The sequence below is a fragment of the Rhinatrema bivittatum genome, chromosome 7, assembly GCF_901001135.1.
Source record: "Rhinatrema bivittatum chromosome 7, aRhiBiv1.1, whole genome shotgun sequence".
Classification (NCBI taxonomy): Eukaryota; Metazoa; Chordata; class Amphibia; order Gymnophiona; family Rhinatrematidae; genus Rhinatrema; species Rhinatrema bivittatum.
Window position 1 is genome coordinate 285606487 of NC_042621.1, and position 270855 is coordinate 285877341.

Sequence of the window (270855 nt, forward strand, 5' to 3'; positions counted from 1 at the left end):
TTAACGATTTTTCATGATAGTTTACACACCCAAACGGCAACAATACGATTCCCTCCCCCTCCCAGCCGAAATCGATCGTTAAGACGATCGAGGACACGATTCACATCTCTAGTCCGTATGGTGTTTCAATTTCATACTATGCTGTGCATTTAGAGGTTGCATGCAATGGTTTGTTGGCAGTGGGAGCAGGATCCAGAACAAATGTCCATTTCACGACTCCATGGAAGAAATGACACTGGGAAGAACAGCTTTAGAAACTAGTTTTCTAATATTTCTACCGTGCGTGAATGCCAAATATGATGGCTCTGACAAAACATTGTGCCATGCTACCAGATGCCATTGCTTTTTTATAATGGACACAATAGCATCTGAATTTCTTGAGTTTCTTAGCACACATGTCATCTGCCTGTCTTCCCTCCTTGGTTGGTTAGTTAATAGCAAATCCTTGTTAGCAAATCTTGCGCTCTTGAACGCATTATTTAACTACTCTGAACAATTTTGTATCATCTGCAGATTTGAATACCTCACTTGTCGTATTTCTTTCCAGATCATTTATAAATATATTGAAAAGTATGGCTCCCAATACAGATCCCTGAGGCACTCCACTGCCCACTCCCTTCACTGAGAAAATTGTCCTTTTAATCCTATTCTTTGTTTCCTTTCTTTTAGCCAGTTTGTGATCCACAAAAAGACATTGTCACATATCCCATGACTTTTTACTTTTCCTAGAAGCCTCTCATGAGGAACTTTGTCAAACACCTGCTGAAAATCCAAATATACTACATCTACCGGTTCGCCTTTATCTACATGTTTATTAACTCCTTTAAAAAAGTGAAGCAGATTTGTGAGGCAAGACTTGCCTTGGGTAAAGCCATGCTGACTTTGTTCCATTAAACCATGTCTTTCTATATGTTCTGTGATTTTGATATTTAGAACACTTTCCTCTATTTTTCCTGGCACTGAAGTTAGGTTCGCTGGTCTATAGTTTCCCAGATCACCCCTGGAGCCCTTTTTAAATATTGGGGTTACATTAGCCACCCTCCGGTCTTCAGGTACAATGGATGATTTTAATGATAGGTTACAAATTTTTACTAATAGGTCTGAAATTTCATTTTTTAGTTCCTTCAGAACTCTGGGGTGTATACCATCTGGTCCAAGTGATTTACTACTCTTCAGTTTGTCAATCAGGCCTACCATGTCTTCTAGGTTCACCGTGATTTGGTTCAATCCATCTAAATCATCACCCATGAAAACCTTCTCTGATATGGGTATCTCCCCATGGGAGGTGAGAGGGTCAAGAGATGAGAGGTGAGAGGGTCAAGAGATTTCAGAGAGGTTTTGGTGGCAGAAGTGGCAGAGATGGCCCTGCCTTATGAGGAGGCAAGCAGGACCTATGCCAAAGTGAAAAAGGCAGCCAGAGTAGCAGCAAGCACCAGAGGTGAGGCCTACTGAGGAGCAGTTGAGTATATCCTTGAGGTGCTTGGAGCCAGGGAGCTGTCTGCCAATACCACAGGGGAGGCCACAGTAAGGCCTAAGGATGAGGCATGGCCAGCGGTCATCATAGGAGAATGTACAAGAGGTTCAGCAAGGGGACGAGGGAGTTTCTGGGAAGCCAACAGTCGGGGTTCCCATCATCAGAGATGCATGCTCTCCTCATGAGTAATGCACCACAAGTCATGGACTTTCAAGAGGCCTATCCTATACCACAGCTGAATGGGCCTCTTTACGGGAGCAGCTAGTCAGGGTGAGCATGCACCAACTAACCATAATCTTGATGGACATGCCGCTCAAGTGGTTTTGCCAAGGGGCGACTCAACTGACATTGAACGTAGTGAAACCTGTCTCTGAAACAGTTTGGAAGTGGGAAGGGAGGAAGTGCTGACTGGGGTAGTGCCTGTGGTGAGCACGCTCAAGAATTTGGGATGACTGGTGAATTCACAGCCCCGCCAAAGTTGGCCATGTTTCGGCAAGGCAGGGGACATGAAATCAAAGGACAAGCCACCCGAGGAAAATTCCATCAGTGCTGATGAGCATAGCACTAGCAGGGATGATCAGGATATTGATGAGGTATTTTGCCAAGAGAACTTGTCAGATATTTGGCACAAGACCCCCCTGGTTATTGTCCATTCAGTTGGATGAGACGAAGTCCCTAACCCATCACTCCAGATATCCCACCCGAACAAGCCCAGACTAAAGCAGACGAACTTGCCCTTCATTTCAACAAAAAAATATCGGATCTCCTTAATCAGCGGATTCCAAACTCTACTTCTCCAGATAACACATATTTCCCCCAAAACAAAGACATCCAGCTTAATGCTTTCGAACCCATAACAATCACAGAGATACAAACGGCGTTAAGGAGAATGAAACCGTCATCACACCCATTTGATCAAATCCCTTCTAAAATGCTTCGTCTCATCCCTGACACAATAGCAAAAACCCTTGCAGATATCATAAACTGCTCTCTAGCACATGGTATCTACCCAGATGACCTAAAAACTGCCTCAATCAAGCCATTACTAAAAAAACCAAATCTAAATGCATGTGATCCCAACAACTTCCGCCCTATTTCCAACCTCCCTCTCATAGCCAAAATCATGGAAAAATTGGTAAACACCCAACTATCCAACTACTTAGAAGACCACAGTATTCTGTCCCCAAACCAATATGGTTTTCGCAAAGCAGCAAGCACAGAAACGCTACTACTCTCACTCACGGACTTCCTCCTCTCTGGTATTGATAAATGCCAAGCATATTTACTAATCTTCCTCGAATTCTCGGCGGCCTTCGACACCATCAACCACGCCCTCCTTCTAAAACAACTGGCAAACATTGGTTTAACAGGTACCACATTAAACTGGTTCAAAACATTTCTAGAAAACAGAGGATACAAAGTCAAAATTCACAATAAAGAATCCCAATACCACCCTTCTAATAGAGGGGTGCCGCAAGGTTCATCACTTTCACCCACGCTCTTCAATGTCTACCTGCTACCACTATGTCAATTACTTACAAAATTAAGCCTGAAACACTTCCTTTTCGCAGACGACGTACAGATCGTGATCCCCATAAAGAATCAATCTCAAAAACAATGGAATACTGGGACACTTGCTTATTAGAAATTAAACTTCTCCTCAACAGTCTAAATCTTGTGCTCAATGCTTCGAAAACAGAATTCCTGCTCATATCACCGGAAAACAATAACATACTTCCAAAACCACCCACACTCCTTCAAACAGCTCATGTAAGAGATCTAGGAGCCATCCTAGACAATCGTCTCAACCTCAAACCATTCATTAACCAAACCACCAAGGATTGCTTCTACAAATTGCATATTCTGAAAAGAATTAAACCACTTTTCCACGCTCAGGACTTTAGAACAATTTTGCAAGCAATAATCTTTTCCAAACTAGATTATTGCAACTCATTACTACTAGGCCTCCCAGCTTCTTACATCAAACCTCCACAAATGGTTCAGAACTCTGCAGCCAGAGTCCTTACAAATTCCAGGAAAATTGACCATATTTCCCCTATACTTAAAAACCTCCATTGGCTACCAATCCACTATAGAATCATGTACAAAACCATCAACATCATATACAAAACTATCAACCAACACACGCAAATCGACCTACAAATACCACTTAAAAAATACACTTCCGTCAGACCCATCAGGGAATACTACAAAAAGTCACTCCAAATTCCAAAGGCCAAAACCTTCCAACATAAATCCTTGAGTCTCAGAGCCTTCTCTTCAGCAGGTCCAGCCCTCTGGAACTCTATCCCACCAGATTTGAGACAGGAGCCATGCTCTCTAACATTTAGGAAAAGACTAAAAACTTGGCTTTTCAAAAAAGCATTTCCAAGCCCTGAATAAAACCTTCACGCAACAGCACAATTGGATCTATATACTGTGTCATATTTATTCATATTCTGTGTCATATTTAGCCATCCGGTTACGTATGTTCCGTTTCATAGTGATGTACCGCCACATTTATTCGCATAGTCTTATTTACTCATCTTGCTTCTCTATTACATTAATTGGCTGAAATGTAAATATTGCTCTGTTCTTTCTCTCCCCTCTTCCAGTTCCAAGTTAATTTTTCCCTGTTTTATTGTAACTTTCTCGCATCCTTTTTCTGATTCCCTGTATTTAAAAGTTCAAGGTTCTTATTGAGAATATTGTTTATTACGCTACGTTATGCTCTCACACTTTGTTAATTGTAAACCGGGTTGATGTGATGCCTGTCATGAAACTCGGTATAACAAAAACATTAAATAAATAAATAAATAAATAAATAAATAAATAAATAAATAACTAAAATAAGCAAAACTGAGCAAATGGTATGGCAATGAGTATGGCAGACCTGAAAGGAGCACTACCCATATGTGCCTACTTGGATGATGGAGATACTAGAGCACAATCATGGTGACTGATTGTTTCAGAAGGACCAGAGGTTTAAAGATGTAGTCCCTGAGCAGAGTCAAAGATAGGCCATTTAGCACTTATATCCAAGTAAAACAGTATGCTTTCACCCTGAACACCATATACAACAACATGAGTGGGGAGCCTCTGCTAAACGGAGGGGCCTTTATGTTTTATTTTGACCCAGCAGTTTCCTCCTGCTCCTTTGGACTTCCAGCTCAGTCATTACCGATACAGAGATCCTAGCATCGTGAGCCTTCAATCACAAATATGGCTCTGCCCCTGAGGTCCTGGCCTTGTGTTCAGCGAAACAGAATGTGATGAAGAAGTGGATGTATATTAGGATGCAAGAACCCACCAAACAAATTTGGGAAGGATGACCCTTATATAATAGGAAAACCTCCATTCCATCATTTTATGTACCTTGTCAGAGTTACAGCATTAGCATAGTTGGATTTTAAAAAGGGGTTGGAGGCATTCCTGGATTTAAAAGGCTATATTATTAGCCATGTAGACTTGAGAAAGTCACTGCTTATCACTCATCATGAGCCAGAAGGGTTGGATCTTTTCCTTTGGGATCCTGCCTGGATTGGCCACTGCAGAGAAAGGATGCTGGGATTGATAGACCTTTGGTCTGATCCACTATTGCTTTATTTATGTTCTTATGCTCTTAAATGCTTCCTCATGAAAAAATATCCCTTCTTCTCAAATCATGCATTGGTTTAAAAAAAAAGGTCTGGCAAATTTTAGTAAGAGGAAAATTATCCAGTATTATTTAAGATTCATATTCTATCTAAAAAGCTTTTATTGATTATGCAGAAACCAATCTTGCCTCAAAGCCATCTGCATTATCTTTATTCAACATATTGATCCTCCCCAGCTGAAAAATTATATTACTGTAAATCTAATACAGCTTATTATAATAATGTGCTACATTACTGCACAAAAGACATTTTTGTATTAGAATCTCTTTCATTCAATACTGTGTGATTTCATGCAATATATTTTGTATGAAATGTTTTTCATGAAAATGCCTCCCCTTACAATATTTTTTAGGACTGGCAGTCCAGAAACAATGAAGATTTTTTATAGGCAGAAGTGAAAAAAGTCATTTTGACTAAGGTCCTCAAACTCTTTTATAATCACACATTATCTATTTATCCACATATATATAGTTATATAGATTTTTACCACCTGACCCTGGATCTCAAAACACCAACATTTGATGGAGCTGACTTTGAAATTATTTTGTTATCTTTAGGAACCAATTTATTTATTTTTTTTTTACTTTTTTCAGGCATTGTTACACTATAGCTTGAGGTGTCAGTAAAAGAGCTGCCCTGCCAGTCTCTACTCCCAATTTTTGGGTGGCATATGCATAGAAACATAGAAACATAGAAATGACGGCAGAAGAAGACCAAATGGCCCATCTAGTGTGCCCAGCAAGCTTCACACATATTTTCTCTCATACTTATCTGTTTCTCTTAGCTCTTGGTTCTATTTCCCTTCCACCCCCACCTTAATGTAGAGAGCAGTGATGGAGCTGCATCCAAGTGAAATATCTAGCTTGATTCGTTAGGGGTAGTAGCCGCCGCAATAAGCAAGCTGCACCCATGCTTATTTGTTTTACCCAGACTATGTTATTAGCCCTTATTGGTTGTTTTTCTTCTCCCCTGCCGTTGAAGCAGGGAGCTATGCTGGATATGCGTGACGTATAAGTCTTCTCCCATGCCGTTGAAGCAGAGAGCCATGCTGGATGTGCATCGAAAGTGAAGTATCAGGCACATTTGGTTTGGGGTAGTAACCGCCGTAACAAGCCAGCTACTCCCCGCTTTGTGAGTGCGAACCCTCTTTTCTTCTCCCCTGCTGTTGAAGCAGAGAGCTCTGCTGGATGTGTGAAGTATCAGTTTTTCTTCTCCCCTGCCGTTGAATCAGAGAACTTTGCTGTATATGCATTTAAAGTGAAGTATCAGGCTTATTTGATTTGGGGTAGTAACCGCCGTAACAAGCCAGCTACTCCCCTCTTTGTGAGTGTGAATCCTTTTTTCCACATTTCCTCTTGCTGTTGAAGCTTAGAGCGATGTTGGAGTCACAGTAAGCCTGTGTATGTTTATTTAATAAGGGTATTGACTCCAGGCAGTAGCCATCATTCTGGCGAGTCACCCACTCTTCATTGGCAGCCTCTTGACTTTATGGATCCACAGTGTTTATCCCACGCCCCTTTGAAGTCCTTCACAGTTCTGGTCTTCACCACATCCTCCGGAAGGGCATTCCAGGCATCCACCACCCTCTCCGTGAAGAAATACTTCCTGACATTGGTTCTGAATCTTCCTCCCTGGAGCTTCAAATCGTGACCCCTGGTTCTGCTGATTTTTTTCCTTCGGAAAAGGTTTGTCGTTGTCTTTTGATCATTAACACCTTTCAAGTATCTGAAAGTCTGTATCATATCACCTCTGCTCCTCCTTTCCTCCAGGGTGTACATATTTAGATTCTTCAATCTCTCCTCGTACGTCATCCGATGAAGATCCTCCACCTTCCTGGTCGCCCTTCTCTGTACCGCCTCCATCTTGTCTTTGTCTTTTTGAAGGTACGGTCTCCAGAACTGAACACAGTACTCCAGGTGAGGCCTCACCAAGGACCTGTACAAGGGAATAATCACTTTCCTTTTCTTACTCGATATTCCTCTCTCTATGCAGCCCAGCATTCTTCTGGCTTTAGCTATCGCCTTGTCGCATTGTTTCGCCGACTTCAGATCATTAGACACCATCACCCCAAGGTCCCTCTCCTGCTCCGTGCACATCAGCATTTCCCCCCCCCATTGAATACAGTTCATTCGGATTTCCACTCCCCATATGCATGACTTTGCACTTCTTGGCATTGCACTTCTTGGCATATGCAGTTCTTAGCAGAACACTTTCAAGTTTGCAAACATAGCAATGTTTATTATGACTTTGCATATGTGTTGTGATACTTGTGTTTATGTGCACTGGAGGTAACTGATCGAGCACGTTGGTGTGCATGTCTAATGAGCTTTGTGTTTTGTCTGGTCAAGATGCTTGCACACATTGTTGCCAGTTTAAAAACATTTGTGCTCTTCTTTGAATAGCAACATTGTATCCCTTTCTATTTACCTGAGTTTATTGCTTCTGCTATTACATTGTACCTAATGAATTGAGCTGGTACTATTACTGACATAAATATTTAAGTGCATTTCAGTTAGTAAAGAAAACCTTATGTCTAGTCATAGACTGCTCATGTTCCTTTAATCTAGTCTGTACAAGTCTCGTCTTATATATGTATGTATATTAAATAATCTTGGTATGCATTATCTGAAGTCTGTTGCTTCTAATTGATTCATTAATTAATAAAGATTTTTTTTTTCAATATTTTTTTTATATCTATCATTAGTGCTTTTTTCCCCCTTCAGTTGGGTTGGTTTTTTTTGTATATATATATATATATATATATATATATATATATATATATATATATTTGGGATGAGCATTCAGAAGAAGTGAAATAGGAAATAAGTTGGGATTTCCTGTTTCATTTTGGATTGTCTTCAAAATGGAACAAGTTTAAATTCCACTGAAATTGGGATGGGCCTAGGCCTTGGTCTTATCTGCGGATCCCCCCAAACCAGATAAGGGGGCCGAAAAGGATCCTTGCCCTGGCATTTTTCTGGGTGGGGGGGGGGGATGTGTTGGGGGGCATGGGAGGCCCGGGGATGCTCTATTTGCTTTTTTCCATTTTGGGAGGGATCTCAATGTGTATTTCATTTTTTTTTTTTAAACTAAAGAAACAAAATAAGCATTACACAAAACAAAATGTGTGCGGAAAAAGCCCCCCAAAGATGAAATATTTACATATATACAGGGCCAGTGGAAGAACTAGGTAGACTAAGCTGCAGCCTAGAACACCACAGTCCCAGGGGTAGCAGCAAGACACAGCTGGCATACGGATGGTGTAATCAAGCTAACCAATGTGTTGAGGTGAATGAGGAGAGGCAATTGTGGCAGCTGGAAGGGTATTTGCTAGCGATTCAACTGCCAGTCAAACGCTTCTCTTAGCGCCTCACCTCCCCCGCCCCACCACCACCACCGTGGCAATGATCATGTGACATCATCGATGGGAGCCTGAAAATCCTCGAGTGTGCAGAAGCAGCAGGGAAGCTGTGTGCACAATCAAGGAGGAGTGGAGCAGGAGAATTGCAGCAGAGTGCTGGAAGGAGGAGACCCATCCCACCCCACCCGATTGACCAGACCCAGCTCAAGGGAAGCAGAGCAGCTGCCTGCACTGAGGAAATGGAGGCTGCAGGTAAGCCAGCCAATACGTCCTCTGCCTGGGGCCTGGGGGGGAGGGAATATCCCCAGTGGACTGCCAGACAAAGGACAACAAAGGCTGGTACAGAGGAGACAGAGAGCAGAGCTGGGAAGGGGGAGAGAGGAACATCCCTGAGGAGAGAACAGGGACTCTGATAGCAGGGCCTGGGGAGATGTCATGGAGGGAGAAAGAGATGGTTGGAGAGGAGAGTGGGGGAAAGACTGAGGGATTAAGTGAGAAAGTGGAAATGTAGGGGTTGAAGAGGACAGCAGGGACAGATTGGGTGAGGGAGGGATTGAAGAAGAGAGCAGTAGGGAATAGAGATGTGAATCGTGTGCCAGATCGTCTTAACGATCAGGTTCGGCTGGGATGGGGGGGGGGGAATCTTATCATTAAGATATGTGAATTGGAATAGTTTCAGATTCCAATTCACATCGCTAATTTTTTTTTTTTAGGGAGGCCCGTGCCGCTAAAAAAAAAACCCACCCAACCCTTTAAATCGACCACCCTCCCGACCCCCCCAAAACCTTTTAAAATTACCTGGTGGTCCAGGGGGGCCTCGGGGAGCGATTTCCTGTTCCCAGGCATCAGCTGCGCTAAAAAAAATGGCGCCGATGCCCCTTTGCCCTTACCATGTGACAGGGTATCCGTGCCATTGGCCGGCCCCTGTCACATGGTAGGAGCACTGGATGGCCGGCGCCATTTTTAAAGATGGCGCCGGCCATCTTTACTCATCAGCCCCTATCATACTATACTCTATAATAGGGGCTGATGAGTAAAGATGGCCGGCGCCATCTTTAAAAATGGCGCCGGCCATCCAGTGCTCCTACCATGTGACAGGGGCCGGCCAATGGCACGGATACCCTGTCACATGGTAAGGGCAAAGGGCCATCAGCGCCATCTTTATGAGTGGCAGCCGATGGCCCGAGAGCAGGAGATCATTCCCCGCGCCCCCCCCCCCCCCGGACCACCAGGTAATTTTAAAAGGTTTTGGGGGGGGTAGGGAGGGTGGGGGAGGCTAAGGGGGGGTCAATTTAAAGGGTCGGTGGGGGTTTTTTTTATCGGGCCATCGGCGCCATTTTAATTAGTGGCAGCCAAAATGGCGCCGATGGCCCAAGAGCGGGAGATCTTGCCAGGACACACCCCCCCCCCCCCCCCACTGGACCACCAGGTAATTTAACATTTTGGGGGGTTCGGGAGGGTGGGGAAGGTAAGGAATTGGTTTTAAAGGGTCGGGGTGGGTTTAGGGGTTGTTTTGGTGTGCCAGTTTTCCTGCCCTCCCCCAAATAATTTCCGTGCCCTATTTAACGATACAATACAAATAAAAATGCACCCAGTTGAGGAGAAGGGAAGAGCGACAAAGGGAGTTAATGTGATCTCTCTAAGGAAGGCCGTAGATTCCAAAACCTATCCTATTGGCGCCACAGCCAGTCGGGTTTTCAGGATATCTACTAAGAATATGCATGAGATAAATTTGCATATACTGGATCTCCGGTGTAGGAAAATGTCTCATGTATTCTGACCATTGGAGGTCAGTTTTCCCTTATTGTTAGGACTGTACAGGTTCCCTGGAACCAGGAGTAGTTACTATCCTCGTATGGCAAACATTTTTTTTTTCATTGTAATTTTGTTTTTCTTTAAAAAAAAAAAAACCTTCTGTTATTTAAAGGACCAGTACCCATGCTGAAAAAGACAAACCAAGCTTATTTTATGACTACCAGACTGGAATGTGCTAAAGTGAGCAAAACTCCAGGAATAAGATCCAGGCTGGAGTGGAAGTAGAGAAATGGCCACAACATGCATCTGTAGTGAGCCTGTGGTACATTTATGATAACGATCAGCTGCAACCATCAATATTCTGAGCTGTCTGATTCATAATGAAAGAAGAGGGTAAGTAGTGGGCAAAAAAAAATGTAAATGCTGTCTTTTCAGGAACTGATTACAATTTCGATAAAAGTGGGCGGTGAACAATTTTATTTACTTCAACTGTCAAGAGAGCTATTTAAAAATGTTTATGCTTGTGCTGATTGAGCACCAGCTTGTTAAGAGTAAACACTGATGTCATTAGCTATTTAGCCATCTACAGATTGAAGAGCCTTTCTAGTCTAGAACATTCTCAAATTAACTTTGATTTATGTTTTGAATGGCTGGCTGTCTTTCTTAGATTCATGTTCGCTTCTACGGTTTATCAGATGGTGCACATCTTAATTAAATCTTCATCCAGTGTAATCTGAGCTCTCCCTTGCCATTCCGAGCAATCCAACAATTCACTACCAGTGTTGACCAAATGATTGCCTCTCAATGCCACACAATCAAGATAAGCAAAATTTATAAACGGTTAGCGCTGTAAGCTAATGTGTGTAAATCTTTTAAAGTTTCCTGTATGTGCCTGCACATTGAGATTGCATTTAAATATTCCTAACAGCATACTTATACTTAAACTTGCTATTATGCTATGCTGATGGGCCTAGACTAGGTTCAATGAAAAGGGTGAGAAACATTGTCAGGAATGCTCTCATTTTCAATATTTGAGGCAGGGTGTGGAAAAGGCCACACTTTTTAAATGCTCTTCCACAAAAGATGGGTACTCTTCTACCTTATATATTTCCATCGTCTAATTACATTGGTAGTGGAATAAAAATCACTAATTGGCTCAGGACACCTGACTGCAATGAAAATAATTTCTTATTGGAAAGATGATTGAACACCTCAAGATATCCTCTATGAAGGATGCTAGGAACTTTCCGCTGCAAATGAACCCCTGTCACATGTATCACTGCGATACGCTTTTATTCACATTCACATTCTTTTAGCCATACTGAAACATTTCCACCCAGCTCCTCGATATATTAAAAATCCCTTTTTCCTTCTTTTCCCTGCACAAAGGCTTTTAACAAAGCTGTACTGTTGCATTAGAAATATGCATTCCTTATTTATTAAGATAAGTTATACTGAGTTAGAGTGTGATTACATTATACAAACATTCCACTAAAACGGAGCTTCTAGCGATCTATAGCATGTTATGGGCAATATGATTCAATGTCACTACTTACTACTTCATCATTGAATACTGTTTCAAATGTAACTCTTTGCAGATAATTAGCAGTGCAGAGGTTATTTATTTATTTAAAAACTATTAGAGTCTGCATGATTCACCTTCATCGTTCCCATGCCCTCATTGGTCCTGGAAAAGAAATGGAATCTTTATGGGCTGTGATCTATTCTGTTGGACTAGCATATAAACAATCTAAAGATGTAGTAGTCTATGAGCTTTGAAGACTACCTAAGTCTTTTCAGTCGTATCTGAAGAGGGGATCTCTGTGGTCTGGAAGCTCAGGTGCTACAGCATTTTTATTGCTAGTAAACACTGATCATTTTTGTCATGTACATGAAAGTTTGCCAGAACCTTCGTAAAACAATGTTTTATACACAATAGTAACGTTTATGTTCAAAATTAATTTTATCAGATAATTTTACTCTGTATAGAGATTGTTGCTCCCATATTTAAAAAAAAAAAAAGTCAACTGAATATGAGCAGATTATGAGGGGCAATTTTCAGCCTGGAACATAGATCACAAGTACTTTTTACTCAAGTGATTTGCCACACATCTCTTTAAAGCAAAAGAAAGTTTGCATTTTCGCTTTGGACATCGGTACCAAGTACACATCGTCACTTGCACCTGCTTGTTCTGTGGGGAGAGCATTCATGGAAAAGTATGCACAAGGCCCAGAAAAATCCATCCTCCCCCCCCCCCCCCCAAAACTAAGCACAGACTCCACCTCCCCCAGGAATGCCTCCTCTTAATGTGGCGAAGAGTGCATGCGTTGTTGGGCGATGCACTTCCTTGTAGCCATACTGAGAAGTGGCAATCTTCAGACAGCAAGGTGGACAAAACAGTTTTTACCCACGTAAATCACTTTGAAAATTGTCTTCTACATGTGGCATAGTTTTTGGACTGAAGAGGAAACATATCTCATTTTCCAGTCTCATATTATGGAACACCTTACCTGAACAGCTCCAGCTCAAAACAGACATTAAGGAGTTCAAAAAGAATTTAAAGACCTAGCTGTTTAAACAGGCATCGACTGCAAAATCCTAAGAATATCACATTTTGATTGTCAACTGTTGTGCCTGGAGGTGGACCCTTGTCCTGAGACAGTGAGGAGGGGCTTCCTGGTCGGGCCCAGGAAGCAACTGCCACCAGAAGGTGGAGCACAGGAGGAGACAGAGGCTAGCTGGAGCTTCACCACCGGAAGCCTGAGGTCCCCCTGGGTGGAGCCCTTGGGGACCCAGGCCACTTGGACTTAGGTGGGCCTCACAGGGTCTCCCGGATAGGAAGTATAGAAGTGTGCCCACCAGGATCAAGAGTGCGCGGTCGATGTCAGAACTGGAGACTGAGGAATCAAGGAAGGCCAGAACAGTGTCTGTGATGACAAGGCTAGGAGTAGGGCCAGGCTCAAGGAGATGTGGTCAGTGATAGCAGAGGACATGTTCCAGAGGTCAGTATGAGAGTAGTCAGCCAAAGCAGAGGCCAAGTTCCAAAGGTCCGTTCGAGAGTAGTCAGCCAAAGCAGGTGTCAGGTTCCAAAGGTCAGTCCAAGAGTAGTCAGCCAAAGCAGGGATCAAGTTCCAGAGATCAGACGTGGTCAAGGAGGCAGGCGAAGGTCAGAATCCAGGCAGTGATCAGCGTAGTCAAGAACAGGCAGAGGTCAGTACCAGAGAGTCAGTCCAAGAGGTACTACCTAAGGGAACGTAGGAACAGACAGACGCTGGAACAGAAGGATGCTGGAACAGGAGGACACGAACAGGGCTGGAACAAGACTGGAACAAGCGATGAGACACTGAGGCAAACTAGTACACACATGGTGTCGACCCGATTGCCAAGGCAAGGAAGTGAAGGCAGGAACTTCCTGATATACTGTGCTCAATCAGGGTGCACCGCGGAGCTAGGACCCACCCCTGGCCCTGGCAGGGCCAATGCCATGGAGGACGCTGGGCCCCACCGTGAGGCCTGGTGCACTGAGGAAGGCCCGGCGACTGCCGCCGTGGGATGCCGAGGACTCAAGGAGCTAGCTGCAGCCATGGGAGAGGCTGACCCGGAACCTGCAGAGGAGTTGGGAAGGTAAGCAGGCCCGTGTGCGGGCCAAGCGCGGACAGGGCACGCAACAGTACTCCCCCCCCCCCCCCTTCTAGGCCTCCCCCTACACGGCCAATGTTTCTCAGGGTGAGCCCTGTGGAAGGCCCTGAGGTGCTCCTTATCTAGGATGTTGAGTGAGAGTTCCCAGGAGTATTCTTCGGCCCCATACCCTTCCTAGGCAAGAAGGTATTCCCAGTGACTTTGACGCCGTCAGACGTCGAGGACCTCACTTACCTGGAGGGTGTTGTCGGGTTCTGTAGAGACCTGTGGGGGTGGAGGATGTCTGCGGGAAGGCCAGGAGAGCACGAGTGGTTTTAACAAGAAGACGTGGAATGTGTTATGGATGCCCATCACACGAGGTAATTGTAGCTGGTATGAAACAGCACCCACTCTTCGAAGGACCAGAAATGGGCCAATATATTTTGGTGCCAGGCGATGTGAGGGAAGTCATAACCTTATATGTCAGGTGCTTAGCCACACCTTCTGGCCAGGACAGAAGAGTGGAGTGGGGGACGTCTGTGGGCATTGGAAGTGCATTTGGAGCATTCAGCAGCTTGGTTGAGTCGTTCCTTGACTTGATTCCACACCTGCCGGATGGTGTAAGCCGTAAACTGGGTGGCTGGTGATGGGACAGAGAGAGGTACTGGTAGTGGTAAATGTGGCTGTCATCCAAACACCACTGAGAATGGTGATACATCGGTGGCAGCGGCGATGTGGGTATTATGTGACAACTCTGCCCAAGGCAGTAGATCAGACCAGTTGTCCTGCTGATCTTTCACATACAAGCGAAGGAAAGTTTTTAGGGTCCGGTTGGTTCTTTCTGCTTGCCCGTTGGCCTGGGGATGATAGGCTGACGTGAAGTTCAAGGTTATATTGAACTTTTTGCACAAGGAGCACCAGTACCTTGCAGCAAAGGCCATGAAGATGAAAGACATGCTTGAGGAACAACTTGGCCATCTCTGGAGCTGATGGAAGGCCATGCAGGGGAATAAAATGACCCAATTTGGAAAAATGGTCAATGACGACCCAAATCACTGTATTATTCTGTGATGATGGTAGATCCGTGATGAAATCCGTCGATATGCTTGACCAAGGCTCAGTGGGAGCGGGAAGCAGTTGGAGAAGACCCCCATGGTTGCCCTGTTGGAGGCTTTTGTTGGGCACAGAAGGGACATGAGTCAACGTAGTAGCGGGAATCTTGAACCATATTGGGCCACCAATAATGTCTCCGCAGCATCTCTTGGCAACAAGGACCGGAAGGCTCATCTGCATACTGTACATGAGGACTTTGGGAAAAAAAGCAGGAAAACTTTGTAGAAAGCAGAAGTGCTGATAATCAGTTCTGTCTTCCTTCAGAGGATTTATGGTGGAATCAGCCTGCACCAGAGGGGAACAGCTACCAGGAACCAGTAGCACTGCTGTTACTGTGCTCCTGAGGGGATTTAGAAGCAGAAGGAGAAAAAAGAAGTTTGATTCCATTTTCCAGAGTGACTCCTATGCTCTGCAAGATAAAGGCAGGGTAATAAAGAATGGTAAAGATAAAGAATGGTAATATCTGAACAGGAACACAGTTTAATAGAAACTGTTCTAGTAAGAGAGAAGTGTTAAGATTGAAAGCTTCAAATGTGAATGCTGTTCCTCTGAAATTAAAGATAGGGAATTTTTTATTATCTTTTGTTTTCCATAGCTAGATATACCCACTTCCATTAAGCTGCTGAATACCCACACTAGAAAATTCTTAGGTTGGTGTAAGGAAAGCCAGTCTTTATTATTGATTTCTTATAAACAAATAGTAGGTAACTCCACCCCCGGAGTAGGACAGTGACAGAAGAAGGCTCAATAGAAAGACAACAGGATACATTCAGGCTGATACAGTACAGTGCGCTCTTGCCCGATTGGAGGAAATGTGACAGCATCTGAGACTATCATTCAGTGACAGATAGAGCTGAGACCCAAGACCTCAGGACCACGGTTATGTGTGTGCCACAAATCTGAGGGACATAACCTAGGATGGTCAGACTAATAAAAATCACTGAGCTCAGTATGAAAGTGACAGAAAAGACAGACAACATAGAGAAAAGACAAACACATACAGCCAAGCAAGACAAAGAAACTTACCATAAGAGGAATACTCTTTTAGTTTCAGCTGAGCCTGGAAGAGAAAATATAACCCACAAAGATTCAATTTCTTACAATACAAATTATAAGTTCGGGACACAGCTAGAATAAATTAAAAGTGATACTTATCTGATTCTGAATTGAATCCAGCTTGAGGTTCTACAAGAAAGAGAATAGAATTATTAAGACTGGTTTAGTACTGATATATGTAAAATAACAGTTTAAACGCATTTACATTCTAAATAATTTTAATTGTAAAAGAAGAAAAAGAGGAATTTTTTCTTGCAATATTATTTTGCTGATTCCTATTAAGAGAACTTTAATGTTTGTTATTGTTTATTACAATTCCTAATCCTTTTCTTTTTGGTAAAAATGACATTGTTAAACCTTTTATCTCTGGAACTGCTTATTACAGAGGTTCTCAGGATCCTCCCTCAGGACTGTTATCCTAACTTCATCCCTGCTTCCCCTACTTACCTCTGGGAGACTTTGCTGGGTGAGTTCTGGGCCCCATTTCTGCATGGGAGACCCAGTAGGGAAGAGGGCATCAATCAGTACCCCCTGTGAGGTTCCACCTAGAGACTTTAAAACAGAAATATTTCACACCCCAACAACCTTGGCCATGACAGCAGGAGGAGGTCTCTGCCACAGGGAGGGGCTGTTTAGATTATAATTTTCTTGGTCATCCTGTTGGCTTGCCTAGGTCAGTACTTCATAAAATTGTAAATATGGGAGAAGACTCTGGCTTAAATTTTCCAGCAGATACATTCACTTGGTCAGATGTTTTGCTTTAATGTGTTTCTCATTGCCTTGTATTATATATATCTACAAGCCGTTAGGCCCGTTCAAACGGGCGAGATTCCGACGGTCAGACCGGCACATCGGTCAGAGCCGCTCTCTTCTCCAGAACGTCTTACCCTTCCCACTTACTCACTCATATCCTCTTCCCTTTTCCATCCATCCCCTCTCATCTTCCCTTCCTTCCCATCTCACCTCATCCACAACCCCTTCCCTCTCCCTCAGCCCTCCTCCACTCCCTCTTTTTCTCTTCTCCACAACTTCTTACCCTTCCCACTTACTCACTCATATCCTCTTCCCTTTTCCATCCATCCCCTCTCATCTTCCCTTTCCTTCCCATCTCACCTCATCCACAACCCCTTCCCTCTCCCTCAGCCCTCCTCCACTCCCTCTTTTTCTCTTCTCCACAACTTCTTACCCTTCCCACTTACTCACTCATATCCTCTTCCCTTTGCCTTCCATCCCCTCTCATCTACCCTTTCCTTCCCCTCTCACCTCATCCACAACCCCTTCCCTCTCCCTCAGCCCTCCTCCACTCCCTCTTTTTCTCTTCTACAGGGCCGGCTGTTGTCCCTTTGTGTCACTGTTAAAATGGGCGAGATTTAGCTCTGCTCTGGCCATCCCAACTCCCTCCCCCTTCCCCGGCGGCAGACAGATGGGCTCAATGACTTTTCTGCCCTTTCCTCCTCCTGTCCCTGTGCGAGACGGTCCGGCCGTCCCTACTCCCTCCCCCCTTCCCCGGCAGCGGAGGGACAGGCTCAGACCATTTCTCGGAGTGGCGGCTCGTCTGCCCTTTCCTCCTCCCCTCTGTCCAAAGAAACAAACCGGAAACCGATCCAATATTGCAAGTAGCCACCAAACGGAAAGGATCGGTACACACCAAGTGACTTTATTGAGAAAAAAATGCCTGACTCAGGTCGAGTTTCATTCAATTCTGAACTGCTTCAGGAGCTCTTGGAGTAGGTGGTGCCTGTTAGTATTTGTTGCAACTGGCATGAATTCAGTAGTTAGCTAATTCACCTTTGTTACTATTGTGCACCCTTCACAGGCAGGCGAATAAGTGCTGTAGGCATGTCTCCTTTTCAAAGCCTTTCAAAACACGACAAATCCTGCCAATAGACAGGGTAGTTTACAAACGAATAATAACTGTTAAAAATCACTTTCTCAGCGCGGCTCCATGGTTGCTGTTAGCAGACTGGGCTTGTGGGGTCATTTAAATCTTTGCTGGTTCGTGCCAAAATACTATTGATAACACATTTGAAGCGCTCCTCCGTGGTAACTGCTGTGACACCCTGGTCACAGCAGTTACTTCCTTGCGCGTAATGTCAGCACGTCGATCAGAGCTCTGTTCTGCGCATTTGCGGGCCATCGGTCAGAGCCCATTTATATTGTAGATACTTCTATCAATGGCTATAGAGGAATCTAATGTATTAGATAGAAACTGATTTATTTTGCTGAGAATTATGTGTGTGAAGTAGGCATCTCCCTCAATCTACCTTAAAGGACTGGTCTCAGATATCCCTCCCAGTCCTCCTTAAGCTTGGGCTTCCCAAAACATCCTGGGGGGAGGGAGGAGTCCAACCCCTAAACATAAAACAGTCATAGCTGTATCGCTCCATGGTGAGACCACATCTTGAATACTGTGTGCAATTCTGCTCTCCGCATCTCAAAAAGGTTAGAGCTGCACTGGAGAACGTGCAGGATAAGAGCAACCAAAATTATAAGGGGCATAGAGCGACTGCCCGATGAGGAAAGGCTAAAGAGGTTAGGGCTGTTCAGTTTGAAGAAGAGACGACTGAGGAGGGATATGACAGAGGTCTACAAAATCATGAAAGGATTTGAACAAGTTAATGTAAATTGGTTATTTACTCTCTCAGATAATAGAAGGACAGGGGCACTCCATGAAGTTAGCAAGTAGCTCATTTAAAACAAATTGAAGAAAATCTCTCAGCACATAGTTAAACCCTGGAATTCATTGCCAGAGGATGTGGTTATGGCAGTTAATGCAACTGGATTTAAAAAAGGTTTGGATAAGTTCCTAGAGGAAAAATTCATAAACTGCTATTAATTAATCAGCAATAGTAGCTTCAGATTTATTTAATGTTTGGGTACTTGTGATTTGGATTGGAACCAGGTTGCTGGGTTTGATGGACCCTTGGTCTGACCCAGTGTGACAATTCTTGTGTTCTTATGGCAGTATCACACATCAGTATCACACATCAGTAAATATTTTGTGCTGCACGGAGTTTAATCCTTAACCTAAAGTGAAAGTCCAGGCCACTACTCAAAAACAAGCTGTTTCCTCAATTGCTAAACAGGTTCCCATAAGCAAAATTATTACGATCTAAAGTCCAGTTTTGTTTGAAAATGTTCATATATTGAAAAAAAAAAAAAAAAAGCGTATCGACTTCCCTTAATCAAAGATGCCAGGCTGCACAGGACACGGCCCCCTGTCTCGAGCAGCTACTTCAGGGGCGCTCGTCCTCTGACGGGGGAGCCCCGATCTGACAGTGCTCCTTCCTCCGTCATGGAAGTGCAGGATGGCAGGGAGGTTAAGTTAAAATCCAAGGACTGACGAACCACTCTGCCCTCTGGCACAAACCGCGCGGCCTCCACCCCACATACAGGCTGATACAGTAAAAATCTCGGGAGAGCGGGCAAGCGCCCGCTCTCCCAGCACGCGCACAGGACACTCCCCTGTGCGCGCGATACAGTAATTTAATTTATTTAAATTAGGGCCGGCAGTAAAAAGAGGCACTAGGGACACTAGCGCGTCCCTAGCGCCTCTTTTCGGGACAGGAGCGGCAGATGTCAGCGGGTTTGACAGCCGACGCTCAATTTTGCCGGCGTCGGTTCTCGAGCCCGCTGACAGACATGGGTTCGGAAACCGGACGCCGGCAAAATTGAGCGTCCGATTTTCAACCTGCGAGCCGCGGGCCTATTTCGATTTTTTTTTTTTTTTTTACTTTTTTTAACTTTCGGGACCTCAGACTTAATATCACCATGATAGTAAGTCGGAGGGTGCACAGAAAAGCAGTTTTTAACTGCTTTTCTGTGCATTTCCCCGGCGCCGGCAAAAATTAACGCCCACCTTTGGTTAGGCGCTAATTTCTTAAAGTAAAATGTGCAGCTTGGCTGCATATTTTAATTTCTGAATCGCGCGGGAATACCTAATAGGGCCATCAACATGCATTTGCATGTTGCGGATGCTATTAGGTTCGGGGGTTTAGACGCATGTTTTCGACGCGTTATTACCCCTTACTGAATAAGGGGTAAAGCTCGCGCATCCAATCGCGGGTTAACAGTGTGCTCTGCCGCGGAGTGCACTGTTCTGTATCGGCCTATTTGGGAGAAGCGCATTCCACCCCAGATCTTTATTTCATCTTAAAGGCCCAGAATGGTTCTCCTCTAATTTAAAAAGGTCTGAGCGTCTTCCCTCCCTCCCCCCGCCAATGTTCCTAGCACTACGTCTGCAATTCCCCATTGTAGCTGATCAATCGTATGCGTATACGTTTCACATTTGCCTGATTATCTTCATTCCATAGAGTGCATTAAACTCATTAGAAAACACCTAAAGATGCTGTTTTATGTGCAGACGTATTCTTAATCCTTGAACGTCGAATTAGGTACTATGCTGCCCCATTTATTTGTATATATTTTAATACTGTTTTATAGTCTTATTTTATTCTTATTTTAAAATGCCTGTTTACAATTATGTATGTTTTATTATGAGCAGCTTAGGGTCTTTGATATATTACTGCACTTAAATAAATATTAACATTACCTAACATAGCATAAAAAAAAACCACGTTGCACCGATGGTGCTTCTACTCTTTTCATTTTGTTCTGTGAGCCTGATTTTAACAGTTCGTTTCGTGCGACCCTCATACAGCAGGGGGTAGACAAGCATATTAACAGAGCTAGAGATGTGAATAGGGACCTTTTATGGCAATCACAGTCTAAGGAGCAGAGTGAGCCTCTGACATGCCTTTTGCAGTTTACAAACCAAGCCCATGAAATCCAAAAGGCTCTTCATGAACTCTGGCATGTTTTTAAAAATCCCCCTTCCCCCCCCCCCCTTGCACACCTATGACCAGGGCCCAGAATATAAGGGACATTCTGGTCAAATCGGCGTTCCCTAAAATGCCACAAGACACACAGTGATAGTGTCCAAGGAAAGGGACACTAGGCCAGCACGCTACATGTGAAACCAGCAAGGTAGCGCACATTTTCACGTGTCCTTGCCCCCTGCCATGTGTGTGGGCTCATCTTAGGCGATCCTGTCTGTGAATACAAACCCTAATTAATGAGTGTTAATGCTTTAGCTTAATGTTGTTAATAGTTGCAGGTAGGTGAGGGACAGGTCTAGTCATTTATCACAAGTTAATGACAGCTTCAGTGTTTTTTCATGTTAAGATCAAGGGTCTACGTTTATTAAGACAGGTTTCCCATTTAATTGTATTTGCAGGAGTTTATCTCGGCAATATGACCTGTTGCTGAGTGAGACTAGCTTTTTGCTGAATATCCATACCATCTGTGAGAGTGTTTTAATATCTGCAATTTTAACGAATTAGCTTTAAATTATTGAAGGGATATTACTATCTGAGTCTTAAAGCAGAATTGCAGAAAGCTCCTGTTACTATTGGGGTAGATTTTTAAAAAATGCGCGTTCGCGTACTTTTGTTGGCGCACCAGTCGCAAACAAAAGTACGCTGGATTTTAGCAGATACGCGCGTAGCCGCACGTATCTGCTAAAATCCAGGATCGGCGCGCACAAGGCTGCCGATTTTGGGCAGCCGGCGCGCGCCGAGCCACGCAGCCTGCCTCCGTTCCCTCCGAGGCCGCTCCGAAATCGGAGCGGCCTCGGAGGGAACTCTCTTTCGCCCTCCCCTCACCTTCCCCTTCCTTCCTCTACCTAACCCCCCCCCTACCTTTGTCCACGGATTTACACCTCCCGAAGGGAGACGTAAATCCACGCGCGCCAGCGGGCTGCTGGCGTGCCAAGACGCGACCCGGGGGCGGTTCCGGAGAGCGCGGCCACGCCCCCGGGCCAAAACCACGCCCCCGGGCCCGCCCCCGAAACGCCGCGTCCCGCCCCCAAAACGCCGCATGATCGGCCCCGCCCCCGACACGTCCCCGACACGCCCCCGACAAAAAACCCCGGGACTTACGTGAGTCCCAGGGCTCTGTGCGCGCCGGCAGGCCTATGGAAAATAGGCGCGCCGGCGCGCAAGGCCCTGCTCGCATAAATCCGGGCAGATTTACGCGAGCAGGGCTTTTAAAATTCGCCCCATTGTTTTTTGTTTATTTTTGTATTCCATGTAGGTACTTTATATTGTATATTTTAAAGTTTGTATTTATTTTTTGGCCATAAATGTTTGTTTTCTACGTTCATGGATGTAACACTGGAGATAGAATGGGATATAAATTTTTTTAAATAAATAAAATACATGACTTGTAATTTGCGTATTTCATTTATATGCATGTACAAATTAATATCTTCTCAAACCAGTTAAGCATGCATGCTTAAAGTTGAATTTTAAAAGCCGGGCACATGCCAAAATCGGGAAATGTGTGCGCATGTCCACTCAATTTTTAAAAGCCGCCCACGTGTGCGCACAAGTCCCGAAGCGTGAATACCTCACATCAGACAAAAAAGGGCTGGCATGTGGATGTGGTGTGGGTGGAGCATGGGCATTCCAGGGCGGGGCCAAGAGATGCACGTGCAAGTAATTACGTGCCTGGGTACATGTCCAGGGCTGCCCAACTTTACTTCTGCTCCGGAGGCGGTGTAAGTCTTAATAAAAGTATTTCCAGGCATCAGGATGTTGGAGGAGCCACTGCCATTAGCAATGGTTACATGGAATAGACTTAGTTTTTGGGTACTTGCCAGGTTCTTGTGGCCTGGTTTTGGCCTCTGTTGGAAACAGGATGCTGGGCTTGATGGACCCTTGGTCTGACCCAGTATGGCATTTTCTTATGTTCTTATGTTCTTATGTTCTAGTTCTACACTGGATGAACTGCTGGACGGACTGGTGAAACTGGTCATGGCGTGGACATCCACCTATTAGAAAATTCCCTCACTCGCACGATTCAAACCCAATTTCTGCTGCTGGGAGACCACGAGTTTAAAATTAGGTGCACATATATGCGCACCCAGGTTATTTTATAGCAATCGTGCGTATGTGCACTCATGTTATAAAATCGCCACCTCTCTGGGCGCATGCCGACTCTCATGCGTGTACGTGCTCCTGCGTGCCCATTTGAAAGTTACCGTCCCTGTGTGCATGCTAAGCTTTTGTGCATAGGCTCCATGGAGCTACAAAATATATTTTGCTGCTCTGAGCACAGCAATTTTCACCCTGGGGGGGATCTAGCCAGCTACCTCCTGAGTTAGTCAACTAGATCCCTTTGAAATTGCCCTCTAAATTCAAAGGGAAGAGAGGAGAAGAGCGATGGTTAAAGTCTGCTACCCAGCACATATTTCTGGTATGTAAATAGCAACTGCAGGTAAAGGCATCTTCAGGGATGAATAAAGCGTTGTGATTGCTGTGATACTCAACTTGATGAATAAGAATTCTTCCCCTCCCCCTTCCCCATAAAGTACTTTCTGCCTATTTAATCCACCTTGAAATTGAGCATTACCATTAAAAACTATCGCAGTTCCCATTGCAAAAGGGAATACATTTTGTGAAGTTTCAAATAATCGGGCCGATACAGTAAAGTCTGCGGGAGAGTGGGCAAATGCCCGCTCTCCCGGCGCGTGCACAGGCCACTCACCTATGCACGAGATTCAGTATTTAAATGAGGCCCAGCGGTAGAAACAGGCAAAAGGAGGCACTAGGGACACTAGTGCGTCCCTAGTGCCTTCTTTTGGCCCGGAGTGGCAGCTGTCAGCGGGTTTGACAGCCGACGCTCAATTTTGCCGGCGTCGGTTCTTGAGCCCGCTGACAGCCACGGGCTCAGAAACCGGACGCCGGCAAAATTGAGCGTCCAGTTTTCGACCCAACAGCCGCCGGCCCATTTTAAATTTTTTCTTCTTTACTTTTTTTACCCTTCGGGACCTCCGACTTAATATCGCCATGATACCTTTGGGTAGGCACTGATTTCTGAAAGCAAAATGTGTGGCTTGGCTGCACATTTTCCTTTCTGAATCGCGCAGAAATACCTAATAGGGCCATCAACATGCATGCGGGTTGGATGCGCATTTTCCGCCCCTTACTGAATAAGGGGTAAGGGAAAACACGCGTCCAATAGCGGGTTAACTATATCGGCCCAAATATAAGTCAGAGTTTCCCAAACCTGTCCTGGGTACCCTCACAGCCAGTCAGGTTTTCAGGACATCCTCCATGAATATGCATAAGAGAAATTTGCATAGACTGGGTTCCTATGATATGCAGATTGATCTCACGCGTATTCATGGTGGGTATCCTGCAAACCTGAATGTCTGTGGGCTCCCTAGGACAGGTTTAGGAAGCCCTGGTATAAGCCATGCTTGGGTTCGCCATGGTTCATGCAGATTGACTGAGAATAAAACAGGCAGGCATGAGCAATAAGATGCACGAATTACCCACTACCTATTTTACCTAAGAAAAAAGGTGTCTGCAAAATAGATTTACTTTTTAATGTTCCCCTGCATCATCCTCCTCCTGCCCCGTTTCCCCCCCCATCACCGCCACAATTGACCTGGAACCTTATTTTTGAGAAAAAAAAATACCACACATTTGTTCCACCTAAAGAAGGGGATTCTGGGTAAATGTGCCACGTGAGCTTCACACCAACAGAAGCCTCTTGTTACACTGAAATAATTACCGGATGTAGGGTTTGACCAGGCTCACATGTTTTTGTGGTTTGAAAATAAATCCAAAAAATGTTCTTTTTGCCTGCAGGCATATAAAGCAGCTTGTCGGTACAGATGTTGAATCTGCCCTGAAGAATGCCGATGCCTTGGTAAGGAAAAAGCAGCAAAATATGGGAAAACGGCAGTATCTCTCTTGTGAAAGAAAGCAATGCTAAGTTAATATTCATTCTCTTAAGCTGATATTTATTAGGACAGCTGAGATGAACTCAGAGTATTGACAAAAAAAAAAAACAAACCTGCTACATTTTCAAGTAAAGTAATATGAGGGAAGGTTGTTTGTTTTTTTTTCGGGGGGGTTTTTTAATTGAGGTCCAAAGACGTGAAAGCTTTGAGACTTGGATTGTGCTGGCACATCAGTCTTTCTGTCTGATCTCGAAAGAAGGAACCCGTGTGGTCTTAAAACTTCATGAACTGTACAGCCTCTTTCTTTATTTTTATTGGGACCAATAAAAGGTATCGCAGCCTACAGAGGTTCTTGTTTTCTCCCGGATCAATACAACCACTAAAACTTTGATCTTCAAACTGAATTAAAAAAAAAAAACAAGCCTAGAAGTTAGCCAAACGGTTTCAACTTTCGTGATCTATCTCAACGCAAGCAAAAGCCACTTTTACATGACTGTCCATTTGAAATATTACTTTGCTCCCATCCCACCCCAAAATGCAGTTATGTTTTCATTGTAAATGGTCTGGTATTGTGTCGGAAGTGTAGGAAGGCTCTTTGGTGAGGTAAACAAATCAGCAACAGTCTTTAGAGTGTTCTATCCTCTTTGAAAAATTACAAGGGCCGTAGATTAAATGTATCAACCTCCTGCCATGTTGATTGATGCAGACAGTTTCCCATTAATGTCCTCTAGTCCACTGCTAAGGCTCAAGGCCGCAGCCTCTGCCTCTCTCCCCAGGAAGTTGCTATCACTCTGTATTGGACTTTGCAACCTCACTTGGCACCTTGGGAGGATGATATCATGATCAGAGCCCCCACCAGTTTCCTGTGGCAGATGTTTCGAGATTCTGCGGCAGGAGTTAGCAAATTCTGGCCTAGATTCATCAAAATGCTATAAATTTCACATAACCCCTGTGATAAGGAAAAGGGGCCTGGCTGTGATAATTTTAGAGTTGCCATACCATGCATAGGTATTTTATCACATATGGGCTGTAAAAATCGTGGGAGAGCGGGCGAGCGCACAGGCCACGCGTGCACAGGCCACTCTCCTGTGCACACGATACAGTAACTTAATTTATTTAAATAATTAGGGTCCACGGTAAAAAGAGGCGCGAGGGACACAAGGGCGTCCCTGGTGCCTCTTTTTGGATAGGAGCGGCGGCTGTCAGCGAGTTTGATTCTCGCTGACAGCCGCCGGGTTCGGAAACCGAACGCCGGCAAAATTGAATTTTTTTTTTTTTAATTTTTTACTTTTTTCAACTTTTGGGGCCTCCGACTTAATATCGCCATGATATTAAGTCGGAGGGTGTACAGAAAAGCAGTTTTTACTGCTTTTCTGTGCACTTCCCCGGCGCCGGCAGAAATTAACGCCTACCTTTGGGTAGGCGCTAATTTCTGTCAGCGGGTTCTCGAGCCCGCTGACAGCCACGGGTTCGGAAACCGAACGCCGGCAAAATTGAATTTTTTTTTTTTAATTTTTTACTTTTTTCAACTTTTGGGGCCTCCGACTTAATATCGCCATGATATTAAGTCGGAGGGTGTACAGAAAAGCAGTTTTTACTGCTTTTCTGTGCACTTCCCCGGCGCCGGCAGAAATTAACGCCTACCTTTGGGTAGGCGCTAATTTCTTAAAGTAAAATGTGCGGCTTGGCTGCACATTTTACTTTCTGTATCGCGCGGGAATAACTAATAGGGACATCAACATGCATTTGCATGTTGCAAATGCTATTAGGTTCAGGGGGGTTGGACGCGCGTTTTCGACGCGCTATTACACCTTACTGAATAAGGGGTAAAGCTAGCGCGTCGAAAATGTGCATCCAATCGCGGGTTAACAGTGCGCTCCACCGGAGCTCACTGTACTGTATCAGCCTGAATATTTGTTACATTAGAGAGAGAGAGAGAGAAAAACAACCTCTGGAGAGGCCTTCATAGTATTCAACTCTTTATATCACTGTAGGAGGGCCAGCTAGTAACTCAAGGTGAGGTTTTGGTCGTAGTTTAGGGTTTTGGGGCCAGTTTGACATGCAGAGTGAGACCTACGAACAGCACAGTACCCCTCCGTGAAGATTTGAAGTCATTTGGAATGAGGAAAGTCTCACAGAGATGAGATTTCTACAATGTTCTCTCGCCCTAGTTTGATGGACTCTATAACAGGGTACTTTAGCTGGATAATTTATCCACTAAATGGCCAATTTAACGTAGGCCTCATGGAATTAAGCTCTCAAAACCTGAGAAGACATTTTCAGTCTCTTTCCTGGAAATCTATTCAATATTCAAATAGGATCTATGTGCTAACCATTTTTCCCATGGATATGAAAAACCCTTTAGTACATTAGGCCCAATAACGTTTGGGGTAGATTTTAAAAAGGTGCGTGCGGGCGTACACGTACACCTAATTTTATCACTTGTGTGTGCAGGGGCGCGCAAGTTATAAAATCAGGGGTCAGCGCACACAAGGGGGTGCACAATTGTTGTGCACCTTGTGTGCGCCGAGCCGCGCTGCCTTCCCCTGTTCCCTCCCAGGCCGCTCTGAACCTAACTTGACCCTAACGCTCCCCCTAACCTGTCCTTCCCACCACTTCCCTTGACCTTTCCTCCCCCTAGCCCTACTCTAACCCCCCAACATTTTTATTTTACCTTTTTGCGCCTGCCGGCATGCGATCCTTCACCACAGCAGCAATGGCCGCTATGTCGGAGGCCTCTGGCCCTGCTGTTAGAGTTCCCAGCCGCGGCTGCCCGCGGCTGGCCCCTCCTACCTTCCTTTGCGGCATCGGGACTGCCACCAGCACCTCCGCGGCTGCAGGGAGAGGTCCCCGATACAGGCTCCTGGTCTCCTCCCTCCTGGCAGCTCCGTCTGCCGAGCCCCTGCCACGCTCTGCGGTGGAACAGATGTCCCTCAGCCTCCTCTCCGCAGCGTCGGGCCGCACGCCAGCACTTCCTGCATTCCACAGCGGGCCGTCCTCCTCCTAGGCGCGCGGCCACGCCTCCTGCACTCATTTAAAGAGCCCACATCACTAAAATTGCTTTCAGCTGCATGGATGAAGTCAGGGCTCTGTAACGCACTCTCAGTTTACTATTTAACTATTTAATTACCTGGCATTTGTTGTTGACCTCATTGTTATGCCTTAGTTGTTAACTTTAACCTCTCTCTGCCTCACCCCCTAGTTACCTTCCCTCCCTGTCCCAGTTCCCCCCTACCCTGTTCGATGTAATTTCTGTCTTTTGTTTGATGTAAACCGATATGATGTTCACACGAATACCGGTATAGAAATGTTGTTAAATAAATAAATAGGGCTCAGGGAGTATTTATAGAAGCTTCCTCTTCCTATTCCTTGACTTGGCAATGAGTCTGCTTGCTTCGGTGAGTTCGTTTGTGCTTCGTTTGTGCTCTTGCTCCTGTTCCTGCCTTCCGAGTCCTGTTCCTGCCTCCCATCCTTCAACTCCTGGACGGATCTTCTGGCTTCTGACCTTGGACTGGTGATTGGTGATTCTCTGGCTTCTGACCTCGGACTGGTGATTGGTGATTCTCTGGCTTCTGACCTTGGACTGGCGATTGGTGATTCTCTGGCTTCTGACCTTGGACTGGCGATTGGCGATTCTCTGGCTTCTGACCTCGGACCGAACCTCGGCGATTCCTTCGTCTTCTCAAGGGCCCACCTAAGTCCAGCCGGCCCCATGCACCCAAAGGCTCAACCCGCGGGGAAGGGGGTTGGTATTGGTGAAGCTCCAGCCGGCCCTTGCATCAGTTCAGCCTCGCCTCCCGACGGTGGGGACCTGTGGGAGTTCGCTCCCTCAGTTAGCGCCACCTCCACTTGGGCAAGGGGTCCGCATCTCCTCTGTCAACACTACACCAGCCCCCGCCCCACCCCCAGACCGCCCCTTTAGTAAAGCCCCGGGACTTACACGCATCCCAGGGCTTTACACGCGTGGCCGGGCTTTTTTTTAAATAGGCCCGGCGCGCGTAAGACCGGTTATGCGCGTAACCTTTTTAAAATCCGGCCCTTTATATGCTAATTACTAAACCCTCGGCTGGGGTATTAGCAAAGGGGACAGATTCTTTAAAAAATGGGTAGGCGGGGAGTGAAGGGAAGTAGGGATCACTGCAGCACCGGGAGGGTGGGAAGGGAGCCTTGGAGATCCAGAGAAGTAGAGGCTGACAGCGAAGGCGGAGGAAGGCTGCCTGGGACCTGCTCCCCCTTTTATGTTCTTTCTCTGGAAGAGACGGCGTCTGAAGAGATTGGAGCCCCTTTTCTCTCCGAGTCCTCGTCCCCTCAACCCTCCCCCACGCGGATGCATTTTCTAAGGGATAACGGCCAGGTTCCTTAAGTTGATCTGCCTTCTCTACCTGACCACTGCACCCAGTTCTCCTTACCCATCAGGCATTCTTTCCTTCTGTGTATGGGTTTGTGGCATTCTTTCTGGTTGCCCTCCCTATTTGTTCACTGCCCCTTTTCTGGAGTTGGTAGAGCTTGTACAGTCGAGCAATTTGTGTGCTTGGGCCAACTAGATGGCCTGTATGTTTTTTTGGGGTTTTGTTTTTTTTTTTCTGCCGTCGTGTTTCTATGAAATATTTCTTCCCAGAAAGGCTGGTGGATCCACAGAAGGGCGTCCCAGAAGATGCCGGTCCTTAGCTTCAAGGATGCGAGGGTAAAGCACGAGACAGGGCACGTCCTGCAGTATTGCACTGGGAATTATGGGACGTCTAGACGCGCCTTGCACTACTTAATAATATCCTCCATCGTTTTCCCTCTTTCTCTGTTCATTTCCTTTTATCTTAGAGGAGTTTGCAGCAGTATTCACATCTCTTTTTTAATGTGAAATGGAAGTTAACTTTCCGTAATCAAAGCAATAGGTTCAATGTCAGCTTAGCGAAAATATAATTTATGGAAATTAATTACAGAGACTCACTGGGAGTCTTCAGTTTTGCTTCTTCTTTCTGAGCACCTTCTTACGTTAGTAGCTAACAACGCTGGAAAAAAAAAAAGACAGAGCTGACATAAAAATTAATGGCCCTGTTTCACTTTTACTTACGTTCCCTCCCCCCACACCCAGTACACTGCATATTTTTGTGCAGTTTAAAGGAGAAAGAGATGTGTCGTGACTCTCTCCTTCAAATTGCACACATTTAGCATTTTGTCATCCAGAACCTGATGCCAATCTCGGTAAACACTCAGGGTATGCAAGGAGTGATGTTAAAAAAAAAAAAGAAAAGAAAAGAAAAGAAAGAAACAGTAAAGAAAATTAGAATAAATACCTGCAGTGTTCAAAAAATATCATTGTGCATCAAAATGGTAAAACCAAGATGTTTCACTCTTCCGGGATCTGTTTCTCAAAGCGCCGGAGAACCAAATTGTGACGCAGCAATACAGAGAGCTACTGGACAATTTCCAGCTCAACCAATGCACAATTGCGTGGCAACTTCAAAGAGCGCGTTTTACGAATCCCCCGCCTGCACGTGTGTGTGTTAGCGATCATGGGTTTTACAGGAGCTCCATTTATATGTATGGGTCTGGTGGGGGGAGGTAGTGTGTATGAGTATGGGTGAAACGTTGTGTACCAGAGGGGCTGAGGAGGTATGGAGATGGAAGAGGGTGTATGTGGGGTAATAAGGGGAGGTGTGGGGAGGTAGGGGTGGTTGAATGGTGGTGAGCAGGAAGGTGTATGGGGGTGGGGGAATGTGGGCGAAGTGTGTGTATGTGTAGGTAGAAGATATGGGGCGGAGGGTGAAGGGTGCATAGAGAGGTGGATCGGTGGTAGTATGTGTGAGGGATGTGCTCCTCCCTTTCTTCCGCTGGTGGTTCCTCAGGCCCCACCCCACCCCACCCACTGCTACACCCGGCAACACCTCTGCTTCCTCTGTGGCTGGCAGTGGCAGGATCTGGGGAGCCCTGGTGCCAGCCCCCACTGTGTCACTCCTCGTCTTCTTCCGCTGCTGGGGCTTGGGGCTTAGATAGACAAACAAAACAAACCTGTGCGCTTTCTTATGCAAAACATGCTAAAAATTGTACTAATACTAGAGAGGGAGAGGGTGGGAAGTGTGGAGAGAGGGGAGGGAGGGATTAGGTAGGGGGCCCATGCTGAGTTTCTTTTGTTGTATTTGATTCTGTAAGTAGACCCAAAAAGACTCAGAGCTGATTTAATAAGGTTGTTCCAGCATTTTTTCCCTTTCAAAGCAATGAGATTTTTTTTCATTGATAAATCTGGAGCAAATTTTGCAACCAAACTAGACGGGGATAAACCTTTAATAATAGATCAGCTCCCTTGCTTGTATAAATGTTAGAACTATGAAAAAATGTTTTAAATTAATTTAAACAAACCCTAGAATAAAGGTGAAAGCTAGCCAGCAATTCTTCTTTCCAAACGTTTGGGAGAAAAGCTTTAGCATTAACCCTCATTAATTAGGATTTGTATTTATAAAATGGATCACCCAAAATGTGTCTTAGTGGCCAGAGATTGGAAATAAAGAAACAGGATAACCTGAGGTAACTTCATGTGTAACATTTCAGCATGGGATAACTTGCACAGAGCAGCAGTTACTAACCTTAATAGAATGCATGGGGTAACCTGCACGGAGCAGCAGTTACTAACCTTAATAGAATGCATGTGGTAACCTGCACGGAGCGGCAGTTACTAACCTTAACAAAAGGCATGGGGTAACCTGCACAGAGCAGCAGTTACTAACCTTAATAGGATGCATGGGGTAACCTGCACGGAGCGGCAGTTACTAACCTTAATAGAATGCATGTGGTAACCTGCACGGAGCGGCAGTTACTAACCTTAACAAAAGGCATGGGGTAACCTGCACAGAGCGGCAGTTACTAACCTTAATAGGACGCATGGGGTAACCTGCACGGAGCGGCAGTTACTAACCTTAATAGAACGCATGGGGTAACCTGCACGGAGCGGCAGTTACTAACCTTAATAGAACGCATGGGGTAACCTGCACGGAGCGGCAGTTACTAACCTTAATAGAACGCATGGGGTAACCTGCACGGAGCGGCAGTTACTAACCTTAATAGAACGCATGGGGTAACCTGCACGGAGCGGCAGTTACTAACCTTAATAGAACGCATGGGGTAACCTGCACGGAGCGGCAGTTACTAACCTTAATAGAACGCATGGGGTAACCTGCACGGAGCGGCAGTTACTAACCTTAATAGAACGCATGGGGTAACCTGCACGGAGCGGCAGTTACTAACCTTAATAGAACGCATGGGGTAACCTGCACGGAGCGGCAGTTACTAACCTTAACAAAAGGCATGGGATAACCTGCACGGAGCAGCAGTTACTAGCCTTAACAAAAGGCATGGGGTAACCTGCATGGAGTGGCAGTTACTGTTAATAGAGGGCACAGGGGTAACCTGCACGGAGCGGCAGTTACTAACCTTAATAGAATGCATGGGGTAACCTGCACGGAGCGGCAGTTACTAACCTTAATAGAACGCATGGAGTAACCTGCACGGAGCGACAGTTACTAACCTTAATAGAACGCATGGGGTAACCTGCACGGAGCGACAGTTACTAACCTTAATAGAACGCATGGGGTAACCTGCACGGAGCGGCAGTTACTAACCTTAATAGAACGCATGGGGTAACCTGCACGGAGCGGCAGTTACTAACCTTAATAGAACGCATGGGGTAACCTGCACGGAGCGGCAGTTACTAACCTTAATAGAACGCATGGGGTAACCTGCATGGAGCGGCAGTTACTAACCTTAATAGAACGCATGGGGTAACCTGCATGGAGCGGCACTTACTACCCTTAATAGAACACATAGGGGTAACCTGAATGAAACAGCAGTTACTTGCCTAAACAACTTGCTGGGCAGACTGGATGGACCATTTGTATTTTTATTTGCTATCATTTACTCTATTACTGTAGCCCCATCTCATAGAAACATAGAAACATAGAAATGACGGCAGAAGAAGACCGAATGGCCCATCCAGTCTGCCCAGCAAGCCTCACACATTTTTTCTCTCATTCTTATCTGTTACTCTTAGCTCCTTGTTCTATTCCCCTTCCACCCCCACCATTAATGTAGAGAGCAGTGATGGAGCTGCATGCAAGTGAAATATCTAGCTTGATTAGTTAGGGGTAGTAGGGGCAGTAACTGCCGCGATAAGCAAGCTACACCCATGCTTATTTGTTTTACCTAGACTATGTTGTACAGCTCTTGTTGGGTTTTTTTTACTTCTCCCCTGCTGTAGAAGCAGAGAGCCATGCTGGATATGCATTGAAAGTGAAGTATCAGGCACATTTGGTTTGGGGTAGTAACCGCCGTAACAAGCCAGCTACTCCTCGCTTTGTGATAGCGAATCCTTTTTTTCTTCACCCCTGTTGTTGAAGCTATGCAGGATATGCGTGAAGCATCAGTTTTTTGTTTTTGTTTTATTTTTCCCCCTGCCGTTGTTTGTTGTTTGTTTGTTTGTTAATTTTTTTTTCCCCTGCCGTTGAAGCAGAGAGCTATGCTGGAAATGCGTGATGTATCAGTCTTTCTCCCATGCCGATGCAGCAGAGAACCATGCTGGATATGCATGGAAAGTGAAGTATCAGGCACATTTGGTTTGGGGTAGTAACCGCCGTAACAAGCCAGCTACTCCCCGCGTTTTGAGTGCGAACCCTTTTTCTTCTCCCTTGCCGTTGTAGCAGAGAGCTCTGCTGGATGTGTGAAGTATCAGTTATTCTTCTCCCCTGTCATTGAAGCAGAGAGCTATGCTGTATATGCATTGAAAGTGAAGTATCAGGCATATTTGGTTTGGGGTAGTAACCGCCGTAACAAGCCAGCTACTCCCCTCTTTGTGAGTGCAAATCCTTTTTTCCATTACCTCTTGCTGTTGAAGCTTAGAGCGATGTAGGAGTCACAGTAAGCATGTGTATGTTTATTTAATAAGGGTATTGTGTCAATAGCCATCATTCTGGCGAGTCACCCACTCTTCATTGGCGGCCTCTTGACTTTATGGATCCGCAGTGTTTATCCCACGCCCCTTTGAAGTCTTTCACAGTTCTGGTCTTCACCACTTCCTCCGGAAGGGCATTCCAGGCATCCACCACCCTCTCCGTGAAGAAATACTTCCTGACATTGGTTCTGAATCTTCCTCCCTGGAGCCTCAAATCATGACCCCTGGTTCTGCTGATTATTTTCCTACGGAAGAGGTTTGTCGTTGTTTTTGGATCATTAAAACCTTTCAAGTATCTGAAAGTCTGTATCATATCACCTCTGCTCCTCCTCTCCTCCAGGGTGTACATATTTAGATTCTTCAATCTCTCCTCGTACGTCATCCTATGAAGATCCTCCACCTTCCTGGTCGCCCTTCTCTGTACCGCTTCCATCTTGTCTTTGTCTTTTTGTAGATATGGTCTCCAGAACTGAACACAGTACTCCAGGTGAGGCCTCACCAAGGACCTGTACAAGGGAATAATCACTTCCCTTTTCTTACTCGATATTCCTCTCTCTATGCAGCCCAGCATTCTTCTGGCTTTTGCTATCGCCTTGTCGCATTGTTTTGCTGTCTTCACATCATTAGACACTATCACCCCCAAGGTCCCTCTCCTGCTCCGTGCACATCAGCCTTTCCCCCCCCATCGAGTACAGTTCATTCGGATTTCCACTCCCCATATGCATGACTTTGCACTTCTTGGCATTGAATCTCAGCTGCCATATCTTAGACCACTCTTCCAGTTTCCTTAGATCCCGTCTCATTCTCTCCACTCCTTCCGGCGTGTCCACTCTGTTGCAGATCTTAGTGTCATCCGCAAAAAGACAAACCTTACCTTCTATCCCGTCCGCAATGTCGCTCACAAAGATATTGAACAGGACCGGTCCCAACACCGATCCTTGCGGCACACCACTTAAAACCGCTCTCTCTTCAGAGAAGGCTCCATTTACCATCACACATTGTTTTCTGTCCGTCAACCAATTTGCAATCCAGGTCACCACCTCGGCACTCACTCCCAAGCTTCTCGTTTTATTCACCAGTCTCCTGTGCGGAACCGTATCAAAAGCTTTGCTGAAATCCAAGTAGATGACATCTAGTGCTCTTCCTTGATCCAATTCCTTGGTTACCCAGTCAAAAAAGTCAATCAAATTTGTCTGACAGGATCTTCCCCTGGTGAATCCATGCTGCCTCTGGTCCATCAATTCTCCAGACTGTAGATAGTTCACTATTCTCTCTTTCAGCAGTGACTCCATTACTTTTCCCACCACCGAAGTGAGGCTAACCGGTCTGTAGTTGCCTGCCTCTTCCCTGTTCCCACTCTTGTGAAGCGGGACCACCACCGCTCTTCTCCAATCACTCGGCACCACTCCCGTTTCTAGGGATCTATTGAACAGGTCACACAGCGGACCCGCCAGAACATCTCTGAGCTCCCTCAATATCCTTGGATGAATCCCATCAGGCCCCATGGCTTTGTCCACTTTCAGGTTCTTTAGTTCTTCCCACACATTTTCTACTGTAAAAGGATTTTCATCTATTCCCCTTCCCTCCAGTTTCTTGTTGTTTAGAGATGGTCCTTCTCCAGGGTCTTCTTTAGTGAACACAGAGCTGAAGTATTCGTTTAATATTTCTGCCATTTCTTCGTCTCTCTCTACACATTGATCATTACCACCTTTCAATTTCACTATACCACTTTGGACCTTTCTCTTTTCGCTGATGTATCTGAAAAATGTTTTGTCACCATTTTTTATCTCCTTGGCAATCCTCTCTTCCGCTTGACTCTTTGCCAACTTGATTAATTTCTTTGTCTCCCTCAGTTGATACAAATATTCTTCTTTGTGCTCCTCCCTTTGGGATCCTTTATATTTCTTGAATGCTGTTCTTTTAGCTTTAATTTTGTCAGCCACCTCCACCTCCACCTCTCAGTCAGCTCTTGGGCACAGGGGCACATGAGGAGGGTCACAGACCATGCAAGGCTACATGACCTCCCCAGAAGACAGTCTTTGCAAGGACCTTAGGGTTTTTCTTTGTGCTCCTGGGTTCTTCTGCATACCAGTTCAGTCACACCAAAATTCACACTCCACTCCAAAACAGTTCTTCATCATAAAAGTGTTGCCTGAAAACCAGTGGCATGAAAACAAAATCCAAAACTCTGGAGACACCAACAGCAATGCTCCAAAAAGGTACAACAATGTCCACAAAGTACAAAAGATGTTCTTTTTTCCAATTTGATCTTCTTGGATTTTGTACATTTATTTATTTATTTATTTACATGTTTTTCTATACCGAAGTATAGCTAGGTGCCTTCACTCCGGTTTACTGATACAACAACTTAGTACATTTGTCAACAACTGATACAAACAGGATACAACAATGACTGATTCAACCAGGGTATGGCAACAACTGATAAAGACATGGTATAAATGTATAAACATGGTATACATGATGTATAAACATGGTATACATATGTCACGTTCTGTAATAAAACAATGGCATCATCATAGCAGACTGGCACTTAATTTGGGTAAGATAGAAGTGATGATCTCAAGCAGTTCCCCTGCACGGATCTTCCCTCGTCTTTTGTGTTCAAAGGACTTTTCATTACCAATTGCCAAGGAGGTTAAAAATCTGATCATGAACTTTCAATGTCATCCCACCTTAAGTCTGTTATGATGTCTTCCTTCAACAAAATTTTTAGCACACTTAGAAATTTGAAGTCTCTGCTGTCTTACGACAACTTCTACTCTCTCTTACAAATGCGTATTTTTCCAGCAATAGATTACTGTACCTTGGCCTCCCAGCGAGTACAGTTTGCCCGTAACAGATAGTTCACAATGCTGCAGCTCGCTTACTAACCGGGACCCGTTTCACCGAGCGTATCCCTCCTGCGCTGCACTCGTTACGCTGGCTCCCAGTTCGCCTTCCATGTTCATAGACTTTTGAACTACGTTAAGGCACCCTGGATGAACGCGATCCTGCGAATATGCTCCCGCTAGGTCGCTGAGATCCTCCCAGCAAGGTCTTCGAGATGCCTCTGCAATCCGCCATGATCATCTCGGGGAGACCCGTGATAGAACTCTCTCCGTGGCTGCACCAATGGCCTGGAATGCCCTTCCCACAGCTATCAAAAGGAATGTAGATGCATTAACCTCTAAAAAGAATTTGCACAGTGTGCTTTTTAGAAGCGTGTTTATCTTAACCAGAGAAGGTGATGTGGATCTTTTTTTTTTTTGATACGTTGTACTTCCGCTGCCCGGCCTTGTTTTTGTTTTCATAATTGTATGAGCTGTAATTTACGTGTGTTTTTACTTGTTCCCTACCCCAAACCCTAGAAAGGGTGTTGGTAATAAATCATAGTGGATAACACATTGCAATCATTGGTTCAGTGTGCTGCGGCAGTCAAAAAAACAAACAGAATGTTAGGAATTATTAGGAAGGGAATGGTGAATAAAATGGAAAATGTCATAATGCCTCTGTATCGCTCCATGATGAGACCGCACCTTGAATACTGTGTACAATTCTGGTCACCGCATCTCAAAAAAGATATAATTGTGATGGAGAAGGTACAGAGATGGGCGACCAAAATGATAAAGGGAATGGAACAGCTCCCCTATGAGGAAAGATTAAAGAGGTTAGGACTTTTCAGCTTGGAGAAGAGATGGCTGAGGGGGGATATGATAGAGGTGTTTAAAATCATGAGAGGTCTAGAACGGGTAGATGTGAATCGGTTATTTAGTCTTTCAGATAATAGAAAGACTAGGGGGCACTCCATGAAGGTAGCATGTGGCACATTTAAAACTAATTGGAGAAAGTTCTTTTTCATTCATCGCACAATTAAACTCTGGAATTTGTTGCCAGAGGATGTGGTTAGTGCAGTTAGTATTGCTGTGTTTAAAAAAGGATTGGATAAGTTCTTGGAGGAGAAGTCCATTACCTGCTATTAATTAAGTTGACTTAGAAAATAGCCACTGCTATTACTAGCAACGGTAACATGGAATAGACTTAGTTTTTGGGTACTTGCCAGGATCTTATGACCTGGATTGGCCACTGTTGGAAACTGGATGCTGGGCTTGATGGACCCTTGGTCTGACCCAGTATGGCATGTTCTTATGTTCTTATCAGGAAAATCACAATCACAAAAGCCAGTTTCTTTATTCATGGTGCATGATCTGATAGCTTTTCTACCCTCCTCGAAACCAGTGTCCAAGCAAAAACCCTCCATGTAAAGGATGGGAAAATTTGCATCTTCTTCTAGCATATGTTAGAAGGGAATACAAATCCAAAATCCCCTCCCTGACCAGATGGTACAAAGTCTTTTTCCAAAATAGCAGCTTCCAGCATTCAACCCTCACTGTTGACCATCAACCACCAGCTCTTCCAACAAGAGGGAAAACTGGCTCTCGTGTCAGGAACTGGTCAAAACTGTAGATAAAGTCTCCAGCCCACCAGAAAATACTCCAGTAAACCGTGAGGTTCACCCAAACCTCCTACTCCAAAAATCCCCTACACTGCAAAGAAATTTCACTGGGAATCCCAACAGCTACTCCAACTCCTTGGTCAATCACCTGGAGAAGAAGAAAGACTCTGCAAATGCTTCAGGCACATTTTACAAGGTGAAGCTAACCAATCCGAAAAAGCTGGGGGTCTGGCCATGACAAGAGGAGGATCCTAGTATGCAAATTACCAAAAAGATGCCATATGGGAAAAATATAGCCCTGTTTCTATAGTAATATAGGAATGTAAGGGTGTGCCAGAGTCTGCCCCTTACTAGCAATGGTGCCCTTCACCTTTGTGGCAGCACCGGCCTCAACGGGTCTGCTTGCCAGTATTGTGTTCAGAGGTTCCCTTGGTGTGATGTCAGTGCAATGAGGTGTGTTAGTGAAGCATACCGTTCCCCATTGGGCGGGGATTGTTGAGTTAACAAAACTCCTGTACCTGTGTGACACAGAGGGAGGGGAAGATCTGGTGAGGTAGCTTTAGCACAGGGCTGAGAGAATGAGTGTCTCTCCTTGCAGAAGGCACATCGTGGATGTGTCTTGTCCCAGGGATAGGACCTGCAATAAGCTATCTTTTGGGCAAAGGGGTACCTAGAGAGAGGAAGAGATCCAGGTGTCCAGGAGGGTGAAGTCCTGCATGTCCAGAGAAGAGAGGAGTTCCCTGAGAAAGAAGTTCAGAGTCTGAGGAGTCCAACAAAGCAAGGGATACTACAGAAACTGCAGAATGGGCTCACTGGTTAGGATTCCGAGAGACTCTACCTGGCCTGGGAAAATCCACGGAGCTGAAGACTGATCAAGTAATTCAGCAGAAAGTTCTAGAGAGAAACAGAAGTGAAAGAAACAAAAAAAGAGAAGTTCCACCACTCAAAAGGTACTGGGAGGTCCCAAGGAGGAAGGGTGCCTGTTCAGAAGAGCTTATCTTTGGGGAAAGATTTGTGGGGAGTGTGACAAGAGAATGTTGCTGTATTTTATTTATTTTTTTAATTTTAAATGACGCCTAGATCTCTTTCTTGGGTGGTAGCTCCTAATATGGAACCCAACATTGTGTAATTATAGCATGGGTTATTTTTCCCTATATGCATCACCTTGCACTTATCCACATTAAATTTCATCTGCCATTTTGATGCCCAATTTTCCAGTCTCACAAGGTCTTCCTGCAATTTATCACAATCTGCTTGTGATTTAACTACTCTGAACAATTTTGTGTCATCTACAAATTTGATTACCTCACTCGTCGTATTTATTTCCAGATCATTTATAAATATATTGAAAAGTAAGGGACCTCTGAGGCACTCCACTGCTCTCTCCCTTCCACTGAGAAAATTGTCCATTTAATCTTACTCTCTGTTTCTTGTCTTTTAGCCAGTTTGTAATCCACGAAAGGACATCGCCACCTATCCCATTACTTTTTACTTTTCCTAGAAGCCTCTCATTAGGAACTTTGTCAAACGCTTTCTGAAAATCCAAGTATACTGTATCTACCGGTTCACCTTTATCCACATGTTTATTAACTCCTTCAAAAAAGTGAAGCAGATTTGTGAGGCAAGACTTGCCTTGGGTAAAGCCATGCTGACTTTGTTCCATTAAACCATGTCTTTCTATATGTTCTGTGATTTTGATATTTATAACACTTCCCACTATTTTTATTGGCACTGAAGTCAGGCTAACCGGTCTGTAGTTTCCCGGATCGCCCCTGGAGCCCTTTTTAAATATTGGGGTTACATTATAATTTTTTTTTACCATGCTTAGGTAGATTTTACTTTTTAAACAAGTGTGAACAAGCGTGGGAGTAGCTTGCTTATTACGGCAGTTACTACCCTTAATCAATTAGTTAGATACTTCACTTAGATGCAGCTCCAGCACTGCTATCTACATTGATGGTGGAGGTGGAAGGGAATTAGAATCAAGAAGTTACTTATAAGGGCCAAGAGTAACAGATAAGTATGAAAACAAATAAGTGTGAAAGCTTGCTGGGCAGACTGGATGGGCCGTTTGGTCTTCTTCTGCCGTCACTTCTATGTTTCTATGTAAACTTAAGGAAACTTTTTGAGCTGAGCACTGCCGCTGACCCCTTGCAGTGTTTTGGGCCTGGTTTCCTCAAAAGGACTCTTCTACAAGCTGACCAGTGATTGTGATTGGGGGTGAGGGGTGAAAGTGAGTGACCGTGATACTGCACCTAGATCCCTGGAGGTATATACCGCCTCCCTGCTGGTGAATATCTGATATGTTTTGAGCAACTGAGAGATCCAAGAGAGAAACTGTGGGCCCTGGGACTTTGCTGTAGCCTCTCAATTAGGTGGCACAAAACCAAGCATTGGGGACTACACTAGGTTTCTACACACACACACCAGAATTTCAATACAGTTTCATCCTTGTTACCTTTTCAAAAAGGCACTCATTTAACAATCATGAATGGGACTTCTTGCCAACATTTTTCTACCTAAAAATCTTTTGCTTGGTAATGAATAAGGATGGACATGATTTTGTTTAATTTCAACGTTCGTAGACGGAGCCATTTAATATAATCACAAATGGTTTGTTCCAGTTTCCTCTAAAAGTATAATTTCACTGCACAATGGAGTATTTAATCACTAGGATTCAGGTCACAATTTCTAGAGAATATTTTTTTTCTACTTTTTTGCTCCCAAAGAAGATAAAGAGAAGCTGGAGAAAATGCTGAGAAAATGTTTGCCTGCCAATTCCTACTTGACCTATTTGGAGAGTATCACAAGCTGTTAAACAAACTGTCTATAAACCTGGAGGTTTGCTGTTAGGGCTCTCTTTCAGAACGTGCTATTTAATGGTGTGGAAAGAAAAAGTTTATGGGCTAAGTGTGAAAATTCAGCATTTTGAAGAGTTGGGAAAAAAAGCTCCTACATTCAAAATGGAAAGAGCAGTTTTTAGTAAAAGAACTAGAAAATGTGCCTAGAAGACTCCATATGAGACCCATCTTCAGAAATACTAGACACCCACAGTGGACAATAATTCACGGGATTGTTACCCACAGTTCATTTGTGAATCACCATAAACCAGAGAGGAGGAAATCCATCAGTGGTCCACATCGCAGAGAGGTTCAGCTGTTGGCATTTATTCACAGCAGTTGCATACCTAAACAAGCTATGTTTTGATGGCTCAGATTACTAGTTATTTACTCATTGTAGTTTTTATGTATGGGCAATCAGCGCCAGGTCCCAAGCTGTGCTGACCTGACCTTGTACTACAATGATGGATAGCGTGGACGAGAGTGATCTAGGCCTGTATTGGGGTGGGGGGAGAGGGGCATCTCCATGGTTTCCTGGAGATTTGAACCATGCAATAAATCCGCCTTGGATTCTGAATAGTTTGACAGGGCAGCAGGGAGTAGCTTGGTCCCTGGAGACAGTATATAAAGGATGAGAAGACTGAATCTTCTCCCACTTTTGCAGCTGAAATAGACTGTTACTCTCCCACTTGACCTCTAGTACATTGATATTTGTTAGCTGGTATTGGTGTGGTAGGCTACCAAAGCAGCAATGACTTTCAGGGTGGTGTAAATGGTAGGGTTGTGCATTTGTTTAAAATGAAAGTGGAAAATGTGATGAATGAGGCTAATTAATTTCATTCAGGGGGGCCACAAACCAAATCAGGGATCTCCCGAATGAAACAAATCTTATTCGCTCGTTTCATTTTAAACTAATGCATCGGTTCTAAAAATAGGCCTGAAGCCGGGGCCTCACCTAGGGCATAGACCAAGGCCAAAAGTAGAAGCCACGCCTATGCCAGAGTGTAATGCCGAAGCTGAGGCCTTGCCTAGGGCCTAGGCCAAAGCCCAAAGCAGGGGCCATGGACTAGGCCCGAACAGGATACCGGGGTCTCGGCAGAGGCACAGACTGACACCAGCGCCTTGGCTGAGACCCACAAAAATGTAAAAAAAAAAAAAAAAAAGCTTACCTGATCCATCAGGAAATCGACAAAGACCAGGTCTTGATGCTGGGGCCTTGGCCCAAACCCAGACATGACATCGCAACCCGACCCAAAGGCCAGGTCTTGATGCAGGCATTGCTGTATATCAACATGGCCATCTGCTGGGGTGAATGTGCTGGAGTTAATTAACTCTGGCGCAACCCCAGGAGACGCCATCATTTGGCCATGAAGAGCCAAAGAAAGAAGAAGATCCGAAGAGGAGCTCCCAGGCCTAAGTTCAAGGCCTGGCCTGAGCCTGGGCCAAGGCACAGGCATAGGGATCTGGACTCCTGGCTAAGGCCCCTGCATCAGGACTGGGTCTGGGCTCTGGCCCTGGTACCAGGACCTGGCCTCTGGGTCAGGCCTGGGTTCAAGCTCTGGCCAAGGCCCAGACATAGGGACCCAGCCTCCAGGTCAGGTCCTGGTATGAAGCCTGAATCTGGGCAAAGGTCCCCAGTGCCAGGACACAGCCTCTGGGTTGGATCGTGGCTTTGGGCCTCGGCTCAGGTTCCAGCCGAGGCCGAGGTCCTGGCATCGGGTCCCAACCTCTGAGTCCAGGTCGCAGTGTCCAGCATTAGGACCCAACCTCTGGGACACGGTGTCAGGCCTGAGTCTGGGCTCCGGTCTAGGCAAAGGCGTTGGCCTTGAGTAGTCTGAGGTTGTGGCGACCTATCATGGCCTCGGCCTATTCCATGCCTGCAGATCCCCACTGCATCAGATAAGTCACAGCCGGGGGGGGGTCTTGGCCATGGACATTTTTCGGGAGAGTGGGAGGGAAGTTTCACTTTTGTTTCTTGACCATTTTTTGAGGGGGAGGGGGGTTATTCTTGATTTGCTTTTCGTTTCACGCGAATGAAACAAATCAAGCAATCTATGAACCAAAATTCGTGGGGGAAAAAAACCCTCCCGAAAACAAACCAAATAACGAAAACAATTTTTTTCCCCTGCACATCCCTAGAGTAACATCCCTGGTACCTCCAGGTTAAAGCACCTTCAAGCTTTAACCCGTTCTCTCTATCGTATCTTTCATAATTAATACTTGCCTTTATCTTCCTTCCAGCTTGTTTTTAAGCTTCCAAGTTCTTGACTCCCGTTGATTGTAACTGTGACTTATTCCTATCTATGGTTATTTATTGTTTACCTGAATTGTTCCTTCAGTTATACCCTATGTTCAATGTAAACCGATCCGATATGGTTATTTACTATGAAGGTCGGTATAAAAAAACTGTTAAATAAATAAATAAAATAGAAAATGGTTGATACAGGGAAATCCTGAATGGATTGGGTGCGACTGGGAGCAGTTGCAGCTGGGGCGAGGTGGGGGCCATTCACAGGGGTAGCATTGAACTGCTGGGTGCCTATAGGCTGGGCGGAATAGAATTGTGTTATCTTGCAAGCACAAAAATTCCTCCCAACAAAAATGAACAAAACATCTTCTCCAAGACTCAAACTGTTTCTACTGTGGCCAGTCACTGCTTCCCTTTCATGTGCTGTAAGATGGGAAAAACAGATCCTCTTTTTCTTGACTTCCATCTAGGCAGGGGGGGGGGGAATCCTTTCAGAGATAGGGCCAGGAATCCACAAACAGGTTGAAAGATAATTCTTTCTAAATCTCTTACTTAACTGCTACCAACTCTTCCAGGCTGATTGGATGCTGGACCAGGGATGTGTCTCTCTGGCTGTGGGGCCTGAAAATGGGAGATACAAACAGAGCACTCTCCACCTCCTCCAAAACCCAAACTCAAAATGCCACATGCTACTATACACCTTCCTGCACTTATGCAAGTGAGAGACGCCACTCTCAGCTTCTGATTCCTTGCATTAATAGGAATGGTATGCTCCTTCTTCACTCACTACAAAGCCTAAATTAGGGACATCTAGTGGAGACTCGGGGTCTCTACATGTGCTTTAGAATCTTTTGAATATAGATGGTGTAAAAAGTGTTCTTGGTACCATTCAAAAAAAATTAAATAGTTTAACTTTATATAGAATGTATTTATATATATGTGGCATGCACTGAAAAATTGATAGTTTTCAACAAATTATATGAACAGTCATAGGCTCTTGCTTCCAGAAGTATAATCTTCCATTTTTTAAAACCATTTTTACCCTGATTGTGACCTACCTAGCCCATCTTATTTGGTGCCATATTAACATGTTTTTAGATAATGAATAACCAAAATTGAACTGGCCCACCTCCAGCATTAAGTACATTGTTGTCCACTAGACGTGTGACCCTTGTAACAGTCAGTTCGAATAAAGTTCATCGTATTTTTCAAATGTTTTGAAAAGTCTGCTGAATTTCCGCAAACTCAAACATCATTTGTAAATTTGATCTGAATGTTGGGATGGATGAATTGCTAAAAGAGTCAAAGTGATGAGCAGATTCAGCACAGAGCCTATAAGAAGCAGCCTGCAAGAAATTTCCGGGGAGAGTCTTGTAATGAGATACACAAGGAAAGTAAAACAAGGATGGGTGCATTGCTTTGGGGTTTGATTTCTTCCGTGATTGTATTGAATGAGCAGGATTTAAAGAGGGAGGAGTGCCAGTGGTAGTATGGAGCAAGAGAGCTGGCACCATTTCCCCTCAGTCACTGAGATTTTGCCACCCAGCAGGCAAGAATTACCACCACTTGGTCCACCATCGCCAATGTCAGTGGCGGCTGTCGATGAGGAAGAAATGGCTGGGTCTAGTGAGCAAACCCAGCCAGTGCTGCAAGTGGAGAGTGAAGAAGGGAGACAACGTTGAAGAAACTGAAAAGAAACGGGAGAAGACTGAAAGGGAAAAGGGCAAAGAGGTGATGATATTCTCAGTTACTAATAAGAAGGAAGCAGTCCACAAATAACTGCTGTCAGAAGATCCTGGGACCATTTTAGGCTGCCACTGGACAGTAGCATGCAGACTAGGGGTGTGCATTCATTTACAATGCATTGGCAATCCGCAACATATAGGTTCATATTCGTTGTATTTGTGGGTTCGTGAAACGTATTGCAATCCCCCACGAATACAAACATATCATTAGTTTCATTCTTTTGGCTCGCTCGCAGTGATTTCTTAGTGGCTGTGTGAAATAGATGAACGCCATGTGGGTGTATCCATAGAAAAAAACCATCCCTTTCCTGTGAGTCATAAGTGTCCTCACAGCCCTGTCATAGAGTGGGTCAGACAGGTTGACAAGGAGACCAGAGTGCAACCTATCAGCACTAAGTATTTTTCTAATGCAGCGAATCACCGCTCTCACTCAGTGCTCTGTGACGCTGTTCCTGATGATCCAGCACTATATATACGTTAAGCACGTGGCGTGCACGCACTTTCTTTGCAGGAGTGGTCTGAGGAGGTGGTATGTGGAAGGTGGCTTCTCTCAGAGCTAGTCTGAATGTCTCAAATCTGTATTCAATTGCTAGCTACGTCGATAGAAAAAGATATTTGTTCGATTTGGCTGCAGTGCCAGCTACTAGCCCTGGTTTTTTTTTACTGCAAATTTTTTTATTGATCTGAGATGGTCTCTCTGTGTCACTGAGAGAAGCTGCTAGCACTAGCAGTGGCATTTTGCTGCTTATTTTACCCCCTAGGATAGGTTGCAAGCAGCATTTGGGTGTTGTGGGTGGAAGATATATTCAATTTTTAGCTAGTTTGATAGAATTGCCATTGAAACAGATATTTCATCGATTTTGCTGCTGTGCCAAGCCAGGCTTTTTTGTTAACTGGCATAACTGCAGGTTTTTTTTATTGAACTCACTGTCTCCCTGTGCTCTTTTAAACCAAAAAGGCAGTGCACTGGGCATCAGTAACAGTGGGCACTGGGTAGTTTTCCAGACACGCATATTGGGACAGCGGTGGTCTGTGAAGGCAAATCCCCAGTGGGCCTCTTTTGTAGTTACCACTTTGTTGTGTGCACATACATTACATTAGTGCACATCAAGGCACTGTGCCTGTGGGCAGCCAGTTTTGCAGACTCACCTATATTGGGAGAGCGCTGCTCTCTGAAGCCAAATCCCCAGTGGGCCTCTTTTGTAGTTACCACTTTGTTGTGTGCACATACATTACATTAGTGCACATCAAGGCACTGTGCCTGTAGGCAACCAGTTTTGCAGACTTACGTATATTGGGAGAGCGCTGCTCTCTGAAGCCAAATCCCCAGTGGGCCACTTTTGTAGTTACCATTTTGTTGTGTGCACATACATTACATTAGTGCACATCAAGGCACTGTGCCTGTTGTTCTGGGAAAACTAGGAGAGCAGTCCCATCTTGAGGAGATAGTGTGCCCTAGGGCCTCGGCACGACCCCAGAAGACTCCAGGGCAGGACCAAGGAAGTCGAAACCTGTCCAAGCATAGGTGAAGACTGAAGGTCTGACCCTCTACCGGACCTGCATGCTTCTGGAAGGCCAACAACGCAATGTTGGTTACTGAATAGTCCTCCGACTGTTCCCAGCCCTTTCAGACCTGCTGCTAGGTATCGGCAAGAAGCAGCAGGCTGGTCTGAGGATGAGGGTAGACGAAGGCCTTGTGACATAGAAGACTCTGGATGAGACGTGGAGCTTGGAAGGTTCAGACATTAGCACTGACTCTCAGGGCACCCTACACAGCCCACCAACACGGGTGGATCCAATGGGCTGGTCACGGACCACCCTGTCCCACTGCGGAGAGCGGGACAAGCACAGTAAGGGAATCCAGCCGAGATGAAACTCCAATGACGAGAGCAGGAACTGACGAGACGGATTTACCCCAAGGTGTCATCTGGAGAACCAAAGGAGCTGGAGGGTCAAGAGGGCTTGGAACAAGCGAAGGAGGAACAGAACCTTGGAACATCAGGAAACCTGGAACATCAGGAAGCCTGGACTAGGAACCTCGAAACATGAAGACATGGAACATCAGGAAACCCCGAAGACTCAGGAAGCAATGAAGACTCAGGTGAGACAGGACATGGAACTCCAACAAAGAACAAGGAACGAAGATCTGATGGAGCACTGGAAGACGAGAATTCCATGAGCAGGGAACTCCGATGCAAGGCAAAGGCTGAAGTGAAGAAGAAGCTAGGGATTTGAATCGTGTGTCCGATCGTCTTAACGATCGGGTTCGGCTAGAGGGAGAAAAAAATCTGATCGGTGGTGATGTGAATCGGAATCTGTTCCGATTCACATCTTTAATTTTTTATTTAGTGAGGCCCGACCCTTTAAAATTGACCCCTTAACTTCCCCTACCCTCCCGAACCCCCAAAAACATTTTACGAGTACCTGGTGGTCCAGTGGGGGCGCGGGGACCGATGTCCCGCTCTCGAGCCATCGGCGCCATTTTGGCTGCCACTCAAAAATGGCACTGATGGCCCGATAAAAAAAAACAAAAAACACCCGACCCTTTAAAAATGACCCCTTAGCTTCTCCCATCCTCCCGATCCCCCCAAAACATTTTAAAATTACCTGGTGGTCTAGTGGTGGTCCCTGGAGCGATCTCCCATTCTCGGGCCATAGGCTGCCACTCATAAAGATGGTGCCGATAGCTCTTTGCCCTTACCATGTGACAGGGTATCCGTGCCATTGGCCGGCCCCTGTCACATGGTAGGAGCACTGGATGGCCGGCGCCATCTTTAAAGATGGCGGTGGCCATCTTTACGATGGCGGCAGCCATCTATAAAGATGGCGCCACTCATAAAGATGGCGCCGATGGCCCTTTGCCCTTACCATGTGACAGGGTATCCGTGCCATTGGCCGGCCCCTGTCACTGGCTGGCCGGCGCCATCTTTAAAGATGGCCGCCACCATTGTAAAGATGGCCGGCGCCATCTTTAAAGATGGCCGCCGCCATCTTTAAAGATGGCGGCGGCCATCCAGTGCTCCTACCATGTGACAGGGGCCGGCCAATGGCATGGATACCCTGTCACATGGTAAGGGCAAAGGGCTATCGGCGCCATCTTTATAAGTGGCAGCTGATGGCCTGAGAACAGGAGATCGCTCCCAGGACCCCCACTAGACCACCAGGTAATTTTAAAATGTTTTGGGGGGATCAGGAGGATGGGAGAAGCTAAGGGGTCATTTTTAAAGGGTCGGGTGTTTTGTTTTGTTTTTTATCGGGCCATCAGTGCCATTTTTGAGTGGCAGCCAAAATGGCGCCGATGGCCCGAGAGCGGGAGATCGGTCCCCACGCCCCCACTGGACCACCAGGTACTCGTAAAACATTTTGGGGGGGGGGGGTTCGGGAGGGTGGGGTAAGGTAAGGGATTAGTTTTATAGGGTCGGGGTGGGTTTAGGGGTTGTTTTGGTGTGCCGGTTTTCCCGCCCTCCCCCTCCCCCGATTTTTCACGATAAATCAGGGGAATTTCTATTGTATCTCGACTCTTAACAATTTTTGACGATTTAAAAAATATCTGACGATTTTTTTAAATCGTCAAAAAACGATTCACATCCCTAGAAGAAGCCCTTTTATAGGGCTAGCAGGAAGACACCCAGAAAGACATCATCAGATGGGGCCCAGGGCATATCCGGATGCGAGCCCTATAAATCATGATGAGAGGTGCGGCCACATGCATAGAGAGGCAGGCAGGAACAGAGGCAGCTTGGCGGCATCTGTGCCGCGAAATAAGCAGGCACAAGCAGCTCCCTGCTGCAAAGGTAGACTTAAGGGCGGCCCCAGGCTGCAGGACAGGCCACAGCAGTGGCGGCTCTATGCCGCTGAAGATAAGGCAGACTCGGCGGCTCACCACCGCGAAGACAGACAACAGCACGGCTCCAGCTGGGTCACCTGACCACTACAGCGGAAGTCTGCGGCAGGCTCTGTTTGCCGCGGAACGCAGCAGCAGTGGCACCCTCCAAGCCGCTTGGGAAGCAAGCAGGGTCCGCGGCTCCTGCCGTGATGAAGGCCCAGCGTCGGCGGCGTCCAGCCGCAATGGAGGAGGAAGCGCAGCAAGCTGAGAGGCCTGCTCGCAGGGGAAACTCCGCGGGCAGGAATCATAACACCTGTGGGCAGCCAGTTTTGCAGACTTGTATATTGGGAGAACGCTGCTCTCTGAAGCCAAATCCCCAGTGGGCCTCTTTTGTAGTTACCACTTTGTTGTGTGCACATACATTACATTAGTGCACATCAAGGCACTGTGCCTGTGGGCAGCCAGTTTTGCAGACTCACCTATATTGGGAGAGCGCTGCTCTCTGAAGCCAAATCCCCAGTGGGCCTCTTCTGTAGTTACCACTTTGTTGTGTGCACATACATTACATTAGTGCACATCAAGGCACTGTGCCTGTGGGCAGCCAGTTTTGCAGACTCACCTATATTGGGAGAGCACTGCTCTCTGAAGCCAAATCCCCAGTGGGCCTCTTTTGTAAATAATTCTTTTAATTGGAATCCATAGTAGGCAGTGACATTAAATCCATAATGTTAGGGAAAGCTAGAAGTGGTCGAATGATTGGGACTGGGAGAGGAGACACCTCAAAAGGGAGTGCTAGTCCCCCATTAAAGTTAAAAAGGGAGCTGTTCCGATCTAAAATCTCTGGAGGGGCAGGCATTTCCATCCAGAAAAAAATGAAATCTAAACATGATGCACCACCTGTTTCTGACCCTGTTGTTTTGGAGGTGAGGGAAGGGGAGGCTGAGTCATGCAAGACAAAATGACAACACCCAAAAGCAGTAGTGCGATAGCAGTCTCAACTTAGCATTGACAATGTAGTGCAGGCACTGTTTGCTTTGGATTCCAATGAAGAATCATCTTGGGTGGGATTCTCATCAGAAATGGAAGAAGTAATAGCTGACGAAGGTTTAGGAGGATTCATTAGTCCTGTCTTAGCCTCCACTTCAGTGCTGCAGGGGAGAGATGAAACTGACAATGATGAGGAGGAGGAAGAGCAGTCAGCGCAGGCACAGAGTGTGACTGATGCCCCTGGCATTGCTTCTCAGGGTGCATCCACTACTTCAGCTCCAGTGCCAGCATCCACCCCAAAGGCTATAGAGAAAGGATCACGAAAGACATCTGCAATCTGGAGCCACTTTAAAGTGACGGAGGACCCACGTTTTGCTCGGTGTAATTACTGTAGCAGGGCTATTAGCAGAGGCAAGCAAATGGGACATCTATCTAATCTTGGCATGATGCATCATATGAAGAGGCAACACCCAACAACAGTACTGCCATCTGGGGATGGAGACAGTACCAGTCAGGGGACCCCTTTTCCAGGCAGCATAAAGAGATTGAAAAGGAGCAGAGTTATCCCATGCCCTCAGCCCCTTCTAGCAGTCAGGTGGCAGGCCAGCAACCCCCTGCCATGTGGCAGAAGCAACAACCCACCATAGAGGAAATGGGGTGGAGTGTGGTAATGCTATCCCAGGGCAGGAGTCAGGCAGCCTCAAAAGTTGTAACCAGGAGCATTGGGGAAATGATTGCACTTGATGACCAGCCCTTGCAGATAGTGGAGAATGTGGGTTTCAAGCATTTTCTGAAGGTCGTAGTTCCAAATTACAAAGTCCCCTCCAGAACCACATTTAGCAGAAAGGTCATTCCCACTCTGTTCAAGCACTGTCGCAGTCACAATCAAGCACTGCTAGCTAAGGCACAGGGGAGTGTGCATTTCACCTGCGATATCTGGACCGCTATGAATGCTGCACACTCTTACCTCTTGCTGACAGCACACTGGTGGGACCTGGCTGAGGCAGGGGCAGTCAGCAGCTCTATTAGTGAACAAGTATCAGGGTGGAGGTGGGCTTTACTGTACACCCACCTGATGGACCAGGCCCATACCACAGTCAATATTCTGGCATGAATCAGACAGATGCTGGAGGGCTAGCAACTACACCAGTGAGACAGGAATCCTCAGGCAGGGTTCTTTGTCACAGACAATGGTGCAAACATGGTTAAGGCAATAAATGACGGGCGCTTTAAGAACATCCGATGTTTTGCACACACTCTGCACCTGGTAATGAAGTCAGCTTTGAGGTTGGAGTCCAATCACCACGAGAATGAATACCTGCATGTGTTAATACACAAGTGCAGGAACATAGTAGTGCACTTCCACAGAAGTATGAAGGAGGGGCAGGTTCTCCGATAAAAGCAGACTGATTTGGAGATACCTCAAAAGCGTCTCATTCAAGACATTGCCACCCAGTGGAATTCCACCTATATGATACTGCAGAGGTTAGTGGAGCTGCAGACACCCCTTCATGAACTTTCTGGTTCAATGGACATAGGTGTGCAGAATCCCCTAGGGCATCATGATTGTTTAGTCATGAGTCAGTTGGTAAAAATCCTGCAGCCCTTCAAGGATGTCACGGAGGAGCTGAGTTCCAGAAGTGCCACCTTGGCTGACATCATCCCTATAGTTAATTTCCTGGATGAAAATTTGGAGGGCTTTAAACAGGAAGAGGGAATGATAGCTGAGGTGCTGCATTGTCTGGACATTTTGCAGCAGCAGGTGCAAGAGAGATTAAGGCCTTTAACAGAAGAAAACACATACATGCTTGCCACAGTCTATGATCCCTGTGTGAAAGGGAAACTCACCATACAGTCCAATTGTCTCTCATTTGTGAAGGACCTGCTGTTAATAAAAGTCCGTGAATAGGAGCGCCATAGGCAGAGACAGATCAGGCATGAAGCAGAGGAGGAAACAGCGGGCACTTCAGAGAGTTGTGCTAGCCCAAGCAGGAGCAGCACTGTCAGCGACAGCTTGTACCTCCTCCTCCTCCACTTCAGTACGCCAAAGGCATATTGCTCATAAAGATTCATCTTTTGTGCTACAGGCAAGAGAGAAAGCAGCTGGCATGAGTGACTCTCAGCCCACCCAAGCAAAGGAGACACCAGCACAACTGTCAGTGACATGGTATCTCTCAGAGCCCACAGAGGACATGCAGACAGATCCGCTGGCATATTGGACACCCAAGTCCACTGTCTGGCCTCACCTAGCCAAAGTGGCTCAGCGATATCTGTCATGTCCACCAACCAGTGTGCTCAGTGAACGTGTATTTTCAATGACAGGGGATATCATGAACCCTCACTGCTCAAGGCTGGCACCAGAGTTGATGGAAATGCTAGTGTTTTTGAAAATAAACCTGCCTTTGCTTGGGTTTCCAAATTATCCCTGTGAATGACAAGATGAATAAAATGCTGTACCTGTCCATCCACTGTCCAGGCCATATGTCCCTACAAGGGCCTGACTTGAAACGCTGTGCCTGTCCCATCCACTGTCCAGGCCGTACGTCCCTATAAGGACCTGACCTCAAATGCTGTGCCTGTCTGAGTTTAGTTCTGGTATTTCTAATTTCAGTTTCATGTATTTGTGCATCACTTCTTTCCAGAATATTATTTTCCTGTTTTATTTATTTATTTATTTATTTATTTAAATGATTTATATACCGGAGGTTCCTGTATAATATACATATCACCCCGGTTCACAAGGAACAGTAACTGTCGCTACATTTAGCGGTTTACATAGAACAGAATAAGAATAAAACAGGAGTTTTTACATTGAACAAATTAAGTAAACAAGTTTTAACATTGCAAAAATTAATCTAAGTAGGTTACTTTTCTTCGTGTTCTTGGCTCTAGGGGAAAGCTTGTTTGAACAGCCAAGTCTTAAGGTTCTTTTTAAATGTAGAGTGGCATGGTTCCAGACGAAGGTCTGGAGGGAGCGAGTTCCAAAGTGAAGGGCCCGCTGTGGATAATGCACGTTTCCTCAGAACGGATTTCGCCGGTTGTGAGATTAGTCTGTTCTGATAGGCGCTTCTGGTTGGTTTCACGGATGTGTGTAGTTGAATTGGAAATGTTAGGTTGAGAGGTGCGAGGTTGTGTAAGGCCTTATGTATCATCATTAAAGACTTAAACTGGATCCTGAATTTAATCGGAAGCCAGTGGAGATGGTGGAGGATTGGGGTGATATGATCTCTTTTTTTGGCATTTGATAGAATTCTTGCAGAGGCGTTCAGGACCATCTGGAGTGGTTTGATGGTGCATGCTGGTAGGCCTAGGAGGAGAGAGTTACAGTAATCCAGCTTAGTGAGAATGATGGCTTGTAGAACCATGCGGAAGTCTCTGTAAAGGAGGAGTGGTTTGAGTTTCTTTAAAGTTTGAAGTTTAAAGAAACATTCTTTTGTTGTGTTGTTGACGAATTTGTTGAGATTGAGTCTGCTGTCTATGATGACTCCCAGGTCTCTAACTTGTTGCGTGGTGGGGAGTCCTGCAGTGTCCGGAAGTTGGTTAGTATTAGAATGTGAGGAGGGGGTATAGTTTTCCGGTGCTATAATGAGGATTTCAGTTTTGTTTTTGTTTAGAACCAAGTTGATGCTGGTGAGTAGATTGTTAATAGCTGACAGACATTTATTCCAGTATGAAATAGCTTTGTGTAGGGAATCTTCTATAGGGATGAGGATTTGAATATCATCCGCGTATAGGTAATGTCTTAGCTTAAGGTTGGTGAGAAGTTGACAGAGCGGGAGCAGATAAATGTTGAAAAGAGTCGGGGATAGGGATGATCCTTGTGGTACCCCCCTCTTGGATTCGATGGTATGGGACTCTTTGTTATTTATCTTGACCTTGTATGATCTGTTCTCCAAAAACGATTTGAACCAGTTAAAAGCTACTCCTGTAATGCCAATGTCTATTAGGCGTTGTAGGAGGCATGAGTGGTTTACGGTATCAAACGCAGATGAGAGATCTAGGAGAGCGAGGAGGCAAGGTTTGCCCTTTTCTAGGTTGAAAATGATAGTATCGGATAATGATGTTAATAATGATTCAGTGTTCATAGTCTTACGAAAGCCAAATTGGTTTGAGGTGAGGATATTGTTTTCGTCAAGATATTCAGTAAGTTGTTTGTTTACAACTTTCTCCATAACTTTGGCAATGAAAGGGAGGTTTGCTATGGGTCTAAAGTTAGCTGGGTCTGTGGTGGGTAAGTTGGGTTTTTTGAGGAGTGGCTTGAGCATGGCTAACTTGAGTTGGTTCGGGACATGTCCTTGGGTGAAGGAGCAGTTAATGATGTCTGCTAAAGGTTTGGCTATGGTATTGGTGATCAGACTCAATTTGTTGGATGGAATATGGTCTGATGGATGGGAGGATGGTTTTATCTTTTTGAGAATATTCTCTATTTCTAAAGAGGAAGTGAGTTCAAGAGTGTTGAGCACTGGTAGTGAAGTGTTGGGTTGTTTGATATTTGGGTGCGATGATTGTTGATCTGTTGGGAGTGGTGGTTGTTGAGCGGTTGAGAGTGGTGTTTGTTGGGCGGTTGATTGCGATGATTGGGGGGTGAGGTTGATTACATGTTTTGGATGTGTAGATGGTCGCTTGAGTGGGGCTAGGAGTGAGGTGATTTTGTTGTCGAAGAAGTCTGCCAGTTCGTTCGCTTTATTGAGTGCTTGATCGTCTGGAATGGTAGGTGCTGGGGGTTTTGTGAGGGTTGATACAAAGGAGAAAAGAGCTCTTGAATCAAAAATGAGGTGGTGGATTTTTTTGGAAAAAAATATTTTCTTTGTTTTGTTGATGTTGTTTCTGTATGAGTTAAGGCATGATTTGTAGATGAGGAGGGTGGTTGAAGATGGGTTTTTTCGCCAATTTTGTTCCTTGCATCTTAACTCGTGTTTATGATTTTTTAGCTCCGGTGTGAACCAGGGTCTCCTGTTGTCTTTGTTTGGATTGATGGATTTAGTTGTCATGGGGCAAATTTGATCTGCAACCTTTTTTGTGATGTTGGTCCATGATGAAGTTGCTGAGTTTACGTCGGAAAGGTCTAGGTGTTCAAGTTCCTTGGCCAGGTGTTCACTGAGTTGGTCTCCTGAACACTGTTTTCTAAACGATATAGTTATTGGTTGTGTGGATTGTGGTGGAAATTCTTTTATTTTTAACATCGATGATATAATTTTATGGTCTGACCAAGGTATTGGAGTGCAAGTTGGCGTGGTGTGGGTTGAGATACCTTCATTTATGAATATAAGGTCCAGCGTATGGCCTGCTTTGTGGGTTGGTTCAGTCACTATTTGTCTGAAGCCCATATTGTTGAGAGAGGAGAGAAGAGTTTTACAGTTGGAAGAATGAGGTTGGATATCTACGTGTAGATTAAAATCTCCCATGAGGATGGTAGGTTTCCTGGAATTTAGGTGTTTTGCAGTAAGTTCTATGATGGATGATGGGTCTGCTTCCAGTATTCCGGGGGGAGCATAAATTAGGCCGATCGTCAGATGTTTTGAGTTGAATAGGGCAAATTCAATCTTTGATATGTTGTTGGAAGTCTGTAATGTCAGCCCCAGTGGTTTTTTTTTTGGCTGCAAGGAGAAGTCCACCTCCTCTTTTTTTGGGTCTGGGAATAGAGAGAACATCATACTCCTGTATGGGTAGCTGATTTATTAGTGCAGTGTCGGAGGGTTTTAACCAGGTTTCTGTGATAGCACAGATGTCAGGTTTTGTATCGGATAGGTAGTCGTTGAATATATGACTTTTCTTGCCAATCGATTGTGCATTAATCAAAGTGAGTGAGAAAAGAGTTAATCCAAGGAATTGAGTGACAGGTGTCAGCAAGATGGGCCTAAGCCTCTGTTGACGATTGTGATGGAAGGGGGTAGGGGGTTTTGGTATTCTCCATTTGGGATTGTGGATGATGGGAATTGTGAGGGGGTGCATGTTGGGATGTAAGTGGTTGAAGTGGAAGACTGTAGGAATCGTTACGGTCAGAGAGGAGTGCTAGGCGAATGCTATCTGGAGAGAGTTGGACGAATGCGGTTTGAAGAGTACTGGGCGGATACTGTTAGAAGTGTGCTGGATGTATGATGGGCGAATGTAGTCCGGAGAATGATGGGCGAGTGCAGTCCGGAGAATGATGGGCGAGTGCAGTCCGGAGAATGATGGGCGACTGTTAAGCGGAAGCAGACTTGGTGGCGATGGATGGATGTATAATGAGATGTTTAAAGTTCCCCTGTGGAGTCTGCTGGCAAATCTAGAAATTCCACGAGCTTTCGTTGTAACGCTGGCTTGGTAGCTGGGGTTTGAATATTTAAGCCGTTCTTTGGTGATGTTTGAGCTTTGATTTGTTGGAGCTGATGTTATGTTGTATGAGCTGGTAGGTGGGCAGAGAAAGATGGTAAGGATTGATAGAGTCGGAACAAAGATCAAGATATAGGCTCGGGGCTTCCTTGGGGCTGAGCCGAAGGGGCGAGACAAAGGGGCAGGCCCCTTTGTCGCGCTCCTTCGGCGCGCGACGCTCGGCGTCGAAGGTGTGTCTAAATTTAAAGCCCCACAGGGCTGGTACCTGATTGGAGGCGCTGTTATAGTAGGCGGGGCTTAGCGTTTTCGGAGCGATTCGCTTATTTTTCGCTGTTTGCTTTTCCTTTTAGCAAGCTTTGAATTTTTAACTTTTTTTTTTTTTTTTCAAAATCTGCCACGTTATCGGCGTTGAGGTCGGCCGGGAGGGGAATGGAATGTAAGAACATAAAAAGCTGACTTCAGATGTTTGGAGCTTGCATAGTTCATATGCTCAATAGTTTTCCTGACCTTCATAATATGGGCCATGTTCCTGAAAACTTTCTTAGGTGCCAACAGTAATGTTTCTAGTACTTTAGAAAACTGGTGGTAGTTGCACTCTAGTTCATCCTCTGTCTTCCCATAGTTTACAGAGGCACTGTGTAAACCACAAAGTCAACATAGGTTGATATTGTATTTGGACTTGAGTAGCAATTTTCTTATTTCTGAGAGCTCTTCATGTTCCTTTGTCATCAGCTGAAGTGCATAAGTACAGTTAATAGCTTCTGGATATGCACAAATAATCTCCAGATCAGTTCTTGATTCACAATTGGCAGTCTCTATTGCTCTAAAAGCATCCTCTGTTGAATTCTTTCAGAAATGAAAAAGATGCCATTTTTTTCTGGCAGTGAACCAGTTCAAGAAGAAGTGACAGATCAAACCTAGAAGAAGAAGTGACAGATCATACTTATTATTATTATTATTTATTCGTTGTTTTTATTACCCTGTTCACCAAGTTTATTTCCCCGGTCTAATGTAATTGCATTCTTACATGCTTGTTAATGTTACAATGTAAACTGAAATGATATGTAACTTTGCTACATGAATTTCGGTATATAAAAATGTTTAAACAAATAAGTAAATAAATAAATAAATAAATAAATAAATAAAGCACAACAGATCTGCACAAAGGAAATCCTCGAATGCTGTGCCTGTCCATCCAGGCCTTATGTCCCTACGAGGGCTTGACCGCTATCCTCGAATGCTGTGCCTGTCTGTCCAGGATTTATGTCCCTAAAAGGACTTGACCTCTATCCTCGATTGCTGTTCCTGTCTATCCAGGCCTTATGTCCCTACATGGGCTTGACCTCTATCCTCGAATGCTATGCCTGTCTGTCCAGGCCTTATGTCCCTATGAGGACTTGACCTCTATCCTTGATTGCTGTGCCTGTCTGTCCAGGATTTACATTCCTAAAAGGGCTTGACCTCTATCCTCGAATGCTGTGCCTGTCCATCCAGGCTTTATGTCCCTAAAAGGGCTTGGCCTCAATCCTCGAATGCTGTGCCTGTCCATCCAGGCCTTATGTCCCTACGTGAGCTTGATCTCTATCCTCGATTGCTGTGCCTGTCCGTCCAGGCTTTATGTCCCTAAAAGGGCTTCACCTCTATCTTCGATTGCTGTGCCTGTCCGTCCAGGCCTTATGTCCCTAAAAAGGCTTGACCTCAAATGCTGTGCCTGTCCGATCAGGATTTATGCCCCTACAAGGGCTTGACCTCTAACCTCAAATGCTGTGCCTGTCTGTCCAGGCTTTATGTCCCTAAAAGGACTTGACCTCTATCCTCGCTGTGCCTGTCCGTCCAGCCCTTATGTCCCTACATGGGCTTGACCTCTATCCTCAAATGCTGTGCCTGTCCACCCAGGACTTATGACCCTATGAGGGCTTGACCTCTATCCTCGATTGCTGTGCTTTTCTGTCCAGGCTTTACATCCCTAAAAGGGCTTGACCTCTATCCTCGAATGCTGTGCCTGTCCATCCAGGCCTTATGTCCCTATGTGGACTTGACCTCTATCCTCGATTGCTGCCTGTCTGCCCAGGCCTTATGTCCCTACATGTGCTTGACCTCTATCCTCGAATGCTGTGCCTGTCCGTCCAGGCCTTATATCCCTAAAAGGGCTTGACCTCTATTCTCGATTGCTGTGCCTGTCCATCCAGGCCTTATGTCCCTACATGGGCTTGATCTCTATCCTCGATTGGTGTGCCTGTCTGTCCAGGCTTTATGTTCCTAAAAGGGCTTGATCTCTACCCTCAATTGCTGTGCCTGTCCGTCCAGGCCTTACATCCCTACAAGGGCTTGACCTCTATCCTCAATTGCTGTGCCTGTCCGTCCAGGACTTACATCCCTACAAGGGCTTGACCTCTATCCTCGAATGCTGTGCCTGTCCATCCAGACTTTATGCCCCTACGAGGGCTTGACCTCTATCCTCGATTGCTGTGCCTGTTCATCCAGGCCTTATTTCCCTAAAAGGGCTTGACCTCTATCCTCGATTGCTGTGCCTTTCTGTCCAGGCTTTACATCCCTAACAGGGCTTGACCTCTATCCTCGAATGCTGTGCCTGTCCATCCTGGAGCCCTTTCCTGCTCAAAGGAAAGGGAACTCTCCCCGGGGTAGCCAGTCTGCCTATCTCTTAGTACCTGTTGACCCATGTTAAACCACTGTTCATAGTGAGACCTCCTCCACGTTGCCATGCTTTGAAGACTCATGCTCTACTCAAGGGGCCAACCCATTCTAGGGAGCCCTTTCCTGCTCAAAGGAAAGGGAACTCTCCCCGGGGCCAGCCTTTCTTGCTCCTATCAACTTTATGCCACTCTACCTTGATGCCATACACCAGATGACTCACTCAGCTCCTTGTGGTGTTCTTTCCACTATCATGTTTCCTCAGTGTGTTGGTGGTAGTCTTTCTGCTTGCTATGTTCCCCCTTCATTGCACTGTAGGATGTTGATGCCACTTGTCTTGCCACTTTGCCTGTCGTGCTGTCTTCGAGGGTTCATGCATCTGTTGTCGGTGCTCTCTTTTGAAGCTGTGGTGTGTTTTTGACACTGTCACTGCTGCTTTGCACCTCTTTTAAAGCACTCTTGCCACTCCTGGTACCCCTTTGCCCCTTTAAAGTGCCTTAGGCTATTCATGCCACTTTGGTGCCACTTTGCCACAGTCTAAGTACCTTGGAGCTCTTTTCTCGTTCTGATGATAGCTCCCCAGAAGTTTCATCAGAATTGATAAGAAAACTCCAATTCTGCAGCCAAAAATAGGCTGCAAATACTTCCCCCATTGACTGTAATGGACATATCAACGAATTGATATGAATGCAACAAATTTGGGTCCTGGTGAAATGAATCCCGAATAGCAATGAATGTTTTCCTTCTGCACATCCCTAATGCATACCTCTATTGCAGTTAGCTTTTGCTGCAAAGAATCTGACACTGCCACCCATTAGTAAAGAGACAATAGCACTGAAAGCCCACATCAAACAACATCACCCTAATTAGGCTTGAACTGCATGTCAGGTGTCAATGGAGGCAGAGCTCAGGATAGTACTACCCTCTTGTCCCCAGGGACAGTGTCATCCTCCACTATGTCTAGAGATGGTGGTGGTGGTAGTGACAGATCTGCAGTTGCACTACAGGATGCTAACCCAGAGGAATATAGTGCAGGTGAAGGCTGGGGTGTTCTGCATGTTCTCCAGTAAAATGGTCTGCTTGGGAAATAGCATGCTGGTGCCACATGTCCACACCTGCCATCCCAATGAGAATGACTGCATTGCGATGGCTCTCCATCATCATCATCCTCATCATCACCCTCATCCCACCGGTCCTGCTGTGAATGGAGGTCATGGAATGAGAACCGCTACTGGTTACTCTGAGTGGCAGCAGCTAGCACTGGCACAGCCAGTGATGGCTTCAGGCAGGCAGGCAGGGCTCATAGAACATCATATTCATAACATCTGTCAGCGCACACCCCACCAGCACCACTCAGATGTGCACATTAGATGCACTTCACCATCTGCTAGTCTATTGGGGGAGCAATGTCATTATGCATGCTCTCTTTCAAAACACACAAACAGTATCACCACCTGGCATGTCTCTTATATACGCACTAACTGCAGGAGTGGCAGATAGGCACTGGCAAAGTCAATAATAGCAGTAGAAAGGCCTGACGTAACACATTTCTAGCATCTGTTAGTGTACACCTCTCTGGCACCAGACAGCTGTACCCATTAGCTGTTCTAACTGTCTGCTAGTCTGTTAGCGTTGCACAGGCATTGTGCAGCCTTTCTGTCACAGAAAGCAAAACAGCATTACCACACCAAAGAAGACTGGAGAGCTGCATGGTCATGTGACCACCAAGCAGCAGGCAAAACCGTGCGGCAAGAGAGAGACTGATCGGGCGGCAACAAAATTAACAGAAAAAAAAGAGTTATCATTTTCCCACAAATCCATTCAATGGGAAATAAAACTCTTTATAACCAATGAGTATGCAGAGCATTATGGGCTACGGCAGACTGGAGAGGTCTTACGGGAGCAAAATCACCGGAGACAGCGCATGGCAGCGTTAGGCCAGGGCCAAACCATGGGCCTGTGCTCAGTCACTGACTGCAAAATCTCTTCCCCCCCCCCTCATCTACACCACACAAAGCTGCGAACGAGCAGGTGAAGCCACTTCCAGCCATCCTTTCTCTAGGTGGGCAGGAGCTGATCATGGGGTGCATTGCCGCTGGCCAATAACAGAGCAATCTTCAAAACCTTCGGCCGCCTGAGTGTACATCTGGGCTCGTACAGCTGTGGCTGGCAACAAGAACTGTTTTCCATTATCTGGAGATATAAGTATTCTTGATTTATCACATTTTCTACGTTTATCATGCACAAAATTATTTTGGAATAAGTTTTTCAGAAAGATAAAACCAGAAGGGATTTTGTTCTCTCATGGAAAGAGCTGCCGAGGCACAAGCGTAATTATGAGTCCTTTTCTTTGACATTTTCCCTTCTAGTCAGATGACCTTCTTGAAAAGAAGGCATTAGTTTATGATTAGTTTAAGACATTAGTTTATAAGAGTTTTGAAAAATGTGTTAAGCTGCTAGGGCCAGCCTTGAATTTTGGTCTAGCCAGGTATAGGCTGGGGACTTTCGTGTAGAGCCACAGCACAACTTAAGCAGAAGCAGTTTCAGACAGATGTTTGTCTGGTTCATGACCCCTCCCCAGAGGCTCCAGTCTGGCCTTTAGGGGCCACAGTGATCCCGGGAAACTGGATGACTACAGACCAAGCTGAGCTGAGGCGCTGGACATGGAGAGACCTGTTAATACCTATATATCTGCTCCTGTAAGTAGAAGAGTATTCTGGAAGTCTTGCTGAAAGTAATGTGAAGCTTGTCTGGGTCAAGAATGTAAAAGATAGGAGTAACTGGATTAGCTGACCCAGACTAGTTCTTGCCCAGTGTGTGCATTGTCCCTTTGCTGTATAGTCTTACCCTGCTGAAGTGTAAATCAGGTCGCTGTTTTGGTTCTACCTGAATACCTCTGAATTAACACACTGCTTGCACTCTAAACCGAAGATGACTCATATTTTGCAAGGAGCTCCTCAAACTGACAGAAGCTCATTTGATTTTGGTATTGGATCCAAAATGCCATCCCAAGCTAAGCTGCCTCTCGGGATTATAGTCACCCATGTTCCCTATTTCTGCTTTGCTATGACTTTCGAGACATCCATGCTTCGATGTCTGCTCTGAGAGGAGTGGCAGCGTATGACTGTTTGGTCAGGGGGTGTCGAGGGGGCACTGGAAGATTCACAGCAGCCAATCGGCTAACGGCTGCATCTATACTGGAGCTAAGCAATCTCCGCGTCACGCTCACCCAACCTGCAGGCAAGCTGGCGATAGCATTGCCAACTTCAGGGGGACCAGACACAGCAGCAGCAGCAGGGTGGGGAGAGGTGGACACGAGAGCAGACAGAGTACGGTGAGCGCCCAGAAAAGATTTGCCACTCGCTAAACGCGGTATTCGGTAGGGATGTGAATCGTTTTTCAATGATTAAAATTATCGTCCGATAATGTTTATATCGTCTTAAATCGTTATAGATCACGATACAATAGAAATTCTAACGATTTATCGTTAAAAATCGTTAAATCGTGTTAGTGCGCACTAACTCGAGTTAGTGCGCACTAACTCCCCGTTAGTGCGCACTAACTCGATTTAGTGCACACTAACTGAAAATGATACAAATAAACACTTTCCAGGTCACTGAAGGTCAGTTAGGAATGAATATGTGTTCCTATTGGCTGGCTGCCCTCTTATCTATTGATATTACCAAGGTTACCACTGAGGTGATGGTTGGGGGGATGGGAAATGGAACTGGAAACTAACGAACACCAACAGAAAATGAAACAAAGTGTTCACACTTCCCAGGTCAGTAAAGGTCACTTAGGAATGAATATGTATGTATGTATTCCTATTGGCTGGCTGTGCTCTTATCTATTGATGTTACCAATATGGTTGGGGGGATGTGAAATGGAAACAGTTGGAAGCTTGACAAAAAAAGTAATGTAATGATCAGCACTCACGTGACTAGAACTTGTTTGTTTATTATTTTTGTTAGCAGGCACCTGAAATGCTAGTGCATGTTGAATTTGCCAATCACTGTGCATTTTAGAAAGGTGGTCCTGGCTGGAACTGTACACAGTTCAAATATATGTAATTGATTGTTGGTAAGTGTATTTTTTAAGTAGCCACACTGGCACCAGTATGTTTACTTTTCCTCCTACTTAACTCACTAGCTCAGCTTTGTAAGAAGGGCTTCTCTGCTTGTGTGTTGTTTTTGTTTGGTGTGAGGAGAGCAGAAACATCAGATCTTTATTCAATCTACTACAGTCATCTCTTACAGTGCCCTATCCCTATTAATACCAGGAGTGTTGTGATCTTCCTGCACACAGTGCCCTAACCCTGATACCAGTCTGAGACAGCTCCCTCCCTGCATTACTAGTGAGAGGCTGGCTTCACAGACAGGGGGGAGCTGCCTGACCCTCACTCCTGACTTCCCCCATGTCCCAGCTAGTGAATGGTGTGTGGGTGAGGGGGGGGGGGGAGGATGGTGAAGTCTGAGACAGCACCCTCCCTGCATTACTAGTGAGAGCCTGGCTTCACAGACAGGGGGGAGCTGCCTGACCCTCACTCCTGACTTCCCCCATGTCCCAGCTAGTGAATGGTGTGTGGGTGAGGGGGGGGGGAGGATGGTGAAGTCTGAGACAGCTCCCTCCCTGCATTACTAGTGAGAGGCTGGCTTCGCAGACAGGGGGGAGCTGCCTGACCCTCACTCCTGACTTCCCCCATGTCCCAGCTAGTGAATGGTGTGTGGGTGAGGGGGGGGGGGGAGGATGGTGAAGTCTGAGACAGCTCCCTCCCTGCATTACTAGTGAGAGGCTGGCTTCACAGACAGGGGGGAGCTGCCTGACCCTCACTCCTGACTTCCCCCATGTCCCAGCTAGTGAATGGTGTGTGGGTGAGGGGGGGTGGAGGATGGTGAAGTCTGAGACAGCTCCCTCCCTGCATTACTAGTGAGAGGCTGGCTTCACAGACAGGGGGGAGCTGCCTGACCCTCACTCCTGACTTCCCCCATGTCCCAGCTAGTGAATGGTGTGTGGGTGAGGGGGGGGGGGGGGGAGGATGGTGAAGTCTGAGACAGCTCCCTCCCTGCATTACTAGTGAGAGCCTGGCTTCACAGACAGGGGGGAGCTGCCTGACCCTCACTCCTGACTTCCCCCATGTCCCAGCTAGTGAATGGTGTGTGGGTGAGGGGGGGGGGGCGGATGGTGAAGTCTGAGACAGCTCCCTCCCTGCATTACTAGTGAGAGGCTGGCTTCACAGACAGGGGGGAGCTGCCTGTCCCTCACTCCTGACTTCCCCCATGTCCCAGCTAGTGAATGGTGTGTGGGTGAGGGGGGGGGGTGGATGGTGAAGTCTGAGACAGCTCCCTCCCTGCATTACTAGTGAGAGGCTGGCTTCACAGACAGGGGAGAGCTGCCTGACCCTCACTCCTGACTTCCCCCATGTCCCAGCTAGTGAATGGTGTGTGGGTGAGGGGGGGGTGGAGGATGGTGAAGTCTGAGACAGCTCCCTCCCTGCATTACTAGTGAGAGGCTGGCTTCACAGACAGGGGGGAGCTGCCTGACCCTCACTCCTCCGGGGTATTGTGATCTTCCTGCACACAGTGCCCTATCCCTGATACCAGGAGTGTTGTGATCTTCCTGCATGCAGTGCCCTATCCCTATTAATACCAGGAGTGTTGTGATCTTCCTGCATGCAGTGCCCTATCCCTATTAATACCAGGAGTGTTGTGATCTTCCTGCATGCAGTGCCCTATCCCTGATATCGGGATGTGTGCAAGAAGATCACAACACCCCCGGTATCAGGAATAGGGCACTGTGTGCAGGAAGATCACAACACCCCCAGTATCAGGAATAGGGCACTGTGTGCAGGAAGATCACAACACCCCTGGTATTAGGGATAGGGCACTGTGTGCAGGAAGATCACAACACTCCTGGTATTAATAGGGATAGGGCACTGTGTGCAGGAAGATCACAATACCCCTGGTATCAGGGTTAGGGCACAAGTTCTAGTCACATTGACTGATCACATTACTTGTTTTGTCAAGCTACCAACTGTTTCCATTTCCCATCCCCCATATACTGTCAGTAGGAAACTTGGTAACATGAATAAATAAGAGGGCAGCCAATAGGAATACATATTCATTCCTAAACTGACCTTAACTGACCTGAAAAGTGTCAAATTGTATCATTTTCAGTTAGTGCGCACTAACTCCCAGTTAGTGCGCACTAACTCGAGTTAGTGCGCACTAATCGGAAAAAACGATTTTTAACGATTTTTTAACTAAAAAATCGTGCCTAAGACGATTTTCTTGCCCTGCCACACGATTTCTATCGTTAAGACGATATGGAAAACGATTCACATCCCTAGTATTCGGTACATATTAGCTTTATTAGTGCATGAATGAGACAGAACTGAAAAGAAAAGAGCAGTGTCATTTGTCAATTACTACAAATATATGCTTTAAACTAATCCCACGTTTTAATATTTACACTGCAAATAAAATGTTTCTGTTATTGGGGTCATTCTTCCTCTATTGTACTCTTCTTAATCTCCTTTCAGCATTCTTCTGCCCTTTGTATCTTCTCCAAATCTCCTCCTCTTCCTCCTCATCTTGTGTTTCCATCATCTGTCTTTTTTTTTTTTTTTTGTCATTTCTCTTCTCTTCATCTTCCCCCATCACCAGCTCTTCCCTCCCTTTCATCCTTTCTATTTGTTTCCAAATCATTTTCCTTATCCTTTCTTCTTCCCTCTCCCCCTCGTGCATATTCACTCGCTATAGACCGTCCCCGGATCTAGCTCGTCGCCCTCCTGCTCACCACCTCTTTCTCTCCCCAGCGTTCACACTTCTACTCTCACCTTCCCTTCCCGGCCCAGCATCCGCGTCCTGCTATCTCACCTTCCCACTTTGCACCACGCCCAGTATCCATACCTCTCCTCTTGCCTTTCCACGGACATTCCCCCTCCTCTTCTTCACCCCTCCGCATTCTCCCTCTCTTCTCACTTCCCCAAGCATTCCCATCTCACCTCCTATTGTTCCCAAACATTCCCCTTTCTTCTTTTACCTTGCGCCACCCTCCCCCTACCAGGGCTGGTGCTTCCTTTAGGCAAACTAGGCGGTCACCTAGAGCACCAAAATTTTGGGGGTGACAAAATCCCACTAGCATGAGGCCTAAAGGGGGAAAGCCAAAGAAGGAAGCACTGTGCTGGAGCTGCTGCCAATAGGTAAGTTGGGGTGGGGGGGGGGGGGGGGGTTTGGAGAATGCATAGCCTAAAGTTTGCCTAGGGTGTCAGTCTTGCACTGGCCCTCCCCCTCCCCTACCCACTAACATTCCCTTCACTTCTCTTTCCTTAACCCCCGCCCCATGCATTCTCCTTTCCTCTCCCCTTTTCCCTTGCTCCATACCTCCTATCTGCCAACAGCCCAGGAACACAAGTTCTGTCTGCCTCCATCCCTCCCCCTTCAGGCTTTGAGGTAGCAGGAAGAAGGAACGGAGCAATGGCCCTTCCCTTCCCAGATCGGCAGCAGGAGAGATAGGAACAGGGAGGAGGAGCCTCGAGCAGTTAAGCCTGTCAGTCTTCCAGATTGTCCTGCCTTTTCTTCCTCACCAGTGGCACGGCTCCTGGGGGTGCTGGTGGTCCCCTAAAACAGGTTCTGGCACACACCCCCTGATTCACAGTGAAAATTAGAGAGGGGAATCTCATTGAAGAATGAAACACTGGACAAGATCCCCCTACATGCACACTTCTACAAGATCTGCCTAATGACGCTTTTCAGCCCGTTGAGCATTCCACAGGGCCTTAGCATATAAACTAAGGAACTACAGTAAATTGTTATCTAGCCAGAGCACAGAGTTCACTTGCAAAATCACTGCAACATAAATATTAACCATTCCCTGCGCTCTGACCTGGAACCCAGTATTGTAGTTCTCCAGAACTTCTGGATGGCGGGAGGCATGTCAATTATTCTTGCAAGGTATCTTTAGGAAAAAAAAACAAAAAAACAATAGCTTTTTTTGTTATCCCAGGCCATAAAAGATAAATTGGGATGGGGAAAGTGTTACCCCTTGGCTTGTATTTTACTTTGGCAGTATATTTATAGCTTTGCTATAGCTTTTTTTTTTTTTCCCCCAGTGTAATAAATCAACGCAGACTATGCCAAATTGTTTTGCATGATGTAGTACACCTTAAAATCCCTTTTACAGATCATATACTTTATACTTCTTTTATTCCTGTTGCACAGATATCACAGTTTTTGCTAACTTGTTCACTGGTTCAAGACCATTAATAGAAAAATGATCAAATAAAAAGACTCCAGGCATAAACATGACAAGAGCAGGAAAGTAGAAGTCTGCTCAGGCTTATTTCTAGTATTACATTATTTCAGTCTGCCGTACGATTTTTTTGACCTTAAGCAAGTGGAAGTTGATGACTTTAATAGTCTCACTATAAACTGCCTTTTTTTTTTAACCCCCTTTGCTGTAAACCCACTGTTCTTTCGTATGCAGTCACAATGATGCCCTTCATTCTGTGTACTTCAAAGTCATCAACGGTCTGATTCACATCTCGGGATTTCAGAATCTTTATTCTTTAATTCTCTGGATTACAGAGATTTCAGACATAAACGGAACACCAGGCATAAGCACAATAGACTTTGATTGTTGAAAGAGACAGCAGTCACACGCAAGGTGACAGGGCACACCTGCCACTGTCTATAATAAATGCCTGCTCCAAAATTCATTCTGCCTTTTAGTTTCTAATTCGCAACGCTACATAACTAGGAACTGAACAAATTTAAGATGAAGGCAGCAGTCCAGCAGCAAGAGGGGGGGCCTCCCAGTCTTTTCCATTGAGCGTCACATGTTTGATTTTTTTAGCCGCCAGCGAGAAGTTGTACATGTGCATCCGATGCAAAGAGCTCCGGTCTCTCGGAGAACGAGTCCGATCTCTGGAGGCTAGCGTGGCAGACCTGGAAGAGCTGAGGCAGACAGAGGGGAATATAGATGAGACCTTCAGGGACATAGTAGCCAAGTCCCAACTCCAGTCTGGCATTCTTGATATGGAGCAACTATTAAATAAAATTAAATCCCTGGTGCTGCCTTGGAGGAGAAAGGTCTCATGATAGGAGCGCATCAACCTGGTGCAACAGGAAATGATTCTGTAGCAAGGACCTGCTCTCCAGTTGGTGCATCATCCTCTCGGACCAAGAATGTGTCTCCCAGGGCTTCTGCCAAGGAGGAAAGGGTTAGATTGTCATCATAGTGATTTGATTATTAAAAATGTAGATAGCAGAGTGGCTGGTAGGCGTGAGGACCACCTGGTAACTTGCCTACCTGGTGCGAAGGTGGCGGACCTCACGTCTCACCTAGATAGGATTTTAGACAGTGCTGGGGAGGAGCCAGCTGTCGTGGTACATGTGGGCACCAACGATATAGGAAAATGTGAGCGGGAGATTTTGGAAGCCAAATTTAGGCTCTTAGGTAGAAAGCTGAAATCCAGAACCTCCAGGGTAGCATTCTCTGAAATGCTCCCTGTTCCATGCGCAGGTCATCAGAGGCAGGCAGAGAGCTGGAGTCTCAATGCATGGATGAGACAATGGTGCAAGGAAGAGTGATTCAGTTTTGTTAGGAACGGGGGAATCTTTTGGGGAAGGGGGAGTCTCTTCCGAAGGGATGGGCTCCACCTTAACCAGGGTGGAACCAGACTGCTGGCGCTAACCTTTAAAAAGGAGATAGAGCAGCTTTTAAACTAGAACAAAGGGGAAAGCAGACAGTCACTCAGCAGCGCATGGTTCTGAGAGAGGTATCTTCAAAGGATACTAATGATGCATTAGAATTAGGGCATCCTGACAGTGAGGTTCCAATAATAAGAAAAGTAGTCCAAGTGCCTGTAACTAAAAACTCACCTGAGCTAAAAAAATTCTAACTTATCCCTATCAATTAAAAAGCAGAATGAAAATACAAACAAAAAACAAACTTTGAAATGTTTGTATGCTAATGCCAGACATTTAAGAAGTAAGATGGGAGAATTAGAATGTACAGCAGTGAGTGATGACATAGACTTAATTGGCATCTCAGAGACATGGTGGAAGGAGGACAACCAATGGGACAGTGCTATACTGGGGTACAAATTATATCACAATGACAGAGATGAGCACCCGGGAGGAGGTGCTGCGCTTTATGTCCAGGATGGCATAGAGCCCAACAGGATAAAGATCCTGCATGAGAATAAATGTACAATCAAATCTTTATGGATAGAAATCCATGAAGCCTCCATGAAGGTGTCAGCAAGCCTATCGCTGTATTTACAATCGAAACCAGCCGGTCTTCTCTATCATTCACCTTCAATTAGATTTATTCAAAACACTTTTTTAGATTTTTCTTTGTAAGTTTTTTATAAAATTATTCCAGTCCAGGAATTTTCAAGCGCTTGAAAATATTTGATTGCTATATTATTGCTTGGGTAACCTTGACGACTCTATTGACTATTGTTGTAGACTTCAATTACCCCAATATTGACTGAGTAAATGTATCATCGGTACATGCTAGAGAGATAAAGTTCCTGGATGGAATGAATGACAGTTTTATGGAGCAATTAGTTCAGGAGCCATTGAGAGAGGAAACAATTTTAGATCTAATTCTCAGTGGAGTGCAGGATTTGCTGAGAGAGTTAACAGTGGTGGGGCCAGTTGGCAATAGTGATCATAATATGATCAAATTTGAATTAATGACTGGAAGAGAAAAGTATGTAAATCCATGGCTCTAGTGCTAAAGTTTCAAAACGGAAACTTTGACAAAATAAGAAAAGTAGAAAAAAACTGAAAGGTGCAGCTACAAAGGTAAAAAGTGTGCAACAGGTGTGATATTTTTAAAAAATACCATCCTATAAGCATAGACCAGATGTAGTCCATGTATTAAGAAAGGTGGAAGGAAGGCAAAATGATTACCGGCATGGTTAAAAGGTGAGGTGAAAGAGGCTGTTTTAGCCAAAAAATCTTCATTCAAAAAGTGGAAGAAGGATCCAGCAGAAGAAAATAGGATAAAGTATATACATTGTCAAGTTAAATGTAAGACATTGATAAGACAGGCTAAGAGAAAATTTGAAAAGAATATAGTCATAGAGACAAAAACTCGCAATAAAACTTTTTAAAATATGCCCAAAGCAGAAAGCCTACAAAGGAGTCAGTTGAACTGTTGGATGATCAAGAGGTTAAAGGAGCACTTAGAGAAGATAAGGCCATCTTGGAAGGATTAAATTATTTATTTTGCTTCAGTGTTTACTGAAGAAGATATTGGAGAGATATCCATTCCGGAAAATGTTTTCATGAGTGATGATTCAGATCAACTGAACCAAATCACTGTGAACCTGGAAGATGTGGTAGACCTGATTGGCAAACTGAAGACTAGTAAATCACCTGGACCAGATGGTATACACCCCAGGGTTCTGAAGGAACTAAAAAATGACATTTCAGACCTATTAGTAAAAATGTGTAACCTATCATTAAAATCATCCACTGTTCCTGAAGATTGGAAGATTTCCAATGTAACCCGGATATTTAAAAAGGGATCCAGGGGTGATCCGGGAAACTATAGACCAGTGAGCCTGACTTCAATGCTGGGAAAAATCATGGAAACTGTTTTAAAGCATAAAATCACAAAACATTAGATAGACATGGTTTGATGGAACACAGCCAGCATGGATTTACCCAAGGGAAGTCTTGCCTCACAAATCTCGTACATTTTTTGAAGGGGTGAATAAACATGTGGACAAAGCTGAACTGGTAGGTGTGGTGTATTTTGATTTTCAGAAGATGTTCGACAAAGTCCCTCATGAGAGGCTTCTAAGAAAAGTAAAAAGTCATGGGATAGGAGGTGATGTCCTTTTGTGGATTGCAAGTTGGTTAAAAGACAGGAAACAGAGAGTAGGATTAAATGGTCAGTTTTCACAGTGGAAAAAGGTAAACAGTGGAGTGCCTCAGGGATCTGTACTTGGACCGGTGCTTTTAATCTATCCTAATAAACGAAGCTTGACCGACGTGCCGCAAATGCGCAGTAGAGAGCAGCTCTACTGCGCATGTGCGGCACAGAGAGCTCAGGCAGGGCACATCAGACAGAGGTCTCTCATCGCGCAAGGCAGCAGCATAACTCAGGAAGAGTCAGAGCAGGGAGAAATTCCTCTGAGACCTAATCCACAACCCCTTCCCGCTTTCTCAACCCTTCTAAACTGTTTTTGTTTTGACTATCACCCAGGGGCATGCGCGGGGGGGGGGGGGGGGGACTAAAGCAGTGCATAAACTTACTTACTTGCAGGGATCCCGGTTCTCGCAGGGAGAAATTCCTGGTCTGACTCTGTGCCTGCGTCGCGCGTTCAATTTCTCCCTGCTCTGACTCTTCCTGAGTTATGCTGCCGCCTCGCGTGATGAGAGACCTCTGGCTGATGTGCCCTGCCGCATCGCTTTCTCCCTGCTCTGACTCTGCATGAGTTACGGGGCTGCCTCGCGTGATCTGTTTCTGCATTCTGTGGCCCTAAATGACACCGCCGCCGCCAGCACACGCATCAGAAGGCTAGAAAAAAATGACAGCCACAGCGAGAACCGGGATCCCTGCAAATAATTAAGTTTATGCACTGCTTTAGTCCCCTTCCCCCCCCCCCCCCCGCGCATGCCCCTGGGTGATAGTCAAAACAAAAACAGTTTAGAAGGGTTGAGAAAGCGGGAAGGGGTTGTGGATTAGGTCTCAGAGGAAAGAAACAGAAGATGACAGTGAATGGAAGTGGAATGACTCAGAAGTTTTGCTGAAGAAAAAAAAAGGAAGAGGAGTAGGACTGAGGGAGACGGAAGTAGATGTGGATAAGGTGAAAGGGAAAGGAAAGGGAAGATAAGAGGGAATCTATCCTAATAAACGAAACTTGACCGACGTGCCGCAAATGCGCAGTAGAGAGCAGCTCTACTGCGCATGTGCGGGCAAGCACGTTGGTCTCAGCAAGCGTCAGCTGGATATCAACATGGCGGCGAACGGCGGCAGCGGCGATGAGGAACGGCGGCCAGTAGCGAGGAAGGAGAGAGGGAGAGGGAGGGAGGTGAGAGGGAGAATGAGGGGGAGGTGAGAGAGGGATGTGAGTAAGTGGAAGGGTAAGAAGTTGTGGAGCAGAGAAAAAGGGAGTGGAGGAGGGCTGAGGGAGAGGGGATGGGATTGAGAGAGGGTGGGGAGTGACTGAGGGAAGGGGAGGGAGGTGAGAGTGAGGGGAGGGAGGCAGTGGGAGACAGAGGGTGAGTAAGACTGAGTGGAGGGAAGGGGGTGAGTGAACGAGGGGAAGGGGGAGTGAGGGAGAAAAAGTGTAGAAGGGTGCTGTGTTCGAAAATGGACTGAAAAAACAATGAATGTTGCCCGTTTTAACGGGCTTAACGGCTTGTATATCTATAAATGATCTGGAAAGGGATACAATGAGTGAGGTAATCAAATTTGCAGATGACACAAAATTATGCAGAGTAGTTAAATCTCAAGTGGATTGTGATGAATAGCAGGAAGATCTTGTGAGACTGGAAGATTGGGCTTCCAAATGGCAGATGTGGACAAGTGCAAATTAATGCATATAGGGGAAAAATAACCCTTGCTGTAGTTACACAATGTTAGGTTCTATCTTAGGAAAGAGATCTAGGCGTCATAGTGGATAATGCACTGAAATCGTTGGCCCAGTGAGCTGTAGTGATCAAAAAAGCTAACAAAATGGTAGGAATTATTAGAAGGGAATGGAAAATAAAACAGAATTTCCTAATGCCTCTGTATGGCTCCATGATGAGACTGCACCTTGAATATTGTGTATAGTTCTGGTCACTGCATCTCAAAAAAGATATAGCTGCTCTGGAGAAACTGCAGAGAAGGGCAACCAAAATTATAAAGGGCATGGATCGGTTGCCCTATGAGAAAAGGCTAAAGAAGTTAGGGCTGTTCAGTTTGGAGAAGAGATGACTGAGGGGGGATGTGATAGAAGTCTACAAAATCATGAAAGGACTTGAACAAGTTAATGTAAATTGGTTATTTACTCTCTCGGATAATAGAAGGACCAGGGTGCACTCCATGAAGTTAGCAAGTAGCTCATTTAAAACAAACTGAAGAAAATTCTTTTTCACTCAGCGCATAGTTAATCTCTGGAATTCATTGCCAGAGGATGTGGTTACAGCAGTTAGTGTAGCTGGGTTTAAAAAAGGTTTGGATAAGTTCCTAGAGGAAAAATCCATAAAGTGCTATGATGGTAATTAATAAGCAATAGTAGCTTGAGATTTATTTAATGTTTGGGTACTTGCCAGGTACTTGTGACTTGGACTGACCACTGTTGGAAACAGGATACATTAACTTGTTCAAGTCCTTTCATGATTTTGTAGACCTCGATCACATGCCTCCTCAGTTGTCTGTTCTCCAGACTGAAGAGCCCTAACTTCCTTAGCCTTTCCTCACAGGGCAGGTATTCCATGCCACTTTCTTTCTTTCATCTCTTGCCTCGAGACCAATGTAAGAAAGTCCAGTGGAGGCACAATTTTTAATATAATCTGTTTTTGAAGCATTAAACCAGCACAGGCCTGTTTGCACCGAAGAACGGAGGCAACAAGCTTCCAAAACTCTGTGGGACAGATTTAAGGACTGGGGAAAACTGCAAACCTCCCCAAAATCACTTTGCTGGCAGCTTTTTTAACTAACTCATCTTCCCCCCCCCCCCCAGTTTTAGTTCCTGCAAATTCAGGAAGGGAAGGCATTGCGCAGAAAGCACTCTCTAACCAAATATTTGTGCAGAAAAAGCATGGTTGGGAGTTTGACTCAAAAAGGTTCGAAATTTAAGGAGAGGAGAACACTCTTATGCTTATCGTTCTCAGTTTTGCTTGCATATTTTCAGCCTGTTTTATGAAGGGAGGAAGGCGAATGAGATCACCATGTGTGTGTGTGTGTGTGTGTGTGTCTGTCCTTGTGTCCTCCTGTCCCCTCTCATCCCCAAACAGCTTGCTTTTATAGTGCTATCAACACTACATTTTCAGAGAGTGCAAGGGAATCCTATTTTTACCAAGGTTCCCAAAACCAGAGTTTCCCCTTGTTTACTCAGCAAGGCACCTCCTAGACACCTTTTCCTACTCAAGTCCGTAACTTAGGGGTGCTTTTCAACACCTCTTTATCATTTAAGAGCCCAGGTTAGCTGAGTAGTAAAGAGCGCGTTTTTTAAACTTTGGTGCTGCGTAGACTTAAGCCTTTTCTGACATTAGACAATTTTCAGGCAGTCTTACAGGTTCTGGGCATTTCCAGGATGGTTCCAGATATGGTTGCGATGGAGAAGGTACAGAGAAGGGCGACCAAATGATAAAGGGAATGGAACAGCTCCCCTATGAGGAAAGACTAAAGAGATTAGGACTTTTCAGCTTGGAGAAGAGACGACTGAGGGGGGATATGATAGAGGTGTTGAAAATCATGAGAGGTCTAGAACGGGTAGATGTGAATCGGTTATTTACTCTTTTGGATAGTAGAAAGACTAGGGGGCACTCCATGAAGTTAGCATGGAGCACATTTAAAACTAATCTGAGAAAGTTCTTTTTCACCCAACGCACAATTAAACTCTGGAATTTGTTGCCAGAGGATGTGGTTAGTGCAGTTAGTATAGCTGGGTTTTAAAAAGGATTGGATAAGTTATTGGAGGAGAAGTCCATTAACTGCTATTACTTACAACAGTAGCATGGGATAGACTTAGTTTTTGGGTTCTTGCCAGGTTCTTATGGCCTGGATTGGCCACTGTTGGAAACAGGATGCTGGGCTTGATGGACCCTTGGTCTGACCCAGTATGGCATGTTCTTATTACAGCTCTGCAGTTTATATACTGGACTGTCCTCCCCAACAATGCATGCCTTGCAAGTGCCACAGAGTGCCACTGCCAGGATTTTGGTGGGGATGGGCAGGAGTGAACATATATCTCCAATTTTATGCAGGCTCCACAGGTCGCCAAGTGCCTGGCAGATAAAATTCAAGATCTTTTCATAGAGCGTAAGATGCAAGAGCCCCTTTCAGTCTTTGCACATTCCTCACTGTCCTCTTCGCTCTGAGAATAGGAATGTTCTTGAGAGTCGCTCTCTAAGAGTTATGCATTTATAAAAAAAAAAAAACAAACTATGGAGTGCACTTTTGCTGCGCCTGGCCCAGAGATGTTTTGATATTTTGAAAGTGGAGCCAGATTTAAAGCATTTTAGACAGATCTTAGTCAGTTGCATTTACCAAAACATTTACTGGGTAGCCAGGATTAAGGTGAGCTGATGCTAGGGTTAGATCAGAAAGGTTTAATGTTACTATAACAGCAAATGCACCTAGCTTCATGATGCTTGTTTAAAGTCTGTCTGCTTTTATGAATGGTTTACTGTAGGTAGCCCAGGGTTAAAAATTACATTTTTTCTATCAAGATACATGGTCTGATACATGTACATGCGTGCATCCCGGAAAGTAGGCTCCATTTGCTGTGAGGAGAAATCTTTTTTTTTTTTTCTGTGGAATTTCATTGAAGCGTAACGTGCAGTAGGAACATCAACATGTTTTTTTCTGCACCGTTGAATTCTTCAGTTAGTGCACCTGTCTGTTTGTAGTGCACGCTCATCTGACTGTGCAGCTGTGGTGTCCATTTCATGAGAGCTTGGCTGAGCTATTGAACGCGTATGCCAGTTGGCTGTGGGCCCTCCATCCCGCACACATGTGATGGACAGTCGGAAGTCACCGTGTGATTGTTTTGGTAGGAAGAAGGAGTGTTGAAGTGTTTTGCACGTGCATCTGTGCCACGTTATAGACATGCTGGCCATTTACGCATACACTTTGAAGCTCTGAGAAAAATGCGAAAAGTGGAATATAAACCTAAATAAATAAATAAATAAACTAGGCCCCCATCGCAGGGAAACTCGACCACACAGTTTTAACAGGAAGTGTAAACGTCTTTATTATTTCCCAGGATACCCCTGGTGCGCCGTAATCTTATTAACAATTTTAGCCGAACATTACACTCCACATCAAATCTTCCTATTTCTCCATTGCAAACATTTTCAAATACTGGTAAGCAACGGAGTATTTCTGAATAGAGGTAATGAGTGCAGTGTTATATTTTATTTATAGTCCACACTTCAAAGTGGATTACATTCAGGTATTAAAGGGATTTCTCTATCCCCAGAGGGCTTAAAATCTAACAACTAGATAGATGTATCAAGCCACGATGTTTTATCGTGGAAGGGTTTTCACTATCATGGGGGAGGGAGGTGCTGCCACCATAGTGGGCCCCTCCCCCACCCCCCAAAAAAAAAACATTGCAGCTTGATGGCTCTTTGTTTTGTCTCTTGGCAAAACACTGCAGGACAAAACAACATGGCTAGCAACGCTGAAGAAGCCATGGCGGCCCCAATCTCAAGGGACCACCATCGCCCTAAAGGGCTGACTGTTAAAAAATTGCCTGCAAAAAAATAAAGTTCAGTGGGGGGGGGGGGGGGGGGGGGGAGTCAAGGCTGATCCTGGCTCAACCTAGGGACACCCCCAAGTATTAAAAAAAATTAAGTTTGCACGTGGCAATGGATGGGGCAGGTTGGCGCCATTTTGAAACATGGTGCTGACCGGTGCTAGAGGTGCCCCAGGCTCCATCGTAGGATCCACATCAGGTTTTTGGGGCTTGGGAGTATGGGAGAGGGGTCATGGGAGGCTGGGGGAGTTCCCACTAACTAGCAATGCATTTTTAATACATTGGGGGATAGGAGGCACTATACCCCCAATCATTTGGGAGTATTATTTTGGTGGAAAGGAGGCCTGTCTCAGCCTTCATGTCTTTGGAAAGGGGGAGGGGTACTCTTTATTGATTACAGAGCTTGGGGTGGGGGTGGGGAATCTGTCACTGCGTGTGAACTTAATTCTTTTTTTGACACTTGGGAGTGTCAGGGGTGACTCGAGTGGTGGACCTGGATTGAACCAGGGTTCAGCCTTGACCCCCACTCAACTCTATCTTTTTTGCCAGGCAATTTTTATTTTTGCATGGCCCTGCAAATGTAACATGGAAGCCTTGGGACCCATGTTAGGCTCTTACATTACATTTAACGAAACCCAGGGAGGAGGTGTTAATTTATCATGGGGGACCACTTTCTTGGTCAGCCGTGATAAATTATTAACATAGAAAATTCATGCATGCATGCAGATTGCATACAATGCAGCTCATTGCAATAGGGGAGTGACTCTGGGCAGGGCTATGCAAAATATTGCTGTGATAGGCTTCTATCATGCAATAAACAGTGGATAAGTTCTTGGAGAAGTCCATTACCTGCTATTAATTGAGTTAACTTAGAAATCAGCCACTGCTATTATTAGCAACAGTAGCATGGGATAGACTTAGTTTTGGGATACTTGCCAGGTTCTTATGGCCTGGATTGGCCACTGTTGGAAACAGGATGCTGGGCTTTATAGACCCTTGGTCTGACCCAGTATGGCATGTTCTTAATATTTATTAGAGCCCTATTGCAGCTTGATGCAACTCCCTGAGGCAAAGTGACTTGCCCAAAGTCACAAGGAGCACAGTAAGAACATAAGAACATGCCATACTGGGTCAGACCAAGGGTCCATCAAGCCCAGCATCCTGTTTCCAACAGTGGCCAGTCCAGGCCGTAAGAATCTGGCAAGTACCCAAAAACTAAGTCTATTCCATGTTACTGTTGCTAGTAATAGCAGTGGGATTTGAATGCTGGTTTGTGGGCCACTGCTCTAACCACTGAGCTACTATTCTGTTCCAACTGTCCGTCTCCAGTCTGTGACAGCAATCCAGACTATTCATGGGTTTCACTCTTTGGCCTGATATGCATACCTGGGAATTTTTGAGATTGCTGTTGATTAGCCGGGGGGGGGGGGGGGGGGAAGAGGAGAGATTAATGTGTATTTGTAACCCCTTCACTGTTGATTAGACTGGTTTAAGGGGCCACACAGTTCCCAGGATGTTATCACAGTCCCAAATCTCCATTTCACGCGTCCATCGCATCACAAACGTAGCTCCTGGGATGCTGGGGTTCACCGGCAGAGAGGAGCTTTAGACCTCCGGGGCCCTTAGTGCAGAGGTGGGAATCAGCCACACAGTCATTCAGTCTCGCCCCAATCACAGTCACTGATCAAATAAATAGCACTCGCTGGTAGAAGAGTCCTCTTGAAGTGGGCAATGCAGCAAGGCAAAGAGTCAGACGTGGTGTTCAACGCGAAAGAATTTACTTAAGCTTGTAAAACAAAATTTGGTTTAAGATTGCAGCATACAAAAGTCATAACTCTAAAAGCCACTGTCTCTTTATCCATGGTGCATGTTCTTATAGTCCAGTGTCCAGGAAAAAAACTCCTCCCTGTAAAGGGTGAGGAAATGCTCTCCTTCCTCTACCATGTGCTGGAGGGAAAAGTCCCAAACCCTCTGACTCCAAACTGGCACGAAACCTGATCTTCAAACCCACTCATATCTATCCCACTGTTTACTGGTTGCAGGGAAACTCCAGCCCTTCCAACAAGAGTGAGTCGGCCCTTGTGTGACCAACCCTTTGCTTTGTCACTAGGTCCCTTACCATCTGGACTAGTAGCAGCATGGGATTTTCCATTCTCTTTCAGTCTCTCCACTGAGCTGACTGCGATTGGCTGCCCCAGGGGCATAAGGCGGAGTTTGAGGAGTACAGAGTGCGGTCATTTTGAGTTAGAGGTTGAGGAGCAAGGAACTGGTTTTTGTTTTCTCCCTGCTGAGCCTGGCCCACTAACCCAGCTTGGTGTTTTTCTTGCGTTCAGAGGAGATCCCTTCTCAGTGCACTCCCTGTCTGAGAGGGTCTGCCTCCCTTTTGTAGAGAGTAAGGATTTTGTAGTTTTTGATAAGTTTTTTCTTATTGTGGGGAACATCCTGTGCCTTGGGAAAGGAGCAACCCCCTCTAATCCTGATTGCAGGGGATGGAGACCTGTGAGCAACCCCCTCTACCCCATAGAGGAAGCAAGTCGACAGCACTACCCAGCGTGAGATATTTGGGATAAAGACTTTTAGATTTCTCCCCTTTTTGTTCATGTGGAGGGTTTTTGTGTCCCCCACCCTGCACAACCTGGTATAGGAGACAGTTGGAAGCTAAACTGGAACATCTGGCCTCTCTCCCTGAAAGGTCCATCAAGGTTTTACCATCAAGCCTTGGGAGATTCCCAATCGAATCTCCACCCCAAAGAGATTGGGACACAAGCTGTGGGCGTCAGACTGAAATTTGGACTCCGGTAGGATCTTTTCGTGGTGTGGGGCTTCCCCATAGGATTCCCCCTCTACTGGGTTGTCACACAGATGAGTAGAAAGTGGCATGCTCCCTCCCAGGAGCTTGAGAGATGGACACCAGCGTCCCAGCAGAGACCCCGTGTAAATAGTTCAACTGTACAGTTTCATTTGCTAAATGTTTGTGGGACAGTGATTGAGCTTATGGAAATAATCAGTAAATATGGTTTCAACACCCAGTCTGAGTCCCGCCTGATTGTCCTTGAGGAGAACACCACATCAGAAAGAAATACACCCATCAGGAGGGACTCTCCGTCACGCGGGCCACAGAAAGTTTCCTCTCCCCCCACTGAAAGTGCTCATTCCCTGGGAAATGCAGGAAGGAGGGGGGGGGGGGGGAGGATGCAAGAGCAGCCCTGACCCATAAATACTTTGATGGCCCTAGGGCAGGGGTGGGCAATTCCGGTCCTTGAGGGCTGAAAACCAGTCGGGTGTTCAGGATATCCTTAATGAATATGCATGAGAGAGACCTGCATACACACTGCCTCAGTTGTATGCAAATCTATTTCATGCATATTCATTAGGGGTATCCTGAAAACCCGACTGGTTTGCAGCCCTCGAGGACCGGACTTGCCCACCTCTGCCCTAGGAGAACCACCAACACCCCAGCAAAGAGTTACACTTGTGTCAGGAATTGGTCAAAATGTGAAAAATACGGATCATCCATAAAGCAAAAAATAATCTCACATCTCTCCACTTATCTACCCAACTCAGACCTCATACTTCCTCTAGACCGATTAGGAGTGCCTACAGGCACTCCTAACCAGTCTAGAGCCCCTCAAGTGAAAACTGCCCTCAGAAAACGTGCCATATCGACAGCAGGACCCCACCAATGGAATGCGTTGCCCCCAGACAAGAAGCTTGCCCATCTGCTTTCAAAAAGAAACTTAAAACATGGCTATTCAGCCAAGCCTTCCCGGCCACGTAATTCTTCCTCACTTGCAACTTCTCTCTCTCTCTCAAGTAAACTTTCCATGCGGATACCACTACCCAGTTTGTTATCTCCGTTGTTTTATCCAGTTCTCATCCCATCCACTCTGAGATGATTTGTATTTAAGTTATTTTATAAGATTTATGTTATGTTATGATCCGTTTTAATGTTAAAAGCCATCTCTGTTCTTTGTATCACCCTGAGCGAATGTTTTTGTTGTATTGTAAACCGTTGTGATATGTATTTTTTACATGAACGTCGGTATAGAAAAGCAAAAAATAAATAAATAAATAAATAAATAAATCTCTTCCAAAAATCTGCAGAAATCTTCAACTACTGCTAACTGATTAGCTATGAGGTCTACCAAGAGACACCACTTCCAAAAATCTCTGCCACTCTCATCCCCATTCTTAGGAGATCTCACAGAGGACCCCTTTCAGCAGGCTCAAGAAACAATACATAGGTTAGACTGTGTCCACCTTGAAAGGGAAACGGCTCAAAAGGATCTCACAAATTGAAAACCCAGAAGCCCAGCAAGGATGCAAGGCCCCGTCAGATACCATATGTGTATCATGCAAACATGAAAACCTATCCAGCCTGCAAATCCACACCAGCTATTCATCTTTACAATCTCTACCTCTCCCTCCGAGATCCTTGCTGCTTTTCCCATGCCTTCTTGAATTCAGAGACTGTCTTTGTCTATTCCATGCATCCACTATCCTTTCTGTAAAGAAATATTTCCTTAGATTACTCCTCCTGAGTCTTCCCCTTTTCACCCTCATCCTATCAAATTCTCTGTTCCACCCCCTCCCTGCTAATCTCACGCTTGCCACCACCACTTTTTCTTCCCTCCAGGGATGACCCCCCCAGCTCTCTTTTCCTTTCTCCCTCCCTGATCCCCAACACCCTCCTTCCTACCATAAATCGCAGATCACCAACTGGTGCACCCTTACTCTAACCAGGGCTGGATTAAAGGAGGGCGCCAACCAATAGGGTGCTGAAACCTCACCAACCTCCATCTGGCTCCTCCTGCTGCCGCTTATGCTGATGATCTTTCACTTCGTGCAGTCTGGTGGAGGCTACCAGTGTCAGAGAGAGAGGCTGGGGGACGCCAAATTACATGGGGGGGGGGGGGGGTGCTGAATTACTAACCTGCCCCGGGTCCCATCGTGTCTCACTCCATCTATGACCCTGCCGTCGGCTGAATCCTAAATCCTGGAATAATAGCTGCAGTTTCTCTTTACGCGCTGCCTGCAGTGTGTGTTTTCCAGGCTTACTTCTCCCCTCCCTGCAAGCTTCCAGAGCTTTTAAATGTTTCCCCTGACGCACGGCAATTGATGCAAATTTCCCGAGTCTCCGGGGAAAATCAGGAGAGTTCCCAGATGTGCAGATGAGGTGATCATGACTTTCTGCGGGCTGCTGATCTGAGCAGACTCCAAGGCGCTTGATGGGTCAGGTGCAACCTCTTGGACAAGTACAAGATCTGCGTCATCAGTGATAGGCTGTGCATGCAGGTGACTGCACCTCGTTAATGTGATGCCTGGGGCCCGAAGCAAGCTTAAAAACATTTTTTTTTGACCAATCACACAATATAGGCTTTTTTGTTAAACATTTCCAAAATATCAATTTTTATAATACTTGTTATTCAGGTCTTTTGTTTTATTCACTATCTAGAGGACAAAGAAGGGGCCTATTCACCAAGATGTAATAACACGGCATCATAAGTTAAACACTAGATTTGGCATTTAACACATGTTAAAACTGTTAACGAGCGTTACCAATAGTGCACCGAAAACGTGGTGCAACTTGAAGAAAATATTAATGAGCTGCATCACATTCAAATGCATGCAAAGAACCTCATTAATATAAAAAGAGTTTAACACAGATTGTGATAAACCTCACAATGCACATTAAGCCAAGGAAAGTTAACTACACCTCAAGAGGTATAATGAACTTTCCATAAGAGTCTTGGCCAGCTAACATGCCCACCAATGCTTTTGGGCCCTCTCCCCAATATGTTAAAGGGGACTATTATCCCCTAGTTTAATCCCTTCCCCCCCCCCCCAAAAAAAAAAAAATCATCCTGCTCCTCCTCCTATAATCTCTGACATATCATCCCCCGAAAGATCCCCCAAGCTTCCCAACGGAGCCACCCTCACCCCCCCCCCCCCCCCCGTGGCCCTGCCCCCCGGTATAAAGTCCACCCCAAGTCAATATATCGCAGAATCTCTATTCACAGGCCTGGATTGGTCAAAAGGCACACTAGGCCTGTGCCTAGGGTGGCAAAAATCATGGGGGGGGCAACAGGCTGGCTGAAGCTTTGCTGCCTTACAGCCGTGCTAAATCTCATTCAGCAGAGAACAGCTCTCCGCTTCCTGATCCAGCACCTTCCAGGCAACTTGCAGGGAACAGGAGAGGAGGGGGTGAGCCTGGAGCAGACGAGGCAAAGTGGATTATTTTGAAGAGCTTAGGAGGGACTGAGTGGGGATGACAAGGGATCAGCTGGAGGGTGTGGGTCTGTGTGTGTGAGAGAGAAGGGAATGGGGGAGGGAGGCAGAGTTTTTGTGTGTGACAGGGAAGGGATTGATGTTGGGTGTGTGCGTATGTCTGTGTCAGCTTGGATGAGAGGTTAGAGAAGGGAATGCAAGGGAGAGCAAAGCTGGAGCATGGGAGGGACATCTGCCACCTCCCCACCCCCATGCCAATTCACATCCCCTCTCCTTTGATCTTGGAGTCTATCCCCTAGACCCAGGACCCTCCAATTTCTCCTACCTCTCCCTTCTCCCCAGATCCTGGAACCCACCTCAACCCCTCCTACTCCTTCTCATTCTATAATCCCAGAATTTCCCTCTCTCTCCCTTCTCTCTTTCCATCTCAGATTTCTGATCTCTCCACCCTTTCACACTTCCCCGTCTTCCATCTCCAGTCCTCCTTCCTTCTCCTCCCCCCCATTCCTAGACGTCCTCCCTTCCTTTCCAAATCCCTGAGATCTCTTCCTTGCACCAGATACTTGATTTCCCTTTTTCTAACCAAAATGAAAGGAAAATAAATGTTACAGGCACAAGCAAGACTGATAATGTAATATAAAAGATGGAAATGTTTATCAACGCACTGCAGAATTTTCACATTCCTGCCACAGAATCTTAACCCTGAACTGCAGCTGGAAACTCTGGGGGAGGTGGCACAGCAGCACCATCTGTGCCTAGGGGGGCAAAATCCTAAATCCAGTCTCAAAATCAACGAGATGTCAATAGACACAACCATAACACAAAGGGGTGGTTTTTCAAAATCCCGCGCGTGCGTCCATATGCGCGCGGTTCCCGGCACGCCCACGTGGCCGCTGCGATTTTATAACAAGCGCGTGTCACCGCACGCATGTAATAAAATATGATTCCCGTGCGCATATGCGCGCCGGAGTTTAACATCCGTGCATGCAGGTGCGGGCGGGTGGCGTCTCACATGCGCGGGGGGGGGATTTTAAAAAACAACGCACTGCGACGTGAGTGGTCCTTTCCCAGTTCCCTCCCAATCCAATCCAATTAAGGAGCTGACTGGGAGGGAACTTTCCTATCCTGCTAACTACCCTTCCTACCTTTTCCCCTCTCCTCTCCTCCCCGACCCCCTAACCCCTACCTATCTAGACTAATTTTTTTTTGTTTTTCAAATTACTTCCTCTTTGGAGGAGAAGTAAGTTCTGTGTGCTGGCCACCTGCCAGCGCGTGCTTCCTCCAGACAGCATCTAATGGCGCTGTCCTGGCCGGCCCTCGGCCCGCCCCTTTTGGCTCTGCCGGCACTTCTGCGCGTAACGGCAGATACGCGTGTGGCCAGGCCGTTCCTAAAATGCACCCGGCGTGCGCACAGCCCGGCCATGCGTGTATTTGCTGGGATTTGCGCACGCGGCCTTTTGAAAATTTGGGCGAAAGTGTATATAAGACCATCACATAAAAGACGTTGTAATCCACTTGTTTTTTGAATCAATGTTCAGGTCTATCCTAGACCAATTATTATAAACTAAGGCGTGGTCTAGGATAGACCTGAACATTGATTCCATTTTAATTTATGGTGCCAGTGGGACAGGAGTTACTAGAGTTTGCTTCTGTCATAAGGGGGTATGGAGGCTCCTGAGATGAGTAAGAGGAAGTCTGAGGTGAGGAGGGCTTGGAGAGTCTTTGCATAAGAGAAGATTTTGGAACATTTTGAGTTGGGACCCATACCCAGCAATGGGGCTACCAGTGGAGCTCGTATTGAGGGAGTTGGGGATCTAATTGGGGGATATGGATTATGGGGGGTTGTGCCAGAGGCAGTGTGTAACTCGAAGCTAACTGGCCCTTTAAAAAATCACAGGCCAAGGGGGATGCAAACACACATTTCCATGGCCAAGAACTTATGGGTCTTATGACATCCACAAGTTCCCACTCACAAAATGCAACATGAATTAAACCATGGTACTCGTTTATTTATTTATTTATTTATTTATTTAAGCATTTTATATACCGTCATTCTTAATAAAGATGACAGTGGTTCACAAGAGACATTCATAGATCATGGCTATTAGAAAGTTTAAGGAGACATTCATAATATGGATCTATAGATTCATGGGTCAGTTCAATACGTTCATGTATTGAACTCATGTATTATTACAATTTAATAAACAGCACTTTATTTGTCTACTTTATTTATTCATTTATTGATTGATTTATTTGATGTGAGTTTATTACTTTTTGTAATTGTCACTGGTTGCCACATGACCTACTGACAGTTCTCTGGAACACACAGCTTAGAACCAGCCACTTGCAGTAAAAAGCAACTTTATTCCATGCATCGGTCTGCACTTCACACATAACTTTCAGTTCCTTTCCTGAGATACCAGCCGCCCCACCCCCAATAAGATTCCACGGTAGTCGCTCACAGGTCAGCCCAATTCCCCAGGGCCATTTAAAACCTGCTTCCCTTTGCAGATCCAAAATCTGTAGCCGAAAACTGTGGGCATCTCTACATCTGGGTCTGGGTGAGCGCTCTCTCCTGGCTCCCCGTCTGGCTCTGTTTTCTTCATCTCTGAAAGGCAGTGTTCTCTCCCTTAAAAAGCAAATTCTTTCACCGCACAGGTGTAATTAGCCTCAGCCGCGTCTCCCGGTTACTAACACACCTTTCTGTGCAGTTGCCAGCCGAAGGGCAGTAAGCAGGGTGCTCTGCCACCCCCGGCCCCCTCTCATACCCTTCTTATTCGTTTTTGAGTCACCCATCCTTTTTTTTTTTCCCTTAGTTGGGTTCCTCTAGTTTAGGGTAGGTTTACGTTGGTTTCTTCTCTAAGTTTAGTTTTTCCTCTGTTAGGGACCAGCGGGCAGGCCTATTAGACCATGAGCTTCGGGGTCACGCCTTGGACAAGCCTCTCTAGCCAGGGATACGGCTCCCTATCCCCTCCCCCCCACCACCACCATTTTTTCCATGGGAATCCTGATACCCCCTCTTCTAAGGGAATCCTCACACTCCCCATTCCTAGGGGAATCCTGAAAGCTCTCCTATTTCCCCCATCCCTCAGAGGACAGCAAGTGCTTCCTGTAAGACAGCGCCTGGCAAATATTCAAAAAAGGAAAACTGGGACCGGATCCTGTTTATAGGTTTTGGATTTCTTTGCTTTTGGCTTTAAGGGTGCGTCTCAATTGTAGTACTGGCTATTAGTGTGCCAGAAGGCACAGGCATTCCTTGGTTCTCCCAGGAGGGGGAGCTGAAGTTTCCAGAGGGTAAAGATCTACACGGGGAGGCCTGCCTTCAGCAGCCCCGCCCTGAAGATGGGCTGCAAATAGGCCTTTCTGTGGCTGCTAACTTCATCCTAATTGATTGTCCAGGATCTCCAAACTACATTTCCCAGCAGCCCTGTGCTTCCTGTTTCTTTTGGCTTTACAATACCCTAGCCAACTGTTGTTCGCTTTTTCTTTCTGCCATAAGGCAGTGTTCTCTCTGGGACTCCCTTTAGAGCTCCCTCTGTCTTCTGGACTATCTACCTGCCCTCTGTCTCTTCAGGCTGTTCTGACTGTGCAAAACCCCTGTTTCAGCACCGTAATTTTAAACTAATTGCTTAATTTTTAATGTAAGTATGTTATTTTTATATTTATATGGATTGTTTGTATTATGTTGTATGTCTTTGTAAATCGCTGCAGGGTCCCGATTAGCCGTGTTTGCTAAATTTGAATAAATAAACAAACATGCTATTTTGACGCAGCACAGTAATGAGATTTGCCGTGAATCAAGCCCTTAATCCCGCAGTTCAACCATTAAAGCCACACAGAGCTTAAAATATTTTAGCGTTAAAAAAAAAATGGGCTCAGCAAAGTTCAGTCAGAGAACATTTCTGCATACCAAACTAATCTCAATCAAAGCTTTCACTCTAGCTGAACATTGTAATCAAGAGACAAAATGTTCTTAGTTTGTGAACTTCCAAATAAGAGTGTGCATGGAGTCTGGATCTGGTACTTTACTGGCAATGAGGCTCTGCACCATTGGCTACAATCTGAGGGTTTCTATAAAATCACTGGGAAACCATTAGGCAGTTGTGGAAAACCCATAGGGCCGGATTTTCAAAAGGTTACGCGCGTAAATCCAGCGGATTTCACACGGAGCTGGCCGTAAGCGGTTATGTAATGCCCTGCACTGTGTACGATAATAGGCAGAATTGCATTTGCCAGAAAAATAGAGGAACAGATTGAATGCAAAGGGAAGGATAGGGGTGGGTGCAACGTTCTGTGATGGGAGCATATTTGCAAACTTTTAAAATGTATTTTAGCATCAGCTATATTTCCATGTTGCTGCAGGAAGATAGTTTTAGATTAGATCATACGCAGTTAACACGGTGGCATCGGGATCACCCGGTGTTGCGCTTTTGCATTTATTAAAACAAAGATGTAATCTAATGTGGGAAGGTGTGTGCATTTGCATCGCTGGGTTTCCGTGCACAGAAGGAATCGGAGGTTATGCGGTATGATGTGCTGTAAAAATGTAGAGAAAGAGTCACTGCACTTGTAGGCTGGCATTGCCAGCTTCATCGGCTTGGAAACACTAATTATGTTACGGTTGATTTTTTTTACGTCTCACATGTTACTGTAGAAAATCACTAACGGCCTAGATAATATGACCTTTGAGGATAGGCTAAAGGAGCTGGGTTTATTAAGCCTAGAGAAACAGGTAACTTGATAGCTTTTTTTTTTCAAGTACAAGGATGACAAGACGTAATGGGATTAAACTGCAGCAGGGGAGAGCTAGGTAAGGCAATGGGAAGAACTTGCTAACTCCATGGATAGTTAAACATTGACGTAAATTACGTTGGGAGGTGGTAGAATCTGTCACTGAAGGTTTTTAAGAGCAGGTTAGGGAAACGAGTGCCAGGGATGTTGCAAAAACCTAATGAATTCTGCAAAGAGACACGGAGATGGGCTAGGCGACCTTCAGCTCTACTTTTTTTGTGTGTGAATCTGTGCAGAAACGTCTTTAAACCAGCACCTCGGACACACTAGGGCACGATGCCCTGAGCCAGGTGCAAGGAAATAAACCAGCAGACCAAAGCAGTAAGGCGTTTCTTAGTCATTCAGGATATGCCTCTTTATTTCAGCTGTTGAGTCCTAAGATTGAAGGTTGCAAGTCAAATCTGAAAAGAGTTAAATGGAACATGTGACATGGCACCGTATCAAGTATAAAATCTTCACACAACCTCAGGAGCAAAGTTTGCAACAACTGAAAACCTTTTGATTATATTGAATCCCCTATGACTTTGAGAATTCTCACATAGCAATTGGTCATACATCCCAAATTATTGGCCATTATACACTGAAAGCAGGTCTGATTGATCAGTCATTTTCTAAAAAGACCGGAATTGGAGTAACCACACGTTAAATGCCAGCTGGAAAGGTTCTTTTTTTTTTCTTTTTAACATCAACCTTTGGGTACAGCTGAGCAGCTCAGTGGCAAGTGTCTGCGCTGCCTTGCGGAAGACCTGGGTTCACATCCTAGGTAGGTCTTCTGTCCCTCAAGTCAGCCAGGGCAGGGCAATGCTGCAGAGGAAGCACTCACAGCCCTGGAGGGAACGAAGCTTCAGTCATTGTTCAGTGCCGCTGCAGTGAGCAGAATGAGGATGCACATTATCCGGGTTCTAGGGGGACCATTGGGTTTGTGGAACCCGATCGAGACCTGTTTCTGTGATGGCTGGGTTGATTTGGAGAGAGAAGATTAAAAACAGGACACTCCCTCTCCTCAAGAGCTGAGAATGAAGGCTCAAAGTGCCAGAGCCCAAAGGGGGCGGGCTCCCGCTGAGCTGGAAACCGAAAGCCGCATTTGGATGAATCTGAATTGATCAGACTGCATAGATAATTTTGGTCTTTATCTGCTGTCAATTACTGTGAATTTGTTATCAGAGGATGTGCTCAAGCCTATTAATATAGCTCAGTTTAAATAAAAGGTTTTGACATTTCTGGAGGACAGGGCCATTCATAATTATTAGCCAGATATACTTGGGGATCACCGCCTCTTACTTTTGGGAGTGAGCAGCCATGAATGTACATTCATAATAAGATCTGCCGGATACTTCTAGGTAATCTAGACTGGCCATAGTCATAGAAAGGATGCTGGGCTCGATGGACTATTGGTCTGAACCAGCCATGGCACTTCTTATGTTCAGGGCTATCAGTGCTGCGTATAATCCTACAGGAAATTCAGAGTCAACATTAGGCAATACTAAGTATAAAGGAGTATAAAGGAGTATAAAGGAGTGCATACCCCTTCTCAGGGGTATGCACTCCTTTAATAAATAAAGGACATGTCAGTATTAACTGGGTTGAGTAAGATCTGAGCATTGTTGGTGTTAGTGCCGAGTACACATGCGGAGTGAATCAGAGCCTTCTGGAAGCAATTTTCAGCCGATGAAATACCTGTGGATACTTTTTATTTGTAGACTTTCACTACTTTTCACAGCAGGAATGCACAGACACATATACTTTCTCTTTGAAAATGGTCTCCTCAAAAACTACGTGTGCAATCACACCTGCAATTTGGTGTGAATCATTTTGCAAAGATAATTTGCATGCATGCTTTAAAAAATGTTCATAAGTCCCAGTCCTACTCAGCTTCCAACCCCCCTCTCCGAAACGCTTCTCCCCTATGTGCACGAAAGTACACATATACAATGTGCATGCATGTAATTTTGCACGTGTGTTAGTCACACAGTTGTCTGACGGGCACTGCTTCACCTGCCGAAATGCCTTTGAAAATTACTCTCCATCAGTACTGGCAGTTCTGGATGACTAACACAAACCAAATGGAAAATATTTTTCACTTCCTTTTGTATCTACAGCAAAACCAGATCAGTGCTGCATTAAAAAAAAGACAATACTTGTCTGAAACCTGCCCAGCTCTGCTAATGCATGTGACACTCACACTGGGAGCACCGTTTCAGGGATATAATTTCAACGCTAGTTCTATGGATGAATGGGCAATAAATTAAATGCCATATCTGACCTTTGAAGGTCAAAATGATTTCCAACAATCACAAGCTGAAGATATTGTAGTGGAATTTCTGAATTTCCTTCGGGATCTTACAATGTTTAAATAATATCCAGCAACGATAGATTTGTAAGAAATTTAAATGGAAATCTTCAACACTGATATAGTAGGAAACAGAAAATTCTAGCTATGTCTTATACATAGCTATGTAATTAGTTTAATGATAATTTCTATAATTTTAGCTTTTTGCTGTATTTTTTCTCATTATTTTAGACAGAGACAAGTGTATTAAAAAAAACCAATCTGAATCCGTTTCAATCTTGGATTTGGGATATTTTAAATCCAAAAGTTTTCCACAAGGAGTAGGCCTCCATAACCTAGCTCTGACTCATTTCTGGTTTCAATTTGCACAGAAGTACTGTACCATGGAAATAACATTTTTCTGGTTATGTTTATGCAGGCTCGGTGCTACCGAGTGTGCAAACCGTGCAATTGCACAGAGCAGCAAACCTGGGGGGCGGTGGCAGTGGAAGTGAGGAAGGTGTCCAAATAAAGAAAGAAGAGAGAGAGGTCCATGCAGCTGCTGGTGGGCCACATCCACTAGTGGCCAAAAAAAAAAGAGAGGCCTAGGCAAACACTGGTGAACCCCATCCCACTGGTGGCTGAAGAAAGGAGAGGCCCATACAACAGGACCCCACCGGTAGCAGAAGAGGTCAGCATAGAGGCAATGCTAGTCCCACAAGTTTTGAATACTGCAAGGCTGGCCCAGAGGAAAAACAGCAGAATGGGTTCCTGCAGCTGCAGATTGACTTTTTCCCCAAATAGGCATGTGGCAATAGCAGCAGCAGCGGAGGAGTAGAAGAGAGACTCTGAGGTTGCTAGCAAAAGAGTGACCCTGCCTACCTAAGACTATAAGAACATAAGAAATTGCCATGCTGGGTCAGACCAAGGGTCCATCAAGCCCAGCATCCTGTTTCCAACAGAGGCCAAATCAGGCCACAAGAACCTGGCAATTACCCAAACACTAAGAAGATCCCATGCTACTGATGCAATTAATAGCAGTGGCTATTCCCTAAGTAAAATTAATTAATAGCAGGTAATGGACTTCTCCTCCAAGAACTTATCCAAACCTTTTTTGAACCCAGCTACACTAACTGCACTAACCACATCCTCTGGCAACAAATTCCAGAGCTTTATTGTGCGTTGAGTGAAAAAGAATTTTCTCCGATTAGTCTTAAATGTGCTACTTGCTAACTTCATGGAATGCCCCCTAGTCCTTCTATTATTCGAAAGTGTAAATAACCAATTCACATCTACTCGTTCAAGACCTCTCATGATCTTAAAGACCTCTATCATATCCCCCCTCAGCCGTCTCTTCTCCAAGCTGAACAGCCCTAACCTCTTCAGCCTTTCCTCATAGGGGAGCTATTCCATCCCCTTTATCATTTTGGTTGCCCTTCTCTGTACCTTCTCCATCACAACTATATCTTTTTTGAGATGTGGTGACCAGAATTGTACACAGTATTCAAGGTGTGGTCTCACCATGGAGCGATATAGAGGCATTATAACATTTTCCATTTTATTAACCATTCCCTTCCTAATAATTCCTAACATTCTGTTTGCTTTTTTGATTGCCACAGCACACTGAGCCGATGATTTTAAAATATTATCCACTATGATACCTAGATATTTTTCCTGGGTGGTAGTTCCTAATATTTATTTATTTTATTTATTTAAGGTTTTTATATACTGGCAATCATGAAAAACATATCTTGCTGGTTTACATAAAACAGGAGTGCAGTAGACACATCAAACTGGAACTGTGGTGACCGAAGGTACAGTTACATTTAACAAGGGTAGCAGAACTGGGAGAAGGAGGAAAAGAGAGGATAGATTAGTAACAGTTAAACAATATACAAATTAAATACTATATACAAAAAAAAAAACATGGTTGAGGGCTGCTTGTTTTGAGAAGGAGACAGTGAAGTCATTAGATTGTGTCCGGGAAAGCTTGCTTGAACATCCAAGTCTTAAGTCTTAATATGGAACCTAACATTGTGTAAATACAGCAAGGGTTATTTTTCCCTATATGTAACACCTAGCTTCATCATTTTGCGATAAATATAGCAAAAATAGTGCGCACGATAAAAAAGAGGCATGGTTAGGGTAATTTTCCTGGTAATGCGAGTTAAATTATTTGGGCTACTGGAGAGCAAGAGAGAGAGAGACTCTGTAGAGGCTCACAAAAAAGGTAACTATTTACCACTGTAAGAGGGGGCACTAGTAACTCGAGGTGAAAGATGAGTTGGGTTTTGTGAGAAATTTTACATGCACAGTCATACGTACAAACAGCACAGTTAGCATCAGCAAAGATTTAATATGATTTAGAGGGGTGGAAGGTAAAAGAAGAGTAGATTTGCACACTTTACTCTCTACCTACCTTGAATGCAGCTAGGTAAAGAGAGCATCAAGCTAAGTAGAGGGAACATGGTACAAATCTACTCTTATTTCACCTTTATTCACTCCAAATGACATTCATTCTTCACTGATGGTAACTGTGCTGTTCGTACGTATGACTGTGCATGTAAAATTGCCCCCCACAAACCTCACCCCGAGTTCATAATGCCCCCTCTTACAGTGATATAATAAGTTCAAAAATCAGTGGGCCTCCACAGAGGTTCTCTCTCTGCCTCTCTCTTTCTCTCTGCCTCCTCCTCCTCTCCTTTTCCGAAATGGGATTTGTGCTAACCCATCAGGCCATAACGCAGCCATGTGGATAGCGCAGTGTGGCCAGAAAACAAAGAGAGAGGATGGGCAGGAGGGAGGCAGGCTACAGCAGGATGAAGTGGGGAAAGGAGAGTGCAGAGCAACCTCACTGCAGGATAAGAGGGCACCACTTTCTCGCCGGCACCCTCTTTACCCTCTACGAGCAAGACAATTCAGCAGCAGTAATCCAGCAGAAGAGAAGACCAAAGAAAATAAAAAGAAACAACGGGTTCTTAAATCCATAAATAATTGTATTTTGCTAGCATAATTGGGGGGAAAAGGCCAAATTTGCATGCAGGATTATGTAGGTACTCCAACATGGAAGACTTATAGCACCACCACATCTCCCCCCTTCCGCAGTAGCTACCTGCGTATCTCTCCATTGGGTTTAAAACCCAAAAACGAAGAAGGCAAATATAGGCTGACTCATAACCTCTCTTACCCTGAAGGAAAAGGAGTGAACGGTTTTATAGATCAGGCATGCTATTCAATATAATATGCATTTTTCAACAAAGCTGTTGAACTAGTGAGGAACTGCAGACAGGGATCCTTAATGGCAAAAGATGATATAGAGTTTGCTTGTAGGAGATACTACCTATTCATCTAGATTCCTTTGTCTGTTGGGCTTTATAGTCTGGGACCAAAGCTATTTTGATAAATGTATGTCCATAGAATTTTCAGTTTCTTGTGGATATTTCGAAGCTATAAGCACTTTTGTACACTGGGTAACAGAACAACAGGTGGGGATGAAGTTGATCACACACTATGTAGATGGGAGCCCTAATCAGACCAATATTTTTCAAGAGTCTGCTGTCAGAATCTGTCAGGCACTTGTGACCTGGCTTGGCCACTGTTGGAAACAGGATATTGAGCTTGATGGACCCTTGGTCTGACCTAGTATGGCAAGCCTTATGTTCTTAAGAATGTAGGGCTGTGGCTGAAGAATTCTGCATCCCCCTGGCTGAAGGCAAAATAGAAGGCCCCAGCCATAGACTGATCTTCCTGTTTATTGACTTGGACTCGATGGAGATGGTGTCACACTTGCCAGGATGCAAAGATTATCCCAAACAATGCAACATACTTTGAGGCTGAAGACGCTAACTCTTAGGCAGGTTCAACAGCTAACAGGGCAGCTAAAGTTTGCATGCAAGATCATGCTGATGAGTAGGGTATTCATTTGGAGACTAGTTGCAGCTACAGCAGATGAGAAAGCAAAGCAGCGCTTTATCCAGTTTATTAAGCTGATTTGAACTGGAGAGAATGGAAGCAAATTTTGTGGGCATTCAATCAGATCTCCTTCTGTACTAATCATTCCATTGATTGTTCTGGACCCCCTCCTCTTATTCTCCAAAACTTTAGTGCCAACAGTCCCTGTGAGGTTGTGTGCAAAGGGGCAGCTATTTTCACATGTGGTGGGAATGTGTAAAGGTACATGGCTTCTGGGAACAAGTTTTAGATCTTATACAGCAAATGTGTGGTTGGGCTCCCCCTACGGATCCACTCATATATCTCTTGGGATTGTGTAGTTATCCCCCCTTGGGATCCTGCCAGGTACTTGTGACTTGGATTGGCCACTGTTGGAGACAGGACACTGGGCTTGATGGACCCTCGGTCTGACCCAGTATGACGGTTCTTATGTTTCTACGAACTTAATCCCCTACAGAGATTTGTGCTGACTTAGCAAATTTTTTAAATGCCAGGATGAATGCCTTCATCATAACAGATCCTATGCCTCATCTTTTCACAAGCATTCCCGAGGGCCTGATTCCCTCTCCTGAGCTCCCCTTCTGTGCACACTCACCCTCCCGACTCACTCAGCCAAGTACAGGATTGATACGCAGAAGAAGTGAAAATCAACCAGTCTAGGCAAGTCCTCCAGAGGGAGCTGCCTTTGTTAACAGTGCAACGAGGATTCAGTGGAAGTGATTCCTGCTTCCTTGTAGCATTGCGGTATGACAGTAGTATCTGTATTTTCTTAGCTCCCTGCTGCCCTGCAGATTCATTCTGCATTGGATGTGCAGTATGTGACAGCAAAAATGAAAGGTGTTTATATGTGAGACGGTATTATGCATCTTAAAAGTGCATGAAGGGCATGTGCGAAGTATAACATAAAATGAGCATTCCTAAGAAAGCTGCCATACAGTTCTGGATGAAAGAAATGAGGTTTTGTTTAGGATGAGAAGAAGGAAGTTTTGGTTTATCAATTTATTGTTTTACTTATGGCATGCCAAACAAAATCACTTAGGGGCAGATTTTTAAAAAATACGCACTTGTTCGCGCAACCGGCATGAACAAAAGTATGCCGGATTTTAAAAGATACGCGCGTATCTTTTAAAATCCGGGGTCGGCGCGTGCAAGACTGTGCAAAATCGGCAGCCTGCGCGCACCAAGCCGAGCAGCCTGCCTCCATTCCCTCCGAGGCCGCTCCGAAATCGGAGCGGCCTCGGCGGGAACTTTTTTTTTGTTCCACCCCCCTCCCGGCCCTACCTAAATCCCCCCCCCCCCCCCACCTTGTTCGATGTAGTTACGCCTGCCGCTGGAAGACGTAACTTATGTGCGCCAGCTGGCCAGGCCCCGACACAGGCCGCTGTGTCGGGGCACTCAGCCATGCCCCCGGACCGCAGGCACGCCCCCGGACCACAGACACGCCCCCCCCAGACCGCCCATTTTAGCAAGCCCCGGGACTTACGCGCATCCCAGGGCTTTGCGAGCGCCGGCGGCCTAAAAATCTACCCCTTAGTGTGGTACAAAAAGGAACAGCAAAATATACAGTACATAATAACATAATATCGAAAAGATTAAAGAATAAAACCAACATACATTACAACATAATAGCAAATCCATATGATCACATTATATAAAATTGTAATAAAAAAATAAAATACAGTGCTAACACAACTAAAACTCCAATATTTACTAACCAACAGCGCCCCCCCCCCCCCCCCCCCGCACGCTATTAAGCAACTATCTGAACCAAATAAAATAGCAATAAATACATCACATGCAGCAGCCTTACTAACCATCCTAAAGGGTCAGGATACATTGCAAAGAGCTAAATCCATCCATCAACCAAACTATCTACCCAAAGGGGTCAACAGTCAAACCTGAACAAAACATCAAATTAAGAGCATCACCATAATTAGTTATCTATCTGATGACTTTGTAGGCATTTTTGACTGCTTTTGGGCATGGCTGTGGGTGGTATGGATTGCATCAGCAGAGCCTTCTCCTGTGTGCCTTGAATAACCTTTTTGTCAAGCCATAGCAAATATTTTCTTGGGCTGCAGAATATCTTGTGAATATTTCTTTTTTATCGCCAGTGCTAGTCAGCAAAAATGCTTTACTTGTGATGTTTACCACTAGAGGCCAAAATGATTTTGGATGCATCAAGCCCCAAGGGCTGAAAAGTAATCATGTAAGCTTGGCTTGAATCCGGCTAATGGTGGTTCTTTGATGCCAAGTGAAGAGACCTCAGATATGGGCAGTGCATAATGTACTACATCCAATACTGCTGGGAGAGGAAAGAGGACAAGAAGGGCATTCTGTTAACTGTGTTCATCAGCTGAATATGTAAAGATGTCATCATTTTTCCAAAAATACCATTCTGACACAGGTCAAAGAGGGTGGGTTTTCTTTTCCCTCCTTTATTTCTTCCAGCTCAATTGAAAGCAATGCTGAGACTCGGGTGCCATGAGCCTTCATTCACAACTAGCAAAAGGCCAGACTTGGAGATCACGTCAGGGTCCTTCCTGCTGGCGCTTCCCAGCACTGCCACTGAGCCAGAGGGCTGCCGAAAGAGAGGGATTTGAATAAGAAACGTGAGAAAAGACAGCTTTTTTCCAAGAAACCTGAATGAAAAGCCTGTTAGGAGGAGGTTGTGGATCGGAGATTACTTTTTTTTTTAGGTTAATGAGGTCGTAACATCGCACAGAAGTAAACGGGCAAACAGGTGCATAAGTTACACCAGTTTTCAAACTGGCCTTATGCCCATAATCCCGCTTTGAAAACTTTCCCAGCAAAACTTCCTATTTGGTGCTCAACGTTTTGCTAAGAGAATTTGCGTGCATAGTTTTTTAAATAAAAAAGAATGCATGTTAGTCCAAACCCTGCCCAGACTGCACTCCCTCGATTGCCTCTCCCCTGGGCACTGAAAAGCACACATACAGGGGTGGCAACTTTCAAGCCAGCGTGCAGGCACTCTTTGGCGTGTACTCTTCGGCACGCGCCCAGATACGCTGCCATTTTGTAACCTGCACGTGTACGTGCGCGTGTGTTATAAAATAGGCTGGCCCGCATGCACATGTGCGCACAATTTTAAGTGAGCGCGCGAGTCCCGCTTCTACCGCATATATCGGAGAGAATGTTAAAAGGGGCGCGCCAGTTTCACCAGTTCATCCACCCGCTCACCCAGTTAACAGCTACGTCCCCCAAACCTCCCGGACCCTTTAAACACCCTGAGAAATGGCTCTCTCTCTGTTTATTTTTTAACTTGCACCTCATTCCTAGCAGAAGTAACCTCATGCGCCACCGGACCTGGTTCGCACCCAGGCGTGGAAGTATGAACACGCACATCTCTTGGCCACGCCCCAAAATGCCCATGACCTGCCCAGGTCATGTCCATGCCCCCTCCTTTGTAAACGTTTGAGATGTGTGCGTATCTGGGCGGCTTTTAAAATTCGTCGGCGCGCCAGCCCCCATTTGATGCGTGCACCGGGCTTTTTTACTTCACCTCACAACGTGCATGCACATAATTTTGCATGCTTATCCGTTGCACAATTTTCAAAAGGGCCATCAAGCACTACTTTACCCACAGAAGTTCCTTTGAAAGAGACTCGCAATAAGGCCATGCTCAGAATTGCAATGAAGGAAAAATCATGCAACGTTATCTTCTCTCACATACAATTAGTCAGAGCACAAAGAGAGAAAGTGATTCTTATATCATTATACGAATTCACATTTTTTAGTAAATGCAGAAATATTTTTACAGAGCACACAAAAATGATTTACAATAATTATATCATGGCTGGCCGCATCCCTAAAGCCTTAAAAAAAATCTTATCAAAGCTCTCATGCTCATTCATTCAAACTACGGCATACACATCCCTTATACACTCACATCATGCTAAAAAATACATAGGCAAAGCACCATTTGCTAAGTATCATAGATAAAATCGACACTAAATGAATTCCTGAAATAGCATAATATTCACTGATCATTGAATTTGTATAATTATATAAAAAATGCTTCCTCTCTTCATGCTCAGAATTAGCCAAGAAAAAAAAGCCAATGGAGAGAAAATGAAATAGTTTAAAGAAAGGGAAGAGCAGCAGATAAAACATTGCCTCCTATCCCTATCCCATGACTTTTTAATTTCCTCCAGCATCTTTCATGCCTTCTGAAAATCCAGATACATTACATCAACCAGCTCATCCTTATCCATATTTATTTACTCCTTTAAAGAAATCTAAGGGGATAATATTCAATGAGGCGGCCAGTGAACAAAGCATCTAGCAAAATTTAGCCGGATAACTTGTCCCAAATATTCAGCACTGAATGTGCCAGATTAAAGTTATCCGGCTAACTTTAACTGGATAACTTTTAACCTTAACTGGCCAGCTTTTCAAAATCACACCACAAAATCAGAGGTCCTAAAGTCAATCTCTGCATTTAATTATCATTTATTAACCAAATATTTCTTATATATACATTCAATATGGCTGTTCTTAATATAACCTACTCGGACCCTAACCTGAACCCTCTAAAATCACACTCATGCTTTACCCTTAAATACCTTCATTCATACCATACACATCTCATTCATTCCCCACTCATACTGTACATAAAATATATATAGTGCTAGAAATTCCCTTGCATACAATGCTAAATACATCATTTTTTAATTTGACACTTATACCCCATATACTTATAAACATATGATGTTAATATTCTTGTACTACTGTCAATTAATTAAGTCCTGCTGAAAATTAAATGGCAGGTTAGATGCAAAGTAATCTGGCTTTGTGTGGCCAGATAACGTGCCACTTAGCTGGATATCTTCAAGAGATATCTGGGTAAGTGGTAATCCCGGCCCAATTCCCATCCATTCACTATGAATGTTTAAAACTCACGCTGGCCCACCATTATGGCTCCCCTAAACCCCTCTGAAGGGAAACAGTAAAGATATTATTGGCACTGGTCTTCTCCCGTCACCCATCCCTCCCTAGAAAATAGAAAAAGAATGACTTCCACGCTCCCCCCCCCCCCCCCCCACCACACACACACACACAGCCCCTCCAAGACCTCCCACCCACTCAGTGCCCGATCGCGGCCCCATTTGCAGCCCCAGGATCACAGTACACTGCAAGCTCAGGTGCTTTTAACATTTCCCTTGGCAGCGGCGTTGAAAGAGTTAAGCTATCGGCATAACTATCCAGCCCAGGGCAGTTACGCTGACAGCTTACGTGTCCCCAGCTGACGCCCAAAGCAACATTTGGAAATGCTTGGGATTTCAGCGTACTGCAGTCCCGGTGCTGCGGACAGGGGTGCGATCAGGTACTGGATGGGTGGCCTGGGGGGAGTAGTGGGCAAGGAGGCCATGTTGTTTTCTATTTAATGGGTAAGCTCCATGCCGATATTATCTTTTTACTGTTTCCCCCTGGAGGGTTTGGGAGAAGGCTCGGCCAGCAAGGTTTTTAAACCTTAATGGGTGAGTTTGGTGGCTATTGGTAGGAAAATGGGAATCGGGTGGGAGGCCAGCAATCAAACTTTTTTGTTTTTAACACTTAAGAGCGCCACTTAATCAGATATCCGGTAAAGTGACAGGTTATCTGGCCACACGAGGCTGGATAACTAGACCTGCTCTAAGGCCAGTCTAAAGTTTTCTAGTTAACTTGGGTTAAATTCACTCAGCTGTTTTCCCATAAACACAGAATGGGGAAAAAAAGTGAATCAGGCCCTTAGCCAGTTATATTTAAAATTCAGCTGCTGCTAGTCAGCTAACTTCACTTCTCTCAGAAATATCACTCCCCCCACCCACACCCCACACACACAAATTATCCAATATTTCCCCCTATGCTATCTGTCTAAACTTTAGCCGGATAAGTGGGGGAAACATTGATAAGTCAACATGTAGCCTGATATCTTGTGAGTTATCCAGCTAAATGCCTTTGAATATCAACATCTAGATTTGTAATGCCTGCCTTCTCTTTGCTATATCCACGCTGATTTTCCTCCACTCAGTAACTATGTTCTTCTTCCACCATTTTGTATGGCACTGGTCCGAGGTCTCCTGGATCACCCCTACAGCCCTTTTTGGCTGCTCTCCAGTCCTCACAGTGTCTGATTCAAATGATAGGATACCGATTGCCAGTAGCAGGTCTGCAACATAAGATTTGCCATGCTGGGTCAGACAAAAGGTCCATCAAGCCCAGTAACCTGTTTCCAAAAGTGTGCAGTCCAGGTCCCAGGTACCTGACAGGATCCCAAGGGATAGATAGATTTCATGCTGCTCATCCCAGGGATAAGCAGTGGATTTCTGTAACTCCACCTTAATACGGTAATAGTTTATGGACTTTTCCTCCAGGAACTTGTCCAAACCTTTTTTCAACACAGCTACACTAACATCTTTCACCACATCTTCTAGTAATGAATTCCAGAGCTTAATTATGCATTAGTAAAAAAACATTTTCTTTTGTTCATTTTTAATGTATGACTTAATAACTTCATATCTATCTACCTCTCTCTATATATATACATACATACATACATACATACATTATTATTATTATTATTATTATTTTTAGATTTTTATATACCGGTGTTCCTATATGAAATAAAGATCACATCGGTTTACATTGAAACAGAACATGAAAATTGCCAAAAGGCATTACATAGAACAAGGTTATGAAACTTGGAACAGTGTACATAAGTTCAAAATTTAACAATAACGTTGTAACATTGATGACCAAAAGATAAAGGAGAAAAAAAAAAAAAAAAAGACTTAAACAATTAAGTTGACAGGTCTTATTGAGCATAAAAATTATAACGTATAAGTGAGAAAGTCTCAAGTGTCCTGCAGCAAGAGATTAGATACCGAAGTAGGTAGTGGTATGGAAAATGGGGGTTTGTGAAGAAGATATGTTCTTGCTGGTTGGAGGGGAAAAAATGATGATCATGGTCCTGGAAAAGCTTGGCTAAAGAGCCAGGTTTTAAGTTTTTTTTTGAATGAAGAGTGGCAGAACTCAAGCCGAATGTCTGGTGGGAGCGCATTCCATTGAATGGGGCCTGCTGTAGATATGGCACGTTTATGATGCGAGGATTTTGTTGAAGGTACATAGAGTGTGCCTTTATATGCTCCTCTGATGGGTCTAGAGGAGGAGTGAGGGCGTAGTTGGTTACATAATTGAAGAGGAGAGATATTGTGAATGGATTTATGAATTACGGTGAGTACTTTATATAGGATCCTTTGCTTTATAGGCAGCCAGTGGAGGAGCTTGAGAATGGGGGTGATGTGATCTCTTTTATTCGTATTGGTAAGGATTCTGGCTGCAGAGTTCTGTAGCATTTGGAGGGGTTTGATGGATGAATATGGAAGGCCAAAGAGAAGCGAATTGCAATAGTCGACTTTTGATAGAATAATGGCTTGTAGGACCATCCGAAAATCGTTGAAATAAAGAAGAGGCTTCAATTTTTTTAAGACTTGTAACTTATAAAAACAGTCTTTGGTGGTTGTGCTTATGAATTTTTTAAAATTGAGCTGATTGTCTAGCATGATACCTAGATCTCGAACATGTGGTGAGTGATTTAATATGGGAGTGGATGAGTTGAGTAGGTCAGCTGGGTTTAGAAGTTTGATGTTGATGTCTTGATTGATGATTAGGATCTCAGTTTTGTTGTTGTTAAGAATGAGGCAAAGGCTGGAGAGAAGATGATTGATCTGTTGCAAACAATTGTTCCAGTGAGCCAAGGTTTTTTGTAAGGATTCTGAGATTGGGATGAGTATCTGGATGTCATCCGCGTAGAGATACATATTAAGGATGTACATTTGTTTTAAAAGAAATAGTAATCCAAACCAAACCAGGCATTATTGGTTCCGGGTTTTTTTTCCTGTGAAATGAATGTATAACCCCTCTGAAAATGTGTAGGTTCATTCATTTCAGAAAATACACACATTATTTGCAAATAGTGCATGCTATTTTATTAAATGAATAAAAATTTAAAAAATGGGGAAAAAAAACCCCCATGAAATCAAAAAAACAAAAAAACTATCAAAAAGAACACAAAAAAGAACTGAAACAAAAAATATAATTTCCCTACACGGCTCTACTATATGTATCTTCTACGTATATAATTACCAAGCTTTGTGCATTGATTTCTCTTTCAGTCATGCTGAAAATGAGTAATTTGTAGGGCAATTGGGGAGTAGATGTTGATGCTTTATGTGTCTTTCAGAACTCACTACATTGCAATGACAGTGGGAATACTGGAGTGGATATTCCAGGAGCTATTTAACTTTGAAGATATTCCACATTTGTGCTTTTGCTGCAGGTCCGGCTGGCTCAGAGTGCATGCCAGATGTTGAAAGTGTGTGGTATGATATATGCAGCTTAAGCACACTAATGGTGAGTAACAAAATGCCCATAGCACACACTGCTGCTCTATTGCATATACTGATAGCTTCTCACAGCCCGAGACCATGCACTCCTCCCCAAGACTGTACTGTATGTCAGAGAGTCAGAGGGCACGTGGTATAGTGACTGTCTGACAGGGAGAATATGCGGACATTGACACAATGAGAGCTTGCAAAAAAAAGAAACTTCTCTGCCAGCCAATTTTGATGGACTCTTTCAGCTAGTATATATTTATGTATATACACACAAAATTGCATCTGCTATTTGGTACATACAGTTTTGTAAAGAGAATGTGTGCAGGCTGTCTGCATGCATGCTAGTCCCAACCCCATCTGGACTGCTTCTCCCCTACGCATGAAACGTAGATGCGCGTACAATGTGTGTGTACATACGTTTACGCACGTATCGGGTACACAATTTTGTAAAAAGGGCCGTGTCTGTGTGTGTTGAAACACTATTTTACCCACAGAGGTCCGATAGAGAGATTTTTGTATATTTATACTCGTGCTTAAAATACAAGAGCAGAGGGAGGAGGAGGGGATGAACTGGAAAAGAAACATACAGTTGGAGAAATGAGCAAGTGTAAACATAGAAGGCGATGATTGTTGTTTTTTTTTTTCCCTTGCTTCTGCATTTCTGTCATTACCAGACTGCCACAGGAGGTATCGATATACCACTCTTCATATACAGCAGGCAGCACGTGATTGCATTACGGGTGATGTAATTACATTTCCACAAATGTTCTATTCCCAAGGGCGGGAAGCCTTTTCCCACCCCCACCCCCCTTCCTTTTGTTTTTCAAACAAATCAGAAGTTGATAAATTATTTAGTGCGATCAAACACAGCAACCGCCTTCCTGCCTCCCCCCCTTACCGCACACAAAGTGAATTTTGGCTCAAGTAAATGTATTTTTGACAAATGACTTCTGCCTGCATGATTTATCAACTTAATGTTGAAGAGCACTGTCACAGCATGGCGCTAGTTACAGTTTGCATGCTGGACCTCAAATTCTAGGATCAACTGGAACAGGCTGAAGGACCGGTTCGGCGCTTTGAACAGCTTGCTAACAAAAAAAAGAAAAAAAATTGGATTTGCATTGCAAGGCTCACATGTGGCTCAGGACAACCGGGAAAGCAATAAAGCGAAACGTAATTTTATCAAACGCTGGGTATCGGAATTCACTTCTGGCCTCTACAAGCAGCGGAATGAAGAATAGCATCCGCGTCCTGTGATGCTTATTAAATTAAGAGCTGCGAAATAGCTTTCCATGTCATAAATCCTCCGCTGCTAATGCCCACATGCTAGCCACACTTGTGGAGGTCAGTTTAGCAGGGAGCCCATGCGACGGCTGGCGGCTGACCTTCAGTCTGGCCGTGCTCGCGCATAAGCTAACGAAGGGCACCCATTGAATCAGTTATCAATAACAGCTGCCAGCCCTCTCTAGCAGCCTGCTGTCCAGAAAGAAAGGTAAATTATCCTTATTGCAAACACAATGTGGCCTTGGCTGATGAATTGCCGCTGTCTGGATGTGACTGGGGGGGGGGGGGGGGGGTTTCTGTCGTCATGCCCGTGTGTTAACGACCAGATGCAAGTACTCCTGCAATACCACGCCTTCTAAAAATCCAATGATCAAAAAATGCCAACAAGATGTTAGTTCCGATAATAGCATTGAGAATAACATTAAGAAAGTGTTTTATTAGTCCTAGTTTCCTAGAGGGAAACTGGTCATACAAAATTCTCGTGTCTGAATGTGGCCTCCCCCAGTTACTTTTCAATTATTCCTCCTGATTCATTCAAAGGTCTACCACAGAGAGCGGTGCGCATCCAGTGACACACACCCCCTCCCCCCCAGTTCATAATATTCCTGTGCCCTCAACACTTGTAATCTCTTTTTTCTTTTTATTTCCTTTAGGAAAAGAGGCTGATCCAATTCAGCTGCATTCGGAGAATGCTGTAATGTCATCAAGCATTTTGAAAGCTACCCTGCCACTGGTTTAGTGCCTCTGGTCACACAAGGAATCATGAAATTTTCACACCATCACCATCGTCATCATGTATTTATTTGCTACACACTTTTCCAGCAAAGGGAATTCAAAGCAAGGTACAAAGAACTAATGTTGCAGTACAATTCAGGAATGTACAGTGGCCTGGTGAGGGTTGCTGCTTACACGAAGAAAGCACAGAATCTGATTCACATAAATAATAACTATTATTCATAGTATATAATGTGGGGATGTTGGCAGGCACACACGGGAATGTTAGCAGGGATAAACCCACCAGTTAAGAGTTGGCTTCTGGTGCAATGGGCTGAAGGCTGATTGGAAAAGCCATGTTTCCAGTAGCTTTCTCAAGGCTAGCAGGTCTGGGGCTTGTCTGATGTTCTGTGGCAATGCAGCACCTTGGAAAGGCTTCTTCCCGTCTCTGATGAGGCATAGTTCCTTGAGGGTAGAGTCCACCAGGTGGTTTTGCAATAGTGAGCAGAGAGAGTGGGATGGTATATAGCGGGTGAAATGGTCACTGAGAGAGAGTGGCGTGCTTCCTGTAGGTTTTCTTGTAGGTTACGGTTAGGATTTTGAAATTCGTATGAATAGAGAGAATAGAGAGCCAGTGGAGGGTGTTTAGGGTAGGTGTAATCCTGTCAAATTTGTTTTTGTTACTCAGCAGTTGTGCTGCAGTATTTTGAACAAGTTGCAGTTGCTTGTTCAGTTCGATGGGCATTCCAGTGAATAGCAAGTTGCAGTAGTCCAGTCAGGCAATCGCAGCAGTCTCGATGACTACTGAGTCATCAAGAAGAGGGTGGAGATGTCATGATGTAGTTTGAAGAAAGCTGCTTTAGTCACTGCTTGGATTTGGGGTTTGTTTTTTTTTAATTCTTTTTTTTCAAGTTTTTGAAATCTTCCCAAGAATACAACTCTTATACAGTAAAGCTGATGTTTTACAAAAAGCAATATCAGGTAAATAGAATATAACAATAGTCCAACATCAATATTTATAATGACATCAAAATTATAAGAATTATAGGGAGGCAGAACTAAAGACACAGAAATTCAAGTAAATTTTATAAAGGTAAATTATGTACGTCAAGTGGTGCCACAACCAATAATTCAAATGACTAAGCCGGGCCTGTAATGGAAGCCTCTTGGGTACGTGCCACTATAAAGGCTCTAAGTTGCTCGGGCTCTAAGAAAATATATTTTATATTTAAATGCCTCACACAGCACTTGCATGGATTTTTAAGGATAAAGCTGGCTCCTAGTTGAAGAACTTCAAGGCACATCGTAAGGAAATCCTTGCGTCGGGTTTGAGTCAGTTTAATAACATCAGGATAGATCCAAATTGGATGACCATAAAAATTTGACTGTCTATTTCTGAAGAAAAATTTCAAGATGTAGTTACGTTCCGATAAAAAGGCAAATGAAATCAGTAAGGGTTTCCTTTGTGTTATCTCTGTATCTAGAGATATTTCCAATATAACGGTTATGTCCAAAGTTAGTATCTGACTTCCCCCTGGTTCCAATTTTTCAGCTTGGGCCTGCTACTGCAGGTAAAACGCTTTAGTGATTACTGATAGGGCTGTATCTGGAACTTTTAAGATTTGTTTGATATAATTTTTAAAGAGTTCTAGAGGGGAGAACATGCTGACCACTGGAAAATTTAGCACCCTTAAATTATGTGCTCTGAGAGGGTTTTCCACACTCTTTAGCCTCCTGTTAGTAATTTTTTCAGAGACAATTAACTTTTGCTGAATATTTTCAACAGTGGAAGTCCTTTTATCCAGCTCTTCTTTTTTTTACCAAAGTTTGAAATAAGATTATTGTTCAATACTGATTGATTCTTCGTTTATATTGTAACTTGAGACAGTATATTAATAGAATGTTCAATCGACTTTAAGACTGTCCAAATCCCTTCTACAGTTATTTTTTCAGGTGTAGAAATTGCAAAGGCCGCAGTAAGGGCCCTCAAATGGCCATCTCCCGCTTCCATACAGTCGCTCACGCTCCTTCCATTACCTTGTAACATAGATGTTGTTTCCTTTTTCTTTTGCTTAACTTCCATCGAGGGATCCGGAGTTAATGTCGCCATAGCTTTTCCTGGGCATCCTAGTAAGTAGACTCCCTAAGTTCTCCTCAGATACTAGATCTTCATATCTTCTGACTCCGGAAATCCCAGATATGATTTATCTGAATCAGTGCTTTCTTTGAAGACCTTCTGCAAACAGTTCTTAGGAGGGAACAAAGATGAGTGGTGGAGGTGTTCTGCTTTTGGTTTTTCCACTCCTAGTGACACTGCCCCCCCCCACCTCCCCCATGCTGATCCCATTCTTCAGTGACCCTGCCTTCTGTTCCCCGCCCTACCACAGTAGAAGATGAAATGGGAGAAAACAACTGCTCTTCTAGCTTTTATAATAATGCTAGCCCGTAACTTCTTCCCATTGCTAGAGTGTCCTCTCTTTATCTTGGTTGGGGACTTCTGATATGATCACTAATATTGTCTGTGCTGCTTGTACAGGAAAAATCATTTCTTTTAGACTTCCTTCTCTCATTCTTGCCTCATCTATCCTTCATTGCCATAGGCATTAAGAATGGCATTAATGCAATTTCATACAGGTGACCAGTAGCACTGGCTGGAAGTCTTTAGTGTTTCAGTACTCATAGTAGTGTGGATACACACACAGCAAACAGAGAGCAGTCACTTTCCTTGTGAAACAAAACACATAGGGGTAGATTTTAAAAAAAGCGTGTTCGCGTACTTTTGTTTGCGCACCAGGCGCAAACAAAAGTACGCTGGATTTTATAAGATACGCGCGTAGCCGCGCGTATCTTCTAAAATCCTGGATCGGCGCGCGCAAGGCTGCCGATTTTGGGCAGCCGGCGCGCCGAGCCGCGCAGCCTGTCACCGTTCCCTCCGAGGCCGCTCCAAAATCGGAGCGGCCTCGGAGGGAACTCTCTTTCACCCTCCCCTCACCTTCCCCTCCCTTCCTCTACCTAACCCACCCCCCCCGGCCCTATCTAAACCCCCCCCCCTTACCTTTATCCGTAGATCTACGCCTGCGAGAAGCAGATGTAAATCTACGCGCGCCAGCCCCCCGCCCCCAAAACGCCGCGTCGTCGGGTCCCGCCCCCGACATGCCCCCTTCCAAAAACCCCGGGACCTACGCGCGTGTCCCGGGGCTCTGCGCGCGCCGGCGGCCTATGGAAAATAGGCGCGCCGGCGCGCAAGGTCCTGCTCACGTAAATCCGGCCGATTTATGCGAGCAGGGCTTTTAAAATCCACCCGATATTGCTGTTACGCTCACCGCTCGCGGCAGCCCCACAGCACAGCCCTCTCACCTATCTGTGAAGTCTCCAGGCTCCAGTTCTCCATCGCTGGCTGCGGTGAGCCTCCAGCCCCGGCCTTAAACTTCCGCCGGCGCCTCCGGCTCTGCGCTGCATTGGTGGACCTCCAGCTGGGATGCCTCCATCCTCCAGGCCTCTCTGCATGGGCCAAGGAGAAATGCCATCAGCAGCGCTGCGCCTCTCCCTAGGCACAGGCGCGCACCACCATGAGTTATTTAAAGGGTCCGCGGCGGGAACCTGGGCATGGACCCGGATGTAGACGTCAGTTTCCTCAACATATAAAAGCTCAGACAGCGCTCCTCAGCATTGCCTTTGCAACAGGTCTCCTTGGTCTCCTGTTCTGGTTTCCGAGTTCTAATTGCTTTGCACTTGTCTTGTTCCTGTGATTCCTGGTTCCAGTTTCCTGTGTTTGTCTCGTCTGTCTACTGGATCGACTACCTGGTTCTGACCTCTGCTATGCCTGACCTCCCCTGCTTTCTCTAGGCCTGAACATTGCTACGTCTGACCATGCCTGCCTTCTCCGTGCCTTGACCATTGCTACGTCTGACCACGCCTGCCTTCTCTGTGCCTTGATCATTGCTATGAATGACTACCCTACAGACTCATTAAAGTCCAGAGATCCATGTTGCTTGCTACACCTGTCAAGTGCCGCCAGCCTCCATTCAAGCTTCACAGTGACGTCCTGGTTGCTACCCTCTGGACATGGACTATTAAGGCTTCGACCTTCCTTTGCTCAGGCATCTCTAATCTCTCATTGTTCCTTGGTGCTTGAGTTCCTGATCCACAATCCGTCCAGGATAGTTCTATGCCACCTGCTGGCTGCTGTCTCTGGGCTGAACCACCTACGACCAGTACCTAACCTTGAGGCCCGCCTAAGTCCTGCTGGCCCTGGCACCCAAAGGCTCAATCTGAGGGGAACGTGGGCTGGTATAGGTGAAGCTCCAGTAGCCTCCAGCTTCAGCCCACTCCGCCTGCTGACGGTGGGGACCCATAGGCCCTTGCCTACGGGTTGTGTCAACCCCACCTCAGCCCAAGAATCCACCTCCTACGCAACAATTGCTGTAATATGTATTTCTACAAAATGAGATACTCACACAAATGCTGAAAGAGGAAAAGCTGCAATGCTGTATACCTGCTTCCCAAAAGAGTAACAAAACACATAGCTTCCTCCCCCATCTGCTGGAGTCAGTGAAACACGGTGTCTCTCAACTGCCTTCTACCTCCTGTTGATGCCTTAATCCTAACAGAGAGAAAGATCAGTGACTCCTATCACACATTCACAAAAGGCAACAACAGTCCAACATAGTAACATAGTATTGACGGCAGAAAAAGACCAAATAGTCCACCCAGTCTGCCCAATAACTGCCGCTTCATGCAGCTTCCCCCAAGCCTTATGTTAAGGGTAGTAAATTTAACAATTGAAACCAAAAACTGCCAAACCCATAACAAAATTACTGCTAGCAACATTTTTAAAGGATGAGCAGCCTTCTTGATAATTCATACAATGCTGTTTGAAAGTGCTTTGCTTTTGGACTTGGCCTACCTTCCTCATTCCTCTATTCTAAATAAATCTTTTTTAAAGCTTTTCTTCATTTTGAAACACACAGAGCTAAATAAACTACTCCTCTCTCTTTGAAATCCAAGAGAGAAATGCTGCAAAATGGTGACTGCACTCAGGGTGTAGATTTCTTTTAAGCTTTATATTTTAAAAAATGGAAGTCATTGTCAATCCATGCAGCAGCCAGCCGGGATTGGCTAGTTGAAAAAGCACTTCACCTTGATTGGTTCTTTTTCCTCTTTGTCTGTTCCCATCCCAACTCCACTCTGTCTAACTTAAGTAGAAAAAAAAAACCCCAAAGCTATAGTTGTATGCCCCATAGATAAATAAATCAAAAAATAAATGGGAATGAAAGCTTGTGTTATTTTCTGAGCTCTGTTCATTCTTTTTATATAGAAAGAAATGAACCAAAAATGGTCTCTTTCATTTCATAGCACCCATTTTTCCAAATGAATGCACATCCTTATGTTGTGCGGCCCAGTTCATCAAACAGAATAAAAAGGCCTGAAGAATCTTCTTACCAGGTGAAGACTCCAGAATGCTTGTATCCTCTATCAGTTGGTTAAAACCCATGCATTGTTTTTTGATCATTGAGGTCTATATCCAGCCGCTGGTTGTCTAGGAAAGTTAGTTAGATAATCTTATCCAGCCAACCTAGCCAGGATATTCAGTGACATGGGCGCACTGCTGAATATACCCGCTATCTTAAAAGTAGCAGGATAAGTATATTTGGCAAAATTTAGGACTCCTTTTCGGCTGTCCTGAAATTATCTGGCTGTAGTAGCCAGATAACCTTGAAATCAGCATTTATCAGGCCAACTCAGCTGGACAACTGCCCCCACCCCAGAACACCACTGTCCCAGACTTATCCAGCTAACCTTTTAACTGGATAAAAAAAACAAACTAGCCAGCTAAGTCCGGAGCAGTCAGACTAGAGGGATTTTTAAATCCTGACATTTGTCCTGCTAAGTGCCAAAAGCCGGTCAAATACACTGGATATGGACCTCATTGTTCCTGGTTCTGAACTGTATTGCTGACAAGAAGTTGTTGAGCATTTATTTCAGCTGTTGCTTCAACAAAACTATCTGTGGGAGGAATCTGGACAGTCTACAACAATAACCTTTTCTGAACTGCCTCTAACAGGATAATCCAACAACCCTAACCCTTGAAAATCCCCAACCTTCTATTTGTACCTGCATCAGAGAAGTGTTTTAGTTCACTGGCCCAAAGAGTGTAATCCCAGGAGATGCTCCATGAAAGCTTCTTGGCTCTTTGTTATTTCATATTCCATTGATGATGGCACAACCTTCGGTCATTGAAGACTGTAGAAAATTGGAGCTATTGTGGATAATACATTGAAATCCTCAGTGTGCAACATAGCCAAAAAAGCAAATAGGAATTATTCATAAGGGCGTACAAAAGAAAACTGGGGAAAAGCTTTGAAAGCTTTTTTCTTCAGGCAAGCATTCTCAACTCTAGATGAACTTGTTTAGCAGAGTACCATCTGCAGGAACCTGTCACCTTCCTAAGCGAACTTCTTTAAGCCAAGCAGAATCTTGTGGCAGAGCACCTGGTCGTCTGCACGGAGAACTAAAGATGTAAAGCTGGCAACTCCAATTTGCAGTGTCCTCTCCTTTCTCTTCTGTTTGATTACTAAGTTGTATTTTCTTTTGCACTTTTTTTTTTATTATTATTGCATGATGTAACTGTGTATGTTTTCATTGTAAGCTAACTCAGGCGTCTGGGCAGAGAGTGGGCTAAAAGTACTCATAAATAAATAAATAATGCCTCTGTGTCACCCTGGGTGTATTATTCCAGCTATCACCTTCGACATCTACGAGGTAACTTACCTGTTGGTCATCAATTCCTGCAGCTTTGGCGCCTTTGTTCCGTGGATTCCGAATTCTTTCTATGGGCTCAAGACATGCAACCCTGTTTCGGACAACGAGGATACCCTCCTAGAATAATTCACCGGGCTTTTAAAAGAGCATGATGGTTTTTACATCCCCATCAGAATAGTTCTGAATCTAGAGTGGTTTGTGCATTGCCTTACTTGCCAAACACTTTTTTAGTTCAATGCAGTATCAGAAGATATTGGCACATTCTGAGTGTATATTCTGTCCTTCAAGAGCAACCTATTTTTCTCTAAAAAGAGCACATAACTTTTGTGATTTCCTGGCATCTTCAACTTTTTATTCTGAGACACCTGAAGTAGATACAGACCTGGCTGATGCAGACTGAGGTCATTTTCCTTGTCAACATTGTAGTGTGTGTTGCTACTCCTATAGGGGGGAGGTCCTTCCATTCCCGTGCAGCACTCATATATATATTATGCAGATGTATTACCAGTATGTCAAAGGGCATCATTTATGTCATTTGGTGTATTTCAGGAAGGCAGCACGCACAAAGTTTGTGTTCCCATTCAAGAATATTTGAATTGTCTCCGGCATCAAAAACTGGAGGCACCACTAGTGCCAAATTGGGTAGACGCATCTCACACATTGGAAGAACTTAGGTTTCCAGTAATGAACAACCACTACCAAACAAAAGGGGAGGATATATCAAGAAGTTACTACTAAAACATGAACATCATTTCATTTATAAATGGAATAATGTTTCTCTTTATGGACTCATAAAGAGAGTGGTGTGCATTATTTTGAGTTATCTATCATCAGTTTTCCTTTCATTCAGGTGGACATATAACATCATTCAAGTTTTAATCTCTAAGTGGTTAATGTCCTTTTAAATGCTAGTACATCTTGACATCAGACGCTCTGCTTTTAGATGTTATGTGGCCATAGTGTTTTAATGAACGGAAATCGGGGTTGGTGATTAATAGTTTATTGCACTGATTTTATATTGTTTTAATTCCTTTATTTTATTGTGAACATAGATCCACAAACTAGCCCCTGAAATACCACCATCGAAATGCTGCCAGCATCAGACCTTTCTCTCTGGCATGAGGGGCTGGACTTCAGGACCCCATTCTTCAACTGTTTACACAGGAAGATCTAAATGCTCCAACAACCTTTTTCAAAAAAAAGTTAAGTATATCAAAACGAGACATTTTGAATATTGTTATGTGGGAGTATATTCTCCAAAAGGCGCGCTCTCCGAAAGTTTGTTTTCAGTTGATGGTCTTTGGGTGAGATTGACAACTTGTTAAGCTGGGTGCAGCTTTATTTTATTTGCAAGTTAAAAATTCTACAAAAATACTGGTATATGATTATTCATTGAGTACAATAGCCTGGATTTACGGCTGCAACACAGTTATGATACCAGAACAATGTAAATCTGAGACCCTGGCCTTCATGGTTTATATTTTCATTATGTATACCTTTCAAGTATTTGAATATCTCTGTCATATCCATACACCACCTTCTCCTTTGGATAATCATATTTCTATTCTCAATGCAAAGGACTGATGGGCCAGGCTTTGCATCATTTTGGTAATGTTTCTCTGGACTACCCTATTCTGTCTATAGTATATCCTTTTGGAGGTAAAGCTTCCAGAATTAGACACAGTACTTCAAAAGAGATCTCACCAATGATAAGTGGAGAGGCATTATCACCTTTTTTTTCTACTGCTAATTTTTCATTATGCACACTAGTATTTTTTAGGTTCTGGCTTCTGCCTTTTTGCAGTACTGAGATCACTACATATAATCATCCCAAGCTCTTTTCCCTGTTTTGTGTACATCACTATCTCACTCTCTATCATGTACTGCTCTCTTGACTTTTTATGCCAGAAATGCAATAAAACTAAACTTGCAAATACTTGACCATTCGACAAGCCTTTCCATATCACTTCTTATTTTGCTACTCCATCGAGAGTGTCTACCTTATTACAGATCACAATTTCATCTACAAAAACAAAACAAATGTTATGCTCAGGCTTGTGAACCCTTGGCCGATGGGAGGATGGTATACCTTTCAGAAGATCCGTAGGTTCTCTCGTCGGGTGGCGAGGCAGAGCAGAAGGCGGGACCAGCTGACCCTCAGCACTGGAGACTGAGGCGACTGTGGAGGCGAATGAAGAGACGAGAAGAGGAGCTGTGTCTTCACCACTGGAAGTCTGTGGTCCCCCCAGGAGGAGCCCATAGGGACCCAGACCACTGGGGCTTAGGTGAACCTTTGAGAGGTCAAGGTATCAGTGCAAGGGCAGACTGGAGCTTTGACCTGGAAGCCCGCGGTCCCCCCGGGAGGAGCCTGTAGGAACCCGGACCGCTGGGACTTAGGCGGGCTCTTGGAGACGGTAGTCTAGAAGAAGTCCTAGGTCGAGTGTCAGAGGGTCGTCGCTTACCAGTCTGAGGTCACACACTGAGGGATCACCACTTGCCAGTCCGAAGTCACACACCAGAGAATCACCGCTTGCCAATCCAAAGTCGTACACCAGAGAATCACCACAAGCCAATCCGAAGTCAGGAACCGGGAACACCAAGACGAAACAGAAACAGGATCCAAAGCTCAAGGAACTCACCGAAGCAAGCAGACTAGACAGCACTAGAGGACGTTGCCAAGTCACTGAATGAGCAGAGGAAGCTTCCCTATATACTTCCCCTGCTCAGGCTGATCAAGAACAGGTGAAGCTAAAGGGATTAGTTCCCTTTAAATCTGCAAAGGGGGGATGGCCTCGTGCCTAAGGATGGCGGTGGCCATCTTTGATTTTCCCCCGCGGAGGAGAGACGCCGCTGGATGCCGCAAGGGGGGAGCAGGACGGCTCCCCCTGCAGCGAGCAGCACCGGGGCCACACAGGAGCGATGGCCTGAGTCAGAACCTCCCCCAGGGCTCCCATGGCAAAGGAACGCCGCGGACAAGGTAGGGGGCCGCGGTTGTGGTCTGCCACAGCCGCAGAACACAACACAAAAACAACTTCCTTTGAGCTCATCTGGAATATCACTTATAAAAATATTCAACAGAATTAGACTCAAGACTAATTCCTGAAGTACTCTATTGGTTACATCCTTTCCTTAGAATAAAATCCATTTATTGTTACCCACTGTTGCATATCATTTAACGGATCTTAATCCAGCTACTATTTTAGGATGCACTACAGTCTGCTCAGCTTTTTTCTGAGCTTTCTGTGTAGGACAATGGCAAAGACCTTATTGAAATTGAAGTATATCACATCCAGTGCCCACTCCAATCTAATAGTTGCCAACTTCATAGATCTTGCAAAGCTGACAATGGTATCCAAACCCAAGCTCTCAGTAAGGTGTTGCTCCAGTGATGTGAGGTGATGGCCCTATCTTCTCGGATAGCCTTGGATCTTGGCATGGATTGATGGTCCTAAGGGTGACCTTGAGGTTATTGACATCAGAAGTAATTCTGTGCCCAATGTGTTCCTTTGCCACCATGCATTTTCTTTGTAATTCAAAGAGTACACTGGAGTTTGAGTTTCAGCTCCAGAATTTTGTTGTTTTCTTGCCAAGTGTTTGTGCCCCTATCTATGGAGTGGTTGGTCCTCCTCCAGCTCCAATTTCTCTGACATCTCCTCCTTAATTTCATCCTTTTTCTCCTCCTACTACTACTATTACTACTCTCAAAACATCTGAGGTATGTGCATTTGGTCCAGTTTGTCCTTTTGGGTCTTCTTGCACCTCCTCTCCAGAAGTCCAGTAGTTTTCCCATTTGCCAGATTTACTCTTATATAATTTTGAAGCCAGAAGGCTGAGCCATAAGGAAAAGAGAGCTAAGCCTGTTCAGTTTAGTGCATGTGCACTATTTTGTGGTATCATTCACACATTATTCTTTTAGCATGCACACTAGAACCACATGCCCTATTGAGGCTACATTTTAGATTGTGCGCTAACAACATAGTGTCATTTTAGCATATATGCTAAAACAACTTTTTATTTATATTATTATTTAGTTAAATTATAAACATTTAATATGCTGCCTTTTCCTAAGGGTAAGTACAAGGTAGAGTCCATAAAATTTAAAAGCATTGAGTACATGTAATGGATATGAGGTGTTGAGCCCTTAGTGCTGTGGTGTAGTTGATGCAGCCTTGAGGGCAAGCCCCCGAGGTCTATGCCGACAGCTGGTGAATGCATCCTGTAGTGGGACAGTCTGGAGCTTCACATTTACCAACCACATCTTCTACAGGTTGAGCCCTCGGATTCTGGTGGCCGGCAGGATTTAAGTGGGTCCCTATTTCAGAGGTGTTAGCAGAGTCTGGAGAGACACACCAGAAACAGGATAGACAGCAGGCCTATGGAAGTCAAAGGAGAGACTATGTCGGGGCAGGCAGTGAGCACAAATAATTAGGATCAGGCAAAGGAGCCAGGTCCAGGCAGCAGGCAATCCTAGTCATGTCCAGGTGAGGGGGCAGGTACAAGTGGCAGGTATTCATGGTTGTGTCCAAGCAAGAGGTCAAGTTTCGAAGTAACAAGCCAAGGGGAGACAAGGACACACAGGAAAGAAACACAGTAAAAGATCACAGTGAGAACAAGCTGGATACAAATGCAGGGTAAGATTGGATGAGGCTGGAATGGAAGGTAAGGCAGGGGAACACTGGCAACATGTACTGCAGGAAATGCAAGAGACTCATTGCTAAGGTGAGGCAGAAAGGTCCAGGAAGTCCTTAAATAGAGCTTAACTGCTGAAATCATCTTAGGGCACTATGGGCTTTTCCCGTTGTGGGCCCTTTAAATGCTGGCTGGTCGAGCGCGTTCATGCCTGGACCTCAAATGGAGTGTCTTCCTCTCCTTCAACATCAGTGGTCTGTTGGGGCTGTCTGCCTGGCCAAGAGAGAATGGCAGGTTTCAACAAAGAGATGTGGAATATGTCATGTACCCCTTAGGACGGTGGTAGTCTAAGTTTATATGCCATGGGGCCCAGTTAACAATCAATAGAAAAGTTCCTATAAACCAGGAGCAAGATAACCAGGTCTCTTGAGTCTCAGGTTCTTGATACTGAGCCAGACTAGATTTCCTGGGTGCAGAAAGTGCCGGGTGGCATTTCCTGTCAGCTTGCTTCTTAAAATGTTCTGCTGCTTTGTCCAGGAGAAGATGAATTTTTGTCCAAAGTTCTTGAAGTTCCTGTCCCATTAGGTTGGCTGCTGGGCAATCTTTGGAGATAGGAAGCAGTCTGGGTACTTGAAATTAAGCCCAAAAACTACATAAAAGGTGATGATCCTGTGGAGCTATTCACATGGCTATTATGAGCAAACTCAGGCCATGGAAGAAGAGAGACCTGGTTATCTTGATGAAGATTCACATAAGCCTGCAGGAAGCCCTTGAGGTTTGATTTACCTGTTTGGTTTGTCCATTACTCTGAGGGTGATATGTGGAAGTAAAATCCAGTGTAATTCTGAACCCCTCTATCTGAGAGGATGTGACATGGAAGCCCATGCAGGCAGAAGATGTGTTGTACAGAGTTTAGAAAATTCAGGTGCAGATGGAAGTCCAGGAAAGGGATTGAAATGTGCCATCTTAGAGAATCTATCTACAACCACCCATATGATGATATTGCCATAGGGGTAGATTTTAAGAGGCGCGCGAACAGCCTACTTTTGCTTGCGCATCAGACTCAAGCAAAAGTACGCTGGATTTTAGTAGATACGCGCGGAGCCGCGCGTATCCACTAAAATCCTGGATCGGCGCGCGCAAGGCTATCGATTTTGTATAGCCTGCGCGCGCCGAGCCGCGCTGCCTCCCCCCGTTCCCTCCAAGGCCGCTCCGAAATCGGAGCGGCCTCGGAGGGAACTTTCCTTTGCCCTCCCCTCACCTTACCCTCCCTTCCCCTACCTAACCCACCCACCCGGCCCTGTCTACACCCCCCCCTTACCGTTGTCGGGGGATTTACGCCTCCCGGAGGGAGACGTAAATCCCCGCGCGCCAGCGGGCCTGCTGCGCGCCGGGCCGCGACCTGGGGGCGGGTACGGAGGGCGCAGCCACGCCCCCGGGCCGTAGCCACGCCCCGTACCCGCCCCCAAAACGCGGCCGACACGCCCCCGAAACGCCGCGTCGACCGGGCCCGCCCCCGACACGCCCCCGACACGCCCCCCTCCGAAACCCCCGGGACGTACGCGAGTCCCGGGGTCTGCGCGCGCCGGTAGGCCTATGTAAAATAGGCTTACCGGCGCGCAGGGCCCTGCTCGCCTAAATCCGCCCGGTTTTGGGCGGATTTAGGCGAGCAGGGCGCTGAAAATCCGCCCCATAGAGAGGGAAAGGTTATGTTTTAAACCTCGGATTGATAAGATCAGTAAAGAGACCAGCCTTAAGAATCTAATCAATGCAAGCTTTAATAAAAGAAATGTGTCTTTTCTTTGATGCAGCAGACAATACACAGCAAGGGATGTATGCCCAAACCTGCACAAGAGATCTAACATGCATGTTCAGCAATTTAAGGGTCACCATTAGCCAATCAACAGGTGTCTGCAAATGCCCGCCCATTATCTTATAGCCAATTAATACATTTTAGGCATATGTGCGTGCTCTTACTATGGGCAGGTACCTCTGGTGTAATTTCCAGGAATTGAGACCAAGTTAGTTTCATTTTTGACCAGGTGTGATGTCATCTGTGCTGGCTGGTACCCTGGTAAGTTTCATGTTCATAGTTCTTCATAGTGCTAGTGTCACGTGCGCAGGATATATCAATCTACTAGGTGTAGTTTTGTGCTGGCTATTATTACATTTCCCCCTTTTGGGGGGGTGACTCCTAGGAACCCTTCACACCTATCTGCGTCGCACATCGCCTGTCTTAGGTTGTCCCGCCTAGTTAAGGCTAATCCATACTGGCTGGAGACTTTACCCGTCTTCGTACCAATGTGCTCATTTTTCACAGATAGTTATCATGGGTGGTGGGGAATGGTTCAGCATCATAATTGGAATCCAGAAGCAGCAGGTTCAAGGTTTCAGCTTGATTGAGCATAATCCGGGTACTGGTCTGGGTGATCAGCATTTCAGATACTTGGTCTCGGCATCTTCATAGGCAGATGCAAAGGCATGGCAAGCAGAGGCAGACAACAAGCCCAAGTAAGGCAATCGTACACATGGAGCCAATTAGAATTTTGAATCCTGAACCTAAACTAGAGAACCATGATCCAAGGGATCCGAACGGATCACTGACATCAAGTCCTTTCCAGGTTTGCACAGGTACATGTGCAATTGACATCAATTTGTGGGTGATTTCTTCAATTACTTCACCCTTGTCGTCTATTTGAAGACAACAGTTACTGAGGTTAAATTTACCACATAGTCCTCCTTCTGAAGCTAATATGTAATCTAACGCTAGACGGTTCTGGTAAATGGCATTCCGGAAACCCTTTTGCTGTGTAGCTAATATTCTCAGTGCTTTAGCAGTTTCGTTAGTAATTATTTCAACAACAGCTTGCAGTCTTATAATACGATTTAACATGTAAATTGGAGTTCTGTAACCCCAAGAGCCATCCTGAGCCCAGGAGGCTGGATCATAATAAGCTATAATTCGTTCTGGGGGCCATTCGTCATCTTTCCAGTTACCTGTCTTAAGGTCTCTCTTCTTACGTACATCTGCATTTGTACCGTACAGGGGCATCCCTAGTTGTTGACCCATCTGTAAGGGGATTAAGAAAAAGGAGGGGTGGATGGTACCAATAGTACAGGTTCCAAACCAATCATTTGGTAGGGAGGCATGTGCGTATCGCCACATATCCAGTATAATCCTCGTGGGGTGGACCAGGTAGTCGGGATCTTGCGCGTTCCTATCAAGGAAAGGGACCCTGTGTTCCAGAGGTTTAGGTTAGGGATCATGGATGAGTTTGGCCAGTGGGTGTAACTGATGGTGGTGGAAGAGGTGTAGTTAAGGGTAGTCTGAGACATGCAGGATGAGTTGCCAACTGGCGTGGTATGATCCATGGCATAAGGTCTATGGATACACCAGGTAGGTACTATAGAATGAGCTAATATCCATCGGGCTTTGCTAAAACAAGGGGGTAGAACAAGAGAGGAAACATTGTGCAGTATGGACCAATTCCATTCTCGGGCTTCCCATGGCCAGTTGTCTCCCATATTGGTACCACCACAGACATAACAATTAGAAACATTAAGTGAAGTAGTAATGGCGTTTGCAAGGTCAATAAACAAGTTTCGAGTAGTTTGGGATATGGGAAAGGGCTCATTAACATGTTGGTAGAATTCTTTAAAAATAGCAGAATGATTTAATGGACTTCTGCGGGTAGTTACCTTGTGGACATAGAAAAGACCTCCGGGATCAGTTCCTGTAGTGTAGATTCGCATACCAAAAACATTTCCCCATGTGCGTAGAAATTCAGATGGTTTAAAAAGGGTAAAATTGACATTGTTACAAGTATTTAAGGCACAGTCTGACAAGCTCGGGACCAAAGTCAATGAAGCAAACTTGGGGGTTTTATGCCAGGTGGCGAAGGCCACGCAATCCCAATAGCCACAATAAGAGTCAGCCTTACTTTCGGCACAGTGAGATTTAGGGGAGCCAGTGTATGGCCATCTTTTGGGGCACACATTCTTATGGTTATGCATATAGGTATGGTGCCAAGCTAAATCATTACCACATCTATAGGTTACATCCCAGGGTGCGGGCAGGGTAAATACTTCGAAAATGAGGGAAACCGGCCTTTCGGTAGGGAGCAAAAGGGCAGACGCTACAACTGAACCCTGAGGAGTTTCTCCTTTGTGGACTTGTATCCATTGTTGGGCGGGGACTTCAGTAGGGTGAAAGCAGGTAATGGTTGTCTGCACGGTGCACACACTATACCGTGTAGAATTTTGGGAGCAGTGTGTAACTGTCCCTTCACATTCGTAACGGGATTTATATAACAGGGTGGAAGTTTTAGTCATACCATCTATGGTAACAGAGATGCAAGCATCGCAAGTCGGGTTAATGGGGCATGTAGGGAGTATGGTGCTCCCAAGGGTTAGTACACACAAAAGAATAAACATTTTAATGCAAAAACTGAATATCAAACTGGAAATACAGAAGCAAACCGATAGTAACAAAGATAATAACCAGAACAGAAAAAATGCACATCCAGGTGTCAAAGGTAAAGAATAGGGGCTCATGAAACATCTTAGCCCAAATCCTCAAACGAGGGCAATTGTCCTTAAGTGTCAGTATCTGTACCGCAACCTGCAGCCGTCAAGTGTGGCTGTGGACGTATGTCCTTAAGATGAGTCCACACTGTATCTTGTCCCAGCTTAACAGCGGTTGGGGTGACAGCAGAGACAGGGAAGGGTCCCATGTATCGCTATGTTATCGGTAACGTATACAAGGTCCTTCCAACTCTTGTGTGTGTAGTTCTTTCTCCACACTAAATCACCGACTTGTACGGATGGGAAGCGTACGTCTTCGCTTGAATCATCTGGGGATCCTGCAAAAGAATGAATGTAGGTTAGAGCAGCACACAAATTCTTCCAACACGTGGGGAGACTGTCCACCATAGCAGTGCTAGGGGTAACCCAAGGCATGAACCTTCCTGTGTGTAACTGAAACGGAGATAATCATAAGTTGGTGATGGGTGCATTCCGCAGGTAGAGTAAGGCCCATGGCAGACAGTTCAGCCAGGAGCCTTGTGTCTGTGCCATAAGTAACCGTAAGCCGGTTTTCAATAATCTGTTATACTGTTCAACGAAGCCATTGCTCTGCGGTCGATAAACAGCTACTCAACGGTGATGGCATCCTAGCAGTTGCAGAATTTTGTCTACCAGTCTGTTGGCAAAATGAGGACCGTTATCGGTAACAATACAATGAGGGAAGTCGTGTCTAGGTATGATCTCCTGACACAACACACGCACCATGACATTGCTAGTCTCGCTTCTGCAGGGAAAAGCCTCAATCCAATGGGAATATCTGTCTACACAAACCAAGAGATACCTCGAGTGGTGTTCTCTGGTTCCCATATCAGTTTATTACAATTACAAACAAAATCTGTGGTCACATGGGTCCAGGGTTCCATGGGGGCCAGCAGTGGCTTAAAAACCTTCACAGTTTTACTCTGACACTTTCATGCATGGCGCATGAGAGGCAGGTCCCCAAGTAATGCTGAACGTCAGTCTTAATCTTTGGCCACCAATAGTGTCACAAGATCAATTCCCAATGACCAGATAGATGGGAGTCATATGCTCACGCTAGAACTTTCTGTCACAGGCATTGGTGTACCACCATCTTGCCAGGAGGAACTGTAAAGGTGGTGGCGATCACAATTTTCGCTGGCTCAATAATATGTTGTGAGAGTTCCAGGGTCCCTTCAGTATCAAATGAACAGGAGAGAGCATCAGCTTGATAGTTCTTATCAGCTGGTCGGTACTGCAATTCAAAATCAAATTGATTGAAAAATAAAGACCAGCAATGCCTGAGGTTTAGCCTTTGAGCCTGTGCCTAGTGTTCAATGTTCTTATGATCTGTATAAATGTTTTTTTCATACTTGGCTCCCTTCAACAGATGTCAGTCATTCTTCCAAGGCTAGTATGACTGCTAGTAGCTCACAATCACCGATGGTCTAATTCTTCTCTGCTGGAGAGAATTTCATAGAGAAGTAGCAAGTCAGAAGGGTACCTTTAGAGTTATGCTGTAGTAAGACAGCACCTACCCTGATGGTACAGGTATCTACCTACATAATGAAGGGTCAGGGTGGATCCAGATGATGCAAGCACATATCAAAGGTGAACTCCTTCTTTAGCTGTTCAAAGACCTGAATGGCATCTGAGGTCCAATTCCTGATATTGGCATTCTTTCTAGTGAGAGGTGTAAGTGGAGCTGCCAAGGTAGAGTAGCCAGGTATAAATTGTTTGGAGTAGTTTTTGAATCCCAGAAAGCATTGAACCGCTTTGAGACGTACCAGCTGAGGCCATTCTAAGATAGCTTTTAATTTTTCTGGATCCATCTGAAGGCCCTGATGTGAGACAATATACCCCAAAAAGGGAAGTTTATCTTTTTTCAAGATACGCTTCTCCGGTTTAACATAGAGATGATGCTCATGAAGTCTTTGGAGCACCTGCTTCACATGGTGTCCATACAGAGACAAGGATTTTGAGAAGATTGGAATGTCATCTAGGTAGAGTAGAGCAGATCACATAATATCTCGTTTACCATACACTGGAAGACCACGGAGCATTGCACAACCCAAAGAGCATTACTAGGTACTCATAATGTCCATCACAGATGCTAAAGGCAGTCTTTCACTCATCGTCTTCTTGGATTCAGATCAAATTGTACGTCCCCTGGAGGTCCAACTTCATGAATATTTATGCACCCCAGAGGCGGTGAAAAAGCTCTGAAATCAAGAGAAGCAGGTATCAATTCTTCATAGTAATCAAACTGAGATGACAATAATCAATGCAAGGACATAATAAGCCCTCCTTCTTTCCAACAAAAAAACCCCCAGCCCTTGCAGATGTGTAACAGTGGCTATTACATCATAGAATGAATCACACAAAGGCAGACATCAGAATATAAATTCTTAAATTATGTTAGATACCAAAGGTTATATACATAAAAAAGCAGTAGAAAAAGATATTTACAGTGACACTTCCCTTGTACATTCCCAGGTGCAAGACAGTATCAGGAAATGGGGAACTCAGTACTGGAGATTCAGTCTCGGGTCTTCAGAAGGCTGATGGTGCTATCCTTACTGAATCTGAATTTTCATCCTGATTCTCTTAGCTTTTAAGCTTCATTTTGGGCTTTCTGCCCAACTATTTTGTGTGAAGCTGCAGCAGTTCTGTTCCTAATCTTTGTTATGTAGAAGAGCTCTGTTTCTAACCTAATCTTAGTTATGAGGGGAAACGACCTTGTAGCTGGTCTGTGAGTTCTGAGTTCTGCTTGTTTCAACTACCCCCCACCATTGCATACATTTGTCTTCACATCCAGGAATTAACTGCCTACAAAATTTCCACACAGGATAATAAAGAGGTACAAATGAAGCCTCAGTTCAGATTCTTGATGTATTTAGACATTGTTCCTGTTTCTGGAGCGGAGAGCAGATAGACTCAGCATCTAGGTGGAATCTTGCCTGGGATGAGGTCTATGGCACAATCATAAGAGCAATGAGATGGCCGGTTTTCAGGATATCCACAATGAATATGTATGAGATAGATTTGCATATCATGGAGACAGTGCATGCATATGTATCTCATGCATATTCATTGTGGATATCCTGAAAACCTGCCCTGTTTGTGGCTTTTGAGGACCAGAGTTGGCCATGCCTGGCAGAGGCATTTACTGAAGAAAGAAATAGATTGAAAAAGTAGCAGCAGTTCACCATCACTAAAGAAATCCCTAAATCCAAATTTCAGAAGCTCGATGATGTACTTTTATGAGCTATAGCGAGGATATACAGTAATTTCTAGCCAGATTATAGCTGCATACTGCAGGTTTCACATTCACTGTTTTTCCTTTTCCATTAGATATCTCCACTTGTCGACTGGCATCTCATTTGTAACTCCCATTGAACCCAATGGGTTCTCATAGGCTACATTGAGATATCATGGGATACCTCTCATGATTAATGGGGAAATATAGCTCAAGCTGCATCTGAGGTAATAATTTCTACTGTACCAGTAAACTATAATCAAACAAAAGATATATGCCTTGTCTGGATGTGTGCTTTGTCATTTTTCTTAATTATTTCTGATGTTATACCCAACAGATCATAGGTTTCCTCAGAGGATAGAAACAAGCAGTAAAGGTGTCAGCTGTAAGAAAAGATGGGTTTTTTTTTCTGAAGCCACATCCATTGTACTCTGAACCTCTTCATTGGCTGGTTATTTATATCTGTACAATCTCTTAGGCTCTCTCATAATGATCAGGGGTATATTATTCCAATTTAAAACGCGGCTTCTTAAGTTTGAAACACAAATGGTGCTTTTAAAAGATTAATAGTATGGTTTACTAATGTAATACAGTTGAAAGGAACTGTGCTCCAAAATCTATTTTTCTGCCCCCAAAAGCTATTATAAAATTATCTTCCAGTCAGAAGCTAGAAAGTGCAGAATGAGGTTTATAACATATGCTACTATTTTCACTGCTCTATCCCTGGCATTCTCAGAACAGCACGAACATAGGAGCGGTTAGTAATTTATTTCTCTATCACACAGACCTGACAAATATAGATATAGATAGATAGATAGATAGATAGACTAACTTTAAGGGCCTGATTCATCAAGGTATTTTTCCTATAGACACAGAAAGGGAGAAAAGTCTTAGTGAATCAGGTAGCCAGAGAAACACCAATATTCAGCATTATCTGGCTTAGGGGGTCATTTATCAAAATGCGATAAGGCGTTTTCGCATGCGAAAAGCCCCGTTAACGCATGCGATCGCACCATATCGTATGGTGCGATGCAAATTCAGAAAATAGGAGGAGTTAGGGGTGGAGAGTGGGCTGGGTTAGCCTGTCTGCGAAGAGCTATTGCACAGCCATAATGCTGATTTTAACTACACCTCTTTGAATTGCGTTAGCTGCCATGACCATGCGGTAAAGTTTCATCGCCATTTGCGATGTCTCCCGTAAGTCCTATTTCAGGTGAATTGAGGGACTTACGTGCGTCCCGGGGCTTGCTAGCGCCGCCGAGCCTATGCAAAATAGGCTCGGGTCACGCAGGGGCCTTTTAAGAGGGTTACGCGCATAGGGGCGGATTTTAAGAGCCCTGCTAGCCTAAATCCGCCCAAATCTGGGCGGATTTAGGCGAGCAGGGCCCTGCGCGCCGGTGAGCCTATTTTACATAGGCCTACCGGCGCGCGCAGAGCCCCGGGACTCGCGTAAGTCCCGGGGTTTTCTGAGGGGGGCATGTCGGGGCATGTCGGGGGGCGGGCCCGAACCGCGCGGCGTTTTCGGGGCATGTCGGGAGCGTTCCGGGGGCAGGCCCGTGGGCGTGGCTACGGCCCGGGGCGGTCCGGGGGCATGGCCGTGCCCTCCGGACCCGCCCCCAGGTCGCGTCCCGGCGCGCTAGCAGCCCGCTGGCGCGCGGGGATTTACGTCTCCCTCCGGGAGGCGTAAATCCCCCGACAAAGGTATGGGGGGGGTTTAGACAGGGCCGGGCGGGTGGGTTAGGTAGGGGAAGGGAGGGGAAGGTGAGGGGAGGGCAAAAGAAAGTTCCCTCCGAGGCCACTCCGATTTCGGAGCGGCCTCGGAGGGAATGGGGGTAGGCTGCGCGGCTCGGCGCGCGCCGGCTATACGGAATTGATAGCCTTGCGCGCGCCGATCCAGGATTTTAGCGGCTACGCGCGTATCTACTAAAATCCCGCGTACTTTTGCTTGCGCCTGATGCGCCAGCAAAAGTACGCCAAATCGCGCGGTTTGAAAATCTACCCCATAACTTATGCGTGTAACCCTTTTAAAATTCGGCCCACTGGGAATATGTTCTATGGCCAAAGTAATTCATGTGAAAATTGTTGGCAATGTTGTGTTCATAGAGCATCTAACCTCGCTTCTTAAGACAGCTTCAATGTTTAGCCAGTCTAATATGAAGTTCCCATTTTGTTTTACCTTCATAAATTAAGGAATAAGGACCAAAAAAACCAATGAACTCCACACTTTTAGAAACACATGTGGTCTTCATTCGAAAAACGTTGAAAACACAAAGAATGGTACTGGAAATATCAGAAATGAAAGGGATACACCCATTATAGATGACCACTAAACATGGGAGAGAATAACATTTATATCATCCAAATCACAAGACCCAAAGCAATTGAAGTTTAAATTTATTCGACAACTTTTCAGACGACACTGCTTCACATTTATATGTAGTACACTCTACACTATACACTCAAATCAATAGCAGCCACAGCTTTCCGAAGGATCGAAATCACCTTAACAGCAACAGATAAAATATTAATAAATAAAGCCCAACGATTTCCAAATAACTTTTTAAAAATGAGATATTGTCTTGAATGTCCAAGATCAATGCAATCCTATCCCGACCTTTCCCCAAAATTACCTGAGACATGAGCAATAAAACAACAAATGAGATAAAGTCCTTGGGGCATTACTGTATTATATCACCAGCATTTGTTGTCTGAATTCCTACACCCTCCAGCCAGTTTTGCTGGAGTCCATCCAACTCAATGTGCTACAAATGACTTCTACTGAGTTACAATGCAGACGAATTCTTAATGACATTGCAGATTCTATTTATTCTCTTCCAACTTATGTCCTATATGCAAAAGTATTATATCAGGCATATATTTGCTAAAATTCCAAATTTATTCCTCAAATCCTTGACATTCAAAGTCAGCATTTTAATATTAGAACCCAACATATGGACAGGTTACTGTAATATTTAAGACATAGGATTCCATTGTAATTTAGTAAAATATCCCCTAGCATAAATAAAACCATAATTTGACATATCAAAACATCTGAAAGCTTCTCTCCCTGCACCACCAAGCAAAAATGAAACCAAAATCTCCTAAGAAAAGGACCATAGGTAAAAAAAAAATCCCCTGTCTCAGATACCTACAGTCATGCAGGAGGAAAAACTATCGTTCATTCAATCCTCTCTCCCCAACAATTCCATTTGAATTCAAGTTTCATAGTACTAACCACCACCACCACTGACCTCATGTTCTTCTTCACTTTCATCATTGTTATTATTAATTTTATTTTATTTATTTATTTTTATTTTATTTAAGCATTTTTATATATCGCGGCACGTTGGGAACATCACCTCGGTTTACAGGTAACATAATGCAGCAACAGGCTTTACAAAAAACACAAAGCATAAACATTATTGAATAACTATGTGAGAGGTATGAATAACCATGTTGAGAATATGTACAAAAAGAAAAACAGCAAACTGATTAACCATGTGAGAGGTATATACAAAAAGTACCTAGTAAGGAAGTTTGTTAACGTTCAGGAGGGTAAGTCGAGGGCTGAAAGAGGGAAGTAGATGGGCAGGGTTACAAGAGGGTAGTCGAGTAAAAAATTTTAACAGAGTATCTGCCTGTAGGGGTATTGACAAGGTATTACATATTACAGTTTTATATCATATATTCATCTTATTCACTCTCCAAACATCCAGCCTTCTATATCCTTCACTCTACATTCTAGCCAGACAAGCCCCCCCCCCCCCCCCCAGATTAGGAGCTTGTCCCGCCATCTGCCTCCCCAGTTTGGCTGCACCACTTTTGGTTAGAGGAAAGGAACTTGGCATTGTCCACTCTGAAACTCACTGTGCCCCCTCCATGCCCCCATACAAACATTTCTGGAGCCACAGCTCCTGCAAGCAACCAGCAACACTTGATATGCATCCTTGACTGCAAAGCAACTGTTCGGGTACCCGTGCCAGCATTGTTTTTTAAGAAATCTATAAACTTCCGCAGATCCTCAGGCTCTTCCAAGGCACTGGTTTTGTTGTGCAGGGTGACGGCCCTCATCTTTTGCTGGGTATAACGACCCGTGCCTGACTTGCCTCTTCGTTGCCAGGAACCTTTTTCCTGTTAGTCACGGTGCTCTTGCATAAATCTGTGGCGAGAGTAAGTCTGCAACCTTCCCACCTAACCTGAGACTTTGCATAGTCTTCTCTCTTGAAATCTCAGTCAAGTGAGGATATCTCAGCATTTGCACGACCACTGGCCTCAGGCATTTTCATCCAGAGGGAATAAAGACCGGCACACGAGAAGCTCATTCAGGTTCAAGTGCTCTCTCCATCTCTCTCTCTCTCAAACACAATCCCAAGCAATTCAGGCAAAGGCCTTTCTGAAAAGCTTTACCGGGTCTGACCTTTCGGTGCCCTCTAGAAGACCCTCCAAGCCCTCCTGCACACCTGCACCTCCACCATTTCATTATTCTGCTGCAGCAGCCGTTGCCCAGTTCCTTCCAAACGCAGCTGAAAATGTATGAGACTGACTTGCTCATTTATTCCTTTAAGTCCCTAGTAGCATGGCGATTATCTTGCATTCATTTTCTTAGGGAATATATCTCCTGCATCGTCTCAGGGAAGGAAATTTCTTCTTCTCGGGCGCCATTTTTTTAAATTTTTTTTTTTTTTAATAGGAGACGGCGGTTCAGGCTTTGACCGCTTCACTGCTCGAGCTATAGCAAAGGACAATCCTATTTTCTCAGAATCCATATTGCAGATCTCTTAAACGCAGACAATAATCCACCGCAGAGTGGAAGGGGAAAAAAAAGGGATTTGGAATCTGGATGAGATATGTTGAGCAGAGTCCCAGGAGGAGCTTCACCCACATCCGTCTTGCAGCGAGCTCGCTGGCAGCCCCCATCCCCCGTTTCTAAAAATGCTGTTTAATTCTTCAGTTTCTGATTCCCAAGAGAAATGCTGCGCTGGAGGAGTCTCTTTACTGCCGGCATTGTTCGACCTTATTGTACAGCATAACAGTTTTGGGGGAATTGAAAATATGGTTCTTTATTAAAAACATTGAATTTTTTTCCCCGTATCAGTGGATAGTGATGTTGGTTACTAAATGTTAAAATTGTTTTGGTTTTTCCATCCATTTACCTTAGGCTTTTAGAAGAGCCTAATGGTTAAAAAAAAAACCACTGCAATTTTCTTTAATAAGGTCACTACAAGTGGCCTGTGAAGTGTCAAGTATTTTCTTAAGTGCTAGGTAATCTACTTTAAATATCAAATAATATTTTGAGGCTCCAGTTTATTGGAAGCTCTAATGCGTGCTAGCAGATTGTAAGGTTAATCGTAATTTTAGTGCACTGTAACTCCCCAGAGAAGTTTACAAAGATTTTAAGTTTCTCCGATAAAAAGTTACCATCCATACTTAGTTTTTCAGGCTTCTCTTGCTGCAGCACACTTCTGGCAGAACTGCAGCAAGAGATGCCTCGCAGTCCGGATTGCACAGCTGGGACGCGTGCTGCCGCTGTTTGATTAACCATGCAACATCATGGCGATCAGCATCCTGTAATAGTGCAGAACTGGCAAATGGGATCTGTCTCCCCCACCAACCCCACCCCCCAAAAATTATCACTGTACTGTGAGTCTCAGAGCACAACCCCAGAGAAGGAAAGCAGGTATGATACTCAAGTCAGTCCAACAGGATAAGTTTGCTCTAAGACCAGCTACAATGAGAATGGAAAAAAAAAATACAGCGTGAAGGACTGGACATTCCTTGGGTCCTTGGGAATGAAGAAATTGCTTCTGGGTCAAGGGGAAAATTGAGTGTACTGTGCCTGATAAGCCTCTGTCTGTCCAAGAATGAAAGCGCTCTTTGGAATACCATATCTGCTAGATCTGGGAGCGATCCCAGAGGTACTGGTTATGCATTCAGCCTGGTGTATGGATGTTTTCCCTGACCACAAGGTGGCAGTGAAGTGCATTCCAGCTGAGAGCATGTCATGGGATAATTTTGTAACTCCCCGCATTGAAGCAATGACGGCAGGTATCTTTTACGTGCGTGGTCTAACTTTGAAAATTACCTGGGATAACTCCCCGCGCACCGCACCTGCTGATCTGTACAGGAAGCATTCCCGAGGGAAAAAATACGCACACGCTTTTGAAATTTCAAAAATATAAGGTGAATTTAAAAAAATACCACATGAGTGCGCAAGAAACACTTATTCACACTACTGCTATTTTATAAACCTCATACATATGCACGTAAATACCGGTGAGCAAATAACTTTGCTCGTGTAAAAAAAAAGTGCAGATTTGTGACAGGTCAGGAGCATTTCAAGGTGGAGCAAATATTTACGCACATAAATCCCAATCTTATAACCTGCAAACGCAGCATGTGTACGGCTGTTACCTGCGCATATTTACTTCTGCGCTTCATCAAATGTAAATCAGAATAAAACTTTTTATAGTCAAAAACTGACCAGGTGAGCAGTCTGAGTAAACTGGGTAAACTGGGGGAGGGCAGGCTGGAGAAGCAGAGGGGTCTGGATGACCCAGAGATAGACTGGGCAAACTGGTTATTTCCTTCACATACGCATGTTATAAGATGTGCTCACTTGCACATGTAAAAGCCGACAGGTCCTACGGAAAATACACAAATAACCTTTCCTCCTGTAACTGCTTAAAACTAGGAGCACACACGTGTATGTAGATGGGCGTGCATGTACTCATTTTAAAGTTACCGTCTATGGAGTTAATTTTCAAAGCAGATATATGTGTAAATGTAACATACAATCACAGCAATTTTCAAAAGCCATTTACGCGCGTAAAGTGCATTTGCACATATATAATGTAAGGACAATTCAATGGCATATTATTGTAACAATTTTCAAAAGCCCACTTACATGGGTAAAGTGCATTTGTACATGTAAACCTGGTTTTTATGCTTGGAAATCCTATTGAAAATTGCCCCCTATTAGGTGAATTTTAAAAGTCTGGGGTACCCCAAAACCGAGAGATACGGGCAAATTTGGGCCAGTGTGCACTGAGTGGATTTTATAAGCCCCCATTCATGTAGGTGCATATCTCCTGCTGCATGCACAAATAAAAAGTTTAGAAAAAGAGGAGGGGAATGGGCATGGTCTGGGTTGGCCAAGGCGTTTTCTGGGATTCACACTTGAAATCTGCACATACATACGGACATGCACTGGCGTGCAGCGGGTCCCCTGCCGCGTAACTTTATTTCTGATATGGATGATGTGTAAGTTTTAAAAAAAAAAAAAAATTTAGGAAATTCACTAGAGATTTGGGGGGCAGGGCTAACGGGGGAAAGGGAGGCTATTAAAATAAGGGGGGTTGGAAGTCCTACCCCTTAACTGGACGAACTGGGAACGAACTGGGAAAATGGCAAATGGTATCAGCACATGTCTCTTGTAAACTTTCCCTACTTACGTGGTAGATACGGGATTTACATGCACATGAGTGGGTCCATTTAAAATTGAGCACACGTGTACGCGCGTCCAGGTTATTTTATAACATGTGCACATATACACATGTATGTTATAAAATGACCACGTCCCTGGGCGCGGTCCGATGAACATACCGGCACTTGTGCGCCCATGCGCCTCTTCAAAAGTTCCCATCCCTGTGCATCCAGGGCCAGCGCTAGCTTCTGCGCCGCCCTGTGCATAGAGTCCTTGCCAGCACCACCACCACCCCCCTCATGCCAGTGCAGGTGGCCCTCTGTTACTTCGGCCGCCGGAAGAGGATATGAGCTCATATACACTTCCGGGGGCCGAAGAATCATGCTCATGCCCTCTTCCGGCGGTGGCTCTCTCTCCATCCTCTGCCGCCGCTGTCCAGCCACCAGCCTGCCACCTCCCAAGGTGTGCTGCTCTGTGCAGTTGCACGGTTTGCACACAAGGTCGCGCCGGGCCTGTGTGCATCTATGCAAACCCCTTTCCAACCCAGAAACAGGCAATTCTCCATTTCTGCAAGTAAAGCGCTGTTTTGCCCATAGGAATGGCATTGTAAAAGCTCCTCCCTCTCTTTACACTTGTATACTGCAGGAGCTCTCTGACTCTGCCTGTGCAGGCTCTAGATCCTGAATTAACCTGAGTTATTAGGAGAGATTATCAGAATTAACCCGTCTCTCTGCACGCTGGATGACGACACAGCAATACAACCCTGATTGCATCTAGGGTTGCCACCTGACCCAGGCCAGCCCTGACAGGGCTGATCAGTTCTGCTTTTGCCCCCATCTTGTGGATCAGGTGGCACAGCCCTCGTTTTATGACATCATTTCCTGTTGAACGCCATTCCCGTAATGCCGAAACGCTTAAGCAATTATTTTGCGGTGACAGTACTCTGCAGAAGGACTAACAACAAGTCCGAAACATGGTCCCGTGTCGGGGCTCAAGCAGGCGCTCTGCACAATTCAGAAGACTTTTGGCGATTATGATGTCGAACAACGTGGTAATAGAGAGAAGTTTATTTCTGGAATATTCTCAAGGACATTGTTAGCATTCTGTTATTTTAATTGCATTGGAAAAGAAAAGAAAAATATGGTTCATCGGTAGAAGACCTTTGATTAAACATAAAGCAGAGAATACGTAAATGTGAATAACATTTATCAATGTCGCCTAATATGATAGTCTGCCTAATTTATGCCTACGTGTGGATATTAAGAGGTGAGGAGGATTATCAATTTCATAGCCCTAATTTTATGCCATGATGTTTATCATCGCCACCGACTTAGTAAAATCAAATTTCACATCTTAACATCCTATCTTAGACAAATATAGTGGCCCTGCTATGCACAGAGGGCAATTTTCAAAGGCATTTCAGAACGTAAAATTGTGCTTTAGGTTTGGAAACGGGCACTCTGAAAAACAATTGCCCACTCTGCACAGAAAAGCACGTGTGTGGTGCCTGAACATGGGTACTTTTACCTGCAGAGAAATGAGGCATTCCCTGGGATGGTTTGCATTTACACGTGCCCAGGTACCCAGACGCATAGTTTCACTGTCTGAGGTACCCACAGGTCTGTGGGCATACGTTTCCCACTCAGTTTTCAAAGGAAATGTTCCCTCAGATTTCCCACATCTATAGCAGCGCCTCTTAGATATGCAGGAAACAGAGAATCATGACAGCAGCAAAAGACTGAATGGCCCATCTACACGGCCCAGCCACCAAACTAATTTAGCTTTACAGTTCCCATCACCTCCTTAGCGATCCCCTGTATTTATCTCATGTTTTCTTGAATTCAGGTGCTGTTTTTGTCCCCACCATTTTTACTGGGAGGCTGTTCCATGCATCCACCTCCCTCTCTGTAAAGAAATATTTCCCAAGGTTACTCCTGAATCTACCCCCTTTCAACCTCATCTCATGACCCCCCCTCATTCTAGAGCCTCCTTTCCATTGAAAAAGGCTCACCTCCTGTGCATGGAAACCTTTGAGAGATATTTAAATTTCTCTGTCATAGCTCCCATATTTCACCTTTCCTCTATGGTATACATGTTTAGATCTTTAATTCTGTCCCCATTTGCTTTAGAACAAAGACTATACTGACAGACTACAACCAGGTTATATTCTTTTGAAGGTGCAGTTTCCAAAATTGTACTCAATAATATTCCAAATGAGGTCTCACCAGGGACCTATAAAGATGCAATAACACCTCCCTTTATCTGCTGACCATTTCTCTCCCTGTGCAGCCAAGCATCTTTCTGGATCTTAGAATAAGAACATAAGAACATAAGAACTGCCATACTGGGTGTTACGGCTATGGCTGCTATGCAGCCGCCTCACCACCAGAGGTCCCCCATGAGCATGTTCTTCTGGCTGGCCCACTCCTTCCTTCCTGTCTACTCTATACCCCAGACTTTCCTTTATAACCCTGTCTAGCAGTTCCATCGGTGCTTCAGCATCGAGCTCACCTGGGCTCCCTGCTCTAGCCTTCCTTGCTTACTTTGCGTGTGGCCTTCGGGCCTTCTACCCTGCTTTGCCTTGCCTTGCCTTGCTTACTCTGTGTATGGCCTTCAGGCCTTCTACCCTGCATTGCTTTGCCTTGCTTACTTTGTGTGTGGCCTACGAGCCCTCTGCCTTTTGTGTGTGGCCTACGGGCCTTCTGCCTGCTGTATGTGGCCTACGGGCCTTCTACCTGCTGTGTGTGGCCTACGGGCCTTCTACCTGCTGTGTGTGGCCTATGGGCCTTCTGCCTGCTGTCTGTGGCCTACGGGCCCTTTGCCTTCTGTGTGTGGTCTACGGGCCTTCTGCCTGCTGTGTGTGGCCTACGGGCCTTCTACCTGCTGTGTGTGGCCTACAGGCCTTCTGCCTGCTGTGTGTGGCCTACGGGCCCTTTGCCTTCTGTGTGTGGCCTACGGGCCCTTTGCCTTCTGTGTGTGGCCTACGGGCCTTCTGCCTGCTGTGTGTGGCCTACGGGCCCTCTGCCTTTTGTGTGTGGCCTATGAGTCCTCTGCCCTTGCACTGTGTGTGTGGTGGCCTTCAGGCCCTCTGCCCTGCCGTCTGTGTGTGGCTTTCGGACCCTCAGCCCCACCATGTATGTTGGCCTTCGGGCCCTCAGTCCTGCCGTGTGTGTGTGGCCTTCGGGCCCTCAGTCCAGCCGTGTGAGTGTGGCCTTCAGGCCCTCTGCCCTGCCGTCTGTGTGTGGCTTTCGGGCCCTCAGCCCCGCCGTGTATGTTGGCCTTCGGGCCCTCAGTCCTGCCGTGTGTGTGTGACCTTCGGGCCCTCAGTCCTGCCGTGTGTGTGTGACCTTCGGGCCCTCAGTCGAGCCATGTGTGTGTGGCCTTCGGGCCCTCAGGTCTGCCGTGTGTGTGTGGCCTTCGGGCCTTCTGCCATTCCTCGCTGTGTGTATGTGTGGCCTTAGGGTCTCTGCCTTGTCTGGCTTTGTGTTAGACCTTCGGGTCTCCTTCTTGCCTTGTTGTCTTTAGGCTTATGTGTTTCATGTCCAGTGTAAGGTTGTCCTGGGTTGTCTGTCTGTCTTGTCTCCTTAGGTTCCCTCAGTCTAATCACATATACCTCCAGTCAGTTTCACCCTTACCTGCATGCTTTCAGTATTCAGCCTTACCAGCACCCAGTTCCAGTTCCTGTTCACTTTTACTTGCAGTCACTCTCTTACATACCTTCATGCTGATCCAGTACTCAAGCTCACCCATTCTTCCATGCATCTAGTATCAGATATTGCCAGCCTGTGTTATACTCCATCTATCTATTCCACCTTCAGATTACCATAGGGTTTTCTCATTCCTGCCTGCACCAGCCAGTACTAGACACTACTGTCTCTCTCCACCCTGAGACACTCCTCATAGTGGTGTTCACAACATGAGACCTATGCCCAGTCGTAACACTGGGTTAGACCAAGGGTCCATCAAGCCCAGCATCCTGTTTCCAACAGTGGCCAATCCAGGCCATAAGAACCTGGTAAGTACCCAAAATCTAAGTCTATCCCATGCTACTATTGCTAGTGATAGCAGTGGCTATTTTCTAAGTCAACTTAATTAATAGCAGGTAATGGACTTCTCCTCCAAGAACTTATCCAATCCTTTTTTAAACACAGCTATACTAACTGCACTAACCACATCCCCTGGCAACAAATTCCAGAGTTTAATTGTGCGTTGAATGAAAAAGAACTTTCTCTAATTAGTTTTAAATGTGCCCCATGCTAACTTCATGGAATGCCCATTCTAGAGCTCTCATGATTTTAAACACCTCTATCATGTCCCCCCTCAGCCGTCTCTTCTCCAAGCTGAAAAGTCCTAACCTCTTTAGTCTTTCCTCATAGGGGAGCTGTTCCATCCCCTTTATCATTTTGGTCGCCCTTCTCTGTACCTTCTCCATCGCAACTATATCTTTTCTGAGATGAGGTGACCAGAATTGTACACAGTATTCAAGATGTGATCTCACCATGGAGCGATACAGAGGCATTATGACATTTTCCGTTTTATTCACCATTGCCTTTCTAATAATTCCCAACATTCTGTTTGCTTTTTTGACTGTCGCAGCACACTGAACCGGCGATTTCAATGTGTTTTCCACTATGTTGCTTAGATCTCTTTCTTGGGTGGTAGCTCCTAATATGAAACCTAACATTGTGTAACTATAACATGGGTTATTTTTTCCTATATGCATCACCTTGCACTTATCCACATTAAATTTCATCTGTCATTTGGATGCCCAATTTTCCAGTCTCACAAGGTCTTCCTGCAATTTATCACAATCCTCTTGTGATTTAACTACTCTGAATAATTTTGTATCATCTTCAAATCTGATTACCTCACTCGTCATACTCCTTTCCAGATCATTTATAAATACACTAGCCGTTAAGCCCGTAACAACGGGCTACATTAACATTTTTTTTCAGTCCATTTCCTTACCCCTCATTCTTCCCTCCCTCCCCTCATTCTCCTCCCCCCCCCCCCCCCCCCTCATTCTCCCCCTCCCCCCCTCATTCTCCCTCCCCTCACTCTCTCCTCCCCCTCCCCTCCCCCCTCCTCTCCTCCCCCTCCCCTCATTCTCTCCTCCCACCCCCCCTCTCTTCCCTCCCCCTCTCCTCCCCCTCCCTCTCTCCCCCTCCCCCCTCCCCTCAGTCACTCCCTCCTCCCTCCCCTCAGTCACTCCCCTCTCTCAGCTCATTCACAACCCCTTCGGATGGCGCAGATGGAAGATCTCCAGGGGAGGTCCCTCCCTCCCTTATGTGCGCCACCGCCGCCGCCGCCGCTACTGCTCCTCGCTGCCGCCACCGCCGCCGCTACTGCTCCTCACTTCTGCCGCCGCCGTCGTTACTGCTCCTCGCCGTCACTGCCACCACCGCTACTGCTCCTCGCTGCCGCCACCACCACCACTGCTCCTCGCCGCCGCCGCCGCTACTGCTACTGCTCCTCACCGTGCCATTTTTGTTACAGGCAAGCTCTGACCGACGTGCTGCCCGCACATGCGCGGTAGAGTTGCTGTCTACTGCGCATTTGCGGCACGTCGGTCAAGCTTCATTTATCTAGTAGATTGAAAAGTATGGTTCCCAGTACATCTCCCTGAGGCACTCCACTGCCCCCGCTCCTCCACTGAGTAAATTGTCCATTTAATCCTACTCTCTGTTTCCTGTCTTTTAGTCAGTTTGCAATCCACGAAAGGACATCGCCTCCTATCCCATGACTTTTTACTTTTCCTAGAAGCCTCTCATGAGGAACTTTGTCAAACGCCTTCTGAAAATCCAAATACACTACATCTACCGGTTCACTTTTATCCACATGTTTATTAACTCCTTCAAAAAAGTGAAGCAGAATTGTGAGGCAAGACTTGCCCTGGGTAAAGCCATGCTGACTTTGTTCATTAAACCATGTCTTTCTATATGTTCTGTGATTTTGATATTTAGAACACTTTCCACTATTTTTCCTGGCACTGAAGTCAGGCTAACCGGTCTGTAGTTTCCCGGATTACCCTTGGAGCCCTTTTTAAATATTGGGGTTACATTAGCCACCCTCCAGTCTTCAGGTACAATGGATGATTTTAATGATAGGTTACAAATTTTTACTAATAGATCTGAAATTTCATTTTTTATTTCCTTCAGAACGCTGGGGTCTATACCATCTGGTCCAGGTGATTTACTACTCTTCAGTTTGTCAGTCAGGCCTACCACATCTTCTAGGTTCACCGTGATTTTGTTCAGTTCATCTGAATCATTACCCATGAAAACCTTCTCCGGAACGGGTATCTCCCCAATATCTTCTTCAGTAAACACGAAGCAAAGAAGTTGTTTAATCTTTCTGTATTGGCCTTATCTTCTCTAAGTGCCCCTTTAACCCCTTGATCATCTAATGGTCCAACTGATTCCCTCACAGGCTTTCTGCTTTGGATATATTTTTTAAAGTTGTTACTGTGAGTTTTTGCCTCTACAGCCAGCTTCTTTTTAAATTCTCTCTTAGCCTGTCTTATCAATGTCTTACATTTAACTTGCCAATGCTTATGCTTTATCCTATTTTCTTCTGTTGGATCATTCTTCCAGTTTTTGAATGAAGATCTTTTGGCTAAAATAGCCTCTCTCACCTCACCTTTTGACCATGCCGGTAATCATTTTGCCTTCCTTCCACCTTTCTTAATGTGTGTCGCTTTACCCATCTGTTTGGCCACATTACACTCAATAGATACAATTACCCCCAGATCCTGCTCTTCTTTCATTCTTAAAAAAATGTTCACCCTAATACTGTACCTCTTGTAGGGTAAAAGCCAGTGACCCTAAACAAGGATGTGCACAATTGAACTGAGGCCTGCAGTCATGCACACAGACATAATCAAAATGCAGGCCTAAGAAACATAAAGATGGAGTCTTCAGCCACATGATGGTTTTGGCAGCTTCATAGGGGACTGTGAATCACGCAGAGGAGAAGAAGCTTCTATCGTTCTTTCCTATCAGACATCTGTCCGCACCTCACAGAACACCAAGGACACAAGAACTGTGAGCAGTCCTTGGTGAAACTTTGTATCCAGCCATGAAACCAGGTATGAAATGGGTATTGTTCAGCAAAGCCCGCTGATGAACTTTATTACCCCTTGGTGAGAATATTCACCAATATATCAGACTCAGAGGGCATCATTTGCGTTCCTCCAATCTTGTGTCTATAGAAGGTGGTAGCATCCAAATAAGATCAACAGTGGATCCTATGGAACTGAATATGCAATGAGGTTGCGAACAGAGAAAAGGACTCTGAACTGTACAGAGTGTGGATCTTTCCCCGTGGATTATCCCAGGACATTTTCCTAAGGGATTTCTTCCCCAGAACTTTTACTGTTGCAGTTCACTATACACATGAACCTGCAAGCCTAATAATGAGTTCCGTGCTCAGCCCCGTCTGCTCTCTTAAACCCAGGAGTAGCTGTCTAGCCAAGGTATCCCTTTACCCTGTTCCTGCCAGCATATCTCACAGAGACATCTATGAGACCTCTGGGTTCTATTTTCCTGTTATTCTCCTGCCAGGAATTTGCTGGATTTTCCCATTGCGTGCTAAAATGGGTCCTGGCTTTCTGCAGGAATATGACCCACCAGTGGCTAAGGGTGAGATAAAACTGGCTTAATTAATCTTTCAGCTAGGTTAATTAGCTTGGTATTACATAATTGTCAAGTGCAAGTTGACTTGGAGATAACATATGAGTTCTGCTCGTTTTCATAACAGTGCTTTGCTCAGTAACAACTTTTAAAGAAAAACAAAAAAAAGAAAATATCTGTACCATATTAAATCTTGTATACTTATGCTGCTACAATAAAACTGATTGATTACCTCACAAAAGTGTAAGCAACTGCTCCCTTAGAACTAATGAATTCGTATCATCAGATTATCAGTTCAATCTTTTAATCTATTGTAGCCACTATCCCCATGAGATATCCTACACTCTCCCTTGGGTTTTTACAACCTAAGTGCATGACTTTGCATTTTTTAACATCAAATCTTACCTGCTAGATTCTAAACCATTCCTCAAACTTTGTTAGATTCTGCCTCATATTTTCCACATCTTCCTGGCTGTCTACCCTGTTGCAGATTTTGGAATCCTCAGCAAAGATAAACTTTTCTCAACAATCAGTCTGCAATATTGCTGACAAAAATTTGGAAAAGAAACAGTCCAAGGATAGATCCCTGAGGCCTATCTGCGCAGTAGTGAAGATCACATTTTTAAAATTAGAAATGTTGCGACAATTGAGATACATTTTAGAACCTAGTGACTTCCGCAATGTTTTGCAGGTCCTTATTTTAGATGGTCTTGATTACTTTAGTGTCCTCTACCATCTTCTTCCAGCCAGTGTATTGTACCAATTATAGCTGTTTCAGAATACCACCGCCAGGATGTTATAAAAAAAACTCGTAGACATGATCATATCACACCAGTCTTATTTGATCTGCACTGCCTACCAGGAAAATAATGGGTTCAGTTCAAGGTTGCCTGTATTATTCATAGTTGATCTATGGTGATTATTGGCTTAATACCATACTTGGAGGTCAGATTTTCGTATCTACACATGGGCATAGATTTGTGCGTGCAACCCGGCGCTCACAAATCTATGCCTGATTTATAACATGCGCGCGCAGCCACGCGCATGTTATAAAATCCAGGGTTGGCGCGCGCAAGGGGGTACACACTTGTGCACTTTGCACGCGCCGAGCCCTAGGGGAGCCCCGATGACTTTCCCCATTCCTTCCGCTCCCCCCACCTTCCCCTCCCTTCCTCTATCTAACCCGCCCCAGCCCTACCTAAATCCCCCCCTACCTTTATCTTTTTATTTAGGTTGCACGCGCTGGCCATGTACCGGCGCACGATCCCCCGGCACGGCCACTGTGCCGGAGGCCTCGGTCCTACCCCCGGACTGCCTCGCCCCGCCCACTCTTCGCCTCTTTTTTCAAGCCCCGGGACATACGCGCGTCCTGGGGCTTGCGCGTGTCACCGGGCCTATGCAAAATAGGCTCGGCACGCACAGGAGGGGTTTAAAAGCATAACCCTTTTAAAATCTGCCCCTTGCTGTATACAAACCATTGTGGTGCTTAAAATCTGCAAATAGGATTTTTCAGTAGGTCCCCTCACCTAAATTGGGCCATTATAAGTTAACGTAGGAGAGGGCCTTTTCCACTGCAGGCCCATGCTCTGGAATTCTCTTCACAGCATCTCAGGGCTACAGCATGCTTGAAGTCATTTAGGCAAATGCTTAAAACTTATAAGGTGAATTTAAAAGTCCGACACTTTCATTAATTGGGGGATGCGTGAATATGTTGAGCTTGCATACACCTAGTGGATTTTAAGAGCTGCCAAGATACACGTGTATATCTCGGAAATTTTCAAAAAAAGGCGGGGCATAGGTGTAGTCTGGGCAGGGCATGGGCATTCAGGGTGTGAAACTGAATGTAAATACTTAACGCAATCCAGTGTACATCAAGGCCCCGCTGCCATGTAACTTTTCTTCTGCTATGGATGACATGTAAGTTAAAAAAAAAAAAAGAAAAATAGGCAGATATTCAGAATTTTAAGCATCAGGGCTAATTGGAGAAAAGGAAGACTATTAAACTAGAAGGGATGGAACTCCTGTTACGATTCCTCCCGTAGCTGTGCCACGGGAGCCCTCTCACCTTTTCCTGGAGGCCGCTCTGAAGCCGGGGCCTTGCCTGAGGATTGTCCAGATCTTGCTCCACGGCCTGGGAGGCCTTCGGTGTCATCAGGGCCTACCCGAGGCCTACTCCTCTGCAGCCTGGATGCCTTGGTGTGCCACACCCTTCTCCTATGGGGCGGGCCCGCGGCTTCTCCCCACTCTTGTAGGGCCAGTGAGGTGTGGCCCATCTTGACTCCTCCCAGGGAGTTGCCTGCTCCTGAGGTATAAAAGCTCTTCTCCAGCACTCATGCATTGCCTTGCATCGGAGTTCCTGTTCCTGGATGTTCCATCTTCCAGCGCTCCGCCAGGTCCTTTGTTCTTTGTTGGAGCTCCATGTCCTGTGTCTCGCCTGTTCCTGATGTTTCCTGATGTTTGTGTGCAGTACCTTGTTCCTGACTGCCGGTGTGCAGTACCCTGTTCCTGACTGTTGGTGTGCAATACCTTGTTCCTGACTGCCGGTGTGCAGTACCTTGCTCCTGATTCTTCAGTACCTCGTTCCCTTCCTGCGCTGTCCCGCTCCTGCGGGTGCAGGACAGAGTGGTCCGTGACCAGCCCATTGGGTCTGCCCGTGTCGGTGGGCTGTGTAGGGTGCCCTGTGGGACCGTGCCAATGTCCGAATACCTTGAACCTCGTTCTTGAATACCTTGAACCTTGTTCCTGAATACCTGGACTCTTGTCTTCGTCTACAATTTCCGAACCTTTGTGTGCTCTTGCCCTGAGTCCGGCCTGCTGCCTTTTGCCACTCCAGCGGCAGGTCCGAAAGGGCCGGGAACGGTCGGAGGACTGTTCATTACCAACATTTCATAGTTGGTTCCAGAGGCATGCAGGTCCGGCCGAGGGTCCGCCGGTCCGTTTCCTCCCATACTTGGATGCGCCACACCTACCCTCGGCGCTGCCTTGGATTCATCTAGGGCCATATCGGGGCCCAAGGCCACACTCACCTTTAAGGGGACCACTCTCCTAGCGCTCCCATAACAACTCCTCTCTCTCTTAATTGAGCAAACTGGGAATGAACTGATTTTAGTGGCAATGGGGTCGGCGCGCTCCCCTTTTAAAATCCCCCCACTTGTGCGATAAAAGCAGGTAAGCGCTCATTTAAACTTGTGCACACATAGACCCACAGCCAGCCTATTTTATAACATGTGCACATACGTGATGTGAGCAGAATACAAATCTTTTAAATTAAACAGTAACATCCCCTTCCTCGGCGTGAACTCCATTTCACACTATCCTTTGTCACCTCCCTCTCCTCTGATTTCTAACCCAGTCAGTCACTCTAGGGCCCATTCCAAGGGCACTCAGCTTATTTATAAATCACATATACAGAAAAGCCTTACATCTAGCGCTCTCCTTTGATCCATCACCCAATACAAATAATTGATCAGATTCATCTGACAGGATTTATCTCGGGTAAAACCATACTACCTTGGATCTTGCAATCCTTTGGATTCCAGAAACTGCCCTATCCTCTGTTTTAGCAGCGATTCCATTAATTTGCTCACCACAGAGGTCAAACAAATTGGCATGCAGTTCCCAGCCTCCTCCTTACTTTCACTTTTATGAATAGGAACCACATCTGCCCTTCTCCAGTCCTCCAGAATTATTCTCGACTCTAAAGAAGCATTGAAAAGGATCAGCCAGCGGAGCTGCCAGGACTTCTCTAAGTTCCCCTAATACCCTCTGATGTATCCCATCCTGCCCCATCGCCCTATCTACTTTAAGTTTAGTCTGCACCTTATAAACATCCTTTTCTGAAAATCGATTGAGGTTTACCTCACTTCCAATTTTGGGTTTGTTTTATGTGGTCCTGCTCCAGGCCCTTCCACAGTGAACACCAAACAGAAATATTTGTTAAGCAATTTTGCTTTTTTCTTCATCAGCCTCTGCATATTCCTCCCCTTCACCTCTGAGTCTCACAATGCTCAAACAACACCAGAGCTGCCAAGGGACTCAGGCTTTAGAGGATCACGTTTGGTCAGCCATGGTTAAACCCCAGGGAAATTCAGTATTCATAATCCTGCTCCATCCACGTGAAATCAGCACGGCAGCCACCAAAATGCGTCGATAAGGGTGGTCGGAAATGCCAAGGCTGGGCCAAAGTCCAGCAGTTTATCCTGCCTCCCCCAGAAATCGGGCCTCCTAGCTGCTCTGCAGGAACACTAATGCGGTGTGAGTGTATCTGAGGAGCGCCTCTAGAAACGACAATGATGAATGCACTTATTTTCCGGGAGAAACGATAACAGTCCAGCAACCACGAGTATAATGAGGGATTAGATGACAGAAGCGCAAACAGCTGATATTAAGTCAGCAAAGGGTCATGATGAAAAAAGAAAATCCTGAATCTCTTAATGCCGCAACAGCATGAAGCAGGTTTGTGCTGTTGCATTCAATATTAACGTCTCCCATCCAAATGTTCTCCGTGCAGAGAAATGTCATTTTATGGTACCCTTAAATCTATATGCAGCAAACAGTCAGTGATAAAGTAAACTGGTTTATAAGCAGGAAAGATATATTTTGGAGTTAGAGATTAGCCAAGGTATGTAAACAGGCAAATTATTCTATTGATTTATTATGCATGAGGGAAAGCACATTATTCTAATAGCATTTAATATTTTATCAGATAATTAGCAAAGAAAGATGTAGCGGTAAATGGTTAATTCTCAGTGTGCTGGCAATCTCAGTCTATGTTCCAGGCTTTACTGCTGTGGCATGCATAAGAGGAAGCTGTCAGTTCAGCACTTGTATCCACTGGATCACCCCGAATGAGCAATGCTAAAATTGACTCGGTAGTGTTATTCGACAGAGTGAAAAAAATAGGGTTTGTTCCTGCTAATTTTCCTATTTTTCCTAGGTAAACATTTTTTTTTGGTGGGGGGGGGGGGGGGCTATACCCATCAATTTCTCCCTGCTCCTTTGCTCAGACTGAACATGGACTGGGAATCCAGCAGTATGAGCCTTTGTAACTAAACAAGGATTATTTTTCCCCACTGATCTACATACCCAAGTGATAGTCCTCATCGGGGGGGGGGAGGCATAAACCAGGGCTCCTTCCGGAACCCTGCAATCATGGGTCCTAAACTCAGCCACAAGAAGTTATCACCTTTGCATGACCATCCCCTCAGAGGCTGTGAGCACTCCCGCCACAGCACCCAGTGCCCTAGCAGGCACAAGGAGTGGACGACCTGCCTGGGGAACTGAACCTAGGTCCTCCGCATGGCAGTTCATGGCTCCTGCCACTGAGCCAGCCCTAAACAAAAACATGTTGAAAGTGCCAAAATCGCTGACATAGGAAAGCACTGGGAAATTACACGGCCACAACAGCACCCTAGCTTAGAATTACTCTGACCTTGGGCTAGAGTTAAACATATGCAAAGGCTGCCAGAGGTAAACAAAGGGGGCGCAAGTGTTTGGGTACGGTTACCGGATTCCTACAGGGCATCAGTAACAAGATCAACTAATGCAGTTAGTGCAGGCAAAACCAGGACTGGACAAGTCTGTCCCTGATGACCAGGAGCCATCTGATATCCCTAATTTGGGTGTTTGTAGGCATGTCTGTAGGCAGAACAGCGAACATTAGTGAGTCTTCCTATTGCACACCCTGAATATCTTTTCTCAGGCTGTGACAAATTTTATTTTTTTTTGGCCAAATATCTGCCATAACAACAGCTCCTGTTAAGGCTTTTGACTATATATGCTATCAAAGCCAAAAATAAAACAGTGTGAATCGAGTCAAAGATTTTCTGCAAGTTCAAGAAAGGGAAAAATATCCTCAGAAAAAAAAAAAGATGCATGCACAAAGTTCATTTAGCAAGTTATGTTCAGATTTTCCCCAGTTCTTAAATCTAGCATATTTGGGTAAAAGTGCAAGAGGGCTCTTTGCAGAAATTCTTACAAGTACAATATTTTTGGGGGAGAGGGGGCTTTTTCCCTTTCCGAAGATGCAGGATAGTAAAACCTTGGACAAAATATGTGTTATTTCAAATTATGTAAAGCAACTGCCTTGCAGTATTTGTGTACAGTTTTTCCTAAAACTTATAGGGGTAGATTTTAAAAGGTGCGCACGGGCGTACATGTGCATGTGTTACCCGGCGCGCATACATGTATGCCCGATTTTATAACATGTGCGCCTAACCCTTTAAAACCCCTCCTGTACACACTGAGTCTATTTTGCATAGGCCCGGCGACGAGAGCAAGCCCCAGGACGTGCATATGTCCCGGGGCTTGAAAAAGGGGGTGGGGGCAGGGCCGGAGCCTCCAGGCACAGCGGCCATTTGCCGCTGTGCCCGGGATCGCGGGCCGGTCATCGGCCGGCGCGCAAAACCTATGCCTGCCCGGAGGCAGGCACAACTTCTAAGTTAAAGGTAAGGGGGGGTTAGGTAGGGCTGGGGGGCGGATTAGGTAGGGGAAGGGAGGGGAAGGTGGGGGGGGGGGCGGAAGGAAGTTCCCTCCGAGGCTGCTCCGCAAGGTGCACAAGTGTGCACCCCCTTGCACACGCCGACCTCAGATTTCATAACTTGCGCGTGGCTGCGTGCGCATGTTATAAAATCGGGTGTAGATTTGTGCACGCAGGGTTGCGTGCACAAATCTACGCCCGCGCATAGCTTTTAATATCTGCCCCAATATGCGTATGTCTACCCATGCACAAATATCTGCAATGCATTGAAAGCGCATATTTTCTCACCTATTTTATAAACATACATGTGTATATTTTGTGCATGAAAAGAAATATATCTTGTTTACGCAAAACCCTGATTTATAGGCAGAAGTCGGTATATTTTAAAATATGTGTGCACGTAACTGAGGTCAACAGTTTGCTGTTACCTCCACCAGTTCACCCATTCTATCTCCAGTTCATTGAGATCATCTTAGTACTTCAGCCTGAATACTCCCAGTTCATTCAGACCTCCCACATAACAAAAGCAGACTACAGACGAGTCTGATATCAATTGCACTAGATAATTAGTAGATGTAAAATTGCGAACATAAGTTGCGTAATGTATTCACATAAAACTCTTATAAAATAGCAACTTACCCACGCTCCTCTTGGTCTCACCCCTAGTTTGGACAGGTAAATGTACACGAGACACCAAAAATACATGCAGGTTTTTTTATGCTTATAAAATAGCACATACGCCAGAACAAAGTATTCACATGCATATGTGGGCAATGCCTTTGAAAACTATCTCCTCCACCTGAGTGATTATTGTCACCAACCTAATATTGTAACTCTAGCAAGTAGTAATGCTGGGATCCTAGTGTCCATTTCACTTCAAAGTCTTCTTTCTCCAGAACAGAGTACTTTGTTTCTCGAGGTGCACATTTTGTTTACTGTACCTTACCGGGTATTCTTCTTCCACTTGATTCTGTACTAGCTCCACTCCTAGTCCTATTTCTAAAGCACCCATCTGTACGTTAAACAGGATCTTGAAATCCAGGCTTGCCAAAACATGTTCTGAGTATAGATTGCCTTTCAAAGCTTTTTTCTGGTCCATTGTACATGGAGGTGGGGGATTTGTTTTCTTCAGGGCTCTGCCCTGATGGCAAAAATGGTAATAACCAAGAATTACTTGACCTTATTCTGTGTTACAGGCATTAGGGGTTGTCAGACGGTGTCTACCTTAGCCATGCAGTACATTTTCGTTGGAACACCTCACAAGTGAGTCCAGAGTCTTTCTAAGAACTAAAGGTGACCCAACGAAAGGGCATCTCGATTGTGAGCACAGCTGCAAGTGAAAAAGCCTGAGCTCATATTGGATTAAACTAGATGGCAGCAGTTAGTTGGAGTTAGGACTGGCGTTTGAGAGCATCTAAGAAGGAAGGTAACGCTATTTATAATTGCACTTTGAAAAAAACAATGCGATAAGATGTGGACTAATGACTGTGTATCTTATTTAGCGGAAATAAGGCTAGAAATATGTGGCCTAAATACTGCTGAAATCATATGAGCCTGATCCCTGTGATATGAAGGTCTTCGCTCACTCTAGATAATTGCTGTATTTATTTGGAAGAAATGTCAATATTTCTGAATGCTGTGTTTATGAATTGGATTGGTGCGTTCTATATTCTTTTGGACTCTCGTAGTGAACTATGGTAATGCTTCTCTGCCATTCACTTGAACTAGGGGTCTGAATCCATCCCAGATGTCTCCTTCAGGGTAGAAGCAGAAAGAAAAACTCCCAAGGGCAGAATCCAAAATCTTTCCCAAGGGCAGAGAGGGAGAAGACCCCTTGTGGATTTTTTTCTTTTCCTCACAGAAAAGAGAGGAGGGATTGGGCACATTTACCAACTCCTCCTGAGTTATATGGTGTCACAATGCAGTCTCTCCATGCCAAGGTGCAGCCTGCAGTCTTTCCTCCACCAGGGGTCCCTGCTCACTGCCTTGCCTGTTACCTCCTCTCTGCTCACCTGATGTCTCAGCCCCAGCCCTATTTAACCCAGCCTGTCCAATACCTCAGTGCCTCTTCATTGAGTCACCTTGGCTCTCTGACCTGGCCTGCCTTACCTTGTTCTGTGCCTTGCCTTGTGGCCTACCCAGGCCTTACCCTGCCTTCTGGCATCTGGGCCTTCTACCTTACCTTGCTTTGAGGCCTCCTGTCTTGGTTACGGCCCGGGGCAGTCCGGGGGCGTGGCCGCGCCCTCCGGACCCGCCCCCAGGTCGCGTCCCAGCGCGCTAGCGGCCCGCTGGCGCGCGGGGATTTACGTCTCCCTCCGGGAGGTGTAAATCCCCCGACAAAGGTAAGGGGGGGGGGGGTTAGACAGGGCCGGGCGGGTGGGTTAGGTATGGGAAGGGAGGGAACGGAGGTAGGCTGCGCAGCTCGGCGCGCGCCGGCTATACGGAATTGATAGCCTTGCGCGCGCCGATCCCGGATTTTAGCGGATACGCGCGGCTACGCGCGTATCCGCTAAAATCCAGCGTACTTTTGTTTGCGCCTGATGCGCCAACAAAAGTACGCCAAATCGCGCTATTTGAAAATCTACCCCTTATATTCTATGTGCGAAAGTAAAGTAGGACTTACTCGCAAAAGTTGGCCAATTTTATGACATGCGCACGTAAATGAAATGAAACAGTTTACCAAATTTGGCCACTGATTTTCCCAGTCCTTCTCCAGGTCCTCGAGACCCTCTTGCTTCTTCAGCCTAAGCTCCGTCTCGTTCACCCGGACCTCCCACCCAGTTAGTAGTACTCAATAAACACGTGTAACATCACTTACGCTAGGTGTAAAAATACACGAGCAAGTTGGCCAATGTACACGTGTGTCTTTGAAAATTGCGTGCCTAAGTGTTGGCCCTGCCCTGGGATGCCCCTAGAGTGCTCCTTTTTTTACACACATATTTTTTTACTTTTACAAAATACAGAGCAAGCGAGTAGAGGCTACTTACGGGCATATATGCTCATTTTTTGCAAATGTAACATTTTGAAAATTCACCTTTTAAATGTAGAGGCAAGTATTTTATGACGCATTGAAAATATTTCATTGCACGATGCCTCTGCCAGTTCACCCAGACCTCCCGCCCAAAAACTGCAAGCAAAAGACAAGTGTGATTTTACTTGTGCCAGTCAACGAGCACGCGTAAAAGTGCGCAAATGCGTTTGGTAATATATGCGCATATATCGCTTACAAAATAGAAACTATTGCATGTCTTTCTGAACCCTGCCCCAGAACGCTTCTAGAGAGCCCCTTTTTCCCCCTTGGTAAAACGTATGTGCGAAACTGAAAATGCATGTGTGCTCTCGAAGTTTATAAAATAGCATCTATACAAGTGCATGTTGCTTGCGCACATATCTGCTACATTTATGCATGGAACATCTTTGAAAATTCACTCCAAGGTCTGAAATAGGCATTGTTCACTGAAAAGGAATTTATAACCCATGATATTAGGAGATGTTGACTAGCCTAGGTTTGTAAGAAATAAAGGAATAATAAGTAGAAGTGTCATTAGAAGTTTACAAAAAAAAAAAAAAATCTGGGGAATTAAGGTTCACAAGTCAATGGCTTGTGTGGAGGGTTCCACTTGAGGGTTCCTGTCATGGGCTGTGCAGATGGTGAAATCAGCAGAAAAACAGAAGCAAAACCACAGCTGTTAGATATTTTATCTTGTTTTGGAACAGTTCTTCGTTAATTGCCTATGCTAATAAGGAATCATTTTAAACCGTCTGCCCTTGCTTAATTTTTATCCCACCGCTTCCTCTGACTTTCGTTTGCCACTATGATTTCAGCTGGAAAATCACAGTCAGATAGTTCTGTTCTACCAAGTGTAATTAACTCTGGAGCCTTCTAATTAGCTTCTTCTTAAACATATCCTGGCACATAATTATTTATTAAAACAAAATAATTCCCTAAGTTAGAGGAGTTTCTTTTATCTTACGTGCCAGCTTCTGGCTAGCCTTATGAATACATGATGCACTGATGAAAAATTCATATCACATTGGTGGAGTTAAAGTTCTGTGAATTGGGGGCGGAAAGATGTAATTTCCGTAACGAATGGAAAAAGCAAGGTTTTTTTTTTCCTGAAAGCGAAAAAGGCAGCAAGACACAGAATGAAAGAGAATTGCTAAAGGCCCAGAAAACAATTCCCTCTACTGCCCTGAAGGTATGTGTGCCTGACAGCACCAGTAATAAATACATCCTGATTTAGTTTGGTCCCATACAGGTGAACAGTTTTACCTGGGTGGTCACCGAAGCTTTATTATAAGGGAAACAGAATGTTGAGCTTGATTCGGATCAATGTGATTGATCCAAAGGCAGAGAATTTACCTTCCAGAAATGCCCTATCACTGTGACTTAGCTGGTCAGAATGATTTCATCAACATCATTTTTTGTAAATAGTTAAAATATATACATTTTTTAAAAAGTCATGTAGCAATTTCTTCAAAATAAAACGAACCCCTAAACCCAAATTGTAGCTTATAATGTCAATGAATACCTTTGAAAAGGCCACACATGGCAAGTTAACACTCTGTCAGAGTTAGAGAGGACCCTGTATCACCTTGGGGTCTCCAGCTCCTCCAGTAAGGGCAGTAATTAATTGCCAGTAAATGGCCTGCTCATTGAGAACTATTGCCTAATTTAATGCTGAGACAAAACATTTACCTTTAATAGTATTCCAATAATATTAGTTAAGGACATCTTCACATTTAAAACAAAAGTATCTGTAAATTGCAATGGTCTAAAATTATACATGATTATGTAGAGCTGAGCACTGGCAGATAATCATAATGTTGCACTGGACAATGTATTTCAAAGCTCTTGAACAATGTTAAACACAATTATGTTGTTTATGGATAATACAATTATACAGTGCAATATGGTTAAAGTACTTGTTATTCTATTCTCAGGATTTACAAATAATATTTTACTCTTTGTATTATATCATTTGCATAATAATGTTGGTGTCAGCACTAGCAAATGTGTATCGGCGGTCAGATCATCAAATCGGATGTCAAGCCTAGAGTGTACCATAACATTTTAATTTTCTAAAAACAGATCTATTCGATTACGTTAGCATCAGAGTGGTCACGCTTTAGGAGACAGTCATGGCTCAGGTTGTGCTATGTAAGGTGTTTCCAGCCTTCATCACTGTTCCTCTTAGACAATATGGCATTCCGGGAAAATGTGTCTAAGGAACACCAATCTAAGAAGAAAGACGTAGAGGCATATGTGTATTGATAGATTGACCAAATGGGGGTTATCTACACTAGAAAAAGGACATGTAAGTAGATCTCCTCTTTCATTCTACAAATATATCACAGGTGGTCTGAGGGGGAAAAGAAAATAATTGAATAAAGTCCATTTTTTCTTACCAAATCTTGCTGTGTGCTTTTCATGTGGTGACCTCACTGTATAAATCCAGACTGAATCTCAGCAAGGCAACCCCTGCTACTTAAATATGAAAAGAAGCAAAAAGAGAAATCTATGCTGGCTGCACTTTGCCCAGGATAAAAAAAAAAGTACCATAACTTAGTCTTAACCCAGAGGTGTGAAACAAAAGGAAGGGAGGGCCTGGATTAGAGAGCAGAGTAGCTCTTCTTTGGTCTGTTCTGCTCTGTCCACTCCATATTCTCGCTCTTCCTTCCTGCTCCTGCAAGACTAGGAGGTAGAGTGGCTCTTGTCTTCTCTGTTCTGTCTGCTCCAGGCTCTACTTCACTCAGTCCCTTCCTTCCCCTACCCTAAACGCTGCCTGGTAGGGGAGAGGCTGGAGCAAGAAACAGAGGGTTGTTCTCTGCTGAGTGAGATTTTCTGTACACCCCCTGGGTGCCTATGGCTAAGGAAGGGAGAATGCTGGAGTCAGTCCTGGCGCCAGGGAAGGAGGAGAGTGTGGGGTAAGGACTGGTGATAGAGTGGAAAGTGCTGGGATCATCCTTGGAGGGTGGAGAGATAGAGAGTGACAATGATGGTAACCTTTAAACCATTGTGCGGGCACACTTTGGCACGTGAGTGTTGGCGCACCCAGAAATGCGGCCATTTTATAACTTGCCCGCACATATGCACGCACGTTATAAAATAGCCTGGCTGTGCGCCTGTGAGCCCAATTTTTAGTGGGCGCACACCTTCATGCGCAAATCCTGATTCAACCGTGTAAGTCAGGGTATTTTATACTGGACGCCTGTCCACGCCATTGCCAGTTTCACCTCTTCGTCCACCAGTTCGTCCGGTTAAGAGCTAGGTCCTCCAAACCCCCCTGGTTTGATAGCCTGCACTCCTCCCAGTTACCCCAGACCCTTTAAACCTGGCAGAAATGGCTAATTTCTTTTATTTATTAAGTCACACCTTCTCCACAGAAGATGTAAAGTTACCTGGCTGGGCGCTCAGGGGCGTGAGTATTTACGTGCACATCTCTTAGCCATGCCCCAAAACGCTCATGCCTCACCCACACCACGCACTTTTTTAAAATCAAGTGAGATGTGCATGCAGCGGGAGTTGTGTGCGCATCTGGGTGGCTTTTTAAAATTCAATGGGCGTGCACAAGCCCAACTTGTGCGCACATGTCCCGATTTTGGGATTCGCCGGGCGTTCAAAATTCACCTTTTTGTGTAACAAATTGTGAGGGGACGGAAGAGAGAAAGTTGATACATCCTTCTCCCAATTCACACCGAAGCTCTGAGTGACCACAGCTCAAACGTTCTGCGGTATGACAACCGCAGAGACGTGAATGAGGGAAGAAAATGGTTGGAGCCGGGAACACTTCTGTTTCAGATTAAACCGCTAACCATTGGTGAAGGCGAAAATGTTGAACTCGTAGCAAACAGAGAAATGTCTTGAGAGACTAAAGAGTGAAAAGAGTTTGCAAAGTGGGTAGTGCTTCAGCCAAATGTTTGGGCAGAGGATCATGTTGTGCACAGTGCTTTAGCTAACAGGAGCCGTAAGCCCTGCAGTAATTTTGCTGTTGCACGAGTTTTGGGTATTGGTGCTGTTATGGTATGGTAGGTTTGCTATAAAGCTTCTGAGCGTGAAATCAAAACTCCCTTAATTCAGATGGAAGCAAAAAGGCATGGCTTCATCATAGTTTAAGGGCACACCCTCCCTTTTCAACCCCTGCTGCTTAACAAAGTAGAGATCACTATCCACCAGTTTGGCTAGAGGTTCTGGTTTAGGGTAAGAATCCAATCCATACAGACCTAAGGGGTTATACTTTGCAACTCTAGTGCCTGCTTAAAGATGATAAATAATACAAGTATTTAGGTGGCTTTTCAAAGGAATTACACAAGTAAATGGGACCACAGCTTCGCCAGCTTCCTAGAATTCCTCAGCCCAGTCTGCCCAGACGAGCACACGGCTACAGAGGCAGAACCTTCATGGCCCCAGAGGCCCAAGACTTGCTACAGATGTCCATACTCGAATTCCAAACTCTGCAAAGCCTAGGTAAGACGTATAGTACCTACTTTCTTCTAACACTAAAATCATTTTAATCTAACACCAGATTTAAAATAAGAACTGTGTGAAAATGATGTCAAGCATCTAATGAACATTTTATGGCCTGGAGTACATAAAATAGGTTAATGCTGAGATTTAAATTGTGTTGGAGGATCTCGAAAGTCTTGATTTTTGGTCACATGTCAGCAGCAGATTTTCTGGTGCACCACCCACTTCAGTAGTTGCCCTATGCCCCTGTTCCTGTGTAGGAGTCTATAGCAGCCTGGCTTGTTCTGATTTCTTAATAGGAGGTGTATTGGTGTTTTAGGGCTTGTTGTAATTTTTGAAGTGTTGCGTTTTCATAGGTAGGATTGTTACTGTTTGAATGCTGGTATTTAGTGCAGTTTTGGTATGGGAGGTTTGCTACCATATAATTGTATATCTGTTTAGTCTTGGTTTTCTGAAGGCCATGCCCACATCCAATATGCATTACCATAGGCCTATTACCATATGGGTTCCAATTTCTTCTTTGTAGGCTTTTCTGATTGGCACCACAGCTGTGCATGTAAATAGAATATTTATGTTTTTGTAAGTAATAGTTTTACCTCAAAAGACTGCACTTTGTTCTTTTTCATGTAAAACTTATTATAAAAGCAAATTTTTTTTAAATTTCTGTGTGGAGAGTGCGACCAGTGGGAAGGGGATGTGCCCAGTGTGTGTGGGGAGGGGGGGGAACGACGACACCAGCACCAAACACCCTTGCACTGGCCCTGAACTTTAGGGTGGGAGGTTTGGATGAATTAGTGAAGATTCAGGGTTAAGTGCTAGAGGGTCGAGGTGAACTGGGAGCCAAGACAGAGCTATCAGTCAGCTGCTGATGCCAAGTCTTTATTCATTTATGTATGTACCCACCTTTTTTATTATCTCAGGTGAGGAACAAACATACCTTAAAATCCACCTGCCTCCGCGTTTATTTGCACAATGTAACAATTATTTCACATGTAAAATATAGTAATATACATATGTAAGTTCATAAAATGGGCAGAGAAAGCATGCACTTTTTGCATTGGAAATATACACTTGCACTAAAACATATATGCATACTTGTGGAGCAGAAATATGTTGCATTTTATAAACTGTGCAGCTCTTGCACCATAGTGTATAAAATACAAGCATTAATCTCCATGCATCCAACTGGGCATGCAAAGCTATAGCGCAGGCAGGTTTAGAGACTAAGCCCTCCCCCCCAGGCCTCCCCTTATCCATTACCCTCCTCGGATCTAATCTTTCTCCATCTAGGAGATCCCAAGCAGAAGAAGCAGTAGAAATGGGGCAATTCCCAGTCTGAGTCCCATCTTCAAATGCGCCCTCGCTGGCCCTGACCTCGGCTCCATACAGCGCACGGCCCCACATTAACAAAACGGCGCCAGCCTCGAGGCCGACCAGTGTCAGCTTGAAAAGCGGACCCAGCGGGGCAGGAGCACCTAGGGATCGCGGCTGCCATATTTTGACTGCCTCTTGTGCTTGCGGCCCCATGGATAGGATAAGATTAAATCTGGGGAAAAGAAAGGCCTATCAGGAGGTGATTGTTTTTTGTTTTTTTGACCGTACCTCAGGTTTTTGGTGACAGACCCTGGCCCCTTCCATTCTTTTTGCATTTTCCTTCCATTTTTGTTTTAATTTTTTGCTTTGCGGTTTATTTCAGTTCAGCTAGACAGAACAAACTGAAATAAACACGAAACGAAATGGAAAAAATGCGGGCGCACATCCGGACTGGACTGTGTGGTCACGGACTCCGGCTGAGCTCCAGGAGCGGGAAAGACTAAACTGAGTTAAACCTCACAACCGAAATAAAATGCATGATCAGGAATATCAATGAGGTCGTAAAGGACCCATCCAGCGGTGCTGCAGAAAGAAATCACATGCAATATTGTGCAGGAAAAGTAATACATTTTACCAAAAATGGCACGTCTGGAAGAAAAGGAGGAAGGTAATAGCTCTTCTCTGGAAACAAGGCATAGAGAGAAATATAAAACCACTGGGCCGGATTTTAAAAGGGTTACACGCATAAGGTACATGCATAACCCTTTTAAAACCGCCCTGCGCGCGCCGAGCCTATTTTGCATAGGCTCGGTGGCGCGTGCAAGCCACGGGACGCGCGTAAGTCCCGGGGCTTCGCAAGGGGGCTTCGCAAGGGGGCGTGTCAGGGGCGTGGTGCAAATTTTGGGGCATTCCGGGGGCGTGTCAGGGGCGTGGCACTGGCCCGGGGGTGTGGTCGAGGCCTCCGGACCAGCCCCCGGGTCGGGTGATGGTGCGCCAGCCCGTTGGCGCGCGCAGAGTTACGCCTGCCGAAGGTAGGGAGAAAGTTTAGATAGGGCCGGGGGGATGGGTTAGGTAGGGGAAGGGAGGGAAAAGTGCGGGAGGGGAGGTAGAAGGGAACGGGCAGCATGTGCAGGGCTCGGCACGCGCAAGTTGCACCCCCTTGTTCGCGCCTGGTGCGCAAACAAAAGTACGCGCGTGCGTAGATTTATAAAATCTACCCTGTTACCAGAGGATGTGGTCAGTGCAGTTAGTATAGCTGTGTTTAAAAAAGGATTGGATAAGTTCTTGGAGGAGAAGTCCATTACCTGCTATTAAGTTCACTTAGAGAATAACCACTGCCATTAGCAATGGTTACATGGAATAGACTTAGTTTTTGGGTACTTGCCAGGTTCTTATGGCCTGGATTGGCCACTGTTGGAAACAGGATGCTGGGCTTGATGGACCCTTGGTCTGACCCAGTATGGCATGTTCTTATGTTCTTATGCTCTTATGTTCACAGCATGTAGAGATGTCACTGGTAGATGAGCACCTCCGAAGATCCAAGAAAATAAAAGTGCATTGAGAAAGATCTCCAAGACATCAGGCTGAAGCACACTGCAGAAGGTTTTAAATTCATCTGCTCAAATCACAAAGTGAAAATCACAGCAGTAGTACAAAAGCTGAGAAAACAGAAATGAGACATACAAAAAAAAAATTAGAAAGAATCCAAAGCAATTCTGCAGGGGATTGAGAAAGAGCATTAATACAGTGAAAACAGCACCAACCAAAACAGAAAACTTCTGGAGAAATGTACATTCCTGCAGAAGAGAAAAGAGAAACAAAAAAGGCTAACTAGCCTACAGGAGAATATTAGGGAAAGGCCTAGAAACCAGATTAAGAAGAGCCCTGGCCTTTGACGCACTGTCCACATTTTGGCTTAAACATTAAAAATCTCTCCACTAAGGGGGTCACTTTCTAAAGGGATCGCACGCAAAAAGGGACTTTTTGCATGCGAAAAGTCACTTTTCACATGTGATATCTAGATCGGGGTGGAGTCGGGGCGGAGTCTGCTCCAGAAGGGGAGGAGTCGGGGCAGCATCGGGGCGGACTCTGCAATGACTTCGCTGTCGGCGAAAGGTAAGAATCCTTATCACCGCCAGTAGCGCGCCCAATAGCGCCACCTTTCACGGTGGCGCTATTGAGTGTGAAAGCCGGCAGCGATCTCTCCACTACCCTAAACCCTTTTCTTAAATATGCCCCACAGCCAATTGTCTGTCATCCCCTCTTTCACCCCAATCCCATCCACTCTCAAAATTTATCAACCGCTTTGCCAAAAAAATGCTAAAGTGATATACAATGAATAAAACATTATCATGCTAAAATTAAAAACATAAAAATATATCAAATAGCATTAAAGTTGGTGCTAGTACAAAATGAACTAAAAAATAATGAAAAAGGCAAATAAATTAAGATCTATAACAACTAATAAAACCAACAGAAAGTTAGCAAATAACTACTCTGTACCAGCCTAGGCTCAACTCCTCCAGATTCAAGCACTCATGCACTCCTCACCCCTGCTTACCCTCTCATTCACTCCCCAAGGCTCATCCCCTAATTCTCACCCTCCCAGGCTCATTCCATCTCTCAGCCACGAATCCCACTCTCATCCCCCTTTCTTCTCCCCCATTAGGGTAAACTCATCCCCTCTCAGACCCCCAGGATCGCCTCTCCAGACTGAGTCACTTATCCGCTCTTCTACTGAGCTCACACCTTTCACTCATCCTCTCCCAGACTCAATTACCTATCCACTCTCTTCTCCCCAGGCTCATCCCTCCATTCCCACTGCCCAGGTTCATTACCTCATTCGTCCCCACCCAGACCTTTCTCAAACCCCCAGGCTCACCTCCCCTAACCTCATCCCCTGGCTTTCCACTTGCCCAAGCTCTCCCCCCTCCCCCCATCAGGTCATCCCTTGTCTCTTTCCCCTCCCCTATGAGTTCCCTTTTTTAATATATATTTTTATTTATATCAATTTACATAATAATCTAAGCACACCACTTGTCAGGAAACAGCATCTGTGAGCAATTACTGATACAAAGACAAACTAGCACAAGGAAATTATAACTTATGCTTTATCAGACCCCAAGTTAGAGGGAGAGAAACAAAGATCAAAGGAAATAATAAACAGTTTAAATAACAAAAAAATGACTTAAGCACTGGTAGACTTTCTTAAACTAAAGCATCTAATAACAAATAGGAGAAGAGGCAGCACCCGGAACAGGGGCTTCAAAGCTGTTTCTCAGATAAAAAAAAACAGATAATTGAGAAGAATCAAAAAAAGCATATTTAACCCCCTGAAACTTTCTTTTCTTTTCATTTATTAAAGTTTATTAATCACCTAACACAAACAGGCCTAGGCAATGTACATCATAAACATACATAATAAAAACATGTAATTTGACATGTACTTAACACACAAAAATCATTAGTTTCACAGAAACTAAAATGACCAGTACCATACAGGTAAAATCAATAATCATTGGTTCTACATTGTATAACGTATACCTCGCAGCCTAATAAAGACTTGTTCTTACTTAAATAACTCTAACATACATTATAGTCACTCTGGAGCAAATACTCTTTCAATAGCTGTTTAAATTTTTTTTACATCATCTAAGGATCTAGATTCAAAAGGAATGAGGTTCAACTGAGCTGGCGCGGCGATGGAAAAAGAGGTCTCTCTTGTACAAACAAATGTGCTAATCGAACCAATGGAATTTCTAAGAGATTCAACTGAGAAGATCTTAAGCATCTTATAGGTTTGTAGATGCGCAATAAAGCGTTTAACCAATACGAAGAGTTTATCACACATTTGCAAGGGGGCTTAAGCCAAAACAAGGCTCCCATTTGCAAAATACCAGAAAGGAGTAACAGAAACCTCTTCCTTTTGGACTAAGAAGCTTTGGATACATCAGGATAAATACGGACCTTTAAACCTTGAAATAAAGACTCCATGTTTTGAAAGAAAAGCTTCAAAATATAGTCTTGGTCAGAATCTAAAGCCAGAGTCACTACCAAAGTTGCAGGCAAAACAGATTCATCTATAGATTTTTCCAACTCTGCTGTCAAATTTGTTATATACAGGGAAACCTGAGGAAAATTAAGGTCTTGTGAAACATTTTTCGATGGTAAAGAATAAGCTTTGGAAATTGGAGACATTAGATTTTCAGGTATTTTCAACTCTTCAAGAAAATATAACCTCAACATTTCCATAAGAGAAACCATTTTTTTCCTGGGAAAATTGTTAAGCTTAATACTTCTTCTTCTGACAACATTTTTTAAATTCTCAAGTTTGTTTACAAGCTAAAGATGACCGTTTGCAAGGGGAATTGTAGCGTCTTGAAGTGAGTTAATTTTGATTCCAAAGTCTGAACTTTTTGAGATGTAGTGGCAGCCTGTTCCTGCTTGATATTGGCCTACAAACTGACCCAGCTGAGAAGAAAGCTTAGTCAAAGCCTCCCAAATGAGATCCAAAGTTACCTGAGGTGGTCTGACCAGAAGAAAGGGCTGCAGAATCTCCGATGAACCCTGTTCCACCTACCTTGAGGAAGGGAAGCCTCAGATAAACAGCGCATTCCCACAGCACCAGATTCCGCCAAATTCTCCGCAGCAGACAACATAAACGTCCGCAAGACCAGCACACCTGTGGGGTGCTCTAGGTTGTCCCCCTGTTGCAACGATGTCATGGAGATAGCCTCAAATATGGGAGGGCCCCACACCGGGCTGTTGGGGAGTCCAACACTGCTCCGGGGTGAGCATGACTTCCAAGTCTGTGGCAAGATTCAGTGAACTTTCAACTTGCTCACCGCCCAATGACTGCAATCCTGAGTCCTGTTGAGAGTCTGTCAGTCGGAGCAGATGTCGATCCATCGGCCCGCTTGGTGCTGGTTCTCCCAAAGCACTTGAGTAAGTATGGGCCTTCCCCTTCCTCTTACCCAAAAAACGGAGTAAGGAAAAAGCTTCAAGAGGTAAAAAAAAAACCAAAAAACAGCAAAGCGAGGAAGGGAGCTGCAACACTGAACATCAGTACACGGACATCTTGGACCTGCCTCCCATAAGGTCCCATTTTAAATGTTCTTGCCCTGCCTGATCATCAGAGCCAGCAGGAGAAGAGGGTGCATCGGGCTATTTCTTATTCCTCCTCTGCTGGTAGCAGTGACAGCTTTAGTGAGCATTTGGGGGTGCAGGAGAGAGAAATTAGGTCCCAGCTGGCAGTGGTGATCAGTGGTGAGAGGAGAGAAAGCAGGGCCAGGCTAGACCACTAGCAGTGAGGAGGAAAAGCAGGGCTGGGCTGGTGGTAGTGATGGTGATGAAGGGAGGGGAAAGCAGAACCAGGCTGGCAGTGGAGAGCGGATAGACAGCAGAGAGAGGCTGACAAATGGCAAGGGAAGAACGGGTTCAAACTGCAGATGACGGTAATTCCCATGGAGGGAAGCAGAGGTGCTGAGCAGAGATTTCAGATACCTGATCCCCTTCTATCTTCAGCCACCGGTGGCGCTGTGGCCTTCCCCTTCCCCTTCCCCATCCTCGGCCACCGACGGGTTGGGCTCCGCTGGGCGGCCCTGGAGCCTCCTCTAATCTTCCCTGCTAGCTCTTCCACAATGAAGGAGCAGGAGGGAGGCAACCAGCATCCTACTGGTTGCTGCCCTGGGAGATTGCCTGTTTGGCTCGCCCTGGGTCCATATTCAAAAGCCATTTAGATGGAGTTAGCCGTTTAACTTATGCGGTTAACTCTGGTCGGGCAATATGGCTCTCCTAAAGTTAGTCGGATAAACATAGCCGGTTAACTTTAAGATAGCAGAGTATATTCAGTGGCGCAACTGGTAGTTGGCCAGATATGTTTAAGAAAGCAGCACAGAAGAACTTTTACATAAATAAATCTTCAGTCCAAAACTTATGGTCCTAAACACGATTGAAAATTTGGCTAAATTTAGGTACCTAAAAATTAGGGAGCCAATATTCAAAAAAAGCTTAGCTCCTAAATTTAGGCCTTTAGGGCCTAGATTCATCATTTTCCTATAAATATAGCAAAAATAGCACCCATGATTAAAAAAAAAAAGGGGGGGGTGTGGTTAGGCTAATTTTACTGGTAACTCATAGGTAACTTTTCACAATGCAAGTTAAATTTATCACACCTGTGTTATCTACCAAACAGAATTTTATCACTATTGGTGGTTTGGGTTGCGAGTGAGTGAGTGAGTGAGAGAGAGACTCTGTAGAGGCTCACAAAAAAGTATATACCACTGTAAGAGGGGTAAATAGTAATTCAGGGTGAGGTTTGTGGGGGGGAGATGGGGTGGGGGCAGTTTTACAGGCACAGTCTTATGTATGAACAGAACAGTTATCACCAGTGAAGATTTAATGTGATTTGAAGTGATGAAACATGAAATAAGAATAGATTTGTACCATGTTCTCTCTACCTAGCCTGATGCTCTCTCTACCTAGCTGCAATCAAGGTAGGTAGAGAGTCAAGTGTACAAATCTACTCTTCTTTTACCTTTCATCCCTCCAAATCACATTAAATCCTCACTGGTGGCAACTGTTCTGTTCATATGGATGACTGTGCATGTAAAACTGGCCTGCAGAACCCATCCGCCCCCTACAAACCTCACCCCACGTTACTAGTGGCCCCTTTTGTATGGTACAAATAGTTAACTTTTTTGTGAACCTTTACAGAGTCTCTCTCTCTCTCTCTCTCTCTCTCTCTCTCTCTCTCTCTCTCTCTCTCTCTCTCTCTCTCTCTCTCTCTCACAAACAAACAAACAAAATCAGTGATAAGTTCCTAACTTTGTTACTCTGCTTCTATAGTGGCCCACTTTTTTAGACTTCTAAATTTTGGAGCATAATGAAACTAGGAACCTACATTTAGGGACTCCAGGCCTAGTGAATTTTTAAAAGGGCCAATTTAGCACCCCATCTCCAAAGGTTAGGAGTTTAACTCTTTGAAAATTGGCCGCCCTAGTGCTTAAGTCTGGTGCCCAGCTTTCATTGAATATCAGCCTGCTAGTGTCAAAGAGGCTCTAGTAGCTATTTCTAAGCATAATGGGGTAGATTTTAAAAGGTTGCGTGCGGGTGTACATGTGCGCGCGCTACCCGGTGCGCGCACATGTACACCCGATTTTATAACTTGCGCACACAAGTTATAAAATCATGGGTCGGCGTGTGCAAGGGGGTGCGCAATTGTGCACCTTGTACGTGCCGAGCCGCGCTGCCTTCCCCCCAGCCCTACTCTAAACCCCCCCCCCTAACTTTTATTTTACATTTTGCGACTGCCGGCACGTGATCCCCGGCACAATTACAAATATGGCCACTGTGCCGGGAGCCTGACCCCGCCCTCACCCTGCCCCCGGACGTCCCCACCCATGCCCCGCCCCTTTAGTAAAGCCCCTGGGACTTACATGCGTCTCGAGGCTATAGGCCCGGCGCGAGTAACCTTTTTAAAATCCGGCCCAATATCTAGAGATATTGACTATCTTATATGTAATAAATAAACTAAATACCAACAACAAGGAATGCCTTTGGAGCCCGGAAAAATATCTTGGGCATTGGTATTCAGCAACCATGTTCTAATTGTACAATTGGCTGGTGAGCATCAATTACCTAGATATTTTTTGAGATTATAATGGCAAGAAGAAAACCACATTTCCACATGCATTTTAATAAAAAGCCTGTTATTAATTGTTCAATGGCAAGTTAAAATTAGAAATCCTCCTTCCTCGCTGGCAAATTCTATTTCCCTTTTTCTAATCTAGATCAAGCTACAAGCACTAATAAAAATGTGACCAAGTTGTACAGATTTATTGCACCCTCGCATCTCTGCAGCACATCTAATGCAAGTGTGGTGTAATCCGAACTATTTCATACTATTTTGAGTATGAAATTTATGGCCAGGAGATATCATCCCCCGTAAAACTGTCCTGCTGCAGGATCAGGAAAATAAACATGTAATTATTAGTGATGAGGAAACCAATTTCAGCGAGGTTGGAAAACATGAAGAGTGAATGGAGAAGCAACACGTGATGTTTCTTTTTCTATAATTCCGTGCCGTCTCCAGTGTTTTTAGCAGCTGCCCGGTAATAAAGCCCGATGGAATAGGCAGTAAGCATCTCTTATGAACTGTGCAAAGTCAAAAGGGCTCCTGAAAAGTACAAACACTCACTCTGTAGCAACCAAATTTTTACTATTAAGTCATTCCTCTGGCAGTGCTGAAAAAAACTGTAGGGCGTAATTTTCAAAAGGAATTGCATGCATAAGCCCCATTTATAAATGGCCTTTTGAAAATTGCCCAGGGGGGTGCTCATAAGCATATGCACGGGAGCAATTTCATGTGTGCTTTATGAAGAGGCATTTCGGGAGGAAGAGTTGCATGCAAACCTTTGATTTTTGAAAATATGTGGGTAATTACACACACACACACACAGAAAGTTACACCTGCCACCAGGCACTAGATCCATGGATGCTTGAGCCCCCCACCCACCCAACATCAGATCTGCCTCGTACCTTACCCCTTCCATGTCCCAGACAGAAGAGAAATTGAGGAGGTGAGGTGGAAGACAGATCTGATACTGGGGGATGTCCGAGCACCCACATCACCTTACGGAGCTGGTGCTTTTGTCTTCTATAAATGAAACAGTTTTATCCCTTCTATCTGTAATCAGCTAAAGGGAGCTTTCAAAGCAATCCATCCATCTTTACTGTAACCGGGACTACTTTTGCAATTTCTCTTGTCAGGCTGTGCAGACTTTCCCATCGAAAATAAAGAAAACCCACCTCCTAAATTTAGACGCCCCATCTGTTCATTTGTAGGTGGTGCAGTTACTTCCTCTCCAAGACAGATAGCTAAGCTCCTTGTCACTGCCTCTCCCATACAGTAGGGTCTGTTGGGAAATAGACTATTACAGATCTGAGTGACAACACGCCTAGTCAGGCAGCCATTAAAAAGGGGAGCAATCCAGGTTTTGATAAATCATTAATCATTTTTATGATAAGTGTGAATAATGAATTCCAGCTCCATGCCACGCACAGAAACAGAGGTGTCGGCCAAAGAGAGTCAGTAAAGAATAATTTCTTTTTTCAGCGGTGCAAATCAGTCTGCTGTGAATAATGTAAATACGGAGATAATGTCTTCAGGTGGAATTTTATTTTTGGAGTTCGTCATCCCTGCACAACTTCACCAGTGATTGAATAAATGGCAAAATGAAGAGGCAGGATCATACATAACACATACCAGACTGTACATTTTTACCCATGTACATCTCCGACAGCTAGGAGCTTTGGAAATCTTGCCTGACTTCCACCGTACAGTCTAGCCCACTTATTGTCACGCTATTGAAAGTTAAGTATCCTGAAACCCGGTGTATTCTACTGTTGAAAACCTAGCCACCTTAGTCTGACACAGCAAAGCAAGTATTATTTTATTTATTTTATTTAAAATCTTTTCTATACCGTCGCTAGGTTATCTACCATCGCAACGGTTTACATGTAGGCACATATTTCATGTAGGTAAAAGTGTACTATAGTACTTTCTAACAGGTGCCGTCAAAGGTTCGGTTACAATATATCATTAGACAAAATAATTTTTAGAGAAGTGGGTCATGACCGAGTGTACTGAAAGTACTTTTACGGGTAGTTTTAAAAGAGCTGGGCTGCAATGTACTATGCAAGGGTGCTGTCAAGCCCAGCTCATGTGAGCCTAACCAGACTCCTTCATGGCACTGGCCATTGCAGATTATGTTGAAAGAAGGTAAGGCTAATGGGGAGAAGGTTACCAATGCAATCTAGGGGACAGGCGTAACTAGGCAGGTGATAGGGGGAAATGTCAGCCTGGATGCCATCTCTTGCACTATGAATTCGGAGAAAGCAGCCGTCTCTGAGACCAAAAAAAAAAAATGAGAAAGAGAGTGAACTTCTCGCCTCTAGGGCCGGGTTTTTTCGGGTGATGCTGACAAACGGGAGGGGGTATTTGGACAAGATGCCAGAGCGCACAATGAACCGCTCAGCGAACGCAAAGGGCACCGAGCGGTGAAAGCCAGCATGTGTGTGTGTGTGTGTGTGTGTCTCTGTAGAGACGAAGGTCCACGAGAGTCGTAAAGAAGGTTGTAAGACCTGCAAGAAATTGACTAGAATACCAGCAGTGCTAGAGGAGCAGAGACCAGTCCAAGAAACAAGGAGAGCTCACAAAAGAAGGCGGGTGAGAGGGAGTCTCAGTGAGACAGGCAGGAAGTGATGGAAGCTTATGGTACTTATATTGCTATATTTATTTGCAAGTGGTATAATATATTGCTTGATTTATTTGCATTTGTAGTGTACAATAGGTGACACCAGTGTGCTTTTATTATTTATACCAGCTTCCACTTTGGTGGGGAGCTGCAGAGCCAGCAAAAATAAAAGACAGGACAAAACCTGAAATATTCCTTTCAGCTAGAGTGACCCCTCATGCCTGCTGCATAACACCCCTCCCCCAGTCACAGGAGCCACCCAGTTCTGCCAGACTGAGCCCTGTGTTTGGACAATACATGGTGTGTCGCTCTTACCACGTCCTCTGGCAGCAAATTCCACAGTTTAATTGTGCACTGAGCGAAAAAATACTTTCGATAATTTGTTTTAAATGTGCTACTACACAGCTTAATGGAGAGTCCCTTAGTCATAGTACTGTTTGAAAGGGTAAATAGCCATGCCCTGTTGACCCATTCCACCATATTCAGAGGCATTCAGACAGATAGCTCACTAAGGTTGCGCATGGGTATGTACACCCGCGAGCGCAAGTTATAAAATCCGGGGTCGGCACATGCAAGGGGGTGCACAATTGTGCACCTCACGCGCGCCGATCCGTGCAGCCTTCCCCCGTTCCCTCCCCCTAACCTGACCTTCCCACCCCTTCCCCTAACCTTCCCCCTCCCCAGCCCTACTAACCCCCCGCAAAATATTTGTTTTACCTTTTGCGCCTGCTCCAATTTAGCAGCGGCCTGGGAGGGAACTTCCCTACCCCCTATACTAATCTTCCTACCCCTTCCCCTAACTTTCCTGCCCCCTAGCCCTATTCTAACCCTCCCCCCCCCCCCCCCCACACAAAACCTTGTCTTACCATTTGCTCCTGCCGGCACCCTGCTGGCATGCGATCCCCCAGCACAGCGGCAAATGGCCACTGTTCCGGAAGCCTGTCGCCGTGCCCCTCCCCCGCCCCTTTCCGAAGGCCCCGGGACTTACACGCATCCCGGGGATTTACCCGCGCGGCCAGGTCTTTGAAAATTGGTCCGGCGCGCATAAGCCCGGGATTTACGCGCGTAAGGTTTTGAAAATGTACCCCCTTTGGATCTGGGGTTGGCTTGTAATATCTTTATTTGCCTTTTCTTTATTGTCTATCTGAGTATTATCCAGTCACAGTTTTTTTTCCATCTGCCCTTTCTCCACATCTTTTATAAGGCCTCCCTTTCCCCTCTTCCAACAGCAAATTCAAAGCCCACATTATTACCATCATTAAAATAAAATCAGCAATCCCCAATATTTAAAAAGGGATCCAGGGACGATCTGGGAAACTATAGACCAGTGAGCCTGACTTCAGTGCTGGGAAAAATAGTGGAAACTATTCTAAAGATCAAAATCACAGAGCAAATAGAAAGACATGGTTTAATGGAACATAGTCAACACGGATTTACCCAAGGGAAGTCTTGCCTCACAAATCTGCTTCATTTTTTTGAAGGAGTGAACCAGTAGATGTAGTGTATTTGGATTTTCAGAAGGCATTTGACAAAGTCCCTCATGAGAGGCTTCTAAGAAAACTAAAAAGTCATGGGATAGGAGGCGATGTCCTTTCATGGATCACAAACTGGTTAAAAGACAGGAAACAGAGAGTAGGATTAAATGGTCAATGTTCTCAGTGGAAAAGGGTAAACAGTGGAGTACCTCAGGGATCTGTACTTGGCCCGGTGCTTTTCAATATATATATAAATGATCTGGAAAGGAATACGACGAGTGAGGTTATCAAATTTGTGGATGATACAAAATTATTCAGAGTAGTTAAATCACAAGCGGATTGTGATACATTACAGGAAGACCTTGCAAGACTGGAAGATTGGGCATCCAAATGGCAGATGAAATTTAATGTGGACAAGTGCACGGTGTTGCATATAGGGAAAAATAATCCATGCTGTAGTTACACGATGTTAGGTTCCATATTAGGAGCTACCACCCAGGAAAAAGATCTAGGCAAGTAGGCATCATAGTGGATAATACTTTGAAATCATCAGCTCAGTGTGCTGCGGCAGTCAAAAAAGCAAACAGAATGTTAGGAATTATTAGGAAGGCAATGGTTAATAAAACGGAAAATGTCATAATGCCTCTGTATCGCTCCATGGTGAGACCGCACCTTGAATACTGTGTACAATTCTGGTCGCCGCATCTCAAAAAAGATATAGTTGCGATAGAGAAGGTACAGAGAAGGGCAACCAAAATGATAAAGGGGAAGGAACAACTCCCCTATGAGGAAAGGCTGAAGAGGTTAGGGCTGTTCAGCTTAGAGAAGAGACGGCTGAGGCGGGCTATGATAGAGGTCTTTAAGATTATGAGAGGTCTTGAATGAGTACATGTGAATTGGTTATATTTTTGGATAATAGGACTAGGGGTCTCTCTATGAAGTTAGTAAGTAGCACATTTAAGAATAATTGGCTAAAATTCTTTTTCACTCAACGCACAATTAAGCTCTGGAATTTGTTGCCAGAGGATGTGGTTAGTGCAGTTAGTGTAGCTGGGTTCAAAAAAGGTTTGGAGAAGTTCTTGGAGAAGTCCATTAACTTCTATTAATCAAGTTTACTTAGGGAATAGCCACTGCTATTAATTGCATCAGTGGCATGGGATCTTCTTAGTATTTGGGTAATTGCCAGGTTCTTGTGGCCTGGTTTGGCCTCTTTTGGAAACAGGATGCTGGGCTTAATGGACCCTTGGTCTGACCCAGCATGGCAATTTCTTAGGTTCTTATGTTCTTATAGCTCTGCACCTTCTGTATTACAATTTCCAAGCAGTAAGCAATGAAACGTACTGCCTCGCTCCTGCTTTACAGCAAATGTCTCCATCTTGACACTGGAATCTGATTCCCAGTAGATTCCAGTGTCTTTCATTTCATTTCTCAAATTATAAGTGCTCTCCTTCATAAACGACACAGGGCAGCTCTTTTCACAAGCAGAACACATCAGTACAATTATGTATAAATACAAGAGCATATAAAGTAACAAATGCATTGGTCTCACTGTGGCTTACTCCCTTATTCCATACCCCAGACTATACCATTCTGCTGTCCAGTTTCTCCATTTTAATCTGACATAGTTTGTTTTAGTTTCTTTTCATTTTACAGCAAAAATTACAAAACCTCCTGTGTTATGTCAAGGAAGCAGCTTGCCTGGAATTACTGATTCTGCCCTTTTGGTATTTTCAATTTTCAGTGTCAGATACAGATGAATATATCTATATTTAAATAACACACATGAGAGATAAATGCCCCTATAAATCAGCCTTACATGAGCTAGGCACACCATGCTATAAACTGGCAGCAACCCACCAGGGCTGCAAATGGAGTCGCAGTGTGAAGGTTACCACAGCAGCTCTCGAGATGCCAGATTGAACTATGTCAGTCGCTTTTGCATTTTCGAGTTGTTCCATACTCGGATCTGTATAGTGGAATGTTGTCACCCAAGTTTATTTAAATTGCAACATAGCCTCAAATCTGCAAACTTTCCAAGTTGCACAAAGTATGGTGGAGAAATTCAGGCCACCGCCTTGTTTCTCAATCTAAGGCATGTTTGGCTCTGTCCTGCTGAGATTTGTTGCATGTATCTCAAGCTGCTCACCTGCAGATTCCACAGAATTAAACCTACAATCTTTACCTTCACAGAACAAGGCTGACTTATCACCATTTCTAATTGTAAGCCCTTCAGGAAGATTCTCTCATAGCTTTCGAAAGCAGTGCAGGTACAATAGCATATCTCATAACCAAACATGAGCAAAACTAGTTTTCAGAAATTAAGAAACTAAACTTACTATTATCATACATGGTTTAGATAAAAAAAAATGTTGTTTATATCCATTCATCATATAACCAAACTAACTCAGTGGCATACCCCAGACACACTATAATCAATAAACAAATATACACCCCACTTTTTTATTAAAAAAAAAATAAAAAATGTTTTTTCATTTTTTATCTTTTACTACTTTTATCATCTACTATTATACTTTATAACTATTTATTCAGAACCCACATTTAGCCCTATATATATATATATTATATATAACTATCAAAAGCAATGGAAAAAAAGGGGGAAAAACCTCAGACAGAGCACCTGCATAATATCCACCTGACAATTCTTGGCGGTGCATATAGCCATTTAAAGCAGCCATCACTGGAAAAAAAAAACCCTTCTATATGTGTGTCCATTTAACCATTGCTAACTTATTTCTGATTACAATACAAAACTCTATAGCACACAGTTCTTTCAAAACAATCTTGGCAATGTTTGGGACCGCTTTTGGCACTTATCTTTTCCAGGCTTGTGTAGGCTTCTCATGAACCAAAGACGCCGGTTTGTGTAAACGTCTATGAAACCAAAAAACGCCGACATGGCCACGTTTTGCAGTCTGAACTGTTGCTTCCGGGCATTCCGCTTACTTCACTTCCGGCCAGTCAAAGAACTCTGAAAGAAACAAAGTCTATTTAAAGACCTTGCTAATTTATCTTTCAGCCAATCAAAAGGCTCTGGATCAGCAGAGCCAATCAAGTTCATTGATTGATGCTCAATGCCCATAGACCCATACGCAGTTCTTTTATGCTTCAAACCAATCAAGCATTGTTAAAAAAAAATAATAATAATAATGTCTGATATTGGCTTCTTAACAAGCATTGTATATTGACAACTATTAAAAATGGTGCCACTCGATCCATGCGTTTAGTCCATCAGGAGAAACTGAACCTAGTCAGAAAATCCAATGCTGCTTCCGATATAGGAGACGAAGATTCCGGTCTCCTCCTCATGGATGAGATTGAATAATTTCCAACAGACAGCCCTTAATCTCTTCAAACATATGGCCTTTTACTAAAGAAGCTGAACGAGTATTTAGAGGTCAATAATCAGTGAGTTTCTTTGGGGAAATTGGGAACATTACCTGTGCCACTGCTGACATGCCTCTCTTGTGCCGCCTGTCACCACTCCCGATGCCTCCTTCGCGGCCTTTGCTGCTGCCGTTGCCACTCTCTTCCTTCGCAGCAGTGAGCCACACTGCTGACTTCGCCCTCGGCAAGCGAGGAAGTCCCTGCCGGGATTCCCTCCTGTGGCATGGAGCCACTCCCATCTTCCTCTCCTCCTTCAGGGCAGGAGTCCGCCCCCAGCATGGCTCCTTTTCACAGCAGGAAGCCGCCTCCAGCCTGCCCTCTCTCCTCCATGCGGCAGGATGCCACCACAGCCTTCAGCTCTTCCTTCATTCCTCCAGAGTCCTCCTAGGTGCAGGCGCATGCCTCTTCTTCATATTTAAAGGGCCAGCAGCAGGAAACAGTCCACTGCCCCACCAGATGATGTCTTCACAGCACTTCCTGCTTCAATCCTATATAAAGGCCCTGCTTCAGTTCCTCAGGGCCTTTGAATCAGATTCCCTGGTCGTTCATGTCTCCTCTTCTCTGGTCAAGGTCCTCTGTGGTCTGCTCCTGTCCAGATGGCTTCATGTTCCATGTTCTTCTTGTTCCAGATGTTCTCTGTCTGATGTTCTGGGTCTTGTCCCTCGTCGGACCTTCTTCATGGTACGTTCCAGTCCTCGGGTCCCTCTTCCAGAAGCCTTGGAATTCCTCGTCTGTATCCAGATGTCCCTGATGTCCTAGATGTCCAGATGTCCTCATGTCCAGAGGTACCAGTCTCCTGTGTACCCGATGTCCTTCATTCCAGTCCCATTGCTGATGAATCCGTGAGCAGCCTTGCCATCCGCCAGACTTCATCAAGGGTCCATCAAGTCCAACATCCTGTTTCCAACAGTGGCCAAGTCAAATCACAAGTACCTGGCAAGTACCCAAACAGTATATAGATCCCATGCTACTAATGCTTAGTAATAAGTAGTGGCTTTCCTCAAGTCAGCTTGGTTAATAACAATTTATGGACTTCTTCTCCAGGAACCTATCCAAACCTTTTTTAAACCCAGTTACGCTAACTGCTTTAACCATATCCTCCGTCAATGAATTCCAGAGCATAATTGTATGTTGAGAGAAAAAGGATCTAAAAGGAACAGATTAATTATAATTTGCATGGCGAAATGAGGGTTTCTGTTAACCTGTATTTGGAAAGAGTACACTAATACCTAACTGTAACTTCTCAAGCTCCCTATTATAAAACAACCTCACTGCTGTCTACAACAGTCTGGATTTGACTCTAGGGCCCTATTTTCTACACATTTTTCTCACACAAACTAGGAGAAAACCTTTAGTACATACACCTCTAAGTGACCCTAGAATGCCCTCCAATAAAGTATTAGAAATGTGAACTACCATGTACATCTGAACTACCATGTAGAGAGGAATGTATTTATTTATTTATTCCATCCTCTATTCCATTTCCAATTTGTTCAATGCAGATACATACACAATAATACAGTCAATCATAAATAATCATAAAACATATAGGTATCACATAAGTAATATAAACATGTGAACACAACCATTAACAAGAAATTTTAAAAAATATATTAAAATAGGAGATTAAAAAAAGAAATGCACTTCCCAGCCTGCCAACTAACCATCAATCCTATGAATCTCCAGTTTAACTAACTGCATAAGCCTGATCAAATAAGATTGCTTTCATTTCAAATCACTTTTCTTTCAACTATCCATCAGTATCGAATTTCATAGCTGAGAGGCAGCATAGCTTTTTGGCTTGTCACCTGTAAACGAAATTCTGAAATGGATGGTATAACCATTAATTTGATGTTTGTCAATCAGGAAAATAAATCAATGAATCTTTGGTCTTTTTTCAAGCTAATCAACTATAAATATATAAAAACCTCCAAATATAAGCATGGAAGTAAATGACATTTAAAATGTTCTTTATTTGTTTCCTTAAAATTAGGAGTCGTCATTTTGATTTTGAGAACATGAGAATGTAAGCACATTTGGATATAGAGAATTTTTTAATTCCTGAAATCTAAAGTTTAAAGCTCTGGGGGACCTGACAGTATAGTCCTCATTCAGAAAAGCAGAACTAGTTAGATGCTTATTAACAACTGTTTTTGGCTGTGATGATTCTTCTAGGTTAATAGTAGGTTTTCTTCCTTTTCTGTCATAAAACTCTTGTGTCATTGTGGTACTAATTGCATACAAGTTGTGCACTGTATTTTTGTTAGTAGATCAATATATGCTGACAAAATGTTACACTTATAATTTGCTAATTATAAGAAAATATTTTGAGCAATTGATCAATTACATATTTAATATATTGTTGTAAGATTAATATCATGTTTTTTCCTTCCCCTTTTTATTATACAATAGATCAACAATATACTACAATTGAATATATCATCGTATTAGCAAATGTATTCAAAACTATTTTATAGTCAGGTTTTAATGCAAAGATTTGATTTTACTGACAAAGCTCTATCTGTTAGGGAGGTGGTGACTTTGCTTTCTAGATGGAACAAGTTCCAATATGCATCCTTGAGTTTGAAACAGCATTGCGTGCATTGAGATCCTCCGTTGGATCCTTGCCCTTCCTGGGCTCTCTATTTGGCAAAGGATCTCTTTTTAATATCCCCGGATAGGCTAGTCATCTTTAGAAGAGGGTGTGTTCCCAGATATGCCAGAAAAAAACTATTGAGTGTCCAATCTTGAAGCAAGGTAATGCTCCTGCTGATCTTTGTTCTAGTTAAGACCAATCTCAAATCTTCCAGTCATTGGTATTTTATTGGAAAAGGTGATGCTTATTCAAGCTACAGAATTTTAGATGTTAATAAGGTCTTCAGTCCACATCAATGTGGCTTTCGATGAGAACATGGATCAAGGAAATGCTGTAAATAGAGGATTTTCCTAATATTTCCGCCGTGTTTGATATGGTTTGTCTTGTTGGGGAGATTGCAAACTCTGGGAATTGGAGGCAAAGTCCTCCGCTGGTTTACATCCTATTTGACACTGTCAACCATTCATCTCTATTAAAATGTCTGGCAGATATAGGCATTAAAGGAACAGTCTTCAGCTGGTTCAAATCCTTCCTAGCAAATAGACAATTCAAAGTAAAGATTAACAACAAAGAATCACAACCGATCCCTTCCAACCGGGGGGTCCCTCAGGGTTCCTCCCTTTCCCCTACCCTCTTCAACATTTACCTCTTACCTCTATGTCATCTACTTACTAAACTAAACCTAACTCACTATCTCTACGCGGATGACATCCAGATACTCATCCCAATCTCAGAATCCTTACAAAAAACCTTGGCTCACTGGAACAATTGTTTGCAACAGATCAATCATCTTCTCTCCAGCCTTTGCCTCATTCTTAACAACAACAAAACTGAGATCCTAATCATCAATCAAGACATCAACATCAAACTTCTAAACCCAGCTGACCTACTCAACTCATCCACTCCCATATTAAATCACTCACCACATGTTTGAGATCTAGGTATCATGCTAGACAATCAGCTCAATTTTAAAAAATTCATAAGCACAACCACCAAAGACTGTTTTTATAAGTTACAAGTCTTAAAAAAATTGAAGCCTCTTCTTTATTTCAACGATTTTCGGATGGTCCTACAAGCCATTATTCTATCAAAAGTCGACTATTGCAATTCGCTTCTCTTTGGCCTTCCATATTCATCCATCAAACCCCTCCAAATGCTACAGAACTCTGCAGCCAGAATCCTTACCAATACGAATAAAAGAGATCACATCACCCCCATTCTCAAGCTCCTCCACTGGCTGCCTATAAAGCAAAGGATCCTATATAAAGTACTCACCGTAATTCATAAATCCATTCACAATATCTCTCCTCTTCAATTATGTAACCAACTACGCCCTCACTCCTCCTCTAGACCCATCAGAGGAGCATATAAAGGCACACTCTATGTACCTTCAACAAAATCCTCGCATCATAAACGTACCATATCTACAGCAGGCCCCATTCAATGGAATGCGCTCCCACCAGACATTCGGCTTGAGTTCTGCCACTCTTCATTCAAAAAAAAACTTAAAACCTGGCTCTTTAGCCAAGCTTTTCCAGGACCATGATCATCATTTTTTCCCCTCCAACCAGCAAGAACATATCTCTTCACAAACCCCCATTTTCCATACCACTACCTACTTCGGTATCTAATCTCTTGCTGCAGGACACTTGAGACTTTCTCACTTATACGTTATAATTTTTATGCTCAATAAGACCTGTCAACTTAATTGTTTAAGTCTTTTTTTTTTTTTTTTTTTTCTCCTTTATCTTTTGGTCATCAATGTTACAACGTTATTGTTAAATTTTGAACTTATGTACACTGTTCCAAGTTTCATAACCTTGTTCTATGTAATGCCTTTTGGCAATTTTCATGTTCTGTTTCAATGTAAACCGATGTGATCTTTATTTCATATAGGAACACCGGTATATAAAAATCTAAAAATAAATAAATAAATTTGTTATACAAAGTTAGAACAGGTGAATTGCATTTGCCTTGGCAAACATTAAAAACAGAGGTGCATCAAGGTTTCTTGTCTGCGGCATTGTTTAATGTCTCTATGATTTCACTCTTTCACATTCTGGATATATATCCTGTGTTTAAAATATATGCTAATGACATCCAGCTGTTTTTCCCTATGTGGGAGAGATTTGCAAACTACCCTGGAATTAATTTTTAATTGTATGACACGTTGTGTCCTAGATGATGGCAAACTAACTCTCAGTGAATTTCACAGAAACCGAGGCCACGTGGATCTCGCAGAGTCCTGTTCCTGCGATTTGTTCTGGGATTTTGTTCTGAGCTTTCAATCAAAGGTGCTTTTGCTCCATTTACAGAAGTTGTCCGAGATCTGGGGTATCAGCTGGACTTTAACTTTCAAAGCAAGGATTAGATTGGTTTTGCGGACAGGTTTTTATAAATTGAGAATGCTAACGCATTTGGAGGGCCCTATTCAGAGAGGGTCGGCTAAGGCCAGGACTCATCATTCTTCGCAGAATGATGAGTCCTGTGAAAACAGGGGGCAGGGGGGCCAAGGGGTGGCGGGCCTGCGAAAGCCCGCAGCCGTCGCACCATGGCGGTGCGCCGGCTGCTGGCTTTTGCACCGAATATTCGGTGTGCTACTGCCGACGATAATGTTAGTAATATTATCGCCGGCAGCGAAGCTATTGCCGACTCTGCCCCATCTCCGCCCCGACTCCTCCCCTCCTCGCCCGACTCCTTCCCTCCCTCTAATTTGCATTATATCGCATGCGAAAAGGCCCTTTTCCCATGCAAAATGGCCTTATTGCGTGCGTTAGGGCCCTAACACACGCGATAAAGCTTTAGAAAATAACTCTCTAAGTAAGTTAGCCGGATAAGACTTATCAGGCTTAACTTAGCCAGGATATTCAATGGTGTGGCCGTGCTGCTGAATATACCTGGATAAGTTTATAATTAGCCGGATAAGTTATTTAGTTTTTATGAGTTTGATTCTGCCAGGTCCTAGTAATTATATTTGTATTTATCTTTGGTAGTGGTCGAGTACCCCTTTGATCTCATTATGTGCCTTGGCCAGTATCTGTTGATAATGTAATCCCTATTATTATGGGCCAAAGGAGGTGCAGCCCTTTCTTTCTCACGAGGATCCTGCTCCAAAACAGCATCACATGCTAAAATATCCTAGATGCAGGATTAAGTCTTCAGTACAAATTATTTCCTCAGTATACTTGTTATCACCAAATCTTGACATTCTGATGCTGAAATAATGGTTTTGAAAGCTTTATTTCCCCAGGTTTTACCTATCATTGCCACCTATATTTAAAAAAAAAAGGGTGCTAGGGTAATTTTAATTTTAAAATCTTGTTTGGATTTTTCCCATTTTATATTCTCTTTTGATCCTGGTAATGAGGGGGTGATCTTGATGACTAATAGTTGGGCAATGTGCTTGGCATATCATCCCCCACACTCTGGAGAACTCGACCCCTCTTTACTGGCTGAATCATTGGCTGCCTTTCATTTGAGTTTTAAAAGTCCATTTATCATAGGGGACTGTCATATTCAGTTTGATGAATTTCCCCAGTGTTCTGCAGTTGTCCTTTTGGTTGTAATTTCATCTTTAGAAATGTCCCAAGTAATTAGCTTTGCTACACATATAAAGGAACATAGACTGAGATAGGAGTGGAACCCACGTTAGAGAAGAACCACAGGATCCAAAATGGTTCTGAATACAACCTAAGAAAATGCTGTGATTGATGCTGTCAATAACAGTACTTATATCAAGGAAAGAAGGAAGGTAGTGCACTACCCTAAGCCATGGAGAGCAAGAGATGTTCATCACAGCCAGAGGACATTCAGCAAAATTCATATGAGGCTAGAGGAAGGCGTAGACAAAGATTCTCTTACCCAATGGAAGCAAATTCCGTAACCAGATTCATGAAAGTATGGGACAGGAACGAGGAAGCTTAAGCAGTAAAAATGAAAGAGTCTGTAATATTGCTGTATGCAGATAAAATGAACAAACTTATAAATGGACTTAGATTTTATCTGCCATCAGTTTCTGGCAAGGCAGCTGCAGGTCTCTGATGCGTGAATGGGATGTGATAGATAGACATCCATCTATCTACAGTACCTGAATGTAATCCACTTTGAAGTATCTGAAAAAGCAGAATCTAAACTAAATTTTAGAAAAATCTTGTAAGAGAGATAAATGCATTAATCTCAGTATGCATATATTCATGAAATAAAGGAATTTGAACCTATATATATGTGATTATTCAGAAAAGGTAACTTGAAATATTTATATTCCCCTACTGTGTTGTGTGATAAATTTAACAGAAACTGCTAAGGGGAAATAGAAAAAGAGGGTGGTTTTCAAAAGGATCTCGTCGGTCAACTCCTTACTTAGTCTGCCAGCTCCCATGGGGTGAAAATTGCACCCAGCCTAACAGTTAAAAAGTCAACATTATTTCACAATGTGTGCAGTTTTAGATGTATAAAAACAAAAAATATTCCCAGAGGTGTGACAGGATCATGGGTGGGGAGTAAACTATGTGTATGCATAATTTAATTTTAAAATCTATTCACATAGATTTCCCCCATTACTCTGCCCAAAACAGAGGCAAAGTTCATGGCTTCTTTGGTAGCTGCCTATGAGTAAGCAAAGTTTTCACTTTGAAAAATGAGTCCCTTTGAAAAATGAGTCCCTTGAATGAACCTATGAATTGTATTTATAGAAACTAAATATAGAGAAAAGCTACATGAATACACTGACATCAGTATCCTCAAAAATACTTTCTATGAGCTCATCATATTGTGAGGTAAACGGCCACAACTTAAGCCACTTATTCTCTAATTATAATCGTCGATCCATAATCCCGTGGTTAATTTTTATAAAAAAAAAAATTCTTACATTATAAAATATCTAAAAAACACAAATGGCACAATAATTGAAGATGAAAATACTTATCTCGGTTTGTAATTTTACACTCTAATATACAATGACATGTTCAAAAATGGAGTTCGATGCCAGTTCTTGAAAACAGTGGAGTATACTGCCACCGCTTAGAGATCCACTGGAGTAGTGGGTTCAAATGGGTGGGATTGTTGTGATAATGAAGGCTACCAAAATAGTGTGGGATCAGTATCAGAAGACCTATAGGGAGAGACTGAAGGACATGAATATGTACACCCTAGAAGATAGAAGATGCAAGGGTGATATAAAAACCTGAAAGGTTTTAATGATGTACAAACGTCAAATCTTTTCTGTTGGAAAGAAATCAGTAGAACTAGGGGTAACAAAATGAAACTCCAGGCAGGCCATCTCAGAACCAACATCTGAAAATATTTCTTCACGGAGAGGGTGGTGGATGCCTGGAATTCCCTCCCGGAGGAGGTGGTGAAAACCAAAACATTGAATGAATTAAAAACTGCATGGGATAAATATTGTGGATCTCTAAAGGCTAAAGGATGGAAAAGAAGAAAAAAGTACATGCAGTAACTTGCTGGTGCAGCGGTTACTACCCTTTAACCAATAAACCTTGACACTGTTGATGCAACTCCATCATTGCTCTCTGTTTCAATGGCAGGGGAAAAAGGGGAATTGGATTCATACAGCAACCAACAAAGTCTGGGGAAATAAGTATGAGGGTAACCTGCTGATGCAGTGGTTACTACCCTTAACCAATAAGCCTTGATACTACTGATGCAATTCTAACATTGCTTTCTGCTTCAACGGCAAGGCATAATGGAGAATTGGATTCAAACACCAACCAATGAGGACCCTGACTTTTAAGGTGTAGGAAACTGAGAAGCATGGGATAACCTATAGGGTGCAGCAGATATTACCATAAGCTACTGGATGGGCAGACTGGATGGACTATTTGGTCCTTTTCTGCCGACATTTCTATGTTTCTGTGTATAAATGTGTACATATGCAGCGATACAGAATATCTCCTGGCAGCATCCAGAATATCTCCCCCAGCTCCCACAGAGGATTCAGAAACCCAAGAATAAATGGTTTACAGTGGGCTCTGGTAGAGCAAGCATGTGACTATACAACACCCAATTTCCCCAACTGTGCAGCATCCTGAATATCCTTCCCCACTCCCACAGAGAAATCAGACATCAAGGATTCAGAAACCCAGGAATAAATGAATTATAGTGGCTCTGGTAGAATAAGGCCTATGATGAAAATACACCCACTCTCCTCACCATAACTCTTACATAATATCTTTTCTGCATTGGATAACGAAGAAGCTCCAAGAATAGAAAATGAGGTGATATCTGAAAAGGATGTAGTCAGCCTGTGTACCCAGAAACCCTTAAATATTATCCAAGGTCATAAAAGGAAGCAGCTTCTGCTGAGACACAGAGTCATCAGAGGAACCAATTTGGGTAATAATTTTGATGGGGACATAACAGTTAAATGCCTTTCAGGATTCTCAGCTAGTAGAAATATCAACCAGATAGTCAACATAATAACAGAAGAAAGTACAGACTCCAATATCAATGTTATCATCCATCTGGGGACCAATGGCCTTGCTAGACATAGTATCCTTGCAGTACAGAAAGATTTCCAAAACCTAGGAAAGAAGATTAGACAAAAAGTAAAGGCCATTGCCTTTTCATAAGTATTACCTATTCATGGAAAGGGTAAAGAAAGGCTCTTCCATATACACAACTTCAATGTCGGGCTCAAACCATGTTGTAAAGCAAGTGGTTTGGATTACATTTGTGGCTAGGGTTGTGTATGAAGCAGTAAAAAGTTATAATGTAAGAATAGTCTACATTTATTCTTGGCCAGAAAGAGGATGCTAATTGAGAAATTCAGAGCATATACTATTAGGCATTTAAACTATAAGGTGGGGGCAGCAGGAGGTGGCTAATGAAATTGCCATGTCACCTCCAAAGAATACAGGAATTGGGAGAAGAAAACAACAAAATCAATCAGCTCCAAATAGCAGAAAAGATGACTAGGAAGAGCAGCAATCCTAGGGAGACAAGTTGGAAAGCTATGACGACAAATGTTCATAGTCTGGGAAATAAACTCCCAGACCTGCAGGCCTTAATGGTGGCAGTGGACTTGGACATAGCTGATATTACAGAGACATGATTCACTGAGTCTCATCATTGGGATATGGACACCCTGGCTATAATTTGATAAGGAAGGATTAGAGAGGGCAGAAAATGGGGATGAGTAGCTCTTTATATCAAAAGCAATATCCAAGCAACTGAATTGCAATGGACAGGAGGTACTGAAGAGGCATTATACACAGTCCTAAAAAAAAAAAAAAGAAGATGGTGCTTCCATTTTTATTGGTGTGGTCTACAGGTATATGACTCAAACAGAAGAATTAGACAGAGATCTGGTCAAAGAAATCCAAAAGGTGGAAAAGAAGGGAGAAGTGTTGCTTGTTGGAGATTTTAATCTGCCGGATGTAGACTAGAGAATCCCTTCTGCAGAATCTACCAGATGTAGAGGGGCTCTGTTCAAACAAATGGTAATGGACACAAAAGGGAGGGAGTTATACTTGACCTAGTGCTCATTAACGGGGATAATGTCTCTAATGTCCAGGTGGGTCCAGGTGGGTGCCCACCTGAGCACCAGTGATCATAAAATTGTATGGTGAGATATGAAGACCTGAGTATTGAATTTCAAAAATACAGTATTTGTCGAAATGGGGATGGACCTGAAGATAGAACTAGAAGATGGGAGAAAATGAGAGAGGTGGAACAACAGTAGGCAAAACTAAAAGGACAATTGCAAAGGGAACAAATCTATATATTAGAAAAGTAGACAAAAGAAAGAGGAAGAAGAAACTGATCTGTTTCTCAAAGGAGGTGGCTGTAAAACTAAAGGCAAAAAGAACAGCGTTCAGGAAGTATAAAGGATCCCAAAAAGAGTAAGTCAGGGAAGAATATATGGAGAAACTGAGGGAAACAAAGAAAGGAATCAAGAAAGCAAAAGGTCTTGCCAAAGAGGTAAAGCGAGGCGACAAAACATTTTTCAGATACATCAGAGAAAGGAGAAAGGTTCAAAGTGGTATAGTGACATTGAAAGGTGACAAAGATCAATGTGTGGAGAGAGACGAAGAAATGGCAGAAATATTAAACAAATATTTCAGTTCTATATTCACTAAAGAAGGCTCTGGAGAAGGACCATTGCTAGTTGACAAAACCATGGATGGAAGTAGAGTAGATGAAACTCCATTTACAGAAGAGAATGTATGGAAAGAGCTAGGAAAACTGAAAGTGAAGAAGGCCATGGGGCCAGATGATACATCCCAGGATACTGAGGGACCTCAGAGATGTGCTGGCAGGTCCTCTGAAAAACCTATTCAATAGATCCTTGGAAACAGGAGTAGTGCCACAAGATTGGAGAAGAGCGGTGGTGATCCTGCTTCACAAGAGTGGGAGCAGAGAAGAGGCTGGAAACTACATGCCAGTTAGCCTCACCTCGGTGGTGGGAAAATTAATGGAGACTCTGCTGAAGGAAAATATAATGAACTATCTACAATCCGGTGGGATGCTCAATCCAAGACAACATAGATTCATCAAGGGAAGGACCTGTCAGACAAATCTGATAGATTTCTTTTGATTGGGTGACTAGAGAATTGGATCAGAGAAGAGCGCTCGTTGTGATTTACTTGGATTTTAATAAAGCTTTTGATATGGTCCCGCATAGAAGACTCGTGAACAAAAGTAGGACTTGTATGGCAGAGTAGTGACTGCTGAATATGCGCCCATGTTTAGTGGCTGCTGCTTAGTTATATAGGTCCCTTATATGCAAAAACGTTAACTGTATAATAACTGGATGTAAAGTGAGCAGATCAGGGTGGAGCAAGTTAGAAGGAAACATGTGGCTAAATGTTGATATTTAGACTTAGCTGCATAAGTTGTATGGCTAAGCTAGATGTGCCATAGAGTAGATCTAAATATAGTCGGTTAGGCTTATATGGCTAAGTACTCAGTAAGCAATGTCAAGCTGACTTAGGAACTAGCCTCTGCTATTACTGACATCAGTAGCATGGGATCTACTTAGTATTTGGGTACTTGCCAGGTACTTGTAGCATGGATTGGCCACTGTTGGAAACAGGATGCTGGGCTTAATGGACCCTTGGTCTGACCCAGTATGGCAATTTCTTATGTTCTTATGTTCTTAAATGAGAAGCTTGGGAGTGGGTGCCAAGGCAGTGGCATGGATTGAAAACTGGTTGATTGACAGGAGACAGCATATAATGATAAATGGAACTTACTCTGGAGAAAGAATGGTGTTAAGTGGAGTGCCAAAGGAATCGGTTTTGGGACCAGTTCTGTTCAATATTTTTGTGAGCGACATTGCAGAAGGGATAGAAGGTAAAGTTTGTCTATTTGTGGATGATACTAAGATCTGCAACAGAGTGGGCACACCTGAAGGAGTAGAGAAAATGAAAAGTGATTTAAGAAAGCTTGAAGAGTGGTCGAGGATTTGGAAGTTGGGATACAAAGCCAAGAAGTGCAGAGTCATGCATCTCAAAGAGCTGTATGTGATGGGAGGTGAAAGACTAATGTGCACGAACTAGGAGAGGGACCTGGAGTGACAGTGTCTGGGGATCTGAAGGTGCCAAAGCAATGTGACAAAGTGTTAGCTAAAGCTGGAAGAATGCTGGGCTGCATAGAGGAAAAACCAGTAAGAAAAAGGAGGAGCTGATGCCCTTGTACAGGTCCCTCATGAGGCCTCACCTGGAGTACTGCATTCAGTATCCAGTACTGCATCCAGTATCCATCCTGTCTCTACAGGATGGACCGCCTCCATCCTGTAGAGACAGGATGGAGGCGGTCCAAAGAAGAGCGACCAAAATTGTGTGGAGCAGCATCAGAAGACTTATGAGGAGAGGCTGAAGGATCCAAATATGTATACCCTGGAAGAGAGGAGGTGCAGGGGAGATATGATATAGACCTTCAGATACCTGACAGTTTTAATGATGCAGAATTGTCAAACCTTTTCCGTTGGAAAGAAATCAGTAGAACTAGGGGGTCACAAAATGAAACTCCAGGGAGGACGACTCAGAACCAATGTCAGGAAATATTTTTTCACGAAGAGGGTGGTGAATTCCTGGAATGGCCTTCCGGAGGAGGTGGTGAAGACAAAAACAGTGAAAGAATTCAAAGTGCATGGATTCCTAATGGCTAGAGGATAGAAATGAAGAAAAGAGTGCATGGCAGTTACTATATTTAACCAATAAGCCTTAATACCGTGCTTGCAACTCCTGCCGTACTCACCAGTTCATGTTGAGACACCTCAATACTGTACTGTGATCCAAAGCTCCTGTCAGAGCAAAGCTGGAAGTGGCTGGGAACAGGTAAGAGACTACTGCACCCTCAGCAAGGGTTTCAGGGCTCTGTGAGGGGATGGGAGCAGGGGCGCAGAAGGGCTGGAGAGCATAAAATGGAGTCTGTGGGTGGGCGGGAAGGGGGCCAGGAAACCAAGGAAGGGGAGGCCGTTCTCTGATCTCTCGTGCCAGCTGGTTTATTTTTTATTTGGTTGGTTGGGGGAGGGGATTGGGTGCTACGTCTTTAATTATTTTTATGTGTTTTTAGGGGCGGGGGGAGGCCGGAGGATCGGACCTAAAGACCTTTTAATTCCAATTTGCAGCCACTTCATTGGCTGTATTCTGAATATAGCCAGTTAAGTAGCAAATTATCTGGGCACATGCATGACTGGATAACTTTCAAATCTAACCAGTTATATTCAAACATAGCCAGTCAAGTCTGTATGTTGTTCAGCTAAAGACACCCAGATAACTTTAGGCGAGTATGTTCAGTGGAATATTTATCCCGCTCAATATCTGCGACGATTCATCTGGCTAACTTAAGCCAGATAACTTGTCTGCTCGCCAGCTTTCCAGACATTGTCCTCATTATTTACATACGCTTTTCTTATGTGAAAATTTGTCAATTAAAATACAAATCCAGTCTCCCATTTTTGTAGATTCACTGTCGGGGGTGGGCTTTTTATTTTGGATATTTGGAATTTGATCGCTTTGCATGTGTTTTTCCATTCTTTGTCTTCTGGAAATGTAAGAATCTCACTTAAATGGAATGAATTATGAAAATGTCTAAAAAAATAAAGCTTAGCCTTCACAGCACCTAGGGAGAAGGGAGCCGTCGTCGTCGTGCAATGGCAACACCTAGTGGCCAGGTTTAGGAGCTGCGATTGCCGGGTTTCCGATAGGAGCCTGGCGCTTGGCTCCCAGCTGCAGAGGCTCATCTCAAACAAGTCGGGAGCAGTAAAAAACCAAATCCCTAGGTAGGTGCAAACGAAGGCTCCTGGCCCCCGTTTCCCCAGCCCTGGTTCTGACCGAGCTGAAAGCCTAAAGGCGGAAACAGCCAGGGTAAAAAAAAAAAATTAAATGTTTAGTAGTAAACACAAACAAAGCATACAACTGATAAATAACATGGAAGTGAAAAAAAAACAAAAAAAGAAATTGTGACACTGGGAATATTTTCCTAAAATGAAGCAACTTCGGATTGAAGCAGCTCAGATCGAGGGCCTTAATATACGTGGCAGGGGAGGTGTGAAAGGGGGGTGAACGAACAGAAATCCAAAGAGATGCTCTTTCTCTATTTCGGTCTCGTCAGCTACAGAGGCTGCGATTCTGGGTCAGGCCTCACTGCTCATTCTGCACACTCAGGCCAGCAAAGGCTTGGTGTAGAATTTCCCGCTGTAGATTTAACTGTTTTAGACAAGATGGGCTGGGGAGGGGGAGGGAAGATATCAACCTACGGTCACTAATGATTTCCTGATTTAAAAACAAAAGCCATCGCTGTGCCTGCTACGATATGATAACAGACCTGGCTTGGATAATCCATCAGCTTCCTCCGACGTTATTGGACACCACCACCACTTCTGCCTGCATCAGATTGCCATTTTATGTCATCATTCATTCAAGGCGCCGAACAAATGCAAACAGTAGCTTATCGATGATATTATTTGGTTATCTGATTTTTTTTGTTTGTTTTAATTCTCTTTATTTGCATAATATATGATGGCCAAAATATATTATCTGGTTTTAATTAAGGGTCCCTACTGCTGTGGTATAGAAGAGCTTGAAGCATTTTATCCCTTGTAGAAGGGAGTGTCTGACCCTGCTCCAAATTCTTTATTTACAAACCCTCCCACAAAAATAACTTGTTAACAAGTCACAAGGCCTTAATTAGTTAGATCTCTTGTATTGTTTGAGGAGTTGCTACCTTGGGCTCACCTTTCTGCTGAGGCTGTTCCCTTGGACTTGCTCAGGCTGCTGCCTTGGCGCTGGCATTTGTTGGTGGCCCCGCCTCCACCTGCTGATGTCATCCAGCCTCGCCTGCATCTTGTGACTCGCTGCTGGTTCCAAGCGACCCTTGCGGGGTGTTTTTGTAATACTATGATTTGAATGGTGCTCGTGCCATTCTTTCTTTCGTCCCATCCTGTGAAGGGTAGCAGGTGTGTGAGCCCTTTGTGCTGTGGTGTAGTTGACGCAACCTCGAGGGTGAACCCCACAAGGCCTACGCCAGCAGCTGGCGAACGCACCCTGCAGCAGGACAGTCTACAGCTTCACCTTAACCCACCTCCTCCCCCTCCCGCAGGTGAAGCCCTCGGGTTCTGGTGGCCGACAGGACTTATGTGGGGAAGAATTGACGTCCAGAAGCAGACCGGGGTCAGGGCAGGCAGTAGGCTAATGGAGTCAGAGACAGGCCAAGGTCGGGGCAGGTGGCTAGCAAAAATGGTCCGGTCCTGGCAAGGGTTCGGGTCCCGGGGGCAGGCAGTCATGGTGAGACCCACGCAAGAAGTCAGGCCCAGGCAGCAGGCAATCGTGGTCAGGTCCAAGCAAGAGGTCAAGATCCAAAGAGTCAGGCCAAGGGTGGACGAAGACACACAGAAACACTGGACAAAACAAATAGGATGAGGCAAAGCTGGACATGGCAAGGCTGGAAAACATTGCTGGACGAGGCAAGACCGGAAGACAAGGCTGAACGAGGCAAGGCACAGGAATGCAGGAACACAAAATGCATTGCAAGGCAGAAGACCTGTTGCTGAGGCATCTGGCCAGAGTCATGGCTGGGTTTAAATACCCAGCCGTGTGAATTCACTGCAGTGCATCAGCCCTGCACCATGGCAACTATTTAGGATTTGTGTTGCTGCTCGCACCTAAGGAGGGACGTTGGAAGGAAGGAGAAGGCAGCGCTGAGTCGCATGGAGCACTGGGGCCCACTGGTAAGTGCGGCCGGTCGCAGGCATAGCCTGTGACCAGCCAAGCTTGACACATCCCCACGGTGCCTCTGCCTCTGGTGCTCCTGTCCACACACCCTAGCTGCCAGTATCTTCTTCATGGATGTGAGATACTAGAACTGGAGGGTGAGACTTCCTTTCACCTAAGGATCACACAGTATGGCGAGCATGCATGTATGCATTATTTTCTGTCAGAGATTTCAGTCTCTCTTCCACCTGCACAAACTGCCGCACCTCTGCTTCCATTCCCTCTTGCTCTCAGAAACTTTGGATCTTTACTTCCAGAATATTTACTATAGGGATGACCCCACCCAGGATGGTGCTTCTGGTACTCAGATCCTCTGTGGCATCCTTGAAGGGCCTCAGGATTTCTATCAGTTGCCTTCTCATCACTACCGAATCATAATGCCGCAGGGGACAATCCACCCCTATCTCTGCTTCCAGAGGCAGATCTTGAAGGTGTGCCTGCTGCTCCACTAACCTCTGCAGCATCAGATAGGTGGAGTTCCAGCAGATGCCAATATCTTGAATCAGACTCTCATGAGGCATCCCAAATTCTTTCTGCTTGTCACGGAGAAGCTGCCCACCTTTCATTCTTCGATGGTAATACCCCCCTATTTTCCTGTAGCTCTCTATTAGGTCCTTCAGGCATAGATTCCCATGGCCTTGGTCCCCAGCCCCAGATCATCCCTCACTGCCAGGTAAAGCAATTGTGCAAATCAACAGATACCCCATAAACCCCCATCTTCTATTGTCCTTAGCAATTTTTCCCGCTGTCAGTCACAAAGAAATCTGCTTGAAGACTCCTGCCTCTCTGGTCTAGCTTCCAACCCTCCTGCATCTTTCTTATGGCTGATAGAATATGGCACGAGGTATGAGAGCTATCTATCACCTGTATATACACACAGTCCCACTTGCACCTTGATGCTGGTGATATGCATGCTACTCCCTTCTGTCTTAGCCAGCTGCACCTGCATGTAATTATGGCACTGGTTGTACAGGGTGAGGATAACCTGCCTGAAGGGGATTTTGTAATTGGGGGTTAACACATGCAGCACTACCTGAAGAGGATGGTCATCCAGGGCAATCATTTCCCCGATGCTCATTGTTACTATTTTTGATGCTGCCTACCTGTTGCTCCAGGGTGTATTACTGAACACTGCCCTATTTCTTCTATGGTGGGTTGCCACTGTGGACTATGGCAGGGGGCTGCTGACTTACCACCTGACCACTGAAAGGGGTCACAGATCAGCTTGGTGAAAATATTTTCCCATTTTCAACCCCTTTCCTCTGCCTTTTACTATGATTGGCAGAAGGGGATTCCCAGGCTACTATTGCCACCTTCCCCTGATGCCAATGCTAGCGGGTGCTACTTCTGCAGGTAATGTTGCTTATCAGCGTTTGTCAGATGCCCCATTTGCTTTCCTCGACTGATGTCCTTACTGTAGTGAATGCACTGAGCAAAACATGGGTACTCCCTCATTTTAAAATGCCTCCTGATCAGGAATGTCTTTGGCAATCTTGTCTCTACATCTTTGGGGGCTGATACTGGCACTGAAGTTGAGGTTTAGGGTGGACCCTGAGGAAAAATGCCAGGAGCATCACTCCTGTACGTATGCTGCCTGCTTTTCCTGGGTGTTGCTCTCAACACTGTCAGTATCATATTTTATCTCCCTCATTTACAGAAACTGGAGCCTATCACACTACTGATTCATTTTCTTTAGCTAGTAGCTCGTCAAGTTCTGATTCAGAGAATGCCAGACAAGATTCTTCCTCAGAATCAGATGGTGAAAATACTGCCATCACTGCTTCAGATTTAGTAACCATGAAAGAATGTGCTGCTGGTTTTGGGCATGGCACTTCTGCACTGCTGATGCCAGTCTTGGATAGCACCCCCACCTTTACCCTCTGTTCCTGTTCAATCTGTTATGAGCGAGCTCCTCTAGAGGGAGGAGCTAGCAATCTGTTATGGTTTTACTCCTATGAAGGGGAGGAGTTAGCAAGCTGGTTGGTTCCTGCTAGGGAGTTAGCATTCTGTTAGGAATCTGCTCCTGTTGTAGGAGGAGTTAGCAATCTGTTATGAATATCCGTACGGAGTTAGCAATCTGTTATAATCTATTCCTGAGGAAGGAAAAGTTAGTAAACTGATATGCTCAGCTCCTGTAGAGGGAGTCCTAACAAACTGTAATGAATCTGTTGCTGAAGACTCCTGGTGGGGCAGGAGTAGCCATCTGTTACCAGCGGAGTGCTTGGAGAGGACACTCAGCTATAGAGGAATGTGGATAGGTGAATCCTTGGGCCGATGGCAGATGACTGCGCCCCCAGGAGGATATCCTGAGAGGGACCACCGGCTAGGCTTGAGTACAGAGACAGACACAGATAGTTCTTTTATTAGACAGGTTAGTAGAACCACCAGAGGTGGCAGTAGTGAGCTGATATGCCCGGCAGGGGTGAAGTCCCTCAGGTACTGGAACAGTGATCCCAGGGTTGCTGAGCTGTAGAGAAACTATAGATAGTGAGTAGACAGGGTATGCTGTGTTCATAGCCAGAACTGGATGAAAGATCTCACATAAGGTCTTTAGAAAGCTCAGTAGATGGAAAGGGTTAGGCCCTCGAGGTGCGAGTACCTTTTCCAGGGAAAGCTCTGAGAGAGTGATGGTAACTCACAATTGTCTGTATCTGTGATAGCTTCCAGGCAGTAGAGAATCTTCAAAGTGTAAACATGGGGCCTCAAGGAGTGAGTACCAGTTCCTATCCGCAATCTGAAATAGAGAAAAGTGAGCGAGGCCCCGAGAAGCGGGTACCCCTGGTAAGTCCGAGGAGGCAGAGTAGCTTGGACGAATCCTTGCTAACTCAATTCGTTAGCAAATATTGAGACCTTTTATATTGGAAGTGGATGACGTCAGTTCAGGGGGACGCCCCTGAGGTTCGCGCCCTTGCTAGTACATATTTCAGAGCGCGCACGCCCTATGTCATTAGAAACATGATGGATCCACAGCATCGTGCCGCTCCGGGGACACCAGAGGAAGACAGCAAGAAGACGCCACTGCAGCAAACCGTCCATCAGGCCCGGAGGGAGTCGCCATAGTGGTAAGGAGGGCAAAGTGAAGGCGTCGAGCAGCGACAGACGCAACAGTTCCAAAACAAAAGGAAGGGGAACATAAGAACATAAGAATATAAGAAATTGCCATGCTGGGTCAGACCAAGGGTCCATCAAGCCCAGCATCCTGTTTCCAACAGAGGCCAAACCAGGCCACAAGAACCTGGCAATTACCCAATCACCAAGAAGATCCCATGCTACTGATGCAATTAATAGCAGTGGCTATTCCCTAAATAAACTTGATTAATAGCAGTTAATGGACTTCTCCAAGAACTTATCCAAACCTTTTTTGAACCCAGCTACACTAACTGCTCTAACCACATCCTCTGGCAACAAATTCCAGAACTTTATTGTGCATTGCGTGAAAAAGAATTTTCTCCGATTTGTCTTAAATTTGTTACTTGCTAACTTCATGGAATGCCCCCTAGTCCTTCTATTATTTGAAAGTGTAAATAACCAATTCACATCTACTCTCATGATCTTAAAGACCTCTATCATATCCCCCCTTAGCCGTCTCTTCTCCAAGCAGAACATCCCTAACCTCTTCAGCCTTTCCTCATAGGGGGGCTGTTCCATCCCCTTTATCATTTTAAACAGGAACAGGTGGCAGTGACACATGCTCACCAAATTTCAGTTGCTTCTGTAATCCTTAATGGGGGGGTTTAATTCCAAGGGCATACAAACTTATTTATTCTTTTGGGCTGTTCCAGCTAGCACTTCTCTCATAACTTTACTTTCGGTCCCAAGGGTGGAATCCTTTTTGTGGGGGGAAGCTTTCGCTTATGGCCCAGGCAATGGTGTGTATGTGTGTGTGTCTCTCTCTCTGTATGGTGTTAGTTGCTGCATCCCAGAATATGAAATGCTGGGACAAACCAACCAGGACACGGATGTTAAATTATATGTTTGCTGATTCTTTAACAATTAAATTAAAAACAATTTTCAATAAAGATGAATTTACAGCTGGATAAGGTGTTTTTTTTCTTCTGGGTAGGTGTCCTTTATCTCAGATAACTGAATAAAGCTCCCATTGTGATTTTAGAGTGCATAAAACTTTCCCAGTGACCAAACAGAAATCCTTTTGGAGGGATCCCCTGCAAACACAGAAAGGTCCTATCTGAGTCCAGTAAATCCACAGTTACCCAGCCTGTCCTGGTTGAGATCCAAGTGGGGACTCCCAGAATCTTGATCCTTTAAAGTACTTCTCAATGTTGGCACCGGTGGCTTCTTTTGGAGGAAAAATCCCTAAAACGTGGGAACCAGGCTCTGCCAGCCCTAGAACCCTGTGAAGGTGAGACAAAAAAAATACCTCCCCATAAACAAAATCTGAATACTTACTCTCTGAAAAATCACTTGGTGACTGCTGCTTCACTATCACTGGTGTAGATCAGAGCTCACAGGTCTTTAGCCCTTGTCCTTTGTGTCAGGGCCTCAATTAAAATTGAGGCCCTGCTGAACAGCTGGTCTCCGGCGGCGGTTAGCAGCACCGGTGTTCACTTCTTCGGCCACCGCCGGCCTCAATTTTAATTTCTTCGACCCCCGCCGGAGACCAAGCCAGTGGGGGCCGAAGATGAACAGCTGATGAATAGAATTTGGATATTCTATTCATCAGCTGTTTTGAAATTATTTTATTAGTATGATTTTATAATTATGATTCATGATTTATATATCTTGATTTTATTGATTGTTTCATGAGGAATAGAGACTTTTTTGTTTTTCCATTGTTGCACTGTATAGAGTCTGGCGTGATACGTTTTACAATTTAGTTTTTGTCTGTGCATTTCTATTTATACTTTATGTGGCTTTATTCTGTATTTGGTGAGAGTTTGTGTACTGCATGCAAAGACTGAGATGAAGCATTCTTTTAGCATGTAGTTTCTCTGTAGGGATCTGTAGTAGCTTGGCCTGTTCTGTTTTCCTGATAGGAGGTGTATTGATATTTTAGATTCTGGTGTAATATTTATGGTATTCTTTTTCATAGGTGGGGTTGTTATTCTTTGAGTTTTGGCAAATAGTACTGTGTTGATATGGGAGGACCATGCTGAAATATAGAGGTGTGTACATATATATGTAAATTATATATGTAAATTATATTGTATACGTAAATGGGTACCCATGGGCCAGTATGGAGAAAAATCCCCCGGACCACTATTTTCCCATAATCTGCCCCTGATCCCCTCCCACTTTGTTTTAGGTGTCCTTAGCTGAGAACTAAATGTGTGGGATTCTCTGATGTTGCTCACAAGGGGGTCACTACCAGAAGTCCCCTCTCCTATTAGATTTATGTGAAATGAGGCTCATAACCCACCCAATCAAGTCTCCCAGAAATAGGAAGAAAGTGTGGGGAAAAAAGGAAGGTAAGGGTATTTATATATATCAATGATAAAAACAAATGAATTTACAATACCAGATATTCTGTTAAGTATTAGCTATTTTTATTATATTTATACTGCTAGAACAATTTCTAATGCTTAACTTCTTCCTTTCTTTTTTTCATCTTAGAACCGGTTCTTTTAAAACTACAGCTGAGAACATATCAGTTAAGAATGTTTTTTCTTATTTATCTTTTTTTTTATAAACCATTAAATATACTTTTAAATACTATAAATGCTGTGGTCTGTTTAAGAAGTTGAGTCTTTGTGTAACCCTTATGTTTTTCGGGTAAACTAGACAGTTGGAATGTCACCTTGGTAAGTGTAATACTCAAGTGTGTTTTCTTTTCTGTTCTTTCTGGGAGGTAACCTGCACAGCGCGGCAGATAATACCATGGGAAGATTGCTGGGCAGATGGGATGGACCATTAGTCCTTTTCTGCCGATGTTTCTATGTTTCTCTGTCTTTTGCTCTTATGTCTTTTCCTGTCTCTTTGTATCTACTTGTCTTTATTTCTATTCCTTTTCTGCTCTGATGTGTTTGTTTTTCTCCCTTCTGTATGATGATGAGGTGGTGTGTGCACACACTTATCTGTCAGCTTCTTTTTCTTTCCTTTTTAGGTTGATGACTGTTCTGTAGTCTTCTTCTTTTTTCATTCTACTCTAAACTATAACAAACACAAAAAGAGAGACTATCAGCCTAACACCATCCTGTCTTCCACAAGCTAGAATCTGTAAGTTCCCTAAGATGTTACATCCACAGCATCTCGTTGTAAACTGACACTGAACCAAAGAGAAAATAAATGATAATTATAATTCCCCTATCTATAGACAAGGGCAGTTTCCTATCTCTGTTTGCATTCAATCAACCTTGCCAGCACTCAAAATTCTGCTGTCACTGATGAGTGTTTCTTTATTCATGAAGAATTCACTCTTACAAGTTCTCAGCATCACACTACAATTGCTGAGTGTTTCTTTGTGCAAATGATCCTTTTATTCACCCTAAGTAACTTCTTGTCATGAAGGGCTCTGAGTTGCCATGAATACTCTGGTTACTTAATTTAGTTTATAAGCAACTTTCATTTCTTATCAATCCCTTGAAGGATACTTCATATCAGCATTACTATAAAACAATGTTTTTTTTTCTCTCTTTTTTATAGTTCTTGATTCATTCACTGCGTTCATTCATGCAGCAGCCTATCTTAGCTGACACTAGATCTCGTGAGTCAGCAACTTAGTAACTATCTGTCATATGTATCTTACCTTGACCGGTACTTATGTTCAAGTATTTTTATTGCTTTTTCATTACGTACATAAATTCTCCAACGGTGGTGAGATCTTATCCACCGTCCAGAAGGTAGCACAAAAAAATATCAATGAACAGCAAACATATAAGAAAGAAGAAAAAGAAATATTTCCTTACATTTCCCCCCAACAGGTTCCCCTTCCCAGCCCATTTTCCCAACTTCTATCTATGCCATCCTTCAATACACTATTAATGTAAGTAACCAGTCAGGGAACTTACTTCATTCTACAGACAGGTCGTTATTAATCTTACTACGAACTTTATGTAGCAATGATTGTAAATACAAATCCCAAATCTTTAAGACAGTGGGCTTAGTCTTTGACAGATCACAGGTAACTATATATTTTTCCATAATATATAAATGAAATGTGGCATTTCTTAATTGTGGGCCCTTCTGCTAATAGCCATTTCTAAAAAAATTGCCTTTTTTGCTAATAAAAGTACTTTTCTGCACCATGAATGTATGAATCTAGTGGGAAAGGGCACTTTACTCAAATTGTGAAATAATATAGTTTCTGCAACTTAAGGTAACTGAGTCCCAATGATTGAGAAAACGAAAGACAGCACTTTACGCCAAAAATCTTGAATCTGGAAACATGTCCAAAACTGGTGTCTAAGTGTTCCTGTTGCTCTTCTACACTTCACACAGAGAGCAGACACAGACAAATGTATATCCTTAGCCTTTTTATGAGGAATATAAAACCGTAACAAAAATTTATATTGAGTTTCTCTCTAATCCATATTGCTAGTAAGTTGTTTAATTCGTTTAAAACAACCAACATAAGTTTTAGCAGTTAAAATCAATGGTCAATTCATCCCACCAGTAATTTCTTTGGGACAAATATCCCATTGGCTTGCAAGTATGCTTTTTCAAAAATTTATAAAACCCCAAAATACTGTGGTGGGAAGAGTCTTCTTGGTCAAAAAGATCAAACAAAATTGTCGATTTTCATGTTTTAACTCCTGCTTACTTAAGGAGTTAGCATAGTATCTTGTCTGTAAATGAGGAAAGAAATCATGCTGTTCTACATGAAAAGTGTTCTGCGGCTCCCAAAAACTAACCATTTGTACAACATCCCCAAGCAGATGCCACACAGTCTGAAGACCTTGGGAGGCCCATTTTGTGAAAACCACAGACTGAATACCCTGTTGAAAATTTAAATTTAATAATAAATCAAAGAACCCCAGCACTAGTGAATCAAGAAACTATATAACAAAAAGACAAAGTATTTAATTTCTCAACGCTGTGCTAACCACGAGAGTAATCAAGATTTGTTTTGAATAGTACCGCATCAGCAAGCCAGACAACGGCAGTGAAAACACTTGCCGTCCGGACCACTCGTCACTTGCGGTTAGATTTTTTTTAGGACATTGTTCAAAAGTGTCTATTTTTATAAACTTAACACTTCAGCTGTTCCCTGAGAGTCAACTCAAAAATCAGTCCCCCGACAGCAGCCGGTGTTTTGCGATGTGTCAATCGCTTCTTCAGGAGTGCTTTATAAATTGCTGAGAAGGGTGCTGACAAACAAAAGAACAAAAAATTCAAATCTGTTTCAAATTGTCAAAACAACACAGTTACTTAACTTAAAGCGGCACAGCCACGCCAATCTTCTTAGTGGACTCATACGTCTCAGACGCTGTTTCAATTAGAACGGGACAGCAGGAGCCCTGAAACTCCTTACCTTTAAAAAAGCCCGCGCTTTGTGCGCGTGATGACGTCATGACGTTACTTACGTCACTGACGAAACGTTACCATGGTTGCATGTAATCAAAGCAGACTAAGAAAAGTGAACTGCGGAATGGTTAGAGAAACACTTGGAGTTCTAAAGATGAGTTCAAACCTTCAGGTTCTACAGTGCCAAGTCGATGGATCCAGCGTTGTTCTGCGCGCAGAAGGCGAATATTAAAGTCCCCACCTCTCCAATTTAGGGGAAAGTTGTTCAAGTACACAAACGCGAAGATCATCAAAGGTGTGTTGTAATTGAGTGCAGTGCGAAATGAGTGGAGCTGTCATCCGGCCTGTAGAAATGCATGACCGGTGCTCAATAAGACGAGTCTTAAGTGCCCGTTGCGTCTTGCCAATGTATAGAAGATGACAGGGGCATTGTATGATATAAATGACTCCTGTCGAACGACTGTTGACCGTTTCTCAAAGATGGTGCACCTAGTACCTTTGCCTAAACTTCCATCAGCGCCCGAACTGGCCCGTCTCTTTGCTCAGCATGTCTTCAGGCTACATGGTCTTCCCCAAGACATAGTCTCCGATAGGGGACCCCAGTTTGTAGCTCGCTACTGGAGAGCCCTTTGCAAATGCTTCAAAGTAAAGCTCAGCTTCTCCACAGCCTTTCATCCTCAGAGCAACGGGCAGACCGAGAGAATGAATCGGACCCTGAAGGCCTACATTCGGGCCTTCATTAATGAAAAACAAGACAATTGGTCAGAACTACTGCCCTGGGCCGAGTTCGCCTACAACAACCAAGTTCACGCCGCTACCGGCAAGTCCCCATTTCAGCTTGTCTACAGGAAAACACTAAGACCTCCGCTCCCGCTGGATGCCCCCAGCGCCTCGCCAGCCGTTCAAGTAACAGCCCAGCAACTACGGACATTGTGGCACAAAACTCAGAACCAACTACGCCGCTCAGCCGAGTCTGCCAAACAAGCGGCCGACCACCACCGATGACCAGCTCCCACCTACCAGCCGGGGGACCGAGTCTGGCTCAGCACCAGGAACATTCATCTCCGACTTCCATCACGGAGATTTGCACCCAAGTTCTGTGGACCATTTCGGGTTGCTGAGCGGGTGAGACTGCCTTCTACGCTCCGAATCCACAATGTCTTTCATGTGTCCCTGCTCAAGCCTGTGGACCTCTCTCGTTATTTATTTATTTATTTATTTATTTTGTATACCGACATTCGATCGAGATATCACATCGGTTTCCAGATAACTAAAGGAATAGGGTGATAACAGCCCTATTTTACATTATACGTTATCTTATTATCATTATACGTTATCTTATTACATTATACGTTATCTTACATTATACGTTATTTTACATTATACGTTAATTATATTTTACATTATACGTTATCACCGGACGCCTCTGGATCCTACTGCTACAGCCATCGACGATGACCCTACTTACCAAGTACGTGAGGTCCTGGACGTCCGCTTCCACAACCGTAGATGGGAATACCTACTGGCGTGGGAGGGCTGCGGTGATGAAGATAACACCTGGGAACCCAGCCGCAATATCCTTGACAAGAACCTATTGCAGCAGTTCCATCAGGACCATCCAGGAAAACCAGGGCCTCTCAAGAGGGGTCGTAAAGGGGGGGTACTGTTGCGGTCTCTGCCGCTTCCCCTTCGCTAGCTCTGAACAGTGCCTACCTCCGCTGCTGGAAACGCCGCGTTCCACGTGGCTGGGACTCCAGCAGCTCTGCCGGTTCCACGCGGCGGCCACCATTGTTTGCCCGTCTCCTCGCTGCCTCGCGTGCCTCGCGTGCCACTTTGTGCGCACAGCTCCCGGAAGTCTGGCCCCGCCTGTGCTGATGCCGCCTCGCCCTAAGCCCGATATAACCGGCGTCCGGACTCCGTCTCCTCGCCTTGCAACGAGGTTCACTACTGCCTAGTAGTTCTGAGTTGCGCTTCGTCTGTTCCTCATTTCTGACTTAACCTTTGGACTGCCTTTTGACTTCACTTCAGCCTGCCGCCTGCCTCTGACCTTGGCTCGTTCCTGACTTCGCTACAGCCTGCTCCAGTCTACAGCCTGCTTCAGTCCACAGCCTGCTACAGACTCCATTCCAGTCTACAGCCTGCTTCAGTCCACAGCCTGTTACAGACTCCAGTCCAGTCTACAGCCCGCTTCAGTCCAGAGCCTGCTACAGACTCCAGTCCAGTCTACAGCCCGCTTCAGTCCACAGCCTGCTACAGACTCCAGTCCAGTCTACAGCCTGCTTCAGTCCACAGTCTGCTACAGATTCCATTCCACTCTTCAGCCTGCTCCAGTTCCTGTATTCTACAGACCCTGCCTCAGTGTCCGGTTAGTTACAGCTCCCGCTGCCGCCTGCTGCCCTGTCATCAGCTGGCCCTCGGCCTGTACAGCCGGTCCACGGACTATCTTATACTTTTGGACTTCCTATACTACACTCCCAGCCTAGGCCTTAACTGCCACTGGACTTTGAGCCTATTCCCCAAGTCCCAAGGTTCCAGGACCCTACGGGCTCCTCCTGGGGGGCTCCTGGTTCCCGGGTGAACACCGCCAGCCTGTGGCTCCGCCTCCCGGCCTACCCTGTCATCCTTGGTGGGCCGGCCCAAGGGTCCACTACCTCGCCTGCAGTATCCAACTGCAACAATGAAAGCCCCATTTAACAGAGAATCCGGGGTCGTGTGTTGTGTTCAGGTTGAGGGTGACCTTTTTTACTTGGCCACGGGTGCCAAATAGCCTGGCTATGGCTCTGGTGTGATTTGCAGTTGTATGTAAGGAGTGTGTGCACATGTGCAAGGAGCTGGTCGTCTGAGGAAGAGGTCTGGAAACAGGAGGCTCTGGAGGGCCCATGCCAAGGGGGTTAGAGGAGAAACGGCAGTGCTTCACCCAGTGGTGCTGCCAAGGACCCACAATGTGGGTGTGAACTGCTAAGGACCTACGGTGTGGGTTGAGACTGGCGAGAGGGAGACCAGTGTGGAATACGAGGTGAGAGCAGAGCAGTGCCCGAGGCTGCCAACAGCCCGGAGGTGAACAGAGGTGCAAGTGACTTGGGTTACAAGTTCTTACTAATTAAGAAAAGTTTGGAATTTGGATTTTGGATGCAGAGACTGTGCTGGGGGGAGCTGGCCAGACCTTGGAGGGGGGTCCTAGCTGGTTATTTCAGTACAGGGCTCGAGATTAGCACTAAGCTCCAACGGACCGGGGGCTGCAGTGTCTCAGGAGCTGCTGGTGTGTGCAGAGGCTGGATCGTGAGATGAAGCTGAAAAGTGAGTAATGATGAGTGCTGGAAAAGAAGTTTGTGTTTGGGCCTAGGCTCAGAAACTGTGTGTGGGGGGGGGGGGGGGGAGGGGATTGCAGCAGATTATTTCATCACAGGGCTGGGGACCGGGGTATACAGACTCTGATGCCATTCCTGAAGTGTATGCTTGGATGTGAGCGGCTTTCTGAAGTGTGAGCAGAGTGGGAACGTCTCTAACGGAGAAAGAAATGTCTTTAGGGTCCTTTACTGATTCACAACAAAGAGGGTGTGAATAGAGACTGAAGGAGAGAGTCTGCTGTGAAGGACAGTAAAAAATAAAGTGAACTAAGTGAGAAAAGACTGCCCCTGAAGTGTAGCCAAGGGGGGACAGCAGAGATGGAGTCACTGAGGCTCGGGTGTCTACATGAGACTGCTGGAAAGGATATAGTGGAGAACTGGGAGTTCTGTGATCTTACCAAGATATCAACAAAATTTAGGAAGAGTTTGAACTGTTATTTGAACTTAAAAATTCTTCTCCTTCTATCTCATTGGAGTACAATAAATATGTATTTTATTGAAGCACGAGTTAGGTGTGGATATTGGATTTTTTGCACAGTGTTAGAAGTGTCTTCAACCACTTCTGAGTCTACCCAACCCTGGAGCTGCTCTACAAATGCTCTCCAGGGCTGGGATTGTGTCCCCTTTGCTCAGGGGCTACATATTGAAACCGTACCCCCAAGCGCAGCACCACTCTACTGTGTGGAGAAGCCACACAGTTTATAAAAAAGCGTGCATTTCTTCCCTTAAAGTACATGCGTAATATGTTCCCCTTCCTATTTCATAAAAGTACACATGTATAGTTTACGTGTGCAATATGTGTAACATATAACAACCTTCACTTGTATGTGGAAGCAGGTATTTCCACTCATGAAAATACAACAGTTTGCCGATACCTCCACCAGTTCACATAGACCCTCCAGCACTTCACCTAGACCTTCCATCTGTCCACCCAGACATCATACCCAAAATCTACAGACAAAAGGCAAGAGTGATTTCAATTGTGCGAGTCATTTAGCAGGGGTAAAAGAGTACAGACAAGTTTGCTAATGTATGCATGTATATCACTAACAAAATAGCAACTTGTGTGCAAACTTCCTAACCCCCACCCTGAAACACCCTTAAACCGTCCCCTTTCTCCTTATGCACGACACTGCATTGGTGGAGGGGTGGAAGGGAATTGGGGCCGGAGGGTGCTGAAAGCCAATAGAGACGGGTGGAAGGGAGAAAAAGGGGGAGAAAAAAAAATAGATAAACTGCGTAGCTTGCTGGGCAGACTGGATGGGCCGTTGGTCTTCTTCTGCCGTCACTTCTATGTTTCTATGTTTCTATGTATGCATGTACTTCAAGCTTTTGCAAAATTCTAGCAATGCAAATTCATGCTACTTACTCGCATAACTTCCAAACTTACAAGTAAAAATGTTTTTAAAATTCACCCCAAAAGGTATGCCTGGACTTTACCCCACCATGCACAGTTCTAAAATTACCCTCCATATTAAAAAACTGATATTCAACATCACATTAGGGCAAAGCACTGTTGATACCGATAATAATAATACCTATCCTGACAGCAGCTATCATTTCATAATATAACTACACAGCACAGTTAACACTTCTTGGTCTAAAATATTGATGTTGCCTTTTTAGAAAATATAACCATTCGGACATAATATGAAAATATAGTACTACAATAGCAGAAAAAATATAGATTGGCCCATCTAATCTGCCGAATTATTGTTCTTCCACTTTGGGTAGATGAGCCAATCCTATACTCAACCCAACACCAGCACCCCACCCACCATCTTTTATCTGATCTCTCAACCTTTTTTCTTACCTCTGCCTCCCCAGATCTGTCCCAAACATGCCCAAAATCTGTTTAAAGTATTTGCCACCACGACCTCCAGTGGCAAGTTATTTCAAGCCTTGACATCTTCCTCTACGATGTTTACAAGACCAACACTAAATTCAATTCCCAGATCCCCTTTCATACCTTATTAACAAGTTTTATAATACTCCACACAGCTACCAAAACTAGCCAGAGCTATTGTCCAAAATATTCAGCCACCCCATGGTCATTGAAACTTGGGTTTCAACCATGGACATGCCATACAGGTTACTCCAACTCCTTCTTAGACGTATAAGCTGTTAGGATCATAATTGCTGCTCTGTGTTGATTACCCATTGACTGCCTTCATGGCCTGTGGTGCCACTAGGTCATCTATCTGCTATCCCTTTACTTCTTGCAAATAAGGGATCCTCTGTTTTTATTCCAAGACTTTTTGAAGTTCATTACCATTATAGCTTCTGCCACCCATTCCAGAAATGAACTCAAATCATCTACCATTCTTTCTGTGAAAAAATATTTTCAAATATTGTTCCTGAGTTTGAGCTTCATACTACTACCCTTGGTTCTACAAATTCTCTTTCATTGAAAAAGTTTTTTGTGTGCATTATTAATGCCTTTGGGGTATTTAATGTCTCTATCTTTATCACCACCACCCACCATCTCTCCTCTCCCCTAGAGTATACATATTTCGGTATTTAAATCTCATCTCATAAGGCTTTTGGTTGTCTTACTGCCTCTAGCCTGTCTTTATCCTTTCTGAGATGTAGCCTCTAGAACTTCACACAATATTCTAGATGAGATCTCACCAACGAGGCATTATCATCTCTTTTTTTCTGCTAGGTATTCCTCTCCCTATGCACCCCAGCATCCCTCTGGCTCTGGCCATTTCCTTATCATTAGACAATATCATCCTGAGGTCTTATCTCCTGGTAAATTTACATCAGAATTTAAACTCTATTGTGTACCACGCGTGCAGATTTTTGTACCAATGCATCACTCTGCACCTTTTGTGCACTGAATCTTAACTGCCAAACATTCGACTGTTCTTCAGTTTTTCTTAGATCACTTCTTATTCTGTCTAAGGGGTGACTAGTTTCAGATTTTAGTGTAATCTACAAAAAGGCAAACTTTTCCTTCAAATCGCTCAGCAATATTGTTCATAAAGACATAATTGAATAGAACCGACCCCAGGACCAATCCCTGAAGCTCTCCATTAATCATGTTTCTCTCCTCAGAGTGAATTCCATTTACCACTACCCTCTGTTGTTTATCCCTAAACTAGTTTCTAATTTACACCAACACCTTGGGATCTACCCCCAAGGTGCTCAGTTTAATAATGAGTCTCTCATTAATCTAAGTAAACCACTTCTAGGGCATGTCATTGATCCAATTCTGTGGATATCCAATAAGAACATGCCATACTGGGTCAGACCAAGGGTCCATCAAGCTCAGCATCCTGTTTCCAACAGAGGCCAAACCAGGCCATAAGAATCTGGCAAGTACCCAAACACTAAGTCTATTCTATGTTACTGTTGCTAATGGCAGTGGCTATTCTCTGAGGGGTAGCTTTTATAATTTTGCGCGAGCGCGAACAAAAGTACGCTGGATTTTATAAGATACGCACGTAGCCGCGCGTATCTTATAAAATCTGGGGTCGGCGCGCGCAAGGGGGTGCACATTTGTGCAACCTGCGCGCGCCGAGCCCAGCGCTCGCTGCCTGTTCCCTCCGTGGCCGCTCCGATTTCGGAGCGGCCTCGGAGGGAACTTTCCTTCGCCCTCCCCCCACCTTCCCCTCCCTTCCCCTACCTACCCCCCCCCCCCCCGGCCCTATCTAAACCCCCCCCCTTACCTTTGTTGGCAGGCGTAAATCTGCGCGCGCCAGCGGGTTGCTGGCGCACCATCACCCGACCCGGGGGCTGGTCCGGTGGCCTCAACCATGCCCCCGGGCCGGCACCACGCCCCCGGGCCCGCCCCCAAAATGCTGCATCATGCCCCTGAAACGCTGCGTCATTTTCGGAACGCCCCCGACATGCCCCCGACACGCTCCTTTTACGAAGCCCCGGGACTTACGTGCGTCCCGGGGCTCTGCGCGCGCCGGCAGCCTATGCAAAATAGGCACGCCGGCGCGCGCAGGGCATTTAAAATCCGGTCCTAAGTGAACTTAATAGCAGGTAATGGACTTCTCCTCCAAGAACTTATCCAATCCTTTTTTAAACACAGCTATACTAACTGCACTAACCACATCCTCTGGCAACAAATTCCAGAGTTTAATTGTGCGTTGAGTAAAAAAGAACTTTCTCCGATTAGTTTTAAATGTGCCCCATGCTAACTTCAAAGAAATCAATCAGATTTGTTTGACATGGAAATCAATCAGATTTGTTTGACATGATCTTTCTGTAATTAAATCATGCTGCCTTAGATTCTGTAACCCACTGGACTGTAGATAGTTCCTTATCCTTTCCTTCAAAGCTTCCATTATTTTCCCGCTAGCGAGATAAGACTAACTGACCTGTACCTTTTAATCTTACTCTCTGCTACCACTTTTATGAAGTGAGAGATCAGTCCTTCTCCAGTCTTGCAGGACCACTCCTGTCTCCAAAGATCTATTGAACAGATCCCTCAATGGGTCCACTAGAACCTCTCTGAGCTTCCTTTGTGTATTAAGATGCATCCCATCCAGTCCCATAGCTTAGTCCACTTTGAGTTTTCTTGGTTCCACACAAATACTGTCTTCCGTAAATGTTGTCCTACCTATTCCACTCTCATATGTAGACTTGCCGACAACCAGCAGTCCTTTTCCAAAACTCAGTGGTCCTTCTCCAAATTTGTGTGAGCTTGGCAGGGATGTTGTTATACAGTATATGCTGTAAGGACAAAAATCCGTTATTAATTTTGTACGTGATATATTGATGCCCAGAGAAAATATTAAATACAAAGACGCACTGTTAAAGCAGCAGTTTAACACAGCCAAAAAGGTTTTCAAGTACATTAACTATGCTTCTGTTTTTCCATTATTCAGCAAGTTAATAACTTCATTATACAAATGATGCCATTATCTGATTTCTGTGGGTCGCTGCCAGTAAATATTGATACAATCTGAAAAGCAGAAGCCCATAGCTATATAAACCAATAAAGCAGGCAGCCTGCTTAAATTGCAAGCTATGAAATCCCAAACCACTTCATACTCTTCTTTGCTAGATGGTCTCAGGACAAGCCTTTGATTTTTTTTTTTTTTTTTTTTTTTAATGATCTGTCATCTCTTCTGTCCCATGGTTTTATTACCAGAGAGCTAAACAGCTGTATGCACCAGGCTGCCGTGATTCATCCAGGTTAAATACATCGGGGTCCATATCCAGTTGAGCAAGTTAGCTGGCTAAATTTATCTGGCTGACATGGCTGAGATATTCAGCTGCACGGCCACGTTGCTGAATATACTCAGCTATCTAATAGTGCTACCTAGGACCCGCAATATCGGTGAACTGCTAAGAACCTACGGTGTGGGTTGAGACTGGCGAGAGGGAGACCAGTGTGGCATACGAGGTGCGAGCAGAGCAGTGCCTGAGGCTGCCAACAGCCCGGAGGTGAATGATTTGAATTACAAGCTCTTACTGACTAAGACTAAGTTTGGAATTTGGATTTTGGATGCAGAGACTATACTGGGGGGGAGCTGGCTGGGCTTTGGAGGGAGGTCGTGGCTGCTTATTTCAGTGCAGGGCTCGAGACTATCCGGATAACTTTAGACCAGCTGAATAGCGAAGCCAATGTTCAGTTCCACTTAGCCAGATTAGTTCGGACGCATCCAGCTAAGTGGCACAGTTTCAATATTTGGCCACATCCAGTGGCCGACACTTATCCAAATAACTTTTATCTGGATGATGAGGGGTGGGATGGGGTGTTCTGGGATGGAGCCACTTATCCAGCCTCATCCGGTTCAGCTGGTCTAAAGTTAAGCCAAATATCTTGGCCAAGTTAGATGGAGAAGTTTATCCAGCTAACTTGCTCAGCCAATTAGTGGCTGATAATGGACCCCAGTAGATCTAATTTATCCAGGTAACTTATCTGCCTAAGGATGAATATCAGCACTTATCCAGCTAACTGGGTGATCCATCAAGCTGCAGTAGTGCTCTAACATGAGTTAAAAAGCGTATATCATGCAATAGAGCACTATCATGCTGATTTCGAGTGATATATGTAATAGTTTGCATCTCCCTGCCCAGGTTCCCTCCCCTATTACAAAGACCTTCTTTCCATGTGATTTGCATGCATGAATAATGCAAATGCATACAAAGAAGGACATTAATTGGCAATCCCATTCAAATATTTTATCGGTGGCCAGTCAAGAAGGTGGTCAGCTGTGATAAAATAGCAATACCTCTTTGAAAAGCATTAAATGTGAGGCGGGAAGCCTGGTACCCTAATGCGGGTCCCGAGGCTCCCATCTCACATTTAAAGTGCCGGAAAAAAAAGAAATCACAGGAAAATGGGGAGATTGAGCAGAGGTCAGGGCTGCTAACAGAAAGGCACTGGCTCTACCTGATAGCCTGACACTGCAGTATTTTGGTTTTCTAATACCTGTGTCAGGGGCCAAGAGTTCAATGTCACCATATCTGCAAAAATAAAGACCTCCATTTATAATTTTCACCAAATAAACGAAATAAAACTCCCTTTAAAAAAAAAAGTGTCGTTTCCAACAGAGTCACTTCTTAGTGTCGCATTAAAAATGGCAGTCGCACACATCATGAACCTGTTTTGATTTAAATGGACTGTAGCCAATCAGCTGTTAACTAAAGACGGACATTGCATCCAGCTCAGTAGCTTAGTTAACACTTCAGTAATACATATCCTATTTAATAATTGTAATTCAAACCCCGCCATGCCATGGTATTCCACTGCAACATCTTTATTCTTTCTCAAAAAACAAAACAAGAACATTTTTAAAAAAGGAAATGTTTTGCCGTGGGATGAACAAAAATTCAATCTTCCAATGTAGGTAACAGCTCTTGACAACACACCACTCCTCCGCCAGGGTATCCAATGAAAATGTGCTTCAGTCCGAGCCCTGCTCTTTATAACCCTTTCCTGGTTTAAAAGAAACTTTAACCCATCAGCAGTAGTATAAAGACAAAAAATGCCAAATTAATTAGTCAGCACATTAATAAAACCCAACCATTCAATGTCTTTATTTAAACCTCAAAGTGCCAGGGTATTATTCCATTTAAAAATATATTTTTGCTCTTTCTGTAAAAGCAGAAGTGAAAAACTTTGAACCCATGGTTTTGCCAACACTGCAAAACTCAAACCTTCCAGTCTATGGGATGCCTCAGTCCAAGGCACTACTAAATGTGCCTTCATGCCAGGTGGTTTTTCCCCAAATATAATAACTTACAAGGGCACCAAATTATATAGATCATCTCTTTGCTAGCACATGATGTGCACTACCTTAGTGAATATGGTTCACGATTTGGAAAGATAAGGGTATCACCACTGAACGAATGTGAACATACATTGCAATGGCCACATGGAGAGTGTCCCTTCTGACCATCTCCATTTCTCTAGAGGGTTGAGATTAAAAGGCTGAATGCACAATCTGATCTTTAATATTCTGTGCCTGCTTTAAAGCAAAAGTGGGCGAATCTCGGAAGATGGAATGTAACCGAAGGATCTTCCAGTGGATGTCTAATACTTCGTTGCACCTTCCAAATATGTGGTGTATATGACAAAATACACACTGTCCGTGAGTCCTTCTGGGACTGTCTGGACTGTAACAATAAACCCTGATTAGCCTTTCTCCCTCTCTTATAGTCTTGTCATACCATTCTAACAAGGTACCCTTGTTCATGGAATCTTTGTTTCATATCTTGGGCTCAACAACTATTTTCACTTGTGGTTGAACACAATTTCCATAATCTCAAGAAGATTCTGACATAAATGACTGGGAGGACTTTGACTTCATTGGGTGTTTAGTAGATTATGCTATGAAAGGCAAAGGTGCCAAAACCTTTTTTCTCTCTAAAAAAAAACTTACTGGCTGCATTTGCCTATGTGAAAAGATGCATTCAAAGAGACAGTGCTGCTATCCCCAGCCAGAATCCCTGGGATTTTGAATCTGACTCACAAGACGTATAGGAGCTAAAGCAGTGATGGCGAACTCCAGTCCTCGAGTGCCACAAACAGGCCAGGTTTTCAGGATATCCAGAATGAATATGCCTGAAATAGATTTGCATGCACTCCATTGTATGGAAATCCATCTCATGCATATTCATTGCAGATGTCCTGAAAGCCTGGCCTGTTTGTGACACTCGAGGAATGGAGTTCACCATCCCTGATCTAGAGGGCAGAAGTGGATCCAGAAGGAGGGATAAGGCAGTCCTACTATGATCACTGCCTGGTGTGCCTCTACCATGGCTGTGATGAGGGGGTCTGAAAGGCTCCGTGCTCCTTGAAAGCAATCCTTTTTTATGCTCCCAAGCCTTCCTGCCTTATGGGGTTGGGACTATGTCACTTATAGCACAACTGCACTGGCACTGATTCTGTGCAAATTCTCATTGCAGTTCTTAATGTAGGAAGGCTGTATCTTGCTGTTCCTTGCATGTCAGAAGTTGCTACCTCATTTGGCAAGTGGTAATCAAATACTGGTCATACACCATGCATGAATGCAACATTAAGCCTCTTACAGCTCAATTCAGCTACATGTTGAGCCTGCTAATTCTCTTCAGCAGTCACAAAAGTGCAAACTGCATGACCGTTCAGCTTGTTTCTCTATGCGCCAGCATATGTTCGTCGCATCTCAAGTCACGATCTGACAGCCGCTGCATTTTACAACGATGATGCCTTCCCTCTTGAACTAGGCCAGGCAATGCAAGATCTGAGCAAAGGGGCCGCCATTTTTCAGCAGCAAACTGGGGCTCCAAATCCTCCAGCCTTGTGCTGGGAAAGCGACCATTCAGGGACCTCTATCTGGAACCCCCTCATCCATTAGGTGGGGAACAAAGAGGGGAGAGGCAGTGCTCCCCGGCCAGCCCCTCCACACCCAGACCATGCCCCCAGGCTACCCCTTTCAGCAGTGCCAGCACTTCGGCATGTAACGGGAGCTACGCGCGTGGCTGGGCCCTTTGAAAAACGCGTGCAGTGAGCACAGGGCCCGGCCACATGTGTAACCCCCGTTTTTTTTACGTGTGCGGGCCTTTTAAAATCGGGCTTTAATTACTTATTAACTATAGGATGGCAATTAGCACAACAAGCAGATATTTGTACATGATTCAGTGTGCTATTTTCCCTTTCCTTATTTTTCTCACAGCTTTGCTAATATAATTAATCTATATGTGGTACAATATTTTGATGCTGCTGTACTTTATAGATTTTGTTAAACTGCATTTTCCCCATTGTTTCCTATGGAGCGGGGTGTCATAAGGGCTTCAGAGCATATCTAATTGAGACCAACCATACACTGAAATGCGGGCAAGCAATTTTAGATTATTGCCCTTAGACTGTGCTGTCCTTATGCCATGAACATTTTCTATGCGTTTCCTTTGCCCAAGTGCAGACATTGTTGACATCAGCAAAGTGACTTTGCATGTCCCAACAATGATAATGATCATGAATCTCTTGTATATTATAATGAAGCTTATAACATAGGGATGTGCATTCACTGGAAACAAAATTTCCTGTTCATTCTTTTTTTTGTGTGTGGAGAGCGGGGAACAATCACTCCTTGCTTTAAGTATGAAGGCTGCTTTTGGTCTAAGTCAATTATAAAATTCTTCTCAAAATGTGTTGCTCGCTTGGAATTGGGGGACAGATTTTGGAATGGCTCACATCTTTTCTTTCAGACCGGTGGGCCTCTATTTCTCCTAAAAGCTCTCTGTGTTCTTCAATAAATGTGTCCTATGGAGTTCTCCAGGGCTCTTCACTATTTTTTAATATATTCCTGCAGCTGTTGGATAGTTTGATATGATCAGTGGGACTGCATGGATATATTTTTTCAGACCATGTACAAATCATCTTCTCATTAGGCCAAAATGAAATAGACTTAGTTTTTGGGTACTTGCCAGGTTCTTATGGCCTGGATTGGCCACTGTTGGAAACAGGATGCTGGGCTTGATGGACCCTTAGTCTGACTCAGTATGGCATGTTCTTATGTTCTGATGACACCTCACTATTAGCCCATTTTAATGATGGTTTATAGGTAATTTCAATCTGGTTACTACAGAACAAGCTGTCTTAGACCAATGCTTAGCATTGGAAATGTTGTGTCCTGTAAGTTTTGATTCCTGTGTAAGGTAATACCTGCAGATGTGGTAAAATCTCTGAGAGTTATGCTAAATTTGACTTAGAAATTAGAAAACCATGTACTTCAAGTAGTACATATAGCATCTTGTAAGTTACTGTATTCTTGGTGTGTCAGATCTCAAGTCATTTAAAATGGTAGTTCATGCACCAGTGGTATCTCACCTGGACTATTGCAATGGCCTGTACATCATTCTCCTTTTTGAGTTGGAGATCGATGTGCAGGCTTCAGATGTGTCGGCAAGAATAGTATTGGGCTTCCCAAAATGCATCTCCATGTTTTGCATTGGCTTCCCATCAGCCTCTAACATTGGCTTTCCCAGCTTTGCAAAGAATGGGCCTTTGTAATTCCACGATGAATTAGGCTGGTACATTCCCTCTAGAATCTTACACTCTAGTCAAGGCACCCTACTGTCTATTCCAACTTTTAAAACTGTAGGAGGAGCTAAGAGACAAGCCAGAGGTTTTTCAGTGACTGCTCCTGTACTATGGAGTGGAATAAACTTCCCCTGGATATTAGGTTGGAAGTCAATTATTTGCATTTCATAAGAAAGTGAAGGCATGGTTATTCTCTTATGGCAATTGGCAGGCATGGGTTGTGACACAGTCATTATTTTTTGGATGTCTGAAATGTAGTCTGATGTTTGTTTACTGGTCTTGCTTTTATTTTGATTTTGTTTTATTTGTACATAGCCTTGAATGGCCAGATATATCTAGGCAGGCAGTTTAGAAATGTTTAAAAGAAATAACATGGAAGAAAAAATAAAATTGTTTTCATTTTTCTTTGTTTCATTTAAAAAATAAAAAATGCCATCAGCACCAACAGAAAAAAAAAACGCACTGGGATAAAGGATTTCCTCCTACATGCGGTTCCTGAACCCGGAACATCGCCGTCTGTCTGCCCTCCAGTCACAGCCTGATGTCATCTGGAGGCGCCTTTTAGCAGGATAAAGAGAGATGCCCTGCAGAGAAGCAGTGGGTGAAGGATTTCCTCCTACTTGTGGTTCCTGCTCCTGAACCCGGAGCATCGCCATCTGTCTGCTCTCTGGTCGCAGCCTCACGTCATTGGGAGGCGCCTTTCGGCAGGATAAAGAAGAGCACCCTGCAATGTGCCACCACCAGCATGCGCAGCCGAAGTCATGCACCAAAGGGATGCGCCACTGGGTTTGTTTTCTTGGAGGCCGCTGTGACTGACTCCTCCTTTTGTCCTTCAAGATTTCCTTTTTCCTGGTATGGGAAAATGGACAGGTTTGCACCTTCCCTTCTCTTCCTCAGCAATCTACTATTCCCCAGATGTTCACATGACATCAGGAATCCTTAAACTCAGGTGAACTTCTCATTGCTGGCAGTATTAATGGGACTATGCAGGGCCAGCCAGAGATTGAGACATCTTTAAGCCCCGAGTTCCACATTCCTCCTCCTGCTCCAGGCTTTGATGGGGGTTCTCAGCCTCCCAGTGGGTCTGCTGTCCATGAGACTGAGAAGAATTTTATCCCGAGTATTCCATCACCTGGTCAGACAGTGAGTACCACCTCAGAGCCCATTTTACAGAGAACAGCAGTCATTGGGCTTGAAGATGTGTGGCGGGCCTTAGTGCATTTGGAAAGTGCTGTGACTAAGAAAATGGATTCCTTTTCATCTTTGTTAGATTCTCTGAAGGGACAGTTTGTAGCTTCCCAAATAACATCAGTAGATCATGATAAAAGGCTGAAGAATCTTGAAGTTCATGATCTAAGTAATCAGGAAATAAGGTCAACTTAAATTAGTGATTGTTCTTCTCTTAATCGACATCTTGAGTTGTTTGAGATACGATGGAGGTCCCTTAATCTCCGTCTGTTGAATTTTCCTAGATCCTCCCTGATTGGTGCTAAAGATTTAATTAAAAAATATTTAAAGGAGATTCTTGCTATGTGTGAAGATCACTTAACTATTTTTACCAAGAAGTATTATGTTCCTGTTAAAAGGGGGGGAACTGTGCAGTTAATAGTAATTCCGATGTATTACAAATTTCTTCAGGCTCTTTAAATTTGACTAATTTCTTAGAACAATCTGGGGAAGTGATTCATGATCGGGCAACCTTGTTGATCTCTTGTTCCTCAGTATTAGAGAAAGATTTGATTTTGAGATTGTTTTTTATTAACAAGACTGCCCTTTTCATGGGTCAAAACATTTGGATTTTCCCAGATGTCTCAAGACAGACTCAAAACCAGCAAAAGGCTTTTCTCCAGTTGAGAGAAACTGTTCTTGGTCTAGGGGGTGAATTCTTTTTGCGTTATCCCTCAAGATGTCTAATTAAGGGGTTCATTTTGTAAAGCTTATCGTGTGCGATAGCTTGCTAGGGGCGGAGTTGGGGCGGCAAGGGGAGGAGTCGGGGTGGCGTCGGGGCAGACTCCGTGATGTTTTTGCCGGCGGCAATAAGGTAAGCCACGTTATCGTCGCCAGTATTGTGCTCAATAGCGCCACCTTTCATGGTGGCGCTATTGGGTGCGAAAGCCAGCAGTGATAACACTGCGGTGGTGCGATGGCTTCCGGCTTTCGCAGGCCCACCCCTGTTTTCGCTGGATTCACCATTCTATGACAGAATGGTGAATCCAGGCCTAAGTTAGATGGAAACCATTTTTCTTTCTATGAACCTAGTCAGTTAAAATATTTATTGGATAATAAGATTTCCCTAGCTTCAAGACTGCTGGAATTTGGAATTGGTAATTTATCAGCAGTCATTCTTGATTGTTATTTTCCTTTGAAGAGTTTTGTCCCATTGGGTTCTTCACCTCATTAATTTCGTGGTTATGGAATTGACATTGCAGTTTAAATTATTTCTTTGCATCGTATATTTTTCCTCTTAGTTTTTTGTTGTTTTTTTTTAATATTTTGCAATGTCTTATTTGCTGTCCATGTAATTATATTTGTGAAATGTTATAAATAAAGAGAAAAAAATGCACTCTTGGTCCCTCCCCTCAAACTCCCCAGCCTCGCCCCCTGATCGTCTTACACTCTTGGTGCAAGTTTCTTCACGTGGCTGGGAGCGATCTCTGCTCACCCCTGCCACACAGCTGCCACTATTGCAAATAGCATGGGGCAACCAAGGCCAGCGCCATTGTTAAATTTTTGCCAAATAAAAAGGCATCAGCCAAGCTCAGGCTGACACCATTTTGTTCTGCAAAACTGTACAACGGTGCAGGTCTGCCAGTGCCGTCTGCAATGACAGCAATTGTGGGGCAGGAGAAACCAGCAGTGATCATTTTCTAAATAAGAAAGCTACGGGTCAGGTCTAGTAGCAGCCTCCACCTTCCACTTTTTCCCAGAGGAAGCAAAGCTCATAGAGGTTCTGGGTTGGTGACCTGGCATGACCTCGCCCCTGGCAACCAGAGATTGCTCCGTCCCAGTGAAACTATTTTAACAACAGAGTAAGATGGTCTGGAGGGCAGGGGAAGATTGGGAGAGAGCCTAGGAGTGGGGAGTGCGGAGTTGGAGGCCTGCAGACCCAACATTTGCGGCTTCTTTTGGTTTTTCCTTTCATTTATCCTTTTTTAAATTCTACTTTTGTTCCATTTGTTTTTTTCAATTTTATTTTTATTACATTTCAATTTTACACACAACAATTATCGTGAATAGAAAAAAGGTGGTATAATTAAGAAATATTATTCTTCTAATACAAATATCCTCCTCCACTACACATTCAGGTAATGATTATAATTATACCCCAATATTTTAGGTAATCGGGAGGGGGGGGTGGATACAATAACACTAGGAGCGAAAATAGAAAATAAGCAAAAAGAAAAAAGACTGAGATAGTCTACTCATTGCCAATCTGCACTGATTATGTCACATTAGGGGGCGTGTCTAAGAAAAATCGTAACTGCGAGGGTTCAAAAAACACATAAGCATCATGAAATTTAACCACGCATTTACAAGGGGAGCGCAAAAGATATTTTGAACACTTTGTCAAGGCTTCCGTTCTCGCATCTAAGAATTTCTTTTCTTCTTTCTTGCGTTACCCTAGTGATATCCGGGTACAGCTACACTTTCTGATCGTAAAATATCTCTGTTCTAGAATGGAAAAACATCCTAAATATATTATTTTTCTCAGTTACAAATGCGAAAGTCACAAGCAAAACTCCTCTTCTGGTGACCTCATCTTCCTGCGGTAACTCCAGCAAATCTGTAATATTTCACTGATGTTGTAATTGCAGATTCCCTTGACCTCTCTCCGTAGATTTCTGAGGTAGGTAATATGCCTTAGTGATTAAAGGAACAGCTTCAGGTGGTATTTTTAAGATCGCATTCAAATAGTTCTTAAACAAATCAATTGGTGAAATCTGAGAGATAATCGGAAAATTCAAGACCCTTATGTTCAAACTTTGTAATGAATTTTCTATATTTTCAATTTTTTTTACTTTGAATGCTTTCTAATTGTATTGAATTCAGCTGGTATCTTTCAACCACTTTAATCTTCTCTTCCACCGCTTGCATTTTCTTTTCTTGGGTTATAATCCTTTCTTCATTGTTAATACTATGTTTATTCGTCTCAAGAAAAGATTTAGGTATATTAACAATGGCTGTTCCAATTGCAGCTAAAGCTTCCCATATTGATTCTATTGTTACTTTCGCTGGTTTAACCAGGAAGGAGCTTAAAGCTTGTGTAGGCTCACCCCTTCTTGTGACCTCAGGGTCAGTGTCCCGTGCAGTTTCCAGCGTTGAGATAGCGGTCCTGTTGTCATCCGGCATTGAAGGTAAGTATGGTCCACGTTGGGGTCCTAGAAGCTCCCCTTCAGGCTGATTCTTTTGATCCCCTTCAGGTATAATTCCCAGTTCGCTCTCCCTTTGAGCTCGCAGCTCTTGGGAGCCGACCGGGAAAACCATCGTCGCAGTCTCACTCGCTATTCCCCATCGCTGGGGGTGGGGACGTTGTCTCTGGCGCGCCGGGACTCAACGAGATCTCGTCGGCCTGTGGGGGGGGGGGCGCGATCACTCCACGTCCTGACCCTCTGTGGCCCTCGCTCCCGGCTCTTTCGGCGTCGAATTGAAAAAGTTCTGTATTGAAGTTTGTTTAGCACCCAGAAACCTCCAGGCTTTCGCGAAGCCTGGCCTTAAATTTAGTATGTGGCATAAAGAAACAGAAGAAAGCAAATAGCCTGGAGGAAATTAGCACAAAGTAACAGCGAGTCCTTCTCCAACCTCTCAGTCAGTCGCCATCTTGACTCGACCCCCTCTTTTGTTCCATTTTTGTATGTTAAAAAAATTAAAAGCAATGAAACAAATAAAAAAGGAAACCCAAATTAAATTTAAAAAACATGGCTCTGTAAACCTCGATTCTACTGTATACGAAAGCGTGCAGACAGGCCCTTAAATCTCTTTATTTGGTGCTGCTGAGATGCAAGAGGCCTCTCTGCAGAATTTTGTAAAAGCCCCAATATGATTATTTTTATTGATTTGCAGCAGCAGGTACATTTGTGTCGGATATTTTTCTAAGGTCCCTCATGGGGATGAATCAGCCTTACAGTTCTTTAAAATAAAGTACATTTTGTAAACAATGATTGCAAGTTAGATCCAATACAAAGGGCGTCAAAGTCAAAGCCAAGGCCAAGAATTCTACATCCGGAGTCGGAGGGAGATAAAGTACCTTCCCAAGGTCACCAAGAATCAGTGGCAGAAGTCCTGAATCTCTGCCCCCGGATTGCGCCTGAATCAAAGATCTAAGTCCTCTACACTAGGGGTTCTCAACTCTTATTCCTGAGGACTGCAGTGAAAACAGGTCTCTCGGGCTAACCAAACTATGCCAATGAGACGCTCCTAGATCATACATTATGTAAATACACCTGATAAATGTTCATGGTGGACATCCTCATAACTCGATCAGGTTGCAGCCCTCATTGAGAGCTCCGGTCCTAGACCACTACTCTTCCTCTCCTTCTATGATCAGTACTGGTGGACTACTCTCCTCTTTTCTTGCCTCGGGCATTCAAGGTGAGAGACAGTTGGATTATTTCAAGAGCATATGGGGTATTGATGGACATGGTGTCATAACGCATCACAGAACAGGATTAGTTTCCAAAAGCAAATGGAAGGCTGAATGAAATGGATTTCAGTCCTTCCTTCAGCCTTGAAAAACCATGAAGTCAATTCATATCTTATATGCAACTAATATACAGTCATGCACCAGCACCACAGTGGCAGATTTGCCTTATCAAAAGTTTGAATCACCCCCTGAGTGACTGTGTGACTCTGAGTATATTCCGGATATTAGTATCTCCGCGGTAGAGTTAGCCCTGAACGTTTTGCACAAAAGCTCCTCATTTATAACCGTTTATGAAGTATCAAAAAAAAATAGCAAACATGGGAAAATCTAAACAGTCTTGCTGGTAGTTTAGTAAGCAGAACAAAAGGAAAGGAAGAAAGAGAAAGCAGAAAGTAGAAAAAAAAATAGAAAGAATAAAAGCAGACAGAAAGGTACTAAAACCAGAAAACAACCGTTCAGTGTCATCCTTCTCTTTATAAGACTGTTGCCCTGTTCCAGTGGTTGGCCTAGAAGACAGAGGTCAACTCCTCTCACTCTCTCTCTCTGTCCCACAGCCCTGGGGTGCCAGGCTGTTACAAACAGGGGGGAAGGACTACACCTCCAAGGCCCAAGGTGAAGGGATTGCTCTCAAGTTCTCTTTCCTGGGGAAGTCTCCCTTTTCTGTCAATAAGAGGGATGTGAGTGCCAACGAAAATACTCTGGACACTCAAGTTGGGTGTCCAAGCAAGCGTTTCTGTAGCCATTCATTGTTCAATAGCAAATAATGGCACTTTGCACATCCATTGTTGGCACACACAGACTGTTATCACAGTAACTTTCTTAACTGTGCAAATTTCTCTCAGGAAACAGGCCAGAGAAAGAGCTCACCCTCCAGGGCATGGAAAAAAGAGCGAGGCTTCCCAGATGGGCAGGGGAGAGGTGGTGTTTGTACAGCGCTGTAGAAATGTTAAAGTAGTGGATGGAAAAATCCCCTTCCAAAAATACCGGCGGATGGGAAGAATAAGAACAGGGTCTCAATCACTGCACAACTCCTACTCGTACCTCTTCTCCCCAGGGTGAACAAAAAGATCTCACTCACAGCTCTCTCTCTCTCTCACAGAATCTTTCCCAGGAAAGGTCCAGGGAGCAGAGAACAAACAGCTCTTCTCGTTTTCCCCACTTCGGGGCAAGAAGGGTGGCAGTGAAACTTTCCCCCATGACACAGGCAAATCTTCACAAAAAAAAAATAAAAGGCAAACACTGGAGATCTCCTGCAGCAGGGTCACCCCTGATCCATCCACGGTTTGTAGGATGGAGAGCGGCGGAACCTCCTCTACTCCTGGCCTTCCTCAAGCAAAGGCACGCCCTGAAAATCCCCTGACCCAGACCACGTACCAAACATCTCACAGAAAAACCCTCACAAGAAGTTCAAAAATCCCTGTAAGCAAATCCCGGGACTCCCTTGCTGGACAGGCTGCACATCAGCAAAGCAAGTGCCCCTTCCTGTTCAATGCAGAATCCAAGCTGGGAAACCTAGCACACCAAGAAGAGGAAGAAAATCTGCCTAAAAAAAAAAACAAAAAAAAGTCACACCTTGCAATGCTGCAAGCCATTCCAGCAACCTCTGGAGCCGCTGTTCTGAAACGGTGCACCCTCCCTCCACTTCCTATCTTCTGTTCCTAACTCAAAAAGACTTGAGGAGTTGGGGTCATATAAGTAGGGATTCCAAAGGGTTCCCACATGGCCGTACAGTGCCGTGTACGTTGCTGCATCCCTGTCTACGGATACTATACAAATAAATAATTATTCCATACACAGCCACTTTAGGATGCTCGGTAGAATGAATGCCTTCACAATGAAAGTAGTCTTTGGTGATTTTCTGAGTACCGGAGATGTTTTTTATTATTATTATTATTTGCGAGTTTTTTGCTTTAAAATGATATTGGGTATTAAGATACAGCCCACTGCACAAACTGCAACATGCTGTGCTGTACAATTTATCAACTCCTTTTATGCCAATTGTTCAGTGGATAGTATTTATTTATTTTTTTTCAGAGAGGGCACCGTCATTTGCAGGAAGTCCTCATTACTTTAGCGACTTGAAAGTGCATCAGTTCAGACGGTAAACAGGCCCCCTTGGAAAACGTTACCAAGAGCCTGCCGAGAGGAGGGTGGAGGAAGCTGCTGAAAAGCCGTCTCCTGGTTTCCTTCCAGGGACCACTTTTCCAAGGGAGCTGCACTTCACGGGCCCCTTTGCCCCAACACCCGCATTCTCCACCGGCAACGCTACCACGCAGAGTTTCATTAAAGACGTAAATTCCAGGGAGCACATTAATGGCTCCTTGGAACCGAAGCGTCTCGGCGTACATGCTAGACATGAAATTTATTTCCCCCCTGTTACAGATGGTTTAATGCTCTATAAGCAGATTATTTGCACATTTGATTGGGACCCATCAATCTGTCCCTTCAGGAAAGAGTTTTAAGTGTGTTAAAAGTAAATCTATACATAAAACATTATTGCAGGTAGAAAGGAGGAAATATGTAATTAGTTTCCCTTCCCTTATCAATCACTATTAATAAATATTAAGTGGCCCTAGAAAATACGGGACTAGTATATTATTCTTGATAGTCAATACTTATAGATATTAATTATATGGAATTGAATGGTTATGAAGAATGTATGGAAAATGAAAGTCACTCAATGAAGAATTATCAGCTGCGTACTTAACAAGGTATTTAGAAAAACAAGGTAATTTAACAATGCTAGACAGAATGCTTTTCATTGCTACTTACCAACATACCACGTTTGAAATATCCAACCCCGGGATTCACGACGAGTCATGGAAAAAAAGGGGCAGGAGGGTGACAGTGCGTAAAACATTATCGCCTGCAGCACTACCGGAATAAACTTTTTTTTTTTACCCTGCCCCCTTCCCCTCATTTAAATCTTAACGTGGCAGTGTGGTGGTTATCGCATGCACGATAATGGCCCATCGAGTTTTATAGAATGACACCCCCCCCCCCCCCCGAGGTTTAACTGCTTGGTCCTCACTGCACAATTGTATAAGGAAAGGTGGAGAGCAGTCATTGCCCAATCGGCAAGTGCCCATAATGATCCTTTTGCCCTTTTCTCTCTTCTCCTCCTCCCCACCCCCATTCTTATTCTAACAGCCCACATCAATTTGATGACAAAAACACACATTTTCACCGAGAAATTATGCGTTCGCTTTGAAAATGATCCCAGCAAAAAAGAACGGCACACAATTATTTATTTATGCAGAAGGTTTAGAGTCTGCTTTAAGCTTCGTTCAAGGCCAAGTACAGAAAAACATACACATTAAAAAAAAAACAGGTGCAGTACAGTAAGCAAAGCAAGACTCAAAACAATTATGAACATAAACATTAAAAAAAAAACCCTGTGAAATGACAAGGATGCAGAGAAATATCTAAACAAGAAATCACTGAGAAACCATTTAATGTTGGGTACTTGCCAGGGACTTGTGTCTTGGACTGGCCACTGTTGGAGACAGAATACGGGACTTGATGGACCCTCGGTCTGACACGGTTTGGCAACTTACATTCTTATGTAATGAACAGCAGATAGACAAGGAAGAGCTTGTCTGAATAAAAATGTCTTCAATTGTTTTCAAAAGGTTTTACCCCAGACTCGAAAGTGCAGGTTTTCTGGTAACACGTTCCAGAGCAAGGGGCCGGCTACTGAGAAGGCCCTCTCACAAGTTTCTGTCCAAAGCGCCAGTCCCGGAGACGTAACCTCTAGCACCCCGCCAGGTACAGGTAGGATTTATAAAAGCAGATCCATGGGGAAGCACCTGCTGTTAGGTGTGTAGACGTTCTTCTTGACATTCCGAAATGCAAAAGTGTGCAGCCTCGTGCAAACCCTTCCCTGGTCCCATCGCACCCCTAGGAATGCCTGCGACCAGGCACACGGTTTACCTGCATATTGGGACGACAACTTTAGAGCAGTCCATTTTTGCTGGTAAAGTACTGGTTTGCCCTCAGAAATGCCTTTGAGATTTACCCTCACTGTGATCCCCGAGTTCTCATGATTAAATAGAACCTTTCAAGAGAAAGACTCCTTGTGCCGTGAGAGATTCACGGTGTTTTCTTCCCGTTTGCCTAGGGCCTCTTTGGACTAGATGGTGGAGATGCATGATAGGAGACAAATAGCTCCGGGTTTTCTTTTCCAAACTATGCACCACAAATGCTCAAGGAGTTGACGGTGAATTATCTCCCTCATTTGTACTGGTAGTCTAACTACAGAAACAGTTTTATTACTGTAGGTTCCTGGTTCAGTTTAAATATTGCACACAAAAAAAAATGTACCTGTAAATATCTAGGATGAGGGCACAACCTGAACAATCATTTGTTTCCCTGTTTTTTGGAAAATAAAAAGTTCAGAATTTATGATAGTTTTACTCATCTCCTAACTTTAATTTTCCATGGGACACTGCTTTTTTTGCATGTAGCAATAGTGACCCCTTAAGGCCACTACAGATCCTACGCATGCTTCCTAGGAATTTATCTTTTCCTTTCAAATCAGTTGGTGATGCTCATCCTTTGTTATGCAGTATTACCAAAGTATGGTTGACTTGGATATGTGGATACAAATCTGAGTTGGGTCGACGCTATCAAAGTCAGAATACAAACCTAGAAGCGGCTAACTTGCCAGTCCCTACTGCAGCCTCTTCCTCAAATCCTCACGCTCTTTATATTAATTCTCAGACCACCCTCCCTCTACCGCCCCCTCCACTCTCCATCGCTCCCACTCCCTCCTGTTCCAATCTGTTTTAATGCTTGTTTTCTTCCAGGCAACTATGTCATTGAGTTTATCGTCTTTCCTTCACCAAGAATCCAATGTTCTTATCAAGCCAACAAAGCCAACTCCGAGCTAGCTAAAAATAACTAAAACAATCAAAACCCCACAAATCAATGGAATATATATCAACAAGAAATAGATCTAATTTGAGGATCTACCTGCCTGGTATTTGTGACCCAAACTGGCCGCTGTCGGAGACAGGATGAACCTTGGTCTGACCCAGCATGGCACCTCTTATGTTGTTGTTATATAATTCAAAGGTATTCTGTACTTAGAGGCCACAGAAAACCGGAGTTGTCTACTAAAGCAGCTTGAAAGAAATGTTTCCAATGGGTGAGGTACAGTAGGGAGGAGGAAGGAAGGAAGAGCTTTGTCTGAGTGTTTTCAAATGATTATAGACAGATTTGAAGCACAAAAGCATACAGCAGGTACTTCATCATCTGATTTGTTCAGCCTTCAGTGATAATAGACAAAAATCTTTGCAATTTTATTTAAGGATCTTTGTCAGAAGCACAAAACAGGAGAAACCATTCATCAAATTGTTTATGATTATAACCAGCATTTTGTACATATTCACATACCATAAGCCCTAAGGGGACAGTTTTGGCTATGCTGCCTAGTAGCAAAGCACATGGATACTTTTGTACCCATGTACCTTGAGGCTATTTTTACCTCAAGGTACATTTAACCAAGGGCGGGGGGGCTAAATTCTCTTTGAAAATTAGCTGAAGGTACATGGGTAAAAAAATTACTTGTGTACTTTTCCCCTGCTATGTGTGCAGCTGGAGTTTTGAGGGAGAACCGCAGGCATATAATTTGAAGATAAAAACGTACACGCGTAGATGCCGATATTCAGTGGCGCCGTGCGCAGGAAAGTTCCTCGGGTAATTTTACCACGGATGTTCAGCAGCACTTAACTGGTAAGTCTGCCACTAACTATACCCAGCTAACGATTCCCGGGTAACTTTGGGAGGGCAGTCATTTCTCTGACTAAACCTATCTGGCTAAGTATCTGGCCAGTGCTGCCAGCCAGATACATTTTTACCATGTCCTCCGGGGGTTGCACCTCACTGCCCTACCTCTCCTTATCCCACTAAATTTTAACTGGGTAATGACTTACCCTTTGCTGGTGAGAGGTGCACGAAAGTCTAAGCTCGGCTTTGTTTGGTTAACTTTAAAAGCTATTCAGACACACCCTTCTGAATATTGACCTCATAGCTTACTCCCTCCATCTAAAAATATGGCCTCTGGGAACATCTACATCGACAGCAGCTAAATATAGCCATCTAGAAAAACCTAATCAGCTGGCCCCTCAGCAGCAAGTCAAGTTTCAAACAAGGAATCCAGCCCGATAAGTCTGAAGTTAGCCAATGAGATACCTTTGATACTTCTCCTCCCCAATATCACATATTTTTTTAAATCATTTTTAGTCCACCTTCCAGTCTACAGGTACAATGGACAATTTTAATGATAGGTTACAAAGTTTTACTAATATATCTTAAATTCCATTTTTTAATTCTTTCAGAAGTCTGGGGTGTATACCATCCAGTCCAGGTGATCTGCTACTCTTTAGTTTGTCAATGTGGCCTATCTCATCTTAATAAAAATATAGTTGTACTGGAGAAGGTACAGAACCAAAATGATAAAGGGAATAGAACAGCTCCCCAATGAGGAAAGGCTAAAAAGGTTAGGGTTGTTCATCTTGAAGAAGAGACAGCTGAGGGGGGATATGATAGATATCTTTAAAACATGAGAGAATTAGAATGGCTCAATGTGAATAGGTTATTTACTTTTTCGGATAATAGAAAGACTAGGGAGCACTCCATGAAGTTAGCAAGTAGCACATTTAAAACTAATCGGAGAAAATTCTTTTTCACTCAATTCATAATTAAGTTCTGGAATTTGTTGTTGCCAGAGGATGTGGTTAGTGCAGTTAGCTTATCTGTGTTTAAAAAAGGTTTGGATAAGATTCTGGAGGAGAAGTCCATAAACTGCTATTAATCAAATTAACTTAGGGAATAGCTACTGCTATTACCGGCATCAGTAGCATGGGATCTATTTAAAGTTTGGGTGCTTTTCAGGTACTTGAAACCTGGATTGGCCACTGTTGGAAACAGGATGCTGGGCTTGATGGACCCTCAGTCTGACCCTGTATGGCAAGTTCTTATATTTTTAGTCAGTTATAGAACTTTCATTTGAAATTTCTTGAATAAAACTAGTGTAGCACCAGAGTAGACCAGAGATCCAATTAGACTAAGGACCCTGTTATCCTGTATATCCGAGGTTACCATAGGACATCTTTATCGCGTCCTACTAGATCTGAAATTTGGGGGGGGGGGGGGGGGGCAGGATGATTCATTTTCGAGTTGTGTAACCAGCATGAATGAAGGTTTTTTTCAGCTTACAGGATTCAGCTTGGCAAAGCTTTGAGTCTGCCCAGTAAGCAGCTGAATGATCTGTTTCTAAACGAGGCTTCACAGTTGTCAGTGCAATCACATGCCATCAGTCTGCAGAGTCGATTATAGCTATTCGTGTTCCATTCATGCACTCATGTCAGATTTTCATCTAGGTCTGAGCCAAATAGAAATATGCCTATGTTTCTAAGGATCTCAAGAAGTTAGAAGTACACCGCAAGGTAATAACTTAACCAGAGGTCACTATACTAAAGTTGCATTACACTTGCAAATGCCAGAAGGTGAGTAAAAAGCACTGTTAGCCCGTGTGAACTAGGTATTTGCATGCTAACAGTACCTTTCACTTGTGTGCTTTTACGAGTTTACACACAAAACCCATGCTAATGTAGTAATGATATGCAAAATGAGGCTAAAACCTCATTACCTATTAATGCACAGATAAAACACGCCTGCAAACTTTTTCACATTTTATCATGAGAAAATTAACTGCATTTTAGAAAGCATAGCTAAGGTTTTTGCGATAAGGCCAATAGATAAAGTACGTGCGTACATTACCATCTGGGTTCATTTGCGTGTCATTAACATTGCCTATTAGTACGCACACAAAAAATGCAAGTTTTCACGCCTGATTGGGCAATATTAGGCGCACTTCAGTACATCGGCCTCTAAGTGTGACCTAGGAGCCACAGCTGCGCGGGTAAGATAACGGACAAATGTTAACCGGTTATTTTTACCTGAGTATTCAATTCAACTTAACCGGCTGAATATTTGATCAGCTTGATTTAGTGCAGCCGAGGTTTTCTAGCTAAACTTAGCCAGTTAGTGCTAAAAATCTGTCACTGACTGGGTGCGTGTTCTATACAGGAATCAAAAGTTTAAAGCCCGACAAGTGTTTACATTTTTTTAAAAGTTGCCCTGGGGGCCCCATTCCCCATCCCCATCCCCCCCCCCTTCCCCATCCCCCCCCCCCCCCTTCCCCCTGGCCTCGTAGCCAAAACTCTCTCTCCTCACCCTCCCCATGCTCTTTCTTTTAAAAAATAAAAAACGTGAGCCCCGCAGCCAGCGTAATCTCCCTCTCTCTCTACTAAAGAAGGCTGCTGGGAATTCCTGGGATCCCCTGCCACGCTGCGGACCAAATAAGGATAGGGGGCCGGCCTGGGATCCCTTTCCCCGCCCTCCTGTTGTCTTTTTTTTTTTTTGGACAGGAGGGCAGGAAAAGGATCCCCAGACCAGCCCTCTTTCCTTATGTAACCCTTAGGCTGGTTTATCCCGGAGACTGGATCCAGAAGCCTTACCTCAAACGCAGTCACTGATGGCAAACTTCCCTGCTACGTCCAATAGGTTATTAACTAGGATTCCTTGAGTAGGGTGAAAGATAGCGTTCAAGGCCCTTAGAAGTGCAAACACTTAAGTCCCAGTTCTTGTACACAGCAGTGATGACAACAGAACAGGCTCCCAAAAAAAAGCAAACTCTAAGCAAAACAAAAGCTCCCCCCCCCAAAACTCTTCTCCACTCTCAGTGACGCCTCCTGCCAGACCGTGCTAGGAATAGGCCTCTTCCCCTGACACTAGGCTGTGGGAATCACTTCAGCAGCTCTCCTTCCCCTCCAAACCTCTTTAAAATAAAAACAACCCACCACACTGCTCCCCGTGCACAGCCTGCTTTTACAGTGCACTGCTGTCCAATCCAGGCACGCCTCTGTGATCTGCAAATCCTAAATGCTAGCCTAGGGCTTAAGCTAGGGGCAATTTAGCCGGTGAGGGACCTCCATTTGCTTTGATGTTTTATTTTTATCCTTGTTATTGGTTTGATCTATGTTCCCTTATGTCTGTTTTTATCTTGATGTTTTATGTGTTTTATTGTTATCTGCTTTGAATATGGCAGCATAGAAATGTTTTAAATACATAAATAAAACCGTAGGGACAGCCCTGCTTGTGAAGGATTTGCTCCAGTCCATAATGATTTTTTTTCCTGTAAATTCCCCAGAATGGAAGCCTGCTGCGCTCTTTCAGGCTACACATTCCAGCATTTTTGCACGGTAAAGGGGGCTCGGGTGCTGGTAGAATTCAGGGCACTTTAAAGGGGCCGGGGTCCATTCGGATGCTGCCATTGCGGAGCAGCAACGCTTGGAAGAGAGGACCACGAAGACAGGGGAAGAGGTGCTCCTTTCACCATGGTCCATCTTCAGAGGCGCTATATGTTCAGGGTGCACCCGCCACTTCTTCCGGAGCATGGGCGATCCCATGCCTCTCTCTGCCCCCATCTGCGACCTCAGCGTTTTTCTGTGGCTTCTTGGGGACGAACGAGGTGAATCCCTCACTTCTCTGGGTCCCTGATTCAGAAAGCAGCGTTTTCTGCCACTGCTGCAGGATTGGGTGGATCCTCCAGCTGTTACTTTCACTATTGCTGCAGGTAGGTGAGATCCTGGTCCGCTTCATTCCTGTCCCTTTACACTGCCTTTCAGTCCCTTGTCAGCCCCTCTAGGTCATTCACGCAGCTTTCCATCCCTCCCTCCAGACACTCTGCCCCCCTTCTCAACCTCTCCCTTCAGACACTCTTCCCCCTACTCAGCTACTCACTCCCTCCCTCCCTGCAGGTGCTCTTCTTTCCCTTTCATTCCCTCCCATTCCCTCCCTTTCTTCAAACATTCTACCCCCTTTTCACTCATTCCCAAGCCTTAGGTGCCTGATCTGAAGGTTTGCGCAGACTTTACATGGGCTGTTATAAAATTACCTATTTAGCTACATATAAAATAGTTGTGTTAGAGCAGGCTGTGGAGACTGCAGAAGGAGTTTTATATGCCCAGTCTCTGCAATTTTACTGCTGTATTTTATTATTATTATTGTTATGTATTTCATTGCTCTATTGTATATATTATTTTGATCGTATTATGAACTTTATTGAACGTGATTTATTCTTGTCTTTTATTGCTGTACTGTAGTGTATTTGGTAGATGTAGTGTATCTGGATTTTCAGAAGGCGTTTTACAAAGTTCCTCATGAGAGGCTTCTAAGAAAACTAAAAAGTCAAGGGATAGGAGGTGATGTCCTTTCATGGATTACAAACCGGTTAAAAGACAGGAAACAGAGAGTAGGATTAAATAGACAATTTTCTCAGTGGAGGGGGTGGGCAGTGGAGTGCCTCAAGGATCTGTAGTGGGACTCGTGCTTTTCAATATATTTATAAATGATCTGGAAAGGAATATGAAGAATGAGATAATCAAGTTTGCAGATGAAACAAAATTATTCAGAGTAGTTAAATCATAAGCGGATTGTGAAAAATTGCAGGAGGATCTTGAGAGACTGGAAAACTGGGCATCCAAATGGCAGATGAAATTTAATGTGGATAAGTGCAAGGTGATGCATACAGGGAAAAATAACCCATGCTATAGTTACACAATGTTAAGTTCCATATTAGGTGCCACAACCCAAGAAAGAGATCTAGGCGTCATAGTGGATAACAATTGAAATCGTCGGTTCAGTGTGCTGCGGCAGTCAAAAAAGCAAACAGAATGTTGGGAATTATTAGAAAGGGAATGGTGAATAAAAGGGAAAATGTCATAATGCCTTTGTATCGCTCCATGGTGACTCTGCACCTTGAATACTGTGTACAATTCTGGTCGCTGCATCTCAAAAAAGATATAGTTGTGATGGAGAAGGTACAGAGAAGGGCAACCAAAATCATAAAGGAAATGGAACAGCTCCCCTATAAAGTAAGATTAAAGCTGTTAAGCTTCGAGAAGAGACAGCTGAGGGGAGATATGAAAGAGGTGTTTAAAATCTTGAGAAGTCTAGAATGGGTAAATGTGAATCAGTTATTTACTCTCGGATAATAGAAGGACTAGGGGGCACTCCGTGAAGTTAGCATGGGGCACATTTAAGACTAATCGGAGAAAATTCTTTTTCACTCAGTGCACAATTAAACTCTGGAATTTGTTGCCAGGGGATGTGGTTAGTGCAGTTAGTGTAGCTGGGTTTAAAAAAGATTTGGATAAGTTCTTGGAGGAGAAGTGCATTAACTGCTCTTAATCAAGTTGACTTAGGGAAAAGCCACTGCTATTACTGGCATCAATAGCATGGGATCTACTTAGTTTTTGGGTACTTGCCAGGTTCTTACGGCCTGGATTGGTCACTGTTGGACACAGGATGCTGGGCTTCATGGACCCTTGGTCTGACCCAGTATGGAAATTTCTTATGTTCTTATGATTACCTTCTGAACAGCTTCAAACCGAAATTCTGTTTAAGGGGAGAGATATATAAGTATATCATAGAATAGCATACCCACTGCCACCTACCTGACTTTGTGTATGTCAGCATGCCTGGTTTTGTAAAATAATGTAATCATATAATGTACAAACATCCTCAGAATAAAGCTTATCAACTGGTGTCCCACCGTGAGTCTGAACACAGGCTTTGCATATTTAGAAATAGCTCTTTTACTGAAAAAATGCTAGCCGGTGTGCCCTCAACCATTACAGATCCATATTGTGCTCTTGACTGCTCAGGCCTTCTGTGCTCCTGATAATTGGATAGTTTTTTTTTTTTCATTCCTTCTGATTGTTTCTCCAAAAATAAATCTCTAGATTTATGCATTTAAGTCCCTTGCTCGGATGGCAAACCATTTGGTATTTTCTTTTCAGTGCAACTAGTTTGTCTGAAAAAGAAAAAAAAAAAACCTTTAAAATTTATATTTCTTCAATTTTAAGGAGGTTATTTTCCTGCAGCTACAGCTTTGTCAAATCTTTGATGCTAAAAAGAAATATATATATACACTGTAGAGTCAGTCCCCATGGACACATCATATATCAGCTATTAATCTCTACAGAGATAAACTTAAAGAGCTCTCTCTCTCTGTAGCTGCAGATACCAATTAGTAGTGCCTCATTAGTCAGGCCATCATTTCTTTTAGTCTTTTGACTGCATTTTGTAACTTTTTAAATTAAAATTCAAAATTTTATGGCATGTGAAGAAATGCCAAGGGTTCTTTTATTTTCCAGTAAATCAGCACATCTGACTGATAACACTCTAATTTGTTTTCCTAAAGAGCACTGTTTACTGTACGGATTGTTTTCTACTGGGTTTCTTATTATCTCTGTTCAGCAACATTTGCAGGACAATAAACCAGAAGGGCATGATAGTGGGAAGGAAGGGTTATTAGACAGGACTAGCGATGAAAGAAAGAAACTAGGTAGTTTCTATTCAAAAGGTTTGACTGAGTCACTTCAGGAGTTACCTGGGACAAATCTTTGGTTTCAAAAATGTCCTTCCACTCTCAGTTTAAACTTTGTTTTGGTAATTCATTATCCGCAGAAAATTTAGCTGGAAAAAAAAGCAAAGCTGGGGCAATCCAGGGTTGAGGCTTAATTTTAGCTAATTATGCATCACTATCCATAGTAACATAGTAATAAAGTAATGTTGGCTGAAAACAACCAAACGCTCCATCCGGTCTGCCCAGCAAGTCTCTTATGGTAGTGACGGCCACCATGTGCACGTTACCCCCAAACCTTATGCTACGGATAGTACTGCCACTCCCTACCGGTTGCCCCCCAAGCCTTATATTAAGGGTCAGTTAATTTTATCCCGCATAATACGTAAATATTAATATATTATGGTTTTCATAGTTAATGAAGTTAGCATTTTTTGTAAAGACTATTCAGTTTAAATGTTTTACTGTGTTCAAACTGTTATATGTAAAGCTGGTTGCTAAATTATTGTTTCACTGTAAACCGAGGTGATGTATAGCTATACGTACCTCGGTATAAAAGAATCTATAAATAAATAAAATAAATAAAATCTACAATCAAAACCAAGCAATGGTCAAACCCATAACAAAATTACTGCTAAGCAACATTTTTATGGAGTGAGCAGCCTTCTGGATGATTCAGACGATGCTGCTACTTGAACGTGCTTTGCTTTTGGACTTGCGCATAGAAGCAATCCTGTGCTTTTTTCCTAAACTCTGCATATCAGTACTCTAGATCAGGGGTGGGCAATTCCGGTCCTCGAGGGCTGCAAACCAGTCGGGTTTTCAGGATATCCTTAATGAATATGCATGAGAGAGACCTGCATACACACTGCCTCAGTTGTATGCAAATCTATTTCATGCATATTCATTAGGGGTATCCTGAAAACCCGACTGGTTTGCAGCCCTCGAGGACCGGACTTGCCCACCCCTGCTCTAGATCGTAAATGGCATTGCCCAAATCCCGTTTTTCCCTTCCTGCTCCCACCCTGATAGTATCCTGGTGGAAAGTCATTGTAAAATCTCATGTTTGGGTGACTTTCCTCACTCCAAATGACATCACATCTCCACTGATGTGTACCGTGCTGTTCGTACGTCTCACTGTGCATGTAAAACCGGCCCCAAAACCATAGACCATTATCAAAACCTCACCTCAAGTTACTAGCTTGCCCTCTATAGTGGTATAAATATTTGACTACTATTTGTGCCACTCCAGAGGTTCTCTCTCTCTCTCTCTCTCTCTCGCTCTCGCTCTCTCTCTCTCTCTCTCTCTCTGCCCAAAAAAAAATCACAAATTTCATTTTGGGCACCTTGCACAGCCTAATATTTGATGTGTGACCCTGATAGACATTTGTTGCCTTTGTAAATGTTGTTCCAGCTCACCCAATTTCTCCCAGTCTTACAGTTCTTCTTCCAGATGCAGACATTGTCAAAATGGGGATGTATTTTTGAAATTCAAAACTTGGATCTTTGTGTGACTTCTCTGCATCCTATTTGCTATAACAAACCATATCGGCTGATGATCACTGGTGCTCGGGTGAGCATCTCCATTGTCATTAGAGACATTATCCCCATTAGTGAACACTAGGTCGAGTATCACACCCTCCCTCGTGGGTTCCATTAACACTTGTTTGAGGAGAAAAGATCCGAGCCACGCAGCCTGCATCGGAGGAAACTTTCCTTCTGCCTCCCCCCACCTTCCCCTCCCTTCCCCTATCTAACCCACCCCCCAGCCCTATCTAAAAAAAAACCCCACCTCTTGTTGTACAAGTTACGCCTGCCCGAAGCAGGCATAACTTGCGTGCGCCAGGCCGGCCGCCGATGTGCAATTCCCAGGCCCAGGAGCTGTTTCGGAGGCCTCGGCCATGACCCCGAAACGAACCTGGGCCGGAACCACGCCCGCGGCCCCACCCCCAAATAACGTGCCACTGCGACACGGCCCCTGACACGCCCCTCCCCCCAGGAAAGCCCCGGGACGTACGCGCATCCAGGGGCTTGCGCGCGCCGCCGAGCCTACTCAACATAGGCTCGGCGCACGCAGGGGGTACTTCGGCCAGGTTTTCGGGGGGTACGCACGTATCGTACGCATGTACCCCTTTGAAAATCTGGCCCTACATGAATTATTTGCTTCAGTATTCATTGAGGAAGATGTAAGAGATATACCCATCACAAAAAACTCACCCAATATACACACACAGGGGCAGATTTTCAAAGGGGTACGCGCATACTCCCCGAAAACCTGCCTCAAGTTCCCCCTGCGCGCGCCGAGCCTATGTTGAATAGGCTCGGCAGTGTGTGTAAGCTCCGGGACGCGCATAAGTCCCAGGGCTTTCCTGGGGGGGCGTGTCGGGGGCATGTCGGGGGGGGGGTGGTGTCATGGCAGCACGTCATCCGGGGGCGGGGCCGCAGGCATGGTTCCGGCCTAGGGGCGTTTCGGGGGCATGGCCTCTGAAACTGTTCCCAGGCCGGGGAATTGCGCAGCCGGTGCGCGCGAGTTGCGCCTGCCTCGGGCAGGCATAACTTTTCAAACAAAGGTAGGGGGGGTTTAGATAGGGCTGGGGGGGTGGGTTAGGTAGGGGAAGGGAGGGGAAGGTGCAGGGGGGTGGAAGGAAAGTTCCCTTCGAGGCCGCTCCGATTTCGGAGCGGCCTCGGAGGGAACGGAGGCAGGCTGCGTGGCTCGGCACACGCAGGCTGCCGATTTTTCACAACCTTGTGCGCGCCGACCCTGGATTTTAAAAGCTATGCGCGTATCTATTAAAATCCGGCGTACTCTTGTTTGCGTTGGTCACGCGAACAAAACTACACGCGGGCGTACTTTTTTCAAATCTGCCCCACAGTGTATTCCAGAAACCCTTTAAAGTGAGAACACACTAACAAAACTGAATAGGTTTCTCTGGTCAATTTTTCTTATTTATAATATAGCCACATATAAGATCAACCACACATATTGTTTGATCTTAGCCACGAAACAGAATTTATGCTGATAGAACGGTGAGAAAAATTTGAGTCATTTTATGAAATGGAGTGTATTTTTTGAAGATCATTTCCCCTGAAGCAGGACCGGGTGGTCCGAAACGCGATTGTGTTTGAATAATTTTTTCTCATCAGAAATTTGATCACCTCACTTGTTCCCATTTCCAGGTCGTTTATAAATAAATTAAAAAGCAGTGTTGAAGATATTTAGATGAGTATTGCTCCGTCGGGTTATTGACTCTTGTGACAATTTGTAATATGAACTTCAATGGAATGTTTGTTTTGTGATTGGAGTTCGTCAGCATTCATGAAGACTTTATATTTTAATATAGAAATAAGAAAATACAAAAAAATTTGAAGTTAAAAATAAGAGTAAAGTAAAGGAACCTATGACCAAATTATGAGTTTGATTGATATACAAACTCTGTGAGTGGGGGTCCTCCAAACAATATGTGTGGTTGATCTTATATGTGGCTATATTATAAATAAGAAAAATTGACCAGTGAAACCTATTCAGTTTTGTTAGAGATATACCCATGCCAGAAATGATATTCAAATGTGATGATTCACAGGATTGTAAACAAATCTCAATGAACCTCGAAAATATTCTAGGGCAAATTGACAAACTAAAGAGTAGCAAATCACCTGAACCAGATGGTATAACATCCCAGAGTGCTGAAAGAACTGAAAACTGAAATTGTGGACCTGCTACTGGAAATTTGTAAATTATCATTAAAACCGTCCTTGCTCCCTGAAGATTGAAGAGTTGCTATTGTAACACCAGTATTTAAAAAGGGATCAAGGGGTGTTCTAGAAATTTACAGACCAGTGAATCTGACATCTGTGCCAGGCAAAATGGTAGAAACTATCATAAAGAACAAAATTGCTGAACATATAGAAAGGCATAGTTTAAAGGGACAAAACCAACAGGAATAGCCAAGGGAAGTCTTGCCTCACAAATTTACTATATTTTTTTGAGGGTGTAAATAAACATGGATAAAGGTGATATAATGAGAGATTTCTGAAATTAAAAAGTCATGGGATGGGGGCAGTGTCCTGTTGTGGATTGCCAACTGGTTAAAAGATAGAAAAGAGAGTAGGGCTAAATGGTAAATTTTCCAATGGAGAAAGGTGAAAAGTGGAGTGACCCAGGGATCTATTATGGGACCACTGTTTTTTAATATATTTATAAACGACCTGGAAATGGGAACAAGTGAGGTGATCAAATTTCCGATGAGACAAAATTATTCAAAGTTGTTAAATCACAAGAAGATTGTGAGAAATTGCAAGAGGACCTTGAAAAACTGGGAGACTGGGCATGAGTAAACCAAATTATAGCTACATAATGCAAGGTTCTTCATTGGGAGTCACCATTTAGGAAAAGGATCTAGGTGTCATTGCTGACAGTACTTTAAAATCTTCTGCTCAGTGTGCATCAAGAAAGCAAACAGAATGCTAGGAACTATCAGGAAAGATATGGAGAATAAACCAGATAATATCATATCTACCACCACAGGATCCTGCAGTAAGCCATTTTATTTATGCTATTGTCTAAGTTTGCATTATTTGATTTTATGTTTTTTTCTGTATGTCGCCTAGGCCCTCTCTGTGTTAGGCGACTAATACATTTTTAATAAAAGTAAAATGTATTGCTCTATGGTGCACCCTCATCTTGAGTACTGTGTGCAGTACTGGCCACCAAATCTCAAAAAAGATATAGCAGTATTAGAAAAGATACAAACTGATAAAAGGGATGAAATGATTATACTGTGAGGAAAGGCTAAAGAGGTTAGGATGCTTTAGCTTGGAGAAGAGAAGGCTGAGGGGGGAGATATGATAGTGGTCTATAAAATAATGAGTAGATGGAATGAGTAAACAATCAGTTGTTTATTTTTTCTTAAAGTATGAAGACTAGGGGACAGAAAATGAAGTTACTAGGTGATACATTTAAAACTATTAAGAGAAAATATTTTTTTCCCAACACATAATTAAGCTCTGGAATTTGTTGCCAGAGGATATGGTGAAAGCTATTTGTGTAGTTGCATTTAAAAAAAATTTGGACAAGTTCCTGGAGGAAAAGTCCATAAACCATTATTAAGGTGGAGATGCAGAAATTCACTGCTTATCCCTGCGACTGGCCACTGATGGAAATAGAAACTGGGCTTGATGGGCCTTTGGTCTGACCCAGTATGGAAAATCTTATGTTCTTAAGATGGATAATTGGTTCAATATTCAGAAACATCCCATTTAGATGGATAACTTGTGAGTTATCCGTCTAAATGACTTTGAATTTTGACCTGTTTGAAATAAGTGCTGGCAAATGCCTGATCCCTGTTGCGTTTGGCTGGTCGCAAGATGGACCCGGGGCCAGCCACTCTTACCTCTAGCCCTGAGACACTGGTGGGATTCCCCAATGAGAAGGCATACCCCCCCGGACAGGAAACGCAGTAAGGCGCCACGTCTGTACGGGCCCCAATGCGCCAGTTTGTAGAAAGCCACCACCAGCAGCCCTGGGCTCCTCTAGATGTGCACATGCCGAAATTGCTGACTTTTAAAGGGCCCATGGTGGGAAATTCCCCGCAGCACTCTATTTAAGGTTCAGGAGCAGTTCCCTATTTAAGTCTCCTTCTGGTGCCCCTCAGATGCCTCTGCAATAGGTTGACTCCTTAGCAGTAGCATTTTGCCTCTGTGTTCCTGGTTCCTGTTCCTCGCCTCCTGTTTCCCGATCCACTGAGTGTCTTGAGTTCCTGTGTCCTGTTCCTGGTTCCCTCACAAATCTGGTCTTCTTCTGAGTTCTTGTCTTCTTGGTCTGCCTCCCCTCGTCTATCTTCAGCATCTCATCTGTCCTGCTGTTCCTCCTCTCATTGCCCCTTCGGATTGGACTCCATGCTTTGACTTCGGGTTGTTCCTTGATGGTGCTTGACCTCCACCTGCCTTTGACCTCTGCCTGCTTATCATCTTGCTTGAACTCTGCCTGCCCAGACCTCTGCCCTCCTCTGACCTCAGCCTGCACCAGTCTCTGCTGCCTGCCGCCTGTCCCGACCTCTGCTTGTACTGACCCTGCTTCTCTCTGCGCTTGCCTGTAACATACTTGCGACAGATCTACATCCCAACAGAGGCCCATGCCTAAGTTCAGTCAGCCCCGTCTTGTGATATTTCTATTTCATGTTTTTATTGATAATGGATGACTAGTTTTATCTAATAATATACCTGTGGCCCCTATGCCACAGAAGGGTGTATGGAGGCTGACTATGTTAGCAGGGTTGCAGATAAAGGAAAGGTTTCCTTTTGCAAGGAGGCCAGGGTGCCATAAATCTTTCAATCTCTCTAAGTAAGCATCTTCTGGAAGTGCACAAGATGTGCACTGAGGCCAGGAGTTAGTCGGAAGTAAGAGAAGAATCTTCCAGAGGCCTGGGTCATCTTCAGTGTCAAGGGGTTGTTGCTCACCCCTCGGACAATCAAGGGGGTACATCCCCTCAAGGGCCTGGCAATTAGGAGAGACAATAAAAAGCTCTGGCTCTCCCGAGTCAGTGGTGTGTTTGAGATTCCACTGGAAGAAACTGGTTGGAGCTGAGATCCTCTCGAGGGACCCCAGAAGGCAGCAGTCAGGAGTAAAGGCGGGGAATTTTCCACTAAAAATACCTAGATGCCTAAGAACAAGGATGAAAGACTGCTCAGAAGCTGCAGGTTACCCCTGGTGCTTACTGGGTAAGGACTCTGCTGGATTAGGACCCTACACTGAGCCAGAGAGTGCCTGCAGTGGGCATGGGGGAATCTTGAAGACATTTCTGACAGGTTTTCCTGCAGCTGATCAGAAGTTCCAGTGAGTAACCATCTATCTGGTGGAGGAGTGGAATAAAAAGACTAGTCTGGTGTGCACCAGGGGTCAAAGGAGGGAGAAGTAACAAAGTTATTGGAGACTTTGTGTTGCAACACAAAGAGGAGATTAGGAAGAGAGGACTCAAGTTTTCTTTGAACTGTGCTTTCCATTTGAGTTGTACTTCTACCTGCAGGTACGTGACTGTCGTTATGTTTAACGTGAAGCCTCTGAATTAAACTCTTTCTTCTTTGGAGCACAGCTAGAGACTGGAGAGTGTTTCATTTGGATGGAGTGTTCTCTGCCAGGCACCTGCCCCCGGCTCTTGGCCCTGGAGAACTGTTTCGCACCCCAAGGCTGGGATGGTGGCCCTAATGAAAGAGCGGGTGGGTTTACACACACTACAATATAGTTGTTTTACCTAGGTATAGGCTTAAACAGATAATTCATTGAATATACTTTGTTCAATATATTTTTTAAAGTTATTTAATTCATTTTGTTATGACCCTATTTAGTCAGATATAAAACTGTGAGCTTCCTGGGTCAGCCAGACATGGCTATGCCTGTTTTCTTTATAGTGAATGTAAGGAAATGTTTTGATTTCTTGGATTTCTCGTGCATGGTCTTACATATGTGAGAATTGCATATATCGTTTTAATGCCTTTTTATTTTATTTACTTTATGAATGTTTCTTTTTTTTAACCGTAAGCATTCTAATAATAATTTTTTTAAAATGTAATGCAAGAAAAATGCTGTTTATACTGCAGCCTAACTCACATTTTCAGCATGCATTTATTGCATCTTTTCAATTTCACTCTGCTTTTGCTTATTTCTCAAACGGGGGGAGAGAACATCATATCAGTTTGATTCTTTCAAATATATATTCGCTTTCACGTCAAGGTTTGTTAACCAACAGTTTCAAGAGCACAGCTCTCAGCCTGTCAGTGTGAGGAGCACCAGATGCTTTTTCTCCTCAACTCAGGCACAAGTGTGATTTCATTCTAGTGCGCCACAAAACTATAAAATAAAGCAAGTTTAAATCATAGGAAAAACTCATCTTTTTTTTACCTGCTCTATTATTAACAGAGATGGACAATACCATGGTCTTGGATAGCCCACAGTTTGGGTCTTTCATAGCCGGAGGGGTTTACAGACTCGCATTCCGAGATGGGATAGAAACCCAGAATATGACAGCCGATAACGACCCTACAGCCCATCTAGTCTGCCCAGTTGAATTCCTGACACATTGCCACAGTCCACTGTTATGGGCGGCCAGAACTGAGGCATAAAGAGTTGGATTATTGTTGAGGCTTTAGCTGTTTTAATACTATGATTCTACGACTACTTATCGTATCGAAATCACTGCTGGATGTATGCAGTTTTGTACACATAAGGTACAGTCCATACTCCTTGGAACTTACAATCCGGTCAAGATAAACATACCTAACAAGCAAGATTTTACAGGACATGTATTTATTATAGAGACTTAGTAAAGATTTAAAATCAGCTTTCACAAGTTGAGTTTTTATACTGGATTTCAATACGGCCAGAGAAGGGAGCATGAAGCACTGGCTCGAGAAGTTTATTCCAGGCATATGGCGCAGCAAGGTGGAAGGCGCAGAGTCGGGAGTTGGAAGTGAAATATAATTAATGTCATGAACATAGACAGATGGATTTATCGAAAGTGTTGATTGTTAAAGTTAGTATATGAAATAATCTTAGATTAAATAGTGTTTTGGTGGTCTGTGTGATACTCAAAGCAAAATGTAAAAAATGTGATTTATCTTGGTATTCAAAGCAATTCAATCTGAGATTATTTTTTAAATATTAATTTTGTTATCACTGTAAGCAACTTCTAATATTTTTAAATATGCTTCTGTGTCATATCTCTTGATGTTATCCTTATTAACAGCATTACTACTGATTTCATGCTACTCACCTTACTATTACATTGCTTGTAGGAAATTGGTTGAACAGCCATTACCACTGGCGAGATATAAGATTCAATATAACATATGTACGTGGCCTCTTTTTGCACACATATTTTATGCTAATTTATAATGGCAAAGTACCCCCTAAAAATGTAAGCAGAGAAACATTGACATTTTTAGATGTTTATTGAGTAACGTAGTCAAGGAGAAAGCAATATCTTTCACTATGCTAGCACACTATAGCTCCTGGCGCACAACTTTTCCTATGATATCCATGTACATGTTTAATTAAATTTCCAGGTGTTAGGTATATATTCAGTGATCCCAAACAGTGTATAATGCTCATTGATGAGAAGGCTTCTCCCTATGGAATGGTAGCTAATCTATAGCTCATCGTAGGGAAGGGTTGATTCCTCTTGGTTTGGGTGGAACAGTCCTTGATTTAGTTTATTGCTACTGCCAAATACACTTTATATATTATAATATATATATAGATATAGATATAGATATATAGATATATTAATTGATTTTATGACTTGATTTTATGTTCTTAATTGTATATTATTTGATATATATTATTTGTATGTATTTATTCATTCTTTCACTTTATAAATCACATATAGCAGAAAAGGTTAGGTATAGAGAGAGAGGGAGTCACTGTATACTGCTGATGCTATACTGTACCTCGCCTAGAGTATTTTCGGATAAGTGGGCATGTGCCATATTTGATCAAATAAATAATGAAAGGGATTGTTTTTCCTTTGTAAATAATATCCTCCTAGATGTGTGCATTGGATCGCTCTTATTTTTGTGGGTTAAGCAAGGAAATATTGGCATATGTTTACATTTTTTTCTTTCCTTTTCGATATTTATCCTTTTTCTCCTTGTTTGCGATTTCTCTGTCTTCTGTGTGCATTCCAATTGCTTGTTCAAACTGCTCTTGAAATTTAATTGTAAATGTTTATACCTAGAAAATAATAAAATATAAATGGAGGGTGTATTTGTGTGCAACAAAGAAATCATGTGCTTTCCCTAAGTATAAAGGGACAATTTTCAAAAGGATTTACATGCTTAAAACATGTGTAAATGCACTTTTCCTATGCAAGTGGGCTTTTGAAAATTGCTAAAGCATATGCCATTGAATTGCCAATAGGTTTCACTAGCGTGACTGCACTTTAAGATGGTAACTTTAAAACGAGCATATTAGCCCTGGTATTTCTAGTAAGTTAGTGTTCTAATACTCCCCTAATTTCTGTGTTATTCCGCATTCCTCTCAAGATTGAATTGATTTAAAATGGTTTTGAATGATTGTAAAAGTACTTTTTGAATGTAAGTTAGAGAGAGAAATTTCTAATTATCAAGCCATTTCTTTTTGTGTTTCTATTGTAAATCATTTATTGTGATTTATTAGAAAATTAATAAAGAATTAAAAAAAAAAAACCAAGCGTGCGGGCACCATACACACACATATGTGCATGCGCGTGTACATATGCAGGAATTTTAAATCGTGCACACAATTGCACGTGTATGATTTAAAATACACCTTTCACATGTATATGAGCTCCTAATTTCAAGCGGTTATTGAAGCAAACATTATTCGCGTATCTTCCTTAGAAATTTGTCGGTTTTAACGCCCGCAGAAAATCAGATTTTAAAACATGGTCCTGTGAAGGGCATTCCCAGTTTTACCAGTTAGTCCATTAGTTTGCCCAGTCTCTCTCAAGGTGGACTGGAAATCTGTCATAGAATATTTATATATTTTATTTACTCACAAAAAGTTGATCTAGTCAATGATCAGCAGGGATTAAAAGATCCCTTTACTGAAACAGAGATAAAACACTCAGCTGTAGAGAGGATCAGGACCGCAAGGTATGTATTCCTTCACCTGCTGGAGTCAGAGAAATAATGGAGGATCGCAGGTGGCACACTGGGTTATAATAGGGTGCCTTGAACTTTTTTCTCCGACTCCACCTGCTGGAAGGGAGACACAACCCAGCAGTCTGGACTGATCCTGGTACGTACAGGGAACAAGTTTTCTGCAGACTTACATCTCATCAACGATAAGACGTAAACATGCACGGCTAACAGACTGCTGCGCGCTGCACCGTCGGATTCAAAATACGTACAAAAATGCTGGTCCCGCCTCGGAATGCCCCTGACATGCCATGACTTAGCCCCTTTTCCCCTCTCATTGGGGTGCTCACGCACATGTATATGTGCGCATAATTGGGCCGTTTTTAAAATAAGAGCCGCCCACACTTGGCCCAGATTCTTGCATACATGGGACTTTTAACACAAGCAACTCCTTAAAATTCACCCCTACGATCATAAATGGGCTTTTGAAAATTGCTACAATAGTATGTTACATTTACATGTGTAACGCCTTTGAAAATTACCACCACAGGTTCTTCAGATAATGATACTCATCCAAACTTTTTTACAAAAGAAAATGTTATATCTCAGTTATAGATATAAATAGATGTTAAATTATTGAAGGTGTTTTCTGTAAGAAAACTAAATCGCCATTCCAAAATTAATTTAGGGAACAATCTGCTAAGCATTTTTCCTATACGCACAGAATGCGAGAAAAGCCCATTTTTCCCAAAATGGGAAAACCACTTTTAATATATCTGGCCCTAATCTGCGGCCATGGTCAGCCGCCCTTAACGGTTTTCCCTATATTGTATCTATGGGAAAATGTTTAGTACATCCCAGGACTGATTGTCCTGACTGGAAAGTTCAGTTTTCAGTGGTCATGATAATGCCATCCCCAGTGCTTCTCCCAGACAGTAAACAGATTGGAGCTGCGATACGTAGGCGACAGTAGATAATATGAAACACCCTTTTCCCCAGATCACTAAGGCGGGCAATTTTGAAACTCCTCACCCAGGTGCAAAGGGCCTCGTGCCTAATTTTCAAAGGGAACGCACGCGCGTGCTTCCCTTTTGAAATTTGTTCACAGGGACTCTGCACCTGCTTTTTCTTGTGTGTGTGGGGGGGGGGGGGATCATCAATGGAAAATAATGCAAATTGATTGGAAAATCCAATCTACATATATTATTATTATCCTACCACCCCCTCCCCCCAACGTAAACACACAACCCTGGGAATGCCGCCTCACATTCTGGCTAAAAGTCCATGCACTGTGGAAGAGCGGGCATCCTTTTACCCAGTTTACCAGGGCAAAGCGCCATTTACCCAGCTACATGGCTTTGAAACTTGCCCCCTCACTGTATCATGCCACATTTTAATACATTCACGATGTCCTTAATACAAAAGGCCTTCTTTAAACAAACTCTGCAGCTCCACTTCCTCTCATTGTCAGGGCTTGCCTGAGGGCATGCACTTAAGACTTAGACCCTGGCCTGACCAAAGCCGGCAGCGTTATTGGAGCGTTTTACAAGCCCAGAGCGGGGACGCTTTTTACGCTCGCACTTCACCCAAAAGACGGAAGACTTTTTTGCTTACCTGGGACCTTTACCTACAGTCTCTGCCCCATAGAGCTCGTAGTCTGGCTCTCAATGATTGACTGTGTATACTTGGGAAATGTCTGGACAATGTTGATTTGGGTCTAGGTCTCTGGAGGGGGAGGAGGGAAGGGGAGGGGGAACAGATGGGATTATTCTTGAATCATTTTGAAAGGAGTGTAAAGTTACTAGTCAACATGTGATATAATCTTGCCATGTTTTCATTTTCTGATGTTGTTCTTGTTGCTTGGCTATTGTATCACTTATGAGAACTCACTCGATAAAAATATATTGAACATACAAGCCCAGAGCGGGTAAGAAGTCTTATGGCGTTCAAACACGCGTGGCCCGCCACGAGGAATGGCTCTGTCGTGAAGGGGGCTGGATCCTGCCATCCGCCAAGGAAGGTCCCCCTTCCAGGGCTTGGCCTTAATTTGGAAGAGAACGTGAAATGAATCGAGGAAATTGTTGGAAAGCAAGCCTCATGGCCTTCTGGAGAACACTATATGGGAATGGCAAGAAGAAAGGGGCCTTGCAGCAGGGATAAACAGGAAAACAGTAACGCCAAATAAAAGAGACTGCAGTGCCGCTGCAGCTAACAGGCCTTCTGCGTTGAGGGCGAATGATTCAGACTGCGCTGTGGGAGCAGAGACATGGACTGTAATGCTCTGTTAATAGGCTGCCCCCAGCAGACAGGTACCCAATGGAAAAAAAAAATGAGTTTGCCACCAACCATTAAACTGATCAATAATCTATTAACTCTAACCTTGCTAGCACTGGACTTTTACTGCAATTTATGGTTGGCAATTTTCAGCATTCCTTTGCAAAATTATAGCCATGATCAGTGTCTTTAAATGTGCAAAGAGCTCAAGAAACAGAATGAAATATTTAATTTATGAAAAACGCTCTTCCCCCACTGTAAATGCCTCTGCCCTTTGTATAAAATATTTCTTGTTATTGATTTGCAATGGATTGGTTTAAAAATTATTGCTCGTAGCACTGAACTCTGTTTATTTTAATGGCAAAAACCATGTCTGGGGTAACTGCACCTGCTCTTCTTAGAAGATGCTTCTAACAATGAATGATACTTTTACCCATCTGAAACACATTTCGAAGTTATTTGCCCGTGAAAACACCTTCCATCAGTGGGCTTGCCGTCTTGGTTCCTGAAAAGCCAATGAGTTATTTTGAGTTATAGAATCTTTACCTCGTGCGACACAAACAATGCGAGGGAGGGCAATTTTCATGTCTACCAGCCGAGGTGCAAAACAGATGGGTACTTGCCCCCATAGGCTTTGCACCTGATTTGAAAGGGAAAGTAACGGCATGAACGTAGTTTGCCTTGGAAATTTATCCCCGGAGGAAGAGCACCTGCAGACAGCTTGCTGCTGCTGCTTTTTCTGCAGAAAACAAAATGCGCGTGGTTTTGCAAATGCAACACTGCGCGCGTTGCTGTCTCCCCTGACCCCAACCTCCGAGAGCAGGCCCTCCTTCCCCCCCCAGGTAAGAGTGCGCATGTTCTTGATCCCCCGGGCCCACTTTTACCAGGGAGAAGGCGAGCAGTTTGCAGGCCGGTGCTCTACCCGGGTGAATGGCTTCTGACAACTGGCCTGTTTATTCATAAGGGAGCTTTCAGGGCCCTCAGCTTTGTTGGGGGTGAATCAAAGATATCACACAGCCCTCAAAAGTATTCCCGTGAGGCACCAAATAGTTCCCTTTCCTTTCCCCCCCTTGGATTCACAACAGCAATATCTGCTAAATTTCAGGCAAGAAGCACAATAAAGTTATGCAAGCACAGCCTTTTTTTTTTTTTTTTTTTTACAGGATTACAGGAGGCATATGGCACCCAGCATAAAGTGTGTTGGGTGGGGAGGAGATACAAAACAAGGTGGATTTTTTTTTTCATTTCGCTGATATTTTGTCAGTCAAGGTCTGAGTTTCCCTATCACGAAGGAGAAAGCGCAGGCTGTGTCCTTGAGGACTGCAGACGAACTCTGCGAGACAATTCACCGGCTTCACAAATGCAGAAAATGGATAATAACCATAAATCCCTTTCTCCTTACCAAAAGAGAAACCCATGTGGAGAAAAATAGTACATTAGCGCATGACAAAAATCTCAGATTTGCACATAAAATGCCGCACAGCAAAGCCAGGCCATCCTGCTGTGAGCCTCTTCTGAACAGGAGAAATTGCAGGCCACGACCTTGAGAGATGGAGACAAATGGAATAAGAAAAGTGTTAAGCTTTGCATCAGCGGTGCAATGTGCTGCTCGATCCAAGAGAGCTTGCCACGCAGAGTAACAGAGAATTAAACACAAAACGGGATCCTGCTGGTGACAGAGTCCGGCAGCAAAGCACAGCGCTTCCTGCACCGAGTCAGGCGACCTGGAAATCCAGGTTTAAAGCCCAGCCTACTGAGTGGCCTTTGCCAGGTCAGGGAAACTTCCTGCATTAAGGACTGCAGCACCTGGCCCTCAACACTGCATTAAGGACTGCTGTACCTGGCCCTCAACACTGCAAAAAAACAGAACTCATCATAATCTCCCAACCCAACTGGTCCAGGCTCTGCTTAGCCAATAACCTCACTGCTCCCAGCACCGTATATCAGCAACACGTGAGTAGCCTAGGAGTCATCATAGACAGCCACCTGAACTATAAAAAATGTATCAATGCAACCGTAAAAGAATCATTCTACAAACTCCAAGTCCTCAAAAAAACTGAAATCTTTACTTCACCTAAATGACTTCCGTACAGTCTTGCAAGCCACGATCCTCTCCAAAATCGACTACTGTAACTTTCTCCTCTTAGGCCTTCCCGCATCCTACATCAAGCCCTTGCAAATCCTCCAAAATGCTGCAGCTAGAATACTAACCAACACTAGAAAAACAGACCACGTCACCCCCATACTCAAGGAGTTACACTGGCTCCCCATCCCTGCCCGTATCCTATATAAGAGCCTCTCCATTATTCACAAAACTCTACACAACAGTAACCAAGAATTTATTTATTTTATTTATTTAAGATTTTTATATACCGGTGTTAGTGGGGACATCACACCGGTTTACATTTGAACTGCAGGTGAGAAATTATATATTAACAGGGAGTCAGAACTGGGAGAGGGAAAAACGACAGTGCAGCATTGAAATATAGGTAGCAACAGAATGGCTCAATAACGCCATCTGCCTATACTCCCCAAAGCAACCCACCAGAGCAACATACAAAGGCACCCTCCTCCACATCCTGCCTCACAACTCACATCACCTCCAATCCACTAAAGATCGCGCATTTTCCATAGCTGGCTCCACCCAATGGAACCCCATGCCGCCAGACCTTCGTCTTGAAACTTCCACCCAAAAATTCAAGAAAAAGCTAAAAACCTGGCTGTTCAAGCAAGCATTCCCTGAATAATTTCCCTACCCCTCCCTGCCCCCCTGCCCCACCCCCATCGCACCCCCTAGCATTCCCTCCCTCCCCCCCCCTCTCCTCCATCCTCTCCCCAACCACTATCGAAAGGAACTGTTATGCTTGAACCACTTAGTTAATTATCCATGCTAATCAATGGTGTACTATATCGTTTTACTCTTAGGTGAGCTTTGTTAAACTAATTCTTCCTCTTTCAATTGTCCCGTATTGTAATACCTGTTCATTGTAACTTTCTTTCTTCTGGTTATTGTTGTTTCCCCTGGTTATACTGTAGACCGGTACGATAAGACTTTGTCTTGAGCATCAGTATATTAAAAGAATTTAAATAAATAAATAGATCCCCCCTTGCAAATAAACAGCCTTCAACCCTTCTACATGTAAATATCACTACACTCTGTATATAATACTGTATTTATTTTTAAGCAATTAATCATTGTTATCAATGTTTGACTGATCTATATAATCCTTATAACTTCTGTTCACCTCCTCACTGTTACCTGCCCCACGTTCAATGTAATTTCTCTATTGTTAATGAGTTATCTGTAAACCGATATGATGTCCCAAACGAATACCGGTATATAAAAAAAACGCTAATTAAATAATTAATTAATTAATTAATTATCATTTGAAACTGTGATTTTCTTAATAGCAGTTATCTGAGAAATGTCCTGTCTGACTGCATCCATAAAAGCAGGGCTGGCTCAACAGTGGACCCCAGCATACTGTATCCAATTCCAAACAAAGCTGCAACTTTATTTTCTGGAGTATCCGGCCAGCCAAGAACCATCTGCATGGATGAGAAGGCGTTTCCAGACATACGGAGCAAGTCAGAAAACCATGGGCTTCCATACACCGCATGTTACTATCACAGCTGACCATAATGGGTCAACCTGTTCTCCTCTCCACGGTCTTTTCTCTCTTTCAAACCTACCCGCATAGCAAAACTCTCGTCCGACGGGCACCAAATACATAAGCCTAAAATTCCAGGACAGTGCAATGCACCATCGCTTCTTGCAAGGCGTTGCTCGCTTCTCGCTATGGCCTCGAACCCTTTTCCCAACTCCATACCACCATCCTTCGGCGCCGGCTCCCCCGGACACACAGCACTAGGACAATACTGGGGCAATACCTCCGTGCAGTTCACCCACTCTCGCGCACAGCTTCGTCCGCTCTTGAGTTGCACCTCTTGATCAGGCCCTCGGGGGAAGGAGGACCAAACCACTGCAGACACTGGCCACTGGCCTCTCCGCCTCCCCATGATGATAAGCTCTTCGGAGGGAGGAAGAAACCTCTCCTTTCCATCTGTGCTAGGGTCCCTGCACCGCACACATAATATCACAGGGCGGATCCTCATTTGGTTAACTCACCCCGTTCCTGCACGTCTCCTCTTGGCTGTAGGGGAAAACACCCATTCCTTGCCAATCGGGTACTTTTTCTGCTCCGGTGAAACCATAACACGGGATGACTCCGCCCCCCTCCTTCTTGGCCTCGGGCCTCTCCCTAGAAGGGAGAGACCCCCTGCAGGACCCTACTCCACTTGGAGGGCCCCAGGCTTCCCAGCCCGTAGGCTGGGTACTCCGATGTGCTTCGAACCCCCTTTGCTCCCTACTTCCCACCATATGGAAGAGAGGGTACAGGGCAGGAAAGGGCAACCCCCACCACCACCACCAAAACCTGTGTTATTCTAACGGTTCTTTAGCATCCACCAATCAGATAGACCCATACTGTTAAAGGGACATACACAATTTTTCCAAAAGCACCTTAAACAAATTAAATTGCCACTCATTCTCTTAAAATGCCATCCAAGTGGTCTATCATAGTGCTACATGATAACTATTCAACTCCTACTTTAACCAGTAAGAACATGATGATGGCAGGTTCTCCCCCATCCAGATGGGTTGGTACATTTCACTCATAATAAAAGAATTAATCCTAGGAGGTCTCCGCATATATATGCTATTTTTATTTGTGAAACCCCTTTGAAAATGACCTCCTTAGTTTGTGATACTAGGTTAATGAGCAGTAGTTAATGAGCCTTTTTTAGTACCACGCCCCTTTTATGGAATGGTCTACCTAAACTGAGGCTGGCACCTTTATATTGTACAGCTGCCATAGGACATAATGGCTTCAGTCTCTGGTTGAGCGGCGGCCATTTTGACATACCGGAGCAGTGCGGCAGGAGCAACTGGGGATCGCCCCTGACTTCGTGAGACCTAGACCCATGTTGGGAGAAGGGCTTGAGTGGGGAGTGGTGGTGGGGAGTCCTGGGGGCCAGTGAGGTCCTGGGTTTGACCTGTGGGAGTGGGGAAAGACTCCTCAACTGAGTTGCCATTGTTTTCTTTTTAAATTGGGGTTTAGCGGCTGCTGAGCTGCAAGGTAACCAGGACTCCTGCGGGTCCAGGATAGGCTATGGGCTGGGATGGAAGGAGTTCTGGAGGGCCCGGGGGCTTCTTTGTATAAGGGGGTTTAGTGAGGGGATACATTTTGTTTAGATTTAGTTTGTCTGTTTTGGGGGGGGGGGATTTAATATTTTCCCCTTTATTTCATTCTTGGAATTGCAAGAGGGTGTCACTGTGCTTGGGTCAGGCTGGGGAGGATGGACAAATTGTGCTAGGTTCAGGTGGGGAGGGAGAAAAGTTTGCTGGGTTCAGGTGAAGAGGGAGAAAAGTTTGCTGGGATTGGGCCAGTGAGGGAGGTCAAGATTGTGCTGTGGTTGGGCCAGAGGGGGCGGGGGACACAATACGTGAGGTCAGTTAGCCGGGGTTGAGATGAAATGGGCCCGTCAGACTGTGCAAGGCTGAAGCTGGGGAGGAGGGTCAGTATATGCTGGGGTCAGGCTGGGAAGGGGGATCTGACAGTGCGTCTGGGTTGGGTCGGGGAATGGGAGTCAATGTGTGCTGAGGCTAGAATGTGAGCAGAAAGATAGTGCTGGGGTCGGGGGAGCAAAAGGGGGGTTTCAAAGTGTGCTGGAATCGGGCTTGGGGGGATTAGAGTTTGATGGAGCTGGTCCCTTGAGAGGAAAAATGGGGGAAAGGAATTCTGGGCTGGGATCGGGAGTGCTGAGGCAGGGACTGCTGGTGTGCTCCTGAGGAGGGGGATCGGAGTGTGCTGGGAATGAGCTGAGGAGGCTGGAAGTGAGTGCTGGGGTTGCACTGGGGACAAGGATAGTGATGAGGAGCATCCGTGGAATTTCTAGGGGCTTCAGCTGGTAGGTTTATAGATGTAGTCGTGCAGGTTGTACACATAGGAATTTGTACATGCAGAGTATCACTTTATTTTTTAGGAAACCCTCCTGTCCATCTGGGGTCACCTTCTCAGCTTCAGGGAACCTGGGGTAATTCACCCAAAGTGAGGAAATCAGTTTCAACAGGGTCACGGGCTGGGGGCAGATAAACTGCAGGGCGAAACTGAGCTGAGGACACTCACACAATCACCTCCGCAAATTCACTGTCCACTGCAGAGGGGGCGCTCCAACAAAAAAGATTATTTGTTTAAATAAGCTGGCTATTCAGGCCAAAAATTGTAGAAATCACACTTCCAGAAAAAAGTCTGCAGTTTTCCTCTCAGTCGTTTTCAAAGAGTTCAGAACAAAGTCAAATCACAGTTCTATGTACCAATCTTTCTTCAGCCTTAGACTAGGCCTGACTTCCTCAGCACGCAAAACAGTTTAAATCCAATTTCTTTCTCACATCTTTTAGGATGGTTGCAAGGCAACTCCCTCCCTCTTCTGTAGAAGGAATGCAGCTCCCACCCCAACCCTGCTCAGCGGCTCCAGTTAGGCACGAGCTTCCTTCTGGACCTGCGGGCCCTCCTTACAGTTCCTTTATTCACTCCCTAACTCCAATATTACAATCTGCAGTTGTCATTGCTCTTCACTCAGGCTTTCTAAAACACCTTTCACTGCCCAGCTCCTTCTCTTTTCCCCTCCAACCCCGGAAAGGGGTCACAGCTGCCTCCTTCTCTTGGCTTGGTGACTCTGAGGGATCCTCCCCCGTTCTAACCAGGGGTAATATCCCCTTTCTAAAACCCGGCCCCTAGGGGCTGTACCACTCTGTCTGTCAGAGAGTTACAATCCACTCCCTCTGAACATCAGATGACCCTCCTCACTTTTTGGAACCACTCCCTTTTCATAATACCCTTTCCAGTTTCCCTTAGTAGGAAACACCGATCTCTCAAACATTATGCACTCTGCACCTCCTCTGAGGCACACAGGGGCCACATTTACAATGTTTTTTTCTATGTACATGCATAATTAATCTTATTATGTTTAACTTCTATGCTGACAACTCCCAGATTTACTTCTCTGCCCCTGAGCTCTCATCCAGCATTCATGGCCAAACTTCAGCTAGCGTGTCTGATATAGCTGCTTGGACGTCCAGCTTGAAAATTAGCATAGCCAAGATGGAACTCATGTTTCCCCCCAAACCCCTTACCCCCCCCTTATCTGCATCTCTAGGGACAAGGCTACCACCCTCCTACTCCCGTTAGCTCATAACCTTGGAGTTATTTTTGACACTTCTCTCTCCTCCGCACATATTTAAAGCAGTGCGAAATCATGTTGTCTCCCTCCCTGTAACATCTTCAAAATTTGTCATTTCCTGCCCGAGAACTCCATAAGAAGTATTGTCTACTCCATCATCATCTTCTGCTTATTCTACTATGACTTGCTTCTCATTGAGCTCCCATTGGAAAGTTAAATCCATCCAAAAATTAGCTGCATATCTCATCTTGCACCATCATTGCTACGACCATGTAACCCCCCTCCTCTCAAGTCACTTGGCTCCCAATCTGTTCCACAAACAGTTAAAGCTTCTTGCATTTACATATAATTTATCTTCACTCCGCAGCTTCCCATCAAAAAAGGAAGATCAAGCGGTTACCAGCACGGCTAATTAGTAAGGTGAACAAGGTTATTAGAGCCAAGAAAGATTCCTTTAGAAAGCGATAAAATTGGAAGGAATTAGATGTAAAACATTTTTAAGTCAGGCCAAGCGATTTTTGAGAAAGAAGGCAAGAAATAATAATAAAAGTTTTTCCCTGTATATCAAAAGTAAGAGGCCAACAAGGAAGGAGTGGACCCTCTGGATGACCAAGTGTTTAAGGGGGGGTTATCAAAAATAAAAAGGCCGTAGCAGATAAGCTGAATAATTTATTTGCATAGGTCTTCACCAGGGGTGATTCCCAAACCAGGTCTTCCTTAGGGGCAATGCCTCTGAAGTGCTAAAGACATTACTTTTTGCAGGAAGAAATGAACAAGAATTATCAAGCCCCGAGGGCCAGATGGAATCTACCCCAGAGTTCTGAAAGAGCTACAATTAGAAATTGCAGACACACTTACACTGATTTGCAATTTGTCGCTAACAGCTGCTGCACCAGAGGACTGGAAGGTGGCCAATGCGACTACAAATTTAAGAAGGGCTCCAGGGGGAACCAGTAAATTATAGACCTGTAAGCTTCACATTAATACCATGTACGATGGTGGAGACAATTATCAAGAGCAAAATCATTACGCACATGGAACTGGTATAATTAGGAATGGCCAGCATGGATTTCAGGAAGGCAATTCGTGCCTCAGATGTCTTCGAATGCTATGAAACTGTAACCAGGCACAGGGACGCAAGTGAACCAATCGCTATTGTACATTTGAACTTTAAAAAGGCATTTGACAAAGTACTGCATGAGAGATTACTCTGGAAACTGATCAGCTATGGGATAGGCGGCAACATGCATTTGTAACCCTTGGGCTAAGGTCCTCACTGAGGATTTCCATGGGCTACCCTCAATTCCAAGGACTTAAAACAGTCAAACTTCCCATACAGTTCTTAAGTCCCTCTCTGAGTCCCAAGATTCCCTTTGGAGGGGTGAGGAGGGCTGGAGCGAAGACTTCTTTGCAAGGCCCTGAACATTGTTAAGACCTTCTTTAAATATTGCACTAATAATCACTCTGGAAACTGATTGTGGTTTCCATCTGAGCTGCGTAGAGAGAGGTAACGGTGGTGGGGCCGCTTGGCAATAGTGATCATAATCGGGTAGATTTTCAAAGGGGTACTCGCGTAGGATACACGCGTACCCCCCGAAAACCTACCCCAAACCCCCCCTGCGGGCGCTGAGCCTCTTTATTGATTAGAAATCCCAAGGACAGTAGGAGCTGCACCTTGAGATGGAGGGAGTGAAGAACCGCCTCCAGAGACTGAGCACTCAGTAACCAGTCGTCTAGATAAGGATAGACGTGAGTGCCTAGTCGTTGCAAGTATGCGGCTACTACTGCCAGGCATTTCATGAAGATACGAGGGGCCGACACCAGGCCGCACGGCAGTACTCAGTACTGGAAGTGCTGGTTTCCGACGAGGAACCGAAGGTACTTTCTGTGAGACGGGGTAATCGCTATATGCATGTACGTGTCCTTTAGATCTAGAGAGCAAAGCCAATCCCCCTGTTGGAGCAATGGGAGTAGAGAGCCCAAGATTACCATCCTGAACTTCTCCTTTCGAAGATGTTTGTTTAGGGCACAAAGGTCTAATATGGGGTGAATGCCTCCTGTCTTTTTTGGTATTAAGAAGTATCGGGAGTAGAAGCCCTGTCCCCTTTTCAAAGGAGGAACTAGCTGTATGGAATTGGCTTGGAGGAGGGAAGCTTGCAGGAGATGAGAGTGGTTGGAGGAAGTCCACCCCGGCCGAGGTGGAGAGTTCGGGTCGGGCATCGGTGAAGGACGAAAGGGCATCGATGGCATCGATGACCTCGATGGGCGCCTCGGTGCACCTGCTCCAGAAGGCCCTGGAACAGGCTCCGGCATCGATGAACCCTCCTCATCCGAGGAGAGAGGAATGGGCGTCGAAGGACCATGTGGAATCGGTGTTTTCCCGGTGCCACCGGCAGCGCACCGATGAGGACGTCCAGCTTGTCGAGGAGAGGAACAAGCACCGGTGGCAATGGTTCCGGAGCCGGCACGGGAACCGGTGTTGGTGTCGATGGCCTCGGAAGGCTCTGGATGGCTTGTACCACCGCCTCTTGCACCATCCGGTGCAATTCCTCACAGAACGATGGAGCGGTGAACCCCAGGTTCAGAGTAGGAGGCATGGCGGGTATCACCAGAGGGTCCACCAATCCAAGTGCAGTCTCGGCTACCACACCTACGGAAGGTGGAGAACACCTCGGTGCATCCAGCCATGATGTCTCCAATGCTGACGGCAAAGATTTCCGATGCCTATGACTATGCTTCTCTCAGTGCTCGGCCTTACCTGGGTCCAGCACCGAGGACAGGGACACCGAAGACTTCGATACCAACTGAGAGTCATCGGATCGATGGCATGGCTTAGCCGGTGACGGCGCCGTTGAAGTCTGAGATGGCGGGCGCTGCTTCATGTGGAACAAGAGCGTCATTTTCTCCAGACGCACCCGGCGGCCCTTCGGGGTCATTTGGGCGCAATTAGTATATGAGTCTATGTCATGTGTCAGGCCCAGACAAAGTACACAGACCAGGTGAGGTTCTGTGATAGACATTGTCCTAGGACAATCAGGGCACCGACGAAAACCCGTCGCTATCATTGCCGTCAAAAATTTAGGCCGGTCGCAATCGGTGCCTATGAGGCATATACAGGTCCCTGATGGGAACCGACTGAAAAACGGGATAAAACCTACTGTGCGGATGCGGCGATCCTCGGCGGAGAAGGGAGACCCCAAGGGGATATAAACTTTTGCAAATTTGCAAGAAATTCTGAAGAAAAATTTCCTGTCAGGAACTTATGAGAGAGCTCTTAAATCAAGCTGCGCGGAAAAAAAGAGACTGAAGGGAGACCCCTGCTGGATGCAGGGTTACTGCCATGCTGGGCATGCCCAGAAAGTGCCAGTCAAAGTTCTAGAAACTTTGACAAAAGTGTTCCGTGATTGGGCTCCATCCTGATGATGTCACCCATATGTGAGGACTACCATCCTGCTTGTCCTGTGAGAATGGGTTTATCAGAAGAAAAGCGATCAAAAATGCAAACAGAGTGTTAGGAATTATAAAGAAGGGAATGGAAAATAAAACGGAGGATGTCATAATGCCTCTGTTACGCTCCATGGTGAGACCACACCTTGAGTACTGTCTACAATTCTGGTCACCGCATCTCAAAAAAGATATGGTTGCACTGGAGAAGGTACAGAGAAGGGCAACCAAAATGATAAGGGGAATGGAACAACTCCCCTTTGACGAAAGACTAAAGAGGTTAGGACTTTTCAGCTTGGAGAAGAGACGGCTGAGGGGGTATATGATAGAGGTCTTTAAAATCATGGGAGGTCTAGAACGGGTAGATGTGAATCAGTTTTTACTCTTTCAGATAATAGAAGAACTGGGGGCACTCCATGAAGTTAGCAAGTAGAACATTTAAAACAAATCAGAGAAAATTATTTTTCACTTAGCACACAATTAAACTCTTGAATTTGTTGCCAGAAGATGTGTTAGTGCAGTTAGTATAGCTGGGTTTAAAAAAATTCTTGGAGGAGAAGTCTATTAACTGATATTAATCAAGTTGACTTAGGGAATAGCCACTGCTATTACTGGCATTAGTAGCATGGGATCTACTTAGTGTTTGAGTACTTGCCAGGTTCTTGTGACTTGGAATGGCCACTGTTGGAAGCAGGATACTGGGCTTGATGGGCCCTTGGTCTGACCCAGTATGGCATATCATATGTTCTTATCTGTGGATTTTTAAGTTTCTCTACATCAGGCCAGGCCAGTCCAGTGGCTTAGTCACAGTGATGTGCATTGCCATGTGGAAAACCTGGATTTGATTACTGGGTCAGATCTTATGCTTTCCAAGTTGCCTAAGGCTGGGGAGTGAGGGAAGGTGGGAGTCCTAGCCATTGCACAACAATGACACATGGAGGCCAGATGTAGAGCCTGCGATTGCAGGGTTCCAGAAGGAATCCGCATGCAAGTCCCCCAACCCAAAACTGTTGCTATAATGATTGTGTCACAATTCTGCCTGCTACACAGCCCCCCCCCCTCCCCCTCCCCACCTACAGGGGTCATCAGTGATCTTTGCTCACAGCCACTCTAGCTACTTCCTTGCTGATCATGACATGACAGTTCCAGACCTATTTAGCCCAGCTTGTCCATGTACCCCTTGCTTCTTTATCACGTCACTCTGATTCTTTGCATTAGCCTTCCTTGTCTTGCTACTCCTTGTCCTTGTCCCTGCCTTGCTCAGTGGCCTTCTTGGCCTTCTACGTTTGCCTAGCCAAGCCTGTTTGGACCTTCTTATTTATTGTTTGATTGTTCAAGTCCAGTCCTAATCTAGTCTTGTCCAGTTCTGTCCAGTCCTTCTCCTTATCCTGTCCAGTCTAGTCCCTGCTCCAGTCCAAACCTTGCCCTTGGTTCCAGCCCGTATCTCCAGCCTTCTGCTTCCATGACTCACCGTGTCCCCTATTCCAGCTAAGTCCTGCCAGCCGCCAGAACCCAAGGGTTCAACCTACGGGGGAGAGGTGGCTGTTCCAGGCAGAAGCCCAGCTCCAGTCCTGTCCTGCAGTCCTGTGCCACTCCTGTAGGGTAATCCCTGTTAAAAGCCTGCCTGACTGTGACAAATTGGGCTGAATGCACTGGCTGGGGATATAAAATAAGGAAAAAATCACCAGGGAATTGTGAATAAAGACTAGTAGTGCTCCAGTCCACTACAGAAAAACACAACAAAAATGAAAAACTGGTGCCATATGTGATAGAAAGTTATATAAAAAGTATGAAAAGATCACATATATAGTGCACTTGAATTGATTAACGTGTTAAACCCTCATATGTGAGCAGTTGCACACTTACGCTGCAAAGCGTTTTAACGTTTGTGCACTTACTGCAGTTGTGCTTGCTCAGTGTACTTAATCATGGGGTAATACACGTCATTTCTTGTAAAGATTGCAACAGTGTTTTTAAAACACTGGCACACTGCAATAAGTGCACAAACGTTAAAACGCTTTGCAGCGTAAGTGTGCAACTGTTCACATATGAGGGTTTAACACGTTAATCAATTCAAGTGCACTATATATGTGATCTTTTCATACATTTTACCAGTCCACTACAGGCCAATTCTGATTGCGCTAGAAGTCCATAAAGAAGAAAGAAACTGCTGGGCCACGAAACAAAAGAGGCTCTGTATTCCTGGCTTACTGGACAGTCCATTTTGGTGGCCCTACTTTGAACTCCTTCTGCCTTCTGAATGTCCTTCTGTAGATATTTATTTATTTATTTATTTAAAGTCTTTTCTATACCGTCGCTAAGTTATATACCATCGCAAGGGTTTACATGTAGGCACATAAGTAAGTTTGGAGTAAGCGTACTGTAGTACATTCTAACCGGTGCCATTAAGTTTCGGTTACATTAATGATATGGCTTCCAAAGTTGGATTTAGCTCTGTCCTGGCTCCTCCATTCTTTCTACCATTCACACTTGGCACTAAAGCACCAGTATAAACTGTATGTTGACATGATTGTGAACTTGATCTGGCATCAGTGCCCTGCATTGTTATACTCGCTGTTTGGTTTGCCTTAGAAGAAAGGCCAGAAATCCATCAGGTCCAACTTTCTCAGTCCAGGGCGTATTAGCTGCCAAAACGCATTGCCTGCAGTTGACCGAAAATTTCCTGTCAGCCTCCTCAGGGGCCAAGTAGTGAACCCTTTGGGCTTGCTAGAGTATCCTGAAAAGAGAAAGCAGATCAAACCCTATTTCCTTTTTTTTCCACACAGCCAGACTTGAGTAAAATGTGCTTTCCCAGAGCTCCATTTAAATTTTTTCTTGAAAAATGATATATTTTTTATTTTGATCCATGATTTCTGGTGGACAAAAAGCGCTTTGCAGCTTGCTGCTTCCACCCTGCAGCATGCACCATCGGGCTGATTTATCAAAGCTTTCTTCCCATTTCACGCCCGGGAGTAAGAGCCTGGATAAGTCGGGCCCCCCAATGTGTCTTTTTTGACATCCTGCCAAGATCCAATTTATGACTTTACCTGGCAGGTTTTTTCTTTATTTTGTAACATTGAAATGTATTCACATGGCAGTGCAAAGCTCCTCTAAATTTCATATATCTGCTTTCAGCGGCCCTTTTTTATTCAGGGTTTTCTCCTGTTCAGTGCCTATGGGAAATACCTTTGCTAAGGAAACCTATCAAACCAAGTTACTGATTTATGTTACTCAAAGTTTGCATTTTAGCTGATTATAGGGCCTACACAATAAAGTTTAACATGCAAGTTAAGGCCCTTTATCTGCTGTCATTTAGTATGTTTTGCATGCACTAAAAATAATGCGCTATGCACTTAAAGGTGAATTTTAAAAGCCCGGCACGCACACTAATTAGGGGATGTGCGAATAAGTTGGGCTCGCGCCCACGCTGAGCACATCTTGAAAGTCAGCGAGATGCGCACGCATCTCCCTCAGCGCGCGCATCTGGAAAGGTTTGGGAAACGGATGGGGCATGGGCGTGGTCTGGGCATATACCACACTTTCAGGCTGATGCAGTGAGCCACGCGTAAAAACTTGCATCCAAACCGGGGATGCAGTATGGAAAGGACTTGCTAGGGATCTATGGTGCATCGACAGTGCGTCCTTGGCATCGGCTGCCCAGGAGACGTGGCTCTGCACACAGCCACAGGTTAGGAAAATGGACACTAGTAAACTAAGCTGGCTGTCCTCAAGACTTTTTTTTTTTCACGTTGCTGCTTTCTGAGATTCCTCCTACTTAGTATCGCGACGATGCTAAAAGTAGGAGGAGCCACAGAAAACAGGATTTTTTTTTGTTTCTTTATCGAGCCCCTGAGGCCCAGCAAGACTTAATGCCAGCTCTGGGGCTGGCATTAAATTTGCCGTGTTAAAAAAATGCGCATTGGGTGCACGGCAAATGTTTTGCATCGGGGGTAACAGCTAATAGCCTCACCTACATGGCATTTACATGTGATGAGCGCTATTAGCCACGCGCGTTTTGGACATGCTAATCCCCTTAGGGGTAGATTTTTAAAAACGGCGCGTTCGCGTACTTTTGTTCACGCTCCAGGCGCAAACAAAAGTACGCTGGATTTTAGTAGATATGCACGTAGCCGCGCGTATCTTCTACAAATCCAGGATCGGCGCACGCAAGGCTGCCGATTTTGGGCAGCCGGCGTGCGCCGAGCCGCGCAGCCTGCCTCCGTTCCCTCCGAGGCCACTCCGAAATCGGAGCGGCCTCGGAGGGAACTTTCTTTTGCCCTCCCCTCACCTTCCCCTCCCTTCCTCTACCTAACCCACACCCCCCCCCCCCCCGGCCCTATGTAAACCCCTCCCTACCTTTATCCGTGGATTTACGCCTCCCGGAGGGAGACGTAAATCCACGCGCGCCAGCGGGCTGCTGGCGCGCCGAGACGCGATCCGGGGGCAGTTCCGGAGGGTGCAGCCACGCCCCCGAACCGCCCCGGCCCGAAACCACGCCCCCAAAATGCCGCGTCCCGCCCCCAAAACGCCGAGTCGATCGGCCACGCCCCCGACAAAAAACCCCGGAACTTACGCGAGTCCCGGGGCTCTGCGCGCGCCGGCAGGCCTATGGAAAATAGGCCTGCCGGCGCGCAAGGCCCTGCTCGCATAAATCCGTGCGGATTTACGCAAGCAGGGCTTTTAAAATCCGCCCCTTAATGCATTGGGTGTTAGCCTAGCGCGTCCAAAATGCGTGGTCAGTCACTGGTTAAGCTGGGCGCTAGCTTGAGTGCACAATGTTGCATCGGCGCCTGAGTAAATCAGATTGGTCCATTGCAGAGGCGGCTCAAGTCAATCTATTATCTGAGGCGAGGGATGAGATGGAGCCCCTCACACACATACAGGCGCAGTGCAGGTCAAATTATCGAGATTCCTAAGGGATGGAATGGAATGGGATGTCCCCTTTGGAGTTTCACTGGAGGGAGGGAAGATCCCCCTTTTGAATTTTACTGAATAGGATTCCCTTGGAGTCTGGTTCCTTCGGTGAAGTGAAATGCTGGGGAAGGACGGAAGCAGAGGTCAGGGTTCCCAAAACTGTTAGTCAGTTACTTCATTTGATATATCACCTTTAAGTAAAACATCAAAGCGGTTTACAATGATAGTATCACCTAGTAGCATATAATATATTAATAAAACAAAATCAATACAATAAAATGTAACATAGCAATAAAACACAATATAATAATAAAAAACACATACTGTGGTAGATAGTGTCAGTGATAATATTTCTAGGAAGCTGAAAACCCTGCCACACTCCCAGGAGCCCTACCAACCACCTTCCACCCTTCCCCAGCATCTTCCCACTGGGGAAGTGGGAAGATGATTGAATGGTGGGGTTTCTGTGTGTGGCGCACTCAGGACCGGTGCAAGCCTATTAAGCATCCTAGATGAACCTTACAAACTAGTGCCTGCCCCAACCTATCCTCAATTCAAAATTTAGCATTTCTAATTACATATAAAAAACATTCAAAGTACAGTCTTCTAAGGTAAAAATATCACAACATATATATTATACTTACATTCTCTGCAGTAATGCCCACCAGAAAACCCTGCAAGATAGACACATGATACTTATATAGTGTTAGAACTATTGTAATACATATTGTGGGCTTGGTCCTGAGAAAGCCATGAGTAAACTGAATTACAATTGCAATATAGTAAAAGTTCCATACCAAATCAGCACTATCAGCATTCAAACAGCAGCAACTCTACCTATGAAAAGGCAACACTGGAAATATTACACCAGGCTCTAAAACACCAATACACCTTCTATTAGGAAAACAGAAAGCCAGGCTGCTATAGATCTCTACATAGAAACTACACATTAGCCAAATTACCTTATCTCAGTCACACATGCGGAAAAAAGACAGATCCTCACCAAATACAGAATAAAGAGAACATAAGAAATATATAGAAATGTGTAAACCAAAACTTAAAAACCACAAAAAGCCAAACTCTGTATAAAATACAATAATGAAAAAAATAGAAACATTATATTCCTCATAAAACAAACAAACAAAAAAAAATATAAATCATTAATAATAAAATAGAAGAATAAATATTTCAAAATAGTTCATGAATAGGAAAACATCCAATAATTAAAAAGTCATATAACAATTTTTTTAAATGTTTCCAAACACCAAATAAAATATTTCAAAATAGCAGACAAATCAAATAACACCAATAAATAAAACTAATAAGGATAAAAAAAATCCCCCACTTTCCATACCTGGGAACTTTTAATTTCCAAGTGCTGTGAGAGTGTTATGGATTAGTGGGGGGGACAGTTGCACACAAACTTTCTCCTTTCTTTCTCATATACATACACACATTCACTCACACACATGCTCTCACTCACATGTAACGCCCGCTCTTTACCTCTCTCTCCCTTGGGAGGGGGGGTTTTCACACACATGCTCAATCACTCACACACACGTTCTCACTCACAAAATCACTCACACGCTCAGGTACATGCACACACACTCAGTCACACACACACATGCTCTCTCTCTCACTCTCTCTTATTCACACATGCAAAATCTCACACAGTCTCTTATATTCTCCCTCTGGAAGCACAAGCTGCAGCAGCAACCTCCTCCTTCAGCCCCTGCAACTAACAGGATGCATCCTTCTTTAGGCTACTCTGCCTCTTGCTCTTTTCTTCCACTGCCACCACCTCCACCTTGCGGACCACATGGCCAATGCTGCTTCTGCTCCTTCGGCTCCTTTAAGCAATGCAGGCAAATACTGCAACTTGTTCCTTTTCCTTCTGGCAGTGGTGATGATGACATCTCCTTTTACTCACTCACAATGCCACTTTCCTCTTCCAGGCCCACGCTGGCAGAAAGAAGATGTCAGCACTGCCACTCCCAGAACTGTGGCATTCTTGGCGACTCTCTAGCCTACCTTTAGCTTCTACTGCACTGTCTCCCACTCGCACCACTCCCATGCAAACTTGCTCTCTTTTTACTTCCTCTCCCCACTCTTCCACCCCCACTCATAGACATCCTTTCCCTCCCCTCTCACTCACCCTTTCCTTTCCCATTCCCTCTCTTCCCCTTCCCTTCCTTTCCCATTCCATCTCCTTCCCCACCCATTCCCTTCCCTTCCTCACTCTTCCCTCCCCTCTGACCCACACTCCCCCTTTCCTTCTCATTTATACCCCTTTCTCTTCCCTTCTCTTTCCTCCAAGCTCCTCTCGTTCACCCCCTCTTCCCTTTCTACCACACCCTCCCTTTCCTTCTCACTCACACCCTTCTCCTTTTCTTCCCCTACCTCCTCTCACACTATCCCTTACCCTATCCTCTTCCTTAGTTCTGCTGGCATGTTATTTAGTAAAGCATGCCAGCATGTTCCTTTTCATCTTCTTAGTGGGGGGCTGCTCCGTTTATTTATGAGCCTTCTATGGGGGACAGTATCAAAGTATTCTACATCCAGCATATGCCCCTGATCTAATTCTCTAGTCACCCAGTCAAAGAAATTGATTGGATTTGTTTGACACAATCTCCCTCTGGCAAAATCCATATCGCCTTGAGTCCTGTTTTCCCACCAGCAATGTCAGAATAACTGGAGTTCTCAACTTCTTCCTTACAATATTTTTATAAAGAGGGACAGCATGTGCCCTTTTCTAGTTCTGTGAAACCACTCCCATCTCCAAAGATCAATTGCAAAGACCTTTTTTAACACAGCTGCCAGAACTGCTTTGATCTCCCTTGCTAGTTGGACCATGCTCTCTCTTCTGTAAACTGCATGGCATCTGGACCCTTGCAGACTTTCTCCGGTTTAGAGTTGTGATGGTTTACATCAGACATAAGTGTAAATCTCAGTCTGCATGTTTCAGTCCTAGAGATCCTGCCTTCAGCAAACACAGTTGAGCCTCTTAAGCTGCCTAACAAATGTCCATCTGTGAGCATGGCATTAAGCCCACTGATGAGGTGGTTTGCCAGTTTCACTAGGGTACAGATGCCAAATTATAATGAGTTTAGATAGGCAGCTTGCACAGAAATACGATGTGCCATCTCTTTGGCACGGAGTCCATCCTCTGTGACAAAAAAGGCCACGTTGATGTCTTTATTCCCTCCATGCACCTGTTGATGCTTGTGCACCAAACAATAACCAGAAGGGGAAGGGATAAATGGCACAGGGTCTGTGGGTTATTGCACCTTCCTGCAACAGGGCATAGAGGAAAAGACCAAGCACAGGGTCCGACTTTTCAAGGGTATTCCTCTTTAATGTAAAATGAAACCTTGGATAAACTAAGCCTAGAGGGGGCAATAATTACATTATTATTTACTTGTTATGAATTATATATTTGTTTTGTATGCCATACTTCCTTTAATAAAAGCACAGGTTAGAAACTACAAACAGAAAATACATATAAAGTGATACCTTTTTATTGGACTAACTTAATACACTTCTTGACTAGTTTTCTAGAGCTAATGCTTTCTTCTTCAGGTAATAATTCAAATGAGCAAAAGATGGCATTAGCAGGAAGTATAAGGTAGTGTGTCTGCCATAAGTCAATCATAAAAGTCATTGCAATCATAGGGTGAAGGGGAAAAGGAAAATGAAGAAGGGGTGAGGGAGGTTTGATGGGTGATCAGAAGGTGACAGGCAATATTTAATTTTATGGTTCATAATGTGTTAAGAAACCTAGATGTCCTTTTTTGTCAAGTCCAAAGTGTCAATACGTGGGCCTGTGCCTCGTGCACCGAAGCCCGCGACTAACCTGGGGCAGGGCAGGCTGTCGCTGTGATCCCCTCCTCCTGCGTCGGGCCCACTGCCAACGAGGACATTAGTCTCCCGCATAGCATGGAGGAGAGCGCGAACGTTAGGGCCGCAGGATCAAGAGCCAGAAGCAGACAGCAAGCAGGCCCTTTGGGAAGCGCAGAAGGGAGCAGAGGCAGTCAGCGAAGAAGAGCGGCACCGGGTCGTTTGTGGCAGCCCCACCTCATCGGGGGCAATGGTGGTGACGCGGAGCCCTCGCCAAGCAGCAGGCCCGCACACGATTCTCCGCTGGCCATGGTGACAACCCAGCACATGGGTGCAGCATATCACCAGCAGCAGAAACTCTCTGGGAGGTGCCGTCGATTTTAACTTTACACCAGTGCCCCCTGGGGAGTGCTCAGTCACACGGCAGTGTCACCCCAAAACAGCATCAAATGCATCTTGGATTTCAGTTGACAGCGTCCTTCCCGCAACTGCATAGGATCTCCCACACATGTTCTTATGTTCTTATGATACGTGTGATAGGACAAGATGACCCGGCCCAGTATGGCCCCATGCTGACCTATGCAGACTAGGGATGTGAATCGTTTTTTGACGATTTAAAATATTGTCCGATATATTTTAAATCGTCAAAAATCGTTAGAGCCGCGATACAATAACAATTCCCCCGATTTATTGTCAAAAAATCGTAAATCGGGGGAAGGGGGAGGGGAAGGGGGAGGGCGGGAAAACCAGCACACTAAAACAACCCTAAAACCCACCGACCCTTTAAAATAAATCCCCCACCCTCCCGAACCCCCCCAAAATGCCTTAAATTACCTGGGGTCCAGAGGAAGGGTCCCGGTGTGATCTTTTACTCTCGGACCTCCGGTGCGTTGTAGAAATGGCGCCGGTGCTACCTTTGCCTTGTCATATGACAGGTCAATGGTAGCGCCGGCGCCATTTTGTTTTTTGTCCCCCGACGTCAGGAGCGTAGGAGATCGCTCCCGGGCTCCCGGACCCCCGCTGGACCCCCAGGGACTTTTGGCCAGCTTGGGGGGGCATCCTGACCCCCACAAGACTTGCCAAAAGTCCAGCGGGGGTCCAGGAACGACTTCCTGCATGCGAATCGTTTTTCCGTATGGAAAATGGCTCCGGCCGTACGGCAACACGATTCGACTGCAGGAGGTCGTTCCGGACCCCCGCTGGACTTTTGGCAAGTCTTGTGGGGGTCAGGAGGCCCCCCCAAGCAGTCCAAAAGTCCCTGGGGGTCCAGCGGGGGTCCGGGAGCGATCTCCTACCGCGAATCGTTTTTCCTACGGAAAAACAATTTGCATGCAAGAAGTCGTTCCCAGACCCCCGCTGGACTTTTGGCAAGTCTTGTGGGGGTCAGGAGGCCCCCCCAAGCTGGCCAAAAGTCCCTGGGGGTCCAGCGGGGGTCCGGGAGCGATCTCCTACGCTCCTGCCGTCGGGGGACAAAAAAACAAAATGGCGCCGGCGCTACATTTGCCCTGTCATATGACAGGTCAAACATAGCGCCAGCGCCATTTCTACTACACACCGGAGGTCCGAGAGTAAAAGATCACACCGGGACCCTTCCTCTGGACCCCAGGTAATTTAAGGCATTTTGGGGGGGTTCGGGAGGGTGGGGGATTTATTTTAAAGGGTCGGGGTGGGTTTTAGGGTTGTTTTAGTGTGCCGGTTTTCCCGCCCTCCCCCTTCCCCTCCCCCCCCACTGGACCCCAGGTAATTTAAGGCATTTTGGGGGGGTTCGGGAGGGTTGGGGATTTATTTTAAAGGGTTGGGGTGGGTTTTAGGGATGTTTTAGTGTGCCGTTTTTCGATTTACACGATTTACACGATATTTAAAAAACCCAAACTGCGACGATCCGATTCCCTCCCCCTCCCAGCCGAAATCGATCGTTAAGACGATCGATCACACGATTCACATCTCTAATGCAGACACCATCCTCGAAGCATACAAGAAGTATGACAGTTGGGTATGGTTCAACTTTGAAGAACAATTCCATGACAAAATGAAGGAAAACCAATTCATGTCCTGGGGTACTCAAGACGTCAGCTTGTGGTTGAATCAAATGACGAATAAAGCAAGCAATGCCAGCACTCACAATCAATAATCTATAATCGTCTCAATAATCGTCTCAATAATCGTCTATTTTATATTTCTTTCACATCTAATTTTTAATATTTATTGATTTATGTTCTTTTGTTCAATATGTTGATTGTTTAATGTAACGCCGCATGTTATCTGTTCAATACTCTGTCTATTGTTGTTTAATGTAACGCCTTACCGGCGACAGTTTTGTTCTATGGAAACCGACCTGATTTGATATGTATATGGAGAAGGTCGGTATATAAAAACCCTAAATAAATAAATAAATAAATAAATAAATAAATAAAAAATCACAAAAAAGCTTTGTAGCAATGGCAGAGCCATCCGCTCCCACTCAATCTCCGAGCAACGCCTGCTGGAGGTACATTAAATCGGGCTACAACTTTCAAGATTGCAAATTCAGGCGTGTATGCTTGCCTGCTTCACCTCCCATCCAGCAAACAAGTGCACCAAAAACACAGCGGGGGGAGGGGGTTTCACTAAGCCCAAATGAGTTCCAAGTCTTTAGCAAGGCCCTGTCCCCCATAATTCTGGCAGCTATGTCTCCTTGGTTGGACCACTACCCTAAGCGCAATGAGGCACTTTGCATCAAGCTAGGTTTTCCAGAAGGTTTTCACATCCCATTTCGGGGGCAATTGTGGGGTGCCACTCCGAGCAATGCCCCATCCTACTTACGGCATGCTAACATAGTGCAGGAAAAAGTGGATGGCGAGTTGGCTAGGGGGAGGATAGCAGGTCCTTTCGATATTCCTCCTTTTACAGAAATGATTCTCTCACCACTTGCCATAGTTCCAAAGAAGGAGCCTGGGAAATTCAGGCTCATACAGAACCTGTCATACCCCAAGGGAGAATCTGTAAATGATTATCTATACGCAGAGGAATGCACGGTACAATACGCATCTTTCGAAAGTGCCACAGCATTGCTGAGAAGGTGTGGAAAGGGTGCCTTGTTAGCCAAAGCAGACACTGAGTCTGCATTCAGGTTGCCGCCAGTGCACTCTGATAGTTTGGGTTTTCGGTTCTGGGTGCAATTCTATTTTGAAAAATGCATGTCTATGGGCTGCTCAGTGTCTTGCATCTATTTCAAACTTTTCAGTTCTTTTCTGCATTGGGCATCGGTCCAACTTTCTGGACGGCTTCTTATTCATTGGCCCGAGCAAGTCCAACTGCTGTTCATGCCTCCTTTGCGATTTTCAGTCTATGACAACTGATTTCAGAGTCCCTTTGGCACAGGAGAAGACCAAAGGCCCCAAAACCAGTATCTGTTTCTTGGAAATTGAGGTCGACTCAGAAGAGATGACATCCAGATTACTGGAGGATAAAGTGGTGAAATTGCAGGATATGTTGAATGAAGCTGCAAGTGCGAAGAAGCTGACTCTCCAACCTTTACAATCCATCATGGGCAGCCTGAATTTCATCTGTAAAGTGATACCCATGGGAAGGATCTTCCTCAGGAGACTGGCTGCAGCGACTGCTGGTGAACATAGGCCTCATCACTTCATCAGGATATTGAGAACCCATATGCAACATCGCCATTTGGGTATCCTTCCTGGCTGACTTCAGTTGGGTATCTCTGTGGCAAGAGCCTCCATTTTCCTTTAGGGATTTAGACATACACTCTGATGCCTCTGGAGGATGGGGTTTTAAGCTGTATTGTCAGGGTGCATGATCCACCGCACCTTGGCCAGACACATGGGTAGAGGCAGGATTAACTCAGAATGTTACATTCCTTGAATTATTTTCCATACTAGTGGCACTAGTGCTTGGAAAAGTAAGCTGCAGAATAAGCAAATCATATTCTAGTGCGACAATCAGGCAGTTGTCCATGTGCTCAACCATAAATACACTAAGTGTCCGCGCATAGTATCCAAATGTGACTTGAGCTTCAATGGCATCTTATTTGAGTATGTGTCATGTGCACAGTTGTCCATCTCCATATGGATACACAAGTCCAAGACGGATCAGGCCAATAAGGGGGTCTCGTTTATATCAAAATCCATTGGCTCCCCAATCACCTACCCAGAAAAAATATGGAGAGCTACTTGGCCATTCGGCCCAAAGGTGGGGCACATTTTCTTATTCATGCTGATGGGGTTCTACTCACCTGATACCAATTTGCTATATTTCATCTTGCAATGGACAGATTGGGTCTCGATCACAGCAAGTTCACATCTCGCTCATTCAGAGTCGGAGACGTGACCAATGCAGCTCAGGCAGGATTACAGATGGATACAATAAAGCAAATAGGATGTTGGAAGTCCTCTACAGCCCATGCATACATGAGGCTTGATTGCGCAATTAAAATCACTCATGATGTTTAATATCGTTGCAGATGTGTCATATTTTCTTTGAACCGTGTGGATTGTTGGACACTCCTTTGTACACTGGATGGCCAGGAGGGCAAGAAATCATTCTTATGGGCCCCCACTTATCCTTGGTTCCTTCAGGCGTGTGCATAGTCTGGATGGGCCGGAGGGGTATGCATTGGAACCAGTTACTGTCCCTCCAGCGTCATCACAGGGATTCGTCAGCTCCCCCAACACATTAATAATACACCTCGGGGGTAAAGATTTGGGCAGCTGATCATGCAAACAACTAATTAAGAGGATGAAGGCTGACCTTGCTGAAATAGCTGCCTGGTGGCCAAATATCTTCCTGTTATTGTCAGACATCATTCTGCACCCAAAATGGGGAACACGAAGCAATGGGAGAGGAGTCACAAAAAGGTGAATTGCCAGGGGCAAGATGGCCGCTGAGTAGTTCCTGCGAGAAACGCCGGAGAGGGAAGCTGTCGGCATTTTCCTTTGTAAATTTACTTACGCTTTCAAGAAATGCCGCATACGAAAAGAAAAGGCCGACTGAGGGGTGAGAGTACTATCTCGCCTGCAGAGGACCCCCGACAGCCACAAATCTCTGGTTTTTTCGCCGGTGTAGCATCTACTATTCCGGGTGGCTCGGTCGCTGGAGGAGTCGCTTCGGAGCATGAGCCCTCCCCCTTGACCTTTGAGACTACTCTGAGCCCCGGATCACCGAGAAAGCCCGCTCGCCCTGGAGACAGCGAGTTACCTGGCCCTGCTTTGCTAGAAGCCGGAGTGGACATGATTATGCCCTCGGAGGAAAACCCTGGCGGTCAGCGATTAGGAGCCTTGTGTACCAGCGCACAACAACAGCTGACGGAGGCGTCTCCAGGTGAGGGAGGTGAAATGGGGAGCCCTGCAATGGCTTCTTCTCCGCTGGCCTCAGAGATTAACCCCCTTTCAACGATACCAGGTACAAGGGTGAGTTTGGGAACTGTGGAAGAAGTGGGGATGGAACGCTTGAGATTACTCTCTCTTTCCCCCTTAACAGCTAACCTGACGTAGTGACTCTTGAGGGTATTTGGACAATGCTTAGCTCTATAGAGAGCTCTATAAAAATACTCTCAGCAACAACTGTGGAGATACAAAAACAAGCGACTGCAAACAACATTTTGATGACAACATATACAAAAAAGACTGACGATGTGGAAAAAAGACTTGTTCAAATTGAGAACAAGCAAACAAAATTGATTATATCTGAAACTAATACAGCAAATAGGTTAGAGTCAGTTGAAAATGCTTTACGGGCACACAATCTTAGAATATTGAATTTTCCTTTAATTAGATTAATTTCCCCAATAGAGTTGTTAAAAATTATATGATTCAGATTCTTAAGATACCAGAGAATGCCTTGCCAGTGCTGGTAAAAGCATATTATTTACAACAGAGAACACAAATACCAGAACAAGAACAATCCCTGGATGTAACTAACTTGTTAGAAATGTCTTCAGATGCTCAGATAAATGTACGGAGATCAATGTTAGTCTCTTTTGCTTTCCTCTCTGAAAGGAATCATGTGCTTCGCTTGTTTTTTAGGAACCGACAAGTAAATTTTTATGGAAACCCTATTTGGATTTACCCTGATGTGGTTAAATCCACTCAGTTGCGAAGAAAAGAATTTCTTAGGCTTCGTCCTGAAGCATTAAAGTTGGGAGCACGTTTTGTTCTGAAATACCCATGCAAGGCCTGCATCAGATACTTAAATGAAAATTATGTTTTTCTAGATCCTATACAATTGAGATCATTTCTAGCTGCTCGGACCCCTATTATAGCTCCCACAGTTTAGGTGTGAACAAATGTAATAGATGCTATACTCAGTGAGTTTATCTATATTCTTGTGATTGTAGTTTACTTAATTTGTTTGCTCAGATCTGCCCCTAATTGCTTTAAACATTTTTCTTATAATTTAGATGTCTTATAATATGATATATGATTTATATACCTGAATTAAAGGATATTGGTTGTGACATTGAATTTTCTGTATAAGAATGTAATGTTCTTGGTAAAATTTTCAAAATTGGAAAATAAAGAATTAAAAAAAAAAAAAGGTGAATTGCCAGGTGGGCATATGGACTGAAAGGTTGGGCGGGCTGCACATTTTGCACAACTGGGCAGATGTGCAATGTGACGACTTGTTCAGGCCGGATTGAACACATCTGTCTGACATCGGTTATGACATCTTCAATAATACACTGCAGAAGGTAATGCCAGTCCCAGACATTGTTTGTGGAGGGCACGAGGCAAGGAAACCCCTGCCTCATGTCTATGGTGGGTAGCCGAGCCGATGGCAAGCTCCGATGGGTGGTATAAGTGTTGCATCACAGTAACAGGCCAGCTGTCAGCTGCCAAGGGAGTGCCTCTATGGCAGAATTGGAGGACATGGTTACGCCCGGATGGGTGACCTCCTTGTTTGGGTGAAAATCGCTGCCTTGCTTGGTTATCACGGCGGGTGGTGAATGGCTTGGGGACCAGCCCCGGTGTCTATGACCATGGCTCAGGTATGTGTTTTTTATTGTTCTGTTTATTGTTGTGCTAATAAAGCTGCATCCTTTACAGTCAATTATTTGCAAGGTCTGCATTACTGAATTGTATTTTAATTGGAAATAAGAATGTGCGGGGGGGGGGGTGATTAGGATGGAAATGGTATGTTGATCCCTGGTCCCAGAGTTAGTAAAGACCACGTTTCCTAACACATTATCAACTATAAAATGATATTGCCCATCACTCATCAGACCTCCCTCACCCCTTTCCCTTATCATTGTAATGCCTCTCATGACACACTTACCTACACAAATTTATATTGCCTGGTGATACCATCTTTTGCTCATTTGAATTCTAACCTGAAGAAGAGAATATTAGGTCCTGAAAGCTAGTTAAGAAATGTCCAATAAAAGGATATCACCTTATATATAGTTTTTGTTAACCTTTATTTTTTGCTAAGGGAATTTTGTGGTGAATTTTCCTGCTGTAGGAGGTAGCAGGAACCAGGCCTGGATTTTTGCTGCTCACTCTTCAGATGGCAATCCAAGATTTGCCTAGTTTGTTGTATAATGTTGCAGTGTTCATTTGCTTAACTCTCAATAAAAAGATTTAAGCATTGAAAAAAACCAAAACTCTGCTGGATGGATAAGAAACCCGGGTAACTTTATCTGGATATTCAGTGGCACTTATATGAATAATACCACTGAATAATATATCTGAACAAATATGTGCAGGTACAGTTACCCAGATAATTGTAGGACAGTGGTTTATCTGACCAGATTCTGTGTAAGTGCTGGATATCAGTGTTGACCTGATTAAAGTTTGCCTGTACCCCCAGGAACACTCCCAGTGCAGCCTCTTTTCAGACGAATAAATTTTGTGGGGACGGCAATATGCCTGAACAAAAATGCACCAGCTCAACAGGAAGAGGATAATTTAAACCCGAAAGATTTGTCCAGCTAGCTACTAAAGTTAACCGGACAAAGTTTTGGAATATGGACCTCTGAGTGCTATTGTAAGTTATGTTTCTCTAGCAAATATGGCTGCCCACCACCAGCATTACCACTGCACCCCACCCAGAATCTCTTAGACAATAGCGGGTGAATGTTAGTGCTTGCTGTGAGTTTTTCTGAAATACCTCACAGCACACCAAGGATGTGGCTTTCCGTTCACCCCCTTCCCCTAGCTATTCATCCCATTTCATTTTAGTCAGTAAATTCTGCACCTGCGGGGAAGTTTTAAGGTGTTGCAAAAGCTGAAATTCTTACACAGAGGCTGCAAAAGACAACTAATCTATAAAATACTTATCTTCAATTGGTAAAAGAAATTATCCACTTCAGACTTTCCACACTACTGCACTTTGTCCATTTTCTATAGATTTTATGGGAGACGGTTACAGTTCATTTGTTACTTTCAGGCAGAAAGTTGGGTCATTTCTCATCCTATCAATAAAAATTCCTTGTTTTCTTTGTAAAATTTCTCCTTTTATATGCCTTATGTGCTGTCCTTTATTCTGACCTAAAAATTTGTTCTGAGTGTACATTCTTTGTTTTCTGCTGTTTTAATTTAGCACCTCAAGTATCTGATATTCTTAAAGGCAATTCATTAAATTATGGCTATTAATTTCAGGCATCCCTGTTGCAGATGACTGAGCAATGGTGTTTCTAATTCCATAAAGCACCAGAAGATTTAAAGGTCCATTAGACGTACATCCTTGACAGCTATGCATGTATACAATGATCAATACTCTTTTAAACCTCATTGTTAATGTTAGATTGATTCATCTCTCTTTTTCACATAGTCTGCACCAGTTCTGTCTTCCCGAGACATGGTCTGAGCTCAGAACAAATCAGGGTGACAAAGTTGGAGGTAAGGTCAGGGGTAAGGATATTCTATTTACTCACTGACAGTCCACTAAACTGCCCAGAGCCCACATTAACAAGTTATCAGAGTAACAGGCCTATGCAAACTTTTTTGTTTCGTAAAGTAAGGCAGAGGTCTAGTAGTTATAGTGGTTATTTCTGATTGGAAGCTTTATTGATTGTGCTTTGAAGTATATTTCTTTCTTTTAAAAGGGTGATAGAGCTTTCTCTTGTTTGTTTTTCCTACCCACTCCTGTCTCAAATCTATATTTATAAATTACTGCCAGAGGTCACGTGGTGTAATGATGAAATTTCAGTGTTTGCGTCCCGAATATTCCACAGATCATTCCAAGTGCATGTAATCAACCCACGGTTTCCAGGATTGAGTTGCTTTTGCTTTTCAGACACATAGAAGTTGTGGTCCCCCTGACGCGAAATATGGATCCTTGTGTGTACTATATACCACATCTGTGATTGTATGCACTATTAAAAATGTATCTTGCTAAGAATATATTGACCAGTAGATTGTTGCCACACATTATTCCTTTGTTGTATATTTAATACATGTGTGTGCTGTTGACACTGCCTGTTTTGCCTTTATTTTATTGATGACATTTTTCTCATCTGGACCCGTACTATCATCCAGTTCTACACCTTTTTTGACTGGCTCATCCACTGTGACATAAATTTACATTTTACACACTCTATTTCTCGTCGCCAATTAGCCTTTTTAAACATTATGGTTTCATTTCAGAAAGGACATGTAGCTACCTCTATTTTTTCGAAAGCCCATTGGCCGTAACACCCTTTTTAAATTTTGTAAGCTATCACCCAGGTCATTTAAGACAAAATATTCAAACTGGCCAAATGTTATGCCTTCGATGCCTCTGTTCTACCACCTCTGATTTTTCGACACATACTCAGGATTTGTTTTCCTGTTTTCTCTCTAGGGGCTATCCTCGCAATCTGCTAAAAAAAAAAAAAAAGGCATATAAACGTGCTTTATACACTCACCATGAATGGCTTTTTTTGCCTTCCACCACAAATTCTGATGACAACGTGACATGCGTCCTCTCTTTTGCTGGCCGCATCAAAGAAATCTGTTCAGTCATAAATAAACATTGGCAAACACTCTCCCCCATTTCAATCTTTGCAAATCGGCCTAGATTCGCTTTTAAAAGAGGCAAAAACCTCCAGACATCCTGGTGAATTCCTTTTTGAAACCTGCAATTTCATTACATGACACTCCTTCAGGGCATTCCCCATCTGTGCAGCTTGCCAATGTCATTAACTTTATCTATGTTTGCACAGGGCAGGCATCACACATCCACTTGTAGTACTACAGGAGTCAGGTGATTCTGTGCCCATGCAAACTTTTATATTTTGGCAAAGCCATTCACAAATTAAAAGGCAGGCTATTTGATCACTTCTCGTATATTGGAAATGCTGCCCACTGGTTAGAAACGAACCACTCTCTTAGCGATTTGGAAGTGGGAAGTTCCATCCTCACGTGGTGGTGGGGATTTTTCAGGGCTCCTGATGCATGGGGAGCAATGCTGGATTTTCACATTCAGCTGGAGGAGTTCTGCCTGCCTCCAGTGCTGCCCGCGCTTAACCGTCTTCCTTTGATCCTTCTGACCCGCATTGCCCCGCCCCCCCCCCCCCCCCATGCTGTCACCGCACCGTCATGACGTCGTTCGCACGTTTTTCAGGCCCTGCCGGTATATTCCAATCAACATTCTTCGCTAGTAATAGCATTAATAGCCAATCAACATTCTTCGCTAGTATTAGCATTAATAGCCACCTCTTATAATGTTATTATATATATATATATATATATAATTATTTGATCTTCATTTTCCTTCTTACTCCTAGTTATTGATTCCCTGTTACATGTAACTGCTTTTCTGCACCATTGTTCAAATTGTAAAGTTTATTGCACCCCTGTTTCTTGTGAACCAGCATGATGGGACTACTGTCTTGAATGTTGGTATATAAAAAAACTTAAATAAATAAATAAATAAAATACCTGTTTGTCACCCCTCACAGCCGCACTTGACCACGTGTCTCATTGAGTTCCCCCCGTTCAGGTTCATTTTCCGTTTTCACCGCATCACCCCTCTTTGCCATTTCGATCTGAGCATTCTGGGTTGTTTACCTATATATTTTTGGATTCTCTTAGATACTGTTTCAAGACTTGTTGCAGCCTTTCGGTACTTCTTGCTTCGTATGGTCAGGCACGCTTCTTCATCTCCTCGAAGGCTTTGGTGTGCACTGAGAGCAGCGTCATTCTGTACGATTGCCCCGGTTTTCACAGGGATTCTGATAAGCCTGTTTTGTTTCTAGCGTTGTACACTGCATTATTATTATTGTTATTTCATTTGGTTCTCATGCTATCTTTATTGCTGTTTCTTAGCCAGTGCTATAATCCTGCGGTCACATATCACATTATCTCCTTCTAAGTTTCCTTTCTTTCTTTATGTATTTTGATATATTTATTGGATTATTTTTTGCAGACATTTTCTTACATCCTATAAATAACTTCAATGTGGTATGTATATCAAATAATTGTTCCTTTTGCCATAGCATTTTTTTTTGGTCTGTTTATTTAAATATGCTTACAGAAAAACTCTTTGATACTCTATTGATTCAAAAATTAGATTGTAAGCTCTGTGGGGACAGGGAAATACCTATAGTACCTGAATGTAATCCGCTTTGATGTACACTTTGAAGTGCCGAATAGCGGAATATAAAAATCTAAAATATTAATATTAATTTTCTCCATAGATTTTTTTCTTCCTGATGAAGCTTCATCAGGAGACAGAGGAGCATTAAAACATATTGCTGATTTTGATTTACCTATAATTATTATTTATTACATTTTTGCTCATTGCTCAGGAATTATAGATTTCATGGATTCTAGGTCAGCCAAGTCCATAACCTGCTAACTAGCTTTTACCCCCTTAAGAGAGAGAATGCAAATCTTCCCATCTGCTTGGAAAACCTGATGCCCAAGATTTATGACCGCCCCTTGTCTTTCGGGGTGAGGATCCATTTGCTTGGTAAAATTGTCTTTTTTAATATCTTCCCAACACAAATGCCTCTTTTACTGAAAGCTCTGCAGTTTATAACTTTACCATTATTTGTTTGTGAAATGATATTTGATTGTATGTCAGTATTAGTTAAGAGTCAGGGTATAAGTCCCCTGCAAATCATGGAGCTGAAACTCTGACTCATACCTCTACAGTAGGGGTTTATTCATCTTCTCAGACTGACTGTGACTGTCCCAGGCTGATAACTCATATTACTTTGCCTCTTACTATTGTAGTTAATTGCAATGGCAGCGTACTCCCCCCCCCCCTTCAACCCTGGGGGGTTCATGTATTTTACTAAAGCCTGTTGAATATTTAACTATTTCTATCATCCCTCCCCCCCCGGTTCTCTCTTTTTTTTTTACCAGTGACAACATTTTGAGTGTCTTAAGCCTCTCTTTGTGGATTGCAAGATCCAAGGCAGCATAGTTTTACCAGAGATAGGTCTTTTCAGATGAATCTGATTGAGTGACCAGAGACCTAGATCAGGGGAGAGCTCTAGATGTAGTGTTAGGCTAAATATCTGTAAGACCTTTGACATGATTCTGCCTAGGCGACGTATAAATAAATTGAGCACCCTTGGTATGGTCCCTAAAGGGACTGACTGGGTTAGATACTGGTTGCGTGGGAGGGGACCAAGGGTAATGGGAAATGCAGTTCACTCCGAGGAGGGAGGTGTTATTAGTAGTGTGGTGCAGGGATTGGTCCTTGGACTGTTCAACATTGCAGAAGGATTGTCAGGAAAGTTTTGTCTTTTTGCTGATAGTACTAAAATCCCCAACACAGTAAACAGCCAACAAGGTGTGGAAAACAGGAGGGATCCAGCGAAGGTCGAGGGTCTGATAGCTAAGATTTAATGTTAAAAAATACAGAGTTATGCATTAACTAGTAAACTTTTTAAAAGGTGCATGCATGTATGAGAGAGAGAGAGAGACTACCTTTTTTAACAGGCCAATCTGACACTCTCTATATATATCCCATTGTAAGATGGGCACTTTCAACTCAGGGTGGGTTTTGGGAGGGGGGAGGCAGTATTACAAGGGTCTACAGAACCTTGCGTCCTAGGCAGACCAATGTAACACCCCCCTCAAAGAAACCCACCCTGACTTGAAATTGCCCCCTTGCAGTGAGATATATATAATGTCAGATTGACCCTTTAAAACAGTCTCAGTCCTCTCTCTCTCTCTCTCTCACAGCCCAGATTTGTGGACCAGCAATTAAGTTACCTGTGTAACTTGGTGCATGTTGCCGTGATCATCCTTGCAAAATTCAGGGGCTGTGTGTATGTCTTGGCCCTACACCTGGAATGCCCCTTTTCTGTCTCCTTGTTCTTGCCGTACGCACATGTATGTGCATCCTTCCCAGTTTCTTAAAATTCACGTTGCTCGAATGTGACCCACATACGCATGTATGGGGCCGTTTTTGCGCAAGCAGCGCTTTGAAAGTCTACCTCTTAGGCTGCCAAAAAACAAGAGAGCGGAGGAGTAGTGGTGAAATTCTACTAAGCACAGAAGAAGAGTGGGATCTGGAGGTGATTGCATCTGATGATCCTAAGATGGCCAAACAGGTGGATAAGGCGATGGCAAAAGCCAAAAAGATGTTTGGTTGCATAGGGAAAGGAATTGTCAGCGGAAAATGGGAGGTGAATATCCTTCCTGAACTGGTGTCACACTCTCTCTCTCACTGTGTTTAAATCCCATCTAAAGCCCCACCTTTTTGAGGCTGCTTTTAAATCTTAGTCCTGACTGTCTGCTTTTAGCCTCATTAACTAACTTTCTTTTTCTTATCTTTTTTTTTACCATTGTCTTACTTTATAAAATGCCCCAAGTCTCTTGTCCTGCATGTTTGTCTTATTAGACTGTAAGCTCTATCAAGCAGGGACTTTCTTTTTTTGTGTGTTGTTTGTACAGCACTACACATGGGGGCGGATTTTCATACTCCGCTAATAGGCCT

The 270855-nt window shown here is 44.4% G+C and overlaps 1 long non-coding RNA gene across 2 annotated transcripts; it reads left to right on the forward strand.

Annotated features, from left to right (window-relative positions):
* The first annotated feature begins 85854 nt into the window (after positions 1-85854).
* On the forward strand, positions 85855-234793 carry LOC115095961. Of its 2 annotated transcripts, XR_003857922.1 has the most exons (7): positions 85855-86087; positions 101799-101872; positions 103794-103982; positions 111669-111818; positions 145775-146004; positions 231750-231873; positions 232574-234793. It is a non-coding gene; the product is annotated as an uncharacterized LOC115095961 (long non-coding RNA). The 2 variants fall into 2 exon arrangements; XR_003857923.1 differs by lacking the exon at positions 231750-231873.
* Positions 234794-270855: the final 36062 nt, after the last annotated feature.